Raw genomic sequence first — 236,964 nt, forward strand, 5'->3', positions numbered from 1 at the left:
AACAGGAAGAGCTGGACGTAAAATACATTAAAATACATTTATAGCCAATAGAAAGCTTAACAAAAAATCACCTGCCAGCATTTTTTAATTTAACTTGAACTTTTTTCTCCTGTTCTCAAGTCAGGAAAAAAAAGATCAAACTTAAAAAACTGATCACCACATTTTTTTCCGTCTTGCATCTAGGGGCATCTGTAAATTTGGCTACTTTTCGTCACATTTTTTGCCCCTACAGAGGCATATTCTTCATGTTCAAGATATGTTGTTGTGATGCCGTTTCAGGTAAACGGCAATAAAAGAAACGAAACAAAAGAGGAGAACGTAATTCTCAGTGCAGAGTGTGTATAATGGGTCGGAAGCTCGATCCTGCAGTGTTAACCGTCAGCTGCATGTTGCTCTAATTCGGTGTGTTTGTATGTGTGTGTGCACGTGTATGTGCCCGAGAAAGGGGAGGGGGGGGGGGATCTCAGTGTAGGTGTGTTTGTGTAACGTGTTATTGCGTGTAAAGAGAAAAAAAAAAGTGTGTATGTGTTCCTGTTTGTATGCACGTGTGTTGTGCGCGTGCGTATGTACCGTATGTTTGTGTACTGAATCAGTACTTGCATTCAGCATGCCGTCTGAGCTGAGTATCACAGTTTGATAGGATTTTTTTCCACATGTTGATGATGTATGTAAAAGTATATATGTACAGTTTGTATGTAAGAGACAAATGGTGAAACCTCAAAGTTGATTTTGTTCTTCTATATCGCTGGATCCGGACACGGGGTCGTAATCAGAAGAAACTTGGCCCAGTCAGTCATTCCTCGCACACATGTAACTGCTGCAAGAACTGGACACAGTGATTGAAAGACACTCAAATAAAGAAAAATCTATATCTGTAAACACCTTGTTGTCTTTTGTTTAATGTCCCTGATAATGTGAGATTTAATTTGTTTAGTTATTTGTTGAAATATTTTACTTAAAGCAACATTGGCGTTTTCAGTTTTAGAGTGCAGTTCCCTTATACACCACGGTCATAAACATAGACAGCTTTACATTCAAGGATTTATGAATATGTAAATGAGTCCCCACCCTCTCCACACACTGTAGCCTTTACCTTTAATGTAACTAGCTACGTCCAGCTTTTTCTGTGAGCTGGGCATCGCCGCTGATGACATGTGCAGCGCCACCCTCTCAATTAACGGGATTGTTTCTTTAGGTTTATGACGTTGTATACACAGCCTGACTAAATCTTTTTTTTTTTCTTTCACTAGTTTTAAAGCAAGAAATGGCGTTTACTGCTTATTTTGCTCCTGATATGTCTGACAACACATGAAAAACACCACATGGACATGTTATCAAAGTTAAACGTGATTTTCACTGAAGGGGAGCTTTAAAAAAAACTGAAAACTTTAAAAACCTACTGCGAACTATATTTACTGTTATATTACAAGGTTGATTGTTATATTTTATCATTTTCATTTTCTAAAAGGACTGATACTGACTGCTGCATTGTTATTTTTTTGCAGTTGTGCAAGCATTGTTTGGCAAAGAAAATTCAAGCAAATTTTTTTGCATATGCTTGGGTCATGGCTAGCTGCTTTATTAAAGATGGAAAGCAGAAGCATTTTAAGTTTAAAGGAAAAACATAAAAACAAAAAAAATGCTGTATACATCAGCTTTATTATTTACAAAGGACATTTTATCAGAGTTCAGTAATATTATAATATTGTGATAAATAACTTATCTTGAACTTTATCAAGATATTATTGTACTGTGACTTTTTGTTATGTTACATTAATTCTTATGATAAATAAAAAAAAAACTAGCTCAATAATCAAGCAAGTGCAACAAAACAAGACATAGCAAGCTAACTAATATTACTTTCGTCCAACAGCAAGAAGGACTGTTTGGTGTCTGTCTAGCAGCCTTTTATTTTACAAAGTTCTCAGCAGTGTCTAAAAGCCAGTCTCACATTTACTCATGTCCAGCAGCCTCGGTCAATCTCTCCATTTCTCTTCTTTCTTCTTTCACGTGGTCTCTGTCTCTTCCATGATGTCCATCGAAGTTTGCCTTCATTCCTGATATTTAGGGCAGGGCTTCCTGTCAGTATTACCCTCCCTTCTGAAATCCTCCTCCTGGCAGTCCAATGCTCCTCTGCTACACATGTAAACACCAACACTCTCATGGTGCTTCACTGACCTCGCTCTTCTTAGAGCTCCATGCACACCGCTTCAACACGGAGAGAAATACAAAGTGTGACAGGCCTGCGGCACCCTAGTTGCAGTTGCTAATCTTAACACTTATCTTCTGATATATTTCTAATGGAAAAAAAACTTAACATGTTGCTTTGGTGAGTCGTTTAACAAGGAGTCTTTTCTATAGGGGTCTTAGATGAACATGCACCCATTTAGTCTGATTGACATTCCATTACAATCTTCTCCTTCACGTTTGGCCACTCCAGTTGTCCCGTGAGACGGCAAGTGAGCCACCCTGCATACTTAGTCCAGAGGTGTGCAGGTTCCCCTCAGTCCAGGGAGGCCCTCCGTTTTGGATCTGGGGTCTGTGGAGGACAGCCTGAGGGTAGACTGGGGAAGGTGTTCTCAGTGGCCTGTCATTGCCCTGGCCTAGTGCTTTCAGATCAGGGAAGCAGTGGACACACACGCATGTCTCAGTAGGGCTGGAGTCCTCTGATGGCTCACGGTCAGTGGGACTGCATGGATTAGGTACAGAATCTGTTGAAAGACAGGAACACATTGGTGCGACTTAGAGACACATGCATTTTACAATACAAGGTAATGATTATAACCCCAGTTACAAGAAAAGTTTGGACAATGTGTAAGACATGAATGAAATCTACATCAACATATATTCAATTGAATACACTACAAAGACAAGATGTTTAATGTTCAAACTGATAAACTGTATTTTGTAAATATACACTCATTCTGAATTTTACACCTGCAACAAGTTCCAAAAAAAGTTGGGACAGGGGCATGATTACCACTTCGTTGGCTCAACAGTTCAGGGTCTTTGTTGTTGTATTTTGTGCTTCAAAGTGCGCCACACATTCAGCCAATCTAGTAGCCAAGCTCATTCACTACAAAGCCATGCTGTTGTAAACACGTGCAGAACGTGTCTTGCTGAAATGAGCAGGTACGTCCTTGAAAAACACGTCGTCTGTGTGGCAGCACATGTTGCTTCAAAACCTCTGTACCTTTCAGCATCGATGGGGTCTTCACTGATGTGCCAGTTACCCATGATGCCTTGCCTCACAGATGCTGGCTTTTGAACTTTGCATAGGTAACAATCTGGATGGTCCTTTTCCTCTTTTGAATGGAGGTCACAACATCCATGATTTCTAAAAACATCTGAAATGAGGACTCGTCAGACCACAGCACAGTTTTCCACTTTGCGTCAGTCCGTCTCATATGAGCTCGGACCTGGAGAAATCTGCAGGCATCAAATTCTGAATAAGTGTATTTATGTATATATAGTTTATCGGTTTGAACATTACATATCTTGTCTTTGTACTGTTTTCAACTGACTTTTTTGGAATTGGGGTTGATATTTACAGTTTATTCCAGCTAAAGCATAATATCACTCTAACCTTTAGAGCTCTGCCCCTGTGGGCAACCTGGCTGGCCAACCTCCTGGCCCGGCTGGACCACACACTCTTGGTTATGATTGGTCTCCCTGGGTTTTGGTTTCGGAGTTTTGGCTCTGGCTCCCCTAAGAAAGACAACCAAGGCTAGACACAAGCTAGAAAACACCAACACCGTGCACAGGGCCAGCAGGGGGTACAGCAGAATAGCAGGGTCATCCAGGGAGGGCTGCACTCTGGAAGGCTGCACTTGTGAGGTAACACAAACCAGGAGCTTTTTAGTTGTCACGGGACGGGTCACACGAGGGGTCGCAGGAGTGGTCACAGGACGTGGCGTAGCTGGGGGAATAGAAAAATATGTCTGTGGTGTATCTTAATAATCTGAGTCTGAGAACAGACTTTCAAAACAAAATTCAGTTATTTTGATACAATACTAGTATGGGAAATACCTCCGATACAGCCTGAAATGCTGGACTGGTGCACCAACCTGATATCTGAAAATTTATTAGCCCTGAAATGGGACGCTGCTGCTTCCAAGCAGCATCCTCAATGTCAAATCTTTTTATCTTGAGCCTGGCCAAACAATAATGATAGCTATCATATCACATCCATACAGGGTTTGTTGTATACAGTATTGTCATATGTATATTTTTAACGCACTGGTATTGGATTGGTACTCGATATCAGCCGATAGTTCAGGTATCTGAATGGGTATAGGAAACGAAAAAATAGTATCGACTACTGACTGACTGTTTAGACACCAAGGGACTTTGCATTGGACTTGTCTCCTTGTGCCATGATGAAAACCTTTTAACAGTCTGGTTGTGTTGATGCTACAAACATACTATATATTCCACTGTATTGGACGTAAGACCTCATTTAGAAAGATTTATAGAGGCTTTGAGATGCTACACTGCCTAGAGTTTTGTGGCCACCTCAATAATTTGGAGCAGAATGTTGCTGACTCCAAGCATTTTATGTTTGGAAATCTCAATGGCTTTATCTCTCTCAAAAGAATTTTTAAGAACAATTTACTTCCTTGCTGCAAAGTCTTTACTACAAAAGCAAAGAATGGCCATACTTAATGACGCTGTTATCTCGAGATCACAAAGCTGTTTTTCTAGTCGTCTTTTTTTTCTCAAGATAACAAGATAAATTAGGCTGTTACCACAAGAACAACAGCTTTTTAAAATCTCGAGATAACGGCAATAAGCAAAATTGCAAATACAGCAAATTCTAAGCTTCTGTAGTTCTTATTGAGAATTTTCTGGCATATTTTTTGTTACCATTGTTAGGGAACACTTGTTCTTTTATTGGGCAGTCAATAATAAACATATGACAGGAAGTGAAGGGAGAAAGAGATTAGAAGTGGACAAAGGTCCCCTACCAAAAGAAAACTGGAAGCCCTTAAGCCCTAACCCCTACAGTAGACTGGCAGGTGCCCAAAAATACTCGCAATCTCCACGAAAATAGAACAACCAACTATCTGTCAAAGTCAAACCAGCTCATTGTTTTGCAAGTCACAAGTAAATCTCTAGTCTTTGCCTGTCTTGATTTGTCCCAAATCAAGTCCCAAGTCAGTGCTGACAAGTCCAAAGTCCTAAACTTTGAGCATCTGAGCACCACACAAGATATGGCATCCTCTGCTCCAAATGTAATGTCATTTTAACAACAGAGCCTCCGTGTTATTTGTGAAACTTCAAAAGTCAAAAGAAGTTGGAAGTTGTTGTGTTTCCATCTGTAATTTTTGACCTGCATGTTTTGCATACTGCAATTTGGATTTTGCTGACCAACACATAGTTTTTGGATGCAAAGAAAATGATGTTTGGTTTATGTTTGTCTAACTGGAGTTTAGTAATGTAGCATTAGGTCTTCATTTTTCTCTTCTGCAACTAACATTCACTGATCCAGGAAATGAAGGGAACTTAATTGGTAGCTGGCACATTTTTAAAATAACATACTTTTAAATCTTTGGGCGTAGGGCAAGTATTTTTTAACTCAAAAGGCTCATGTCCAAATTAAGTCAGGAGTGATTTGTGTTACAGTCCAAGTCAAGTTACAAGATTTCTTTTTAACATTTTTTCAAGTAAAGTAAGTAAAGTGACAAATTTGTGATTTGAGTCTTACTCTAATCCAAATCATTTGACTCAAGCCCACACTTCTGTCTGTCTCTGCACACAGAAGTAACAAGTATCATTCAGCCCCACTGCTGCAGGACTCATGGCCCTCTGGTTATATTTAATGTATTTAAGTACACTTCTTAGCTAGCTACTGACCTTCCAAAGAAGTCACTGCAGTTGGGATTTAGGCTTTTGTAGTTTCAGAAAAGTTCTGTCTTTACCATTAAACTTTTACTTAGTTTAGTTATCCAACTTGCACTGTGAAAACTTTGTCCACTGAGGCCCGCCTTAACAAAAGATTTACACCTCTAAGATAGAGAGAAGTAACAGGAAAAAGAAAGTCACTGAATAATTAAAGCTGTAATTCAGAGCAGTAGTGGTTAATACTCACTCTGGCAGTGCTGGGAACATTCTTCTGGATGTCTGCCGCAAATTTCAATACACCTCACACATTTCTTCAGCAGCCTATCGTAGTAGTGGCCAGGCTGTGCCCTACAATTAAAAGACACTAACACAGGAGGACACAGTGTGAAAGGAATCAGGAGAAGTTGAAGACATATGATGAACTGAATTAACTTCTGCATTATATTCACTGATTTCAGAAAGGACTTTATTAAACCGCACTGAGGAAATTATTTGCATTAGTTAGGAGATATGTCACAGGGATGCCACATGGTCAGAAAAAAAGTTGGGATGCTGTGTAAGTCTGTGTAAAGGACAGTCCTGAATTGTGAAGTTAGACTGGTAGGACTGTTGTTCACGATTTCTGTGTTCGGGATTTTTTGGGCTGACCTGAAACACATTCCAGTGATGTGCCATAGCCATGATCCCCCAACACTACATAAGCCCCGCAAATGACATCGCCTCCCTTTGAAAATGTGTGGTGCGTTATGAAGCACAAAACACAACGGGTAGACCCCAGACTGTTCAGCACCTGAAGTTTCATTTTAAGTAAAAATGGGAAAGAATTTCACTTGAGCATCCTCAGCTCCCAAACTCTCCTTAAGTGTTGGTAAAAGAAAAGGTAACGCAACAGTAAAATGTCCCACTCCCAACTTTTTTGGGTAGAGTTGATTAAATGTCTTATTTTGTACTCTATACAATTAAATATATGTTGAAAACTATTTGCAAATCATTGCATTGTCTATATTCACATTTTACCCAGCGTCCCAACTTTGAAACTGGGGTTCGTATGTATTCTAATACTTCTGACATTAAGTTGTGCACTGTATGTCTGTGTGTGTGTATATGTGTGTACTCACCACAGTAACTGGTGCATTTGGGAAAGACAAATTGTCGCTTGCATTCTGTTTGACAGTGCCTACATCTTTTGATTAAGTCATCCCAGTACCCATCCATATCGCAATTTTCAGCCATCAGCCCTGATGTCCTTCACACTGACAAACACACACACAAATGACAACGCAGAGATACATAGAATTTAGGGCAATAATTTTCATCATCTATTAATCTGTCTATGAAATGTCAGAAAATAGTGTTTCCCAGAGCCCAAGGTGACGTACTTAGATGTCTTCTTTTGTCCACATTCCAAAGATATTCAGTATATTGTCATAAAGGAGAATCAACTAGGTTGATGGTATAAGTAAACCCAGTTGAGGCAAAAGCACAGTTCCATAACTAACCTGTCCATTTCCATTTATCTTATTTACTAGCTAGATAAGTAGCTGGGTTGGTCTGTGATTTATTACTCAGCATTACGGTGAAGAGCCAGTGTTAGCAGCAGCAATTAGCTGGTTAAATCAGCACTCCTAAAGAGGTTTTCTTAGAAAGTCACATCTATGTGAAGTGCTAATGCATACAGAAGTGGTGTCCAAAATTTCATTTGATTTAATTATTTATTTTGAACATTTAACACAATAAAATATGCATACACATTACCAGAAGTAGTAGTAGTAGTAGTAGTAGTAGTAGTAGTAGTAGTAGTAGCAGTGTTGACAGGTTTGCTCAGTAGGAGTGGATCTCTGTATAGCTAACATTAGCAGTTGATCTGTGTAGCTAACATTTATGGTTGGTCTGTTTAGCTAATGTGAAGAGTTGTCTGTGTGGCTAAAGTTAGTGGTTGTTCTGTGTAACAAATGTTAGCAGTTGACCTGTGTAGCTGACAACAGCAGGTTGTCTTGTATAGCTAACGTTAGCAGTTGATCTGTGTAAGGTTGGTCTGTATAGATAACATTAACGGTTGGTCTGTGTAGCTAATCTCGGCTGATCTTATCCCGTAAATGTGTCTTCAAATTAGATGTTGAGTTCTTGGATGATGACAGCTGTAGTGACATGCTGTTGTTTCCGTTTTCTGATTTAAAGACAAATTAATGAAAATTTTCACCCAGTGAAACGTTTTTTCAGTGGAGGCCATGACAGTGAAATGTCAGATGTCAGATTAGCTGGTTTCACTGACATCAGAGTGGTGTTGTAATGTGACCACACTGGACATGGTAGTATATCGTTCTTTATGTAAAAATGTATTTTAAAATTGTAATCCTGCTAAATAATTCAAATTTTTGTTAAATACAACTGTGATGGTATCTTGTCTTTTTTTCTGTAACTGTAATGGATTACAGTTACTTTTTTGGTATCCTCATTAAGTAATCCCGTTACATGTAATCAGTTACTCCCCAAGCCGGACTATATAATCCTAGTATACTGCAGTATACTTAACTAAACTATATTATACCAGTATACTGTACATACATTGCACCATTCTATACAAGTTTGAGCTTGAAGGACTATTGTAGAAGAATTATAGTCTGCTGTAGTGTAGTAAACTGCACTATACTACACTTAACCACACTAAACAGTGTGATTCTATATAAAGCAAGCCCCATGTCTTTATAGCAAGTGTGAGCTTTATTATAATGATTGACAGATCTTCCAAATCTTCACTTGCACCAGTGAGACACTGTGTTGCTACATGCTGGGTGAGCTGAAGGGAAGCTTTTATACTGTGAAAGTTCTATTCAAAAGCAAAACCAGCCAATTTCCTTCTGTGTTTCCAAACTTGTTTTTTTTTTTTTTTTTGGAGCGCCAACCTTGTGAAACATGCACAAAGTCCGGTAAATCAAAGATAAAGGGCCACCAGCGACATGCCAGCCTCGCTGCTGCTGCAACACGTAAACGTCCGTCCTTTGAGAACTCTTGTCTTTGTTCTCAAACACAGTCGTCTTCGCTCCGCTGAGCACTGAGGCAGCCGACTGTGAACGTCACACAGATCTAAACCTCCTCCGCCCTCCGCTGCTCTCGCACACAGAAGTGCCTGATTTATTCTTGAGTATATTTGTCACACCCTGATAATCCACACTCACTGTCTAACTCACGCCCCCCTTTACATTTCATGTAAAGTTAGTACCATGTGAAGTTATCATTAACACATACTACATGTTTGATTATCGCCAAAACAAATCTCCATATGTTTATATGGATCTCCATATGAACCAAAAACATAACTTAGAGTTACTGGTCTGCTTTTTCATGTCTTTATCTATTTTTATTCCTCCTTATTGAGTTTTGTTGTTGCTCTTTTTACTATTTATTCTACTCCTTTTTTCATTTTGAAAGACCTTAGAAGCTTCCTGTGTTTGGTCTCACCTGTATTTTCTCTTATAGTCAGATGAGTGTCAATGTAACTGGAGTCAGACCTGCATTCACAGCAAAGTAGAGATGTTTCTGGTACTCGCAGAGCTCCCAGTGAGCCGCCAATCTGCCGCTTTAGTCATACTAGTTAGAAAGTGCGACAACGCCAGCTGAAGTCAACAGTTCGATCCCCACCTGGACCACCAGTAGTGACCACAGATACTGACAACACAACATTCAGTTTGCTGATGCGCCCAGCTATGACATAAAAACAGCGTTCAGAGGGATCACTCACCTGGCGAGATGAAGACGGCGCGGAGGGAGAATCCTTGGTTTGAAGATGAGAGTGAGGCAGGCCTGCATTTCAGCATGGAAGCTTATTTGAGTATGAACTCACTGCCTCATTTGGGACTTCCCCCCTGCGCATGAGGAGGATCCCCCCACCCCAACACAGACGCACCAAGGCTAGGACAATCTACAGTATAGTAGCAATAAAAAGTTTGTGTTTTTATCATGTTATAACCTTGAATCACTGCAGATGTAATTATGATGGTCTGACAATGATTAACTGAAAATACACTTGATGATGTATAGACATGCTTTGCAGGATTTTCCTAAAAAACAATGTATAGATCATATAAAAATAATCCCTCTAAATCATCACTTACTGGTGAATTTGTATTGGTGAACGTATCTGTGAAGACCCTGACCTCTGCCTGTATGTTCTAATTTTCTCATTATTTGCTGTGTGTGTGGGACATTTAAAAATACATCAGATTTTTTGATCCATTTATATTTTGGATTAACAATACTGATTCTGAAAAGTAACCAGTATCTAAAGGTATTTACATAAATGTAGTGATGTAAAACTATTTGCCTCCACAGTGTAGCAGAGAAGAAGTGAAATTGTCAAATTAACATCTTTGGATTGAAGCCTGTCCCGTGTCAATCTTCTCCCATATGAATAAAATTTAAAGAATGCAAATCACTTTCTGAGTTGCAGTTTTCTGTCAGACTGCAGCAAGTGTTCCTCCAGCTATTTTTTCAACTTCCTGACCCGTATTTGTTGCAATGTTCCTTTGCCTTTATGATGCAGGAAATAGATCTTTTTCACAGATTTTGACACATCTAAGCAGGAAAAGCAAAGTGTAATTAATAACATTACATATAGGTCTGGCAGTCTAAAGCTCATGTTATTGTGCAGGCTGGCTCAAGTGAATGGTTTGAGGTCTTTTTACTTTTCACATCAAGGTGTATTTTCAACTAAAATCACTGTCGCCTCTCGATTGCACACAGCCAGTCTACATGAGTCTTATCATGCCACTTTTCTTTCACTAAAAGGGGTGAAAATCCATGCAGTCATTTTGTTCTTTGCATTTTTGAGTATTTCAGTTCAATTTATTCAAATCTAGTCCTCAAAAAGCCATGCTGGTGGAGCCCAGTTTCATACAGAGTGACCACAGTGACTCAGTGTTAGACAGATATTAATGTGCTGTTGCATGTTGAACAGTTAATGAATTTTTGTTTTGAAGATGACTAAACCCACCTTCTGGCTGTCAGTGTGAAACTGTCGGGCAATCCCACACTGTGTGTTTTACTCTCCACTGAGCACAAAACACAAAACTAAACTTTCAGTGTTTCATCTCTGCTTCAGGTCTCATAGGAACTGGGATCTTTCTGGCCACGTGCAGTTTAGTTTTAGACTGAGAGTGGGTACACTGAATTATTTTTAAAGAGGGCTCGAACACCTGAAGATAATTTAACATGTGAGGTGTGAAACTGAAATTTATTTTTGGTCCAATTTTCAACTATATAAAGTCATGTCAGATGACAGATGTCAGATTCACATAAATAATTCAGTGTTTAAGGTAAAGAAAGAAAATCAGAGAGGGGTCTGAAGTTCATTAAGAGAAAATAATAGTAGATCACAACAAATCAGGAGGAGATCAAGAATAAAAAGCACATGGATAAAAAGCTTTTGGTTTCAAACAATGCACTGACTTGTGATATTGAGATTTTCAGGTGGGTCCTGTTGTGCAGCTGTCTGAAGACACCGGAAATTCTGGGGTGACAAGTCATTAAAAGGTGTTAGTTTTGTTTCACAACAGACCAATTTGTCTCTGCTTTGTGGATTTAAGACAGTTAGCTGGAGACTGCTGCAAACAAAAGGTCAAACAAGGAGGTTAAAGAAAAAAGGAGCAGATGAGGGTGCACGGTTAGTAAGAAAACATCACGGTGGATATTTACTGCAGATTAGATGGTAACACTGTTGGTAACACACTGAGGTGTGCGTAAGACTGACATTGACTTAACCATGATATGATACCTGCCAAGAGCATGAAGGAGTCTTTGTGAATGTTTATGACAGGTGTTATTAGGTGTCATTAAGTCAATTGATCCATCCTAAGGTCCACCACTTTTTCCTCTGTGCTCCAGTAGCAGTCGAGTATTGATACAAAGATTAGTACTTGACAGGACCTTGGTCCAGTGCAGATTTAGATATGCTATGTGAAAATGTTGAAGATGGTTAAAAGATGTTGCTGTGTGACACATCTTAAGTGAGCTATTGTTAGCAAAATGCTAGCTAAATAGCTAACAATTGATGTAAAGCTAGCTAGCAAGCATTTTACTAATATTAGCTAACTTAGAATATCACTGTATGTCACTTTTGCATGTCCTTTTGCAACATATTTTAATCATCTTAAAAATTTGATTTTCTTTTCAACATAGTTGTCGCTAGCAGATGGCATGTTCAGGAACCAGGACAAGAGACATGACATTGACATGTACCAAGTACAAAGCTTGCTGTACTATTACTGGAGCATAGATCAAAAAGGGGCGGGACTTAGGAAAGGTCAGTCATGCAATTTTTAATGTTAAGCTGTCTGAGATGTCTTTGTTTTTGACAACAACATTAACCAATGCAACATAATCTGTCATAAACATGTTATAGCAGACCCAACAATCAAACCTAAAGAAGCTATTAAGCTTTGAGCTGTTCAGCTGTTACCTTCATGTTCATGAGAGGTGTCATGTCAGTCTTGCATTACAGATGAGATGACTATCAGAGATGCAAAAGCAGATGCTGAGAACAGCAGGTGCAGCTGTGCTGGTGAAAGTGTGAGCATTTTAGAAGACACAAAGGACCACAGAGTTATGGACATCAGTGATGGCCCATGCCCTAAAATGAATTGTTCACAACTTTTCTAGTTATCATTAGATATACACAGTTGGTTGATGGTTAGAAAATGTAGTTAGTTATGCTGCAAGTTTGGTGCATATGAGTCAGTAAACAATAACCACCTGCACACATTCATGCATGCACAATAGACCTGTATAAAGTGTTGCCAGCCCTCTTTGACTTTTATCAACCAGCATCATGCATGCATGATCCCTAACTGGCTTTCCAACCCCAAAAAGTCAGAGATACAGTTCCGAGAACTGATCCTGGGTCTTTATGGTAGACTAGCCCTGTAGCAGGCTTTCTGATCAGTCAGTATGTTGTAAAATCCTTCTCCAGTAGATTGAAAGCCAAGTATTAAAACATGAAACAGTGCAATTTAAAACAAAACATAGCCTCTGAAACTGAATGACAGTAACAAATAAAGTGATTCGTCTTTGGGATTCAACTTGCAGGACGCCATCTGAGGAAGTTCTCAGTAAATCAGTGAGACTTCCACTTAGGGTACATCTGTATGTAAATCATCTGAATGCAACCTTGTGTGAAACACAAAAATCCAGAGGAAAACTAAGAAGTTGAGTTTGAGGAAGCACAGATAAAATTATGACTCGGCTCCATACTGAGTCACACTGAAACCCAAAGTTTCTTTGTGTTTTACATTTACTGTAACCAGCTGAGATGATGCAAGAAAAGAAAATTAACATTTGGTATACACACACTCACATACAACCAACCTGTTTGTGTGGTAGTATTATCATTTTGTTCTTTTTGCTATATTGTATTCATTACAAAGTGTATTCTCATCATTTTAGTGCACTTATGAATGTATTTAATGTGATTGTTATAGGACGTTAGGAAAGGATGAAAGGGTGGGCAGCATGGCAGCAGTGAATGTCTCAAGGTCACATTGGAAAAAATGCAAGATAGACTATTGATTATTGAGAAAAGAAAATGTTTTTACCTGAAATTGCAGCCCATTTCCTGGTTGTCAAATACTTTGTAACACACCTCTGCATCTCATACAGATGCATTTTAGGGACGCACAAGGCTTTCAAATAACTTAAAAAAATCAATGTTATCAAAAATGTTAAGTTTCATAACTGTACATGCATCACATGACTTACTTCAACTTACTTCTTACTTCACTTTTGTCACTTATATGATGTAAGTAGCATTTTGTTATGTACCCATGATCTTTTCCTAAACCTGGACAAGTAGTTTTGGTACCTAAAGTTATCCAAACTGCAACCACTTTGGGCTTTCTGGCAGAAATGTCTCATACAAATGCTAAAGGGTACCTTGTGTAGAGACATTGATATTTGCAGGGAAAACTATTTTATGAAAATGCACAACATACACTGTAAAAACAATCATACAGTAATTTAATGGGATTAACTGATGTTTTCTCATTAACTCAAAGTTATATACAAGTTTTATTAATTCAGTTAATAAAACTTAAAATTTCTGAGCTTACAAGCGAGTTCCTCTGACTTCAAGTCTTTTGACTTGAAATGATGAGTTGAATGAATGTGCTGTACTGGGTTAGAGTACCTGTCTGAGATCCTTCTTTTTTTATATAGTTTGAAGAAATCAGATGATGAAAACTTGATGTTATAAATGTACGTCAGTGTGACTGAAGAGTTGTTGATTGAACTTAATATCTTCAGCTTATTGAACATGTTTTCTCAATACAGCTGAATTAATACCAAGTTTATTTGTTCTGAAAAGTTTGTTTTGAATCATTTCAAAAGTGCCTCAACCTGTCTTTTCAAATTCAGTCAACTAAATATTTTAAGGGGCGTCTGGGTAGCCCAGTAGGTAGAGGGTGCGCCCCATGTATGGAGGCTGAGTCCTCTGCAGCTGCCGTGGGTTCGACTCCCGGCTGCGCCCCCTTGCTGCGTGTCCTTCCCCGACTCGCTCTCCCCATTTCCTGTCATATCTTCAGCTGTCTTTCAATTAAATGCATAAAAGCCCCCAAAAATACATATATTAAAAAACTGAATATTTCAAAGCAGCCTGGACACTAACTTTTTAAGTTAAAAGGAATCAGTTTTTACAGTGTATGCACAAAAATGTGCAAAATACCAAAAAGGCCCACAAAAGTGTTATGCATAGCAACTGACAGGCATGTATAAAAGCACAGACACACATGTATGGCATGTTCCAACATGCATATTTGCATTGCTGTTTACATCATCAAAAACTCCAGAGAAACTACACCCGTGTTGAGGAAAGCGCGACTCATCTGTGCAGAAACTACAGCCGTAAATGATCAGAAAAAACTGAAGGAGGAAAGATTGTATATGCTCATGTATTGTATTGTAGAGGCAAACATTAAGTGGTACATGATTGGTGTGAGGCCACGACAGGGTACAATAAGGTGAAGAAGCTGATTGTGCAGCCAGATCACACCTCTAACCAAACAACAACCACCTTCAGAAACCTGAACACCAAGAATAGACTCATAGTGCAGATGGGTAGTCAAATTCAGAAAAAGGAAAAAGGAAGCCAGTTCACATGAGTAAAAAACAGAACAAGATAAAATAGCCAAATCTTGACTAAATCAGTCATTTGTCAGCCTATGCAAAATGCTGTTAAAGACGTGCATTTTCAAAGGTCTTGTTTTACTGAAATATATTTGCATGTATCGACAAAACAGCCATATTCATACTTTTTGCTCCAAACTGTAAATTTCTGAGGATCAATCATTTATATTCTTTTAGTTTTGGAAAGTTATTTGAAAACTCAAGGTGTGAGAGAGTTCTTGACCAAATTATAACACTTAAATCCATAGTTAAATGCGAAGTTAGGGCTTTTTTTTTTCTAGCACATTGACTCCAACAATACCAGAATCAGACCAGTAGATGGAGACATCCTGCAGTGTTTGATAAGGCAATCTGCTCAGTGCAGGATCAACAATTTCCACCCTAATCTTTATGTGCTTGTCATAAATTGACAGAAGCTCACATGCACCATTTTCACTGCTCAATGCTCTCTTTATCTCGTAGAAACACTCCGTTCATCGCTCCTAATTCCAATCTTAATTGTGCAGAGAGGCAAAGTAGCAGCAAGAATTATAAAAATGACTCTTTTCTAACTTTGGTGAGAAGGTGAAATGGGGGAGATAAGGGTGTTTGGGCTGAAAGTAGTCACAGGTAAAGGATTTGGAGGGGATGAAAGCAGCCTTACTGTGTGATATTGGCAAGTGTGAACATGTGATCAAAGGATGAGAGCCCACATGCTGCGCGATGCTCCCATGAAATCTCTACCAGAGACCACTGAACAATATTTGCACCCACAAGGGGTATCTTTGTGAGATCAAACAGACTCTGTTGCACTTCCACATTTGCTTTCTTCAGCATCACGTTACAATAGCTTCTGAATATCTGCTTTCCTTTCACCTGTGTTCATTACAGAAGAGTGGAAAACCCATACAGACGCCATTCTTTGTTTCATCTGTGCAGGTGGAGGTTGTGAAATGGAAAGACATCTGGTTTTTGGTGCTCTCGTCTTGTTCCTTCCAAATGATCCGACTGCTATCATGTGAGGCAGCTGCTCAAGATCCATATATCATTCATTCTTCCTGAGGTGTAGAGACTCTGTTCTCATGAATAGTTCACGAGAACAATGTCAGCAAAATGCAACAAAAACACAACAGCAGTATTTCTTGGGTGAAATATGGGGCATCTCTGGGCATCAGAGACCCCTTGATTTACCCTTGAAGTCCCCTGAAAGCCTAAACAGAAAAAAAATGAGGGTCTCTTTAACAAATTGTCACTAAAAATTTCTTTTTACAATGTTCAGTCTTAATGATTTAAAAAGCAAAACATTTATTCACAAATATGAATACAAAAAATAAAGTTAGAGCTGAACCATCAGGTTTTCAATAGTGAAAATCTGATTCATACTCTGAATCGAAGACTTTGATTATTAGACATAATTTTTCACTTGTGTAGAAGCTGTAAGTCTGTATGATATCAACTTTATTTTCAGAAAAGCACATTTTATTTGCGATGTCATGGAGAGGAACTACAATACCCACAATCCTAACGTGTACAGTAACGTCTGACTGGTTGGGGCTTGCTGTTACCAGGGAAATGTTTACCGCACCAGCACGTGTAGCTCTGCTAGCAGGCTGGCTAGTTAGGTAGCAAACATGAGTTGTACTAATCATGTCCTTATGCTGCAGTGAATAGTGTATACACATACAACACAAATATGATATATTCCAACACTATACAGTAAAAATACTTTAAAAAAGTGGTATCATTCGCAGTGGTTTATGGGATGAGTAGTTCCCCCACTCTTAAAGTAATTACGTTCCTGTACACACTCCGTCACGATTCATCTGGTCTGTGTCTGGTTCAAGTGTGTGCTTGAGATGTGTGTGGGGGTTAAAGAGAGAGAGAGGTGAGTGTGCCTTGTGGATTCTTTTGCAGGGCAAAGTTGTTGCCTGGTGGTGTAGTTATGTGACTGCATTTATTGTTAACAATATTAGCCCTGTTGATGTGTGTGCAAAGTGTGTATAGCGTAGTTGATTGCCTTGGCTTTCCATGAAATCTTACATATTGCGTGTTGAGTTTGTGTAAGACGTCAGCACAACACTGGCGCACTAGATAGGGGGGTTCCCCTGAGTGCCACAGAGTTTTTCATACACTAATTTGTGACCCCATCCCTGCCTGTGGTATTTAATATGCTCCTGCAACACTTTCATTAGATCGAACTGTTAGATTTGCTCCAAGTAGATAAATTATTCATTTTCATTTGAAAACCACATAACGAGTCAATGGTTTTACCCCGTCAATTAAAGCTATAACATGTTACATTTCTTCTTTAAAATTTCTTAAAAACGTGGGACATATTTTATATATTTTGTTGAGTTGCATACTTACATTCTCTCAAATGTTTCCAACAGTGTTAAATTTGCAGAGAAATCCCTAATTTATTGAAGGTAATGGTCTGTTTCCTGGCAGCTGTTGCTAGCTAGTTGCTTCCTGAAAAACAAAGGATATGTCAGAGAGTGGCCGAGATCTGCGCTCGTGACTAAACGTAACGAGAATAAAATTTTAACATCACCTCAACCATGAACAATATTTCTGCCTGAGTCATGTCAGGTAGATTTTCAAGGTAACAACTCCCATGATCCCTCATCACTTCACAACATCTCAAAAAACAACTTTTGTAGGGGTGTAAATCATAAATCATCACGATACAATATTAAATCGATTCTTTGGACAGAGATGATAATCACCAGTATCACAAAGTCTGCCACAATATGATTTCGATTTGATTAAATTCGGGGGTCTCCAATCAGTTTTAGATGACATCATACATTCATGTAACACCATCAGTTACATTTGTGTTATCTCACAAAAACCAACTAAATTATGACTCCGCATTTGTGACACAGACATGCCATGGGAATTTCAAAATAAAAGCGCACCTTAAAGATAACAATATAGCCCAATATTTTCACTTTGGATCAATTTTGCATGAACATTGAATCAATATATTGATACAGATCAATTTATCAAGACAGCCTTCATGTTTTGTTATTGTTATTATAATGTGAGACAGACTGCTCGGGGTATAGCAAATTTTCATGTGTGTTTAAAAAAATATAATTATAGCAGCTATAATTATCATTTATTATTTTTATTAGCAATGTGTCACATGACTACTAGTATGAGAAAGTGATCGCTCATAGTGATGAACCGCCACAAGTGTTTTAGCGTCTTTCGGCTTCTTTGGGGTTTTCAGTCCCACAACTTTACTGTCACATCATTTCATCCACAGCAGGCAGCTGTTTTTAAGTAAAAGCTCTAAAAAATGACTTTATGCTACCTACCCAGCACCAAACAGTAGACAAAGTTAGCAACTAGCTGGTGAACACAGTGGGGCACTTAGCTGCTAAGGCTCAGCTACCTCCATCTAGATTTAATGAAAACCATAACAGAGCTAAAATTAGAGTGAATATTAGACTTATTATTGTACCAAGTGGCCAGAAGCAAATGAATTCCAAATGAAAGCTAATGTTGCCCCGTATCTGTTGAATGATTGGCACCTGTTTGCTCACACATTACCCATATCAGCCTAATAGCAGATAATATATCTATCAGTATTGTGCTCAAAGCTTGTTTCCATTATTGTAGGTTTAACAAAGAGAATTGACATCCATTATATAAAAAAATGGACGCCTACATTGATAAAATGATAGTGGGAGAAAAACGTGAAAGCTTTAACACACTGAATTCTCTGCAGTGCTGCATGACAAACACCCAACTTCTCAGAAGAGAAAAAAAGTGATCCAAGCTGAAAACAAGACTTCTGCTTGGCTTGGAGGGGTTTCACTTGAAACTTTAATGATTCTTCACTTTCAGAACATTTTTTGTGCCTTTCCATCCCGTTCAGTACAAATATCTCGTGCTTTCTACTTCATTGGAGCTGTGCTTAATGAAGTTTTTCATGAGTTTTAGTTTGGCCTACTTACTTTGCCTTAACTTTGTTCTACTTTGAGCCAACATTATGCAACAGAACGGAACTTCTCAAAGATTTTTCAGGAGTGGTCTGACAAGTCATTTTTTCTGTCTGGTTACCACATAGGTCATACGTACAGAGGCTTGATCACACACCACCAAAGCTTTGGCACAGTGCTGTCTTGTTATAATAAATGTACTGTGGACTGCACTGAGGGAATAAGGGCTGCATCCGCTGACATTTCTTGCATTGCCATTCAGAGTCGGACTCACCTAAAGCTCGTGTTTAGCTGGCTAAAGGTGGATCTGAAAATTCACTGTCTACCATGTGCATTTACTCTTCATTTCCATCCTCTCACCTGCCGCCACCACAAAAAAACACCCCCAAAGCACGACAGTCATTACAGAATGCATCGCTTGCTTTCGCAATGACAGTGAATCCTCAGCAGTGCAGATTGGCAGAGCTCTCAGAGTCGTGAGTCATATGGAGGCGACTCAGGCAGGAGAGAAAATGAGAGAGGTGATGAGAGAATGTTGTTGCAAGCAGGCTCATGTGTGGAAGGTATTTTAAATTGAGTCACACGTACTTCTGCATGTCAGTAGTCAGCTACAACCTGATACAGAATGATCTTTACTGCAGGTGCCTTGTAAGTATTAATTTTGTTATTTGGAGATAAAACTACATGAAGATATCTAAGTTAAAGTCAATGAGATATGAAAAATTCCTTTTTAACCCTTTAAGATTTCACCCACATATTGTGCACCTATTTGAGAATATATGTTAAAAAAATACAAAAAAATCAATTCCTTTGTATTCAACATAACGGTGTTTGACTATGTGTTCTTACATCAAAATCCAATCATAATTTCTTCCTGTTAAACAAAATATGATGTGTGCATATGTAAGCTTGATCAAACCAGTTTCAAACAACAGGCCTAGCAGCACAGGGCTAAGATGGTCATGTCTACAAGGGAACCCTAGATTTGGAAAACTCTCGCAAGACTTGAACACTTTTTTTCTGCATTTTGCCCATTGTACATACTAATTATGTTTTACCATGTGACAAAACAATGGTTATGATTTGGGTAGGTTTAGGGACAGAAAATGCTTGATTAAGGTTAGGGAAAGATCACGGTTTGGGTTAAAATGATCAGTCTCGCGAGATTTTTGCGGGTCTGGGGTGCCCCTCTAGACGCGACCAAGATAAGATTCATGAGTTACCTAGTGAGCAACATCATGGTATGCAGTGTTATGACATGCCAACTTTTCAATGTTCGAATCAAATTCCTCCCAACATTTTGTTAAATCTTGTTAATCTTGGTGATCTTAGAAATAAATTACAATTTTAAGCAATAATTTCAAATGTTTGCCTCTGAGTTCAACAGAAAAAAAGGACGAAGTAGCACCCTTTGCTATTAAAGCTAGGTGGGATCTGCTTGAGGGTAGCCAGCCAGCTATACAGCTCCTTGCTCATTCATCTGCACATCCAAATTTTAAACAAAAGACAAAAGTGCATATTTTTATATATTTATCCATCTAGATGTTTTAATGTGACTTGCCGAGGTTTGGAGACATTGGCCGTAGAGACGTCTGCTTTGTCTCAAAGATAATGGGAATAGAAGCTTTTGGTGCCCAGGGGCGCAAAAAAATAAAAAAATAAAATAAAAAAATAATTATAATTTGAAACTCAACAGCAATGTCTCTTTCCAGAAATCATAACCCAGTTACTCAATATATTCCACAGACCTTGTCGTTTGAGTTAGAAACTATTCTCCTTCTACCAAATTACATCTGCAAACTGCATCACAGTGCCGATATAAGTGTGCATCTACTCATGGATGAGAGGCTACAGCTCAGCCGAGGAGAACATCACTAATCTTTACATACTGCGCTGTCAGAAGAGATGGTAGAAAGAAAGTTCAAGAGGATTATTATGAATAACCAGGTGCAAAAAGTGTACAAGAGTGTGCTGACATGTAAATTTTTGTTGCTACAGGTAATATTCAGCACCATTACCATCATAATTTAGTGTATTAGCATAACGTTTGTATGCATTTCAATGCAAAACAGTTCTTAATGGCAATAAATGTTGAAATAAAGTCATTGAAATGCTGCTATAAAAGTTTGTATGTTCCTTCCCATCCAGACATCTAGACAGCTTTTAATTAACTCAGCTAACCCCAACACAATGCGGTGAAAGTGATGATAAAAACAGTCTTGCACATTTTTTTAATTGTTTTAGGGGGAGAAATGAGACTAACCTGTATAAATAGGACTTCTTGTCCTGACCCTCCAGAAGACACAAGTCTCAGCTCTGCCTAATTATCCAACACAAAAGTATTTCTGCCTCTCCCCCTGCTCCATGGCCTTGTGGTTTTCTTTGTTTGGGTTTTTTTTGCTATATTTAGTTTTTGTTTAACTTTACTTTTAGTTAAGTTAAATAAACCCATGTTTGGTCATTGACCAATATTTTGCCATGTTGTGACAGTATAAATGATGAGATATCACTTTTCTGTGTTTGAAAGTTCCTCTGCAGCCCCCTCTTGAGAAATGCTGGAATTCAGCGAATCCCACATCAGATACCATCTGTATACAACATTGTGTATTCTGCATGTTGTGTTGAGGAGTCTTGGGATTCCTCCAAGGAATGTGTTCTTGGAGGAAATACACAGTGGAAGCGCCCTTCAAGTTGCAATTCCAGAAACCTTGCACAATATATCATACATAGTGTATTTAGCCAAGTGAGTCTGCACTAACACTCAGGCTATATGCACATCCAGTAACAAAGAAGTACACAGGTTTGACCATGGCAGCAGAAACTGGCCTGCATTTTAATTGCAGAGACAAGGACATTGGCCTGTCCATTACAATCAATGATCACATTATATTCTATGCAACAGTAAAGAGTCACAAATAAACATCTGCATCTGACATCATATCACACAAACATAAGCTATGTAAGCTGGGGGAAATAGTCCCAAAAATGATATACAACACTGTTATGTTTTGGTTACCGACATGACTGTACAGTACAAAGGCCTTTGGTTGTTTGGCTTCTGGGAGAAACAGGTTACAATGTTGTTTTGCTGTACATTGACGTCATAATGTGTTTTTATATTAAGTTCCAAGGCACATAGATAAAAGTAACTGCACATAAAAGTACATATCCATGGCTGTACACCATCAGAACAAGCATGTAAGTTACAACCAGCGTAGCCAATAAAAGTCAGGAGTATAATGCAAAATCTACAGTGTCAAATCAGATTTTTTTCTTTAGCCAAAACAGTGACTCATATTTGCTGCTGATCATAACTTAAGAAGCTACAAAGTTAACCTAAAGTCAAGTAAATATCTGTACCAGAGAGTGTATCTAGCAAAAAAAGGTGGCACCCAGTATGGTTGTAAACCATTCACATAAATAAAAGATGGACACTATAGCTCCACTTCCTCCCACTGTACAAAACGTAGCAGTGAAGTTGTCCAGTGGCAGTAAATGTACAGTTTGTCCACTCAAGCTGAATGGCCAACTGAATCGGGAACAAGGATTAACTCTCAGTCATGTAAACCCCTCCTTTTATAGTATCAAATAACTAATTGAAACCAAACCTAAAAGAAAAATGAATATGTTAAGAACTACCTAAAATGACAGAAATCATCTTTGGGAAAAATGTATTTGACGTGCATTCTGTTAACTTGGAGGGGCCGGGATTTATGACATATACTGCAGCCAGCCACCAGGGGGAGACAGATATTTTGGTTTCTCTGTCGGGGAGCTTTCATGTCATCCATCTTTATATATGTTACTGGTTTACACCAAAGACTATATGTAGAAATGGACAGTTAGTTTGGTTTTAATTTTAAGTTATTTGATGATATAAAAAAGGGGGTGTTGTGCCATTTTTGACAGCTGAGCTCTGCTCATGATTGAGTCAGCCGACTGTATGCACAAGAACTCGAAAGCAGCAGACTGACTCCAAACAACATGACAAGCGCAAGATGGAAGCGCTCGTATCAGATGTTTTAGCTCCAGTTTTGTACAGTGTAAGAAATTTGAGACATGTCGTCCATCTTTATTTACAGTCAATGGTGTAAACTGGTTTTGGCTAGTGAGGTGACACAGGCAGTCGGATATGCAATCCCCCACCGCCCCATGCAAGAACAAGCAGAGAATACCACAAATACATAGTTAATATTGAACGGTGCATCCTCAGGAGTGCACGTTCTAGCCCTTCGCAAATCAACGTGTTTCGAGAAAAGAAACAGTGCAGGCGGAGGATTCCCATTCCTCCACTTCTGCCTCTCGTCTGTACACTATACATACAGTGGCAGGAACAAGGAGCAAGCCGAGTCCCATGCCAAATGAGCACAACTTTTTCAGAGTATAACCTAATTTCAGAGACATTTAGGTCTTGATTTCACAAACTGACAAAGGAAGCAGCTACTACGGGCACCCTCTCATTGCCACAGCTGTCCTTTTAGAGCTACATGTACACTGGTTTTGGCACAAACCGTCTTATAAACATCTATTAAACATCAGAATGATCCATTAAGGCCATTAAGTATGTCCAAATAGCCAGCGGCAGTGGCAGGCATAGTGTGTTTCCTTCAGTATGGTTCAGTGGATTTCAGCTGTGTTCACTTTGGGTGGGTGTAAAATGTGTGTCAGCTCGTATTATTCTTCACCAGCTGTGCACTCAAAAGAAAGGGAGACAGAGGAATAGATGGAAAGACTGAGAGAGAGCAAAAGTAATTAGCTGTGGATGATGAGAGAATAGTCTTGCACTTCAAGCCTGACGGTGCTAAATACCTTAACTGTAATGGGAAGGATTGTGAAATGAGTTTCTCACTGTGACGCGCACACATATATTTGGCACAGAAAGCAGAGAAATAAAGATATACAGAAATATATTGCATGTTTCAGGATGACTGACAGGTTTTTCTTTATATATCACCCAGCCTGTTCTCAGTCCCAGTGCGTCGAATATGGCAGCTTGGTCAGTAGAGATGTTCTGAAACTGATTTTTCTTTCCAGATACTGATTACATCACCTGAACTTTGTGTATTAACTGATACCAAGTACTGATCTGATGCCAATGTATTAAAAATACATATTATTTTTAAGAACTATATTATACTAACCCTATATGGATGTGATATGATTAATAACCTGGCTCAGGTTAAACGAGATACAAGGTAAAACAAATGCATACAGAGAATGAATGCCATAGAACATGACTTCACCATCCTGGGGGAAAAATGGCATACAACATGCTGCTGGAAAGTAGTAGGGTCCTGTTTTGGATTTAATAAATTATGCACACTTGACAAGACCAGCATTAAAGGCAGTATTAGAGACCAACACATATACTTGTATTGGAACCACCCCATTGGTCAGTTCCCATAGGCTTCAAACTATGACACTGCAGGTACCCCTCTAGAGCCATTTCTGTAGGTGCCCCTCTCGCATTCAGAGACAGGTGACATGATTAAAACTTTCAACCAGGAGACTGAGGGCTGGTGTCCTGCGTGAAACCAAGTGTTGGTGTTCACCTCTGTTTAAGTAAGTTACATTACATACAGGGCAGGGATTTCACAGGCCTGGCCTTGCTGCACTCACCAAGTGTGAGAAAGAGAGTTTGCGAGTATGAACAGTGTTGATGTGAGCTAAACTTTCTTTGATCATGAAACCTAATGTTACTCTACAAATCTGTGGTTTACACTGTAGACTGGAGTCTCTGTTAACAGTGACAAATAGATTCATGTTATACACTCGTCTCTTCCTCCTTGGCCTTGCCCCTAAAATGATGAAATTCCAAGCCTGGTTATTTAATTTTCACAGGCTACTTCCTTAACTTCCACACATAACTACCATAGGCTGTGTAACTAATGTACTTATTTTAACCCAAATCTTGATCAATTCCTAAACCTAACCAAGTAGTTTTTGTGCCTAAATTTAACCTATTAGTTTTTGTGCCTTTATTTTGAAAGTCTACCAATTGTTGCATGCTTATTATTGCTAACTTGACTGCATCTGTGACTCCATATGCAAAACTGATGCTAGAGGGGTACCTACAGCCTCAAAGTTTGAAGCATAGGGCCACTGACCAAGCTGCTGTATTTGACTAGTTGGGAGCGAGAACACGTTGAATAAAATTACTCTCCCAACAGCCAAAACTCTTGTTATGGGTATCACTAACATAAAGCCATTGGTCTTTGGCTGTGTCGCACACACATATACTGGGTCAGAATGATGCAGAATCACTCTTGTCACCTTCTGTATTTCTCAGTTGGAGGTCAGAGGGTACAAGGAGCTTACGTCTGTGTGACACACTGTGAGCAACAAGGTGAGAAAGTGTGTTTTTATTTGTAGGCTTTATATGAATCCTGTGGAACTGTACTTTACCTACTCACTATTTTGACCCGTGAGTGAAAAATTGCCTGACCTTGCTACAGATACTACTACTTGCAGTGGCAGCACAGGGAGAATGTCAAGACAAATTATAGGCTGTGTGGTCCATTACCAACTGGAGGACAGCTACTGGTACTAGCAGCTACTGTGTGTGTGTGTGTGTGTGTGTGTGTGTGTGTGTGTGTGTGTGTGTGTGTGTGTGTGTGTGTGTGTGTGTGTGGCTACACATAATTATTTTCTGCAGTAACCTCTCAGGACAAGCCCTGTCTGGCTCCACATCTCTTTTGATTGAGTGGATTGATGGCTTCTGACTTGACTGATACACTGGGTTGAATGTGACACAGCAGCATATGGCGGGTGACCTTATTACTATAGAGGCTTTAACAAATCTCCCAGCAACCACATGTGGCTCCATCATGGAGGTCCGTCAGAAAAGTCACTATGCACAAACAGCCTGATAGCTAAAACGGAAACAGACATCTATAGTAGATGTGGGCTCATTCAGTCAGCATTAATGGAGTGATAAGCTTATTGTCACAAGATCATTTCTTGTTTCTCCAGTGGAGTTAGCCCAGTTATCTAAGAAAACTGGTATTACTAGCTAATTCATCAGCAAGCTAATTTATAAAAGCTGACAATCATGTCAAATGAGGACAGTTAGAGTTTGATACCAGTATTGGAGCTGATTCAGTATGGACCGATATGTAAAAATAAATAGACATTTCAATTCACAGCAACGACTGATAGCTTTCGGTAGCTCTGTGGCTGTACTCAGGCTCAGTGCTAACATTAGCATGCTAACATGCTCATATTGACATCGCTTATATGCACATATTTAGCAGGTTTAATGCTTGCGATATGTATCATGCAACCTATTTTTTTCAGCTTGCTAACATGTTAGGACCATCTCCTAATTAGCACTAAATACAAAGTATGCTAGGGGGCCAGAAGAGTTAGTCCAGTCAACTAATCAAACATGTATTGTTTAATGTAGCTAATTAATCATCAAGATAATTTATAATAGCTGATAATGATGTCAAACAGGGGCAGTTATAGTTAGTTCGGAGTTGGATAATATTTATTTTCATGGAGCTGTTTCCATGTGATCTGATAAATAAATACAAATTCCAATTCATGGCAACGACTGAGATGCTGGCAGCTCTGTGGCTGCACTCAAGCTGAATGCTAACATTAGCATACTAACATGCTCATAATGGCATCACTAGCATTTTTATTTTGTTTTCTTAAATACAAGGTCATTAAGCACATTTTAGTACAGAAAAAAAGGAGAAACCTGGATTCAAAACAAATAAAATGACCTGATGATCTTGCAAGATGCAAAGTCAAGGGATCCTCCATGATGTTTCACTGATTAATTGTCTCAGAATCAATCCGGCATCTTGATATTTCTGTGTCTAACAATAAGCCAGTGAATGCAGGGATATACTGGAGTTGTGTGTACACTTATCTATAGCTGCCTGCTCATTTTTCACTATTCATCCTGTGTACTGAATGCCACTGACAAGGGCCAATAAGTCAAAGTTACGTTAATGGTGACAATTAGACAAATAACTATACAATTACACAAGTGTATAATTCACTAACAATAACAGGCCTTGATAGTTATGTACGTCATGACAAACGTGTATAAATTGGGCAGTCTGAATGCAATGTTGAGTATGTAAAAGGTGCATTCAAGCTCAATTGCAGTATTGAGTTGCCCTTTAAAGGGACACTTGACCGATTTTACACATCATGTTAAGTTTGCTCATCACAACCATTACTGCACAATCTGTGAAAACAGTTGAATGATATCATCTGCAGCTCTGGAAGGAGCGCTCTGAGGTCTGTTTCTAAATGCACCATTCAAAATCAGCCCCTCAATAAATGAGAGAGAAAAAGAGAGAGTGAAGTGAGAGAGTGGTGTCTGCAAGACCAAAGCAGTTAATCTGAAAAATAAATTGTTATTTTCTGACTGTTTCACATTAGTTACGTTCTAGAGCACAAATAAACACGCCCACACCTCCGCATACTATTTTGTGTAAGGCGAATCTTCATCCTGTCACTGTGTCCTCAGTCTGCTCTAACTGTGTGTGTGTGTGTGTGTGTGTGTGTGTGTGTATCTCTTTCTGCTGCTCTCACAGACAGAGAGCAGAGGACAGTGATGTCCTGTTTGGTCAGTATGTTTTTGTAGAGTCCCAACCTCATGACGGGTGCACAGTTATTAGTGTGGGGGCTACACAACTATGCCCAAACACTTTTGCACAAAAACATCCTGAAAACAGCAAAATAGTGAGAAAATAAATGTAGTAGGGAATGATTCCACTGCCAGCCCTTCCATCTGTTCAGCTGACATCAGTCTCTTAATCTTTATCATGTGTTGTGTTCTTAATAGATACAATACATATGCAAGCTTTCATTCATTCTATCTCCGACTCTCTGTATCCCAGTATCCCCCTCTGTCCCTCCCTCTTTGACTACGTGATGCATTTTCCTGCCTCCTGTGAAATTTAGGCATTTGTGCAAGCACACGCTGGCTGAACCAAATGTGAACATGAACTCAGGAGGAAATCTTACATCGTCAAAAACACAGCACTTTACAATTAGAAATGGGCTCTTTACAATGGCACTGCTGGCACAGGGAGCAACTATTGTTAAGACCAGGATATAGTGAAGTATAAAGTACATATGATCGGTTTCACAGACAGTTTCAGAGTTGTCCTTGATGTATCACAACAATACAGAATTTTTACACCGGGGATTGCCTTTAAAATTCATTTTGGTTCAGACACAGAGTCATCCATGTGCGGAACTTTCCCCCCGGAGGTTGACAGAAAACCATTTTGTATATACAAAGTCAAGCTGTTTTAAAGAGAGAGAGGTCAGAGCGGCTGCCGAGATGTTTTCCCATTCTTCCACTTAATCAATAATCCAGGATGTTAAATTCAGAGTTCACAGATCAATGCAGCTCCTCCCTCTGAGATGCCAGACAGAGATGGAGAGGAGCATCTTTTGTTTGCTGGAAAATAAGATGTCGTGTTCGGAGGGCTTTGCCATTTTGTTGCCCTGTTGATTATGTAAGATCAGACCAACCAGCTGGTATGAATAAAACATGACCATGGAACTATTGAGGGTTGTGGTTTCTGATTTTTCTCTCTATAGAATCACAGTGCTGGCTATTTTCCGCTGACAAATCCAACTGGTTTCAATAGCAGTATTTCCACATTCAAGAGAAATCGATGAAGACCCTTCTTAGCTCTAAAAGGACTCCATCAAGAAGGGCATGGGTGGTGCTCAATCTCCTCAGATCTCTCTGCCATGAGTCAACTAGTCTTGACTTTTCCCCAGTGGGTCCGAGGCAATCCACACATCAATCCTGCATCTTGTTTCGATTTTGGTTCAGTCCACTAGACTTCTGACAACTTCATAGAAACCTCAAGCTGGCAAGCAAAAGCAGTATTTATGTTTGATGCCAACATTTTGTCTCTACAGTGTTGAAAATCACTCCAGTCAAGATACATTTCTGCTCTGCCTCAGGGCAAACCAGCTCAAGCTGCCTCATTAACCCAAATATCAAGAATTTTGTGCTGGAGTCAGTGAACTTTCTCTGACCTCTGAAAACCCTAAGGAAATTGTTTATTTTTCATGTAGACTTTGTTCATGTGTCAATGTCCATGAGCAGGAACAATTACATCATCCTTCTGCCCCCGCATGTTTTAGCAGGGGTTACTAGCAGTCCACTGGCTGCCCATTAGTCTGGAAGCCCCAAGCACCACTGCTCCGTGTCTATCCGTGGCCTCCCAGGATTTGACTGCTGCTCCTTTGCCTTCAGATGCTGGTCTGCAGCTCACCATTGAGCAGGGCAGCATTGTGGGTCTCCAAGTTGGCGTTGATGGTGGCAGCATCATTAGCCATCCTGCTCCTGTCTGCCCTGCTGTCACTGCGCTCTATCTCATCCAGGCCTGCCACCTTTTTCAGGCACAGGACGTTCTGAAAGCTCTTCTTGAAGTTGTCCGACAGGAAGGCGTACAAGATGGGGTTGGCACAGCTGTTGGCATAGCCGAGCACCACGACAAAATCGAAGGTGCTCTTCACGGCAGAGGTTGGGTTGATGGAGCCTGTGACAGAGGTGACGTTGAAAATGTAGAAAGGCAGCCAACAGAGGACGAACACTGCCACCACGATGGACACCATCCGTGTCACCTTACGCTCAGAGCGCTTGCGCTTGGTGGAACCCACTCGGATGCCAGACGACTTAACCTGGCAAAGAAATGGACTGTTAGTGGCTTAAAATAAATGTCTACCTACCTACCCATCCATCCAACCATCCATCCATCCATCCATCCATCCATCCATCCATCCATCCATCCATTGGCCCTTCAAGACTCGACCATCAGTATCTCCCTTGTGTGCTTGTGTCATTTCCACACATCTGTGGTTTCTTCTGGCTGCATCATCACATACATCTGTTATTTCATTGGTTGTGCTTTGAAAGGTAGGCAGAAAACGAGGTCAAAGTTCAAGTAATTTGGACTTTCAGCGGCAGATCCAAGTGGTGCGCCAAGCCAAGAGCAGCGCTGCCGCTTGGTTGGGCGGTACCACTCTTTCCATAGCCAGCACAAAGCGTTTTTATCGCTGATCATGTGTTAGGGCCTTTATAATGTTAGAAGATGAAGCTACAACTTGGAGACGGTTATCTAAGGTTAGCATAAAGACTAAAAGCGGCTAGGCTGGCTGTGTCCAAAGGTAAAAACTGATAGATTTGATTAGATTAGATTGGATTTTAGTGTCATCATGATGTGGTTGTATGTGTAGTTATATGCTGGACTTTGTCTTAGCCAGATGCAGTGACTTTAACAAACAACATGTTATTTAGCATGCTTTAGAGATGCTGATGCTAAGCTGAGCTAGCGAGCCATTGGCTATAGTTTAAAGTTTAATGAGAAAATACAGGAGTGCTATTCTCATTCACTGCAAGTCTTGGCAAGAAAGCAAAAACATGTACTTCCCAAAACCTCAAACTAGAGGTTAGAGGGCAAGATTATTTCTTTAGATTACATTTTCAAAGCTAGCTTATAGCCCTCTTCTAGGACCAAGCACATTTCCTACCCCTGGCTTCTTTCATGACACACTTAACTACTGTTGACAAAAATTCAACACCGTCTTTCATTCCAGAGTTGACAACAATTAACTACACCCTAATGCAACAGTGACATTTTGAAATGAGCAATTCCTCTGACTTTACAAATAAGCACGACTCAAGTGGCCAGAATATTTCCGCAATCTGGTCCTGTGGCCAGAAATAAAAATGTCTCATTATTGAACCCAGAGAACAATGAAGATACCAAGAGAAAATGATGTTATAATGTCACACACGTAGACGCAGAGCTGCCAGCTCTCCTAGACTGACTGTGAGACTCTCACAATTTACATTCTTCACACTCTCTCACCACCCATGCATTTAAAAAAATAAAACTTTAATGTGATAATACAGGTTAGGTTAGATTCAATAGGCTGTGAAATGATAAATAAGGAATATATGACAAAGCTAAACAAAATAGTTCAGCTTTTTCCCTCTATATTATTGCCAGGCTGGTTTTCTAGTTTAATAAATTCAGGTTAGTTTGTTTTCTGGACAAAATAATCTTCTCTTCTTTCTTCCTGTCCACCCAACTCTACATTTCTGCAGCAATTCCATAAATTCACTAGAATGCAAGAAAACAGTTTCTGAAATGACCTCATTCTTGGGAAAAGATGCACAGATACCCTGGTTACATTTGGTCTCCCATTTTCAGCTGGCAAGTATACTGATCAGCCACACTTATTCATTGTTGACCATGATTATTGATTTGGCTTTTCATCTACAAATGCTTCAAATTGTGAATTTGGCCTCCTGGGGGTTAAGGAGTGATGACCCCGATGACCCCGGTGGGCGAAGTCACAGAAGGCGTACTCATAACATGCACAGATATCACGATACCAAATCTCACTCCAGAATAAATTGAAAAGTTGGCAGCCGTGGTAGAGGCAAGCTCTCACCTTGACTATAATAAGCAGGTAACACAGACATATGACTGCCAGTGGCAAGAAGAATCCAATGAAGAAGGTGTAGAATATGAAGGCTTTGTAATAGACATCCTGGGGCTCCGGCCAAACGATCCCACATACTGGCACCTTGTCCAGACCGCTGAAGATCATAGTAGGCAGGATGACTAACAGTGACACACCCCATACTGTCAGGTTAATTAGCTTGGCTACGCGGGGCTTCCGCCATCTTGTGGACTTAATAGGGTGGACCACTGCCAGGTATCGATCGATGCTCATCACCATCAGACAGAAGATGCTGGTGAACTGATTGAGAGAGTCTGGGAGGGGGTAGAGGAGAGAGAGAGGAGGAATGAAGAAAAAAGGTGATATGAGGATATGTATTATTACACTTAACTGAATCAATCACTGCATGTCTTTAAAACAGGAGGTGAATTAAATATCATAAAGGTCGTTAGTAATACTGTTGGAATGACAAAAACTGTCTGAATTGCAACTACAGTCTATTTATGATTTACACGTAACACAATAGTTTTAAATATAATATATTTATTTGCCTCTTTTACATTAAAGCTTGGACAGACTGAATATTTTTGGCATCACTGAGCAAAAATGCCATAATAACCATTTCGCATGATAATCATGATAATTTTACTGGTTTGAGAGAAAAGTAGACTCCTGCTCCTTGTCTTGGCTCTGTTTTCAGGCTTCAGAAAATCTAGGGTTAGTGGGTTAGACAGGTTAGTGAGACTGTTGATTGATGAGTCCCATCACCTGTGAATGAGACTTGACAATCAACCATCCTTGAGTCACCGATCCAAACGTTGGTAATTCAATCAACTACCTTTATCCAGAATTGGTTACTGTGCCTTTAAAGGTGAAGGTACAGCCAAGAGACTTTTAGCTCAGCTTAGCATAGCACAAAGACTGGAAATAAGGGAAAACAGCTAGCTTGGCCTGTCCAAAGTTTGAAAAAACACTCTCCAGCACCTCTACAGCTCACTTATGTACACATTATGTATCTTGTTATTTTGATCCATACAAAAACAGTAGTGTAAAAACAATGTCCAGTGATGACAAAAATGTCCCCCATAAAACTACAACTTTTAACAACTTTTTAAAAACATGTTTTTGTTTTATCTGTTGATAAAACAAGCATGACACAATGTTTTAAATCTACTACAAGGAGTTTTTAACTGGTTATGAAATGTCTCACTTTAATACAGATGCCTCTATATGACCTACATAAGTAAACAAGACCACCCACGAAAGGACTGACTATGTCTGTATAGTTGTTATTAATGTCTGCCACTGGGTCAGATTCTCTGTCTGTGTTTTTTTTTTCCCCTGGCAGAGCAGTGAGTTACAGTGAGTACTATATTCTCCAGTTAAAAAGGATTAGAAGATGTTTATTTAGATAATTTTTTATTTGTAATTTTATATTTTGTAATTGCTACTGTGGATGCACTATCGCTTTTGTCCACAGGGACTTCCAAAATCAATAATATGTGAAAGTTCCCTGTAGTAGTTGTAATTAGTGAATTTTATGCTAGTAGTCTTTTTTATGTAGGTAGACTAGCTTATTCCTCCCTGCTTCCAGTCTTGTCATAAGCTAAGCTAACAACCTCCTGACTGTAGCTTTATAGCTAATAGAAAGATATGAATATGTGTACCTGGTAAAAATAAATAAATAAATAAATAAAATAAGAAAGAAAAATTATTGTATTTTTGTCATCTAAATCACCAATATTATCAAGTTTTATCAGTCACCAGATTTTTTTTTATTATGAAAGCCTGCGACACAAACTTTGGCCTGTAAATTCCCATCCAGCCAAATAATGGCATGTCACTGATCCAACGGTAATGTACTCCAGCTGCTAACCAGTACATCAAAATGGACGATATTAAGGCAAAAACAGCCTCCCGTGAATACCAAATTGACATCACTGAAGATTGAGTCGACATTTGGGAGAAATTTGGTGTGATCAGAGACTGTGAGAGTAATGTGATAACAAGCTTGACTGCTTCTAAAAAGTGCAAACAATTATTAGCTTTTTTTAGCCATAAGCTAGGCACATAATCGCTGAGGGAACACATCGACAGCTGCAGGAGGACAGGTGCTGTGCCAATTGAGAACACAAGCAGTTGACAATTTGTGTCAATTATGGGTCAGGTTGCGCAGGGCTGTAGTGGAGAGTAAACCAGTTAAACTTAGTTTATCCACCTCTTTTAAATGAGGCTGAGAGTTTACTATTCTAATTTTAGATAAACTGTTTATCCATCTCTGTATTTACCACTTCATTCCTGGGGTCGTGGGACTTATATTAACAGGTCCGGATCTGACTTTGAGATAATTTGGGTTAACAGGTTGATTACGGTAATGAGCTCTTATAGGTGCGGGCGGGTGCGGATTTGCAAAACTGGATCAGTAAAGGACTCTGCTTTAAGATATGCAAGTTTTGAACGAACACTTTTTAATTTGGTACTTAAGATTTTCAAAGAGTAAGGATGTTCAACAGTTTCCATTAAATTGGAACATTAGCAGATACTGATTTCAGTATAATTTGCCTCTTGAAGAAGCCAAAGGTGTTTGCTTGCCCCATGAAAATGCTGCCACTTTCTTAAGTGCACCAGTAGCCTTCTACCTTCTTCTTCACTTACCTACAGTCATGATCACCCTGCAAAGCACCTCTCCAAAGGGCCAGTGCACCAGCGCCAGCTGCAGGGCGATGAACGGCAGGCTCATCATGCACAGAACATCTGCCACCGCCAGGTTCAGGATGTAGATGTTGGTCACGGTCTTCATTTTGGCATAGCGCAAGATTACGTATATGACCAAGGTGTTGCCACACAGCCCCACGGCACATACCATGAAGTAGATGAAGGTGATGACCACAGAGCTGGTCTTGTCCTGGGGATGCTCCCTGGTCTCGGTGATGTTGAGGTCCAGGTCGGACTCATTCCCCTGGATATAGCCATCGTACAGGAGGGGTTCAGGGATGGAGATGTTGGGGGAAGTCTGGAGAAAGGGCCACGGATCCAAGGCCATGATGTCTGAGAGGGGTTTAGGGTATCAGGACTCTGAGTGGCCAACAATAGCAAGGGGTCAGGGGTAAAGGTGTGATCATGAAGGGGTTTGGAAATAAGGTTAAAGGGACTTCAGGTGGTTAGCTTTTAGATAAGTCTGGGGTACTGGGAATTTGAGACTTTGGGGTCCTGGGGTTTGGGGTTCTGGGGATTGGGATGACTGGGGATTTTAATTAACGAGGAACCACAGGTTTTACATCCCAGCTGTAGAGAAACAGTAAAAGAGCAAAGCAGATCTATGGAGAGATAAACAACATAGGGAAAGTACAATGAGTATGGCTGAAAACAGAATATATCTTGACAAGTAATAGTAGTCCATCAAGATCCATGGCAACAGTTGCAAGGTTACACAACTGCTTTCACACCTTCAATAAGAGTGACATGAAAAATCTTTTCTCTAGTGAAGACTCAAGATATTTCCCTCACGTTTAGTTCTTCCTCTCCTTGTTTATCTTCAACACTTCCTGTTCTCCTCATAGAGAGCATTTCACAGAGACACGGAGGTTATGGCCAAATCCATCCAAGTCCGAATTTTACATGACGTGCTGCTTTCTAAAAATGTTTGTTCATTGTCTCTCCCATTTGAGAAACACAGGAGAGAAAGACGGAAAAACTGGGAGTGTGATAGGTGAAACCGTTCCATTGTCATCTCAAGTTGTCAAATACGAACACCTTTGTCACGTCCCTCGGGATCTCACACTGATGCACAAGGTACTGTGCCATACCGGTACCTACTGGACCACATCACAGCACAAATTATTGTACCTAATTACGGTGCCACATGCCAGAGCTGTCAATTAAAATAGCTAAAATAGTGTGGATGTTACAGACACCACCAAACCACACTCACTCTACATTAGTCTGCCAGAAGGTAACATTAGCTTATCGTTAGCTTTTTAAAGAAACAACTCACCCCAAAATCAAAAACAAGAACACATACAGAGTTTTGGAGATAGTCTGCTGTCTGCCTTCTCTCCAATATAATGGGACTAAATGCCACTTGGCTTGTGATGCTCAAAGCACCCCCCCCAAAAAAAAAATTATCTACAAAACCAATGTCTCTTCCCAAAAATCGTGACCCGGTTACACCGCTTAATCCACACAGCTTGTTGTGAACAGTTTCATGTAGGAACTACTTTTCTTCGTCATTTTGTTTGCTCTTGAGGCAATAGCCACTAGAACATCTTACATTACTCAACCCAAACACACACACGCCTGTTACCTCATGACATTGATTTGCACTCGTATGCACAGAGAAAGATATCTAGTTTAAAATTACACAAGTAATGTGCAGACACACTATAGCACCGCCCACCGCCACCCCCCGCACCTGAGCCCAGTAGTCAGGTGTGTGCATGCGTGTGTCTGTGAGTGTGCCTGGCCCCCCCATGTATGCATACATGCAAAAAGGCACACCTGAGCGAGAGAACGACGAGGGCACTGTGCTGCCGAAGATAAATGTTTATTCAATTGATCTTGGGGACAAACAGCTCTGACACTGTGGCAGGATCACTCACTCCTCGCCTGCAGTGACAGTAGCTGGCTCAACAGGGGCATTAGTCCAGTACCTGCTTTCATAATTTGCCCAAATTACATGTGATTGGCTCACACTGGCCCACTTTGGAGAATCCACTGCTAATGAGGAGTATTGTGAAAAAAGGCTTGGTATAATAATTATAATAATTAATACTAATATAAGTGGGAATGTGCGTGCATGCAAAGGTTATGGAGGATTATTGTCGTTTTTATTCATCTACGAAGTTGTTTTACCTTGGTAAATTATTAATTTCATGCAATGTTAAAAGCTAACCACCAAAGCTCATCAGTAATTATCAGAGCCAAAAGGGATGTCTTTTATCTGTTGTCAGACAAATTAATTAAAATGATTATTCAGTTATCTTTATTGTCACTGATTAGGTTTGTTAACCAATTTCATCGCTGTTAAGATAGGCAAGTCTGACCAGCATTAATGCTCTTGTGGCCATTCACCTCTGAAACAATGGGAGCGCGTCCATTTTCACATGAATGCACACAGTAGCCATCAGTTTGTTGTATGTTGGGTATATGACTCAGAGAGCTGAAAGGGTGGCAGTCGACCTGATTTGATGATAAAAATGAAGAGGCCAAAATGATCTGCCAGCTGTTTTAGTTTCTCACCCGTCAGAGGAATTACATGGCAGTCACACTGCATTCTCATAATTTTAAGGGATTTTATTGGATAGAAATATAGTCAGATTTTCTGGGGAGGTGGCAGCCACCTGGAGCAAGATCATAGTGTGAAATAGCTTATTGTAATTATTTTAACAATTATATATTGTTTTGATTGCTATGCTTTTAATTACTTGCCTTATCATTTTATGATATATTTAACTGGTGCCAAGGCTGACCATTTTATTCATATTTAATGGTCATTATACTTGTAAAACCACAATAAAACTCTTGGAAATATAGTTTAATTCTAAAATTATAATCCTCTAGATTTCACTGCTGGCTGAATTGGCAACACCTGTGGCAATCAGCAAGTGCAGGAATGGCGGACCCCGCCACTGACAATGAAAACTACTACATAGACTGAATGTAATTAGACTGAATGCTTATTCCTGAAAAAAATGCTGACCATAAATATTATAATATTTATATAACATATATCTTAAAGGTAGAATAATTTGTCTGAGCTGTTCTTAAACATATCAGAAAGACAGTTCATTCTCATGACATCAAATACTGAGATTTTGGGCTGGTAAAGCATCCCGAGCACAGCAAAGTAAGAAGAGAAAAGAGAAAATAAGGATACACAGGCAGAGAGCAGGGTCTCTGCAGATATAACTGTCATTGTTGTACACTGTTTTTTGTTTGTTTGTTTGTTTTAGGAAAATGTTGCATATTATGCAAAATCTTACATCCACAAACACGATCTCTATCAGCATTTACAAATAGATTCATTGGAGCGCCATTATCTGTGTGTGTGTGTGTGTGTGTGTGTGTGTGTGTGTGTGTGTGTGTGTGTGTGTGTGAGTGAGTGTGTGAGTGTGAGTCAGTGAGCGAGAGAGACCTCACAAAGTGCACAGAAAAGCAATCTACTCCAATAATACATACACTAATGAAAGGATTTACAGTGTTATTTGCTAGCAGGAGGCGTAGACTAATTACTGTGTGAGTGTCAGTATTATTTGGTAACATCATGGAGTTTAATTATAACACAGGATAATTCTATTATTAAGCGTAAAGGGGGATTTAATGGTGTATTAGAACTCTTGCAATGAAAAGTCCAATAGGCAACTTGAGCCTGACAGAAAAACTTAAACCGCAGGATGGATGTCAGGAGTTTTATCTCAGCTCATCACTGACTGTGTGAAAAGAAGTGATGCCAGGGAGGCAGCTTGGCTGGATGCAGCCTCACACCAACCTCCAGGCTGTGTGTGATGAATGTCCAGCTCAACAGGAGACTTTTTTCATTCACAGTTAAGTGGAAGCTCTCACCTGATAGTGAGCAGGTTAGTTAATCTTTTCTCTCAAGGACAGCCTGATATAAAATGGCTGCTACAGGCATCAAACCTTTGACCTTTGAATTGAAAGGTGTGACATCTTTTCTAGGCAAAAACTTTCCACAAAATTTCACATTTCTCTATTGGAGTTGCACCTGCTTCTGTCATTTTTGCTGTGCTGAGATGTGGGAGCACTCATCTAACAGCTTTTAATACCAAAAGGCAGAATCTGATCAGTGAATGTGCGTAAAACAGGTGCTATGGGTTTGAGATTAAGTTTTAATCCGTTTATTGTACATTTGGGTGCCTAAAACCATTGCGCCATAATTTTACACTTTGTCTGCTGATAGGAGCCTGATAGGTTTGATAAAAATGTAACTTTTAACAGAACAATAGAGTTGGCTATGCAATGATCGCATCACAACATGCCCAAGTACACATAGAAATACCTATGGATAAAAAAGAATACAACACAGAATTCCCTTTTTCATTCTTTTTTCCCCATGGCATCACTTACTGTTAAATAGAAAACTTCGTCCTCATATCAAGTCCATCGTGGCAATGTGTCCCTCAGCACAGAATACGGAGTCCAACCGCTCCGAAGCGGCGCTGACCTGCTGGAAAGCTGCATCCCGCCAGCCTCTCCATCCACCTGCTCTCCCAGTGTTACGCACGGCGCTGGCGTTCAGCCGCCCACTCGCCACCCTCACCAGAGCTGGTGGTTTATACTACGTCTCTCAGGTCATTTTTACTTCCATGAAATATTCCCCGTTTGATAACCGAAACTTTGGCAGACAGCGTTTAAAAAAAAAAAAAACCTTGGTGCGCTCACAGCTGTGCGCTGCGCCCAAACAGTCCTGGCACCGAATCCCCCGCGACAAGTCAGTCAGAGAGAGCGTCAGGACGCACGACTGCACCGGAGAGAGAGGGAGAGAAGGAGAGAGAGACAGTCGCGTCACCCTCCGTGCGTCGGTGTCCTGGTGATAGCTGAGTTTGAATCATGCATATGAGCTGGTTCTCGTACTGGTCCCTTGTATCCAAGGGCATAGGTTTCGTTTCAACATTGTGGGGGGTCTGGGGGTCGTTCCTCAGGGAATTAGGGGCATCAAACATTTCATTTCCTGCATTCTAGTGACTTCTGATGAACCAAATTTTATATTTTCTGCATCAATGTATGGTGAAAAAGGGGTTACGTAAAGAAAAATAAAATTCAGGTGATACTTCATTGGAATATATAAGGCTCTCAGGCATTCTGTATAGAGGCAAAGTCCCCTCCCCTTCCAGTCCATAATCAGTGTGGAGAGGTTAATAATTTTTTTGTTCTAGTTTGAATTGTGTCACAAATTACACATATGATGTTTGTCAATTTAAAACATAATTTTACAGTTCAAGAAAGTCACAATTTGTTGTAAAACTGTTGAAGCATAATACTGTGATGATACATGATTAGAAAAAGCTAATGTTAGCCAGTGATGCACCAATGCCCATGTGTTTTCTTACCAGTACATACTTACATGAGCAATGGGTCTTCTAGTTCCTAGACCAGGAGTTACTGGATAAAACACTTATAGTAAGATAACATTTCAAAGGGCAGCGATGTCGGTGTCGATGACATATATTGTGGTTCACGGAACGGTTTCATACAAAACTAAACCACAATAGACTGTGACAAACTGTGACTTTCTTTACATATTTTTTCTTAAGTAAGGTCCAGTGGCGGGCAGTGGAAAGGGATCACCTCTCTTCCATTTTAATTGTGCCTTGAATTACATATGATGTTTAGCAATTTAAAGGTTAATTTCACAAGTCAAGAAAGAACAATTTGCCATAGTTTAGTTTTGTGCGGCACAATGTATGTCATCAACACCAATATTGGTTTCCCTTGTAACATTACTACCTTTTGTGTTTGATCCAGCAACACCTGGTGCTTTTATTAGCCTGCAAGACAAAGAAAAAGCAGACCCATGGCCCATGTGACTATATCCTGGAATGAAAACACGCAGATATTGCAGCTTCAGCGGCTAACGTTAGCTTTTGGAAGGAGAAAGTCATGATGTCACTTATGCAACTTTTTGGTGTGTAATCCTTCTAAAATCTATTTCACAGTCTGAGACTTAAACTTAAACACTTTTACAACTTTGTTGTAAAATTTGTAAAATTTATTATAAATTGAAAAAAAACATCATATGTGTGATTTATGACACAATTCAAACAGAATAATATATATATATTTGTCTCTTGCCATTATACCATCCATATTTTTCAGGTCCCATGGACGTCCACTGGAAGGGGAGGGAATATTTATTCTCCTGTAGATCAACTTTTAATATTTAATTTAACATTGTTTTAGAAAATTATAGGCCATATAGAAATTATACTTGATGAAAATCAATCTCAAATGTCACACACTGATGTTCTTTTGACTGCTTTTGAACAGCTGTTGCATAATAGCCTGTCTGCTGCTAGCTTAGCTAGCTAGCAAGCTTTAATTATGGGGAGGTACCATTACCTTAAGATCAGTTTGCCAACTAGCAAACAACACTTCTAAAAAATAAACTTAAAGAAGATGTTGTAATGTTGGACCTCCTCATCCTTTTCGCTTCTGGCATCTCCATGATTATCATAGCTGCTGCTTTTTCTGTCCGTTTTATGGCAGATTACAACCATTGAGGTTGCATATTGCCACCACATACTTTACTGGAGGCACTGTGAGTTGTTTTAGCAGTTCGTCAAAATAAAAGTCCCATGCTACTTTAATGTATGCTATTGTGTATTTCTACACCTATGTGTGTGTCATTAGGAATACAGTTCTATGGCATTTATTGTGAGGCAAATAAACCAGTTGGACTATGAGTGGAATATTCCATGCTGCACATACCTGAACTTGCATCAGTAGGACCTCCAGATACATCAGAAACATTTATTTTTTGATGATTCTTGTAGAGTACATGCAGAAAGAGGGAACATCAACCCAAAGCTCCAACACGGAATGATTTTTCCAAGTCCATCAGCTTCCACTGCAATTATTTCGAGTGTTATCCAGGCCTGCTTCCACATGCAGCTCTCAATGCTGCACATTCTTGTGAGTGATGGCACTCAGATCTGGAGGATGAAGCCCAATCAACAGTCCTTCTTCTGTCTTTATAAAGGAGGAGTTATCGAGCAAGTGCAGATGGTGGACCGTCGTCCATGACCTCTCTCAGTGCAGAGCTCCATGAGAAAATGTCCCGCCACTTCCCTCAACATAGCAACACAAAAGTGCTGCTATTATTATGACCAGCTGTTGTCTTATCAAAGATTAATAGTTCTATTTGTGTCCAAAATGATAGGAGGAACTGAAGCTGCTCAGAGGGGGAAGCCCAAATAAAAGAATGGTTCGTGAAGCGGTTCATGTCTTCAGTTATCCTGTCCGGTCAGGAGGGTTATGGCTCACGCGTGTTTGCTGTGTTGTGGTTTAAGGTCAGTAAGTTCTCTGGGTGAGTTCACGATTTTGTGTGTCACTGACCATATTCACCTGCAAGCTTTTCATTTTTAAAGTCCAGATGAAATGAAAAATGCCTTTTGGATCGAATCCCCAGTCATATTGTGCACCTATTTAACAATCTATTTCTATATATTTTTGGTTCAAAAACCGATCACATTTTCATCATAAAACTGTACTTATGTAAACAACAGCCATCCAGTTTCAATTGGTAGTATCATGAGATTCACCCATAAATCAGTCTTCAACCTTCAACCTTCAACCAAGATCTGAGACTCATAAACCAGCAATAATGTGGTACGTTGGTGTGTCTTGAGTGTTCAACACCTCAAACTTTGTTCCGTTCCCCCAAAATACTAGCTTGCTGGCTATAATTTATTCACTTTGAGGAAAGTGGTACAAAAACAATGTATCTATTCTCTGATTTTGGTGAGATTGGATCATATTATGTGGAGAATATTTTCTGGTTTCCCCTCTGATGCCCTGGGTGATTTACAGAGTTTCTGCAAACTGATCTGCCTCGAAGACCAAGAGAGAAAAAAGAGGAAAATAGCTTGACTTGTTGCTAAAGTAGCTAAATTAACGGCTAGCTGTAGTGCTGTTAGCCTAGTTACAGCTAGTCTGGTTCAATCCAACAATAATAAAATCCACTACTTCCAAAGATCTGTTTAGAGAGAAAATAAAGTACATGTAAATTTGACTGTTGGATTGTTTGTTTGCCTGAAGCAACCATTGCAGAGATTGTGCAATGATTGAGACTGTGCAGACTTTAGCTGTAAGCTAGCCAGCAACACACACTGGCCAGGTTTGTGTGTATGTGTATGTGTATGTGTGTGTGTAGCTCAGCCTCAGACTGAACTAAGCTTACCAAGAACTCAGGTTCTTTCTGTTATTTCCCTCCAGCCTGTATCATTTTCGTCTCTGAACATTTATAAAGCAGAGCTATAAAGCCTCAGGATAAGCTGAAATTTTTCCTCAAGCTGAAACATTTTAAAGTCACCCCTCTTCATATCAATTTGCACCACCCTGGATGAATTTCCATCTAACTGCGAGCTTCCATTGACTTGGTATATAATTGTGCACTTCTAACATTCACCTAATTTTAAAAGTGAGACTGTCCAGGACCTTACTGCCAAGAAATAGTCCTACTTTTAGCTTCCTATAACACATTAAATCTTTATTTTTACACTCAGGGATTAAACAAACAGGATATGATATGTTAATTTGTGAGCTTTAGAGGTGCTACAAGGTGGAGCTTGCTACATTTGAGCAAAGGCAAGCTAGCTTTTTCAACTTCCTGGTGACTGTGGCCTTCGAGTGAATTGTTTCCCAAAATCTTTCAACCAGTTTAACGTTAAATTCAGACCCTTACCATCATTACTGGTAGATTCCATACTTGAACAAATAGGAGATATTCTATATCGCACCACCCACAACAACATCATATTTGACAATGGCTTAAAGGGCGACAAATTGCTATGGCAGGAGGGAGTGTTTTCAGGAGAGGTACAAGTGGCGACATTCACTTAAAGCAAACAGGGTTCATGGGAAATGTGGTCTGTTTTTTGAGAAACAGCAGCACAGAGCTTAATGCAATTGTTTTTATAATTGAGCTGATGTGTATATTGAGCTATAAAATTCACTTTGCGATGTGTCTTTACATCACACCAATGAAATGAGTCAGCTTGCTTTATATGTGATTGGCAAAGCTGTATTAATATCAATAAAGTACCAGCTTTAAAAATTGATTTTACTGCTCAATAACACCACCCACCAAGTATCGTGCTGAAAGAAAATGAATTAGGCAAATGAAAACAGTCAAAGCTGGAAATGTGAAGCTGTTTGTTGGTCCATCCAGCTGCATGAATGTTTAAAGCACAACACAAACTGATGCACAATATAATGAATCTGTTTCTGTTTGCTCTCCACTCAACAAAAACACACACATTAGCCTTGAATGTCACTGGTCAACAACTCTCCACTTGGCCTTCAACTCTGACACACGTCTAAGTCAATACGAAGCCTGGTTTGAAGGGTAAAGGTCCTTCTAAGATAAGGCTCAAAGATCAAAAACTGAGATCAGTCAGTTTCTCACATTCTTTCCGTTCTTACTCCATGCCTACGCAGAAAAAGCAATATGTCAGCAGCACAAAGCTGCCTAGAAGCTTTATTTCTCATTTATAGGTCATTAAGTCCATGATTGTGTTCTCTGGGCTGTGAGATCAATCAAACCCGTTTGAACAGACACTGACAGAGGACTGCAGCTGCTGATGTTGTGCAGCTGACATATTATTTTCCCTGTATAGACAAGGTGTTACTGGAAAGAGTTAAGCAGCTAGAGAAAAGTGTCAACCCAAATATGTTTTTTTTTCTTGCTGCAGCCTCTTCCCTGTTATCCTGTCATGAGCTATTCTTTTGCAGTCCTCTCATCCCGCTTCACATACATTTCGTGGCCCCTGGCACACTAACCACACAAACACGTCTCCGAAGTGTGACTGACTTGATGCTGTTGCAAAATGCAGAACCTTGATGCCATGCTCGTCGTGAAACTCTTCCAGGGAGAAAGCAAGCATTCATTGTGACGTGATTTATCTTCTGTTTATAACCTTGACTCCTAGTGACAACGCAGTGCTGCAGCACATAATATCACACGCGCATGTGATGCCCACAGCGGAGAGAGAGAATTCGAAGGTGCTGCACATCAACTGGATCACACAACATGGACAAACAAAAACCTAATGACTAGTCCTCAAGGTCATAGAGCTTTCTTTCACTATTTCCCTGCCTGAGTACCTTTCGAACCACTGTTACAGCAACAAAACCACAAAAGATGGCAATGTTTCTGCTGCTTGGCTTTGAGAAAAACGGTCAAAAAACACTAAAATTATAACATTTTAGTGCACACTAGGACCAAGTGCAACAACATGAGGGATACAGTTTTCACACCAAAATTAGTGTGTATATGCAGGTTCTTAAAATGCTGCCAAACCCACTAAAAACAGGCAATTGACCCATTTTCTATTGCAAGTAGGCCTGTTTGTCCTACTGTTTTTCTTTTTTCTTTCTGTTTTTGTAGCTTTTAACTGAATCTCTGTGATTTGAGGTTTAGTTTGCACTTTCGGGTATCTGCTTTATTTTACTTTTTTCATGCTCACTTTCAGCTACATAATAAAAGCTTTTAGGAAATAAAATAACAGGACTTTTATTGTGAAGAATTAACAGGAAATTAGATGTTTGTTCACCGTTCGACTGAAGACAAGAGCTTCATCAGTTACATACACCTTTATGTGGGTGCAAACTCCACTGTGCTAGGCTCACAAACTGAGCTAAGTAGTACATGCGTATAGAAAAGAAGCAAAAGAGGCAACAAGTCCTTATTGCTTCCGCTGAAAAGGGACAAACATTAGCATGTCCACCCAGGTGTCATACTTACATCACTGCCAACTGGAGCTGGAGCTAATAAATATCCATGACTACTGCAGAGTCTTTCGACGCAGGAATAAATGCTGATTGTAACAGCTTTCCCACTGTCAAATGATGGTGTTAGTGGGTTTTTTGTCCAGTGTAAAAGGGGGCTTAAAGACACAGCTCTGTAATCTGTTGCTGTTTTGTGACTCTTTGTTTTTCGTTTTGCATCTCTTTGAAGTCATCTGAGACCTTTATCTAGTTGCTTTGCGTCTCTTTGTAGTCATTTCACATCTCTTTGTAGCTGCTCTGTGTCTCTTTGAAGTCATTTTCATTGCTGCAATGGTCTTGTAACTTGCTTAAATCAGAAAAAACCCACAGGCATCAAATTGTGAGGAGCAGCTAGAATCTTAATCAAACCCAAGGAAAAAAGAAAATGTCATCCCCCTTCTAAGGTCCTTAGAATTGATTTTAAGATCCTGCTCCTTGCCTTTAAAGCACTTCATGCCCTGACCCCAGATTTTATCTCTGCCTTTATCAACTCCCTCCTTATCAACCTGCACACAGTCTGAGGTCTTCTGGCAGGGACCTGTTGACTGTTCTCATAGCTTGATTTAAGATGTAAGGTGGCAGAGCTTTTGCTTTTAGGGCACCCCGACTGTGGAATGACCTGCCAGATGATCTCTTCTGTATTTTCTTCTAAAGTGTTTTGGAAAACCCACTTGGCATTCTTATAATTTAATTTTAACTTGCCAACCAGTCTTAGTTTCATCAGTTCCCTTGTACAATGTTGTTCTTACTTCCTGTCAGTAATGTTATCTTCACCTACAAACTGCTTCTTGCTCTTCTGCCAGTGATATTTTCACATATTACGTGGTGAAAAGAGGTGGAAAGACGAGACAGGATGTTTTAGGTGACTTTTATTTGGTTTCTGTCGAGTTTTAATGAGGATGACATTGCTCACTAGCTAGCAACATTGCTAGGTGTAGTGTAAGATACTGAGGTAATAATTAAAATGCTCAAAAACCTCACATACAAAACAAATCATAAATATTCATCATAATTATCATTAATATTTTATAGTGAAACCACAGCAAATTTCCAGATTGTGGAAAATGTACTAAGCTAACTGTGAAAACTGAAGTAATTACAATGTAACTTAAGGATGAAAAAAGTTAGGCAAACATAACATTATTTTAGTGCTGTCAACACAACAGGATAACATGGATATATCACATTGACAAACCACTGAGAATTAGACAAAAGCAACAATAAAACTGCTGAGCAAATCTACAAAAACATGCAAGCAGCTTGCCAACATAAAACGGTAAGCTTAACATTATCAAGAGCTGTGGAGGTGGCTGTCATGTTAACATTATTTTCAGTCAACTGTCTTTCGTGTTGCTGTTGGAAGGAAATAGGTAAATTCCAGGATTTCTGTCACCAGTCAATATATCATATCATATATGTTTTCTTGTAGATGTTTGCTAAAGAAATATCACTATGTTATCCGACTCCTCTCAACTAGAGAGCACAGGTAGCTATGGTTACGCTAGGTCAGCAGGAATTACAGAGAGCAGTTCTGTTCAAACAGCAGAATTTGGAAAAGATATTAATGAGAACAGTCAGTCTTGTACAACCTCAGAGCAGAGTTACATGGACACTGTGTTATAGACAAGAACAACACCTGAAACCTGCTGTACCCAACAAAGACTGAGACACATTAAAATGTCGGCAATGAAAAACTTGGTTGAAATGACGTTAGGCTTTGTAAACCGAAATTTAACTAAAACAAAATCAAAATCAGGTACCTAAACACTGTCACAAACGTGTGCATCGTTATGTTCATCTTTGTAGGTGTATCTGTGGATAAAATGCATTCCATTTACTTCCGACGTTGGAGGTGGGTTAGGGTTGGGGTTAAAGTTGACAGTACACCTGAGTTGACCATGGATTCGGTGCTGTGCTCAAGGGCATTTCGGTGAACTGGCCCCTCTCCAGCTACCAGTCTATACTCAGTGTTTTGGAACATGCTGAACTTGAGCCTACAACCCTGTGGTTCCCAAGCCAAGTCCTTAAGGACTGAGCTACTGGCGCCCAATGTAGACTCTGATAAGTGCTAAATAAAGAAAGTTCATTATTATTTTATTTTTTCTGAAAGATGGTGCTCATGCAGCAAGTAACTGTACATACACAGAAAGTCTACAGACACATTTTAAATCCTTATCTTCATGTAAATATCAGGTGTCAGGCCACTTGTATCAAGTTCTTCTTGTTAACCTGCCCCTTCCTGTATTTATTGTGCATGTGTTTGTGTGTGTCTGTGTGTTGCTCTATGTCTCTGTTCAGGTGAATGTCATGACCAAGTCTCACTGTCTGCTTTTTTTAAATATTTGCATTCTCATTCAGCTATTGCACAACTGTGAAGGCTGAAAATAGTGTGGCAGCAAACAAGTTAAGAGACAGAAGACATTCAGACACAACCAAAATACTGGCAGAAAGATACCTGAAGGTTAGTTTGTGTGTATGTGAGTGTGTCTTACTGGCCTTATCTTTTTTATGAAGTAAAAGAAAGTGTGTGTTGCCATGTCTGAAGAAGTGTGGTGTGAAGTTTTCAGCCTGTGCTGGATGGCGGGGCAGTGACTCTGCTGTCTTGTTTTCAGTGGGGAGTTCAAACCAGTCTATAACAGAGGACAGCCTTGAGCAAGATCAGTGACCACGGGGACCTCAGAGTGACGGGGTGCCCAACCACCCAGAGGCGGAGCTCTGCGCCGGTCACAGAGTCTAAGGTTTGACCATGGCTTGAAGGCAGGAGCGGTTCTCTTAATTGTACTCTTATATTATAATAATAATACTCAAAGAATTCTGCAAAAAAACATTCAAAGTGAAATTAAGTCTCTGAATGTGTCTCCTAAGATGACATACCATAAAGTGACACAACCAAGACAGCCCAGTCTCATTTCCAACTCGTCAGATACCGATGAAATGTCACTGCCCCTCTGTGACTCTTGTAGACACTGATGTTACCCGTTCATGGCTGAAACTGACATGCGGGGCTTTTCAAGTGACTTCAGAGTAAACCCATCCACAGCTGTATAAGACACCCTGCACTGCTGAAAGCCCACACATGAAACAGGTTGGCTGGATGGATGGTTCAAACAAGCACTGCACTTTTACCCTGGAGACCGGGGTTCGTGACCCATCTGAAAACTTACATTATTAAGAGTTTTAAGGTACATGATGCACATAATATAATGGCTTTTGTGTTGCAAGTTGCTTCAGTGACATGCGCCTCTCATCACAGGAATTTGTAGTCATGGTAATCTCAAACCTGGTTTTATCTTCAACCTAACCAAGTAGTTTTAGTGCCAAAACCTTACCAAATGGTGACCCTTTTACAGCCGTAATCACATATTAATAGATGATTTCATGGCGTTAATCACATGTTAAAAACAGTAGCAGCAAGGGGGTACCTTCTGCCTCAGTGTCAGACACCAAAGGGCGGTGATATTTCGTCAGCATGTAACAAGTTGGGATGAGAAAGCGTTGGCCAAGATCATCCGTTCCTCCTTGCAAAATAGGTGGTGCTAGAGGGTTGGTAGTGTAGGGACTACTAACAAGGCTAGTTGGTGAGCTACTGTAGCTGGCAAGCAAACAGCTGCTCTGGACATATCAGAGGTGCAATCAAGTAACTGTTTGGCAAGTCACAAGTAAATCTCAAATCCTAAACTTAAACAAGTCATAATATAACGGTTTCCGGCCTCATTGATCTACAAAGTTACTTAGCTATCAAGCTAACATTAGCTAAGAATCACCATGTTTACTACGTTATATTGGCCTTAGCTTACTGTGCTTTGTGAAACTTGAAATGTCGAACAAAGTTGGAAGTTGTTGTCTTTGTCTATAATTTTCTAACATGTTTTGCATACTGCGTTTTGATTTTGTTGACCACATCATAGTCTCTTGCTGATGAATGATTTAGGAAATTAAGGGAAATGAATTGATTTGTGGCACACTTTTTAAATATTACACTTTTGGCTTAAGGGAAGGTATCACGTATTTTCAAGTCAAAAGAGTCAAATCCAAGTAAAGTCACGAGTTATTTATGTGAAAGTCCAATTCGAGTTGCAAGTCTTTTTTGATTTCGAGTCCACACCTCTGGCAGACACATCTATTGTATGTCTGTCTATTCATCAGTCCTCTTTTTCTCCTCCTTAGGTTTCTTCCATTTTTTCCTGGTTTAAGTTTTGTGGGGGAGTTCTTCTTGAATCAAGGGTCAAAGGGTCAAATTCAGGATTGTAAGTCACTTAATTCAATAAAGAATTATTGAGAGGAAGAAAAAGCTGTCAGAAGTCACAAACTGTCAGTTAGCAAGCTTGTTAGCTCTAATGGAACAATAAGTTCATACAGTTTCATACTGTTCTTCTTTTACTCCATGAGCAAATTGTGAGCTTACATAAGAGATCTCCACTCATCCAGACAGCATGTGATGATATCATGACCACTGACATACGTTTCAGGCACACGCCTCCGAGGCTCTGCAGAAACATTTCTCAGAACGTGAATCATCCTGAGATGACAAGTGTATTTGTACCGTCTTCTCACTGTGGTCAGACTGAGATGAATGTGTCAGTGGACACATGATTTGAGGGCATGTATGGTCACATGCTCGGTGCACTGATGTGAAGTGGATGAATAATAAGCATATGTCATTTCTCTGATGGAGCACCTTCATAATCCAGAAGTAGAACCTAAGGAAGGCTGTCAAGAAGCACAGCCATAATAATCTGCTTTCATGACAGCGAATAAAGGAGTGCTGAAGCTTTTAAAGCCTTTCAAGCTTCATTTTACAAACAGTGACAATCTGTGTGGAAATTATAGTCATATTCTGCCTTTGGGTATTTTTGTAATCGCCTTTTATTTATTTTATTTTTTTTTATTTCAATTCATTCTCAGCAGAACAATACATCAGTGTGTCATTGTAGACTAAGGGTACAGTGGAAAGACAAACAGCTTCCTATTTCTGGCTGGAAGAAATAATCATTAATAAATGAACTGTTTTAAGGCAGTGGTTCTTACTCTTTTTAGCTTGTCACATCTTAAAATAAAATGCTGTCATTTAATGTTGCAAATGAGGAAATGTTAAAATTGATAAACCGACTTTGGCTGTCCTAATAGACTCAAATCATATTCACCTTCATCATTTCATGTTTTTTAATAGATTTTGTACTTTGAAGGGTTGCAGCTTGCAATCCTGCATACATTTACTTTGAATATATATATTGATACCATACTACCCACAAGGAGATACTTCACCCTGATCATGGATGTTTCAATTCAAGACTGAGCAGCATTAAAGGGACAGTTCACCCCCAAATCAAAACAAGCACATATTTTACCCCTGGCCTGTAGTGCTATTCATCTATCTAGATATTTTTGGTTTGGTTTGGTAGAGTTATGAGATATGCCTTCTCTCCACTGTAACAAGACTAAATGGAACTTGGCTTGTGGTGCTCAAAGCAAAGAAAAGAAAAGAAAAAAAATCAATACCAGTGTCTCTTTCCAAAAATGATGACCCGGTTACTCAAGATAATCCACAGACCTTGTTGTAAGCAGCTTCATGTAGGAACTAGTTTCTTTCTGCTGTAGAATCTACCGAAACAATTTTCTTTCTGCAGGAAATTGCTCTCAACAAGGTCTGTTGATTATCCTGAGAAACCAGATTTTTGTGGTTCTTTGAGCACCACAAGCCGAGTGTCCTTTAATTCCATTATGTTTGAAACAAGGCAGACACCTCCATGACTAAAACTCTGCAACAGGCCACGGCAAAAAATGTATTTTTGATTTCGGGGTGAGTTTGCTACTTCTGTAATCTTATTATGTGTAATATTGGTTGTGCAGTAATGTGCATAATCCTACAGGACCTGGGCTGTTCTCCTTTAATACAACATATTTAAAGAGATACAAGGTGTCCATATCTGCACTGGTAAGATATTCAAATCTCACACTGATGTTGGGAAAACTTTTTATTTTCTATGTGGGCCCAAATTACAGAGAAAATAGAAATAAAAAGGAAGACAAAGCTTTTAAACTGGAATTACTGTTTAATTAGGCACACAGCTGGTTTTGCAAAGCCAAACGGGTCCTCCACACAGTGAGCGAGGGCGACATAGTACATTAGTGCAAAACTGCCAGACAGCCAAGAGGTTTACTGATGAGCTAAAAATGCCATTTTTAACTTTTGAAAGAGCAGTTGTACAACAAATAGTTACAAATCATAAGTCAAGGTCCACCTTAGAGCTTTTTACAGAGTTTTCTCACATCATCATTCTGATTGCTTTAGACTTCACAAAATCAGAAAAGACTTGCAGCTTCCAGTGACTTTTAAATTTAGCCTTTTCATTTTGTGAATATTGTGAAGGGTGTATAATGACCTTTTTAATGACTTCGAATTGACTTGGGATTTGCTAGTCTTGACTTGTGGCTTGACTTGAATTATATTGTTCTTGTCTTGGGATTGTTGGTCTTGACTTGCGCCTTACTGGTCTTAACTTAGAACTTGTTCATCTTGACTTGAGACTTATCCGTCTTGATTTTACTTGCCTTGACACTGACTGATCTTCATTTGGGACTTATTGCTTTTGACTTGAGACTTGACTTGAGACTTATTGGGCTTGATGTGAAACTTGACGTGGGTTTTGTTAGGCTTGCCGTGGGACTTTGTGGTCTTGACTTTGAACTTGTTAGTCTTGACTTGGGACTACTTTGTTCTGATTTGAACTATAAAATTGAAATAAGCCTGCAGATATTTCAGCTGACCAGGCAACCATTTCTTTGTGGCTGCAGCTGACCTTTCTCAGAAGGATCCACATAATAAGATGTCTAATGTCTCAGTAACACGACAGTCTCTTTAGTTCAGCCCTTATGTCCCAAAGACCTTTTGGATGAGGGAGAACAGAAAATATCTGCAGAAATGAGTGACATTATCAAGACCATCATGGACCCAGTGAGACATTAACAGCACCTTGTTGTATTCAAGTCTCAAAGAAGTTTGACAGCTCTGCAGTATTGGAGTCAAATTCAGTTCTCACTGTACCTATGAAGAGGATAAAGCAAGAGAGAGAAAATCACAGTATGAAAGATGGAAACAGATACAGGAAGAGCAGGAGAATTAATATAAATTAAAAGTCCAACTGACAATGCAAAGCAGGCAAAAGACTTGTTTTTGGCTAAATTACGTTAATCTTTGTACCAATAAAGAGTTTGTGAGTCAAGGCTTGGATTTCACATCCACTCTACTTAGCAAAACTAAAGTAATAAGAGTAAATCAAACAAAAACTCAAAAATGTCACCTTTTCAAAAGTAATTCAAAATTAATTCATACTATGAAGTACTGTAACAATGGGTCAAAGTCTTGAAATTAAAAACGAAGACAGCATGCGCAACCTGTTCTCATTACAACTCGCCTAATAACGGCGTTTAATAATGAAACACAAGGTAGCAGCAGGCCAGAAACCCACTTTTAACAAATGATTAACACCGTGAAAGGGATGCAGTTTGGTTAGGTTTAGACAGAAAAACTACATGGTTAGATTTAGAGTAAGACCATGCTTGGGGCACAATAATATGTTACATTATGTTATAGTCACTGAAGCAACTCACAAAAAGTGATGAAACATTACTCACGAAAACGCCAGACTCCTGGGTGAGAGTCCTGAGTTTATTTGAGCCATCCATCCACCCCACCTCCTCCATGTGCAAACTTTATTCCTCTTTATACTACGTCACTACGTACGAATGGGTTTACATTGGAGTCACTTGAAAAACCTGTTGCATAAGTTTCAGCGGTGAATGGGTATCATCCGTGTCTGTATGAGGCGCCAAGGGGGCGGTGACATATCTTTGGTATCTGACGAGTTGCGAGTGAGACTGGCCTGGTATTTGTCAATACTGTGAAGGAAGTGAGAAAAAGCTCAATTGATTCAATAACATCAGCGGGAAAAAAAATCTCATAATATCCAATGATAGTGAACAACATAGTGAGTTAAACAGAGAGAACTTTTAGGTTTTTTAAAATCATCTGCTACAAGGACACCATAAAAAGCACTGCAAAGTATGCTTAGAAGTCAACAAAGCAACCAGTAATCCATGCAATTTCCACTTATAAAAGCTCAGAGGTGAGTCATCAAAGTTTAAGTACCTCTCCAACCCACTGGACTCAAGTGTTATCTGTACAAAAAACTGAAAAGACATACAAGATCTACTGCCTGGCTTTGAAAGCCCAGCTAAAAGCTCGAAGTAAATCTCCAAACAAATATAAATTCTAACCACATATTGGAAAGAAACTTCTGCAACACAATACTGGAAGTTATGTCACCAGAACAAGTTGAAATCCGTACTTGTAACAACAATGGTTCGGTGCACACTGGACTTGTATTGACCCCAGAGTCCAGCAGACTGTGGTGACTTCAAAAACTGAGAAATCATTGACAATGTATTGATTCAGTGGAGAGGACCTGGCTGACACAGACAGAACAAAGAGGCCAGGCTGTGTTCATTTTGTAAAATATATCAGACTGCAGATACAAAGAAATACGTGCAAATTACTTTGACAAAATCATTTTCCCTGTCTCCAAAAACAGCTTAAGTGGTTGAGTTCTTTCACATAGTTTATTACAAATAACACTCCAAATAACTAGTCTGTCCTATATGAAGTATTATTTATTCAGTAATGAATATAAATGTCTTTGTCGTTCTCCAAGGTTTGCTGAGTTGGACTGAGATGACAGAGGAACAAGTGGAAGCAGTGGCGGATTCAGGTTATCTGAGGGGCAGGGGCAAAAAAATGAAAAGGGCACATTTGTATACGGAGGAAACACCAGCATGGCCAAAAGTCATGATGCACTTTCTCATCACTTTTTTTTTCACTGAAACGGCATCCTAGGTGGCACTTTATCATGTGTCTTGGACATTGGGCCACTCTAGAGGGCACGTCACGTTTTCTCCTCCAGAATGGTACTCTAGGAGGCACTTTATTATGTTTCGTCCACTAGAAGAGCACTCTAGAAGGCAATTTATCTTATGTTCTGTCCTGGAAGGGTACTCGAATGGGCGCTTGATCACATTTACTTCACTGGAGTACTTCATCACACTTTCTTGGACACTGGACCACTCTAGTTGGCACTTTATCAAGTTTTCTATCTATCCTCAGGGCATCCAAGAGGTAGTTTTACTGTATTTTGTTGAAGATGAGGGCACCTGGCCAATCCCACCTTGACTGAGTCCATCAGTGAGCTTAAGTTTTAGATAAAGTCAAATTTGAACCTGGCAGTGCCTTATTATTGCTATAATTTTTAACAGTTTAATCAATATTAGAGATCTTTCCAAGGCCCTCGAAAAGCACTCAGTAAATATTTTGATGTTGAACACGTGTTGATATAATGGCCTGAAGCAACGTGTAATACACATGTTGATGCCACACCAGAATCAAAGCTGAGATTATTGACAACCTGCAGCTCATGGCTCTCTGTCTGTTTCTCTCTTAAACTGACTAACTTTTGTCCGTGTTTGAGCTATTATTGAACAGTGATACCTCCATGTTTGAAAAGAGGCAATCAGAGAAGACTAACAGGCTCAAAAAGACTTTTATTGCATTTTTAGTAATCTCTAAAGCTACGCAGACACTATGAGTCTGTATTGATCTTGTACATTGTGTTGACTCACACTGTTTTAATCTGCCTTTCTGCGCGGCCAGAAGCTGTTACTTTTAAAAAAGCAAAATATGGAGCCGCAGATGGCTAGAAGATGCCGACAATATGTTCTGTCTACTCTGCAACAAAGTGCAGCTTAAAATCACAGCAGTCTCATGATAAGCTGTAACAGTTCCACATTAATATATGTGTGTGTATATGTGTGTGTGTTGTTGTTATTTGTGAGTCCATTATCCCAAATGTTTACAACATCTGTTCAAACCAGAGAAATCCATAATTTATTCAAGGCAACAGTGCATTTTCTACTAGCTGCTAGTTGCTATAACTTCCAGAAAAACACTGTATATGTCAAAAAGTGAGGAAGAAAGTTGGCTAACATGGCTAAACATGAATAAAACTTAAATACATAACATCCATAAACATGAAGGCAACAACTCCCAACAATGTCATCAAGCTACATTTTTTGTTAATGTTTTGATAGAAGAGACCCTTTGCAGCAGAAAAATACTGTGCATGTAAAACAATTAAATTTATGGTTTATAACTGATCTTTTGACAGTTCAAGAGTGAACAAGACTCCGAGATTCTTAAACTTCTTCATCTGGGGCATCTGGAGCAACTCACTCCAAACCCAGAGAGCAATCCAGTTGTTTTCTGGCAGGCAGCCATGGCCTCAGACTCGGAGGTGTTGACTCTCATATCTGCAGCCTAACACTCAGCTGCAAACCACACAACACACAAACACTGCTCTCACTTTGGTCCCAAGATGGCTTGTAGCAATGGTCCCAGCAGCCTATATTCCTGTAGTATCACCCTAACATTTTTTCAAGAATCCTGGGATTGGGACAGGGCAGGAAAAAAGTCAGTGGGAGTGGGCAGGAGCGGGAATCATAATAACAATAGTTCAGTCTTTCGCAGGCACTTGACTATGGATTGACAGGAAGTGGGGACAGGAACCATTCTTCTGGGACTGTGGAAGCAGGATGGGACGGGAGTAAAACTCCACTCCCATGTCATGCTCTCCTCCCCAGGGGATATGGTTCTTGACTGGATAAGCAAACTCCCATACCCATCCACCCCCGCCAATACCCTCCAGCAACCCTGTAATAGTTAAGGGCTGGTCTACTGTTCCACAGGGAGGACAGATTCGGCATTTCTCCTCCTGGATTGAGGGTTTGTACATCAGTCGGAATTTAGAAATGAGAGCCACCTGTCCGGTCTGCCACTCCACAGTCAGGGGTGTTGGACTGGAACTGGTTTCCTGTCTTTCCTCTGGAGAGTATTATCTGTCCTGTCAGGTTTATAACCACAGTTTTAGTTGTACAGCTTAAGCATTAACAATATTTTCTAGAGTGATCTCACTGTGCTCATGGGAACATTTAAAAGCAGCTTCTCTGATCATTAAATTATCTTTTAAAGTAAGTCAAGCAACTCAAGCTTTACAGGTGATCTCTTTATTATGTGTTATATTGGTGTCTGAGTGTTACTTTAATGATTAAAGAGGCTGCTTTCAGTAATTAATGCAGTAATGTTTTTCCATGCTCATAATAATGGGACAGCAGTCATGCTGCTGTGCTGTGACTCGTGCGTAAATGTGCACACCATTTTTTTTTATTGGGGAGATGCTTCAGCCTAGTTCACCCACCTACAACCTGACTGACACAGTACCTTTATCACTATGATTGGGTCATTTCAGCATCTCCACAGGCTTCTCCAACTTGGCAAATCTGTCAGATGACACTGTGATTAGTGTAATTGCTATTACGCCCAAAACACAAATACAACCTCTTTGCGTCTTACTTTGTACCTAGATTATGCTCCATTTAAAAAGCAAAGTGGGGTTGGATACACCCTAAATTCACTTAAGACCTTGCATTACAGATCATCCCTTAGTGTTTTTTTTAGCCTAATTTTGCGGGGAAAGAAATTGTTCCTGTGCAAGAAGTGATAAGCTGTGTTTCCATTTTATTCTGGCTAAAGAAAGGAGTTTCTGGGCCATTAGCATTCAGCATCAGCCGCCTAGAACTCTAAAATCAACTATCATCCTCAGAAAAAACATCTCAACAGAAATGAGAACAACAGAGAAAAATTTCACAGATAACCACTATACTTACCATATTGTGTGGACGTTCTCCGTCTCTTCTAACAGCTGAAAAAAACTGTTACAGGATGCATCGGCAACCCATCCACAGATAAATAGATTACAGCTATTTCTGTATTTAACATAGACTGAAACAGTATGGATCCTTACAGGACCAAGTTAGACACAACTCATTACCTTATCACTGTGAGAGTCAGCCCATCATTGGATCCCCATAGCACCTAAAAACAGCTCATTGATAAAACTCATTTGGTCCTGGAAGATTTCCAGTGGGAATGTAGATTATGTTGTGTCTTTCCTGAGAGGCACATTAATTGAGATGGATGGTTTCAGATGCAGAATGAAGTGGAAAATATGTTTTTAGATTCTGTAAAAAGAAGACAAAAACATCCACAGAGAGGACGGCATGCTTATGCTCTGATACAGAGACACACCAAAAGGTCTCATCTCACCGTTCGACTGTTGATTTAGTATTTGTGATCATTTTTGCTAGGCTGCAGCAGTAGCATTGTCCAGGTCCCCTTTTGAAGTCATTAAAAAACACAGCCGTTATTTCTGCACCTGAAAGGAGTGCAGACATTAGTCACTTTGCAACCCAGTCTGAAAATAACCTTTAAAAAGGATCACATAGTTCGGGATTCATTAAGTCTTTGTAAAACTGACCCGGTTGTACTGTTTTTTTTTTTGCTCAGATGTGGCTTGAAGAATGTAATATGAATGTGTAAAAAGCACACGAGAGTCCAAAAATCTGCTTATTTTCACATTCAGAGGTGAAAATACATCTGAAAGGAATCAGATGTGTGCGGATGCAGCTTTCATCTGAGTGAGCAAATCAATTTTGGTCTTTGAAATTTGCATGCAGAACAGGAAAAGGGCTACACTGCAAAAAAAAAAAAAAGCCCTTCTAGAAAGAAGCCAAATATTCTTAAATATAATCAAACTGTCTTGTTTTGAACAGAAAAAAATCTGTCAAAAGGGTAAGCTAATTTTGCAAGTTTTGAGTTCTTAAAACTAGCTTATAAATCTTGCCATTCAAAGACTGTAATGGGCTTTAAAACTAGAAAAAAAATGTCAAATATGTCACTTTTTAAAGAAATACTCTCTTCAGTGAGCTGACCTTAAGAATTTATATTTCTTGAAACAGAACATTTTAGTTTATTGAATGAGCTGACTTCAACAGTCTATACCTTAAACTGAGATAAATTATTAGCTTATGATAAGATTTCTTTTAAAAAGCATGAAAAAATAAGTGGTTTTGAGTTCAATTAAGGCATCAGAAATATTCTCATTTTCAGCATTTAATTAAAAGAATTAATGAAAAAGTAATAGCTTCAGTGAAAAATATTGAGTCAATTATTCGGGGAGGAAGTGAATGTGTGAGCAACAGAGAGAGCTAAACTTTGACTCAAACTGAAACTCGGTGCCCTACAGTTGTTGGGCAAATAATAATACATTCATATATTCATATCTGATAATGATGATGCCGCTACGATCTGGCTGCATCACTTAAACAAATGCATTCACTGTACTGTGACTCATTAGTTTGTATTTGGATCTGAAAATGTCCTGTAACACATCTATTCTAGTTCTGCTATCTGTCGTGTATTTTTCAAGAGGCTCATGTTGAACTAGAGCGTGTTAATGAGCCTTGCAAATTGTGTTCAGCACAGCCATTTGTGTTTTTGCTCTGTATGTGTTGTGTAGACCAGACGATGGTTCTCTTAATAATGTGAAATGTGAAGCAGCAGGCTCTGTTCTCCAGAGTCTGGTGCACTCACACTCGCTAACAAAAATAGATTAATTAAAACTTTAATCAGTGTCATTTCATAATATTTTTAAATTGAGAAGATGTGGATCACTGCAATATCTCTTAAGACAAAGACAGATATATTTCCTTAAAATGAGACCACGTTTCCAGTGCAAAACTTGCTTGACATGATTATGTCCCCTTTCAGACAAAAATAAGACTTATTGCCCATTATTTCTTATTACTTTCTTGAAATTCCTTTTTTGCAGTGTAGATGTAAATTACCGCACGCTACACTGAATCAGTATGTCTTGCCTGTTGCTGTGCTAATTTGATGGAGTTTAATAATGAACATGTGAGTTTTGCTTCAATTGTAAACAATGCAATTGAAATTCAAGACATAGGATTGTTTTGAGATGCTAAGCAGTTTCCTCTAAAATGAGCTGGATGTTCACCTCATCCATTAAAAATATCATAATTTTTCACTGAGAAAATTAAGTTTATGCACAAGCATAGCTTTGACAAGGGACAATCAAATATTCCCTTCATCACTAACTACAAATACAAATGATGGACTTCAGCTTTAAGGTTGACCCACTACTTCTGTTGAAATATTTCTCTGATGAATTCTTTCTATGTGATCTACAACGCTCTTTGTTGTCTTTGATGCTCATCTTACGTCCCTAGAAAACCCAAGATTATTCACTTTACAAGATGTAACAGCAATCACCCCATAGCCATAAGTTGCTAATATGGAAATAGAATTAAATGGACATAAATGACAACTACATGCACACAATATGTTATTCTTTTGTTGGCAGCTATGTGCCAGATAAGACAAGACAAGGCAGGGGAAGCTAAGCTTGGTTGTCTGTGCACAGTGACAAATATGAAAAAAGACGCAGGTCAGACAGGTCACAGCAGAAAACATATGACAGATATACTGTCACAACAGTCGTAACACTGACGGACAAGTTAACAGCTATCCCAGGAGGATATTAGTGTTGCTCAGAGCCATACAGTGAGGTGAGAGGTCCAGACAACTGAGCAATAAACTGAAGCTCGCTGTAAAGCTCCATAAAGCTGAGGGGAGAGTCAGGTCATCATTCTCTTTAGGTTCTCTGCACAATATTTTGAGGAAATTACACACTAAGATGATTTATGGTTGGGCTGTTTCATGCAATAACAAGTTAATATATTTACATTCAGTAATTACTTCTCTATTTATTTATTTTTTATTGTTTGTGGCATAATTCGCCACTCCCACACTGGATTCAAATTGCTTTAACATACATGAGGGATTTGCAGGAAATGATGCCTGAATGTAATCCATCGTAAATTTAATTGAAAGCAGCCCCACTGTTTTAAGCCTCACTGTTCACCCTCTTTACACCGTACAAGAGCTGTATGTGTGTTGCTGCTAATGCAAACAGAAAAAGCATTTGACTGGAAAAAAACACAATGTATTTGCTCCCCCAGTTAGCAGTTGTTCATCCAAGGGTGGAGTTAGTGATTTTGAAGACTGAGACAAACTCTGGCATGGGGCCATCCATTTGTTTCCCCCTTTTTTAATCCTCGAATTAATAATTAAGTCATAAACATAAACTTTATTCATGGTTGAGTGCAGAGGATGAATGAAGTAGTCACAGTCTTGGGAAAGAAGCGGTTCTGAAGTCTGGTGGTGGGGCAGAGGTTACTTCTGTATCACTTGTCAAAAGAGGGGAACTTTTTATTTTTAGGCAAAAATCAGCAAACATGTTAGGCCCCAAGATACCAAGGGTCCCATAAAATGCCTCATGTGTAAGGAAGTTTTTTTGTGTGCGGTGAAAAAACCCCAAAAGTTTGTACATAATCTCTGTAAACAGAATATAAACAAAGTATCTCGGATGAAGCCAGACAACGCTATTCCAGCCCATCAGCAACAGGTTACAGTCAGACCTGCACACAAGACAGGGGGAGGAGGGATGGCATATTTGTTCACACCAAAAACACAGTGCCTATTTGCCTATATGTGTTACTCATGCAAGTGTGTTTATTCACCCCAAACAGGCAGCCATAAGCCAATGAGTAATATGACGACAGCCAGCAAACGCTGGCCGGCAGGCGCCAGCAGTGTTTCTTAAAAAACTGAAACATAATCTTTGAGCTCCCCTCACAAAAGAGTTGTCATCAGGTCTGTCCCTGGCTCTCTCCCCCAAAGCTCCCTGGCTCTCTCAGCACCTCAGCTCCACGCCAATCCTCTCCTCACTTGTCTTTTCATAGCAATAATATATTACTTTCCCATTGAGGCTGCCACTAACTTTGGGCTGTAGAGGCACTGGATTCTGTCAGCTCAGCTATTATTGTCATTTCCATGTCAATGTGTGATCGCAAAATTTGAAGGGTGGAGCTTCTAAAGATGCACTGAAGGGGGAGGTGTGTTTGGTTGGCTGTTATGCTCAAATATCAACTTTAATTTTGCCACCTTTATTGTTTTTCCATGTTAGTCCACACACTATGCCATCAGAATGTGTCAGGGTCTCCTAACTAATGTGGTCAATGATCTTACTCGCATATACTGAAATGATTCAGGAAGACAGTGGGCTCAGTGTGGTGTGCAGACTGTTGAAAAACGAATTGAAGTTAACCCAGCAGTGGTGAAAAAGGGCAGAAGTGGGAGAATACTAAAAGACAGTAACCAACCACAGCACAGCATGTCACCCTGCTGCCCTCAGGCAAGAGATACAGAAGTATCTGCTGCTGTACCACCAGACTACAAAGCAGCTTCTTCCCTCAGACTGTGAGACTACTTCATTCATCTTGAGCACGCCACCATAAATAAAAGTTTATTTTCATGACTTGTTATTATTCAAAGATTGAAAAAAGGAGACCAAGGGTTGTGGAGGGCTCCATCCGTGTTTGCCTGAGGCCTCAAAGTGTCTAAATCTACCTCTGCCTGCCAGACGGCAGCTTCCTCCATTCTTTGGCACTGATGGGGTACCCTCGGTTCAGTTTTTAACAATTTGTACCTTACGCCCAGCCGTTTGAGTAAGTCCTAAAAATAGTTCCATTGACATAAACCTTACAGATAATTTCAGAAACACAACTTATATCTCAAGGCACAGCCAGTGTAACATGTAATCAAATAAAAAGACATTAAGAGTTTTTCTTCTTACGCATAATATGTGTTCTTTGCTTCACTGTCTCTGTCTATGCAGGCAGTCAGCCCCCTTCTATTGCATCAGCACGCCAGAGAGTACTATGATTAATCTACATTAGTGAGTCATAAACAAAAGAGTGCATCATAAGATAAGACTTTGGTATCTCTCAGCAGACTAATAGATTCACAAAACTTAATTTTTCCTCATTCTGTAACTCGAAAAGTGGAATCGCAGACAGGTGTATCCATGCACAATAAAAGAAAGCTGAATCTGTTCATGTGCTGTACAAAATTTTTACGATGGCTGGGATGCGTTCCATTAAGCAGATGTCAAAGTAATTTCATGAATTGCAAAAGAGCTTTGTGGCGGAAAGCATTAAGTCAGTTTAAAGTTCACATTTTTGGGCTTTCCAAGAACACAGCAAAGTGATGATAATTCCTGGCTGCTTCTGTTTGCTGCCTGTCCCCCTGCCATCCCGCAGCACTGGCTAAGGACTGCCTTGTTTTGATCATAAACATGCAAATTCTGTCCAATTGTCAGTCCTTTTGCATAATCAGAATGAAATAGGAAGTGGAGATTTAACAAGATAACTCCACTGTTGGGAAATGAGGCAAGGAAAAGACAGGAATGAGGGATCAGGAGGAGGAGGAGGACGAAAAAAGAGGAGGAGGAAATCGAAATAAGAAAGAAATGAAGAAACGCCTGACGAGTGGACTATGTAAATTGCCTAATTGACCTTTATTGATCTGTCCCTCTGATCATGTCACGGACCAATACACACATTCACGCACGCAAACACACACACACAATCGCACACTCTCAGGGGTCCCATCAATATTCTTTACTGAGAAACCTCTCAGGCAGTTTGCATCTGGTCTTAATTACACGAGGAGGATGAAGGTTGGATCCGTCAGACCAAAAAGGACCAATGAAAATAACTGCTGTCTGCCAGCGCTTTAATTAGGACCAACTCACACATACAGTACACACACAAACACACTTGAGACCTTTTGATTAGTGTGACCTTTTGGAATGTGGTGTGGTGTTACAATACATGGTATCACTCAGCACGTTTGATTGAACGGTGGTTAACTGAGCAATTGGCAACAGGTTTTGTGAATCACAGCGCGGTCCTGTGGTTTCTGGCTGATATGTCCTGTTTCTATCACCACATCTGGATGTTTTTATTATAATAAAAAGCTGATTCTGTTTGTGTCATACAGTATGTGTTGAAAAAAACACTGACTGAGCCAAGGAAAAATATTTTAGGTCTGACATGACTCAGGCAGAAATCTTGTTCACTGATGAGGTAATGTTTCGACGTTTTATGTTTCATTCACAACACGTTGTAACAACTTCCTTCCTCACTCCGATGTATCCAACGCAGGCACGGCGTTATGGGCGGGTCTAACAGGCCTGGGCCCGCCCACTTGCACAAATGGCCCACTTTAAATGACTGGGAAAACATATATTTTCTTAACTTTTATTTTTAATTATCAAAATCAGACTGAGGAAAGCATATCATTGTCTTATTTTATTTTATTTTTTTAGAGGTGGAGTTAAATATTCTTGGCTGACTGGATTGTCCTCAGATTACCTTCACAGCAGAGACAGTTAAGTTTATGAATGAACAGCTCAGCTCACCTCGCTCTGTCCTGTTAAAAGTCACTGTAGCTCACTGAGTCTTCTGATCTTCCTCTCCTTGTGAAAATGCATTAAAAGGAAATAAAATGTCAGTTTTCTTAACGAATAGATGTTTTGATCTACTTGATCCATTGCGAAAATATAGATAAGGGGATATCCTGTGCTGCTTGAAATAAAGACAAACTGCTGCAGTGAAAAAACAAACAATCTTGGCACTGAAAGTAATTTTAAAAAAAAAGATTTTAAAAGTGTCATAATGAACTGAAAGTTTTTCATCTTGTTATGTTGTTTTCGTCAAGTTACTTCTTTTTTTTTTTCTTGTTACACCTTTTACATCTTTTTTGTCTCATGACTTTTTTTTTTTTTTTTTAGATTATTTTTTGGGCATTTTTGCCTTTATTGGGAGACGAACAAGCAGCCGTTGCATAGGACTGATAGCCTCAGTACACAGGGTGAACACTTTTCTAACTGAGCTACAGGGACACCCCAGTCTTATGTCTTTTATATTTCTTTTGTTTTGCTCATATTTTATGTGTGAGTACATAAATAATCAATAATTCCCCTCAAATGCTTCAAAACGTAAGTCAAGAGCCTGTTTTGAAAAGGTAAGGAGAAGAAAGTACAGATATTTTGTTAAAATGTAATTAGTTGTGAGAAAAATTAATACTCAGAGAAAGTACAGATACCTGAAAAAATAAGTATTTCTACTTTGTTACCTCCCACCTCTGGTGGCTAGTAGGAAACATATCATTACCTTGAATAAACTGTATTTTTCTGGGTTTGACCATTGTTGGAATCATTTGGGATAATGTAAAGACACAACTCAATAAAATATCTAACATATGTCTAATGTTTTTAGACATTTTAATGCAAAAAAGTTACATTTTATAGCTGTAAAGGTCCAACGTGATATAACCATCTGATGAGGGTCACTCCAAACAAATAGGGGGCAGCATATCACCAGAGTAACTGCTAACTGCTACTCTCTATTCTCTTTACTATGCTATATGGGTGTGGCTACTAGCTGCTGTAGGCTAGTTAGCTCATTAGCTGTGCCACCCATTTGCTGATTTGAGTCTGGCCAAACTTGGAGTTCAGTGTTTATATCACAGACGACAGAACTAGAACAGAGTTGGTGACTGTTGGAACAGTGGAAAGACAAACCAAGACAGTTTCGGTGAGTTTTATTTTGCAGTTTTCAAAACCAGATCATTTTAAGTGTCTTCCTCCCAGATACCTAGCAGCAGAAGTTCTTGGCATGTGGCCAAAAATAAAATCACTAATCAGATAAATCCAGGGTGATACTGCTGATACTGGTAATAATGATTACACAAAGCCAAAGTAAAGCATAGTAGCAGTTGTGGACATTGACCATGAGGCACTGCAACACCGCTTGGGTGTGCAGAGGCCGAGTCCTCAGCAGCAGCCGTGGGTTTGATTCCAGAAGAATCCCCATTTCCTGAAGAAAATCCAGAAAAAGTGAGCATCTAGTGGCCGTCAAATGAACTGCATCTCAAGCTCTTCTGTCAACTCAAAGCTCAGCTGGGGTGCAGCCAACGGGGTTGTGACACAGCAGAGTACACATGCCCCAAACTCTGCCCTCCTTCCTGAACTCCACCACCTCACCTCACCGCCCCCACCTCCACCTCCGCGCTCAGAGACAGATAGCACGACCAAGACCTCAGTGATCCCTTCAGGTAAACCTGAGCACTGTATTACTTTTTTTTTTTTTAAAACACAGCAGTATCCCTTTTTGAAGCAGTAGCTGCGGGTTGGAAATACAAAACCACATGAAGCAGGCAATTAGGATTTATTTTAGATCTTTTTGGTTTTTATTTGGTGTTAACAATGAAGACAGACAACTCCTGGACTCAAGCAGAAGCAGAGTATGTACACTGTTATATTGATTTAATATGAATTTAGTTTTTTAAGAGTAAGAAATATCAATGCAATAAGGTTCCAAGGTGTAATTATCACTCAAAAGCTGACATGAGACAAATGTTATTAATTTATTGACCAATACCAGCAAACATTTACAGAGATTTTGGAAACCCATGTAAGCATACTAAAACTGATGAGACCATTGGTGCAAACAAACCAGTTTAACCTTATGATATCATGTCAAAGCTGTCTTAACATGGTATATATTGCTGCTGAGCATTAAAATCTGTTTGTAAGTGTTTTATGCTGTTAGGCTGACTCCAAACTTGGCCTCCTCTGACTGTCCATCAAATTATTCCTTGCCGTTGGCACTTGAGCATCTTTAAAACTCGATGTGGCAGGAGTTTATTAGCTCCGTTAAAAAACAGGCCGACAGACACTAGTGGGTCTCAGCTAGCAGGCTTGACATTTATCGAGTCTTTCCAGTTCACAGAATGCCCTCCGGGGTAAAGGATCCAAGCAGACGGTCAAGAAGACACTCTGCTTATTCATCTGACAGACAAACGCCATGGTGTCATGGAAATCTCAAAATTCTCCAGAGAAGAGGTGCAGCATAAATCTGTAGGGTCAAGGGATGATTAATTGGTTAGGAAAAAAATCTGTATTTTTTTTTTTTTAACTCTTCTCCAATCAAATCTTTGTGAAATACTGACAATAATTTAACCGCTTTGAACCTCTAAATGTTATTTTAATTAAACCATCTTCTAGGTTACTGGAGGCCTCCTCAGGGCCAGAGAGCCAGTGCTAGAGGCTTTGGGTCAGGCTCAGAGGGCTCAAGACCCTGCCAGGGCCCGCTGGAGCAATCCTGGAGGCTGGTTATGGGCTTAAGGTTAAGCTGAGGGGGGTTGAGAGCCAGCCCTGCAGCTAACAATCATCTGAAACTTGACAAATAATCAGAAATAGACACTAGTTTTGTAATGGCCACAAGCTGAAAAGGTTGAAAACTCCTGGTTTAACAACTGAAATACTGTATCTTTTATCTTTAAATAAGTAAAAGCAGTACCCAACTATAAAAATACTGTTAAATGTAAAAATCTAGGCCTTTTCAGAGTTATGTAATGTTATGTTATGTGTTTATGTATTCATTCATTCATTTATCTATTCATTCAACCATTTATTCATTTATTTGTTTGTTTATTTACTATATAGTTGGATTATTATAAGCAATGCATTAACACACAAGGAGGATTTTAATGTTGTTGTCAGCTGAGATGGAATTGATTTGAACTGTTTTATATACTGTTGGGTAGTTCAGTTTGTATCAGTGCATTATTTTATAAGATGACCAACATAGCAAATATTTATTTCTGTCAGAAATGTTGTGGAGTAGAAATATATAGTAGAATAAATATTGTAAATATTTAAGAAAAAGTACATCTACTGAAAAGGTAGGCACTTGAGTAAATGTACTGGCATAGTTACTTGCCACAACAGTAATTTTTGTTTTTGTTTTTTTGGTTGGCCAAAAAGATGTAGTGGAGTAAAAAACACAAGATCTCCATCTAAATGCAGTGTAATAGAATTATGGAGTACTATAAAGTAGCACTGCCTAAATAAAGTACAAGTACCTCAGAATTATACTTACAGTAGCAGTGCTTGAATAAAGTCTGCTCACTTACTTTTGCTGGTAAGTCTCAGAGGTCATTTTTCACAATATGATTGATGAAAAACATTTCCTAACATCCATACTAGAAAACAAAATACGTGAAACGTTTGGGGTTCATTTCTTTGCATTGAAATATGATAACAGGGACATAAATCAAACACAAGCAACTATATTTATTTACAGTCAATATAGCAATTGGATCCTAGAAATGTTCATACACAGAATGACTATATGATCAATATAAGTGAAGTCCCAGTCCCATGTCTTCATTAACAGCATCGATAAAATGCATGACAAAACTGGCTTTATAAAACGTGTTTTTTGTGTTAAGATGTGGTGTAAATGGAGTACACTGACTCATATCTCTGGTACACATTCTGACATGAGGTGTATGTTTCTCTCAACAAAATACACATCATCAGATACATCATTATCTCATTTTTACATATTTACATCACTGATAATTGACAGCTGACATCTGCTCTGACAATCCACAGCTGACAGGGGTGTTTGTATATGAGCTGCCCGTCTTCTGTTTACTTTTTCTCTTCCTCTGTGTGCAAATATGTATTTCTGTTTATGTCTCCCGTTTGTTGATTGGCCAAATGCTGTGGATCTTTATTGATTCGTCTTTTTATGTGTCATACATGTTAATTCCAAGGAGAAAGTGGTCTTAAAGCCAAGGCAGCATCACTGAGAAGTATGTAACTGCTATTGTGTGAAAATCATTAGTCTTAGAAATAAAGAGGTTCTAAACAGGTTCATCCAGAAGGGCTGAGGCTCTACCCAGAACCATTTGCTTCTGAAGAGCCCTTTTTTTTTTAAGAAAGTGTTTGTCAAGGTTTCTTTGTAAGCCTAAGGGTTCCGTTCAGAACCCTTCTGAGAGCCTTCTTAGAAGAAAGAGTTTTTGAACGGTTGTTGATATCCTTCAAGAACTCTTTATGTTGGGGTTCATCAAGGTTTTTTTTTGTACCGTAATATAAAAGGGGTCCCACCAGAACCCTCTGGGCACATTCTTGGTAAACCTTTGGAATCTATAAAGGTTCTAGGTAGAACCCCATGAGTGGGTGGGTTCTTGTTGGCACCCTTAAAAGGTGGAAATGTTGTGAATAGAACCTCCAGAAAGGGTTGTGGGTGAAACTGTTCTAATGGGAAAAAGAAAAGTTATCCTAAGGGGCCAAGCCAAAGCACCCTTTAATGTTTTAGTTAGTACCTTCATTTCTAAGAGTGTACTTCTATTCAAGTAATTTTCAAGTTTTGGCTGAAATTGATGGATTACATGCCTCTGTGTGACTTCATGAGAACACTTCCATCACGGCGTCAAAAAGCATTTTCATCAGGCTAAACCCAGGACTTTCAGCTAGGAGCAGAAACAAAAAAAAAACCCAACACGCTGAAGTGCCAAAATTAATTTTAGAGCAATTTAGAAAGAGATTAAGACACTAACTGTAACAGAAGACAAGTGCTGGAAGGTTTTTCACTCACTTCACAGGAATAACTTCAGCAAATAAAGTGAATAAATGTGTTCACATTTTATCCTGTTCATTTCCTTAAAAGTATCTTTTGGAAATCCTCTTAAGCAAGTCAGGATCAAGCAGAATACCACAGTAAGCCTGCGGCACACAAGGTTCCCAGCATGCATGTGTACAGGTGCATGCACATGGCCACCCAGGCACAAACACACACACACACTCATCTGACACATCTCCACTCAAAGCCACTAGGACATAATCCAGCTGCGGGAGTGGAACAGCTCTGTGTGTGTGTGTGTGTGTGTGTGTGTGTGTGTGTGTGTGTGTGTGTGTGTGTGTGTGTGTGTGTGTGTCTTTGTGCTGGTGTTTGGCCACAGGCATGTGACCCATGTTATTCTGTTTACACTCCACCTGTCCACACTTCATCCCTCTTGTGCCTCATTTCATTAGTTCTGGTGAATTGCAGTACAACAAGAGATGCAGAAGAGCAGGTCGCCTCAGTGGCTGGAGTTATTAGGAGACAAATTATACAACAGGTTTGAGTCAGACAGAGCAGGGGGGTGGGCCTGTATTGCATCAAGACGGGAATTGTCAAATATTGAGAGTGTGGGGGGAGTGAAATTGAATTATGCTGTTTTTCTTCTTTTTTGGCTTTTCTTACTCTGTCAGAGAAACTCAGGAATTGGAATGCACAAAGCCTTTTTCAGTTCTGTTGGGAAAAGAGTGTAAACTTTCCAGCTGGGCAGAAAGAATCACAGGCGGTACTAACAGCCCAGCATTGCTGCAGTTCTTGAAACAGTCACGTAATGTAGTATACTGATTTACGGATGTTTTGCAAATATTTTTCTTGACAGTCAGGATCTCTTTCAAAGAAATAAGGATGAATATAGCATAAAGAGCATTAAGGTCAATGTTGAGGTGGATTGGTGGGTCAAACACAGGAGACCAGGGTTTGGTTCTCCTGTGAAGTGTTATCAGTGTTATTTAAGGAAATAGTTATTTTAACCCATAAACCTTGCAGTTGTTTTGGTGTTCAAAATCTATCCAAGAACTTGATTTTCAAAGTGTAACTTAATGTTGCAAATTTGTTATTGCTAACTTGACTGCAGAATGAGAAAGACAGTGCATAATACATTTGTTTGAAAGTTGTGTCACAAAAAAAAGGGAAATTCATGTCCATGTACATAATAGACTTCATTTCATGAGTAGTTTACAAAATATGGTTAGACAGTTGGTGCTGCAGTTGTTAAAAACCCCAATCTCTGTGAACCCCTGATCAAACATTTAAGACAGTGATGACCACAAGTCATGCCTTATAAACATACAAGTCAATGTGTAGTCAGAGTGACAGCAAATCTAATCACCTAGGACAAGAAAAGTCAAAGAAAATATGTCCAGGCTAATAATGTACCTTCAATACATTTCAAGTTAAAGCTGTTACAAGAAACTGTGGAGAAAGAAAGTTGATCGTTGAGTCTACCAGTGCTTTGTATTGGTGGTTCGATCCAAACCCCCGACCCGACGAGTGTTGGTATTTGATGACTTGGGAATAAGACTCAGCAATCAGTGATCTTTCTCCAGAGTTGCTTATAGCAGCTTTAAGTGGAGAAATAAAAACAAACAACAACAACAAATTCAGATTTGATCACATATATACAGACCAACAAATGAGTAAATAATATCAAATAAGTTGAAAAGTATCATGCAGTGCATCATGGATGGTCAGCCAGTTTTCCGTCTTCCATCTATGCCGGAATGGTCACATCTGGCACAACTGTGTCATTTAAGTCATACCGTTCTGTATTGCACTGCATGCTGGGGGATGACTTGGCAGCAGGACAGAGGAGGGTGCAGAAGTATCTCCTGAAAGTGTCGGAGAGGCAGGCATAGAGGATGGGGTTAGCGCAGCTCCATGAGTACGACAGCAGGACCACGAACTCAAAAGCTCTGGCGAAGGTCAGGACCATGCCGCTTTGATACAGTGAGCAGAAGTTGAAGGTGTAAAACGGCAGCCAGCACATCCCAAACACAACCACCACTGCGATCACCATCTTGGTGACCTGTCGCTCCAGCCGCTGGCTCTCGTGGTTTGGCGTTGTTGTTCTGAGCCGCTGGGACCTCAGGGTGAGCAGCAGCGCCACGTAGGAGGCTGTCATGATGGTAAATGGCAAAGCGAACCCCATGACGAAGGTATAAGACAAGATGCCAAGCCACCATGCATTCGAAACTAGGTCTGGTATGCACAGGCCTCGTTCAGCTGAGAAGTGAAGTGCCATGGGAAGGATGGTGAGGAGCGAGAACAGCCACAAGAATGCAGAAACAATCTTGGCACAGCGGGGCGTCCTCCAACGGGCGAACCGTAGCGGGTCAGCCAGCGCCATGTAACGGTCGATGCTCATCACTGTCAGACAGAAGACACTGGTGAACTGGTTGATGCCATCCAGCACCATGACCACTTTGCATGCCAGGTCGCCAAACATCCAGTGATTCTGGAAGTTCTGGCTCGCGATGAAGGGAAGACCAACCATGAAGAGTCCATCAGCCAGGGCCAGGTTGAAGATGTACACCGTTGTGGAGGATGACATTTTGTCCAATTTCAAAATGGCAAAAATGACGAGGGAGTTCCCAGCTAGTCCCAGGATGCAAACCACCAAGTAGAGTATCGCCATGGTGATGCCAAAGCCATCAATGTCCTCCAAGTAAAAATGCTCATCCACATAGGTCTGATTGTAGTCTATATCTGATAAAACTGAGGGGTCCATTCTGCCTTGGTGCATCAAACAACTGATCAGAAAAAGGGATAAAAATACAAAATTACACTCAGAAAGTCTCTGCTTCTGTTCAAATTCCAAGGCAAGCTGTTCAGGAGTCACCTCTTGACTCCCCGTGGTGGAAGTTAAAAGGACTCAGAGGGAGAGGAGTAAACAACTCAACCGAAAAACCTGAAAATCAAACACCGTTTTCAGGTTCAAGAACAGCCAGGCTTCAGCAACTCGTCAACTCCCCCCATCCAGTCAATCGTTACTTCCTTTTATCTTTTGAGGGAAAAAAAACAACCTGTCAGACTTTATTCCTTTGTGGTGGAGACAGCACGCCTCTCTCAGATGCCCAGGTGCACTTTCACACACTCTCATACGCACACACACACTCGAGTAAACACACTCAGTGACACAAAGCGGTGGAAACAGGGAGCAGGACGGCCACTCGGACGCTCGCCTGACCGCTCTTTCTCCCTGGGAGCCCGTTTATATATCTTCCCCCCACAGTGTGTGAGGAGTGTGTCCGCTGCTGTGTGTGTTGGACCCCCCCTCTCCACTCCTCCCCTTGTTCATCAGTCTCCAGAGGTTGTGATGAACTCCAGCTTGGCTCATGCCCCGCCTCAACGCTCCCCCGGTTCCTCTGCTGTAATGCCTGTTTCCAAGGTAAATCCTGGCCCCATCTGCTACAATACTTTTGTTTTCATAACTTCTCCTCTCCCTCTTCTCTTTTCTCTTCACTTCTGTTTACTTCACCCTCCCCTTCCACCCCCATCCATTTTGTCTCACCACACTCCTCTGCTCCTCTCCTCCAGTGCTCCTTCACAGTTCAGTGGGGGGTCATACAACTAAACCTAAACACACACACACACACACACACACACAGATAATAACACAATCTCTCAGGCCACCCACCTTTACAACCCAGACAGAGTAAATCTGCCACCAGGAAAGTGAAATCTGCTGTCTGTTTTTTCAGGGCTTTTGTTTTTTGACATTTGACATGGGATGCTGTTTTTGCTTCTTTGACTCCTTCTTTCCTTCCTTCCTTCAATCCTCCTCCAACCTATCCACCTTGTTTTTTCTTGCTCCATCTATCAGAAAAGGAAGAGGTGAAAGAGCGGAGTGGAAAAAGAGAGGAGAGACGGGTAGATTGGAAAGCGGGTGGGTGGGTGGGAAAGGTGGTGAAGATTAAAGACCCTGGATGAGCGATGACCTCCGTCCTGTTGCCATTCTGACACGCATAGCTCGAATACCCCGGGAACATCCCCTTGAAAACCTCCAGCGTTTTCTGCCACCCACCATCCACACTGCAAGCTCAATCAAAACTAGTCAATTTGTCACATCGATTCAGCCTTCATCTAGTTATTTTATCTAATTTCAAAGACCCTTAATGCCTTATCTGAGAGTTCATTCATCAGATGCCACAGATTTCCTCAGAGATTTCTCAAGACATACCTTCACTCTGGCTTTTAACTGGTTCCAATTACCTAGAAAAAATGCCTTTGTAGTCTAAACTCCTGATTAGGTAGTGGCTTAACTGCCCCCTTGAGACCGGCACTTCATACGATGAAGACCACCCCTCAGCCGCAACTCCAGCCCTCCCTGTAAAAAACATCACTGGAAACACTGTGTTTCATGGTGCTAAATTTGGAGACGTTTGACAGCTTCGTATTTCACGGGCAGTTTTTTACAGCAGTATTCAGACAGACATGCTGGCATCTATATCCACGTGCTGCAGAGCTGTTGGCAAGACGTGGAATCAAACAGATGATGTCTCTTACACTCAAGGCTAAACTCAAGGCTAAGGCCCGCTTCACTATTAATCAGAAAATAAGCTTCAAGTAATCTGATTTCAGGTATTATTTTTCTCCAATTACACGATCATTGTGGGGTCACAAGTAAAGATTTTGACTTCCACCTCCAGACAGCTGCGGCTTTTAACTTTGTAGTTCTCTCTAGTGTTCACTTGTTACAGTCACAAGCTTATTTTTGTCTTGCACAGATTAACAGTGGTGCTTTGCCTTACTCCTAAAATCAGCATGCTGATATGCTCACAGTGACAAAGCTAACATGATTATGTTTAGCACGTATGATGTTTACCACATTCATCGTCTTAGTTTTGCGTGTTTGTATGCTAATACTTGTTAATTGGCACTTACCACAACAACTTAGGCTTAGGCAAAGTATAGCATGCACAGGAAGGAGTCCAAATCCTGGAAATTAGTTAGCATATTAGCACCTCCGATTTATTCTTGAACATTTTGTTTCAGAAACATAAAAGTGTTGTTTGTTTGTGAAGATTACCTTCAGTAATAGATGCTAATTTTACCAAGGCCTAAATCTGGTGGCCAAAGTACATGTTTGGTGGCCCAAGTGTAAACTTGTATGAAAATAAAACACAGTTGTTCAAACATTTTCAGAAACTGAGTAAAGTTCTCTCCCCACACTCCATAATTTTTTTTTATCAGTCACTAACAATGATGGTAGAAGCAGCTAATAAAAAGGTTCCAACGTTGAATTTTAGCAAAACAAATGTCACCACAACTCAGAAAACTCTTCATTTATTTTCCCTACATAGTTTTTTTGTTCTTCTGATTCTTTTGTCAGGATTGCAGTAGCAGTTTTAGTACACTCAGTAAAACCATACCTCAGTAGTCCAGACATATCATTAGATAGCTGGCTCCAAGTACCGCTGTTTTCGTAAAATGTTGAACTAAAAGGCTAGACAGAATCGGGATGTATGTGGAACTGTAACATGTTGCCAAAAGCTCACAGTATGGTGGTGAAACTTGATGGCCACAGGGGGCCACCAGGATGGAATATTTTGTGGCCACAGAATAATTTTTTGTGGCTGCAGGCTTTGATGAGGGAAGCAGTGCGATGCTAACTTCTTGGTTGGCCTACAAAAAACTCTTGTCCCTGTAGCATGCTATTGGTTTTCAAAATTTTGACCTAATTTTTGACCTCAGGAGATATGCCATGTTGGTGCTAGAGGAAAATGTCACACAACATCAGTTAGGTAAGGACCCATCATCTGAGGACCAGGAATGATTGTACAAAATCATGTGCCAGTCCATCGGGTAGCTGAAAAGCTTTTCGCTGAATAAGTGAAATTTTTGATCTGCTGGTGGCTCTAGTCCAAGGATTACCAAAGTCATTAGAACTTATCCTCAAGAGACCTTGAATATCTGTTTCGTGGCAGTCAATAGCTGTCAAGATGTTTCACTTTAAATCACTGATGTCAAACTGAGGCAGGCCTTACAGGAAATGTCAGGGGATCGTTAACGTCTGTCTTCTGTTTGGTATAATGAATGTCTGTACCAAATTCCATGGCAATCCATCTGATAGTTTTTGAGCTATTTCTGTCTGGACCAAAGTGGTAGACCAACTGACAGATCAACACAGCGTGAATAAAAAAAAAGAAGCCCTAAATCAAATGCAGAGGCCATCTGCAGCTTGCATGCAATAATATAATCAGTTCAGTGAAATATGAACCAGGAGTGTTATTGTAGCTTCGACAAAATTGTTTCATAAGAGGGCATTTTCAGTAAAAGATGTTGCATATGAAATGACATGCGGCACCACATGCTTTTAGCATACTTGAGAGGAAGCCACATAAGAAATCTGTAAACTCCACATGTCTTATTATCTTGTTTATTGTTTCTGGGTATCAGCTTATTTTCATTTTAGTTTCCCAGCAACACTGTGTACAAACCCAGAGTCACTTGTGAGTAATACAAATGTAGCCCCCTGCGATTTCAACACAGAAATGTAACATATTTAAGGGGAATGTTAGTTGAACAGTAATCCCAAATGCGTTGCCACATCTGTGTTTCATTAATAGTTGTAATCTAAATGCACCAGCAAATTGATTTATTGTATCCAGAGTGGCATATTAACTGCTGTATTCCTTTATGATTAGTGCTTTCAGCTATGATTTTTAAGCCATGAAAACAAAACAAACAAACAAGCAAAAAAAAAAAAAAAGACAAAAAAAAAAAGAAAGAATCAAACTGTTAAAAAGAAAACAGTGAGAGGCACTTGACCATTGTTGGTGAATTTTTCTTTGCTGGTGTATTCCTGTAGTTATCATGCAAAACTGTTCAAAAACATGCAGGGTGATGCCACATTGTTAGGATATTTTCACAGCAGCTGTTTTGAGGTTGTATTAGCATAAAACAGCAGGGGTCTAACACATCAGAGGTAAACATCAGTATTAAACGTTCCTCAGAATCAAAGAGGTTCTTTCTCAAGCTGCCATCATGCACACTCGTTCGGTAATCTTGCAGGGACCTAAATCCGTCGAAGAAAAGGCAGAAAGACCAGTTTATCCTCTGAAATAAGAATTATATAATATATAATATACATTATTACTACTGTTTGCATTTAATTTAAGTTTTTCTGCCTTTCTACTCACAGAAACTACACAGAGAATCACAAATGACGGGAGAAAATAGTAATTAATTCAAACAAGTAATTTGATTTAGGTTACTAATTGTGGATTCAAAGACAAATGTTTCAGCAGTATCCTCTAATACTTACAATATTTTATTTCATTGTTTATCAGTATTTGGATGGTATATTGAAATGATTATACCTGTATTAATTCATATAACCATCAGTGATGCAGAGTTTTTGCTATAGGGCTTTACAGGAAACTTTTTACGTCAAGGGTTATATAAAAACTCTTCTTGGGAACAGGAAATTTAATGCTTAGCGGAAAAGTGGAATCAGTTCTTGATGATTTGTCTATGGGTCAAAGGTCAACATTCCGAGGAATTTCTGCCGAGAGGTGAATGAGAGCAGCAATCCTGGAAATTTCCACAGGGAAGAGAAAATTCCCCAGCAACATCCCCCGAATCTGTTTCTTGTCAAAAACACAGCAAAAAAATCCACACATGCACACACACGTGTACCCCCCCAACAAACCCTCAGTCTATTTCACTTAAAGGTCAGGTGTGTAAAATTTATGGGGATTTATTGGCAAAATATGGCTGAAAGGGAACATAACATGTGAGGGATAATTCCCGGCAAGGAATTAATGCATGAAGTGGAGGCTGAATCTCAAGTTTTTCACCATAAGTTTTATTTCTGTGGTCACGGCTGAGGGCTTGACGAATACTTGGAACAATATTTACCATCCCATAAAGTCATTATGAAATGTTAATGTTGTTCAATACTGCAGTAAATAGGATGAACCTTAGACATAACTTGGCGCTGAGAGATATTTCTAGTCCGCTCAGCTCACAGAAGCCTTCAGCTCAGCTGTGAGCCAGAAAGCTAAGTCAATAACACTAAGTACAGCTGCCACACAGTAAATATAATTTGTCGGTATGAATAATTATCTAGCTATCCAGCCATGTCTCTGACCCCAGAATTTAAATTTTTTCATAAAGACATTGTTCGCCATGTGTACTGCTGTATATATGTACTGTGGGTCCTCTTTCATGGAGACTACCATGTTGCACTGCCATGTTTCTACAGTAGCCCAGAAAGGACAAATCAGACACTGGCTCTATAAGTTTCCCTAACTGTCATACATTCTCCTATATTTGTGCCAGGGGGGAGTGAAGGTGCACAAGCATGCTAAGGGGTAAAACTGCTCTGTGCTGGTTGTGCCATTGTTTTCCTCTAGGGAGAGTGGTGGCATCCAACTAGGCTGCAGCACTGCCCTTGGTATGATGCATCACTTGGATTTGCTGCTAAGTGCTACACTTTAAGTTCAGATTCAATCAACTTTGACCTTGGTTGCCGCTGACCTTTCTAAGAGCAACCAATGAGATAACAGCTGCATGTGACGACATAGTCAGAAGTGAGAATCAGAGTCCCCCAAACTTTATAACCCATCATTAAAAACACACCACAATCTAGCCAGGAAAAGTAATGCATGGTGAAATCCATGGCTAAATCCAATGCTAATGCCAGGCAGACATGGCTGGATTGTTGCACTTTGCCTCTGAAATGTATGATGTATATAACCAAGAGCAAATGTCTTATTATATGAAAGCAGTTTGAGACAATGTGGTCACAATCTGCAAGCTCACCACTAGATGCCACTAAATCCTGCACACTAGTCCTTAAAGTAAAACTAGTGCTACCATAATGTAAAAACAGTCCATTACAACTCTTTAACATGTTACTTACTTGAAAGCAATTATTGTCTTATCAACAACATGATTGATTGAATCTTTTTATTTTCACGCCATGCACAAAAAGTACCTCATGGGTTTATAAAACACTGCAGAAACATTTTCCTTTCATTCCAAAATTACAGTTCATTTCATAGGTCAGTCTTAAACAGAATATTCTGCCTTCTCTCCCAGGCTTGAAAAATAAAAACTGACACAAAAAAGGTCCCTTTTCTAAAGCGCAACTCAAGTTTCGCATACTCATCCAACCAAAGGAAATCAGCATAGACAGAAGACATTTTAGTGAAAAGTACATCCCTTAAGTCCTCACAGGCAGGACGGCAAAACAAAAAGTGAACCTCATTCTCAATTTCACCGAGCTCACACAACAAACAGAGTCTGTCCTCCTCTGGAGTGGCATTAAGCCTGCTGGGCTCTAAGGCCAGTGGTAATGTTCCTGAACGTAACTGTGCACATAACGATCTTTGTCCTTTGTTTAAATTACACTTCACACAAGGTTCTACATCATAGAAATTCTTTATGACACAGTAACTTTGGTTTATACCATATATCATCCAACCAGTTTTCTTTATACATGAAAAACATTTACAAGTGAATTTGTGGACTCCCAAAAAGGATCGAATAGCTCTATGGTGTACAGTGTTACAACTTTCATTTATTACTGATTCATTAATGTGTGATTAGTGATGTAACATCATAATTAGTCATGGTGATGCTAATTGTATCTGGGGTAGTTTAATCCACAAAAATGCAACACATTTTATAAACTGATCATTGTAGGTAGATTCTTAATTTGTAAAGGACACAGTATATCTGTCAGATAAATGTAGCCTGTACAGGAGTAAAAATAAAATTGTAGTGGTGTCAAATGGAAAAATTCAAGTAAATCACCTACTTGTAAGTGTGACTAGTTACAGCCCACAACATACACACACGCACCACTCTCCCACAGGTCTCTTAGAAGGGTGCATGTGTGCATAAATATGACACCGCCTGCTCTTTTATATATTGTTATTAGATCCTCACAGATTTAAAACAAATCTAATTTCAGATTAGATTCAGATGAGATATGACTGATGAGATGCTCTTGCATTTAAATATCATCAAGTGTTTCCTATATATCTCAGCTTTTCAAATTCCCTGATGGACGTTTTTCATCATATTTTTTAAATGAATGAAGTCGCCTCCGCTGCTGCCGCTGTCACAGTGATTGACCAATAGGATGCGAGGAGAGGCGGGGCTTTAACTGTCATAGACACGTGTACCGGGAAGTAGGAAGTAAATACAGAGGAGTCGAAGTGCTGCTGGAAAGAAGTGAGTAATCCTGCAACTCGCGCCAGAAATGACCAATAACTTTAATTTATGGCTAAATTAAACTTAGCCGAATGAATGTATGTCGTGTCTTAATACCAGAAATAGAGTTTGAGTGAAACATAAGTGTGAATTATTCTATATTACAGAGCGAGGAAAAGATTTTGCCGGTAGGCTCTTTGACAGTTTATTCATGTCAGTTACCTTTTTACATGTTACATTGTGTATCTGTGTTTGTGTTTGTAACTCAGTTACACCAAGACCGGTTATAGCACACATCACAGCAGCCTCATTACAGCAGTTTATGCAGCGTGCTTTGACGGCAATGAATAAAGATACATCTCAGCTGATTCTGAATTCATGAGATGATTATCAATTTGTGTGAGTCACATTTACCATATGGAGATGTCAGTCGTCACTGCATTATAAATGTACCTTACATTGCAACTGTGTGGTAAATATTCGCATTGGATGTTATTTTATTTATGCACCGATGTGAGTGTCATTAGATGATCACAGGATAGCAATTTCCTACAGCTTAGGCTGCATATTACATATAAATATTTAAATATTTTCAGTAGTCACAACACAGATATTTATTTACTGCATATGGATGTGAAAAAGTGCCAGTTTAAGCTACTTTAAAGTGAGAATATGTAACTTGACAGAAGCAGTAACACTTTCTTCTTCCTTCAAATGAAAAGCTGAATTTAAGCTTTAAGACTGTAATTAATACTCACAGGTTTATTGCTGCTACAGTCTTAGTTGGTCTGGTATGACCAGAAGCTAATGGTAGCTATTAGCAAATGTGAGGTAGAGTCAGACAGATATACTGGTCTTTGATATGATGGGATTGATATAGCACAGCAGTATTGGGCTATATTGGTATTGGTGATATGTTGTGCATTTTTTTTCACAGAACATAATGCAAATTGTTTGTATTTTTTAGAATTTTCTTTTTTATATGCATTTTGTGTATGTTTGATCTATTTTCTGAGAGTGACAATTCACCCCCAGATTAAAAAAAAATACACACTTTTCCCCTTACCTGTAGTTTTCTATTTATCCAGCTAGATTTTTTTTGGTGTGAGGTGCTGAGTTTTGGAGATATCGGCTGTAGAGATGTCTGCTTTCTTTCAAGTATAATGAAACTAAATGGCACTCACCTTGTGGTCTGCAAAGCGCCAAAAAATATATGTAAAAAAAAAAACCTCAACAGCAATGACTCTTTCCAGAAATCATGACCTAGTCACTCAAAATAATCTTTAGACCTTGTTGTGAACAGTTTCATGTAGGAACTATTTTCTTTATACCAGAGAGAAATGTTGTCACACTCCTGGAATTTCTAATTTCGATACTGTACGATATTTGATACCAATTTTGATACCATCGGGAAAAATTAACTCAACATTGACAATTTTGACTATTATTAAAAGATAAAAATAACAAGGGTATAACATGGTAATTAATAGAGAAAATGAGACAAGTGATGAAAAGAAGACAGCACTGTGAGTAAGTGAGAGGAGGAAGGATGATGTGGGCACCGTAGCATTGTGTGTCAGCTCGCAGAAAGAGTGAGAAAGTGCAGCTGGTACTGGAGAAAACTGAGTATTAAAAGCATTTCAAATATTCAGTATCAATATTTATCAATATATTGATATTTTTGACAATACTAGTTTCCATATGAGACTGTTCTCAACAAGGTCTGTTGATTATTTTGAGTTACTGGGTGATGATTTTTGGAAAGAGACACTGCTGCTGAGTCTTTCAAATGTATGTTTTTGGCACTTTGAGCACCACGGGCCGAGTGCCATGTAGTCCCATTATATTCAGGAGAAGGCAGGCATCTCTACAGGCTATTTTACAACCAGTTAAAAATTTCTTGTAGTAGCTTTAAATAATTTCCCAAGTGTTTTGCAGTATGAATGACAAATCATTGTATTCACAGCACTGTACGCTGCTTGAGAAACATGACTCATGAATATATTTTGGACTAATTGAGAAGCAATGGACCAAATCCCAACAGGTTTGGCAACACATGCAAATGAAAGAGTCCAGGATATGAATACTCCTGAGCAAACACACGTGGGAGATGTTCTGGCAGAAAGGCCTGCAGACAAACTTCTCCCATAAGCTGAGCAAACAGGATTTGACTCTTATTTGCTCTGTTGTGTGCTGAAACAAACACAGCGGGTGTTTGTCAGACTCGTAATGTGAGGGCTTAAAGGCACATGAGTCAGAATAAGTACATTTACTCCTGTTTCTTTAGATCTGTTGTTTGTTCTCTTGTCATTCTTGTCTTTCTTTGGGCATCAAAGATAAAAGCTTCCTCAAAGTGTTGCTGTAGTATCTAGGAAGAGGACATTTATTCCAGTCTGCCCATTCAGTTTTTCTCCAGTCTTAAGTCTTTCTGCAAAGACAAGAACAACATATGATGTGCTACTTTTTTCACTTTAATGTGACTGTGCCATGGGATAAGTGTATGAGTGTTGTTTGTCCAGGTCTGGCACCATGCTGGAAGGCTACAGCCCTATGACCCAGGCCCTGCTGGGGACTCTGTTCACGTGGGGTCTGACTGCTGCTGGGGCAGCCCTGGTGTTTGTCTTCTCCAGCCGCCAGGTAGTGTATGAACCCAGAACCAACACCTCTAAATCTCACTGGTTGACACACTGTGTTTTGTTTGTTTAAATGCACTACAAGGACGTTTTAACCGATTTGATCCAACTCCTACGTATGATGCTGTCCTCGGCAAGTTTTTCTGGTGAAGCAGCTAGATCCATGAGTATGTCTCCCAACTGTAAACAGTCTCAATTTAATACTGATGCCTCTATATGACCTACATGAACAAACAAGAGCATCAGTGAGAAGACTGGCTATTTCTATGTAGTTGTCCTTAATGGCTGCCACCAAGTTGAATTCTCCTTGAAATCCCAGATAAAGTTACAGTGAATAGCACATTATCCCATTAAAAAGAAGCAGGATGAGATATTTAATAAGACAGTTTTATTTTTGACTATATATACACTACAACTTCTGTTGACAAAATCAACACAATATGAAATTTCTTATAGTAGCTTTAAAAATTCCCAATTATTTAAGCATATAGCCCAGGCTTTCATCACATGGGTATATGATATTATGCTGTTGCTTTTTTTTCCTTCCCCATATGTTTGTATCCTTGGAAATGATTTATGGCATGCACAACATAAATCTGGGAATTTACTTTTAAAAAAACAAAAACTACAAAAGAACACCACTTCAACCAGAGCTAATTGCAACCATTCTACACGATGCTTGTGATTTCACCAGCAGCGCTGCTGCATGTCCCAGAAGCGGCTCTCCGCTCTATTTTTGATGGGTGATGGATGCTGCGACAGTTAGCACAGAGCAGATCGAACAGGCAGGAAGTCAGACACAAAAAAGGCAGGGAGAATCCAGTTAATTTTCAAAATAAAAGACCCCGTGTAGACTCACGATCAGAAAGACAGACAGAAAAGAAACTGTCACCACATAGCCTAAATTCTATCACTTTTTTCAAGCTCTTGAGGTGCTTGTAGAGTGAAGCTTGCTGTTTTCCCTACTTTTTTATCTTTATGCTAAATTAAACTAACTTTTTCCTGACTATATCATCATATTTGAAGAACAGACACAAGCAAGGCTGCAACTAATGATTATTTCCATACTGGATTAATGGGTCAGTTATATTCTTGATTAATCAATTTGATAGTTGTTTGTTTTAAAATGTCAGAAAATGGTGAAAAATGTCATCCTCAAGACATCCTCAAACGTCTTGTTTTACTCACAACCCAAAGATATTGAGTTTACTGTAAGAGAGGATTAAAATAACCAAAGAATAGACACATTTAAGAAGCTGAAATCAGAGAATTTTGATTTCTTTCCTAAAAAATGACTCAAACCAGTTAATCAATTATCAAAATAGTTGGCGATTAATTTAATAATTGTTTAATCATTGCAGCTTTAGACATAAGAGTGGCTTCCATCTTCTTATCTCACTCTTGACAAGAAAGTAAATAAGCCTCCCGAACATTTTTTTAAACGTGGATGTTCCTCATGTTATATAATGTCTCCGTGGCCCACAAAGCAAAAGCGGCACCTTAGCAGAGTAGCTCCGTCTGTGCTGAGTACTGAGTGTAGGTCACCTGGTTTTGGCAGCGCACACAAGTCCAACACACAATCACCGCAGTTATGTGCATAAAAGCAGAGGAAAATGAATTTGAAGCTTTGGGCTAAAACACCTCCTGTGTGGACAAGCTGTTCTAGCACAGCTTCAAGTGAAAATCCAAGCACAAAATTGATCAGATATATCAATGATAAAAAAAATCTGCTTCTAGATGAAAAGAGAACACAAATTAACCATATGTTATTTATGATAGGACATGTTTGAAGTGTCGTTAGCCATTCAGCTGCTGTTGCCAAAAGCTGAGGACTGCCAAAATAACTGCTAGAGACAGTTTGACAGTACATCACATGAAGCCGGTCTATTGACAGAATGGTTTTTGCTTCTTTGTGGTGAATCCAGGGGCATATTGCATTTTAGCCATTTATGTCATCAGTATGAGGTTTTCATTCTCTCTTGTCTGGTCTGTCCTTTTCAGAAACGCATCTTAGATGGAAGTTTAGGCTTCGCAGCTGGGGTGAGTTTGACTTCTTTTGAACTGAACCACACTCACTCACTCACTCGCACACGAAAATACAGCACAGATAGGATGCTGCTGCGATGTGATGGGATTTTGGGAGTTTCACTGCGGCAGGCTGAGCCTCCTCCAGAGGCAGACAAACAATTCCAGATGCCACATTAATTCATAATAGTCTGAGATAAGTGTTCCCCTGGAGGAATTCTTGGCCTTATCATGTCTAAAGAGGTACTTTGCTGTAATAGAAAATCCATCCCCTAACCCCACTATCTGACTCTTACAATTATACTTTTTCTATTTCTGGAGGGGGAAACAGTTCATGGCCAATATATATCAAGTGTCTAAGAGTGAGAAATCACTGGCAAATCGTAACTGACACAGAAGTGTGAACTCTCAGAGTGATGCTTATTAAAATAGAGAAATCACTTTTAAAAGTTTTTTAAACTTATGAAAGTTATCTTGTGCTTTATCTCTTCTGGGATTCTTCTTCTGGGAGTTGCGTGGCTGTTTCAACTTGTCACAAATTTGCAGAAGAGGGAAATAATAGGACATCCACACATTTTTTGTTAGGTGAGGAGTACAGGTGACTATTAAACTTAACTCATTAGATTTCAAAAAACAATGAGCTTCTTTAAACCAGCATTGATTGTCTGCTGTTTGGTGCTTTAGTCAGTAGCAAAACAGTGGGGTTTATCAAAAGCTTTTTCTTTTTTTTTTTTGCTGGAAATATCTGCCTGCAGATTCTGGAAACAAAGCTTATGAGAGCAGCAGGAGTGAAGCAAAACAGCAAAGCTGCAGGCTGTAAAGCAAAAAACAATTAGCTGAAAGACGCTAAAAGGCTCTGTAGCTCCCACCAGCATCCGGAATACCACTTTAATCAAATTCTCTTGTGACTGATTCTGTGCTGATTCTGTGGATGGAGGGCAGACCATCAAGGCTTGTTTATATTCAAATCACTGATACAACAAATTTCTTAGTCAAGTGTCCCAGCTGGAAAGTGAAAGGCACAGTGCTGGTGTAAGCTCTTTAAAAAAACACAAAAGAAACGTCCTCTGTCTACAGGTAACTTAAGTGTTTATGCCTCCACACCATCATCATGTTTTCAGGTTTTCAGTTCGTCCATGCCATTTTCCTGCGTGATAAAAACATCCACTTGAAGGATGAACTGATTAGAACAACTCAAGAATGATTACACAAAATTTCACACAATTATCTACTGGGATAAAATGATGAAGCGATGACATTTAATAATCTCTAAGTGTAACAACTGGAGTGATACATGTTAATACAGTGATAACTTCAATTTTCCCAAAAAATACACTGGATGCCCTGTTTTAAAGTCCTTGAAAGTCTTCAGTACACATTATAATGTGGACGTGGATGTAAACTGATGCGACTTCGCTTTTTTTTAAATTAATACTTCATTTGCAATACAGTCACATAATTTTCATACACCACAAGATTGAATTTTCTCGCAGCTTTAAGATATACAGTAGATCTGCCCTTTCTAATGTGCACCAGTGAGAAGTCTACAAAATCTAATTAGATTTTTACAGTTCTAAGCATTGCTAAATGATAACGTTCATTTTCAGGGAGTGTTTATCTCTTCCATGTCAGCTACATAAATAACCGCGTGAAATGGACGTTGAAACTTTAATTGCGATTCCTCACAGTAATTCTGAGTTTGTCGATAATCACAGACCCAGATAAGTGAGTTGATGAGACTAATGATGAACCACATGATGAGAGATCGTTCACGCCTCCTTAAGAAAGAGAACTGCAGAAGAGATGGATCTAATCTCAATCAAGCCCTTATCTTAGTTATCTCTCTATTTCTGTCTCAGCAGCTTTTCAATTACTTCCCCGGCCATGCTGATGCTCGTATACATTCAAATGACATTAGTCAGAGAAGAGCTGAGGCGTTCTTCTGTCAAACTCTCGCTGCACTTTATTTCAATTTAGCGAGTAGCATATCTTTTTGAAATATATTTTTGATTAACTTAGCCACTCAGCATGAATATTATGAATTATTGATACAAATTGGCAGTCCTTCCAATTTTACAGCCTCTTGTTGCCATAACATGCTTTTCCAGTGATTTATTTTAATAAGAAACTCAATTTTTCATACTGTTCCCTGAATATTATATGTAAGTTTCTGATCTTGATAATCCTGTAGATGTTAAGTTATTAGTTGCTTGCGGCATAGCAGAATGCACAAATACAGGAGTGGTACATGTACATTTTCTGATTTCTGATTGCTCTACCTTGGCACCAGTTTGTTTTGCTGTGTGTGTGTGTGTACCTATTTGTGGAGAAATTGGTAATAAAAAACACATGTAGGTATGTAGGATATATGGATGGAGAGAGGCTATGTGCTGCCGCTGGAAGTAGCTGATTTACGCAATTTTCTGCTTCTTGAGTGCAGACTGTAAACAGCAGTCCTCTGCGCTCACTGATGTAGTACCTCTGAGATCTGGCTGCGCCAAGTGGCAAGATTGCTGCTCCATGTGGCTTTTATATTGGACAAATTCAGCTATTCAGCCGTATCACTTTCTGAGAAAAAATACACCTGTGGGGGTTGAGTGGAGATGGAAACAGGAGGGGAGCAGATCGGCTCTCCCTTTATGCCTTTCTTCAAAGAATGTCCTGACCAGTCTTGGGATTGCTTCGCTTTTTGGCTGCAGATGGACGGTGAAACAAGGTCGAACAGATAGTTAGAGCCAGTTTAAAGAAAGGAGGCAGATACCGAGGAAGGTAATGTTACCAAGAGATGGTACTATTTTCAGTCCTAATGTTCAGCAGTAGCAGACATGCCTTTTATATCATTCTTTAAACCTCATTTTTCTGCTTGTTTGCTCCATAATGTTTTTCTCACTGTGCATACATACAATACCACAGTGAACAATCTGACAAGCTTTTACCTTGGTCCAAAATCGTCTAACTAGGAGTCTCTGAGGAGTTACAGTGATGTGTCAGAAAATAGTGGAAAAGCTTAAGATGACGTCCTCAAACATTTTGTTTTGTCTACAACCCTAAGATATTCAGTTTACTGTCAAAGTGGAGTGTTGCTCAACCTAGGGCACAGGATCCCCAAGGGTTGTGGAGAATAAAATAAAATAACATATTATGGAAATAAACCACAATGTTCTGAACAGACGCAAACACAGACAAGACGTAACACACAGCATTTTTTGACTGAAAATGGCAAATTTAACAAAGCACTCAGTCCAGCAAGCATGATGGGAAACAAGGCTGTGGAATGTTTTTCACATTACTTTGCCTGTATCAGTGATACAATACAGTAATCCCTAAATAGTCTCATTTAGTAATTGACAACTAAACGATTCATTGACAAATTGTTGCTCTGAATCATTTATTGATAGATGAGGTATGGTTGATCCCACTCCTACATATGGTGCTGTACTTAAGAAGCTTTTCTGGATGAAAAGTTGGTTCCATGACTGTTTTTCCGAAATGAAAATTCACATTTTACAGGTTTCTTTTATTGCTATTGACACTGATCTTCAACATAAAAATAGAGGAGTCTCCTGGATCATTTAACAATGGCCATCAATTTTAATTATTTTTAACTCTGCCTGGTTTGGTTTGGCAGAAGGCCCAGCTGCCTTTGTTTTTGAGAAGCACCCAGTCAGGTATGAACCAGAGGAACAAATTTAATTCCGCCTTGTTGTTTCAATGTTGTGAAAAAAAGGCATGCCATCGTTTTTGAATTAATCTGAATTATTTGGTCATAGACCTTTGTCAGTCAACAACGTCTTTACACAACAATGGAGCCATGAGGTGCCAAACCCAATCACAAAAGAGTGAAAATCACAAATATCTGAGACAATACACCATCAATAATTGATTAAAAAGCCCTAGAATTAGACAAACAGATGGATCAGACACGTCTCGCTGATGATTGAACCGTGGAGAATTTCACATTTATCCAAGCCTTAGAAGTGCTCCAACTTCTAACGCTTGAGTCAGATTACAAAAAACACCTGAGACAATACACCATGAATAATTGATTAACAACACCCTAAAATGAGACAAACACATGATCAGATCACACAACAACTGGCCGAAGTCTGACTGATGATTGAACAAGGAGAATTTTACATTTATCCAAGCTTTAGAAGTAGGACATGAGAATTGTTAACTTTGATACAATAATAGTATAAATAAACAATACCCTTATAATTAACAGATATTGTATAATTTTAAACGTGGTGGTGAAAAATGGCCGATTCCTTAATTTTTTTTGACAGCCTAACTTAACCTTGCTTCAACTTCCAGTCCATTAATGCTGTTGATAAATTAGGACTGTCACTTCTGGAGCCCTGGATGACTAAAATGACTTCTCTCAGTTCAGCACATGTCGATTAGTCATTCAGAATGCACAGAGGAAATCACAAATGTTGTTTACAAACGCCTGTCAGAAATGGAAATCCCTCTTCAGTAAATATTAATAATAACCTAATGAGTTCTTCAAAATGTTTGACAGCATGATAAATCTTTGAAACAAGTGCTCACAAGTTAGATTATCTTACTACACATCTAACAGTTTCAAATTCAGAAGACTTTCACTTCTCGGTACTATTTGAACATGTTGTATTCATTTGCATAATTTAACACAGCACAAGAGTCTATTATGGCTGTTCATTACTTATTTTCTGATGGCATTTTTTTCTGAAGTTGTTGTAATGACATTGGACACACTGTAAAAATCATACAGGAATTTAGTTGAATCAACACAAATATACATGTTTTATTAATTCAAGGTAATTATACTTATAATATCTAGTATTTTTTTTTCAGAACACTTCAGAACTTATACTCATGAGTTTTTTTAACTTCAATCTTTTGACTTGAAATGACAAGTTGAATGAATGTATTGTACAGAGTTCAATCAGCTCATTAAATTAAGTTTGTAAAGAAACATGATAGGCATATTAGCAGATTTCCCAGCATGCATTGTTTGAAAGTTAAAAGTGTGACACAAAGAACTGACTTGTCAAACAGAAAAATGTAAAAGGAAATCTAATTAGTTTATGTTCATCAGTGTGACTGAAATGTTGTTGGTTTAACTTAATATCTTAACTTATTGAGCATGTTTTCACAAAACAACTGAACTACTGTCAAGTTTAATTCAACTCAAAATTTTAAGGCAGTCTGGACACTATTTTTTTTTTAATGATTTGTAGTATATAGTACAGTGTCATATGTTACTGCAGGTAAAAATTTTGAGGTGACAATACGATGAACAATAGATTAGGAAGTGTGAGAGAAAGCAAATCGTCACCAAAGACGTAATAAAGCCTTGGTCACAGCTGATCTGAGACCTGGTTGCTAGCATGCACTCATTCCATTTTGTGTTAAAATTGCACATGTTTTCATATGTATTTGCACAGTCATGATGCCATGTTTCACACATTACGTGTTCACACTGCAGCACAGTGCGCCCTCGCGTTGAACCTCTGCCACAAAATACATATTTCCCCGCAGGAGAGCCATGGTCAGGTCCTGCTGCACAATACTTTTAAGTCCAACATGAAAAATGGTGTGTGTGTGTTTGTGTGTATGTGTTAGTGTGTGAGGCTCGGTGGGTGTTCCATGACCTGCGTGTGTCATGCTTTTTGCGTCTCAAGTGATTCAGATGCCATCCTGTTCCCATGCTTTACATCTGCTGTCCCCCTAACTCACACACACGCCCTGAAACCAACACATGCAAACTCATACACAGATTTTAGATACAGATGGACACACACACACACACAAAGACATGCTATTCAGTCTTTGTCACAGCAGATCAGTCCATGTGATCCAGAACAGAACGTCCCTCAGCTGTAATGTCAGCCAAAGACGAAAAGAAGCTTGTGATAATTTCTTTTTTTTCTATGTCTCTATCTTCTCCCTGTCTGTTCAGTCTGCCCTCTTTTGGAATGTTTTAGATAATGGCACTGCTTAGCCTATTCTTGGACCAACGTGTCAGAGGAAGCAGTTACTGGCAGTGACGTTAATGGGCACCATTTAAGCCCAGTTCTCTGTTTCTTTAAGTTTTTTCTGCGGGAACATTTTTCAGGGCTCACTACAGTAATTCCTCCTCAGACGGTTTATGAAAGCAGCTCCAGCTGTTTTTTTTACGTACTACCATCATGTCCAAGCATTTTTATCGTCTCAAAAGTTTTCACTGCTGTGTAACAACGTCACACTACCTGCTGCATTGGAACAAGCTGTTGCCAGTGAACGCAATCCGGCCGATATTGGGTTTCCTTCAAAAGCATACCAGCCAATGTAAATGATTTGTGTTACTGTAGGTGTTTTCTGTCCTGGTGTCAGGCAGAAAGAGCAGTTCACTGTATTTTGTATGGTTAGAGATCAGTGATGTTTCTGAACAGACTTCCAGAAATTTAATCCCCATAATCAACAAATAAAGAAATTCCATAGTTCTTGTTCCTGGATGCGTAGACCACCTTAAATTCCGTTTGTCTCTTGAGCAAAGTATTTCCCAAAGCTAAGGGGATCACATAGGAGTGTTGCATAAAGGCTCATGAGTTTAGCGATGCAACTAACAAATATTTTTTTATAGTCAATTAATTGGTCGATTATTTTCATGATTAATTGATTAATAGTTGTTTGTTTTAAAGTGTCAGAAAATTTTGAAAAATTTTAAAGATATTCAGTTTACTGTCATACAGGAGTAAAATAACAAAAAAAAATCATGTCTAAGAAGCTGAAGTCATACAATTTTGACTTTTTTTCCTAAATAGGTAATTGACAAAATCGGTGTGACAAATCTGCTGTCTAGATTGTCAGATTAATAAATCAATCAAAATCAAATCAATAAATCAGCCAGACATCGACAGGATGTTAGCTACAAAGTTTCTTGTGCTAACGTCAAATCTGTACTCTTTTTATTTCTTTTGCTGATTGTGTCCATTGGGTTTTCTGTGCCCCGAAAAATGTGTTTCTTCTTCTCCTCTTTGATCACCATAAATTCAGCCATTGTCTCATGTTCCGCAGATCATTTCACTTTCAAGAGATTGTTATGGGTCCTTTAAATTTTCTGAGGAAGGTGGTTGCTAAAGACCTGCTAGAAATGCTTACGTACTTAAAAACCTAATGGAAAACACTCAGAGATTAAAGAGATTTCCCTCACAACATGCAAAGGAAATCCTTGTAGTGATTTAGTGTTTGAGTTTTTTTTTTCTCCAAATGCATCTTTTGATTAAATTAGCCTAAGAGGTTTAATGCAATGGGGTATTGTCAACCGTCTCTGAGCAGTAAATGGATCGTAACTGGCGCAAATTTCTGAGAAAAATGCATATTTGCTCCATTTAGACATATTACCATCCTAGGATAGTAATTCTGTCTCCTCCGGGATTTAGCACATCACTCCATCCACAAAACATCTGCAGAAGATACGTTTTTACAATTTATGTGAAATATTCATGGTGAAAAAAAGCTGAAAACAGTAAGATGTTTGTTAGCTCTAATGATAAATGGTAAATCACATTTGTTAGTCATAAACAATGCAGAGTATTGGGCGCAGTAGGCAGCAACCGTGCAGTGCCTGGGGACCAACTCCAGTGCTAAGGTCTGGCCCTGGTCAAGGGCACTAACAGGAGAATTTAAAATGTGCCTAACGTACTGGTTTTTTATGGTGGGAGAAATTAGAGCAACCAGTGGAAACCCAAGCAAACATGGGGAGAAAAATAATATAATAATACCACACATATTCAATTATTTCCCTGCTACGTTATAAAGAAAATGAGTGTTTTCCTTGTCACTCATTAGAGTTAAGCAAATACAATTGTTGGATTGCATAAATGAAGACACTAAATTAATTAATACTACAGTCTCAACACATGTAAGTTTTTATGCATGCATGATTTATCATGTTGTAGCTGGATGGCCTGAGTCCACATGACGCACAAATGTGCACAGACTATGAGAGGAGACCAACAGCAGTGCCAGAGCTGCACATAAATGCACATTAATACAGTCCTCAGTAAAAAAAAAAATACTGAATTTGTGTGAACATCATTTTCATCAGTTGAGCTTGAGGGCTCATTGTAGCGGTTTAATTAAAAGACATTATCATAAGATGCTGTTATTTCTTTTCTCTTTTGAGTTTTCAGTCGTATCTTTTGCTTTTCATTGGTGGGGGAAGTTTGCTCAGTTGTTATGGAGATGGTTGAATCTGAGCTAAATATGTACAGTGGTTTCGCTCACATGATAACAAATAGTCATATGTGGGGGATGATCATAACAACAGCAGTCTCCAACGATAACCCTAATGCTCTTTGATGGACTCATTCACCAGCAGTACTCAAGCACATAGTGTCTTTGGAGGGAGGCCTGAAGAAGGGTTGGGCTGACGGATGATGGCATCAACCACTAAGCCTTCCACCTTTATAACATCGTGATTTAAAGGACACTCTGTATTTGAGGTAGTGTGTCCCCTCGGAGTTGCCATAGAGTGTTTGCCTAAGTTCCAGTTTTGAAATGTGGAAGAGCATCACATCGCTGTATACCGTTTATTATTTTCGTATTAAACACAGCTAAGTTATAGACATGTGGCGACGCTTTTAAACCCAGCGACAATATTCATCACAATGCTTTGCTGTGGACATAAATTGGCATCATATCCAATTTGATAGACACTGCCCAACCTCAGCCTGAAACGAGGGTGTGAGATTTTTCCAGTCAAAATCTACATGTAGTTTACTCCTGTTGGTTTCTCTGTCACCCAGCTTTAAGAATGACTGCATTTTATTTGACACCAGTAAGTGTCATTAAATGTTGATATTGTTGACTCACTCAGTTGTGCATAATGATAACATCCTGCTTCCAGAGAGTAGTCTTCTTACTGCTAGTCAAACACATTTCCTGTGGATACGATTCTTAGTTGCTTCATAAATATAGAACCTGTTGGCACAAGTGCTTGAACTATTTTCACGCTGCCCCCATTTTTATAATATATGTGATTTACTATTTAAATCATAGGTTACACTCTTACCATTGTAGTCCCATGTTATGCATGCATTATAGACTTGTGCTGCTGTTGCTAAAATAAATCAATGGAAGATCTTTAATCTGAAAATAAAACAGCAGGTGATTGAGAGTTTTCTCACCCAGAAACAAAGCAATTACTCAAACAGTTGAGACTGAAGTAATGTGGAGATTGGCTCAGTAACCTGTGGCTGGCAGATTAAATACAGTTAACTTTAGTCTGTCTGCTTTGATGTACTGAAGAATTGATGAGAATGTGAACATGGCAGCCCATTTACTCAAAAGAAAGTCCACAACTTTCTCTAATGCATGTTGTTCTCCAACTCCAGCTGGTTAAATGCCCACACGTATGGATGATACAGAGATTTTTTATAATGTAACTCATGTGCTGGAACACATGAAACTCGGCTGTAAAGCCAGTGTAAAGGAGGAGGGATTTGCCAGTAAAGAGCATTTTATGTAATTAAACCGTGTGGGATTTTCTTAAGGTGTTGTATTTCACAGAATTCAGCCCACATCATCTTCAAACGTTTCCTCTGTGATTTTCACATTCCGTGCACAGAGGTCGAAAACGAGCCTGGAGAAGCTGTAGCAGAGGTGCGGGCATCCATCCATGTGGGCATCAGTTCTGTTGCCATGCTGCTGCCAGATGCATGTTGTGTGTTGGGTGAATGGGGGGTAGACATCCGCAATCAGGAATGCATAACAAGAGTGCTGTGTGGTTTTTCTGTCTGGTATATAGATTTAGCGGCACACAAATTATAAATATTGCATGTATTGGGAATGTAATAATGAATAGCTACTTTCTTTTAATCACATTTAAATGAGTTTATCAGTTTATGGTTGCAAAAGCAGCAAATGAGCCATGACAGTAAGATATGCGGTGTTTCACCCACATATGCATGCACATTTACAGAACATATGAACACCACCATACTTTTATTGCATATTCATGTTCTGTCGTGTACAGAATATTTAAAATTTTCAAGCGAAGTGGAACGGTGAGGTTCATTTATGTTTGAACATAAGAACTGGAATGAACACAGTCTCACAAGGATATACTTAATTACCAAGGTTCTGCTCGTCCTCTCTGGGCACCTATATAGCATTTCAAACCTTTTTTTCCCCCCTCGCTGCATTAAATGGATTGAATTCACCACACAATGTCAGATCGCAGTGTGAGTGGAGCGGCTTTGAGGACATATAGGTGGAGAAGCTGTCATTGAATGAGATGTGAGGGTGAAGAAGGAATGCAGGAAGCAGAGATGGGACATTTTTTAATGTGCACAAGCTTGTATACATTCACTGGAGGTGCAGTGTGTTTTGCATGAAGCATTGTGTTGTGTGAGGTATAAATGGTTGAGCTAGAGATGCTTATTGCTATTACGTTTAGCCTCCTATTTAGTCTTTGCTTTTCTTTCATGTATTACTTGGATAAAGTAAAACTGAGGGCCCTTTCACAACTATCTTGTGGTCCACACTTTCTGGTTTGATCTGAATCAAAACAACAGGTGTGAAACCTGCTCCAGAATGTACTCCAGACCAAACAGCTGAAGTTTAGTCCAACAAAAAAGGTGGTCTTGGTCTTGGACTTTGGGACCAGTTATTGGAAGTTCTGGCAGGCTGTCCACAGAATCAGTCGCACAAGGGGAGAGGAGGGGACCAAATGTTGAAGTTACATTTGGTCTGGCAAAAAGTCATTTGGAAAAACACTTACTGACACTTTTCAGTTATTTTCCAAGATGATGAAAGAGTGAGGTGTTCCTGAAATATCACATTCATTAGAAAAGGGTCGATGTGAGGTCACAGTGACCTTGACCTTTGACCACCAAAATTCAAATCAGTTTATCCCTGAATCAAAGTGAACGTTTGTGCCAAATGTAATGAGGAAACCTCAAGGTGTTCCTAAGATACCACATTCATTAAAATGGGATGAATTTGATGAAACAGTGACAGTGAATCCCATCAGTTCATCATTGATTCCAAGTGTGCGTTTGTGCCAGATGTAATGAACTTCCCTCTAGGCGTTCTTGAGTTATCACATTCACATTCAGAATGGCACAAACTTGGTGACTTTGACCACCAAATGCCATCAGTTTATCGTTGAGTCCACGTGGACATTCGTGCCAAGTCTGAAGAAAAACCAACATGGCAGCTGGTCAGTGAATTTTACTGACATATCACTCTGATGAGAATGGGTCAATGGCTGTCACTGGTGCCGAGTCATAAATGAAAAAAAAAACCCTAGTTCTGACCTTGGTTCAGACTTTCAGGTGTGAAAGCACCCAGGGCAGAAAAATGTATTATCTGTCCAGTATTAGTGAACAGTTCCACATTCCAAACACTTCTCTCTTACAAACAGTGCAGTATTAGTTTACTAAGCATAAAATAAAACTGTGGGATTTCTCCATTTGTGCATAAAATATTTGTATTATTCCTGAGTGAATAAGCAGGATATTTGTATTTCTTTTCATTGCTTTGTGCAAATCAAACTAAGTGAATCATGGTAATTCCTCGCAGGATTCAGTGTTTACATGAGGGAAAAGCAAACCAACAAATGTGACAGATATGATGTAAACATAGTCCCTGTCATCATCCTCAGATATTGCTTTCCTTGCCACTAAGTCAATTGCGAGACATTACTTTATCCTTGGTTGATGGAGAGCTGCAGGCTGTATGCTTTTTACAGCATACCAGCCTGAAGCTTTAGATGCTGCAGCTGGAAAATTCTCTGAATGTCACTGATCACATTAGTATTCATAGATATACTGTATGTCATGTTAAACTTTAATTTATATCCCTGCCAGCAACAGAACATTGCTGTGAGAATGGCAGCGTAGCTTTGAGAGACTGACAGTTAGACTGCTCTTCTCATGACATTTGTTCTGTAATCCCTGTCCAACTCTTTACTTTCAGGTTAGCACTTTTGCGCATGAATCAGAAGGCTAGGTGGCAACTGATAGCCTAAAGGTTAGAGAAGTGAGCTTGTGGATGAAGGTCTTGGAACCAGTGATTGTTGGGGAAAATCTCCTTCCACCAATTCACTTCTGTGCACGCTCTTTTAGAGACACATTTAATCCCTCGTTGCACTGTGGGAGATGTCTGTTTGCCAGCGGGATTGTACTTGGCAACTTTTAGGTGTGAATGTTTGAAATAGCAGGAATGATAGCAGCCTGCTCAGATGGTGAACTTTTATTCTGCAGGGCAAGAAGTGAAGACTAGCAATGGCCATGTTGGTTTGATATATCTCAACAACTATATTAGGTTAGATATTCATGGTTACCAGAGGATGTATCCTAATGACTTTGATTCTCTGACATTCATTTAGCACCAGATTTAGAGTGAAATATCTCAACAACGTCTGGATGAATTGCCATGAAGTTTGGTAAAAACATGTTAATTTCAGGATGAATTGTAACAATCCACCACTTTCAGCAAGGCAGCATTCTGTCCATTTTCTTCTGACCTAACCCCTTATCAGGAGTTGGTCACGTCGTGGTGGAAACAGGCTAAGCAGGGTATTCCAGACGTCCCTCTGTCCAGCAACGCTTTCCAACTCCTCCTGGGGAATCCCGAGGCCTTTCGAGGCCAGAGGGGATATGTAATCACTCCTGCAAGTTCTTGGTCTACCCCTGGGTCTCCTCCGAGTTGTAAAACGTCCAAAGGAAGGCACCCAAGAGGGATCCTAATCAAATGCCTGGACCACCTCAGCTGGGTCCTTGCAACACTCAGTTCTAGCCACTCTTCTCTGAGCTCCTTGAGGATGGCCAAGCTCCTCTACTTCGAAGACTGAGCCCAACCACCCAATGAAGGAAACTCATTTTGGCTGCTTGTATCTGTGATCTTACTCTTTTGGTCACAGACTCATGACCATAGGGGAGGGCTGGACTATACTGTAGGTCAACTGGTAAATCACAAGGTTCGCTCTCTGGCCCAGCTCCCTCTTCACTAAAGTATGTGGTACAGCATCTTTAATACTGTTGATGCTGCACTAATCAGCCTGTCGATCTCATGCTCTATCTTATTATCACTTGTGAACAAGATCCTGAGAAATTTAGATTCCTTTGCTTGCGGCAACAACTCACTCCCAACCCAGAGGAAACAATCCACCATTTTCCGCCACGGAACCATTGCCTCAGACTTGTTTCCCATTTGTCTGCAAGCTGCCCCAGTGCATGCAGGCAAAATACTGTCAAAATTCCACTTTGTCCAATTTTGGATCAAATAGCTGCAAAAAATGGCATTCCAGTCAGCCCCAGCAGTGCTAAATCGGAAATGTTAGCATGCTAATGCGATAAGAACCAGCATTATTTTGGGAAAAGGTCACTATTCATATGTATGTGTTTACTTGTCACGTCAGATTGATGTATAAGACGTAGATCTGTCTGTCACTTTAACAGATACTCCAGTCTGCAGTGTAGTTCAGACCTCAAGCATAAACCACAGAACCGTGACGTAATATTAGGCTTCACGATCAAAGAATTTTTATATCACATCGACACACTGTCCATCTTGACATCCTCCCTCTCTCTTGCTCTGCTCACGCACAAAAGCTCTCTCTCTGTTGTGAGTCACATTTCTTCTTTTTTTTTCAACCTGATCTTAGGTGGGGCTTGAGCCCTGCCATCACCCACATCTCATCTCTTTTAGCTCTGTCCAAACAGGTTAGCGGCTGCAGAAAAAAAACGTATGTCTTCATTTGATGATCCAAAATCGAAACAAAGTCAGAGTAGGTGTGTCAGGCAGTTTGACGTGCTCCATAACACTTTTAGTGGGCGTTCATCCGTTTAACAGATGATCTGGGTGACAGATGACAGATTTTTTTTCAACTACTGGGATTAGATACTGACAAATGAACCTCTTTTAAACAACTTTTTTAAGGTCTTCTTTAATGTTCAACTATCATGATAAAAGACACTGATTAAATCATTTAGATAAAAGATATTTGAAAAAAAAGCTAATATGTGTTGCCTTGTATTTCCTTTTTTGTTTTGTGCCATAAGATAATAAGAAAAAAAAAATCACATTTCTCATTTGAATAACACTCTGCACTCTCATTTCCTTCAACTTGCCCTTGTAAATGATTGAAATGATTAAATGATATTAAGCTTCAAGGGTCTCATGAATAGTGTCTTTTGTTTTTGCTATCTATTGTTAGCCTAGCATATTGTGACTTCCAAATTCTCAATTAAGATAAAAGCTTTTCTACCACTGTAGGATCAGGCAGTGCCACGTGATCATCTGAATGCTTAGAATGCAAATGTATTCGACCTACCTGTACCTCTTTATGACCTTTCCAGGAGAGGACAATTTGTGTGCTCATTGGGCAATCCATGTATGGAAACACTAAACATGCACTAGCATATATTTTCTCACTGGTGGTTGTTTCTGCACTTCAACATTTGCTTTGCTTGTGTTACTTTTACTGAAGCAGTTTTGTAGCCTAATGCTTGACTATCACTTAAACTTGATCCTGCATCGATACTCCACCATTTTTTTTTCTTTCTTCAACTGATGCATCTGCTTCACAGTGCTGTAGAATTACAATGTCAAGCTTCCTCATGAATGTGGATTAGTGGGAGGCTTTTCAACTCGCAGGAGTGAATAGCACTTCCTGTTTTCCCTTGACTCTCAACAGGAACAAGTACTATTTGATCTGTACCTCAACAGGTGATTGCATCCTCCTCAGGTGTCAGGGAACAGTTTGTTAATGTCTCAGATTTTGTAATGCTTTTGTTCCGTAAGGTTTTTGTTATTTCAGAACGGTAGCACTTTGATGCCTGCATTATTTGATCAGTTTTGAGCAAATATTGCAAGTCTCCCAGGGCTCAGTTGACATTGGCTGCTACAATTCTGTCTGCCATGCTGCTGTGTGTTATAATTAATTAATGTTTTACTGGCTTTTAAGTACCTCATGTTTCTGCTTGAATAGTAACCAGAGTTCATTTTAGACATGTTTTACATGCAGAGAAGATTCTTGTTGTGTGTGTCCAGCACATTTTGTACTGTTGCGGCACTAGGGGGATTTCCTTTAGAATAAAAATTGTAATATATTAAAAATCTTTCAGATAAGTAGTTGTTGTTATGTTAGTTGGTCAAAGCAATGTAAAATGCATATGGGATTTTACTAAGCCCACAAATTACAGTGAGAGGCATAAAATATGGCACCATTGCAATTCGGTGGGGTATTTACAGCTACAGATGTAAATGGGGTAGAGTTCATCTGATTTGCGTAAAATGCTGATAGATAATGCCAGATGTGTTGTGCATGTGTGGATATTTTTTCTGCTGCTAAACCTCTGATTCGTTTTGATAAAGAAAAGAAACATGCCAACGAAAAGCAATATACAAGGATTTATTTAAAATGCAGTATAAGTCTGTTATTAAAGGAGTTTTGGAAAATAGTGTAGGAGACAAAATCTTTACTAGATGATTTCTGTAACCAGATAAAGATCATTTAACAGGCCTACTTGGCTGATTAAATCATGTGCCACTGGTATAAACTTGCTGTGAGTCATTAAAGCACAGCAGAAAGACACTTAGTGCAACAGAAAGGCTACATTCACGATTTTGTTGTGCTCTTGTGTATGATGATGATGAACAGAGAGCTTCTGTGAAGAAACTTTGCATGTTTTGGCACACTATACAGTGTTTGAAGTGACAAAACAGACCTCACAAGGGTGCTAGCTAGAGTAACATCTGACTTGAAATCTTATAATTTATTATTAATATTATAAAGATCAGATGATTCTGAGAATGATATGAATCACAGTGTCTGTTTTTACAAGATGCATGTATTACGTGCAGGTGACAGGTGTGTACAGTTATTTTAAAGGTCCTTTCAGCTGATAAGATTGTCATTAAGCTGCAGGAGCTTACAGATGAATTTTTAAGATACATTTAATCACAAATTCCTCCTGCAGTGGCAGCTGCACTCTCTGTCATCTGGTTTAAAAAAAGGTTGAATGACATCAACAATCTGTTATTTATCATAGCCTAATCAGTTTATTACACAGGTCAAAACAAATCAGTAATACACTTACATATTTTACAAAGATAGACAGGATATTTATTGTAACTAAAAGCAGGAATCATAGGCTACATAATGGATTTAATCAGAATCACAAATTCATGTGTTGTTCATACTATCTGTTACTATAATTGTTAAATTTTGGGACAAACAGGACAGGATTGTTGACTGCTTGTACTTTGGGACTGTTGTGATTGTTTTCGGGGTGATGTCAATATTAGGCAGCAAAAAATATTATATGTTCTCTTCTATATTTTATGATCTATTATTTGTACAGAATATAGTATTTATACGTTGTACAGATATTGTACGGTATGGTGGTGCAGTGGTTAGCACTGTCGCCTCACAGCAAGAAGGTTCTGAGTTTGCATCCCCCAGCCAGCTGAGGGGCTGGAGAGTTTGTGGCTGTGGCAGGAGCCTTCTGTGCAGAGTTTGCATGTGACTCTAAATTGCCCTTAGGTGTGAATGTGAGCGTGAGTGGTTGTTTGTCTCTATGTGTACCCTGCTTCTCGCCCAGTGTTAGCTGGGATAGGCTCCAGCACCCCCGCAACCCGTCAGGATAAGTGGTTATAGACAATGGATGGATGGATGGACATTGTACATACACAAAAAGATATGACAAAAATATGCAATGGAGGCAGGACATTTTGCAGTTAAGCAATAAACTTTATTGTCCAAAATGATATCAAGGAGGTAATATCAGTTGGCTGACAGTTCAGGCAGATTTCCAGAGCTCTTATTTCTTTATTTAAGTTAGATTTGTACAAAGACATCACAGCATCAGACAGCAGCAGACATGGCAGACACAAGAATAGAGGCGATGGAACAGCTGAAAGGTTCCCTCCAGCCGTCAGACACCCTAACAATGCCCTCAGCTCTGTCTGTAATGGTTAGGTCAACCATGCTGCAGGCTCGAAACTCTTGTTGTCCAATACTCACTGTGTGATTTTTGCTGACAGTGAGCTGTAGAAATATAACAATGTGCAGACATGCATGTAAAAATCTGTATATAGTGGAATTCACTATATGATCACTTTCCAAAAACAAGAAAAGAACAAAGAAACGGTTCTATTGTTCTGTATAACTTCTAATAATTTTTTATGGTCCTTGTCAGTCACAGGCCCTTAGCATCATTTTAGCTTTCTCCTCACACACGATGCCTGCAAGCAATCTACAACAAGAGCAAATTACAAAATGTTATATGAGCTATTATGTTATTTTAGGGCATATTATGATTATAGATTTGGTTAAAGCCAGAAAAAAAGAGCAAGATTCAAAGAATGTAATCATGCTGTTCATACGACACAAATTTCTTCACCTGTTCGGGGAGGAGGATGTCTCATGGCTCCTTCACTCTGCCTCTCACTGATGAGTTCTTTTGTCTGTTCTCTTTCCATTTACAGAGATCGAGTCTCCCTCTCTGTCTGTGTGTGGTTGATAAAACAATATCACTGATTTTACATCTGCATTCTCCGATATTAAGACATAGTTTCTGTGATAAATCAGGCACAGAGGCTATTCATATAAATTTCTGTTCCCTACTCGCATATATTGCACCTCTTAACGGGAACGGCATAAATACATAATGTATGAGCCCAAATATGCAATTGTCAGTGATGGAGCTTTTCTTCAATTCTCTCAGGATCTTGGTGCTGTCCTTGGTTGTTGGGCACTTTCGAAAAGGGCTAATCCTTTGTAAATATCCCCCATAGCATAGTAGCTCATTCTGATAGGAATATATTATTTTAGATGTGGAAAAGTATTCTCTACATTTTTAACTGATGATTATTCTTTGCCATGATGGTTTGTCAAGCCATGGCAGGGCTGTAACTAATGATTCCTCCATTTATTATTTCTATGATTTATCATGGAACAAGTTTGTTAAATATAGCAGGATAAAATGAAATGAATTTGTTGAGCAGCAAAACCCAAGCAATATTTTGTATTTTTACTTGATGACTGATAACTTACAGTTACATTTACATCCACTCAATACTGTTGGAAAATGTACTCAACAACTACAAGATGTCAGTAGAGTGCAGATCCACGCCGGGCAACAGGTGGTGAAGCACCTAACGCAGTGCCAGATCTAACCAGTGGAGATCTGCAAAATTCATTCAAAAACATCAACATGACCTCCACATATGTTGTCTCTAGCTGAAACAAGATTTCAAACTGAAGCAGTTGTTTGTCCCCCCCTGGGGAAAAGTTGAGTATAACATATGAATAATACATAGCAGATCTACAGGATATTCCTTATCGACAGTTCATGCCTGTCGGTGGGACCTTGTCCTTCCATTTTCAAGCAGATAGCTTTAGACTAATCTATTTTCGTCCCCTGTGCAGTCATAATGATGTAGAAGCGCGGCAGGGACAAGGAATGTCCTCGAAGATATAGACCAAGTTTTAAGAATGAACCTTTGATCAATGAAGCAAATGGATGCTCATCTCTAGGGTCTCACACACACACATATACGTACTCACACAGCATGTATTTGTTATAGGCAGAGCTGCCAAAAGCTTTACATAAATAAAGCTTAGCATTTGCTTTTATTTTATTTTATCTAACTATTTAAATTCACCATTCAAGGATTTGATCTGCATGTGTCATTGGACTTCACTGTCAATATGATGTGGTTGCTAGAATGCAGGTGAACCCCCTGAACTGATCAATACGGCACTGATCGTCTGTAGAAAGCACTCAACATTAATTGATTCTATTTTAACATTGAGATTGACTTGATATGTTTCCAGCCACTTTGGTCCAGACAACAACAGCTGTTGGATTGATCGCAGTGATATTTTGTAATGACATTCAGGATACTCTGTGGATGAACCCTAATGGCTTTGATGATCCCCTGACTTTTCATGTAGCACCACAAGCAGGCAAACATTTTTCATTTATCATGTGAAAGACTGTATATCAAGTACTGGATGGATTGTTACAACACAGGATGAATCCCAATGACTTTACAGATCCCTGAATTCCTCTGTGCTTTTGGGTTGAATGTCTGGAAAACTGTTGGATGGATCACCTTGGAATTTGGTCCATACAGTCTGAATTTTAATAACTTCACTGAACCCTGTGGTGGACAGAGTGAAAATCTGTACTCAAGAACAAGTACTGTTACATTCCTGAAATATTACTCAATTACGGGTGAAACTAGCAGTGTGTATAAGTATTATTGATGTTTAATAGATCACATAGCTGTATTGACTACAAAAATGCAGATGAAAGTTTTAATATTAATTTAAATTATACTTAGTACTCAATTCTGATTTTAAAAGTAGATTACTTAGTGTAATGCATACTTAAGTACAAGTAAATCTTACAGACTTGAAAACTACTGAAAGTACAAGTATCCCCCGAAATTACTTGTAATTTTGTGGGATAATGTAATTAGTTACTTCCAACCCTGCTTTTCATCTAGTGCCATCATCAGGTCAGAATGTTAATTCGCTAATTCTTTGGGTGATGTCTATATACCTGCAAAGTCAATAACGCTCCCATCAGCCTCAGCTGTATTTTGTGCTAATTAGCAAATGTTAGCATACTAACACGCAAAACTTAGAAGGTTGCTATGGTAAACATTATACTTGCTAAACATCAGCATATTAATACTGTCATTGTGAGCATGTTAGCATGCTGACATTAGCATTTAGCTCAAAGCACAGTAGTATTTAAGTACAGCCGAGCTGCGCGGAGTCACATCTGAGAAGGACCAAACAGGGCTCCAAATGGGTTGCGCTTATATCTGTGCAGGAGAGCAGAGAGAATAAGGTTTTAAAGGTCTCTCAGTAATTTTGTAGCTTTTAACTGAATCTCTCTGGTTTAAAATTTAGTTTATCTACTGCGTTGCTGTTCGTACTTTCAGGAATCAGCTATATTTTATTGTTTCATGTTCACTTTCACCTGATAGGAGTTGTGTGAAGTTACTGCTGATGAAAACCCAACATTTCCCTATTTTTCATAATAAAAGCCTTTAAATAGCAAATAACAGGGGACTTCTATTCTGAAGAATTTATAGGAAATGAAAGCACTTTTTCACTTGACTCAAGACTAGCATTATCATGATTAGTTAAAATACATCCCTTCGAGCAGGTAGCCCTGTTGTAATGGAGATGCAATTCGCAGCCACGTCAGACTGAGGCACCAAGTCAAATCGAATCAAGGGGCTTTAGTCCTGTTTCCGTCTTTGACATCTTTTTATTTTGTTCATCACTGACTAGGATTTCAGTGTGGAGTTTTGGCATTTGATGTTCTGAATGTTTTATTAGAGGCTATTTGATGAAATCACTGAATACGTACACCTATACTGTGTAATTATCTGGAATGAAATAACCAAAGTTATGGCCACTGATGTCGATGCTGCCACTTATCTGCAGAAGTGGCTTCTCTTTTGAAAAAAAAAAATAAGCATGTAAATTAGTCCAATTCTCTAGCCCCAGAATAAAATAAACAGCACTGGGGAATTTTCCCGTGATGACTGAGGGAGACCCACAGAGCTGTAATAAATTAAGGATGCTGGGATTAAATGATGGTTAAAGTGAAGGATGAGAGAGATTAGCTTGCAGATGGTGACGTATGGAGAGACGGACGCAGGAGCCGAGGAATGAGATCGATTATGCTTGAAGCGGTAGAAAGTGGACGGCTTTCAACATTATAAACTCCAGGGGCATGATGGATGGAATGGTAGATATGTCAGGTGGGAAGATGAATTGATCGGAGAGGGAAAATGAATGGGAACATCTTCTTAGTGGGAGATTTTGCACTGACGAGGGAATACAGACCATTAAAAAGGAGCGATGAAATTGGCAACACACACATGTCAAGAGGACAATCTAAGCAGAGTCCCCTTGAGGCTCAATTTAGTCTAATCTTTATCTGGGCAGTGAGTGGAGTATGGACAGAGACACGTTATAGATGCTGAGATGAAGACATGCACTGCATGATGTAGTCTGCCTCGCTCTCGTAATGAAGACCATATTTGCCTCACCTGCCGAGTACTTCACAGAGCTAGTTAATGATCAATTTGTAAAGAAAGAATTCAGCGCAAGGCAGTAATCAAGATGTATCATGCCTGTCTGTATCTTGGCAATCAATCAAACTATCTCTATCCAGCTTATTTCTCCATTTGCCACAGACTGTGATTAGATGATAGAGCCACTAACCACCGTCGGCAAGAAATACTGCAGTTATTTTAGACATGGGAAGAACTCAAGCATTCAGAAGGCAGTGAATCACCCATTGGAGAAAATATAGCTCACGATGTATTCTTGCATTACACACCATCCTGTAAACAAATCATTTAATTTACTTTATAACAGACTGCGGGCCTGAGATAACATTTTAAAAATCGTGATACACACGTACACACTTTACATGAAAAACATGCTGAATGCATACAGAGCAGCCGTATCTCCAAAGTCTGAGTTGCAGCTTTGAGAGGGATCAATTATGCTTTTCTTTGCTCTGTATAATCAACACAAACACTCATTTTCAGCTTCAAATTGAAGGTGTTTACATCCACATCTGATCAGGATTGATACCACTCTCATCAGAATTCTTGGTTAACTACATCTGTAGTTTGTTTTAGGGGCTTTCAAGGCTGCCCACACTGGGTATTTGAGTTTTAAATCAAACTCAGTCTTGAAATAAATTTCCAACCTATAAACTTTTCTTCACATAATTTACTTTTCTTCTTTAGATAAACTTGAATCCTTGAGTTTTAGAACACCCCCCCCCCAAAAATTTCAAATTTTTTTCTCAGTGAGCTCTTCACCTGGATTTGCCATTATGTCAGTGCTTAAACATTAAATGATTGCAACTGTTCAACAAGTTCTTGTGATGTTTTGTTCCGTGTTCGAACAAAGTTATAGCGAACATCCTTCCTATCACACATTTTGATTCACAGCTGTAAAATATCTCCAAAAGAAGCTCTTCTTTTGTTTACCTGTCACTATGTGTTAGATCAAACTGGTCGGGGTGCGGTGCGCAACGCTTGATGCGTGTGTTGTTTGAGTGCACACAAGACAGAGACAGCAGTGGAGGAGCAAAGAGCACGTGCACTACGCAACTGAACCTTGTTTGCACAGACGGTTCTGCTGTTTTATGAAATAAAAATGGTAAAACGTAGAAGAAAAAAACTGAAACGGTTCCCTATTTTGGCAGGCCAGAATTGATCTTCACAAACAAGATGTAGTATCGGAAGTATCAATATTTTGGGATCGATCCGCCAACCCCTAATATAAACCATAACGTTTCATCCCAAAGCAGAAAAGTTTTACAAGTAATTCTCCGCATTTTGGGAACTTACATAATAATCACTTATGATGAAACTGCATTACACTTTACTTGTGATAACTTAAGATGCTGTATGGACTATTATAACATACTATGAGTTTGCCAAAGTGTCACTGAATTTTTTTATCACCTTTTGAAATGTATACAGTAGAAGTACTATACACATACACTGCTCACATTGAACCTCCAAACTCAGCAGGGTAATCACTAATTGCAGGACTGATTATGGTGTGACATGCATGTAGATGATTGCCCTCAAGCATTGTAAGACCAGAGCACCCTGTGCTGTCTAGAAAAGAGTCATTAATGATGAGAGCATTTTGAGGTGCTGTCGAGACTAGTTAAATTAAGTCACAACTTTGACATGCCTGTCTTCCTGTTTATCTTAGACGAGGATAATTAAAATGGAAAAATGATTAGTTCTGTCTGTTGCAAAGAGGAATAGACTATATTGGGAAAAGTGCTGCTGATAATTCTATCATTATAATTATAAATATAACTAATTATGCATGTGCATGTATTAAACTGTAACATTTACAACCTACAACCTCCCTAACCAAATAAACTAGAAATTAACCTAAGTTAAACCTAAAAAATGACTTAACAGTCCTAGAAAATTTGTTTTACATCAGTCTAAACATTAGTTAAATACTGTTGGTAAGATACAATAGATAGAAACATGTCAAGAAAATAACACTACACTTTAAATGGGTTTCATAATAGAGTAACTGGTTTAGAAATCCCCGACCATTTAGGGCATTCAAGCGTTAACATATTTTAATAGTATAATAACTGCTGCCTAAGGCTCTTTTTGAATACAGACACAGATAATGACAATTTTATAGTATTATTAATCTTATTCCACACCTCTGGACCTCTGCAGGCCATACTAAAGCTCATACGTTAAAGTTTATGCTTTTCCCCCTTCATGCTTTTTCCTAGTCTTATATGTATGCAAGGGAACGTAGACTGGAATAAGGTCACAAAGTCTGTCATTGATCATATACACAACATTATACATCATACAGGCATTGTGAAAAATGTTAGTTCCAGTAAGATTAAAGAGGCTGGAGCTGTGGAAAAGAGGGTTTGGGGGAACATTTACCTTGGCCCATGATATAGCACGTATAACTTTGTTCTGTAAAATTTGTAGTTTCACAAGACGACTTTGGAAAGTGTTTCACCGCATAGCATTACAGTGATTTAAATGAGGCTCAAATAAAAACTGATGTAAGGTTAAATGTGTTTCTAGTTGAAGAAACAGCCTCAACTTAAAAAAAGACATATTTGGACTTCTTTGTCATAATTCATCAATTTGTCCCTCCAGGAACTTAGCAGTATTCACTCATTGAAAAACCCATCCTTGTGTTTTGATACAAACATTCAACATTATTCAACTTTATTATATAAATACTCTATACAAGTTGTTCTATCAACAGTAGAAATCAAAGTAGTTAAAGAGAAAGCTTATTAAATCAATTTTGACAGATAAATAAGTTATTTGTAAACAAATTATATTAGAAATGATTTTCAGGTGATCGCAATTCTGATCACAATTTTGAAAATGGCTTTTTACCTTGACAGGCTAGACCCGATTATAATTATAGATAAAAAGTCGTTGTTACACACACATTTTCTGGGGACTGTTTCATTTCATTTCATTTATTGGGATTCCCATTAGCTGCAACAGCTATTCTTCCTGGGGTCCACCTCATACACAACACTATATACATTGCAGTACATACTAACAAAAACAAAAAAACAAAAAACATCCCCTACCACGACAACAACAATAACAACAAACAACAGACAACAGCAATACAACAACAAAAACAACACAAAACAGGGCCAAGCTCATCATCAAAATAAAAAGAAAAAGATTTCTATGTAGATACAGGATACGAATGGCTCATTTGTAAGTTGATATACAGAATTTTATCAATCATAATCAGAGTTAGCAACAAAAACAAAATGGACTTAAGGGTCCTGAAAGACTCTATAAAAAGGTTTTATAGTGCATCCGTCATTCTGCAGCGTCATTTCATTATAGTGACACAACCAAAATAAGAGAGCTGTTTAGTGTCTGTACAAAATCTCATGACAAACCCATCAATACTTCACTAAAAAACAAAAATTGTGGTCCTTTTCCATCCTTTACATCAATATGGAACCAGTTCCATTATGGTTAACACACCTAATTTTGAACTGTTTAAAGCCTTTCTATGAAAAGTCGACTGGTTCAGAACCTGAAAAGCTGGTTACCAACTGGAACCAGAAAAGAGCAGAATTCAGAATGCGTCTCATTATAGAGGTCGTTGAGACCAAAGCCGGTGGAAACGTGGGCTGGTTTTCTAGATAGCGCCAAAGCTCTGCTAACCTTGAATGGAACCACTTCAAGAACCAGAGCTAATTTGGTGGAAAAACACTATCAGAATGTCCTGTTGACACACTAAATGTTTGGACATAATTTCATGACAATCCATCCAGTAGTTGTTGAATGTTTCAAGTCTTGACCAAAGCGGAGGACCAGTTGATCCACCATCGATCATACTGCTAGTTTGGCTAAAGAAGACTAGGAGGTCCTCTCTTCATGACTTGAGCACTATTGTATGTTTCAGAGATGTACAGTGCAACACATTTTCAGGTCTGAACAGGATCCTGCGTGTTGCTGTGTGAGTCTTATTGTTGATTGGACCTACCAGAGCTGAACAGACGCAGTTCACATGGTCAATTTTTGTCCAAGACCTCAGAAGTAAAAATAGTCTTGATAACTTCGCTTATTTCTGATTGCAGTTTTTGCACGACATGCCCATGATAATTAATGCACATGCAGATGATTTCCAGTTCAGTTCACATGCTCACATTATAATATTCCTGGGGCAGAATGTTCCATATCTACATGTAAAACTAGTTGTAAAAGGCTTTAGCGTGGCCCTGAGTGAGCTAACAAAGCAGTAATTGGGCGCTGGGATCAGTGTTAGACAGGTGTTTCAATAGCCTTGAGGCTAAGTTGAATTCAGACTTAATGAGTGAGGCTTGAGATTGTGGAATGGACCTGGGGATTGGCTGCTGGAAATGCAAATCAGAGAGAAGAACCATAAAGGAAGAAAGAACAAAAGTTCTCTGCAGAAAGTGGAATTGAAAAGGTAGGGGAAGAAAGAATGTTGGTAATAAACTCACAGATAAAGTAGAGACTTGCCAACAAAACTAGATCACGTTTTCCACTATTGCGTCTCATGTGAGTTATATAAGATTCACTTAGTGACCTTGAAATCCTCCGATAGTCGGGTATCAGTTTCTATACCCGTCCCTACAAAATTGTGTTATGAATTGAAGCCAGCAAAGGCTGTGTTTAGAGAAAGTTTGGCTCAGCAAAATTAGATTTCTGGTCCCTCTTTGCCCTCTGGTATCACAGATCAGGCAAGTTGATATGAGTCTTCTGTGGAGAGTTAAGTGATGTCATGTTATTACTGCATTTCTAGGTATTGCAGTTCAAATATTTCAAACTCACTGCCTTTTGGAGCTGCCAGCATATGAAATTGCCTATTGCTGCCTTGAACCTTATATAATATAGAGTCGGCCATATTCGGGTGATGAAACTCTCTTTTATTTAAACCATATTGTTTTTGTGTATTTTCCCCAGTTTTTGTTAAGGATTGAACAGCAGTTTAGAAAGCAGTATGTCTTAAAGTGTCCTCTACATTTTTGGACTCTTCAATAATTCAGAATGAGGCTGCACAAACCCATCCAGAATTTATATCCTGCATACACTGGATATGGTGGAAACGGTGGTGTTGCTATTTTTAGTATGTAGTGTTCAAACTACCTAATGCTGGCTGTGAAAACTTATACTGTGCTACAGACAGACGCTCTGTTTCATTTTTACTTATTTTGGGTCTTTTTAGATGCTACATTGAGAGACTTCTCAGCTAATTTTTCTAATCACATTCAATGGAAAACTGTTTTGAGAGCATAAATCAGGAATATGAAAGCAAAATCAATTATCATTCATTATTGTAATCAGCATTTTCTAGTAAAATGATTAATTGCATTTCCTTTGCCGCTCGGGACAATTACTGTAGGAAACAGAATTAATTTAGGACATGAAAAATCTTTGGGGTTTTTTCTTGTACTATCAGAATCTGCAACAGGCTTGTGTGTTACATTTGCTGGGCTTTTAGCCATCAAAGAAACGCTTTGACACTTTGGAAAGGTCAGATATTCTCTTTGATACCACATATGTGATCATGATCCTATATAACCTTAGCTTAGTAGCCTTAGCTTATCATAAAGACTGAGGACAACTTGCCACAGCTAACTTTTAAAAAGTGCTTAAGATAAGAAATGTGCATGTTTCAGTTTAAACGGTGCATGTTTTGGATGAAAAAGACCACAAAAGAACATTGATGTACATTGGCCAAACTGTTATTTTAAGCATTGTATCGGCTCAGAAGTTCACAACAAGTACCTACTTAACTATTACTTTAATAATGAAAACCATTGTCGTATGCACTGCAGTTTCTGTTGTCCATTATACCATTTTGAAAGATCGGTTGGATGGAAAGGTCTTGTAAATTAGAATGACCTTTTCTTCTTAAGAGATTGTTTCTAGCATATGGCTTGATGCCGGATTCAGTCTCAGATTATTTTCAAAGATTTAAATCATCCAAGCACATATGTTACATTTGCCCGATTTCTTAATAGTTACCCTGTAATTGAATTGGTTCACCAAGAAGAGACCGAAAGCTAAAATTTTACATACATGGGACATGGAGAGTTTCGTTACATCTGTCTGTTTCGTGCACCTGTGAGGCTTGGCAGCTGTAGTAGCAGTGTGTCGAACTGTTAATCTTACATGCACTCTGGGTCGTTCCTAATTAACATGTAGACAGCCCCCCACCTTGACTCAATGGGCACAGAAGTACATGATGTTCCCCAGATTGCAGAACTGCACTCTTGATTGGTAGACGATGGAAAGTTAATATGAAGAGAGCTGGAGTGGAAGATAAAAATAATCCTCCCCAAGAGTGTGTCTTTTTTTCTGTGATTATGCTGCTGGTGTGGCTAGGTATGAGGAAAGCTGAAAAAAAAATAAGAATAGTCTAAAAAGTTTGCAAGTTAATAGAGATTTATAACAACAAATACGTGCACTGTATGGGAAGTATAAGTCTGGTTGGAACCAGTTTCTGTGTTTGACCTGTCATATTGCTTGTATAAAATGATCTGCTATAATTGGGAACTATGTGAAGTGAAACAGCATGGACTGGATACCAGCTTTGCAATTATTAATCAGACTGCTTCTTCTAAGTACCATAATTAGGCCTATTAAACCAGTGCTCCATTGAGTGAGTGTCCAGCGCTGTGCTTTGAAAAGTATGCGAAGATTTAATTCAGACCAAAGGAGACAGTAATCAGCTCTACTGACAAAATCCTTCCTCTCTCATAAAAGTTTTACCAATTAAATGAATCAGTTGGTTTTACTGATTAGTTTAAAACCTTGATGTACATTTAGTCCATGATGTTGGACTGTTAAACTAAAACATGTTGATCGCCCCCTGGTGGCTGCCTGCAGTACAGGTCATAAATCCCGCACCCTTTCCATTTTAACAGCTAGGACAATGGCCCAACTAAAACATCATTGTTGAAGTGTTAATTTTACTGATCAGTTTGGTTTTAATTAATCATTTGGTGCTTTTAAAAGAGGGGTTTCACAGCATGATTTTCAGCTCCAACATTATTGACTACAGCAGATATTCTGGCTCCTAATTACATCACCAGCACTCTTATCAGAGATATTTTGGTTGCAGTTTTGTACAGCGGGAGAAAGTGGAGACGTATCACATCTGTATTTATGTCAGTGTTTTCAATCCACTGCAGAAACCTGGAGCAACCAACATCGTATTTGCTTGGGGCCACACAACGAGGAGGCGTATGCGCCAGCTCCTCTGTCAGTCAGAAAGCACTTACTGGGAGAAATTTGTCTGTCAGAAAGCTTTCTGCCAGAAGGGCTTTATGAAGTCAGGTGACATACAAAGAGTGACAAAGTCCTCACTACCATAAATGTAGATGGGAGGTTATCTTAAATTAATAGGTTGAGCACAGGTGTCCCATCCAGGAGATTTAACATCTACTGGCCTAGGCTGAGGAAAAGATCACTGTTTGGGATAAAACAGGCAGACAGACATTAAGTATGACCCGTGTGCTGTGATTCTTTGCAACCTATGACTACCCATAATACTTCACATTTAGATAGAGTGTGCATACATAGATACATAGATCTATGTTTGTGTAGCCTTCGAGGCTCCCTTTCCTCACATTATATTCACATTATATTTTCTTAATATGCTAATGCTAGCCCCACACTAGAGGATAATTGGGCAGATTTTTTTAAGCATTTGTGCCCCTCCCGATTGTTGGGGTGTTCCCAAAAACAACATTACACAACAAAGGCTGTATGTTTCACAATTGTATGTTTCATTAAATCCATTCACTGCTCTAAGTGATGAGTCAAGATCTGATTGAGTTAAGTTGAAAACAGTTGATTGCTTTGCAGTAATTCATCAGGGCAGGACACTGCAACATCGTGAAAAGATAAACCTGGTTTTATTATCGGGGCAAGTAGATGAAAACTGTGCAGTCAGCCACAGTAAAGTGAGGATGTGTGGTGAAAACTTAGTCACTGTACAAGCAGAGCAGAGCAGTCAAACACCAGGGTGAAGCTGATGATCACCAGCTGGACACATGTTTCACTCAGTGTGGTCTGCATTGAGTTGAAGTCGGTTAAAAATTTGGTCCGTACAGCCTGTCTGTTTGTGTTAGCGATTGTGATCAGAGAAAACCATTGTTAGTTAGTTTCTTTCTGGCTTCTCTTTGATCTCTTTGCCCTATTCCTGTGGTCAGTGGAAGAATGGGGCAGAAGATGCCAGATGAAATAAATATAGTTTGTGGTTCACACACAGTGTCTTTTGAATATCTGTATAACTCTGTTCCATCTCCTTGCTAATTGCCTTGCACAGCCAACTGAAGATTAAGGAGGAAACACTAAGAATAGGCGACATTCACACCATGCACACTAGATCGTTTTTGATTAGACTGTAGATGTAAAACAGGTTGGAATCATGTTGGAAAGTAATAAGAGAAGCATTTGTCCTCTGCAATCATGGTGAGGATTTGATTGCAGAGTGCATGAATAAGATGAGAGAAAAACTGTGCGGTTTGCCAAAATTAACCATTCCATTTTGAGCTGAACCAAATGAGTTGCAGTCAACTTTGGCATTTTCATATACCGTCTGATTGACAAAGCTGACTAGGTTCGACGCTTGCGGTATATTGCTTTGGAGTGCCGGAGCTGACTGCAGCCAAACAACATACCTCCATCACTTTTGATTGGCAAGGCTGAGCACAGACTTTTTCACTGATGCATGTTTCATGCTGATGCAGTGTCAGGAGGCAGCTGTGAGAGGAGCTACGAGAACCCAAACAGAATAAAAAATGGCATGTGGCAACCTTCGGTGATTAACAGTAGAGACTATGGATACTTTGTGTGCATACACAAGCTTGAAAAACAGTGTGATGTGGTCAGACCTACAGAACCTTCCTCTCTCTGTGTGGATTTTGACAGCTGATGTAAACAGACCAGGCTTTGGAGTGAAAGATGCTTTCAGAGTGAATTACCAATGAGGATGCTGAATACAGTCAACTCACATGCAACGGCATAGCTTGCAAACACACACACACACACACACACACACACACACTTGGGAAACTTCAAATTTGCATGAAGTCAAAATCAATCTTTAAATGTTTTTATCATGTATTTATTGTGCTATACATTCCCTGTGCACCAGCATCCAGCCCAACAATGTAAAAGAAATTCAGTTTATAGATATTCTTGAATATTCGCAAAGGCACAGCTCTCCCAAAAAACAAAATTCAATCATTATGTCTTCACCCTCATGCCGAGTGAAGGTTTGATTTAGTTTTTTAGTGCACAAAACACTGCTGGAGTTTCACCGGAAAAAAGCATTGCAGAATCTCCCAAACAGTGTGAAGGTGAATGGTGACCAGTTTTCAAACATAAAAACACAACCGGAAAAAATCTAGAAAATGCTTCTACACTGCTTGTCTGGTGTAATCCAAGTCCCTTAAAGCCCCAGCATGCAAGTTTACTTGACAGACGTCACTTACACCATGTTTTTAGCCTAACCTTCACTGTAGATCCTTAACTTGGAGCCACGTTCACATGCGCGTGCACACCGTCTGAACTGGGTATGTGCATCGTGACAGTGTGCGTGCGCAATTGAACGGCATGATGTGGTGACTTGGATTACACCAGACGAGCAGACATTTCATGTTTTTTTTTGGGTGGGTTGTTATTTTCCGTTTGAAAACTGGTCACCATTCACTTCAGTTGTTCGGGAGATTCTGCAGTGCTGTTTTGCTGTGAAACTCCAGCAGTGATTTGTGGACTTAAAAGCCTGAATCCCACCTTCAATCAGCATGAGGGCGAGTAGATAATGACTGAATTTGCATTTTTGGGTGAACTGTCCCTTTTGCTTTTTATCCTGCACTCTGGATCATCACTAAATTTGTGTCAAATGAAACTCTTTTTCACTTATGATGCTGCCTTAGAAGGAAAGGAGAATACATCCATGTGACAGAGCGGGGGACAGGCGTCACTGTACAAAAGCACAACTTAATAACTTTATTCAGTGATTTGGCTAAACTGGATTTTTTTGGGGGAGAAAATATTTTCTGTGTCCTCCAGCTGCTCAGCTTTTAAACTCCCAGTGATTTGAGTACAGTGTCCTGATGGACAGATTGCTTTTACGGCTTTGAAGTAGCTACAGTGTTCTTTGAGGTTTGCCCATACTAGTCTTCGATTCACTAAACGCTCTCAAATACAAAAACTTTCTTTAATTGCTTGTTACAACTAGATGAATGCCACCTCTTCACACTGATGTTTCTGTTTGTGCTTAAGTTTAAACCACTAAACTATTACTCAAGAGAAAAACAGAAGAATGTCACATCGTTGAGTGTCATGTCAATGTAGAAAATACTAAAACATAATACTGAGCTTTGAGTCTAATGCCCAGTAATTAGTCAGTTAATTGATTTCAACTTCAGTATTTAATCAGTCATTAGTCACTGTCAGTCCATTTGTAGACACTAAGTACATTAACATCAAGTACTTATTTTGTACTTTACTTGAGTTCCTTTTTGTCTGACTTTATGATTCCACACGACATCCCAGAGGTCAATACTGAACTTTTTAATCCACAAAAGCTGAAAAAAAGGCTGTTTTTAGAGATACGTGGTTCTCACAGGACAGTGGTGCAACAGATGTTTGATGGTCTTACAGACCATGATGCATTGCTGTAGCTTAAACTAGCCAACAGTGGCCTATAAAGTAATTAAAATGAGCTCAACCTTACACTTTTACAGCAGTAAACAGCAGTAACATTACTGTGACATTAATCCGAAAAAATCAGACGTAATAACACGGACAGGGAACATTTTACTGCAACATGAATACTTTTACTTTAAGTGTATTTGTCTGGTAATATTTCTTACTTCAGTGAAGTTTTGTGAATGCAGGACTTTTACTTTAAGTGAAGTATTTTTACAGTGTCATATATTAGTACTTCTGCTTAAGTAAAGGATCTGATTACTTTTTACACTCCTGACCACATCGGACAAGTAAAGTCATGTCCATATATTGTCTGGACAGACAGACAGGCTGCTGCGGCAGAGTGTGGACACGTATATGAATGCATGAATGAATATATGTATATGAATGCATGTTTGCGCATGACGCAGTTATCTTTTCTGAGCTATAGTTTATAAACGCCACTGCACGTTGTGGCTCATCAAACGTGATAAATTAGTTTTATTTCATTCTCACTTGTGTGAGACACAAAGTCACAGAACAGAATTGGATGTGTCTGTAAGCACGACACAGACAGACACACTGTTACTGTGAATGAATGATATCACACTTGAAAAGGAGGAAGCGCAAGTTTACCTGATCACAGTTCACCCCATTCACTCTCTGGATGTTGTTTTGTCTTTAGTTCTGCGTCATCCTCTCACCAAAGTTGAAAAGAATGACACACGCTTTGGCAGGAAGGAGAGACGGGGCCCTTCCCCACCTTGCAACACAACACAACTTGCGCAGCGTGCGTATAGGGCCGACCGGCTCTGGTCAGCAGTCATATTAGAAGATCTGAAACAATTTGATAACGTTAACACAGCTGCTAAGGATGTGCCATCATAGCAGTACTGTACTTTGATGTAGATACAGAAGGAATAATTTGACATGAGGGTAGATGCTGAAAAAATGTCTTGCTAAGTAAAATGGAGCCTCCACAAATGAGAGAGTTACCCATGATGCTATGGGCTCTCCGCAACTTTTCCAGTCTTTTGTTTCCTCTGTCCAAGCATTAAATAAAAAACAAACACTAAATTTAATCAGTTTGAACACTAAATGCATTTTCTTTGTACTGTATTTAATTGAGCACAAGTCAAAAAGGATTTGCAAATCATTGCATTTATATCTCGAACAGTGAACTTTTTGGAAATTGGGGTTTGTATTTATCTGTATTTAGTTGGTTTCAGTATCACACAACTCAGATTGAGGGTTTATACTTTTTGAGTCAAGCAAATGTTTTCCACCTGTGGCGACAAGCAGACTGTCTGTACATGAGTCATATAACAGATCCAAACCACATTTAATTTTATTCATACTTGAGAGAAAATTATAAATATAAACTCATTTGCAAATGTAGAAAGTTTTCTTAAATCACTCAGATGTGCTACATAAGAACAAATCTGTTCATATTACATAAGGCTCAATGCAAGAAATATTTTTTTTAATAAACCATCACCTTCAAATTGGCTAATTTACAGCATTTATTTTTAAACTGACTTTTGAACATATTCTTATTTGTTATGGTAATTACTGACATATAAGATCATTGTATCTTTGTAACACATAAGACGATGATGTTGCTATGATACAGCACATCTGTGTGTGAAACCTTTATACTTATCAGCCTGTTTCTTTTTCGGCCTGCACAGGAATTCAGAAAGTAAAGTATCTTAGTTTTATCTTAAAAGTTTCTCTCCTTCCTTTTCTTGCCTCCCTCAGGTAATGTTGGCTGCTTCCTATTGGTCATTGCTCGCACCGGCGATCGACATGGCAGAGGATTCTGGGAAGTACGGCTCATTTGCTTTCCTGCCTGTGGCTGTGGGATTCACACTTGGAGCGGCCTTTGTTTACTTTGCTGATCTGGCGATGCCCCTGCTGGTAAGAGAGTACATACTTTACAGTAAGCAAGAGCAGAAATTACTGGGCGGGACGGGGGGGACAGGATGCCCCCTTTCCTGGAAAAACAGTCCCCCTTAAAATATCATTGTAAACATTATGATGTGATTCTACATAATATAATAATATGCTCTGGAAGCACTTATAACAAATAATGTTGCTATGAGTTTAGAAAGAGTGTTAGGATGAAATTACACTACGGAATTCTTACTTTTTTTGGTGCATGTTAAATGGCAGACATGATGAAATTTTATTATTAATTTTGCTTCAGTTCAGTTGATGGGTGTTGCTTCTCTCCTACTATTGTAAATAATCTTGAGCTTTATGTTCTTGTAAAGCTACTTAGATTAGACCGGTGACACATATCAAATGAATGAATATGATGGAGACTGTGTTGAGATGAGGTCACATCATACTCATTGTAATTGTAAAACAGCACCCATATATGGGGAACCATTGTCGCCTACAAGCCATTCTTGGTATTGCTGATAGAACATACAATAACTTATATAGGCTATTTGGCTAAAGAATGCTTTTATATTATTATAAATGTTCATATAGTTATTTTAAAATGTTTGAACATGCTGGTATGATTCAATTATCCAGTGTATAGTGGTGATAAGGGTTTCCTCTGTATACATCAATGCAACTGTATTTCTTAAGGAATTGCTCTTGAGAAATGTTTCTGCTTATTGATGGTATTTAACGGTGAAATCAAATACCCGCCCTTGATTGTAAGAATAGTGTTTGTAGTGATATGTGTGTACTGAATGTGGCAGTTGCACAGCTGTTGAAGAACTGTGTCGGATTGATCATCCAGCTTCAGCAACTTCTATTGGACAGGAAAATCCATATATACACTGTAACGACAAACATGCATGAACTCATTTGACTGCTTGAAGAGGTATGAAATCAGTGCTGAAGAAAAGAATGCAGAAGAGGTAAAGAATGGCGAGGCTGTGTGTATGCATTAATAAGGAGATACCTGCTGCAGCTGCAGCCCATTAGTAGCTTTATAATTTATTTAAAAATGCTCTGAGCATTCCTATACAGTATGACTAACTACTGATGTACAGTTGAAGATGGAAAAGATCAATTTTAAGATAATGAGAAGCTTTTAATTTGAAAAGCTGCAGACATCTGAACTCATAATTGGATAAACAGAGACACCAGCGTGACCTCCATTTAATTTTCTATCTAACTACTCAATTATTTTATGTTTTTTTCATACCAACTTGTATTAGGAGGTCCCTTTCAAAGTCAGGACTGTGATTAGTGTGTAATTACATGGTCCTTTTTTCTGAAAGTTCCTCAGAAATTACTTTCAAGGGAAATATGAGGGAATCTGGGCTCCAGACTCTGAACTATTACTCAAAAGTGTTACAAAAGCTGTCTTGGTGAATTATGGTTTCTTGTGTGTGACTGCCTCATTGACTTGTTCACAATAGAATGGGTTAGACAGTCTCTGAAAGAGATAACTGCTAGAGAAAAAGACTTTAATTTTGAAGAAGAGTGGAGTTTTATACAGCCTCTTGATGTTTAGATACTACCAAGGCTGTAGTACTCAAGTCTCAGTCTCAAGTCCTTTCTCTAGAGGGTTATTTTTTTACATCTCTGACTTGTCTCTGACTCTCTGGTGTGTTGACTCTGACTTGTCTCGCTCTCGGCCCCCGGTCTCGCCAGTTGAGTCTCCTTTACCTCCTCGGATCAATATCGGTATCAACCAATACTCAAGGCTGCAATATTGGTATCGTATCGGAGGTGAAAAAGTTGTATTGGGACATCCCTACTACACATCACACAAAACATAGATATTTGCTATTGAGTTGTTTAATACGGTTAGGTTATCAGTTCCACTGGCTGGAGGCTCTGTAAATTACCGACTTTTTAAGTTGATGTGTTTTTGGCTCACGAGTTCGTGGAAAACATTCTTCTTGTGCAAATATATAGTCTTGAAGACTATGCACTTACTTTAAATACATATAAGATAAGTTTATATTCTGTGACCCAGTTAGACACAGATTTGAATTTATTGCATAGCATTCATTTAGTTCTTTACCTGCAGCTGCAGTACTGAACAGTACATTAACATATTTGCTTGTTCCAGGACATAAGGCAGATCATTGGTGAAAATGGGAAATAGAAGTGGGCCCAGGCAGATGCCTTGTGGGACTCCACGGGATACATCTTTGCTTTCTGAGAAGCTACCATCAGAAACACTTTAGCAGCTAACATGACCAAAGCCCACTGGCCCCGCATTACACCTTGTTTAAGGTAACAACTGAATCCATGTCGTATTTAAAGCTCATGGCCCCATACTGTTGTGGAAAACATATCAAGAGTATACTGATCAAAGCTGACCTGAAACAGAGATGAACAATGTCAGCAGGCACTGGGGGTAATGTTGGTCTATTCGCTGGTTGATTGGTTGGTCCAGACTGAAATATGTCAACAGTTTTTGGATGGATTGCCATGGAACAGCAACAAAACCAATGACATGAATCCATCAGCCTCAGCTGTACTTTTGTTTACTGCTAATTAGCAAATGTTAAGCATATTCACGTGCTAAAAACTAAGGTAGTGAAGAGTAATAATATACCAAGGTATTAAGAAATCCTGATGGCATGATTTTCAATGCAGTCAAAAATACTACTATTTCTATAAAACTAATGTGGTTTTGTAAAAAGAAAACCATCCCTGCCCTGGGAGTATTCTGAATTTATTCCTGATGATAAAGGTGAGCCAGTAAACACTGCAGACTCCTGATTGATCAGAGTACCGTAGCGTGTTGAGCGAGCGCCAGACTGATTATACTGTTTACAGCGGCCAGTGAATATACGCTGAGTGAAGGAAAAGGTGAGCAGTGAAGTTGTCTTGTTTTGCTTTTTGTTTGTTTGGTATGGACTTTGTCCCAGTGCTGCTTGGACTCAATCGAAATGGTTTGGACTACAGCCCAGGATACTACAGAACCAATGCCATTTATTATCAGTTTTTGAATAATGAAGCAAGATGAGATGTATAAACCTTGAATTACAAAAAGCTGAATCCCACAGTTGAATATTTCATAATTCTCTTTTCACCTTTGCTAAAACAGAAAGTCATCTTCATAATTTTGCACACATCATCAATATCTGATGATTAGATCTCTGAGCTATCCTCTGGTCCGAGTGTGACTGAACAGGAAAACCGTAGAGACGGGACTCAGAGAGACAGAAATGTGATGCGGCCACTACAGCCCGAGCAGCAGAGAACAGCTGCTGCCTTAAGCTCCTGCAGTCACACCAGGACAGCAGCACTGACACGAATTACATATGAAGGAGCTGCTGACACATCACCGTCATGCACACTCATACAAGATGACACACACTCATGTAAATACAACGCGCACACGCATGGATGCACAGCCTACTGAGGACAATGAATAGAGAGGGAAGGGTATGATACATCCCAGTTATATATATATGTAAGGACGCTGGTGCACACATATGCGAGGTAAGAATATTTGTATGTTTTCCGTCTTTGGTAGGTGGGATGTTAAAAATATGAATTCTTCATTCAGCATCCGAAATTTTTGCCATTTTTCCCTACTGAGCTGTTACCACAGTGACACAAAAGCCACAGATGTCACACTCAGAAATCATACATGTACTGCTAAACTGTTAAACATTTTAACTTAAAAAACTCACCTACTGCCTTAAAAGTTTGAATTAATTGAATTTAGGCTCAACAATTACTTCAAGGCCTTTGTATTGGGTTTTGAAAATGTAAAACTAATTGAATTAACTAAACTCGCAAAGTTCAATAAACTTATCAGACTCTGAATTCCTACACATGTAAGTCATTTTAACTTAAAAGATGTTAAGTTCCCCTGTTGCCTTAATGATGTGAGTTAACTGGATTTGAGATATTAAGTTAAACCAACAACTGTCTCACATTTTATAAATATTTTCAGACAGATTGGCTTTTGTTGTACCTTTTTTTAGTTTGAAGAGTGTGTTCTTCATTTGACATGAAAACACTTGCTGTGTTTCCATCATGTCTTCACACTGTAAAAAAGAAGCCTCTCTTAAACAGTGCATGCTGGGAAATCTGCTAAAACATGGATCATGTTTCTTTTGAAACTTAATTTGATAAGTTTAGCGAACTCTGCGCAGTACATTCAGTTAGCTTATCATTTTTATAAATGCAAATCAGAAGAACTAATGTTTATTAGTTCTGAAAATAAAAGCCCGAAACCTTTTTTTTTTTAATAACTTGAAAATTAATAAAACTTATTTGTTCATTGTTAAGTCAATGCCAAAGGAGTCAGAGGTAAAGTTTTATTTAGGTTTAGTTCATACTTAGTCTTTTTTAGAAGTAGGGTTTACATAAAAATCGTGTTTTATTATTTGATTGATCGTCAAATTAAGCTGTTTGCTTTAAAACATTGTGTTTGGGCTGCCTTAAATTTTAAGTTGACTTATGTGAAAAGATAAGTTGAGGTAATCTGGTAATGATTCAAAACAACTGAACTCTAGTCAAACAAACTGGCAGCAATTCAGTTGTACTTGAGAAAACATGTTCAGTAAACTTATGATATTAAGTTGACCCAACAACTCTTCAGTGACAAACATCACAAAAAGATTTGATGTCCTTTAAATCCAAAAGAATGCATTCTGGGAAGTCTGCCAATATGCTGATATGTTTGTTTCGAAAACTAATTTAATGAGTTGATTGAACTCTGTACAGTGCATTCACTGTCATTTCAAGTCTGAAGACTTAAAGTCATGTGTGTAAGTTCTGAAAATAAATACTAAAGATTTTAAGATTAACTTGAATAAGTTAAACTTGAATATTAACATTAAGTTAATAAGAAAAGATGAATAAATTCCTGTATGATTTTCTACAGTGTTAATGATTTTTTAAAGTTGAAAGATTTACTCAAATTACCCCCCCCCCAATTGACTTAATACATATACAGATGTTTTGACATGATACATACAGTTAATAGCTGTTTATTACACCCAGTATTATTATAATATATTACTGTATTACTCTTTGCAAATATTCAGCGATGTTTTGGACTTTTTACAGCCTTGACATGGTTGGTGCTGTGTGAACTTTTTTACCACCCCATGTTGCAGTCTGTTTTCTCAAGCCATTTCTGTAATTTCAAGCTTTCGTAAGTGGTAAGCACCGACACAATAAAGAAATGTTTGTCACCATGATGGCTAGCTCTCTTGTGTCAGACCAGAAAAGAGGCACTAAGACAGTGATTACAGACCGCTCCACTGAAAGTTCGCCTTACAGGTAGCCGTTAAGTTCTAACCCAGTCATTTCCCGCCTCTCCACTCAATGCATCGAGGGCTAATTGGTAAGCTGACCTTCCTGGCCTAAAACCGCCCATGCAGCAGTTCAGTAACTGCACTCTATTGGTAGTCTGAGGCATAAGGGATGCTCTGAAGAGAGAGATCCGTATCAGTAGTGGTGGACAAACAAGCCATTTTTAAAGCATTAAGGCTTTCCAGCCCATTCTGTCAAATGGGTTTCATTTCTCAAGGCTTAAAAAGGAGCACTGCTGGTCAGAAGAATTTACAGCAGGCAATTTGTCACAGTTCACACAATAGTAGGGTCAACTGAGTCTTTTAAATTAAACTGGTGATGAATACACATTAAAGAAGATATATTTGATCTAAAAAGAACATTGTGACATATGATAGTAATATAATTTGTGACTTGCAGCTGAATTAAGTGGTTAGTGTTATCATACTGCTCCCAGATGGTTTGTAGATTGGTAGTACAGCCTTAAAACCTGATGGTCCTGGAATCAGGAATCATGAAACTAGTGTCTGATATACTGTAGCAATATGCTGTTGCCTAGTAATACACTAATGAGTATTTTTGTACTGTCAGATGTGGCTATACCCTGTGTTTTTCTTGGTGCAGTAAAATGTGGGGAAACAATATGTCTTGAGAAAGTGCTTTGATTGTAAGCATGCTTTTGCAACCGCTCAGAGGGGATGGTGAGGCCTCATGCAAGAGAACATTTTCTTAATTCTTATCCTAAATCTCTTTTTTTTTATCCTGTCAGGCTTGTTCGTATGAGCTTTCCAAGTTGGATTTATAAAAACTTTCTTGTGCTGCACAAGTTTGCTGTAAATGGCTAGTTTCAGCCTAATGAATGCTGTCCTTTTATGAGGAGGGAATGATTTAACACTCCCAAATTATTATGCATGTCTGCCTGTTAACAAAAAAAAATTGTAAAAAGCAGAAAGCTCTGTCATCTGAAAGTAGCAGACAAAGGCACAAACACATTAAGGCAGTGCCTGTTAAACAATGAGCTAATAAAATCAATACAGCTGCTAATGATGTGTCATCAGGGCAGCAAGTTTATTTTAGGCTGTTTGAGTTTGGCAACATACATTGTAAAAAAAAAAAAAAAAAAAATCAGGAATTTAGTATAATCAACTAATCTTTTCTCATTAACTTAATGTAAATATAAAACTTTTATTTATTCAAGTTATTCAAAGTTAAGATTCCTTGTATGTATGGATTTCAATCACCAAATTAAATTAAGTTTATTTAATTAAAGAAACATGATCAGCAGACTTCCCAGCATGCATTGTTTGAGGGTTAGTACTCTCCTGAGATTCTTCATTTTATAGTTCGAAGGAAATGTGCCATGGTTGCTTCTTTCTGCAATAATGAAATCACTGTGAACCATGATGAAAGTTAGTATTGATTTCAGTCTTACCCCCTTACACTTAAAATTTAATAAAGTCACTTGGAGCAGTTTCACATATTGTCTTTGTGTCAGTGCTGAAACGAAGTGGCTCCAAAAGGAGCGGCTGCAGTTGTAAGTCATTTGTGTGGAATGAAGAACTGATTTTCCAGGAAATCAAATATGTTTGTAACATTCCTCAGTATGACTGAAGAGTCAGCTTAATATAGTAAGCTTAATGTACAATAGAATTAATATCAAGTTTTTTTTGACTGAAAATTTATATGTGTTCTGAGTAATTATGTGCAAATTTACCTCAGCTTGTCTTTTTAAATAAGCATTCAGCTTAAAATTAAAAAAAAGGTAAAGGACAGTTCACCCCAGAATCAAAAATACATATTTTTCCTCTGGCCTGTAGTGCTGTTTATCCATCTATACTGTTTTAGTGTCAGCTGCCTAATTTTGGAGATATCGGCCAAAGAGATTTCTACCTTCTCTGTAATATAATGGAACTAGATGGCACAAGTCCTGTGGTGCTTTAAGTGCCAAAAAATACACTTGAAAAAAATCAGCAGCAATGTCTCTTTCCAGAGATTTACTACTACTTTCTTTCTGCAGTAAATTCAGCTGGAACTACTTTACAATCTACCTGAACTACCTTCTAGTTCTGACATGAAACTGCTCAAAACAAGGTCTGTGAATTATCTTGAGTAACTGAGTTGTAATTTTTGGAAAGAGAGACTGGTTTTGAAGTTTTTTGGCGCTTTAAATGGGACAAGCTGAGTGCCATTCAGTCCCAGTATATTGAGGAGAAGGCAGACGTCTGCGTGAAGTGTGAAAAGGATGTGGGAACACACTTGCTTCTTCTCCCCCCCCAACATTTTATTGGCAGTTATATTTGTACTATTTGGTCTCAAGCTAGCTGGCTAACATTGCAAAACTCCTGATGTGATATAACATAATTTTATCCTTCATTGCCCTGATCTTTTCCACGTCATTTCTTTCTTTTGCATTTTCTACTGAATCACTCATTTCCACTTCCACTTGTGCTTTATTTCTTCATCTTCCAGCTGCCTGCAGCCCTCCTGTCTTTTCATTTCTCCACACGTTCTAAGCTCTCCTCTGTCGTCCTTCTTCTTCTTCTACATCTGCCCTTTCTTTCCTTGGTGCCATGGTGACAGTAGTGGAAACGTCAGGCTGTGATAATAGCTAGCACGAAATCAACAGGGAACATAGGGGGGTCCTCCACGCACACACACAGCGGGGGGCCATCAGTGTTTGGACAGCTGCTGGTGCCACTTTTACTGGCTCCTCGGCAAACACTGGAACTGAATGGGAAGAACGATTGAGGAAGGGCAAGATGGACACAGAGGGAGAGCTGGGGTTGACACGGAGAAAGGGATGGGAGTGATAAGGTAACGGACATGGGGGAGGCTGAGAGACGGAGAGAGACTGGCAAGAGAGCAGGGAAGAGCTAAGAGAGCTTTTCTAGCTTGGTGATGAAAACAGGTTGCCAAGACACTGTGTTATGGTCCCTGTCAGACATTTTATCCCCAATTCCAAAACAGTGAGCATCCCGTGAAAAACGAAAATAAAAAGAGAATGCAGTGATTTGCAATTCATTTTTAAGCTGTATTCAATTGAATAGAGTACAAAAACAGGATATTTAATGTTCAGTTTCCCTCTTTCTTTCCACATGTCTGTCTTTCTACCTGCTCCACTAAGGGAATCTAAAAGGTGTTAAATTAACACCTTAAAATGTCTTAAATGAAGTAAATTCAGCTTTTGTTTTGGACCGAGTAATGCAGATTGAGTCCTTATCTGTAAACTCCAGCGGTCGGATAGTTTTTGTTCCGAAACAAAAGTATGAGCTGGAGTACTTAAAGCATATTTACACCTGGCAAACATAATTTTGAGTAATTGGTTTCAGCACTGGATAAAAGAGGTGGAGTTGGTACAATGCACCAAACAATTTGCTCTCTGCGTTTCTGCTTTCATGGTTTTTTAAAGTGGCAATCACGGCACCAGCACAATGCACAGGTTAATTGCACCTAGACAATGAGGGCAAACCAAAGCACATCAGTTACATTTGTTTGTCCGTGGAGTTTGTAGATAAATGATTGGGGCATGCACTGTAAATTGTAGGGGTGTTTTGATAAATCATTATGTTCTCGACCAGTCACACCATTCATCTGAACAGCAGACTTTAGTAGGAAAGTAATATTTGTGTCTGAGGCAAATGTACAAGAGCACAAATATATTTCCATGCGATGCTTCATATTGGTTTGAAACACACTTTTTATCAAAATCGCAGCACCATGCCTTGCTCTGCCTAATTTGCATGAAACTCCTACCTTATTATGTCGCTCCTCTCACATTTCTGTCACAGTAGTGGCACATGACGAGAAAAGACCGTGGGAAGCACTAATGGTGCTCTATACTCCACGCTCAGCAGAAATAGGTCTCCAGATGAAAGATAATATTGCTCCTTGATGGCTGGATGTGTACACAAGCAACTGTTTTCTACTTATCACATCAACTTGTAGGATTTAGGGCAATATAATGGTAGACTTTGGTAGAAATAGAATATAGTATTCACAAGTATGTTTTCATTAGTGTATAATCACTTGAAATCCGAAACTGTGATGTTTCTGCTTTGGCCCAAAATGGACAAACCAAACACTGGCTCTGGACAGGGCCTTTCGCATTTTGCATGAATTTTGCAGCCAACATAACTTCTCCTACAGCTTGAAAGGGTAGAATGAGATGAGGTGTTTGCAATCTGCAAGCTCACCACCAGATGTCACTAAACGCAACACAGTAACCCTTTAAAAGCTGATACCTTCATGTTGAGTTTAAAACTTGTTCTGTTTTTCTGCAGGTGGTCAAAAAATCTGTTATTGCAGGTTTAATATACAGTATTACATTTAATATTTACTTGAAATTATTTCTTACATACAAACCCTGTGTGATGCATCATGAAGTGCAAAATATGACAGTGGAAACCCTGGACTGCTGAGCACATGAAGTGGTAAATCAGGAATTTGCAAATTCATATTTGCCTTGAATAGACTTGAATAGAGAAGACTTGCCAATATGGTTTAGGTGAGTTTTAATCTTTTTTCTGCCTGTTGAGATAAAAATGAAGTGTGCTTTCTGTGTAGCAGCAAGGCAGTAAAAGCTTGTCTTCAGTAAATTTGGTAAATTTTTCTTTTTCATAAGGGAAGTATTTGTGAGAATAATTCCTTTTTTGACATTTTGTGAGTTCATTTTATTTATTTTTTTGTGACTCACACACATCTCCCAGCTTTCGTCTGATCATGTTTAACCATAGTCGTCTTTGTGTTTTTTGACCGGCAATGGCAGCTGCAGATAAAAAAAAAAAAAAAAAAAATAGATAAAACTTTAATTTTGAGCCTTTACTACTTTGATTCTGGCACCCAACAACACAGCAAGATGACATTTTCACATGTGGCCTACTCCTCTGAGGTGATTTGTGTTTGTCTCCAGTTTGCCTTTTGTTTGCCTCCAGCTAACACCATGACATAGTCATGACATCAGTGCTAAAAGGATACAGGGTACAAAGGGTACAGGAACAGAAAATATCAGGATATCAGCTTGGAAAATGAATATTGTCTTTACACATTTCAACCTAGTCAGCTGCTTTGTGGGATTCTGTTCTGCTCGTCATTCAGGGCATTGTCATGTGCAAACTATTTACTCTTGTGAAACCGTGAAAGGACAGAAGGTGTTACATATTTTTCAGATTGTAAAGAGGTGTTAAACTAATTTCTCTCTTTGCACCAGCACCATAACAAAAGGACCCTAGCTATGATCATGTGGAAGGAGTCTGTTTTTGCTCTAATATTTTTGTGTGCGGTCCAGATAGAAAGATAGAAATGAAAGGCTATAAACAAGTCTTAAATTCCACTTTCCCCTGGTAATCCCATTTTCTGGCTTTCATTTGTCCCTTGGTTGAAGACACAGAGTGGAGGGACGATAAGGGGCCAAGCTGTTGCAGGATTAAGTGGTCTAAGGAGGAAAGAGTACTGTACCTCGGAAGAATAGATCGACTGAAAGGGATGGGAGAGAGAAAGAGAAACAGGAGGACTGTTCCAGTTTCACTGATTCTCTTCAAACTCTCACTTGTTTTCCTCAGATAATATGCGTGAAGATAAATTGTTTGCATGTATTTGCAGAGACTCTGCTCTCACTTGAATGAAATACAGCGCTACTTTCTCACATTACTGTTCTCTTTCTCCCACCCTACTTGCCATCACCATAACAACAAATAATGATCGGGAGCAGAGGAAGTGCTGGCAGCCTGGGAGCGTTGCATCTTGGTATACAGTATATCACCGGATCTGGGTTTCCTGTCCCCAGTATACAGGAGGCACTTAGCCAAATGGACAGCAGTAACAATGACCAGAGCACAGCAAACACATGACATCTTCACTGTTTACTGTGTCTGGGGCATGGCTGTCTTAGTGGAGTGACTGACTGGGATGGTTAGTCATGGTTACCCACTCTGAAAGTCCTGACCGTTGAGACTCTGCAACTGGGACTGGAAAACCGTAAAATAACACCAAGCTTGTTTCAAGCAGTGTCTTTAAAGTGACATTTCACCCCCAAATAAAAATACATGTTTTTGCTCTTACCTGTAGTTCTGTTTATCCATCTACATAGTCTAGGCATGAGTTGCACAGTTTTGGAGATATCTGGCTTCTCTCCATTGTAATGGACCTAGAACACACTCGGTGTGTGCAATTCAACACCGGTGTCATGACCCCGGTAACTCAAGATAATCGATAGAGATTGCTGTACTTTCTCTCTACAGTAAGAAAGTAGAACTGCTTTTTAAAGAAAGTCGAACTACTGTCTTTTTACTAGAAAGAAAGTAGTTCTGATAGTTTTTACTGCAGGAAGAAAGCAGTTTCTACATGAAGTTGCTGTGTGGACCCGGTGTTGGGATCAACTTGGGATGCCAATTTTGCAAAGACAGTTTGAGATAACATCAGGTATCTTTCATCATCCATGAACATATGTTCAGTGCGTCATTTCCTGCTACATTCCTGTTGGTTAGTTCGTAGACATAAGTCACAGCAGCAGTCACATTGTGAGTTGGTTATCCTAAATTTACGACACTGTCAGAATTTGTACCTGTCTTTGGTTGCAAGACAGTGCAATCTTTGAGCCTCTCTCACAGTGTGTCAAAGGACCACTGTTATGGAGCCACGACCAAAGACATTGTCACATTTCTTTCATGTTTGACATCTTTCATCTGAGACAGCCCAAAATGTATACCCAACTTAACTTTAACCATCCGTAACTACAGTTTCTATACCATTAACTATAGCATTGATATTGAAAAGCGTCAGCATTTGTTGTCCAAGTTGGCAGTCTGAGTTTTGCAGAATTATCAACATCCTTGTTTGGCCTTAGAGTTCATTTTAACACAAATGGGAGTGATTCTCCAAAATATAGCAAGCAAATATAGGACCAGCGTCTTTGTCTCCTCTCTGGATTCTCTAACATCAGGATACTAACCTCTCTTCACCTGCTCAGATGAAACTGTCAGCAGGACTCTTGAGTCGTGACTGGTCTCCTCGCTTAGTTCAGTGGTTTTGTAGTCAAACCATTGACAACCACTAACAGGCCCAGAGGCATACTTCAGTGATGATGTTCTGCTGGGAAACTTCCAACACACTGTGAGAATTCAAAATGAGAGGCTTGTTTATCTGCCTGGTTCATAACAAGTGTGAGCGTGAATGTTTGTGTAGTTGCCCCCGTGTTCTGCAGTGTCTGACTGACCATTATTTTCTTGTCTTGTTGCGAGGGCATGCAGATAATGTGTAAAATCTCTCTTAAATGATGCAGTGTGATTTTATAATTGGTTAGCATTTTAAAAGTTCTTACACGAGGCACACTGGTGCCGTACACACAAGGCTTAGCTCGGTGTTACTGCATAAACATTACAGCCATCTGGGAAGCCTGCTTTAATGAACATGCACACAAACTCTTTGTCTGTTTGGGTCGTTCTCTCCCCGACACAAATTGAAGAAGAGTGTTGAACAGGCATGGCCTCGTTACTTTTCCTCCCACGTCTGCTGTCAAACAGGTTTCCTCTATCTCAGAGGGTCCCGTTCCTATTCTTGTTCTGACAGAACACCGCACCTTATTACACCTCCACACAAAAGAGCTTAGCTGACTTTATTACGTTATTTTGCATGCATAATAAGACATAATGGAAATCAGCTTTCTGCTCGTTCACTGTGCACTTGTGTCACTGCATAATGAAGGAAACGTGGTTGTCGGGAGATTTAAAATTCCGCTCCAGTTTTTTTTAACCCTTCCACTTGTGATTGACATGCTCCCTCAACCTGGTGACGATTCACTGAGCTTTGATGGATGGTGACAGTCTGAGGAAAAACAATCGAGGGAATTTAATCAAGCGGCAGAATCTTTAAGGTTTTTCTTCTGTGTTTGTTGCTCATTTTGTCTTCTAATGGCTGAGCATTGTTGTCTTATTTCTTTGAGGTAATGTCTTATTGTCTTGGGTATTATAATACCTACCAGAACATAATGCTGCTCAGAAAAACAATATTTTTTGTGAGAAAGAAAAACACTCTTCTGAATGCGGTTTGCAAAAATATGAAATATATTTCCAGACAATAAGTTGCTGCTCTTGTTTTATTGAACTGCAGGGAGTCTGATATTAAAAGGCTTCCACAGAAATGTCAGAGCAACTTCAGCTATATCAAAAGAGATGTTCTATTTTATTTTACAATATTTAGACTCTGTTTATACATAAAAATGAGTAAAGATGACGCATTGGAAAATGAGATTTCACCAAGAATTATTATAGGTAGGTGTTATACTGGCTTGCCACCATAGACAGGAGAAGAAGAAGTGGATGGAGCTTCTGGGTCTGAAAATTTTAAGTGATGTACAAGTGCCTTGAACCTGCATTCTTTCTAATGGGCAGCAGGGGCCGACTCCACTTTTTGCAAAAAGATGTTTGATTATTTTTAGTGTAATACAAAAATGACCCTCATTCTCACTTGATTCATGACATCAGGAAACAGTTTCTTAATTAAACACTAGTTTTAAGTCTCTGATACATCATGATCTTCATTTTGTAAATTATGGTCCCTTTCAGGGCTCACAAAACTCAGGTCACACTGTCACACTGGACAGTTTTGATCAAATACTGATCATGACTCTGTTACTACTTTGCCTTTTTTTCACTGCAAGTGTTTTCAGAAACATAATTTAGTTATTGTTTGGTTGTTGAATGAGAAAGAACATAATCTGGCAGCCTAGAAAGGAACCCAAAATTAGCAAAACTCTGGTGAGATTTGCATGCATTGTTTGTTAGTTATGCATGTAGTACAGACTAATTTTAGAATGTAACAATGTTGTGGTTAAAATATGGGTCGGTTTAGGGACAAAAAATGTCCGGTTGTGGTAAGGGAAGGATCATGGTTTTGATTAAAATATTCACTCACATGATCTTTCATGGGTCTGCAGTACCTTCTAGACACGACCAGGTGGCCACCATTGTGTTTCCAGTTTCCGACGAAAACCTACCAAAACTCAGATCAAATTTAAAAACTAGGCAATGTCGATCAAATATGGATCAGTATTCTGTCACTACATTGCCTATGTCTTGCTAAAAATGTTTTCAGAAACATATTGTAGTGTTCTGTTTAGTTGTAATAAGAGAGGAATTGCAACCTGACAGACAGTGATTATTTCCTGCTGAGCCAACAAGTCAAAACCAAACCCTGCACAAGTTGCAGTACATATATATGATATTAGCACAATGTCAAACGCTAAACTACACTTAAAACTTAAAAAACAAGTTAAAACTGCGCTGTGTTGTATCCTTCTCTGTGTACTTTGCAAGCTCATTAAGTCAATTTGTCAATTTTCAATCATAACTGATGTTAAGTCATCAGAATTTGAGCTCAACTGTGGGTGGTAAAATGCCCTTAGACTTAAGTATTCTGACCTTGTAACACAGTCCTTCTAATCAACACTTTAAAGCTCTCCAGAAAAAGAAAACTTTGTCCAACTCTTTTCACGGTACAAGTAATGCTGCCAATTACAGATGAAACTGTTTGAAACTTTCATATCACCATTTTAATGACCAAATATTATGGTTATCAATATTGCAGTATTGTTCAAATGCAATATATGCAGTATATGCAATACTGAAATAAATTTAACAAGTTATATATAGAATGTGTCTGGGATAATTTTGGTTGATGCTGGACAATATTTACTGACTTTTCCAAAAGGCAGTGATGAAACATGGTTACCTTGATGATTAAATTTTCAAAAGATAATACTTATTGTCAAGAATTTTATCGTGGTTTATCGTGAAACAGATTATTGTTTTATCCCTACCCCAACGACTGGTAAACTGATTTTCTCATGTAAAATCTTTAGAGTGCCTCTTCAATAACACCTCATAGGAGAGCATTTTATTGATCAACGACTGAACAAATTTAAGAAACTCTGAATTGATTTGTACAGTACAAGTGTCTCAAGGACATTAAGGTTCTATGGGACCCTGCAAAAGGACTGTTCAGACAGAAAGCAAGGCAAATTTTCAGTGTTGTTCCAACTGTACAGATGTTAACTTTATGCTTGCTAGAAACAGTCAATCCGACCATATATGTGTGGCCCTTTTCCACCAAATAAGCTCTGGTTCTTGAAGCGGTTCTTTTCGAGATCCTTGGAACCGTGGTGCCATCCAGTGAACCAGCATGTTTTTCCATCAATTTTGAGTAGAACCTTTGCAATCAAAGTTGTCTTCAAAAGGCGACGTATAATCCACAGCAACCTGTAAAATATGATATCCCCACTTTGGTTCCCAAGAAAAAACCTGTAGTGTTTTGGTTCTAGCTGGAAACTTTTCAGCTTCCAAACCAATGTATATTGGTGGGAATGCTCAAAAAGGGTCAAGGGTGCTTGAACTGGAACAGGTTCTGTGTCGATGAAAAAGGTCTATGACTGACCTCAGAACTCAGGAGTGTGTCTTGCTGGATCTTGCCGATGCCAAAACTCAAATTTCCTCAAGAGGGTGAGTGTAAATTCCAAAATGGGAGCACCCCTTTGGAATTTAGATTGAGATGCACTAACGTCAAGATAAACTAATAAAGGCAATATTTATCCAAACAAGTCTGCCAACCCTGTGACCTGAAGGGAGTAATCGACTATCACTGTCTGAATTTTTGGCATATTTGTTCTCTCCCTCAAAGACTGCGTTGAGCCCTCCTGTCTTCCATTAGACAGTCAAATGGCTGACACTGGGAGTCTTGCTCCATGATAGATAAGAGTACTGAGAGACACCGCAGTAAGCCGAGTGGCTGACATGTCAGGCTATTAAGCCAAATCGTGCTTTGATAGTGTGGCATATGCAACTTGATAAGCTCTGTTCCTTCACACAGCCTTGTAGTATTATGAGTGTATGCATATTTAACTTGAGTGGCACCGGAGGGGATGGAACTTGTAATCCCTGCAGCATTAGTGGCATCCTGTACACACCAGACAGGATTGTAATGTGAACAAGAAAATGTTGATATAACTGCATAAAATAAAATAATTGGACACAGATGCATTGTCCCATATTTTTCTGAATTTGATGGCTTGGCCCAGGTTTGGCAGCTGTCTTTTTGACAACAAATAAAGTTGATTCAGCTTGATACATAACCAAAGGGACTTCACTCAATAATTTATTGCTCTAGTTTCTTGTTTGTTTTCCTTTTTATCTTTGTTTGGCACTTGGAGATACATATGAGGCTTGCTAGCACTGTGGGATAGACCATCCCAAGAAAAGCAGCAGCATCAGTTGATTCAGCAAATGCCCAAAAAAGACTTTTGTTTACACTGAAGTGACAAAGTCCTCTAGCGGCCGTAGGACTTCTGTGTCTTGACTTTAGAAGTGTAACACACACCACCAAGTCCATAGAGGGTGGAGACCAGGCTTGTTCGTTGGGTCAACAAAATACTGGAGTTTCAAATACTGCCCTGTCCGTCCTGTGTCTTATCAACAGTAAGTGTTGGTTTCTTAAAAGGATAGTCCACCGAGCATTGTGCTCCCATAACATTGTCTGACTTTCGATGGAAAAAGTATCAAAGTCAATGCAGAACCAGAGATATCAGCCTTTTATTCCACACCTTCCTCTTCCTTGTCAAAATGTAGCACCCACATTACCCACACTGCAACTCCACCTCCAACATTTTCATCTGCAATTATTGTTAGCCTCAAGCAGAGATGAGGAGCAGGCTGGTAAACTAATGACTTTCTAACTCCACAATCCCAGATTGTATTCATTTTCTAATTTGTTGTCCTCAGATCCAACCAATGGTGACTCATGTGACAGCACTTGGTGAAGTCATCACTTGACTTCACAAAGCTGGTGCCACAAAAGGCTTTATAAAACATTTTTCAAATATGCAGTATTACTTCCCAGCACTTGTTTGTTTTAAAAAGCGAAGACGGAGACCCACATAATGCCAGACTTAAGGCTTCAAAACAGTTGTCCACAAACTAGTGGTTGACGTCACGGTTGGTTCACACTTGGGTCCAAGTTATTCGAACTTGAACCATGATCTTTCCCTAATCTAACTCTAAACAAGTCATCTCTGTGCCTTAACCAAACCATGTAAACATATCAGTCGAAAATCTGAAAACATTTTTATTTTTGCAACAGAGTTTTGTAATGGTGACAACGACATATTTTGTTGTTTCATTTGGAGGACTTGATGGACATGCTTCTTTTTTGTTGAAATTAAAATACCTTTGTCCTCCATAGGAAACTGTGTTTCTCACAGAGGCTTACACACACTCATGCACAGGTGCACAATACACACATACACATTTATGCAATGTCATTAGTCAAATTAATTCATGTGGACAGTTTCTAATGAAGAAGAATGGCACCAGTAAAAACCTCTGAGTGCACCTGTCACAAATCTGTTACCAGTAATATTTCAGTTCATCACTTATGTTCAAGGATTCGTAGTGCATACACACAAGTATTGAAATGTCTTGAAAACCCTCTCTGGACTCAGTGTTTGTTTTTGTTATATTCATTCTTTTGTAGAACATATATTTATTCATCTTTTTGATTGCCATGGAGGCTTTCATCTTTTTCCTGCATACATGCTGAACCATTCAGCAATCTTGTCTCCGGCTCTTGCTCTTCCACCTGCCTTTTTTGAAGTGCAGCCAGCATAATTGCATCTCTGAACTATCATTACTCTCTTCTGCCCCTTAATACATCGTCGTACGTCATCGGTGTCCCAACTTCCTGCATAGTGGAGCACTGTGACCGTTTAATGAGTACATGTTGCCTCTCTCTGCTCCGTCTCTAGTTCGTTTGTTTTCTCCTCGCTGTCATGGAGATTTATGTAGGCATGTGAATAAGTGATGTCTTCCTTATCTAAGGCGTCTGGCCGTGCTGTAGAGCTCCCCTCTGTGTGTGTGTGTGTGTGTGTTTAATGAATGATACTGGTAAAACACTGATACGCTATCTTGTCGGTGTTTAGAGTGAAAAGGGAGACACAGGGATGCTGGATGTTCCTCAGAGGCATTTTATCACGTCAGGAAGCATGTCCATCAGGAAAATTGGCTGTTGCTGATTATTGTTTTCATTTCTCGATAGACAGAATGTGATGTCTGCGCTCACAATCAGGATGTGTTTTTGCTCCCAAGGGCAAAATATATAATCATCAGTTTCTTAGTGATTTCAAAGCAACCCAAGCAGCCCTATCTCAACATGACTTTTCTGATATGCGTTTTAATATAAAATATATTTCAGAATGAAGTACAGATTTTAGAAACTACAAGGTTGCATTTAATCATCAGACCACCTTTTCTGACTGGCAAACCACCCTTGTAGAAGCCAAATATCACTTTCTCCAAACCAACCAAACTCCATAGGCGAAATCAGTAATTTCATCTCACAGAACACAGGAGTTGCAGGACTTCTACTGCCTGGATCTGTTGGTTTGTTTGTGCTATTATGCAACCTCTGTGTTTTAAAATGATAGTTTGGATTCACCAAAATCACTCAATAACACAAACTAACTAACAGGTCGAGGCCACGGTAGACCAGCAAATCCTGTATTCTGTGAGGTAAAATTACTGATTTTGCCTATGGAGTTTGGTTGTTCTGGTTCTGACTACAGTCTGTAGCTACAATCTCAATATGATATCTGAAGAAAGGGTACAGTAGTTCTGCATATGTTTTAGGTTTAACTGAATTTTCGATCAAATAAAATAAAAGAATGTTAATAGTTTACTATAACAGAAAACTTTGTGTACTGCTCTTAGGGAAAATGTAATAATGTAATTTTAAGTTTGTTTTGTAGCAAATAACTTCCGACAAAAGCTGTGATCTTTATTCAAAACTTGCATTGAGGAAGATAAGGTTGCCTTTTTAGTTTTAATGCCCTGCTGCCAGAGTCTGGGGTGTTCACATTTGGCTGCTCTCTGCAAAATCGAGGAATGACAAGGCAGTGCCTGATTAAAATAGCACCCAGGGTATTGTACAGTCACGCATTGACTACCTGCCTAGTCATGTTGAGCTAATCCATTTATTATGTGTGTGTGTGCGTGTCCTGCCGTTATTCCCCCTTGCTGTGTCTCCATCGATCAGGTAGGCCACCTCAAGCACTTCCTCTCCGATGTTTCTATTCTGGTCCTGTTATTTCTCCACACCCTCCTCTCCTAATCTCTGCTCCTACACAGTCTGCACGTCTGGGCACTCTATTTGGCATTTTAACACAGTATTGTTTTGAACTTCCCACAATAATTACAGTATACAGTGTTGTGTAATTTTACATAAAAAGACTATTAGTGAGAAAACTCAACCTGACATTTTTACAAAATATGATGTTACACAGCAAGATTGTTTTACGGCACAACAGAGAAATTCTATTATTTTGCAGCTAATGCATTTCTTTATTCCTTTCCAGCTTTCTGATTCCATAGGTTAATCTTAAAAGTCTGTGAGTTTTTCTTCAAAATACATTATGACTGAGAGCTATGTGCTACTGAATTATAGTGTTAGACCGGTACACTGTAGTTCACAGTTTCTGTCTTCTCGATTTTTTGGTCGGACCTGAAACATGGTCCCCCCCAGCACTTTCTATACCCCATGAACGAACAAAGAAATGTGTAAGATGTAACGAAGCATTATTGGGTAATTTCTCCTCAATTTAATTTTTGTCAGGTCCTCTGTGTAGTTAAGCAAGTATTTGTCCATGCCTAATTTTATGGGACTTATCATTTCTAATTTTTTGTAAAGTTGCAGAACAGACCACAAATTTACACAGTACAACTATTTGAAACTTTATCCCAGTGTACAATTTGATGAGCCCATTAAGGCCACCAGACCTATCAGAAAGTCTCTGTTGCTCAACCACACAAACATCCAGGAGTCTTTGTCCACTATCATACAATCTTAACCACTCGTTATCATCCGAACTCGTCACATACTGACAATTTGTCACCGCCTCTCAGCATCTGTGAAACTAATGTGAATAATGTTATGAAACAGTCGTAGTTTGGTTAGATGTTGGGACAAAATAGACCATGCTTGTGGTTACAATCACTGAAGTCATTCACATTCACATGATGTACATAACTTTATGTGGTTCATAACTTTTAAGAACGTTTGGTTTCACATGGGACATGAAGCTTGGTCTTCTGGGTGAAAGTCTTGTGTTTGTCTGAGCCATTCATCCACCTCACCTTCTCCATGTGTTGACTTTATCCCTCTTTATACTACATCAACAACCAGGAGCGTTTTATACAGCAGCAGATGGGTTTACATTGAAGTCACTTGAAAAGCCCTGTGCATTGCTTTCAGCTGAAAATGGGTGCTGTCCGTGTCTGTACGAGTCACTGAGGGATGGTGACAAAACACCGGTATGTGATGAGTCGGGAATCAGACCAAGCTGGCCCTAGTTAGAGGTGTGAAACTGAAATTTGGAAAGGTGTCATTAATCAATTTCTGTGGATTTGGGCTAATATGAAAAAGGTATTTGTTTGGCTGTTTACCAGCACCTGAAACTTTTAACACCTACACAGTGAGAGTCACTTTGACTGAGCTTACAACACAGTACACAACCATATACTCTCTGGTCCATATGCATGCAAGTATGAAATAAATAACTTGAAGCCCTAAATTAGGGGACTTTTGTTTAGAGTTATGTGCCTTAAGTGTGAGCTGTTACACAGCAGGTCTTGACACTTAGATAGGTTAAAATGGAAGCATTGATGTTCCATGAGAACATATCTGATAGGCTGTAATTGTCAAGACTGCAGTACTTACTGAGACGGGGTACAACTGTAAAGATTGAACTACTGGTTCTTAAAAAAGTATCAAAATGGATGCAGCAGAACCAGAGATGCTGTCTCTCTCATTCCATGCATTCTACTTCCTTGTCCAAATGTGCATCAACATTACTAGTAATTCAACTCGATCACTACAGTGTGTTGTATACACAAAAAAAGTGTTTTTTTTTTTTCTCTGACTACTTTCTTTTACTGGACCACAGCATTTTTAAAGTGGGGTTGTAGCAGCAGGGATACATGTGAAGGAAGCTAAACAGTGTGTACTGCTGTGGGCAGGGTCACTTTACAAAAGCCAACCTTTTTTTTCACCTCTTTACCTTGCCGTCAGACATTCTTTTCTGACGGGAAACTATAGTAACATAAGCCAGATATTTCTCTCTCCAAGCCAACAAGACAACTTTGCCAAAAACAATAGTTTTACCTCACAGGACGCAGGAGATGCTGGGCTACCACTGCCTGGATCAGTTAGTTAGTTATTGTTATTGTGTGACTTCGCGCCAGAGTCCGTTAAAATTTTAAGTTTCCCCTTAAGGTATTAGGAGACTGATTTAGAAACATTCTATACAATCTGACAATGAAACTCAAAGCCATAAAATCAAATTATAGTCAAACAAAATACTACATGTTGCACCTTTTAGAATTTCCCAGAGGCCTCCGCATTACCGTGCATGGACATCTGTGTCTGCATTTGCGTGCATGCTCAACTACACACACGCACACCTGCGATTATGGTCAGGATTTAAGTACAAAAAACGATGCTCCTTTCCGTCAGCTTGCCCGCAGCCTGCATGTAATTAACATCTGATTTGCTATGGCAGCAGCTAATTATGCAATCAGCGGCTGCCGGGGACTGCCTGTACCGCCAGCTGATTACTGAGCCTTAAAGACGCAGTTCGGTCACAGCTGTCAGCCTTCTCAGAAGAGCTTTGATTGTTTATTGGTCTTTGCAAGACAATATTTAGGCTGTCACATCTTAGAGGCAAAGATCACCTTGTCACACTGTGTCAAGCACTCACTTTATTTTAGCAAACTTTATTATTTAGTCAGCTTCAGATGTCGTGTCTTTGTGATATGAAATATTCAGCTGTTGAAAATGTGGCTGGGAAAACGTGTTGCTTTCATCCTTCAAAAAGCGTATGCTTCATTATTCCTAATATTGAATTTACATGACAAGGTGTAATGGATGTTTTTGTTCCTCTTTGTGTGGAAGGCGGCCTTATGGGTAAGCTGTTTATGTGACTCAAGTGGGTTTGTTGTGGGAAGTGAGTCTTTCCCGGTGTGTGAGAAAAGTACCAAAACATTGAGAGTAGCTGTAAAGTATATGGATAACCTCAGATTGCAGCATAATAGAAACCGAATGACTGTGTGTTGTATTGCCACTGCTGCTGAAGAGAAAAAAGTTACGGCATCTTCTTCACTACAGAATTGGTCTGGACAATGAAAAGCTAGTTACCAGCTACATCAGGCTAAAGTAAATTTTTATCACCTGATTGGGGCTGCACCTAATTCACATTTTCTGATCAATTAATCCAACCATTATATTTTGATTTGTCAGTTAATCTAATGACTGATTTATCCATTGTTGTAAAGATAATCTTTTTACTACTCTGTTAATATAACAATTGCTTTAATCAAAATAAAAATCAAAAACTTGTCTCAGTAATATTTCAATGTTTTATTCCATTATCATCCTGAAAAGAGACATAAGTCACATTAGAATAATGATAATTGTGGCATTATTTAAAATTAGTCCAATTTCCACTCTATTTAGAAGACCCTGTTTGTCTGATGCCTGATCAGAAAAACACTGGACCTTAAATTCAAAAGGATTGCTGTGACATATATGAATTTAATCACTGTGACAACAGTATTTTTATTTAATTACCTGGCAGAATAACAGCGTTACATGATGCATGCTGTAACATTACCATAATAGCAGTGATGCAGAAGTGACATTTAACATGAAGGTGATAAAGAAACATTTAGAAAATCAATTTTTGGGTGGAGCACGCTGGGAGTCTCCTCAGCACATGACATCATCTAACATTACATAAATCTTTTGCCCGCCCACTGTGCAAATCTTTGTTTCATAGTATAACATGATCAATTTCTCGAAAAGCATTTTGATAATCTTTCAGTCATTTCTAAGCTGGAATGCCAAACATTTTCTGGTTCCAGCCTTTCAAATTTAGGATTTGATGCTTTTCCGCCTCATACATGATCATTAACTGAGGATGTTTGGGTTTTGGTGAGATAAAACAAGCAATTTGAAGATGCCATTAATGAGAATTCTTCACAATTTGGTGACATTATAGACAAGATAATCAATTAAAAAATCTGCAGATTGATTCAGGCTTTCCACAAAAGTCTAAAATCCAGCAATCTGAACTTTAGTCCTTAAAACATCTTAAATATGATTCTGCTAGGTCTTCAGATTTGATTGAGTTATCAAGTTAATGTTACTTTAATAAAGCTGCATTACCATCAGTCTTGATTTTAGATGTGTTTTTGAGATGCTGTAACAACGATAAAATGAAGCCAGCATTAAGCAGTAAACACTGATGCCAACTGTGCATGTACCGTTTTGCCAGTATGGATGTAAAATAGGTCTTGAACTGCATTCATAATGATCTTAAAAAGATATTTAAAAGTCTTAGATTGAACTTGTTGAAACCTGCAGAAACCCTGTAACAGATAATGGAAAAAATAAATGGTTGAAGTCCTAAAGTCTTTAGATTTATGAAGTGAATTTTACTTCTACACTTTTGGAAGTAAATGTGATACACAGCTGAGTTTCATGTTTTGTGTGTCCACTCTTTGTCTGCTGCCAGTGAAATTTTGGAAAAATACAAGAAATGATAAAAAAGAAAAAGTGTCTCTTTTCAATGCTTTTCAAACCACCTGCGCCAGTTGCACCTTCTTTTTGGAGACACTTTTCATGGAAATCTGAGCCTCCCAAATTGTGTAATTATCCTCCCCCATCATTTGCATGATCTCTCCTTGAATGCATAATAACGCAACGACAGAAGACAGGTGAACTGCGCTTCCAGGTGCGTGGGCCGAACCGAAGCTTGGTGAGACGTCCCCGTCAGGGTGAGAGGGTGCGTCAACAGAGGATGATGCCGGTCAATGCATTAGTAATGGCCCTTTGCCTCACATCAAGACCACCTCTCAGCGTGCTCACGTCATTAGACAGCCGCTCTTTTCTCCCGCTGCGACCCTGTGTGTGTGTGTGTGTGTGTGTGTGTGTCACAGATGGAGTGACAGAGACAAAAAAAAAGGAAGGAAAATGGAGAGAAAGACAAGATGATGATTAATGGCAGGTATTTGTGTCAAGACGCAAATTGATTTGCCACTTTTCACTCCTCAGTTTCATTGGCCATTTTGAAGGAAACCAGTATGGATGATAATTTAGAACAAATGATGCTCATAAAGATCAGTTTTCACTTTCTGTCATCTTATAATTGGCACATATTGTATTCATTGCTTAAAATGTAATTGAAATACCTCCTAAGTGGCTCACATACGCAGTAAAATCTGTCAACATAATAAAAAGCCGGACCACATAGTCAGATTTATATTGAGATAATTGAGATACATTGCTCTCTTTAAATCTAATCAGTGCTTGTTAATTGGATGATGTATCATCAAGAAAACACACCAAGTATTGAAGCTGTATTGAATGACGATGTGCTGTGTCATTGCTTGTGTAAAGAAATGCAGCAGGAGGCTGCCACCTGTAGTGTTATGTTATTATGTGAAACGTTATCTCATTTTAATATTCGATAAATGAGGTCAGAATCTCTCTGGTGTCACACGGAGGCTGTTAAATGTGTCCTGTGTTTGTGTACTGGGAAAGTGATGATTTGTGTGTGCATGTGTGGGTGAGTGGAATTAAGATGTGTAATTATACTGAACTAATTGTCCTGTAATGAGGTGCTTCACCTCAACTTGTACAGATTATAAATAAATATCTAATTCTGTTTAAAACAAAGAAAATCATGTCCTCAGGTCTGAGCCTGTGGCACCACTATGACATTATGTTAGTACTGCCAGATGACAAAGGTGATTTATCATATTTGTTATTTTAAAAGCCAAAGTGTTTGATGCCTCTTTTTTATGGATCCATCATTCCATTACTAAATCCCACTGAAGATGATTCAGGCTCTCATGTCAAAACACACGCCAACTCAGATTTGAGGTTGTCCATTGTTGTCACGATAAAATGGTCTGAGGGTATTCCTACTTGCATCACCTGCAAATTTGTCTAGGTTGAGGTCTGTTTTTCAGAAACAAAGCAGAATTTATGTTATATTTACTATGTTATATCTAATACTGTATAACAATGCAAGTTCTTGAACAAAGAAAAACATAAAGCTTTGAATAGAAGAGATGTAAAAAAGTAGAGCAGTGTAACTTCCAAGAAGTTCACTGAAATACAACAGAGCACCTCTGTTGTGGTTGAATGCCATTTGTAGTATAAGTTTGATAACTGAGACTAAAGAAGATTAGTTAAAGTAATCATAATTTTTTTATTGAAATATGGTGCAAAGCAAGAGTTTGTCACACTGCAGACATGTGTTATTCACCACCTAGCCAAATTTAAATGATTAAAAGATTGTTAAGTATATAAAATTAGGTCTCAGAATTATGAAGAAATGAGCAGCCTGAAAACGACCTGAAACATGGACTTCTTGTGAAGCAACATGTGGTTGTCACTGCTCCACACTGTGTTGTTTCAGTGGACACATGTAAACAATCTCAAATTCATTTCTCATGATTTCAGTGTACTACATGCAGATGAGCACATGTGTCAACGTTCTGCAACCTTGCAACAAAAGCAACCTTCACTGATTATACAGGATGTGGATGATTTGCCCCCAGTGGGTGATGCTGGTGATGCCTGATGTGTGTGTGTGTGTGTGTGTGTGTGTGTGTGTGTGTGTGTGTGTGTGCTGAAGCAGTAGGGTTTTTTTTTTTTTCCCAGCGGTAGGATCCTGCCAGGCTTTGCAGGTAACAAAGGTCCGGCAGAGCCCCATGATTCATGCAGCCAACAGCGGTTCTCCACCTCATTTATTCACCACATGGACACAGAGCTCATGCTCCATGCTGAATATCACATGACACGAGGCACGCTAGCCACTTTGTGTGTACATGTATGTGTGTGTGTGTGTGTTTATATGTGCGTGTGTGTGGGTATGTTTTTCCTACTGCGCTGGCCGCTGTCCGGCTTACCTATGAATAATCATTTCCCTTTGAAATGTCACCTTCCAAACTCAGTGGCCCCAAGCAGATCACAGTACAGGGACCTGTGGTGACTGTGTGTGTGTGTGTGTGTGTGTGTGTGTGTGTGTGTGTATGAGCGAGTGAGCGAGTGAGAGAGAGCAATACCTATATGGCAAGAAATTGTAATAAAGTGAGAGAAACCTCGGCTCTGAACTGAAAACACTTGAGACAGAGATATAAAAACGAGACAGGTTTCTTAAGGGTGTGTGTGTGTGTGTGTGTGTGTGTGTGTGTGTGTGTGTGTGTGTGTGTGTGTGTGTGTGTGTGTGTGTAAGGTGATAGCATCTCCCTAACCCTTGTTACAATCTCTGTATTCTCGCTCACGTCTGTGAGGGGACTATGTCGCCATGGAAACGTCATTTAAAATCCATAGTCCTTCTTTGGTGTAGGACCTTTGTGCTGCAAATTGCGTCAAGACTGGAGGGTTGTCCAACACTCTGGTGGCATGGAACACAAACAAATACTATTCATACAAACCCCAGTGCCAAAAATGTTTGAACACCATGTAAGTAAAAGCAGAATGCAACGATTTGCAAATCCCTTTTGACTTGTATTAAGTTGAATACGGTAAAAAAGACAAGATCGTTACTGTTCAAACTGATAACTTTATTGTATTTTGTAAACATAGTCATTCTAAAATTGATATTTGCGACACATACTTTGTCGTATTTTGTGCTTCAGAATGCACCACACATTTTCGCTTTCACTTTGCATGGTAGTATCTTAACTTGAATTTGTAGATGCAACAAACTGTTTTCATCAACACCAATTTTCCAAAGTGTTCCCGAACACATGTAGTAATATCTTTTACACAATCATCTTTGTTTTTTAGGCAGTGCTGCCTGAGGGGTCAGAGGTCACAGGCACTCAATGTTTCTTTTCAGCCTTGCCCCTTACATACAGAGATTTCACAAAGTGGTGACCCTTACCCCACTAATGCTTGCGGATGACTGAACCTTTTGAGAATGTCCCTTTCATTCCTAATCATGATACTTTCACTTGTTAACAGTCAACCTGTTTACCTTTGTTGCCCCTGTTGCAACATTTATATTTTTTTATTACTATTTAAGTTTATGAGTGTCAACACTGAATATCTCTTAAATATTTTTCTATTTTCAACTGAATAGTAGTTGAAAAAGAGTCACAGATCTTTGCATTCTGTTTTTATTTACTTTTTACAGAGCGATGCAACTTTTTTAGAACTGGGGTTGGTACATGAACCTGGCTGAGATACTGCTAGAATCAGGGGGCATTAGCTTAAAATGACCATTTCAGCAGCACTGTTTTCTGCAGTAATAGTCATTCTCGTAACCGTTTCACTGCAGTACATCTCAAGGAAAGTTACTTGGACAGTTTTCGTTTTGTTCTGTTCCGCCAAGCTCCTGAACCTGACAGAGCACTCTGCTACCCAAATAGAGTGGGAAACACTCACTCAGAGAGGCTGAGAATCTAATCCTTCATTCAATCTACCCCTGTGTCTCTTAGCTTTAACTGCAAACAACAAAGCCTTAATGAAAGAGCATATAGTTTCAGTTGTTTTAATTATTTTAATAGTATAAAACCCATGTAAGCAGTACTCTCTGCAGAGCAAAAAGAATGGGACTTGGGAAGAGTCTGTTAAGAAGCTTAAATCCAATTCATTTTTTGGAATATTTTGGCTATCTTTAATTCTTAAATTAAGGATTAGTTAATCAACAAGAAATCAGTTCTCATCTAATTGTTTCACATGAAGTTATTCAGATATAAAAACTATAAAATAAATAAATACAAGCAAAACAATTGTACACCACTTTACAATCCCAATACAGCACCACCATCAACAACAGGTAGTTACAAGTAACACATCCAATCAATTCGTCATATTGGTAACAAATGATAATTCTATGGAGGGCAATAAAACATTCTGTAGCAATATAAAAGAGATGCAAGTGAATAAAATTATAATATAAAAAATACAGCCCCGTATAAAAAAATATATAGCCCCTAGCTCATTTTCTTCTCCCCCTTTCACCTTCCTCCCAGAATGTGTTACTCACATATATTGGCACCTCAGTACATATTGTTCATTCCCACACTTCAGCCTTTTCAATTTCCGTGTGGTGCATGATTTTAAAAGAACTCCAAGACCCCTTCAAGGACAAGACCCTTAACATGTCATTACACCACCTATTACTGTAATTTGTAGGGGCCACCGGCTCAATCCATGTGAGTAATATACTGAACATTTCCTTGCAGGCAGCTACTTTGAGGATTCAAATTGTTGTGGGTCTAATGTTCCTTTTTTTAATAATGAGCAGGATGGAAAGTGAATAGTGTGGTGGAAATGGAATACATACTCGGATAAACACCCTCTCACCACCATTTATTACTATCAAATTTTATTTGAAGGCATCATTATGCGGTCATTACACTGTCATAACCATGTCATGACACCTGTCATGAACGTCTTTATAAAGCCTTATGACTGTTGTTATTAAGTGTATTTTGGTCAATTATGTCACTTTCAAGGCAATCATATATGTATATATATATATATAATAAAAAATCCAACTTTGTGTCAATCATTTGTCTATCCTCTTCTATTTCTTCCAAAGTGATATTGAGTGATACTGCATGTCATTTACACAGGTTTTCATGACAGCTTAAAATGTTTTTGGCTGTTCTGTTGACCCTTGAAGTAAAACAGCTGACAGCCCTCTTGTCTGTAGTTAACATTGAGCACCCTTAAGTGCTTCATTAGTTTGGAGGTGTTGACAGTCTTGACAGTTATTTTTCCTGTCACAAATATTCCACTCAACGCTGTTGCTGTCAATTAGATACACTGTTTATGCAAAACTGTTTACTTCCAGACAGCAGAGAGATTAAGGCGTAGTGACGTCTGGACAGGATTGTTTTTCTCGCCCGTAGCAAGCAGTTACTTAGCTTAAGAAGTACCATTCAAGTATCAAACTTAAGCACCCAGTGCATGTTTTTACATAGTAAAGAAGTTGGCAGTATTGGTGTGACTCACCACTTCTGTAAGCCAGTTTGCATGCTTTTGAAACTTCCCCACACGCCACTGCAGGGCAGAGGTTCCCTGTGGTAGATTTCTCTCTGGCCAGGGAGGGAGCCTTTCAGCCCACACAGATGCTCTGAGTGGATGCTCTTGGCAGTGCTTTGATGGCAAGGTATTATCAGATCAAAGCTGTTCTCAAGGCTTCTTCACTCAGGGAATACTTGCCCCATGCCCTTCTCTAGAACTTGTTATCTTTAATCAGACAAGATGGCCAGCGGGTCGCTGAGTGGCTCAGTCAACTCACCAAAGAGTCTCACTGAGGGCTTAGCGCAGGGACGCTAGACGCCACATGTGAGCAGGATTTACAAGGCAGCATGCTAGACTTGATAAGCTCTCAGACTCTTTCAGGCGCACAGAATGCTGTGAAGGTATGCATGCAGGCGCTTGAGCTTTATTAGATGCATACTCATGAACTTTTCTCTGTGTGAATTGTGATCTTGACTTGTCTTGCGTCTTTCTGAAAAGCAGTGGAGTGCAAAAGAAAGTGATCACTGGAAGACAGTTTGCATGTGTAATCATGGACTCTTCTCACAAGACAGAAGGCTATATGTGGGCAAGAGCCTAATTATGTCAGCTTGAAACAAAAGATCAGTGATTGAATTAAGAGGGCCTTGTTGAATTATGAATAATCAATCTGGAAGTGTTTTGGTACTTCTTAAAATATGGAATACTGCACAGCAGCAAACAGTCCTCGAGCTGTGACTTTGTCTGAAATAAAACAGAAAAGCAACTGTGATTTCTGTTTACAGTGCAGCCAAACAAATTCACACTGTTGTAATGAATAAGTCAGACAATAACTGACTTTTTTCCATCAGGCAATGTTCAGTCATGACAGTCTTCACAGCAGTGTGCCAGCACTGGAGAAAAGGCCTGGCTTCACACATTATTATTCTACTCAAGGGGAAAAAACACCCTGGCTTATTTATATTTCTTTAAACCAGTCACAGTTGTCTTGGGCAGTGCACAGACTAGGATGCCACGACAGTGCATTGCTTGTTTTGGTGGAACATTTGCACATGCGGAGGCGGGCCCTGGCATTAAAATGGCAAAATCCCAACAAAAGAAAAGGTGACAGCTTTTAGCTTGTTTACATTCACACATTAGGATAACTTCCCTTTTCCAGCTTGGTAGGTTGCTAGTTCAGAGATCGTTTTTGTTGTTTCATGTAGCGGTGGAGAATTCGACAGTAGTTACACGCAGATAGCGGAAAGGGGAGAATGCTGACTGTAACTGTATTAAAATGCTCAACTTTATAATAGAAATACTGTACAGCCTAGTACAAAAACAGTTTTGCTCTCTATAGCTTTGAGTGACAGGTGGGTGACATCACAGATGGCTAACCACTAGGCAGCCGCTTCATTTGACTGTCCTCAGCTCTACTCAAGCTCCACCGGAGCTAGCTGAGTCAGGCTCTTCTAAGATGGTGACACCTAGAGCCATCACACTGTAGGCTCTTTTCAACCAAATAAGCTCTGATGCTTGAACTGGTTACGTTAAAGATCCTTGGAACCTGGATGCTATCTAGTGAACGAACCGGCATTTCCACCAGTTTTGAATGTTGCCGTTGTAATCAATGTAATAACAGCAACAGCAACTTTCAAGTTTGGTTCCCAAGGAAAACCTGCTGTTTTTTGGTTCCAGCTGGATATCAACTTTTCAGGTTCCAAACCAGTAAATCTTTTGGTGGAAATGTAACAGTGCAAAATTACTGTAGGTGCTTGAAAAGTAAGAGGAGCAGTTTCATGTTGGTGAAAGAGGCCTGTGTGAGCTTCACAATGGCACTTCAGAAACCTATTTATTATTCTGTCTATGGCATGGAAACTGCACATCAGAGAAAGTCTACCGTTCATGGATATAGCGGTATAATGTCTGCCTTTTTAAACCTAACACAAACAGCTCTGTTATCATGCAACCCTCTTGAGCTGGCTGATGACATGTATGCTCACATGTTACTGGGGAATCTTTCCCAGACAGACTGTGTGAGCAAAGATAGATGTCAGCATTTGTCTAAGTTACAAGATGAAGAAGATGAAAAGGGCAAACATGAGCATGCTGTCATGATGGTTAGAGACTGTAGTATTTCCATTATGTCTGAAAAGCTTGTGATGGTGACCTGAAAAGACCAGCTGTCGCTTCTGAAGTTACTGCTTGAGTTGCGCCAACTTACTTCATCTTAAAAGCTTGTTTTCTCATTTTCATTTTCTCCACAGTACACTTGTTTTTGTTGCCTTGTATAATTTATTTTCACATTTCCTACTTTATATCAGGCACTTAAAGCAGAACAGGGCTTTCAAGATCTAACACGGCAGCAACCAAACAAAATGATGCAACACTGTAAAATACAAGGAAGTAAGACAAAGAACTGGATAAACCTGTTATCATTATTTTTCAAAATAGGTGGTAGACTTTGAATATATGATATCAGTCTTTTCATAATGGCTACTAAAAGCAAGTACAAACCCCAATTCCAAAATAATTGGGATGCTGTGCAATGATTTGCAAAGTCTTTTCAACCTATATTCAGTAGAATACAGTACAAGGACAAGATGATTGGTGTTCAAACTGAGTTTGTTGTAAATATACACTCATTCTGAACTTGATGCCTACGAGTAGCAAAAAAGTTGGGACGGGCATGTTTATCATTGTTTTTCATCACCCTTTCTTTTAATAACACTCAGTTTTTGAGGGCTGAGAACATTAATTGAAAGTAAATTCTTCCTCATTCTTGCTTGGTATATGACTTCAGGAGCAGTTCAGGGTCTGGACTGCAGGAAGGCCAGTCTAGTGCTACACAAGCTCTTTTACAACAAAGCTATGCTGTTGTAACAGGTGCAGAGTGTGTCCTGGCATCATCTTGCTGAAATAAGCAGTGATGTCCCAGAAAAAGACAGATAGTGTGGACACTAACTGTGTCAGTTCATCTCAAATGGTCTGGGGCCCAGAGATGTTGGCAGTGTTTCTGGATGATATATGGCTTTTACTTTGGTATGGGACATCTTAACTGGCATGGTTTTCTGAAAAGTTTCCAATTTCTCTGGTTTCTCTGAATCTTTTAATGAAATTATGGACTGTAGATGGTGAAATCCCTAAATTTCTTGCAGTTGTGTGTCGAGAAAGGTTGCTTCTAACTGGTGGACTATTTGCTCATATAGTTTTTCACCAAGTGGTGAACCTTGCCCCACCCACACTTGTTAATGACTGGGCCTTTCCAGGATGCCCTTTTCATACTCAGTCATGATATGATCCCCTGTCAACCTGTTTACCTGTAGAATGTTCCAAAAAGGGGTTTTTTGAACAATACACAACCTTGCCACTCTTAAGTTGCCCCTTTTACAAATTTTTTGTGACGTGTTGCAGGCATCAAAATCAGAATGAGTGTATATTTACAAAAAAAACAAATACGTTTATCAGTTTAAATATTAAATAACTTGTCTTTGAGCTGTATTCTTTTGAAAATCAGTCAGAAAGGTTTTGCAATACATTGCATTCTGTTCTTATTTATGCTTTACACAGTGTTCCAGCTATTTTGAAACTGGGTTTGTATAATGTGTGTTTGCAGTAACACACCATCTGCTACGTTTAGTTATCTTGGGGCACTTTTCATGAGCAGGTCTAGACCATACTCTTTATAAAGTCCTAGCTGTCATATATTTGAAGTCAAATTCTTTTGTAACAATATTCCTTGTAATTGATAAGAAAAAAAGATGAGCTATTGATGAAGACAGGAGAGGAAATGTAGAAAGGACTCTGACAGAATGGGATCAACTTAGAAGATAATTACCTGGCAGAGTCGAGATCTGTCACGTCTTTGTCTCCTCCCCTGGCAAAATAAACATCTATTTCACTCAGTGTGGGGTTTGTAGGAGTGCCAATTCTACTCAGATATTGAGGAAAGTCGCAATAATTTAGGTATATTAACATATAGAAGTCAAGAACTTCTTAAACCTTTTTCTTTACTGTATTTTCCAGGCAAACATTAGCCATATTAAAACTGAAAAAAGGACGTTTTTCTTTTGATTTGAACCATAATGACCCCAAATACGACATTGTATATGATTGCCTGTTTGTTTATTCCTTCACTGGTGGAATTTCCTTTTGAATGCTGCAAAGATAAAATTATCTGTGTTTATTCCTAATGGAGACTCAAATTATGGTGTTCTCCTCAGGCTCTTGCTTTGTATGCAAATAACCCCTCTCTATTGTCATTGTGAAAGCAATGACTGCCGTTCACTGGCAGGATTTGCATGCACAACAAATTAATGATATTGAATAAACTATGTGTCACGTCTTAGTTTGAATAAGAATGTAGAGAGCATCAACGAAATGAAAGAAAATGGGTCTGTGGATACATAAAACTGTTAAATGTACATAATGAAGCTACTATATTGTTTTCCTCTGTCAAACCTCTCAACAAGATGACATGTCACTTTCCCGAGGAGGAGAGTGTGAAGTATTGTGAGTGCGCTCACGGATGTTTTTCCATGTGTACCTTCAAATCAAAGCAGTGAAGTCTCAGGATTGTCTAATAGGCAGGTGCAAAAATAGAAATCAGTAAAAATTAGAGAAAGTTTTTTTTTTTTTTTTTTTTGCCTAAATCTATTGCTCCATATCTCAGTGAGAGACGTGTCGAGGTACAACACATGAGAAGGATATCACATGGGAATCATCTGACAACCGTGTCTGTCTGATTGGACATCATTCAAAAATAAGCCGAAGTCTTTAAAAAAAAATCTTCATCACTGCCTGCAAATATAACTTTGGGTTCTCCTATTTTTCACTCTATCCTCTGTTGAGTCTCCATAATAATTCTGTGATGTTCCACTACATGTCATATACTGTCATATAAAGAGGGAAACATAACTGTTCCCCAAGAGTGAAGCCAGAACAACTTGATCGCCCCCTGGTGGCTGGCTGCAGTATGGTTCATAAACCACACCCCCTCCATGTTAGCAGATGGAACCAAACTAAAAAATCAAAATACACGTCAAATTAATTAATAGGTTAATAGGTTCCCAGCCTGGAGATCAGGACACTCAAGGGGATCATGAGATAATTTCTGGTGGTTGCCAGGTATTTGTAGAAAATAAAATAAAATACCATGGTGCAGCAAGTAGCATGGAATGAGAAACAGGAATCAGTTCTCAGTGGCATGCAGGGTAAAAGAAAAAAAGTAAAAAAGTAAGGCAGTCGGCCTTACTAAAATTAACAACCATCTCACTAATAGTTAAAGCCAGAAAACGCACAAAAATAACAATTACCAACATAAACCACCATGTTCACAGAATCAAACACTGACAAAAACTAACATTTGCATTTTGGAACATGAAATAGCAAAGTGATCACACTCCTACAAGCATGCTGGGAAATGAGGGCCATTTTTAGGACTGAGGGATGGTTTTTACATTACATCACCTGTACCACTGATATAATGTGTGTTTGGTAGCTTTTATATGTTGCACAGTAATTCTTGAACAGTCCTGGGTGGATGGGGATGGGTTCATGAACACCCACCTGATTTTTCTGGGGTGCTGCAACTCAAAAAGTCAGAGAGCGACTGATTTATATGATACATTTTAATATGTTGTGCTTTTGTTCATCTGCTGCCTTGACCAGAGGTTTCTTGGAAAAGAGATCTGTGATCTCAGTGGGACTTCATGGTCAAGGTAAAATAAATAAAATAAAATAAACTGTATATAAAAAATAAAGTGGGTAGAAATATTACTTACTGAATAGCAATAGCATAATTCTTATTTTAACGTATGTTGAGTCCTTCTTACTTTCTGCTCTGTCTGTCTACCTGAGCGAGCTGATGCTGGTCTTAATGTGAATCTGCACAGACATGGAGGTTTTGTTAACAGTCTGTTTTTTCTGAGAGTATTAAACTCTTGCAGAACATTTGTACAGTAATCGAGATGTGGCCTGTGTGTTGGAGTCATGCATAAACATGTCAAGTCGCTCAGTCTCATTGTAATTTTGCTGTCATAGAGTGTTTGTTTGTTTTTTCATTATTCCACACTGATGTGATTCTGCCTGTTCAGATATCAGCGGGAAGTCGTGTGCATTCTGTCACAAGAATAGGGCAACATCTGTTGTGACAAATTGGTTTGTGTTGGAGGGTCAAATCTCGGGCAGAGGAAGATCTGAGCAGAACAAGATCACATGTTGAAGTTTTCTTTAGCAAGTTCCTGTTGCATCAGTGAAATTAAAGCAAGGATCACATTTTTAAATTTTAACATATTGCCCAACTCTACTGGCAGCTAAGATCTGTTTTATTTTATTCTTTAAGTAACTATTGTCATTCACTTCCTTTTTCTATCTGTATTATTTGAGCTGCTGTAACATGTGAATTTCCCTGAAGTGGGATCAATAAAATTTATCTTAAGTTTCTTGATGTATGTGAATTTCGTAATGTAAGACTTTTAAGCAAAACCACAATCTTTTCCTAAACTTATCCAAGTTGTTTTGTCTTGCCACTTTTCCATCAGTTGGAAAATAACAGACAAGGTTTTTGTTGGTGTTGAGAAGCTTCGGGGTTTATTAACTGACACACTGCAACCTGTGCTGTACATTTACTGCCAGACTGACAACTTACTGCAAAGTTTCTGCTCCACTTTGAGCAGCATCTGTCATCCTGAGGGAATACATAGACCTTTCACTTTGGTGCTAAAAAATCCACACCGTCAGAGCCTTAATGAGGATTTGTTGGCCAAAATAGTTCAACAGACTACAGCGCAGTGAACAGGGCTGGCACCAAGGCTTGCAGGTGTCGTGTGTGTCTCTAAGGACAGGTGGGCGACCCTGAGGGATGCACTGACAGCTGTTGGTTTCCCTTTTTCTCTGTCCACGTCCATTTTTCTCCTGAAACTGTGACACACAGGTGATGAGAAGAATGTGTTGGAGAACATACTGTGGGATACAGTGCAAGCATTTTTTTTTCTAAAACAGAACTGAAAAAAAGATTGAATTCACACACAATTCTGTTTCTCGAATAAACTCAATGCTGACAGTCTGTGGGACTTAAACCTTTTCTTCACATGATTTCATTTTCATGCACACCTGTCCTCCGTGGACTAATCAAATAGTAATCAGACATGCTTTGTGCTGCTGCTGCTGCACAATACAGGCAAAAACTGTAGGGGTGCACAACATGGAACTAAATAAATGTTCAAACACATCTGTTCATCATTATTTGTAGAATGCAGTCTATTTTGCATCAAGATTTAAGGACTTTTTAAGAAGAGCATCACTATATGCTGTTCTTGGTTCGCTGCTAGTCACATTTTCTATTTTGTCTCCTTTTAAAATTTAACCACGCAAATAAATCTTACAATATAGATTAAATCAATCAGCACCGAAATAAATAACTGCTTTATAAAAGCATCAGCTCCCATGTGTACTCCTTCTGGCTTCTCTCTGCCTCTGTTTCTTGATCTTTCCTTTTTTCTGGGGCCTTTTTTACATCATTACATCATTGTTTTTACCTCCTCATGTGTGTTTGCATCTGAAAATGCTCCTCTGGGGTTGCACCCTGTATTTACATTCAGTTATGACCCCTGTGTATAGTAGTGTTCATTGTTAAAGGTGGATCCAGACTATAATTTATCAGATCATGGCTTATTTGTAGCACAGTTTAAAAAGGCCAATTGAGGTCACTGACTTCTTTGTTAAAAGAATGTAAGTTTGTTTGGCTGCACTGTAAACCTATATACCACTTGCTCCCCTTGTTTATTTCTGACTTTTCTTTCTGTAGTATTAAACTACAAATCAACCAGGACTGAAATATGAAGGATTATAACTTAAAGCTACTACAAGGAACTTTCATATTTTGTCGATTTCGGAGGCCTCTGTGGACAAAAGCGGTATTGTTTCCACCGTTATAACCACAAAATAGAATGTCAAAAATAAATGTATCTAAATAAAAATCTCTTGCTTCTTTTTCCCTGGCTAACATTCTACTCACTGTAACTTTGTCTTAGAAAATGTTAACACATCTGTTTCATCTGATTTCAAGGAGTGACCCAGTGGCAGCCATTTATAATAGTTATGTAGAGATAGCCAGTCTTCTTGCAGATGGTCTTGTTTGCTTATGTAGGTCGCATAGAGGCATAAGTATGAAACTGAGACAGTTTCTTGACCAGGTAAAAACTCCAACTGCAGCTTTAAATTAGGTCAAGTATAGTCTTCATAAAAATGCAACCTAAAAAGCAGTTGTAACACAAGAAAATACTTTAATCTTTATGCTAAAATCATTCAAATGATGGAGAAAGTTATAGGACACTGATAATATTGTAGGCTTGTTTACAAGCGAATGTGTGATAAAGACACATGACCCTGAGCCAAGTCCCTCTGTCACACACACCTACATGTTTCACACAGAAACGCATAGCATGTAGAAAAGACAGAAAATTGAGTGTGGGTTGGGCATCGAATCCCCAGGGTTTGTTGCCATTTATAAACACACTCATTAAACTCATTAATTATTCCATCCGGCGTTGCGCTAATTAACCTTGTCAACCTGGTTACTGGCGTGTGTGTGTGTGTATGTGTGTGTGCATGTGTGTGTGTTTGGTTCATTTAATTTGTGTTTGTTTGTTAAAAGGCTGTACTTCCTTTGATTTAATCATTTTGTGCTTTCTCAAGCCTTTCCTTCAAATCACTCCATCTTTTTCGTTGCAATAAGGAGAAAGGCTGTAAGTGGCAGATCAAAGAGATGAAACTGCTTGACAGCGTTGCATTTTTTTCAAGAGAATGTCTCAACCTTCGATCTTTGCCTTTCATGTCGATATTTTTTTTTCAGAGCCTTTTCTGTTAATTTGGTGTTAAATTATTTTCTTGAATTTCACTAATGCAAATATTCATCACTATCTTTCACCACTGTCTTTGTGTACATAAAACCTGGCACCGAGCGTATCCAAGTCATTTAACACGCACAGCTTGACTGGCTGTCAAATTTGGCTCTGAGTTTTCTGAGAAGTTGAGGGTGTTTTTGTGCTTTTGTGCCTTTTTTGCTTTTTCAGTCGACATGATGTGACCAAAGTATGACTCGAAATCAAACAGAAAGAGGATGAATAAGATGAATAGTAACTTTACCAGAAGGGTTGAAAGGAACATTTATTGAGAAAAGATGAAATCACAATTTTTTACCCTTTTGAAAACTCTGAAACACCTTGAAAAGTGTTGGTCCCATTGTTGCCGATGTGATGTCTCTACAATAGAGTTTGGCATGAGTGTCCTCCACAAGGACACAATTTAGCACTCAAACTTCTGTCCATCCATCCATCCATCCATCCATCCATCCATCCATTTATCCATTTATCCATTTTGTCTCCAATGTCCCTCTCTCAAGCAACCTCCTGGATGACCCCAAGGCGTTCCCAGGAAAGATTGGATGTATAATCGTTTCTTCCACATTGATGTGCCCCGCAAGTGTCCAAATGGAGGTGTCCAGGAGGCTTCCTATTCAGATGCCTGACCCACGTCAGCTGGCTCCTTTTGACACAAGGGAGCAGTGGCTCTCCTCAGACCTTCCTAAGGCCGAGTCCAGCCATCTTACGAAGGAAACCCATTTCGGCCACTTGTATCTGTGATCTCATTCATTTGGTCGCGACCCAAAGCTCATGCCCATTCAGTAGATGAGAGCTGGAATGCAGATCAACTGGTAAATTTAAAGCTTTGCCTTCCAGCTCAGCTCCTTCTTCACAACGCCCACATTACTGCTAACATTGCACCAATTTCCCTTTTGATCTCAGGCTCCATTTTACCATGAACAAGACCCAGAGTCTCCTTCGCTCGGGGCAGCAAACCACTCCCCACCCTGAGGGAAAAATCCACCGTTTCCCAGCAGAGAATAATGCCCTCACACTTGGAGGTGCTGACTCTCATCCTACTCGGGTGCAAACTACCCCACTGCATGCTGAAGGTCACGGTCTCAGTGAGCCAAAAGAGCCACATCATCTGCAAGAAGCAAAGACGTAATTCTGACCTTCCCAAATCAGACACTCTCTACACCCACAAATCAGAATAACGTAACCAGTAGTGGCAGAATGTTTTGGAATTCTTTCTTATATCCTTTCTATGAAAAAGATTGAAGAATAGAATTCAAAAAGAAAGAACATTTAGTGATTGATGCAGGTCCCTACAGCCACCAGTATTGATGGGAATGTTGGCATTAAAAGGTCATATTCATGAAAGTGTTGGCTTGAAGTATCACTTAGCATGAATGACTATACTGTGGTGCATGGCCTGATGGGAGGAGTGAATGATTTGAGGCCCAGGCACCGCTGCTGCCAGTTTTCAACACAGCAGGATATCAATCACTTACACAAGAAGTACCTTTTTTTACACTTGTAGATGTGCCCCCGCGCACACCAAAGTATGATTGCTGCACATTTTCTTTTAAAGCCATCAAATAATGACACCTTGACTTACAGATTTATAATGTTGTAAAAGTGTGGGAACAGAATAACACTTTATGCAAGCAAAGACAATGTCACTTTGAGGTTGTATATAACTGAAACTTGACCTTGTTGTCCCTTAATTTGTATATTTTTTTTTTTTGAATAATTAAAAGAAAAAAATAATTAAAATACTGTTCATACACAAATTGGGTTGGGGTTGAAATTATTGAAGACTAAATATTAACACAAGATGTCTCCTACTTTACTGAAGACAGTATTCACAGTATACAGTATACACTGCGTACACTGTCATGCTTTTGCAGGATTGGCTTCCAAACTTGTGATGTCATAAAATCATGCTTGCACGTTGTGTTGTTCCCCGTGGAGTTTCCCTCCCTCATTATTCACGTCTTTGCAGTCTTCTTCTTTACTGGCCCTTTGGCGTTTTTCTCGACATGTTACCATCATTAGGTGCTGATCAGTGCAATAATGTCAAATCAGTGGCTAGGATGTGTACGGCATCACCCGTGTGCACGCTAATGCGCGCCCTATTGTAGCGCGTGTAAACAAGGGAGCTTGTCAAAAACTCCACAGGGAACCTTTGAACTCAGATTTAGGAGGAGCACAAAGAAACTTTCCCCCTTCAGCAGATGAATGCTTCAAGTGGTAAATTCTGCCCTTGCATCACTCTGTACCATGAAGCTCAAACATTTAAATGATGTAACAATAAGTGGAACACATTTTTGAATGGAAGGAGACTTTAAAGAAGATGTGAGAAACAAGTACATGCTCATATGGCTGCATTCCTTTCAACAAATAGCAAACTTATCAAACATAAACACTGCCAATAATGTTGTACAATTAGGTACCTTTATAAACTATCACTATATAAAACAGTGTTAGCATTAAGAGTTGTTTAATTACCAAGAAGAAGAAGAAATGATGTGAGTTCAGCATCAAAGTTCATCTCTTTACTCACCGTCTCCAGTGGTGGAAAACAACACCAGTGTTAACTTTTGTTTTGCTTCTATCTATCGTCTCACTTCACTTCTTTCTTTATTGCCAAGTGTGCTTTCTTGTTAGCACTACTTCTTCATCCTCTCATGTTCTCAGAGCTGACTGGATGCTAATGTGAATCATTATTGCGTCTTAACGTACAAAGTGGTATTGCTAGACAGGATGAGCTAACGTAGCTGGTTAACATGCTAACTTCCATAGATATCTCTGCAACACAATACGTAGATATCTTTGACATAATGTCAGAACTTTTATTTCTTCACTCTCTATTCATACGTAAATTTTTGATTGTTTTACAATAAAACTCTTGTTCCTGTCAAGGAATAGCTTAATTTTTTGAGAAATACAATTAATTGCTTTCCAGCGAGATGGTTGTGTCTGTGCAGCAAGTTAGCTTAGCTTAGCACAAAGATTGGAGATAGGGGGAAACCACTAGCCTAGCTTTGTCCAAAGGTATTGAAATGCAACAGCAATGTAGGTGTTTGTTTTTGCTTTGTACAATGCTAGGCTAGCTGCTCACTCTTGTTTCCGGTCTTAATGCTAAGCTAAGCTTGGTGGGTAGTGGAAAGTGGATCTTGTCATCAAAGTTTTTGCAAGAAAGCAAAAAGGCATATTTCCTCACAAAGTCACGCTATTGTTTTATCTAAGAACTCCCAAATTCTTGAATGAATTGTTTTGTCTTTTGAACAAATAACTTTTTTTCCTTGGATTCCAATTAAAGTAAAGTACCACTTTAATTCTGGGAAAAGTGGGTCTTCCATCATGTCCCCAGGCCAGTTGCTTTACAGAATGTCAGTTTGACATCATCATCATTATCACCACCACTCAGATGTCAACAGGATCCACACCTTATTACACACGCGCTGACGTGTGCACTCGTGAGCGTGTGTGTTTCGGGTGTTGTTAATGTCAAAACGATACTTTAGTCTCCAGCAGTCTAATAACTCATTAATTAAGAGGCGGGTGCCAGACCAGGAGGCATCATTTTATCTGGCAGGATGTCAGCCCATATGCACACACAAACACACACACACACACACACACACGGTTATACACACAGTTAGGCCACATGTCACCATCGGTTAGTGAGGTATATCTGTTGATCAATAATGACAAGTCTACTTTTTCAGAAGTGTTGCTTCAGTGTGTGTGTGTGTTTACGTGTCGTACTTTGAAGGTCACTTGAGTTCACATTAACTGTAGATGCAGTCAGTGAAGTGTTGCACTAGAAGTTGACAGCCTGCTGTGGTTCTTGATATATGAATGTTTAATATGGAAATTTATGTGTACATGCATGTGTGATGTACATCCATGCAACCTGTGGATTGAGAGGGAATAGCAATGTAGTTTGTGTTTGTGTGTGTGTGTGTGCTATGTTAATCAGGCTTCCATGTGACAGTAATTAATCATGTAGTCAATGAATGCAGATTTGCTTTGAGTCGCCACATTTCCTGTCAGTCTGTGCCATATAGATTCTGTCCCTGGAATCTTTTTGATGAATAGATAATCATCACATGTGCACAGAGGACACACTGATGTATTTTCTGGATCAAATTGACATGGTTAGAAATGTGACAACATTGTGCTGTAGTTGAATCACTTTGGTTAAAGAGTTATGACTTACCTTTACATAGAGATGGAAGTAACAACTTACGCTCACATTACCGTAATTAAGTCATTAGGTACTCTTCAAGTCTGTAATTCTGCTCATACTTTAGTGTGCATTAATTACTCTATGTAATCTGCTTCACGACTTTCAAAATCACAGGTCACTACTGAGTGGACAATTTGAATTAATATCCAAACCTTTCATCTGCATTTTTGTAGCCAATAATACTATCCAGTCAAAAATGGGCCAATGAAAAACATGACATAAAAATTTGAAAAACTGAAGACTGAAGATTTGGAGACTTTGTAATTTTACTTAAAGGTGTAATATGCAACATTTTACTTTAAAAAACAACAATATTAGACAGTTAGCTGTTAAATTGTTAGATTGAGAGCTAAGGAGTATGTGAGTGGGAAACAGGAGACGTCATAGCTCATGTTATGATATTTTCATGTAGGATACTTGTCTCCAACATCTGCTTGAATCCACTTTTACCTCTTTTAATCAGCTTCACCATCGTCTCTGTCTGATTTACAGTTACTAATGGAGGAACAGAAGGACTGTCTGTGTGTGTGTGTGTGTGTGTGTGTGTGTGTGTGTGTGTGTGTGTGTGTGTGTGTGTGTGTGTGTGTGTGAATTTTTGTGCACAATGACATTTAGATGCCAGTGCTGATTTTAAATAGCCTTTGGGGAAAACACCTCCAGCATGCTGAAGACAAATCTGTTTTCATCAGCTCTTGGGGAGTGTTTAACAGGAGAATCATTGCATTATTAATATGTTAACACTCACAGCAGTGCACTCTGCTAATTAACCAGTAATTAAGAATTTTCGGGGATAAATTGCCAAACATTACACATCCATTTTCAAGATCCCAAGCTGACCTTTTCTGCTTTCACAAAGGCAAGAAACAAATAAGAGGAAAAAGTGAATTATGCTGTCATAAGTTTATGTTCAACTCCAATAATGTACACTTCTTGAATAGTTGTATGTTAATGTTGTGTTGGTATGCCGGTGGGTATGCATTACACAAATCACTAAAAAGCCATCATAGTAAAGATTCCTGCAAAGTGTCAAAGTGATAAGCATGAAGGCTGAATTTTGTTTATTTTGGGGGAAATGTGGTATTTGTCAAACTAAAGTATTTTGTTTGAACAAGTAACACACTTTCTCACTGACAACATGTCATCATAAAGAACCTTTAACTTTCTACACCGGTAAGAAATATTTGGTGCCTGTTTTATTGTCTTGTTAAATAGAAGACTCTGGTTCCTGTGTGCATGTCAACATCTTTCTCTCTTTCCTGCTTTGACTTTTTTTTTTTTTTTCTTTTACTTGTATCACCAGTGCAAGCTCAGACTCTAGCAGGGATACATTTTCTTGCCAGGATGGCCAGATGATTAATCACATTCAGAATGGAATAGGATTAAAAATGTCACGTATACACTCAGGAAATATTTCTGTAGTGCATTTTTTGAATTTGCATCAGGTTGAATGTGAACGACATACCAAACATGGAACATAATTAATATTGTCCACTACCTATTAGGGATGTAAATTTTCATACTGGTTGATAAACTAAATGTCTGGGTCAGACATTTTACAAGATGTTAGCAATCGCGCTCATTATCTGTAATGTTAGAAGACTTATTTTGACCTTTAATGTTATATCTTTAGATTGTTGTGATATTGGGCTCACATGTGTGCAATAGAGCAGAGAGGAAGACGTTTCTAAAGGACTCTTTATGTTCAGCTCTTAGTATGTTTGTAGCTTCTAACAGAATCTTTGCGTTTGAAATGTAGTTTCTCTCCTGTGTTGCTGTTTGAGCTTTCAGGTATCTACATTTTTTTACTGTTTCATATTCACTTTCAGCTGTGTAGGAGTCATGTTAAGTTACTGCTGATGAAACCCCCAAATGAAAACATTTCCTGTCTGTGCTGCATCATAATAAAGTGTTTAAATAATGAAATAACAGGGGACTTTTATTGTAAAGAATTTAAGGAAACAGTGTGTTTATCCCAGAACAGTTTATCCACTGCTATGCAACCACTCGACTCGAGCCTCCTCAAGCTCGTTGTCAGGTAAAAAACACACCTTCAGGTGGGTAGCCCTGCTGTAATGGAAATGCAAACCCCTGCCGTGCTGGGCTGATGGGCCGAGTCAAACTGAGTCGAGCCAGGCCAGCTCTGTGTATGGAAAAGGGCCAATAGAGTTGTCAAGCAACCTCATTTCAGGCTGTGTTTAGCCTGCCGCGTTACGGCAATTACAGATATGGAGTTCATGGGTTTTAGCTTTCTAGGCCAGAATTTGTAGCTATATGACTTTGTCTCTAAATTCTCTGTTGATTTGTTCATCTGCCAAATTCCACCAAGGCAGTTTAGATTTCGGCAATTTTCACTTTCCAACAAGTTGTTTAGTGCTGATACCAGTTGAACACTGACCTGAATGACCAAGGTTTTCAGAATCTTGAAAATCTCTGAGAGTTAAAACTTGGAAAGACTGATTGCACGTGGGCGTGAACGCCACTGATGTACGTAAATAGATGCAGATGAAATAGATGCTGATCAGCAGAAGGTCTGTCTCCGTGTTTACTCGGCCTGGCCACTTTCTCAGCATTCCTGTGATCTATCAAGAGAGACACACTGAGTCATTCGAGCACTGAGCTGCAGAATAGAATCATTTATCCTCCTTGCCCGGTCGCTAACTGCTCTATCTTTGTCTTAATGATAGTTTAAGCCGTCCCGAAAGGGGCTCACTTCTCAATTTTAAGCTTTACTGAACCATCTATGCCGTCGGGGGCGATCATCTTAGGAGTGAAGCCAAATGGAGAAATTCATAACGGATCACAGATATATTTTAGAGTTGAATTTGTTGCAGCTTCCTGAAACAGGTCAAAATGGGCATTATACACACTTCTGCCAGTATAATGTATTTGCATATTAATGTGCTAACTGCTGCTCAAAGTATAATGGGACGTTATGGGAAAAAAGGCCTGCTGTCTCATTGTATCCCTCCTGTGATTATTTCTAAATGTCAGATGTTCAGTCAGAGTATAAAAGGCCATTGAACCATCGTGCCTCTATGGCCAACATCATTGGCTAAAATGTCCATCAGTGGCGAGGGTGACCGAGCGACTGATAATTTGCTAGGAGAAAAAAAAACACCCTGAACATTTATTTAGATGCAAATGAATTCATTAAAAAGGCCAAATGAAAGAGGGGAATGCATCACAGCTCTCTGCTCTTAATACACGTGCGATACTGGATGGATTTATTGTAATAGCTTTATGAAAGAGGAGTTGAATTTCTGTGGTGATTACAGTGTCTGGGGCTCCTCTAATAACAGTCCTGGTGACCTCTCCGGCAGCTGAAAGGTGGGAATTTGGATTGGAAGTGTTTTCTTTAGCTACCGTTCAGATGACGCATAAAAGGGCAATGAAACATTGAACGAACAAATGAAATTACTGTAGAACGTGTTCCAGCCTGAATAGAAAACTAATCAAAGGTGCCATTTTCAGAGGTGGGAATTATGAAACACACAGCTAATCGAATGACTACATCCAGCTTTCCAGTTGTCTCTTCATCTCAGTCCTTTTCACAAAACATGAAGTAGAACTTTGTAAGCTTGGAAAATGAAAGATTTGAGGTTACAGATGCTGGCTGGTTATATTGGAGGTCCCATGCTGAAAACAGGTGATTATGTAGCTAAACATGCAACTTGGCAAATTACACATCATTAAATGTATTTAGTTTCTCTACAGCAGACATCCAGTGTGCGTTTGTCACTCAGCACCTGCAGAGCACCTATGAAAGTGTTTGTTCCGTTTCAAAAATAGCATCATTATAGGGAAGCCAGTCACACACAATTACACTTGTTTGTTTACAGAAGTAGTACAGATAAGTATGAGAGCTAAACTTGCTGGTGTCTGTTCATAACGTGTTGTTAAATTAAACTGGGCTGGAACAAATTATCTTGCCAATCACATGAAATTTGTGGGGGACGTTCCTCAAATGGAGGTGGCTGATTGACTTGTCATATTCAGATGTAACTTTATTGGACAATGGTGCACTACAGTTTTGGTATAAACTGAACACAAGCAGGAATTGCTGTGGCTGAGAATGAGTTAAAGGATGAATTTTTGATATTCTGTACTTCTGTTGTTGTCAATAGACTCCATAAAAAGACCGTCTGTGTCTCTCATGTCTGATTTCCACTAAATTAACTTGGGCTCTTTAACTCGTCCCATTCAAGAGTCTTGAAACCTTGGTACTATCTAGCAAACCAGCCCGTGTTTCAATGTGTTTGGGTTTTTTCTTTGTTCTTGCTAGGGGTTATTTTTTGTTCAAATTACTACAACAATTCTGTGGTTGCACTTTGGTGCAAAAGAGGTATTAATCCCAACTGGTGGCCATTGGTTCCGAAGATGTAAATCATTAAAAAAAATAGTCACAAGATTTCCTGCCTACATCTGGAGGAGATGAGATACAGAGCTACTTCTAACTCTAATTTGAAACTTGCAAAGATCTTGGGGCCATTCATGGGTACTTCTACCCTCTCTCTTTAATACATCTACTGTATAATCTATTCATGTCTGTGTCTGGAGTAATATTGAATACCCTGCTCTTGCTCAGACTTACTACATCTGACAGACTTAATGTGTATTTCTGCTCATTTGTGGTCGGTCACTCGTGGTGATTCAATCCTCCTGCTGCTGAACACTGCCAGACTTTGTGGCACAAGCATTGGGTAATACTTACACTGCTTATCTAAGTATGCTTATACAATACATTATGAATAATATAATATACTCTATACAGTCACCGGTTTGTTTTTAAAGAAATATAACCAAAACACATGGTGAATACAGCACTATGTTATTAGAAAACATCACTTGAAAGAAGGTAATCATGTATTTGTTTGAGGTTATTTTCAGCCAGAGATTTGGTCCATTGTTGAGTATTTCTGTGGAATTAACTCAACAGCACAGTGTCCGTGTTTACAGTTATGAAGGGGTTTGCCACCCTGTGCAACGATATGACTCCAGATTCCAGTTGTCAGGCTTTGGCTGCCAATATATTAAGCTGAAATTGGTCTTCTACAGATCAGCATAAACATATTTGCAGCTTGCAGAGATCTGATTCATACGCCTCTCAAATCCCAACAACATGTAGAGCCCACCTGCATATCAAGCAAGCTGATCTGCTCCCTTTTGCCAAGTTTTGTTGATACTTTTTCTTTGAGAGATTGTTTGTACATTTCAGCATATTGTAGTACTGCCACAAGGGATCCTCTAGTAAAGTCCTCTTGAAAGGAGAAATATGTCATATATTTGATGAACCAAATTATAAAATGACAACGATATGTCATTAGAGATTAAAGAAAATGCTAAGTTGAAAATCGGGTCTCTCTGACAACGCTACAGCCGGTATGTTGCCATCCTCGGTGCGGAATGTCAGTTTCTATTTGCCTGTTTCACATTGATTCACATCTAAATTAATGCAGAATATTCGCCAAATGAGTAAGCATCAGTAAATGAGTCCTAAGAAGTCATTCATAGTCTTTTAGAAGAAGTAGATGTTTATAATGGTTAAATAAAACAATATGTTAATGGAGTCTGGCAGGCAGTTACTGAACTCCAACTCCAGAATGCGTATTTTCAGAGCAGTGGGCTTTTGTTTTCAGCAACCTGCCAGAGCTTTGAGTCTGAGCAGGAGGGGTTGGGGGGAAACAACCTGCTTCAACCATAGATGCAACTAATTAGGGATTCAACCTATTTAATATACCCTCTATGGCTCCAACTTGCTTGAAGATACTTAATGTCATCAGCTTTTTTTTCCAGCATCCATAAATCCAAATTCCTTCCTCCTTTGTTTCACAGACACTGTCACCAGTTGTCCACGTGGAAACAATGGGACTCTAGAATGGGTCTGTCTCACTCTCTCAATGGGACTCTAGAGTTTTCTTCCTCTGTTGTGATTGAAATCTCTCTGCCAGAAAAGAGTCTGTTGTCTTTGAGGAACCTCAGAGTTTTTTGGTTGAGGTGTGAGCATCACTGTAGCTCCACTTGACAAACTTGGTCTCAATGATCAAGTAGACTGACGGTCAATAATCTGAAGTGGACATAGCAGGAGTGCGTAAATCAGAGCACACGAGTAATTGGGAGAGTGTCAGTGTGGATTTGGGTGTGCTCCTTGTGTGTGTGCACACTGTTTGCTTGAGTGTTCGGAAATGTGCGACAGTGTTGAATGCGTTTTGATGGAAGTGGGGCAGTTGCCACTTTGACTTTTTTCTCCTCTTTCTCAACTGCTGCCTTCCTCGTCAAACTGTGACAAGTCCTCTGAGACGTCTCTCCTGCTGCAGCTTTCACACAGAATGAATCACATCAACATCAGATAGCTGGAGTCATTTCATATAGAGTCCTGCTACAGGACATGAAGATCTGTACTATAGACAAGAAGGAGTGGGTGGATACATGAAGCATTTGGCGAGTGCTATAGTAAACCACACTTTAATGTATTTTCAGTTTTTATCATCCTGCCAGTATATTACATTGTGTCTTTAGCAGGGATGCCAGCTTCACTCGAGGCAAGATAAAATCAACACAATTCATGCTACAAGAGTGTATATTTGTAAGAGAGCTGCCAATAAAAATGCATTGATTTTGAGCCAGTGAGCCTCCACTACCTCCACCTCCAGCTGGGACAGTGTCCAAACCTGTGATATGGTAAGAAGAAAGTGTTTGTGGTTGTTGCCAGTGAGCTGAAAGGTCATCAGGAGCGTTTGTGTAACGTTTGTAGAGGTTAGTGCATTGTTCACGTAACTTCTCTTTCATTATTGTTGTTGCGAAAAAACAAAATCAGGCAGTGGTTGAGATGGCTGGTATCCTGGACCAGATCACAGATGACATCAATGCATCTTTTTTTTTTTTTTTAGAAAATAGTCAGTTTACTACAAATTGTATATGTTAACATTTTATAAACATAAAATATTATTTAGTCATGGTTTGATTTACTATTTTCCTTTCTCACATTTATCAAGAAAACTGTTGCTAATCTAAAAACAAGCTAAGCAGCATCTCCAATAAAAAAAAACAATCTGTTATTTTTGTTTAATATATTAAAACATACACATAAAAACAATATTTTCATAATGGCAGTGGTTGAGAAGGTAAAAAATATCTAGCTCCTCAATTCCAAAATTGCATGCTGTGTAAAATGGACACTTATTACTGTTTTAAAAGTGAAATTCTTGCTTGATATATGATTTCAGCTGCTCAGTCGTGTGGTTTCTCTGTTGTTGTATTTTTCCCTTCATAATTCACCACACATTTTCAATGGGAGACAGGTCTGGGCTGCAGGCAGGCCACTCTGGTATCCACACTTTTACTATAAAGCTATGTGGTTGTAACACATGCAGAATGTGTCTTGGCATTGTTGCACTAAAATAAGCAGGGACATCCTTGAAAGAGCCATCATCAGGATGGCGACATATGCTGCTCTAAAACCTGCATGAACCTTTCAGAAGGGTTAGGGTTGCAGAATCTCCAAATACAGTGTAAGTGAATGGCGGCCAAATGTGGAAAACCAAATGAAAAAAACATAAAATGCCTCCATACTGCTCATCTGGCACAATCAAAGGCTCCTAAAGTCCCAGCATGTCATTTGCACACTGTCACAACAGACACACCCATTTCACACAGTGTGCATGTGCACATGAACGTGGCTCCAAGCTGAGGATCTACAGTGAAGAATCAGGCTAAATACATTGTGTAAATAATATTTTTTTTTGTCAACTTGGCATGCTGGGGCTCTAGGAAACATGGATTACACCAGACGAGTAGTATGGAGGCATTTTGTGTTTTTATTCAGTTGTTTTTATACGTTTGAAAACTGGTCACCACTCACTCCCATTGTTCGGGAGATTCTGCAACACTGTTTTCTTGTGAATAGATAATGACTGAATTTTCCCTTTTAGGTGAACTAACAATTGACCATAATGTTAAAAGTTATTATAATGGTATCAGTGTTTCATCTTATGCCAACTGCTGACTGTATTCCAAAGCATTTAGTAAGATTTATTACTTAATAATAAAAAAATGATGCTAATAGCGATACTACTGTTACTACTGGTTGTCATTACATCTGTCTCAAACATCATAGTAGCACCGAAGCACTTAAAAAAGAAAAATTACAATTATGAATGTGAGTCGTGTTTTTGAATCCATCATTGGTTTAATTTGCCTGATCTTCACGTTCTTCAGATGCGGAGGAAATGCAAACAGGAAGCAAGGCTGTTTGGCTCCCTGTTTCGATCCTTTCTTAAACTGTTTGGGTATAAAATACGGCTGGCAAATTGGTCACAGATCCCAAGCTTTCAAGTCTCTGCAGTTTTATTTTAATTGGAAATTCAAATCAATGGAAAGCAATTATTGCCTTGAACTGGAAAACCATAAAAACATTTAAGAATAAGCATCATTGTAAAGTGTGGGTAATTTGTAGTGAATTGCTTTGCATCCCCTAATCCCTTCCATTGTGTTGTTTTGCACACTTTTATTTATTTTTTCCTCTTCTTCCCTGGGAGTGAGAAATGAGCAGCTTTCCTTTTGTAATGTTCATAAATAGCTGCATCGATTTCTGTCATGCTAAGTGGTGCCATCATCAAACATATGTGCATGCTAGTCTGCCAGTTGCACCTGCAGGGGTTTGAAACAAGGTGATCAAACAGCTCCCATCTGAAAGTGCAGTTAGAGATGGCGAGAAACACGGAGGGAGAGGTGACTTTCAGTGATCACCGGAGCCAGACTGATGCTGGAGAGTGTTTTAATGGTGGGCTTGGACCTGCTGATGAGATTGTACCATGGATCGTCACCCAAGGCCACTGGGTGTTAATAGTGTCCCTTCAAGATGGCACATGAACTGTCCAATCACACCACATACACATGTTCCGCTGAGTGCACACTTAAGCCCTTCGCACACAAATCAAACATTCTCCAACTACAGGGTACGCTCTGTTGTTGGCAGTTGTCTTAGGATGTGTTTTTAAAACTCGCTGTATCTCCAAACGAGGACGGACAGCCATGGGGAGTGTTTGACTTGTGTGCCATGGGCTTTGAAACTTGCTTTTGAGACTAACTGCCCATGACACACTGATTATTAAAAAGATCAGTTTACCAAACTTAACAGGTCAAAAACGGATGACTTCAAAAATGACCTCCAAATGCAGGTTGACGAGGATATGTCCTGTGATCTAGAGAAACCTCTTGTGATATTTTGTTTAAAAGTGACAAGGCGTCTTCAAACACGCAAGAAACATCAGAAGAAAATCAGGAGCAGGCATTATCAAGAGGAGAACACAAGGGAGCTTGAGGACAGATCCGATTTTGTCATTTTCTCTCAAGTCGTACCAGAGCAGTACAACAGGCTTGAAAGCTTGGCAAAGCGACCGAACTTTATCAAACGCGGACTGAACATGTTAAATCTGAGCAAACGTCTCTAAACAATTCCAAACAAAGACAGACAGCCACGGCACACCGAGCAAACATCTACGTTTGTTGGAGAATGTTTGAATGGTGTGCCATGGGCTTTAGCATGTATTTGTGAAATTAATTGCCCGTGGCATATTGATCCAAACAAAAATCCCAAACAAAACAGTTTACCAAACAGAAATCAAAAACAGTTGACTTCAAAAGTTCCCTCAAAACGGAGAGTGACAAAGATATCCACTGTGATTTATAGAAATTGTACTATTGTGCTTAAAGATGACAAAAAGCCTTCAAACGTGAAAAAGAAAGAAGATCAGAAGAAAATCAGGAGCAAGCATTGATTCTTAAGACAACAGAAGGGAGCTTTTCATCTTTGTTGTGAGCTGGAAAATGGGGACAGATCTGTAATTTTCTTTGCAGCTGCATCAGAGCAGTACTATAGGCTGCTGTCAGTTTGAAAGTATGGCAAAAGTGACCAAACTCTATCAAACACGGACTGAACATGTTAAATCTGAGAAAACATCTCTGAACAATTCCAAGTAAGGACAGACAGCCGTGGCGCACCGTGCAAACATCTGTGCTTGTTTGTGTTTGTTGGAGGATGTTTGTTTGGTGATTGGTGCCATGGCCTTTACTCAGACATGCCCACACACGTCAACACACGACACATGGTGACGGTTACCACATAAAAAAGAGTTACTGTAATTTAATTTCTCAGTAACAGCGTGCAATTACGTTTATTTTGTAATTTAATTACATGCAAGTAGTCACGTACTAGTACTCACTCTCTAGCACTCTTAGTGTGTTGTCAATCACAGAGGTCCTTCAGAATTCAGTCACAAATGTGCACAAAAAATATTAGTTTGATGGGTCCAGTAGTATGTGAGATTATCTGCAGACAACGCACACACATACACTTGGGCCTGGTGGAGATGCCTTTAAATGAAGCCTCTTGCTGAAGCAACCGCTTGTAAAATACATGTAAAACAATTTATCTGTGTGTCAGTTCATCAGAAAAGTGTGTAAAACCTCTTCTGGCTGAAATGATGGATACACACACACTCACACACACAGGCTTATTGTGGTTAGACTAACAATGACGCCACAGCATCCCCAAATGTCACGCACCACCTCACTCATTAGCTCACATCTGAGAAAACCTCGTCTTTTTCTTTCTTTCTCCTGAGCAGCGTTCTGCGCTGCATCCCCCTCATACGCCTCATTGCCGCTGGCGTAAGTAATAACCAAAGAACAAGAATGACAAATACAGAGAGATGAATTCATGACTCCAAGAAAATGTTTCCACAGCAATATTTTCATCTTTTCTCAAGCATTATTCCTCACGCTGATTGAAAACATTTTATTTTATTTCGTTCCTCGGCATAGTGTTGGCTTTACAATGCTAATCAGCAGGAAAAGAAAACACTCTAAATGTAAACATATCTCTCTCTGTCACTGCAGTGTCATCGCCTGAATCATCACTGCTGCAGCCGCTTGATTTTAAAAATAACACAAGCAGCTTTTTCACTGCACTAACTCTCCTCAGGGACTAAGAACCTTTGGAGGCACTTGATTCAGACCCTGGTCCCTGCAGAGACCAGGGACCAGGGTTTGAATCAGGTCCCGGCCATGGATGGATTATGAGACAATAGGTCCCTGGGCACAGAAATGTAAAAGCCCCCATCATGTTTTGTAGAAAGACACAGAGGCTCAGTGGTTGTTTTGCCTGTTTTTGTAGTCTCTTTACATGTATTTGTAGTGGATTTGATTTTGGTGGTCATTTAGTGTGTCTTTGTAGTTGTTATGCATCTTAGTACTTTGTCTTTTATGTTTTGTTTGTTCTTTGTGGTTATTTTGTGTCTCTGTAGCCAGTGTGTGTATTTCTGTAGTCACTTTGTCACTCTGTAGTTATTTTATGTCTCCTTGTAGCTAGTTTGTGTCTTTTTGTAGTTATTTTGTGTCTGTTTGTGGCTATTTTGTGTACTTCTTTGTAGTTATATTGTATTTCTCTGTTGTCATTTTGGGTGTCTGTAGTTATTTTGAGTGTCTTTGTGCTTGTTTTGTCCCTTGTTGTCACTGTGTTGCCTGACCTGTTGGTAGTAATTTTCAAAGAGAAGCAGGAGTGAGGTTTGCAGCACTGAACATTTCTGATTGGTAACTGGCAGCATTTTAAAAATCTGCAGGCTCAAGCCGCTTTGTTTCTTGTTGAATGTGCTTTGACACATCATCATGGAGTTACAGAAGAAAGTATGTGACAGATAAATGGTTCATCCCTTTACGTGGCGTCATCGTTGTTGAATAGTCGCACACTGTTTCATGTGTAAGCAGACTAATATGTCTAAACCTGTGATATGTCTGGAAGGACTTTCAAACATCAGAGGCTCCGATTAGCAGGACTATTCATACAAGAACAGTTGACCAAATTCTTTACCAGTCGCAGCTAATGAGAGAATGGCAAAGAGACAGATCTCACATGACATCTCGATCCCCGCTGGGAAATATGGTGGTGGCAGCTCCATGGGTAGAGGGTGACATGAAAATACAGGGAAAATCACAAAGGAAAAAAACCTGATGCAATCTGCAGGAAACCAATGACCTAGGAAAAAAAAAAAGTTTTCTAGTGGAAATGGCTTTGAAAACAAGAACACCGATGTCCTGGAGTGACCTATCAGAGTCCAGATCTCACTCCAATTGAGAGTTTGCAGAAGGATTTAAAAACGTGTGTTCACTTATCACCCATGCTACCTGACAGACTTGAAGCAGATTTGCAAAGAAGAAAAACTGCCATTTCCAGGTTAACAAAGCTCACAGAGACCTATTAACACAGACTCAAGGCTGTCATCATTGCTAAAGGTGCATTTAATAATACTTACTTGGCAGGAGTTAAAACATTTCTGCCAACATGTATTTTGTATTTTACGGTTATAATTAATTTAGACCACTTTGTAGTAGTCTGTTTTCACTTGTGCATTAAAGGGTTTTTTTCTGATCTTCAGGGTCAGCAAAACTACAAAAAAATAGTTTGAGTCTGTAAGTGTGTCTCCAAACAGCTGGTTTTTATGTGGGACTAACAAGTCAATGAAACCAATGCATGAAAATCCTGAGTGAACACGCCAAAAATTCAATAAATGATTTCTTAAGCTTGGCTGAGGTTGAAAAGTTTTTGTATTGATAAAAGCAAAAAATAGAGAAAAAAAAGTGTAATGGAAACAGACTGAGCACACAAATCAGATGATGGAAAGATGGAAACTGGCAACCATGTTTTGTGCTTTATTTAAAATTATTGGTGTTCCTTTAATAGCACCTGATTGGAAAATTAGCTCCAGACTGTTAAGCTAATGAACACAACTTTTAATATTCCTGTAAAAGTAGTTGAAGGTGCAGTATGCAACTCTAGAAAAAGATTGTTGATATTTTAACTCAACGGCGTATCACTATGTGAGACGACTAACCGGCTCATATAACAGCGGCTATAAAGTTTTGCAATTTAACATTATCCACAGAACTTTACACCGGAGAGACTCCACAAGATAAAGCAATCAATTTCAGATCTTTGCCCTAGATGCAAAACAGAGACAGGCGACCTTATACACGTGTTTTGATGTGTAATGCATTAAATTGTTACTGGGGCTCGATTTGTGAGACCCTTAAGAAGATTAATGGATTTGAGATCCCTTGTTCCCCTAAACTGGCGTTGCTAGGCGACATATCTGATGTCCCTCTTGCCAGAAGAAGCAAGGTGAGGTTCATCAAACTGGCCGTGATCGCAGGTGATAAATGCATTGCGTTGTTATGGAAAGGCTCAGATCCTCCCACTGTATCCACGTGGCTTATAGAATATATGGCATCAGAGAAAATTATGAAAACCACACCTCTTTGAGAAATGCTGGCTTGGGTTTAGGTGCTACTTGGGTAATACCTCACAGTCTGTAACGGGTTGACAACAAGATATGTTTGATAAGAGTAGTAGATGTTTGATGTGTTACTTTTACGCACTCTCCTGTAGACCGCCCTGAGTTTGTGAAAAACGTCAGAAAAGATATTGTTAAAATCTTTTTACCATGTTTTGCTAATTGAAGTATTTGCCTCTGATGAAAACATGCGAGCACACGCTCACCAGCTCTCCCGGTACTTTACCGTCTTTTAAAGCACCCGTTACACAAACGGCAGGGAGGAATGGACATGTAACAGCAAGGAAGGCCATGTTCGCCATGTTCTTTTTAGTCATCTAATGGCTTGCTAATGAATATGTGGGCTCTCTCTTTTTTATCAAATTATCCATTTAAAAAAACCCACTCAATTAAACCCACTTGGTGACGCTGATTCTTTGTTCGCTCCTCCATTTATTTGGTGGCCTCAAGTGGTATCTGACAATAATTGCTCCGATCTGATCTTCCTTATTTGGTCTTTGTGCTGAAATTAGATGAATTTAATGGCACTATGCAATGTACTGTATCTGATCATCCAAAAAATTTAACAAACTTTTAAAGCACCTCTTGTTACATTAATAATTTTTAAAATGTGATGAAGTTGCAAGCAAAGCGCTTCCATTATTTGTGTAAAATAATCTCAGCAGGCTGTCAAACTGTCCCAGTTCTTCTGTCACAAAACTGTTGTGCTTAATTAGTTCCTTCTGTTTTCAAAGTAATTATCGTGCTCAAACATCGCCTGTCTATGAACACTGATGATTCACTTTAATACAAGGTTATTTCTGTAACTTGGTTCTGCATGTTAATATCCTTTCTTGATCATAGAAGTAACAAAATAACATGCAGGTAATGAATAACCTGATAACCACAACTGATTACCATCATGTCACTGCGACACACAGCAGATGAGACCATCATTATTCCTTTCCATTTATTAGATACGACTCAGTGGGGGAAAAAAATAGCCTGACTGGATGATTTCCTTTTTTGTGAGTGTGGATTTAAAATCTGTCTTATGGTGATTGAAATTCCTGCGTCCTCCAGCAGCTTCACATGAGACTGAGCTTCACACAAGTGTGTGTGACCACTAATGAAGCAGTACAGTGTCTTACTGAGCTGCTGAAAATCTCATTATTTGTATTTATTATAGAAGTTCACATTTCTCCTGCCAAAGTTTGTGTATTGTTTGGTGTACACTCTTAGAAATAAAGGTGCGAACCAGAACCATAAAGTGTTCTTCGTCTTGCCCCGTAGGAAAAACCCTTTTTTGGTTCTGATAAAACCTTTTAATAAAGGTTTCTGCTTAGAACTCTTTCAGAGGTTCTTTGATAGGTTTCACTCCGAACCCAGTATGAGAGGTTCTAAAGGATAACCACACAAAACCTTCTCAGGGGCTTCTGTCCATAACCTTTCCATCTTCTAAGGGTGCTGAGAAGAACCTACCCAAGAAGTCCTACTGTGAACCCTTTTATATTCCGGGGAGATCTACGCAACCTTTTCATATTCCATTGTTTTTATCTTGAACCCATCCAGGGGTTTCAACCGAAAACCCCTTTATATTCCACAGGTTTCACTTAGAGCCCACACAGGGGGTTTGCTGAGAACCTTTTTATATTCCAGTGGTTTCATCTAGAACCCACTCAGGAGGTTCTGCTGCAAAGACTTTTACATTGCACATGGTTTATCTAGAACCCACGCAGGGGGTTCTACAGAGAACTCTTTTATATTGTGGTAAAAGGAGCAGTCATGGAGGAACTCTTTCTTTAAAAAAATATATATTTTTTTTATATTTTGGGGACTTTTGGGGACTTTTATACCTTGAATTCATAGGAAAGCTGAAGATATGACAGGAAAGGGGGAATGACAGGCAGACAAGGGACGTGGGTGGGAGTCGTTGACAAACTGTTTTGTCAAAAAAAAGTTTCTTCAGAAGCAAATGGTTCTCTGGAAAACCTCAGCCCTCCAGGAAGAACCCCCTGGGATCCCTTATATCTAAGAGTGTGGTGTTTTATTTTTGACCTGAAGTGTGCCCCACCATTGTGCATTTCCAGTGAGGCATCATTTGCATTTATATTCCTTTTGGAGATCCTGTTATCTAAGAGTGAACTACAGGAGCTCAAGAAAACATGGAACGACTTCCACTGTCTCATTGTGTTCTGCTAAGGCAATTAATCAACTAGCTTGACACTGATTTTATTTCAAGGAGGTTATGCAATAGTCATTTGACATTTCTTCCTCTTTGTATTTGGCTTACGAGCCCACCACTCACTGGATTATCGCTGGAGTAGTAAACCATATGGTAGCGGTTTTCAGAAATATGGTGCTATGCAGGAGGTTATTAAGTTTGACAATCTTGCTGTGCGATGCAAGTTTTAAGAGCCCAGGGACCCGCTGATCTGTCTGTCCATATCTGCGAGCCTGGATTACCACTCATGCAAAACAGGCAAGTGCCTTGGGACCCTAGATCCCCAAGAGCGCCTGTGGTAACTGTGTGACAGTTAATTTATGGTAATCTGATTAACTGTAATTTTGTATATGAAAAATGAGAAATTACTCTGAAGCAGGGGTTCTCAACCTTCTGTCACTTCAGGTCCACTTCTGATTGCTAAAAAAAAATTCACCCTCTCAACTGAATGAAAGAAAAAAAACATAAACATGACAAAAAGGAGGAGAAATAAACTTTTGTGAAACTGTGAAAGGACTCCCCCCCCTCTGCTTTTCATATCACTCCCTGCTTGTCATTCATTTGTTATCCCCAGTGGGGATACATGTCCTCCCTGTTTCTGGTCAGACTGAACAAATCAAAGACATTGCCAGTCGATGTTAGAAATTGATAGCCTAACTATCTAGCTAGCTATCTTACTGGCTATCACGAATGCTCTCGAGTGGAGTCATGAGTGGATCGAACTCTCATGTGTTATAGTGGCGATGATGACTACACCTCACACTCAGAATAACACAATGAATGTGGTTCCATAATTGTCCCTGCCATTGTCTACTAACTGTTAGAATAAACAACAATAAGTAGCTTAATATTGATGTTTATGAGACATTGAAAGTGAATATTAGTATAAGTATTTTTTGTGCCGAAAATGATAACAAATAAAATTTTATTTGGGAGAATGTCCCTCCCTTCTTCTTCTTCTTCTTCTTCTTCTTCTTCTTCTTCTTCTTCTTCTTCTTCTTCTTCTTCTTGTTTTAGGGCAGTTGGCGTCCATCTTAATGGTGCATTATTGCAATGTCACAATGTACCCCCCTCTGACTTTTTTCTTTTGCAAATCGCACATTGTTTTTAACAATAAAATGTTGCTTACATAATAATTAATCAGTGATAATAACCCAATGGTAAATTGTACCATTGTTTTTACTTATAATGGAGTATTCTTACCATATGCTATAGTGAGATAATCATACTTATTCTTTAGAATTAAGTTACATACCAGCTCGTTTTAGAAAATGATGAAAATAAAGTAGGTGGACCATAAAATAAAGAATTACCTGTGATTTCTTTGTGTAGAAAATATCTTTTTAACCCCGTCTGTCTCTGTCTTCTGTCCTCCACAGGGTGTAGGTGCTGACCCCCACATAGCCTTGGCTCTGCCCCCTGAATCCAAGCTGGCCAAAGAGAAAGCAGAGGAGCCGTCGTTCCAGCTCTCGGACGAGGAGATGACCATCAGGATAGGTAGAGCTGGACCTCTCTCAGGCAAGCCTCCCTTCATATACCCACATCAGCTGTCCCAATTAGTGCTGAACTTCAGATTGAAACGGGTTATTACATGCCATCAAAAAACATACAAGCATCTGCAGCTGTGGCCGCTGAAGTCCCACTTTATTTGCATTTGATAATGGAAAAAAAAACAAGTTTCAGGCACTGATGCAGAATAAAAATGCATGAAGAGGGACTGCATTGGCTACCACAGTAAAATCTCACGTGGAGCTTCTCTGATGGCTTCTTTTCACTGTCCTGATTTTTCTGTTTTCCCTGTTCTCCATCTGCCTCTTCTATCTATCTGGGTCTTCTTCTAACTTTGAACGCTGTTTCAATCTAGACAGCTCTTCACAAATGACCTCAGTGTTTTTTCTTGGATTTGGGGGCTCTAATCTTCATCTCATCTCACACATTATGCGCACTAACTCACATACATGCTGTAAAACATAATAGTGTTTCACACTCCCAGGCTTTTATAGACATAAATGACGTTTTCAGTCTGCAAGATTAGAAACAGGAACCATTTTTTTGTTGTGACACAATAAAGCAGAGGAGCTTATACATTTTCCAGCAAATCAAAGCAGGATTATAGCATGATGGGCAATTACATGCAAACTGCATTACCGTCCTCAAGACAAAAGATTGCAACGTGTTGGGAAATTATAGAACAAATGAACGCAGAAAAACACATCAAGTAAAGTGGAAAAATAGACTTAAAGAGGCCACATAAAGGGAAGTGTTGTTTGGCTGTGTGTGTATGTGTGTCAGTACACTGGTACTGTTTATTTGAGGCGGATAAATCAATAATGTTTCCTCGCCTCACTGGCTGCTAGTGTCTTAGATACAATGGCAGTCCACTTGCTGATTGTCTCTTAGTGCGCATATTAAATCCAAGTGGCTCTGTAGCTCACACACTATTGATTTCACACCAGATCATACACAAGGATGAGCATTTCAAACCTGAACCAAATGGGTTAACACAACAGATTTCAATTTAATCTAACCAAACAGATCAGCTGTACTCTTACATGTCCACTGTGCAGAATAAGACAACAATAGAATATGATGTTCATAAGTATGTATTCATTTGTGTAGAATCGCTTGAAAATAAGAATTGTTGTGTTTTTGTTACCTTAAAATGAGCTGTTTATATTTCGAGAACACGCAGGTCCTCTTCAATGGAGGCTGCAATGTTGAACCGCCACGTTTCTATGGTAGCCCAAAAAAGACAAATCAAACATGGGATCCAGACCGGGCCTTTCACATTCTTGCAAGCTTTGTGGCCTCTGTAGGTTTTCCTCTGTGGTTGGAAGGGGAGGATGAGGCGAGCAGCATTCAGTTGGTTGCATTCAACAACTTCACCGCTAGATGCCACTAAAATCTACATACTGGCCCTTTAAACTATCATCTTGCATCTCAAATCGCCTACCTTCCACCCAGTGTGCACGTAACCTGGGAGCCTGACACTGTATGATGCATATTTAATTAGAGGATGTTTGGTTTTTTTTTTCCGTAGACAAAATAATATTTGATGAAAAAATAAATTTTGAATAAAAGTTTATATTCCAAGGTCAAGATCATGTCTCATATATTAACAGTTCTGTTTTTTTAAGAGAGAAAACAGATAAAAGCAAAAAGCAAATAAGATAAAAAAAAATCTTCATTTGCAAAAACATAAAAGCCATTTTTAAAATGAATAAACCAACAGTAGTTTGATGGATAGTCCCTCGAGTGCCTGATTAAAAAAAAGCCATTTTTCAACAAAAAAGAAAAATTGAAAAAAAAAAAAAGTTGAGACATCCCAACACCAGTTTTATTTTCCCTGCAGATTACAAATAAAACACATGATTTAGGAAAATAAATCAAAACAGAGGTAACAGTTTTGAAAACGAGTGATAGGGGCACGGGTCTGAACAATAGCCATCGGCACACAGGAGACCCACTTCCTGGGCATCATATCCCTGGGAGGACAGTGAATCAATCGCCTCTTGTGGGTCTTTGCGTGAGCCCACTACCTCTACATTTATTTGGAAAAACTTTCTTTTCCTTCATGCACAAACAAATAAAGTAATCTTGAATCTTGAGCTCTGATCTAAAAGGAGCAGCGCTTCCAAAAATACAAATAGCAAGTTGGAGCCATAGTTTCAAAAACTATATAATATATGACCTATGATTGAAGAAAATTGTTTCGCACTGCCTCCACTCTCAGTTGATTAGCTGTTTATAGCTGTCTGTCAATGTAAAGTTACGCTTGTTATCCTGAAAACAAAAGCCTACTGCTCCAAAAAAAAAATAGGCAGACTCTGCCACCTCAATCTAACCCTTATAAACGTGTACTTCTAATTAATTTGAAACAGGGAAACAAAAATACAAATTAAAGGCCAGAATGAAAAATTTCGAACATAGCTGTGGCATTGTTGTCAGAGAAGTAAGTATTTCAACTTAGCATGTTTCCTTAATCTCTGATGGCATAATATATTACAGATTTCTCCTCTAAGGGCATGCTTAAAATGAATAAACCAATACCTGATTGATTGATATTCCCTGGAGTTCACAAATAAAAAGCATGATTTTGAAGATAAATCAAAATGGAGATAAACGTTTTTTGCTGCTGAGCACTTCTTTTATCAGTTTAACATAAAATACCAATATGCAAATAGGTGGGTGGGTAACAGGTCTGACTTACGAATAACGGCAGGTATCGGCACACAGGAGAACCACTTGCATCACACGTGTCATCCTGTTACCAAGATGGTGACTCAACTCACTGCAGCTAGCTGCTTGTGGGTCTTTTGGTGACCCCACTCCTTCTAAACTTACTTAGTAATTCTCTCCCTTTGTGATCCCTGATCTTAACTCCACCTGTTGTAAGAAAATACAGTATTAAAATGTCAGCAGGTTTTGATTTTTAAGGTTGTGTTCTAAATACGAGTATTTCTGACTCTGAGACAGTTTTTTTGATGTGGAGGGCATGAATGTCGCAGCAGGATTGTGCATGCAAAAGATTTTTTTTTTTCCTGTAGAAGTGTTGTCTCTAATTATGTTAAGTAATAGACCCCTTTTTCCCAGCAGCTATTTTGACATGTCACAGTAGGAGAATCACAAGTGGAACTAATAACATTAACAATGGTTCCATTCCAATCATATGTCCAGAAAGTCACATCAATGAGCCGGTATGAACAATAGCAGAGCACTGACACTGACACACACCTAAATGGCAAGCTGCCATCATTAACGTCATTAATGACACCTGCACTTTTCCTGCTGACGCGATGAACTGTCTGTTGTGAAAAAGCCTTTTTGCTGAGTTAATTCATGCCAGCAAAAGTGACTGGCAGATAGTGACTTCAGCGCTGCTAATTAAAGAAAAGATTATTTTGGTAGTTAAGTCCTTTGTGGCTGCATCTGCCTGTCTGAGTCATTTTATCTGAGTCACTCCTCCTCCTCATTTCCATTATTGTCACAGTGACCTCACATTAATCCTGAGATTTTATAATGGCGATAATGATATTTTCCCATCATTTTAAATCTCCGGGGAGCATGGTTGACCCATGATGTAAGGACTGTTGTCAGGTAGAGCTGCTGAATGTGAGATCTGAAGACAATCCTGTGAAAGGTCTTTGAGAGGCTTTGATGTTATTTTCAGGGACATATCAAAGTTAGCAGCTGGAGGTCCTCAACTAAAAGAAAAAAACAAGACAAAGGGAGAAAGAGGCCCTTGAAAACCTGTTCAATTTGAAACATCTTCAAGTTTGTGCTCAGATAAGAAATAAACATACTCGTGAGCAGACAGAATGGCATTGTTTGATGAGCTACCATTCAAATAATATTCCAAAACTCTTTCTGAGAATGCTATTATTTCACTAGAGTCAAACACGGCCGAGAGTCCCAGCTTCCCTCGTTGTTCACAGTGATGGTACATTTCCTGCAGCTCCAGCATCCACAGAGAGAATATATATTTCAGACGACCTTCTACGGATCATTTACAAATTCATTGCATCCCCGTGGCTCGCCTGAGGGCGTCCAAGGCGAGTTGGCCAACACAGTTAACAGAAAGGAGTGCATTTATATAAATAAGATTAGTCTGATTCCTGTGGGCCCCTTGGGGATCGCATTGCATTGTAAGTCCCCGCATGTCTGACTGTGCTATTCAGAGTGCAGCATATCCAATCTGCAGTGCGCTGAGAAATTTCAAAGTAGTTCCTTGTGTCTGTGTTACTCAATCCATTATGCGGTTTTATACATCAAAAAGAGTGCAAAGTAAATAATTTACCTAAAAAAAGGCTCAACTGCCATACTGAGAAGGAGTCTTGCAATAAATTACTCCAACAACTGGGAATTAACTGACTCTTAGCTAAGCACAGTCCTCAAGAAGATATGTAGACAAAAAAAAAAAAGAAACAAAAACAACAGAAATAAGTGCAGTACAATAAAGAAGAAAATAAAGTGTACTGAGGATATTGGTCCCCTGCAGCAGCTGTGGATTCAATTGGTTGTTTTTAGGCAAAGGAAGACAAAACAGGGCTTCTCATTTCTAACCAACAAACATCGGTCTTCCCTGCTGTTAATTTTCCACAGCTTATCTTCCGTACTACTGGACCAATAAGCCTAGAATTTTATTTAAAGTATTTTTCACTGGATTTTTTTAGGACAGGACAGCACAGTTTACAAACTGAGCTACAGGTGTGCCCAGCCAAGAATTCTTTGTGCACATTTATCACTACATGCTCTCTTGTGACTGTGATTCATAAGTTTTATAAAACCTATATAAAACCTTTGTATAACTTATACCGACTACTGACTCCTCACTTCTCTTAACTGGCCAGTAGAGGCCGCAGGTTATCATCAACTGCTAGTCTAAAACAAGGCTTACCTACTGGCAGTGGTGGGGAGTAACTAGTTACATGTAACTGTTACCATGTAAGTAAATTCTAAAATACATGTATTTGTAATCTGTTACAGTTACTGACAAAAAAATCTGAATTAAATCACAGGGAGTTCCATTTTTCCATCATCTTCTGCTGTGCACATATATACCGGTCTTGAGCCTGTTTCCATTTATTTCGACATGTTTCAACAGCGACTTCCAAAACTGAACTTACCTGTCACAAACTGTTTTGGCAGGTTTGTTGTTGTGTAGCAGCAACGATACAATAAAATGAGGGTGGTTGTGGTTTGTTCAGCGAGCCTGTCCTCAAAACTTTCCGCCATTGTTGTTGCTCGTGATATATCTCCAGACCCCTGATGCTGTCACTGCATTCTGCCCCGACACTGCCCCTATCATCTTACGGATGTGTAACGTTAATTTGCATGCGTCTCGCAACTGTCACTCCAAATGGACTCGGGATACACAAAGCAGACGTCATGCAGACGCTAATGCGTGGTCTGCCATGCTACAACAAGTTACAGAATACCATATGCAAATGCATGGAAGGTGTCTATTTATGCTATATTTTTTGTACTGTAAACTTTTTTTTAAAGATTTTTAAAGATATGACAAAGATGACAAACTTTCGCAGATAAAGGCAGGACAGAGCTGCTAACTTTAGCCTGCTCTCTGATATTATAGTATCCAGATCCAGCTTCCATACAGTAGGGAAATACTGCTGTAACTGCACAATATATGTGCTATCATGAACAGGTGTTTTATTAACCTAATGTGTAATCCATAAAAATGATGTGTTGTACTATAAAATGCCACTGGACTTGGATATAATGCTGGGTTATTTACAGTAGTGTAAGCTGTAAACTAGTTAGCTGGACATGTGAATGTTTGAAGCTAACATTATAATAGACACACACTGTTTAATCCGGTCTTAAAAAACATAAAGCACCACCCAGACTTTTAGTGTTACTCTTACTGCAGCCCTAGATACACAATTTCAGCCATTTCAGTGACAATTCTAACCTCATCTCAATCGCCATCCCAACATATGTTCATGTGGCAAATGTTTACTCATGTTTCCCTGAAAAATAATAATAATAATGATAATAAAAAAACAGATCAAAAACAAGAAATATATTCAGTCACAGCTCATCAATATCAATGCTACCGTCCCTGTCTTCCTGTGTAGTGCGACATTGTCCACAGAGGAGAGCCTGATTATAGCTTCAGGGCTCACGCTATCATTACTGGTTTAGACCTGAAGGCTGAATTCTCACTAATTCACCCTGCAGAGAGAGTGGAAGAAATGTGAGAGGACAAAATTGCATCATGTCGAGCGCCACTTCCCGCAGTGCTGTAATTGTTTTGAATTGGGCTTGCAGTATGCATGAGGCTCAGTACGGTTGTTCAAGGCTTGTATCGGGATGCGGGGTGTTTTGGCTTGTTTATTAGACGGACGGAAGATGAGGGAATTCGATATTCATGCACGTATGCCTGTGGAGGTCAGCACCCATTTTTGCATGTCTCTATTTTGTCTGGGAAGGCTCGACAGATAGACGTAATTTAAGGCAAATAGGTGATTGACAGCTCTGTCCCTCACGAGACAGACACTTTAGTTCAGGTCAGTCTCAGTCAATGCTCAGTGGATGTTCTCTGAGCTTCAGACTGACCTTGCGAAATGTCATCTGTCTGATGTGAGGCTTTCACATGCACAACCCATCTTGTTAAATATCCCTTTTGCATCATTTATCCAAACTGAATATGCAATCAAATTCTGTGACATTAGTATTACTCACTTTCATAGACACACTACTCCCTCTCTATCTTTCCTTGTCCCTGGGTGATCCCTGTTTCTTCAGAAAATGTTTCTGCCTTTGAATTATTCAAGATTATTGGTGGTTGGTCTCTCTCTTCAATCTGAGGGTTCTTGATTAATTTCAGGGGCTATTTCCTCTTGTCCTTGACTTCATCTTAATAGAAATCTGAAGTTTTTTTTCAAGTGCCCTCTCGGTTTCAAAGGCCAAAGAAGCAGCCGCTGCTTTTTCAGCCATCACAGAAGATAAACGAACCAGAAATCTCATCCTTTGGATCTTTCAGATGTGTGGTATATGAATGCGGATGGTATTTATTGCCATTTTCCTTTACCCCATTTTGATCTATTAAATTGAAATTGCATTTTCAACTGCTGAGACAGACATCTGTTACAAGTATGAATTGATTTTCTGTTCTGAGAAAAGAGCTTTAAAAGAATCCCTCCTCAGCACAATCAATGAAACACAGAGTAGGAAGATGATTTGAATTTCCATTTAAAAAGCAAATAGGTTGTTCATTCCTGATGCACAACAGAAACGAAAAAAAAAAACCCACGGCTGCTGATTTTGAATCAATAGATAATTTGATTTTTAAAGCTTCTTCTCCCCAAAGGGATTAAATGTATTTATCAAAGTTGTTTATCCTCGAGTTATGGTCTGTGGTGTCAAATCATTAATTCCTAAATGGAACGGGTTTCAAATGTGAATTGTGTGTTATGCTCTACCACCGGAGCATTATCCTGTCCCAGATAAACCTTTAAAGGTGCTTTAACTCCCCTCCTTAAAAGTCCACTTTCTCTTGACCCCCTCAGGTGGTACAGCATTATAAACCAAAATGATGGTACAAAAAGAATATTACTAAATGCGTTCGGGAACACTTTGGAAAACTGTTGACATGGTTTGTCGCTGCATCTTCAAATGCAAGTTAAGGCTCAACCATGCAAAGCAAAGGCCATATATCTACAACATCCAGAAATGCAGCTGACTTCTCAAGGCTGGAGCTCGTCTGAGACGGACTGATGAAAAGTGAACAAGTGTGCTGTGTCCATATCTCAGATTGTTTCTTGGAAATTATGGCCGTCTTGTCCCATGGGCTGAAGAGGAAAAGCACTATCCAGATTGTTATCAGGGCAAAGTTCAAAAGCCAGCATTCATGCAGGAAGGTACTTGCAGGTTTTGGAGCAACATCTGCTGCCATCTAGACAATGTTTTTCTAAGCAAAGTCCCTGCTTATTTCAGCAAGACAATGTCAAGCCACAACAGCGGCTTACAACAGCGTGACTTTGTAGTTAAAAGTTTGGGACTACTATTTTTGTATTTTACTAGACTGGACTGCCTGCAGTCCAGACCTCCCACTGAAAATGTGTGGTGCATTATGTATAGTGTATCAAGCAAGAATGAAAGAAAGAATTTCACTTTGAAAACTTAAAAAATTAGTGTCCTCAGTTCCCAAACGCTTTGAGTGTTGTTCAAAGAAAAGGTGATGCAACACAGTGGAAAACATGCCCCTGTTCAAACTTTTTTTGTAGATAATGGACCCTTGGATATAACAGAACTCATTGAAATAAGTTAAGACATAAACGTCATAGTGCTTTTGATCCGGTAAAGCTGCAGCTTTCCCGTTCACATGTATTTGTTTAAAGGTCAGTCTTGACCTATCTAATATGGATATTGACATAATATGACAGGAAATAAGGGAAAGCATAATGGGTCCCCTTTAAAAATATGCCAGCCCCGTAAACACTACAATATTTGTCTGTCACTGTCACCGAAACACTGAAGCATTACACCTGTGGTCAGGTGAACAAATGATCATTCATACCTCAGACTACACATACATATGTTTTATGTGTGTTATCAAAATTACAGCTGCTCTTGCATTGTTTGCTTTCAGTGATGTGACGCACACAGTAAAACTCATTGTTACAAAATTGATTTTCCAGAAAAATAGACTAAATTCCAAATGGGCTGACCTGATCCAAATATACTTGAGAATAATTAGACCAAATCCAAAATGTGGTTGACTCAACCACTCCCAAATGGAATGGATACTGGCAGCAGAGGCAAAACCAATTAAGAGGCACCCGCAGTTGAAAAGAGTTGTAATACCTGTGATTTTTTATGTTGCACTTTGTAATTCGCACTCTCCATCTCACCTCGCAAAACACATTTTACCGCTGTAATGATTATTATGCCACACATGTTCAGTGCGAATAGCAAATCTGCTTGGATTCACTTGGGTATCAGACGTGAGACCCACATCAGTGCCTGACCTGATTAGACAGAACTTTGACTGGACTCAGTAAAATATTCATATCCATTCATTCATTCATCATTGCATCGTAAATTTAAACACTCTGTCACCCCATTGAACAAATGTGTGTGATGTGTTTATAGTTTAAAAGCTATAAAAGATTTAAAACTAACTGACATTCATTCAGATGTAATGTGATCCATGATATCATGAGACAGCATGTGAATTTTGTCCCCGTAGGATTGTATGTCAGGACGGTGAATAATAACATTGAATTACTGAGCATTCCTGTTGTCAGTTGGTGAAGCAAGCGCTCAGTCTGCCAGCTTCAGCAGATACAGGCTATCATCTCTGACTCTACAAGTCATGAAGCATGTTTAATAGATCAGTGCTTTGCCTCCTGCTGCTCTCCAGGTATTTGATGTGGCAAGAAGTCCCTTGTAAGCATGTACCCACTCAAAGATGCATGGATTCACGCATACACACATGCACGCACAAAACTATTCCAGTTCCTTCTAATACTTAATGCATGGCATCCTAAATAATTCAGTCAGCATTAGGAGGAATCAAAGTGTGCCTTATGGCGGTCTGTTTATTTAGGTCCTCAGACTGAATTTTGCTACGTATTATAAAATGACAAATGGGATCAGATCTGAATTTCTCAGTACGTATTAAGCAGCAAATATAGAGCAGAACATGAACCACCATACTTATATTTCTGTGCTACCTGACTTAATTTCTTTTTTGAGGCCGTAGGGTAAAAGCTGCAGCCAACTACATGACCTATCTTTTATAATGAGGAGGAGATGATGCCATAGTTGTGATCAGAGGGAAGTCTTAATGCATTTTACCAACCACATCATATATCTGCGTTAGGTACGCTGGAAATATTCTGACATTAGATGAAGCAAAAAATGCTCGTGTTAGATCCTAACTATACCATGAAAGGATTTAACAGCTCATGCAGCAGAATCTCTGTGTTTTGAAACCAAATAATTGTACTTGCTAACCTGCTTGCATACACACTTTGGCTTTGTTTTCCCTGACCCGAGGGAGTGTAGATAATGAGAATTTTCATTTTGTGTTTAACATTTCCTTTAATGGAAAGTGCTGTATGGGGTGCTTGTGAGAGATAATGCTGAAACAGTCCAATGGACTGTGTTGTATTGCAGCTGAGTAAGTTCTCTTCTGTTGCACACTGATTAGCTGAAATGTTGCTGAGATGTTTGTTTGTCAGAGGTTTGCTTGAGGCTAATGGCTAATATCATAAGGGGAGCACCAGTCAGTTGGGTCAGTATCAGCACTGATACTGTCCTTCTTAAGTGTGTCAAGTGAGGCCAGGTTCAGATTAAGTGGCTGTGGAGTGTTTTTTTTTTCTTGTTGGTAAATGGTTAATTAAGTTTATTTATCACATACTCAGTTATATACAGTACAACACATAGTGAAACTACATTTCACTCATCTTTAATTAGCAGCAGTGGTCTAAGCCAGTGTCTTGGTCACAGGCACTGACAGGGAAAAATTAACCTAACAAATAACATGCTTATTTGCACCAGAAGAAACCCATGCAAACATGGAGAGAACAAGCAAACTATACTCTTCGATTACCATAAAGGGTACTGGGGTTTGTCCCAATAGGAGAACTGTTTTTGGTTCCTGGTGGAAACTTTTATAAAGGTTCCACTTGGAACCCTTTTGGAGAATTGTGCCTAGAGCCCAACATAAAGAGTTATATGTAGAACCATTTGTGAAAGGTTTTCCACAAAACCCTCTATAGGAGGTTCTACAGAGAATCTTTCTAAGTAGTGACAAGAAACCAACCAGGGGGTTCTAACAACAGGCTTTATGGAGATGCAGTCAATAGGGTTCTACCATGAACCCTTTGATATTCCAAAGATTTTACCTAGAAGCCACCCAAGAACCTTTGCTTACTAGAGAACCAGCTAGCCCCACCAGTTTTGAGTTGAACCATTGGAATCAAGGATGTCATCAACAGAGGATATTGCAGAATGCACAGCAACGTGTAGAATATGACATGTCCACTTTTGTTCACAAGGAAAATTTGCTATTTTTTTCAGGTTCTGATCCAATTTTTGTTTGTTTGTTTTGTTTTTGGTGAAAATGTTCTGAATGGGTCAAAATTTAGGTTCTGAACTGAAACAGAGCCAATTCGATATTGGTGGAAAAGGCTTACCAAGGGCTTCTACTGAGAAACCTTTTATATTGCAAAGGTTTTTTTTTATCTAGAACTCACCCAGGGGTTTCTACCTAAGAGTGGAGTTTCTAGAGTTTCTAAGAGTGGATACACAGGAGGGCCCTGCCCTTGCCCCAGCCAGGATTTGAACCCAGGTCTCATCTTCTCTGTGAAGTGACATTGCTAACCACTGAGCCACCATACTGCACATGGTGTTGTTCCCTGTAGAGTTGTGTTAACATTCAGTTTTCTCACTAAAGTGTACTGTGTGTGTCATTTTGGGTTTATGCTTATGAGGACATTTCCTTCCACAAAAAACATTTGCAAAAACAAGTTTTGGAAAAATTTGCATATTAGCACATTGGCACATTGCAGCATTTTTTGAACAGTTATCACCAGTGTCTGTCAATGGGTGGATTAGAATTAAAGTATTGGCAAGACTGTGTACCACCAACCATTCTCACTTCCATCACATCAAGTACAGCAGTTTTGTTAGTGCCTCTTTGCACTCTCAGTAACCCTGTAGTGCTCTGTGTGGAGGCTCCCCTTTAGCATTATGTGGTGATATACCGTCAAAGTCAGATGATGTAGTATAAAGAGCAAAAAAATCTGCCTTTGGAGGAGATTTAGGTGCGTGAATGGGTTGAACAAACACAGGACTTTCATCCAGGACACATGGGTTTTTGTCCTGTGCAAAACCAAATGCAAACATTGATTTCTTTTCTGAAGCTCTGTGTCCCACACATGCAAAGCTGACACCAGAGCAGTACCTACCTAAAAGATGGACCCAATCTTAGAAACATTGCCCCATATATAGCACTAGTGGACAAACTCCACGGAGCACCTTTAAATACAGTTTAATTTGCTGTTGTGAGCTCACATTGATGCGTAAAGCTGCTTCTACAAAGCATTCACTTCCTACATGGTCTTCACAATGAATGCATTTTAATGTAAAGATTAAGTTAGATCTTTGCTGTTGGGACTGACATTTTGCTTCACTTGACTCAATATACTTTTTCTAAAACTACGTTTTCTACACTTTTTGTCAGGAAGTCGTTTTGAAACATTTGTAACAGGATCGTTTTGAGCAAAGCTGGTTCCCTTTAGCTGTGTTGTGGACGTGACAGCAGGTACACAACACACAACACCAGTAATTGCGCAGGATGAAGTGTGTTAGAAAAATTGAACATGATTGTGTGTCTGCACTCTGGTCAGGATATGGTTGATATTTCACTGAGGTTGATGCAAACAGGAAAAGGCAACACTAGAACTGAGCCAGTACCCTTAGTTTGGGTTAGTGTTGTGTTTGATGTCATTAGTGACGCCAGACATTTTAATGGGGACCATTGAACAGTCCTGGCCTTAACTCAGGATGGGCTGACTATAATTGCAGGAAAGGAGTCTGTGTTGAAAGGGACTAAAATCCTTATGTTACTGGTTAACAGGAATCGATCTGCTCATGGGAACCATTATTGTTCACAAACACTTTTTTTTCACATCTTCACTGTGTCGAATGCATTTCTTATGTCAATTCAGAAATATGTAGTGTTCTATGAAGCAAGGATTGTGTGTTAAGACTTGCTCAATACTAATGTCCCTATACGGTTTTTAGTGTCTTTCACATGTTATTGAATTAGATGCTGGGCTTTGGATTGTTTTCTGTCCAGTGAATCCAATTACAGACTATTAACTCCTTTAGGGCTTTTTCTGAGATCGCAAGAAATGCAAAGAAATAAGAGGATATTGACTGTTTTCTTGTTTTTCTATCAATCAGTCAGGGCAGTCTTAAACAGCGACCTCATTTAAAATCCTAGTGGCCTACGGGTAGAAGCTCCCTCTGAGCTTCTCAGTGCTGGCCTGGTGTACCTTCTTGCCAACCACAAGCTTGGAGAAAAGGTTATTATCCGGTTGGTTGGGAATATGATTCTCATAGCCTTATTCTTGCAGGGCGTGGTGTAAATACCCTTTAGAACAACGCCTGTTGTATGTTCAGACAAACCCTAACAGTGTTAGGGATGAGGGTGCAAGAAGTGTGCCCGCCCACCCTCATCACCTGGGGTCTGCCCTTCTGGAAGTCAAGGACTTCTCAGGTTCTTGAGCTTTGTAACCGGCCTTGGGTTATGGACAGATAGTACTAAAATACTACTTTTTTTTTGGGGGGGGGGGGGGGGGGGGGTAGGTGGGTGTTTGTCCCAATATGACATATTTCTCAAAATTTTAAGTAGACCTGATATTTAAATTGTGGGTGCACAGTGGTTCACTGACATTTGGAGGATGACGTTGGTAAGAGGCATGCTGTCAAAGCTTTTCCACTTTTACAACAAGCCCACATAGTGTCAAATATTTAAGCTGTGATTTAAGCTGTCCTTTTAACATTCTGCATTTGGAAGGACACATGTCTTAAGTTTGTATTCCACAAAGAAAGTGTAAGCTAGTAAGCTAGGTTAATTAACTTTGACATAGAAAATGTACGTTAGGCTTTGACGTTATCTGTTTTTTCAACTTCATACCTAATTGACATCTAGAGGTCTACCGGGGAATGCTGAAAATTATTCTGTTGGGATTTTGTACACTGTGATACTTTTATACCACCCAAGCTCTTGTGTGAATTAGCCTGGCTTCCTAACATTAGCATTGATTCCCACTAGAATTCTGAGTCACCTGGTTGCTTAATTAAAAGTGCATAGTTGGACTTGTAGATAAAAATGGTACCATATGTAATCTTCGGAGAGTGCAGCTCCAGCAACAAAAGGTACAACTCTTCTCTTGAGTGTTACGTTCAAAGAACTTTTTATCTGTTGAGAGCTTCAAACAAACAACCTTCTGGCTAAAAGTCTGCTCCTCTAATCTCTGTGCTGCTGCTGAATTTCCTGTCGGTGTGTTTCACCCTAGTTCATTGCTTTTTTATGAGGGACACTATTGCTGCCTCGTTGTCTATTAAGCCTCAGAGGACGGAGGGAGGAAGGTTTGATGAAGGTTATGGAAAATGGATGTTCCCCGTAGAGTGGGACCAAAGGGGTAAACACTCAAAACTTTCAGCGACCGTGCTTAGTGTTTCACCAAATATGCATCCCTCCTCCTGTATTATTTATGTCGCACAACTCCCTTGTTCTGTCTCTGTGCCTTTCTTTATTTCACTCTCTCAGGCTGTCACACAGATTTAAAGAGAGACGGAGAACCTACCCTGTACTTGTTTTCACTCTCCTGTTCCTTTTTGGAGTGCATCACTCTTGAGAAGTTTGGATGGAATGGAAACCACAGCAGTTAATTAGTCGAGGGAATCTTTGTGCGATCTCTCCATGTCGTTACGGTCCCCCCCCCGCTCAGCAGGTTTCTTGGCAGCCACTGAATCAGCAGGTTGTCCAACATGAAAAAGCCTGTGGGTCCACGACTTTTTTTTTCTCACCGTGAGGCTAATTGATTTAATCTTTTCTCTTTTTTGTCTTCCCTCTCCTGTTTCCTCATATGGCTGTACAAATCAAATGGTCTTCTAACACTGTGAAACTTCCATCAGTTTCTAATTATAATTAGTCTCTTTGAGAAAACCCGAGGCATTTTCAGAAATCGTGATTATTTGGAAAGTCTTGCTGATGGAAAGTAATGAAGGGAAACAAAAAGATGATAAAAATCATTTTTCCATGAGCCATGCCAACTAATAGATTTCCATTAAGATTAACTGGTTATAATGTATACAGAGGAACAGGTATCCATAACATGGACATAGTATAGACATACTTATCTTAATTATCTATAGATATTTATTATCTAAAATTGGGTAAATATCAACTTGATATAGCCCCCAGGAAGCTTAATTTATATGACACTATCAGTTTATTACAAATTCTTAATCACTCGAGTCGATTGGCAATTACCAGAGCAGGAAAACACGGGGCAAGTGGTTGACATTTAAGGAACCTCATATTGGTTATTTTGTAGAGTGCAATAAAATGCTAATTAATGTCATTAAAATTCTTATTAAAAGTTGCAGGCAGTGCTGATAAAGAAAAAGATAAAAGTAGGAAGAATTAATTACAGAGGCACTCCACAGGTTTTACATGTGAAGAGCTGTTTTCCTAATTGGGGGTACTCCACCCAAATTTCCCCTCCTGGGGATCAATAAAGGTTTATCTTGTTATCTTATCTTACTACTCAGCCTATTAAAAAATGTTGTATAATGTGTTTTATGGCTTGGGTTAGGGTTGGAGTCTTTAAATAACAAATTACAAAGTGGGGGTAAAGGTTTAAAATACATGGGGATTTACCAGGCAGGGATGATCTGGTTGATACTGTTTGGCAAGTTACTCAGGAAGTGTAATGAAAAGAAGTGTTACTTATACTTATTACTCCTTTAAAAAGTAATAATTACTTTCTTATTACTTGGTATGAATAGTACATTACTTGTTATATGTCTATATTACTTCGCTCCAAAGTTGAACTGCTGATCCAGTGAACTGTTAACACCCAGTTTGTCATTAGTGGTCCTGATGCCGGCTGTGGTGATACAAAGTCTAACTCTTAGCAATGCGCAGACTGCAATTACAACTGCCGGCAATGCAGTTAATCCTCATAAAATTAGCATTCTAATTCCCTGGGTGGGGAAGACTGTGTGCCCCAGAGAGAGAGAGAGAGAGAGTCTGTGTGCGCCTGACGAAACAGCTACATAACTTCTTTGATTATTTATTTCCATGTCCTCTGGAGAGTTTTCTCTGACTTGCAAGTTTGTAACTACAACTTTCAGTTTTGCTGCTTGAGCAAAAACACTCAGACATCAATTCAACATACAATAAAGAAATCACCTGGAAAGCTTACACTGCTCAACATTGTTTAGAAAACAATTAGCTTACAGAGAGGGGGAGAGGTGTGCATACAAGTCTGTAAATTGAAAAAAAAAACATTTGTATACCCTAATACTACTTGTTACTGGGAAAAGTAATATTACAGCCATGAAACATTGTGATAATTATAGGATCCTGTTTTTGTGTGTGTGTGTGATTTGACTGTTAAGGGGGACTAAAATCAGGATATGTCAGCCTCTGATGCTTTGATTTTGGGATCTTTGTTGCATCTGTCTTTCGCAAATCCCCGATTCCCAGTGTTATACCGTGCAGGAGTACATGTAAAGGAAAAATCCAACCTCAGACATCTCAAAAATGACAGTTTGTAATGCACCTTGCATACTTCAGTGCATTTTACTGGACAAAAAACTCTCTTTAAGTTTTTTCAATCAAAGATCAAGGGCATCTCTTTAGACTTTCCACCACTGGAAAATTAAACCCCAAATATGCTGTTTTTCAATACTGGCAGCCTGTATCTCTCTGACTGGTGCAAGAAACTCAGAAAAACTTTGATTCAGTGCTGAAAGGTAAAAGGCATTTTGTGAAATGTAGGCAACCATAAACTCAAGCTCCAGGCAAAAGGTACAGCAAAGGCAAGGTAAAGATGTGTACAGTGTACTGATCAACTGCACGCATGTTTCTGCTGCTTAGATTACACTTTTAATCCATGCCATAGGCTAATGTTTATACTTAATTTAACTTGAAATATATATGATCAATTATATGACCCCTTGACAGAGACAGAAGTTGTGTAATAGCTCCAGGGTACAGGTTGGCAAGTTTAATGAAAGCGGAAAGTAAAGAAGGAAGTAGGGCAGCCTTTTATAAAGATCCCCATTTGCCAAGACATTACTTAGTAAGGAGAAAAGTAGCAGTCTAAAAAAGACCAAAAGAGAATGAGTTTGATGTTTACGTAGAAAAGCTGCATATAGAAAAATATCAGGACCCTCCATTGGGGGCAATAAAACCCAATAAATGTGAAAGCCCCCACATTCAGAGGGGTGGAAATGGTAGTTAAATGAGCAAGGTCAGCATTAGCTCCTGGGCCGAATGGTGCACCCTACAGACTGTATAATAATGCTCTAGATGTGTTGTATTTTTTGTAGAGGTTTATTAGGATAGCATGGAAGGAAGCAGCTCATTCCGTGGTCTTGGCAAGGGGCAGGAGGAATCTTTATTCTTCAGGAGAAAGGTTCTGTCGATGAAGGATAGTTTAGGCCGACCTGTCTTGTGTAGTGGCACAGAGGTTGTCTAGAGGATGTCTAGTCACCAACACAGCAAAAAGCTAAACAAAACCTCAGTGCGGAAAGCTGGAATACAAAGATCGCTGGATGCTTTCAGCACACAAGCGTCATCTTGCATCAAATTCACTCACCGAAGAGGGAAGAAAGAGACTTGCATGCCATATTCTTTGATTTAGCAGATGTATTTGGTTCTGTTCCACAGTCTACTGTGGGAAGCATTAGATGCTTTAAAATACCAGACAGAATCAAAGAGCCAGTGATGGAATATTTTCAGGACATTCAGATACACTATGTCTTACAGCTGCAGGGCTGCATTCTAAATTGCATACTTTTTCTTTTAGTATTAGTTTGTACTGCAGCTGGCCATACAACGTATATAATGTTGCATGCATTATACATAGAGGTGGGACACACTGCTTCCTCATGACATTGTGCCTTGAACTTGGACTCTCTTGCCCATATATCTATTGCAAAGTATTGTTGGTTAGAAGAGCCAGTAAAGCATACTGTCTTGCATATTGCAAAATGCGACTGGATGCAGCAGGACATTCAGGTATTTTTGGCATACATCATTTAACATACTGTGTATTGGGACATACTAAATATTTTAATGGCATACTAAATAATATGGTAGTATGGGTATTGGAACACAGAGTTGACTACAGCGGTTGGAGATGGGCATCTTGGCAGGACATACAATTTAGTAAGATCTGTGCCTTTTCTAATATGAAAAGTGAGAAATGCCTGCTGTGAAAAAGGTTAAACTTTTTTTAAGCGTCCGTAAAATACTCAATTCATGCTTTTGTTTCGTTCTTCAAACAGCATTCAATTTCCCAACGTGTTGCCCAGTAGGCCTAGTAGTAATTCATGTGCAAGTCTTTTTCTTTCTTGTCTGTGTTTCTGTGCTCACTAATTTGCATTTTCTATTTTGTGTGTTTTTTTAACCTAGATGAAAACACAGAACAGAAATAGAGAGATGGAAGGGCAGGAAAGAATATACTGCAGTTGAACATTTCTGAAGCACTGTAGGGAAATATTTCTGACTTAATAAAATGCCTTGAAAAAATCTGGTGTTCGTGTTTACTCCAGGATCCATGGACCGTAAACCTAGATGATGTCATGCATACTTCTGTGCTTTTTCTTTTTTTGTTTTTGTTTGTCTTCAAGCACAGATTTTTTTCCATGATGTACAATAAGGTTAAGGTAAAGATATTTTAGTTACAGAAGAGATCACCTGGCCACAGACCAGTGATAAAAAAGCCCTTACCCTGAAGACATCTCAAAGGTAAAGAGGAGAAGACATACAGAGCTATACAGAAGACAGTGGAGGAGAGGAAGGGAAAGCTCAACAACTGAAAGAAATGTCACAGATATTGATGCATCTCAGAAAGGGAAAGGCTGCATTCAGAGTCTTTGTGAGGGGAAACTACTGCAACCGCATGTTAGCTGCTTTTATGACATGTTCTTAGGCCTATGAAAAGCATCTGTTTTGGCACTGAATTCACTGATACCTACTCTGACTGGCATTGCTTGATATTACGGCTGTGATGGAATGGATTTTTTTCTGACTGTAGTGAAGAAGCAACATTTTCCTGTGAGATGGCGGTGTACTACAGCTGTCCAAATAATTAAGTTTTCTCAAGCGTAATGTAGCTCCTTTAAGGAAAAGGCCAGTGCGTAATTTGTATTTAGTGTGTGTGCAAGTAATAGGGAGTGAGCAGCAAATTGCTTAGCAGTAAGTTGTCGGTGTGGCAGTAAATGTACTATAGAGGTTATAGTGTGACAGCTAAAGAAGCCACAGCCTCTTAAGACCAAGAAAGGTCTTGTCTGTTATATATATAGCAATTAGCCCTGAAGTAAGCTGAGAAGGAAAGACTAATGTTAAGCTAATGCTAGCATTGTACCTTGGTATGACCATGGTATTGTGGTAATGCAGCTATTGTCACAGCCCTGCTTGATACTGGATTAAAATTGGATTGATCAACTAAAATTTAATGTTTCTTGAGAAATGTGAATTTCCATGATTATACAAAGTGCTGCTTTCTCTGATAAAACTGTGGTTTTAGCAGTTTAGTCAACATAATCACTCGCAGTGCCTCAGACTGAAGACTTTCCTAGTCAATTAGTAGTCATTAGTTCAAGCCATTAGTGGACTAGTCATCCCATGTTGCCCATTTATTACAACATATTATTGTTAAAGAGATGAGAATGAATTCCGGATGGACTGATACTGATGACAGAGATTCCCAGGAGACGAAGACTCATTTTGAAGCCTTGTTGGATTAATGTTCTCGAGTGCAAGTTGTTGTAACACGCTGTCTCTTTTAACAAGACAAGGTTTTTTTTGTCATCTGAGGTGTGTGTGGCCTCATCAATAAGGTACAGGTGATTTCGTGTTTGTGTGCGTCGGGGTCAGACAGTTGCCTGGCAACGGTGACAAACAGACACAAAGTTTTGTTGTTTACTGTCTCTTTCTCTCTGTCTTTTGCTCCCCATCATGCTCTTTTGCTCTTGCTCGCTGTCGATCTGTCTCTTCCTCCCTGTTATTGTTCTCGTTCACGTACTGTCACTGTCTGTCCCTAACACCCCGCTAGCTGATCATGCCTTCTCGGTCCCAGGTGATGAAAATAAAAATGAAATTATCAGCTTTACTGTCTCATATAGTTGCAGTCATTAACCAATTACATGTCATATGGATATAAATGTATAGGAAGGCATTGAATGAGGTGACAAACCTACAGGCTCTGCAGGTGTATGGAGCTTTTTGGATGGCCCAGTGGAAAACTGGGACAGAGATACAGAACATCTTTTAGCAAGAAGAATAAGGGAGACAGAGGAGGAAAGGTAACAACATTATTACACAGTCTGCCAATTTATTTTTTCCAAACAATGTTTTTGAGCTAAATTACAAAAAAAAATAGGCAATACTTTCACATATTTTGATGGTAATTGTTGCACTGTAATAAAGTACTGCAGGTGGACGGACACTTTCATCTGTTCCTCCATCTGTCCACAAAAATGTCCCATGCTTTGGTCTCTACAGTTTATGTCCTTGGATGCTGAAATTTGCCGTGAAGGTTTAGTGTATGTGTGTGAAGGTGGGTGTTTGTGCCAACTGACAAGAAGTGGTTGTGGCAGTGGAAGTGGCCAATAACAGAAAGACGCTAAATGGATTCACGTAACTTGAGCAAACTCAAATGAAATGTTTGTCATAGACTTGTGTAGGAGGCATCATTGGTCTCAGTAGAGAGTTCCAATTTCAGTGGTGCCACTTTGCCCCGCCTCTTATACATAAGCCACGCCCCTCACAACTCATTAACTGTTGGCCATAGAGTCTTGCAGCAGGTGTCACTGAATGCATACACACCTGGATGAACGGGTCTATGTATGCTGGGTCCAGCCATTGCAAATTCATGCTTGTTTATTTCATAAATACTAGCATTAGATATTTTAATGATATATTGACTGCTGTACTGAAAATGTCTCTGGTTTTCTTGGCAAAAATCTGGTCACCTCAGGTGAAGAGCGCTGATCTAAAACCTTCTTCTGACCCACTGTAATTGCACCCCAGATTAAAAAAGACCTTAGAAATGCATAAAAACTCCCAGATGCTTAGGCTTGGTGAGGGGTCATCTTCGTCTTGATGGACCACCAGGCTCACAATACACAGATGGAAATCCTGGACTCAACCATACTTTATGCTAACCAGCCTGGTACTGAACATGGCCATGCAAAGTTAGCAAGAAGCTTGTGCAGAAAATGTTACATGTTGCACGCTAAAGACATGAAGACAGACGCCAACACAGGAAGGAAGAAGCCCACTGGAATAATAATGTTGCTTTGTGTCTACAGGATGTATAAATAGATGCATATGTTTGCCATAAAAACTTTTTGAAGTGTTAATATGTCAGGGCTGTGCATCTGACAGCTTGTGTTGAAATACTTTTTCCCCTAAAGTATTGCATCTCCCTCTGTGTGGGAACCTCTACACACATTTGTTGTGTACACTCAAATACAAGATGTAAACAGCGCACCATAAAATGACAGGTGTTTTGTCATATTTTCAGAAGACATTTTCCGGCGTCCTGTCTTATTTGTTTGTCATTATGCTGCCCGCTACAGCAGGAAGCAGAAGGAAAAACTGCTAAGAAGTAGAAAGCAAAATCAAACTTGCCTTCATTTGGTGCCAGTCTTGTGAGGATAAAGGTCAGAGGGTTTCTCAGTCCTCCTACGTGCTTCAGAGGTGTTTGCACAAATGCTGTCGTGCTGTTTTGGCTCCTTGCAGAGAGGAATTGCCAAATCCTTTTCAAGGTTATTGAGCATTGTTATTTTGGAGGCATGCTACCTTACTAGACTGTCCTTTGCCTTCTTGAGGTTTGCCCTTGCTTAGGTTTTGAGTGATGCTGATAATGGCATAAATGCTACTGAAAGTACCACCCGTTAATACAAAATGCATGAAGGTTGTTTTTAATCACATTCGAGGTCATTCTGACTATTCATTTTATAGCTTTCAGTAGGCTGTGCTTGTTGAAGTTGTTCTTCACACAAAACTCAGGTCTGGTTAAATAATATTCCTGCTTGCTTTCATTCCTGCTTGTAACTCATTATTGCTTTCATCTTGTGCCATTTACTAAAAATGTTGCATAATGGCACTTATTTACTTCTGTAATTTTTTTTAGATTGACAAGTGAACATCTATGAGCAACGCTTATCTCAGACCTTTTAATATTTATAGCTTCACTGCTGTTTCAAAGCAGCGGGTTTGAATTTAGAAATTAACCTTGAACAGAATGTGTATGCAATACATATCTATTTATGTAATAAGAAATATAAAAATTGTCTGCTTGGAGCATCCATCCATTCATTTTCTCCTGCTTGTCCGGGGTCGGCTCACAGTGGAAGCAGGCTAGGCAGGGTATTCCAGATGTCCCTCTCTCCAGTAACGCTTTCCAGTGTTCCCAGTTCAGATGAGATATGGAATCCCTCCAGCGGGTTCTGGGTCTACCCCAGTTTTTCCAGTGGGACATACCTGAAAATCTTCAGAAGGAAGGTGTCCAGAAAGTGTCCTAATCAGATGTCCAAACCACCTCAGCTGGCTGCTTTCGACGCGAAGGAGCAGCGTCTGTACTCCGAGCTCCCCCTGGATGTTCGAATAATCACCCATCTACGGCTGAGCCCAGCACACCCTGAAGGAAACTCATTTAGGCCACTCATGCTTTTCATTCCTTTGGTCACTACCCAAAGCTCACGACCGTAGCTTAGTGTTGGATTGTAGATCGATTGGTAAATTAAAAGTTTTGCCTTCTAGCTCAGCACTTTCTTCACTTGGACAGTCCGTAAAACACCTGCATTATTGTAGATGCTGCACTGCAATCAACCTGTCAGGCTCACGCTCCTTTATACTGTCACTCATGTACAAGACTACTTGAACTCTTGGAGCAACAACTAACTCCCCTTCCAGAGGGAGAAATATACCTCTTTCCAACAGAGAATCATGGCTTCAGACTTGGAGGTGCTAACTCTCATAGCTATAGCTTCACACTCGGCTCCAAACTGCCCCAGTGCTGAATCACAAAACCACATCATCTGCAAAAACAAAGACACAATTCTGAGGTTCTACAGTGTTCGGCTTTGGAACATTAATGTATGTCTGATATGTTTTTTTTCTGCAGATTTTTTAAATTTCTTAATTTCTTAAGTTTTGCTGCTGGATACAAGATATCTTTTACTCCTACCAAGTCTGTTCTCAGTACATGTGCACTAATTATTATAATTTTCTACATCACACTTGTACAAGTTGCAAAATGGACCAGAATTGGCTTCCAAACTATTTGTGACGTCACAAATTATGCTCCTTAAAATCAGATTTTCAAAGAGCACAGAAGAGCTTTCCATTTCAAATAGACAAATGTGAAAACATCCTCCACCATTCTGCACACTGAAACTCTAACATTCAACTGTAGGAACACAAAGAAAAACAAAAACATTTTTTGAGTGGAGGGGGATTCTAAACTTGATCTCAAAGATCTTGGGCAGTCAGCTTTGTTAAAGGAGTATTACGTACCAAGATCTATTGATAGCCAATGGCAGCTGCAAAACCATAGAAATACTAAGAAACATAAGCAAGCTTATTGAAGGTTTTTGAATGCAACAAAACACAGTTGTTCTTAGGTACATTTTTCTAGCAAGCACAGTACAATTGTACATACTAGTTATCTAAGAATATGGACAATCAAATATCATATTTTAGCTTTCAAAAGCCTTGAAAAATAAACCCTTTATGTATGCAGAAATACTCAGGAGTGAAAGCAGCAGTGAGTGGAACAAAATGTTTAGCTTCTGGGGCTTCAGCTCCGTATTGATCAAGGCCCCAACCAGCACAGAGTTCAATCTCATAAATGTTAACAGCCGCACCACAGAAGTCAACATTCTTCTCATTAGGAAATGTTTCAAAGTCTGGATTCTCTGAGTCATCCCAATAAAGTACACAATGTATCCCAGCATGAGGGGCAACTATCTGCTCCCTTGCTTCTGATGTTTTTTTTGTTTTGTTTTGTTTTGTTTTTTTGGATATGTGAATATCTGTATCTGTCATCAATCATCACAGTAGGAACAGGATGTTCTGTCAGCTCTGGCTATATCTGATCTTCACATGCTTTATCTGTCTGTTTGTATTGACAATTTTTGCTCAATTAGTACCTGTTTATGTCTCTTGATCTCTGCTCTGCTGACTTCAAGAATTTCACATTATTCCATACTGAAAGTATTTCTTTTTGTCTTATCATGCTGTCATTTTTTCAGTTGTTATAATGTTGTTTTTTTAACATTTTAATTCTTTAATTTTTAAGTAATATTCTACTGTAGAATTCTCAGATGTGTTTTACTTAAATTATTAACTTTATAATTAACATTAATTATTTAATCTTTTCATTTATCCAAACAAGCAAACAAAACCCTGACCCTTATCATACTAATCACCCAACCTCACCAAACAACTACACAAACAAAACTCTAATCCTAACCCTGTCAAACAAACAAGCAAAACTCTAACCCCAAGCCCATCAATTTACTGAACAAAAGTTACATTTAACCCACAACCAAACAAGCAGGCAAACAAACCTCTAACCCAAAACTCACCCGCAACCAAATTAACAAACACAACTCTAAACCCAATCCCAAACCAACAAAACATACAATACTGTAATCGAAATTCAACCATAGGACTGAGGGCCTTTTCACATCAAACGCGTTTGTATATGGGATTAATTTGCACGCCGATAAAGTTTTTCTTAACCTGTATGCAGTCAATGCAAGCTTTCACTTAAAGGACTAAATTTCACAACAACAATAGCTGTTGTATTTAACGCATTGGTAGTGAGAACGGGCTGGACAGCTGGGCTTAACAGTTCCATAAACTAATGACAGATGGGATTGAAGACAGTGGTTGAGAAGAGTAGAAACTCACAAGTCTCCATTATATCATCGTGTTTATTTTGGACACCAAGATGGAGAAAATGGAACACAAAAGACGAGTCAGGGACAATACCTGACCCCAAAGTGAACAAATGGCCTTTCAGAAACAGCATGGACCAAGCTTTGTCCAGCTGCTGTCCCCTTCAGTGGATGGATGTAGGAGTGCTTTGTGTTGTAGATATTCTTGCCAGGCTGAAATAATTTGTTGGCACTGGTTTATTGGCTCTGTCTCTGGACAGTTTATCAGTACAGTGAGCGACCTTGTCGCAGGCTCTTTCTCATCTTTACCTCTCTCTTCGGTTCGTTTCTTTCTCTGGAATTTCTCTCTGCACAGTCCTGAAGATCAGTCTATGACTCTTTGTTCTCCCTTTATTTGTTTCAGTTTCTTCCACCTAAACCACTTAAATCCACCTTTCTACCTCATCTTTCCTTCCCTCACAGCCTATTTGCTATCCCTTTTCTCTGAATGGGATTAATAGCTGTGTTCAAATCCATCTGACCCTGTTTGTCTGTTTTCTGTGTGACAGCACCTGTAGTAGCACTGTCCCGGCCATGTAAAGGACCATTAGCTTCTCTACTGCTGATAATGTCAGCAATCAGTGCCTCCCATCTCCCAACCAACCACAATAAATGGGGGTTGTCGAGAGTGATTCATTTCCCCCACATCATTCCTTTTACCCTTCATATTTCTCATGCTAGTCTGTGCAGTCTGTAGTGTTCAGGTTCTGCTTTTGTTGCACTGTAGTAAAACTGCTGATAGCACCCTCTGAGACTATAGAATCAGGACTGAGGACAAAACAATGTGAGATTCCACTGGTTTGAACATTGTAGGTGAGAAGACTCGATAAGAAATGACCTTCAACATGATGCTTGTGCCCCAGAGCTGCTCAGAGACCAGCTATAGACCTCTCTGATTATACCGGGCAGCTCCCAGGTAGCTGGTAGTGGGTGGTTGGGGTTACTGGATGAAAGTGAAGTGTCAACCACAGCTGAAAGAGAGCAAGTGTGCCTTGTCAGTTTTGCCAGGATGAATAAGCTCAGATGTTGCTATGCAGCAGGTATGCAGCAAGAAGAAAGCAGAGAAATATTAGTGCCAGCATTATTATTTATTTTATTTTATTTTTTGTGAACTGATGATTCAGTAGATTGGTTGACACAGGGAACACTGAGTAATGGATCTATGTTTGCAGCCAGTTCAGGAATTTCACAGTTGCCATGATGGACGTGACCACTGTGCCACCTCAGTTTGACCATGTGCCCTTCAAAAAAAATGACATGCTCTGCAGCCACAGTGGTCTTGACTCCCAACACTGACTGCCCCAGCTGATTTCACTCATTTCTCTGTCACCTCTTTCCTGTCCATACCGTTTTAGACACCAGTGTCTTTTGATGAGATTCTGATTGGGCAACATCAAGTGAGACGCTTCATACATAACCAGTTGCGGGTGAGATTTCAAGCGTGATATGAACCGTTGGAAAACCAGGCTGTTAAAGTGTGATGCAGCAGAGACAGAGCACGTACAACAAACATGAGAAAGGGAGTGTGCGAATGTGGACAAAAGTGTATGATCAAGTATGATCATGCAGCCTGATGTTACTCTACAATTTAGTGGTTTACACTGCAGACTGGAGTCTCTGTCAACAGTGACAAAACAACTACTGAAGAACTGTGTTATGCAGGGCCACACTCATCTCCTGTTCATTGCGCTGCTGAATGCAGGCCCCGGATACACTGTTTTTCCTCATTACTGCCAATGTGATGTAAAAAAATAGATCCTCTCAGTCATAATGACGAGAAACTTTCCCAAAACTAATTATAAATTGCACACTATTCAGAATGATGTCATTATATCGATTGACTTCTGACTGACTTCCAGTGTCCCTGTACTTAGATGTCATCGACTGTCATTCCTCCTGTTACACCATGCTTTAGCACTGAATATGTTCCAAAAATGCCACACAGGGCATTTTAACATATTAATCTAAAGCCTCAGATTTGGTTTAATAAAAGCCAGAAGCAGAGAGAAAGGTCTTTATCCTTGATTTAGAAGGACTGAGAGTTGCCAAGAGTTTTTGGGGTGTTTGTTTCAGATATATGCCGCCACTCCATGTTTAGTTTTGACTTTCGGGGCAAAAAGTAGACCTGCCCCAGACAACCTGAGAGGTCAGGGTTCATATGTAGCAGAGGATCAGAAGTATAACCATTTGGTGCCATACAAATCAGCAGCGGTAATTTAAAATCAATTCTTTGACAAACAAGAAACCAGTGTAAAGACCACAGATGAGGTTGAAGAGAGCATTGAGAAATATAAATGGAGATACTGTTGGTTGAACTTTAATTACACTGGGTCAGATACTAACAGAGATAAGTGAAGAAGCAGCCAGAATGGACAAAGAGAGACTAGGAGACATGCCAGAGAACTAAATTTTATAATAATTAACACTTGAGAATGTAATCATCACTGTTGATAGGATTGGCAATCTTAAAGCAAATTAGAAATTCTAATCCACATAAAAGGAGCAAAAAGATAAAGGAGGATTGCTATGAAATGATATGGATTAACCCACCACCCTCATCACGCCACTTCAAACTCTTTGTTGTCAGGCGAGGTCACCTGAGCCGTTTTCATTTTTCTGATTCAGTGTTCCCGTGTTTATGCAAATGCTCTACTGTTGTCACGGTAACCGCAGCCAGCGTGAGAGGCTGGTGCATTAATGGAGGACTGGTTTGTAACTACATAATAATAGTAATAAATCACTCACTGTTTGTTGTTTATTATCAGAATGACGTTGTAACGGCTGCTGAGGCGGCTGGTGCTACTGAGTACCCGAGGTGATGAGAGAGAACAGGTGGGAACTGAGGCTGTGTGAGAAATTTGTGTAATTTGTGTGAGATTTGTGTGATTTAAGTAGGCATGTGTTGGTGTGAGAGAGCGCTTGCACACATGTGATTCACTGCAGGATGGCAGATGAACACCCAGTAACCAGCATTTTTGTCCTAAGTAGCAAAATGGGGAAAAAAATACATAAAATAATCAGAAAGGCTGCTCACTGGCTTTTCTAGTATGTCTGCAAAAGAGAAAGTAACACTTTTTTTGAAGGGTTGTGCATAAGACTTTAATTACAGTGTTATAACCATGTCATGACGCCTGTCAAGAACATGAAGCAGACTTTATGAATGTTTATGACTGCTGTCATTAAGCATCATTCCATCAATTATTTCACTGTTAATGCAAAGTTGCTTGAGATGTCTTTGTTATAACTTGACATTATCAAGTTTAAAGAAACTATTTAGCTTCATGGTTTAACATTACATTAAACTGACATGACACAGGCCGTCATGAGACCACTATAAGTGTGTCATGAATATTTTCTAAGATGATACATTTTGAACATCAAGTTAAATTAGTTTGACGCCAGAGTACTGGCGGCTGCTGGACAGACAGCTTGCTTCTAAAGTAGGCTAACTGCTGTCTGTTTTCTGTGGTTGGCTTTAGCTAGTTAGCTTGGTTAGCCATTGAGCTAGCCACCTAATTAGCTGACTCAGTCCTGTAGTGCCAGAAGCCAAAGACAGGCAGAAATCCACCTTGGTACTATATATCCTTACCGTCAAACGGGCCAACATCGGTCCCAGAGGCTGTGTTGGCCCTGTTCCAGCTGGGATCTCCAGTTTGACCAGACTCATCTAGACACTGATGACGCCAGCATAGTGGCGAAAGGTAGTGGGATGAAGGAGTGTTATTCTGCGGTTTTGGGAGTAGAAATCACAATCGGCATGGACAGACAGAGGGAAGAGAGGTGAAGGTAGGATGCAGATGTGGTTGCCGGGCTGTAGGGCAGAGATGAGAGAGAGAGAGAGAGAGACACAGAGAGACTGAGTATAAGACTGAGAGAGAGACAAAGTGGTGGGTGGACGAGATGGAGAAGTGGGTAAAAGAAAGTGTAGATGGAGGTACATGGTGGCTACAAAACTCTATGAAATACTCCTAAAATATGACTGCATACTTTTCAAATGTTACCATCCTGCATGAAAATTCTTATGGCTACTAAGTTATATAATAGTCTATGGTGATTTTTATTTTCACTTTTTGTATTGGAGACTAGTGGGCGACTTCCTCTGCAGAACGTTAATCATCTCAATGAAGTGTTTCCAACCTCCTGTCAATCAGAGTAACAGGCTACTCTGCCAGTTGTTTGGAGGAGACAAAAATATATCATCTAATGAGATGTACGTGTGTGTGTGTGTGTGTGTGTGTGTGTGTGGAGAGAGAGAGCATCCTCTTGACTCCCTTCCTAACTGTGAGTAAGACAATGCCAGCCAGGCAGCCTCTTCGAGCTGCCTTCACAGACAAATTAAATCTACTGTAAATCACAGCTACCATCTGGGAAGCAGTGTTCACATAAAACTCCTTGTGATGATAGATTTAGGATGTGGATTTTTTTCCTTTTCTTGTTGCACCAGTGTCTCCTTCCTTAAATTATAGATGGGAAAACTGGGCACTTTTCATGTGGATGTCCAATCAGTTTTAATGGTAAATGTAGTCAAAAATTCATTCAGTTTGTGTTATAGTGATGTACAAAACAGAGTTGTTCTGCTGCAGATCTATAGTGTGTAGTCCTTTCTGCATCCAGTGACATCACTGAATACAGGAAGAACTACAGACTGTAGATGAGCACATCCCACTTGGGTACTTTGCTCCTGCGTCATGCCATTGCCCACATTTTTGTGAAAGCAACCATTCTGTTTTGACTGGTGGTCTTTGCCGCTTTAAATGCATTACATAAGAAAAATGTGTGGCTTTTGTCAGCGAATTGTTCACCTAACCTGGCCATTTAAGCCACACTGTCTAACTTGCAATATGAACATTTATTTGCAATGTTTCGGTACTAAACCATTTGTCTGTTTAGTACTGAATAGGTCTCTCTTATGCACCTGTGTAAGTGTTCCTTTGTTCTAAGACATGTTATTGTGGGAATGGTACATATTTTAGCTTTAGAACAATGTTCAATATTAATAAATACTCAGTGTCTGCAAAGCTTAAGCCTCTACCAAAATAGGGGACAGTATATGACTTTTTATAGTCACCAAAAGTCCTTGCTAGGATAGAGGGGAAAATGTTAATTAAAAATCCCCCTGAGCTCTTGCATAAAAACATTTCTACAATGAATCAAACATAAGTATGCACAGACTGAACAAACAAATGAGGCTGTCATTGTTTTATACTAACTAAAACAACGTTACGGAAATAGTTTGAGCCCTGAGTCACCACTTAAACTTTAAACAGAGCAGAATATCTCCTCCCTCCTTCCGAGAAATAAACATTATCTGTTGATGCCTCTGATAAGTCTTTGCAAGTAAAACTTAAACTGCAAGAAAAATACATAGATGCAAACCAGAAATCTAAATTAATCTCTGTAGAGGAGCGTCAGCCTTCTATTGACCTGCGCTGCATGAACCTGCTCCCTGCTGTTTCTTAACTAGCACCCTGCTAGAAAAACACATTTCAAAACACCAGTCTTGTCATCAAAATAGCAAACAGGCCAAAGTGGTCATTAGGGGCTTCTGACAAAGCCGCGGAGGAGCCAAACAAACAAGAAATTCCAATAAAAAGCCACTAGAAGAAATAAGCCGAAGGACAAATACTGTAGAAATCAAAACAAATGCATGCTGTCTATGCTGCACTTACTGGCTTTCTCAGGTGGACTGACCTTGATAAGTTAACAATGATGGTTCACCATACTGCACCATACAAAACTGCTGAAAAAATTCTCTGTGCTTATGTAGGCAATGACCAGCTTGCAGTAACATGACGAGAATAGGAATGATTCTGTTCAAAGCTTTTTGATCAGTAAAAGTGGCTGGTCGCTGTAACTGTGATCACTACTAGTTGTTTTCACTGCTTTTCAATACAGGGGCAACGGTGCAGGTCATCAGCCACCAATCAGTGGACATCTTTTCTGTTATATGATCCAAAACCATCTGCCCTGAACCAAAAAGCGATCTTTCTTCATCAATTTTATTCTGCCAAAATGTTCATACAATATAAAGACAGGTTTGAGTGACACAGTGGCAAGAAGCAGTTAAGAGCCAGGACTTACTGCCCACTCATACCTGCCGTGACAGCATCTGCTCACTAATCAGAAATGTTTGTTTGTCTGAAATACAGCAGCACACTCAGAGACTGCAGTGATTGGCACCGGTCATGATATACAGTCGCAAAGCCAAGAAAGTATCCCTATACTCTTGCGAGCTACAAGGCCATCAAAGTCTGTAATAACCTGAAAAAAACAATTTCAAAGAGTCCTGCCAGATGGTGTTCAGAGACTAGGAGCCGGGGATAGAAAGAATAACAGAAACTGACAACATCTTACAGCTGACAGGAAGATATACAACGAGGTTTCAGTAAAAATCTGTAACATTTCTTGTTTTCGTGCTCCCACTAGACCACTCCGCAGGAAGTTAGGAACATGAGAAACAAGTACGGAACTGAACAGAGGAGTGTGTTGACCCTCTATATTTTGTCAACAAAGCTTGTAAAAGGAGAGGAGCTCATTACCGCCATGCACGATTCAAAACTAATCTCAGTTAAGTAAATCCAAGTTTATTGATGTAAACTGATATTAAATAGTCAAATCAATATATAAAAAATACATTTGAGTGCTGTTGGGGTACAGTAATTCTTCCTTAACCAAACATTGCTTTGTAGCTAGCTAAAAAGAAAAAAGAAAAGTTAGGTTGTTTGTTAGCTAGCTATAAAGTTAGCAAAATATTACATTGTTCGCTAGCTAGCTAAAAAGTTTAAATGTTGCAGTGTTTGCTAGGTAGTTAAAAACTTGGTTAGTTAGCCTACTCATGATGGCTCAGCAGAGAATTATTTTCTCAACCCATCTCAAAAGGCAGCCATTTTCAAAGTTAAACCTCCTGAAGTGTAAATTTAAAGTTAGTACTAGAACACATTTCACATCGAAGTGCAACAGAATTACATTTATTCTACATTCAGAAGAGGTGCAAATTTAACCTTTCTTAATTTTAAGCCAGTTTTAAAGTTTTGTTCAACATTATTTAAAGCTAAACCATGATTTAATCAGGTTCAAAAATTAACCCAGCCTTGGTATTGGATTTATCATCATGGATTTGTTTAACAAAGTCTCCAAAAAGACACTGCAGCTGAAGTCTGTTTTACTAAGCTTCCAAAAGGGATATGATCGCACCGGTGCCAATGTTGGAGCCGTACAACAGTTTTTCCTGCTCAGTTGCTCCAGACCGCATCACTCCTTCAGCAGTTTGTAAATAGCAGACGAGACTTGCTGCAACTTACTGCTAACCTTTTCCTCTGCTCCAGTCATATTCACCTTCACTTTTCTGCTCCTGGCTCCCACTAACTCTCAACCACACGCTTGCTACACACACACATTATTTACTGTCCCATTTCTTTGCAGAGCTATACTACTATTATAACAACAGACTTCGATAAATTTCAATAAATATGGATGAAGATGCTACTTTTTCATTGTGGTTAGAAAAGAAATCCATATTGTCACAGCCATAGTCAAAACCTGATGTATGACTCACATCGTCGCACTGGGGGACATGTTGCTTCATTATAGTCTGCACCGTCCTTGCCCTGTAAATACTCAAAAGTGCTCTAAATGTGTATTCATCAACACTGAAAATATTCCCCAACAAAGGCCAGATTTCCTCCTGTTTGAGAAACGCGTCCTAAAAACTGTGTAAGAGTGACAAAGAAAGAACAGGTTCTGAATTAATATAGTACTGACTTTTCTTAATGCAGTCCACTGACATATTGATATTCAAATCCTGTGAGAGTAATTTCACCGCCACCGTAATGACGCTGCTCCCGGCTTCGATCTCAACCCGACGAGGCGTCTTGTCAGGTTTACAGCTCCTGTGTGGCTCCTATAATGTCTCATTATCACGATTGGCCGGAGCTCCAATATACCTTTTAATTTTTTTTCTGTTTAACAGTTGTTCCAGCATATTTGTCACGGTTTGGTGCACAGCAATCTCATCTAATTGCCTTGTCTATGTCCTAATATTTTTTTTAAACCCACACCACTGCCATTAGGAGGCAATTGAGTATGACCCTGTCACGCATGTGCACAAGTACATACATATGCATTCCCACACACATCAGTAATGTTGGGCTGTTCAAATGCAACATGTACAAGAATAACCTCGGCTCATTAGTGTTCACACACCTGTTCTTGCTCATATTTTGCATTAACCCATTTCTTTTCATTTACATATACATAATTAGCTGTCTTTAGCATCAGTAAATAAACAAACAAATAAAATTACCAAGTGTAAAATAAAAGATAAAATCCTGACTTCAGTTCTCAGGAGTTGGTAACGTGTTGCATGATTTTGCTGCCACAGAGCCACAGAGTCACTTTAGTTTCATGCTTGTCAGAAGATGTTTTACACACAGTAATGTTGCTAAGAGACTGCAGGGCTTTTTGTTCGATCCTTGAAGTCACACATCTGAAATGTACCTTTAAACGTGAAGCTAAAGCTCCTGCTATTGATAGTATTCAGCGAAATGGCATTGAAGCAGGGTTTTTATTATAAAGGTTTTTGAGTTCAAATTGTTTAAGAAAGCTGTACAAGCAATGCTAGCAGTGCAGCTCTAAGAATGAAAGTGTAAGACAGTCACTGAGTCCACAATGCTGGTCCAGACTGAAATATCTCACAAAGTATCTGTTGGATTTCCATGATATTTTGTACAGACATTCATGATCCCCAAAGAATGAATCCTAATAATCTTGGTGATTTGGTGAAATCCTGGCTTTTCCTCTAGTGCCACCATGAGATTCAGATTTAGATTTACTATGGACTTTGGCAAGGATTTAGAAAGTTGCGGCATCCATAAACCACACAGGAAGCAGACTGTCTGCACCTCACTGTTGCTTTGCTTATGTCATGGATGTATAATAGAGAACGTAGATACAGCGGATGCCTCCCAGTGTGCTTCCACTTTTGCCCTGTGGCCCCTCGTGGTTTTGCAGCAACATAATTCCCCTCTGACCCAAAAAGCATTACCCATAAGCCACCATTATAAAAGAGACACCTGTAAAATTGCAAACAAGGTCAATTATGACTCTTTCTATAAACTCCAATTCTAAATAAGTTGGGACACTATGTAAAATCCTTTTCGACTCGTTCAAGCCAGTCAAGTACCCACACCCTTTTACCACAAAGCTACACTGTTCTAACACTTGCAGAATGTGTCTTGGCATCGTCTTGCTGAAATAATTATGGCCGTCCTTGACAAAAACATTGCCTGGATGGCATCATATGTTGTTCCAAAACCTGTTTGTACCTTTCAGCATTAATGGAGCCTTCACAGATGTGCATGTTACCCACGTCATGGGCACTAATGCAGCCCTACGGCCTCACAGATGCTGGCTTTTCAATTTTAAGCTGGTAATAATCTGGCCCAGAGGACATGATGTCCATGATTTCCAAAAAAAAAAAAAACTATTTCAAATGTGGACTCCACAGTCCTCCAAACCACAGTACATGTTTTCACTCTCTGTCACTCCATCTTAGATGATTTTTTTTTTAACAAAATAACTTTAATGTGTCATCTAGCACCACCATCAGGCCAAAATGTAAATTTGTACAATAGTTTGCTTCATGACTACTTGAAAACTAATGACATTTCTCTCAGCTGTATTTAGTGTTTGAAGCTTATTTGAAAATTTGAGCACGCTTAATACAAAGCATGGTATGACCTGTTCATTCATCATCAGCATATTTATTCTAGTTTAAAACTTGGTTATGTTTGGTGTACTTTCATTTATGAGTGTATCACTTGACTGTAGCAAATAGATTCTGTTGACTGTTGGCTTTTCAGCCTTTACTAACACTGCTGCAGCTGACTTGAGTTGCCCCCAAATGTGGGCATCAGTGAGATAAACCTGCAGGATCCCACTCATGTAGGTGGCTCGTTGACCACGATATTCAAAGCTGGCAAGCGTTTCATTAGAGCTCAGCTACTTTTTATTTTTATTGGATGAATATCAAGTGCAGGAATGCCAAGTCAATATGTGTGTCCTTGTGGGGAACAGTCTTCTCTTTGGACAGTGAATAAAGATTGAACCTGCAGTTTTACATGCGTGCCTACTCCACGGCCAAGTCTCTTAACATCTTCACTGACTGCGTAACCTTCTAAGACGATTATCCCCTTCTGTCCTTGGCCTTCTTCCATCTACTCATCAATTGTCCATCTTGCTTATCCTTTATAAGGTTGTGAATGGCTGAATTCTATATAAGCAAGGAATAGACAGAGGGAAGGGCACAATGTGACAGGTTGCTTCTCTATCAGAGGGGTTGTTGCAGTAATTTTGGCTTTTGATCTGGAATTCGGTGCTTGTATTTAACATAAAATGTGCCTTGAAGGGCAGAATAACATAAGAATGAAGAACAACTGTTAGTTATATTGATGGCAACTCTCTCCTACTGCCATTAAGAACCATGTAATCTAAGACTGGTAGTGAAGTATTGATTTAAATTTCAGGTAATTTAAAAGTATTTATTTAGTGCAGTTTTTTTATAACCATAACTCACACTGCGCTTCAACATCGCACAGCATCCACTTTCGTTTCAATTGCTCAAGACTTGTTTTCTCTATTGAAAAACAACAGACACATGTAGGTCATTTAGCTGAAGATATTATAAATCTAAGTAAAAAAAAAACCTGAGTAAGATTGTGTTTCTTATTGTGAAAACGAGCGTGTTTTAGCAAGATTATGCAGTTCTGTGTCTACTCTGTATGACTAATGTGTTTGTAAATTGTGTTTGTGTTTGTGGGTGTAGGTGGGAAACAGTGATTGCACTTGTAACACAAGCTGTTGTCATGTAAGCACACATAGCGCTTTGTTGTGGTTAAATGGTTTTGGAAGCTCAATTGGGCAGAAATGGATTCTGGGTTTTTGGCCTTTGAAAACATCCACTGATTGAGGGTGTGAACAGAGCACCCCGAGCAACAGTACAGATCATTTGACCTTTGCACGCCAGATAATTCCAATTTACGGCCGCTTACACTGCAAAATGAGACACTTGGAATGCATTAATAGAGGTCAATTGCTTGTGTTTGAGAATGTATGTGAGAGAGTGACAAACAGAAAGAAGGGAGAGGAGAGAGAGATTGAAGCAGATCGTGAGTAGGATTAACAAGTTGCACGGAGGTAAGGGGTAAAGATCATGGAGTCTGCAGCCGCCCACCAAGATGACTAATCAGTATTTAATTATAGTCAATTAAGAAACGGATACAATTTAAAAAAAAAAAAAACAATTATAGCTTTGATTAAATTTGCATTTAAATTGTGCTTTAAGAATCTCAAAGTGTACACGAAAATATTAATAAGATCGTGAACATTTTCAAACACAAGGAAAAGCATCAAGTTTCTTTTCAGTGTTATCTGCTGCACACACCTCCGTCAGTTCACAGGAACAGTCATGGGAGTCATGTGCGATCAGAGCTCAACTCCTGGCCAATCAGAGCTTGAAGCTGCTTTGTGGGTTTGACCTCATTACACGTTGAGGTAGCTCACTGCCTAAAGTACGACATCTTTAAATTAAAGCACAACATGGGAAGGTCACACTTTATTTTACAGTAAACTAATAAGATGTAACAAACAGTACTTTGTTTTAATAAAAAATAGAAGTAATATGTTATTTGTTAGACACTTTATTAGACTTTATTGGACTATATTAGAGGGTAAATAGGGACACGTTACAGCAGAACTTTACTGCAAACTAAAATGTATTGTTTCCCACTTTTGGACTCATTAGACTTTCTTGGAGTGTAATTTGGGACACATTTTAACACATTTTATACACATTTTAAACTGTACTGTAAACTAAAGTGAGATCTCATATCTGCTACTTGAGACACAGCTTCTTTGGCTGGTCTCATACAATTTTTCCACCTCAGTAGTTTTGCCCTTTTGACTTAAAGTTCCAGTGTGTATGTATTTGCAAACATGGCTGAAAAGTAATATAATATCCATAAACATGTTTAGTCTATAGGGTGCGGTTCCTTTTCCACGGAGGCCTACATGTTGAAGTGCCATGTTTCTCCTACACATTTGGAAGGGGAGGGTGAGGGGAGCAGTATTTAAATTGTTGCCATCTATACTCTCACTGCAAGATGCCACTAAATCCTACTCAGTGGTCTGTTAACAATTAAAAGTGAGCCACCACTTGGGGTAAAAAACTCATACTGGTTCACACAACAGAGTTTTGCTAACTTGTCATACTGCAACGTAAGTGTTTCCGTTCAATTGAAAATCTTGTGTTTTGTCATTTGCTGGATTTGTTTTTGTATTTCCTTATTCCTAAATAGCTGCACCTGATTTATTCTTGACAGTTTATACATCCTTGATGTATTTTAGGCTTTGTGTGTTTTTGCCCGAGGCAAGGGCCCTTCCCAGTGCATCAAGTAATATCCTAATAATTCCCAACCTCTTTGTGAAGGCAAACGTAAAATATTAAAACGTTTAGTTGGCTGATTTCTGTGGTGTTCATTCCTCGTGTCATATCCATTTGTTTGATGGTGTGTTTTTGTCTGCGTTATTTAACTTTTTATGACAAGCAAATGTAATATTGCCAGTGCAACATCCAGCAGAGGCTTTTTGCTAATTAGATTGTCTTGGACCATTAACTTTGTTTTCATGACGTTAACAGAGATTGCAGTGCTAATAATTGGATTGATATGGGGACAACTCGAGAACATTTTTTATTTTAGATGAGAATCATAGCTCCCTCAGGCTGCAAACATAAACTTGAGGACAGGCATCTTAATCAGACTTGAAGCATCTGATTGAATCTGTAATAATCCTCTGTCTGTAAAGTTCCTCCTCGATTCATATATGTTGTGGGTAAGATGTAAGTGTAATGATTCACAGGAAGTCTTCATTACCTAACTCAAAAATCAAGTGCTTCTTTATGTGACGTTTGACTGACAAATTTGAGGGTCTTCTTTATGTCGCCTGGTGCACTTTGGCTTCAAAGACTCTTAATTAGCCTGTTTGTTGTAGTTTGGAGTGTCTTTGTTGGATGCACCTCTTGACACATGTGATTTCACGCTATCTCAGATCAACTTGAAAGAATCATTTAGTAAATGCATCCAACTGACGTGCCGTCCGACCACTTCACAAGGCAGACGTGGTACCTGCTCTGATTGGCCACACTCAAACGCAGAGCAAAAAGCCTGCTGTTACAGCCCTCTGGCAGCGTTACTCTGCCTCCCTGGTCTCTCCACACACTCTGTCTCTTGCATGTCTTCACTATTCACTGCAATTGAATAAGGATAACGGCACACTCCTTTTCAAAGACATTCACATTGTTGCACTGCATGAAAAGTGACGTGAGTAGTTCGACAGTAATGGTTATTATTGGTAAATACTTTAACATGTTGGCAACAAATTATTGGCCTTTGCTTGTCATCAGTAGCAACCACTTTTTAACATATATATATTGTATATATACAACAGTGACACCAAACAGCAAAATGTGCAACCCAGAATTAATAACCTTTTAATATTTATTGTATTACTTAGAGTTAAATGTTATTTGTGCTGCAGGTGCATTTGTGTGTTTACTGGCATGTGCACAGACATCTGTTTAGCCCCTTTTACACTTGGCAAAAAAAACCACTGAGACTCCAACACGTGGCTTTTGTCCTCACTGGGAAATTGTACAATTAGCATTCACTCCCAGGTAAAATGACACCCAGGTGGAAACATTAATTTTACCCCTTCTTGGTGGAGGCAGTGAACGCTCCTTTTTCATATGCATGTGCTGCTTGGCTCGACTCGGTGCTTCAGCTCAGCACAGCAGAGTTTTTGCCCTCTTGAAGATGTGTATTTACTCGTCTGAAAAGAGGATTACTTCCTATAAATTCCTCACAGCGAAAATCCCCTGTTATTTTGTTATCTTAAAGCTTTTGTTCTGAAGCAGCCAAATCCTCAAATATTTGATTTTTATCAGCAGTAACTTAACACGATTTCTTTCAGCTCAAAGCGAACATAAAAAAGTAAATCAAAGCAGATACCTGAATGTACAAACAGCAACTCAGGAGAGAAACTAAACTTCAAACCACAGAGTTTCAGTGAGAAGCTACAAAAGTACTGAGATCTGAACACACAGTCTTTTAATAACTCCTTTCTCTCTGCCCTGCTGCACAGATATGAGGCTTCCAAGCACACATCAGGAAAGAAAAAAAGAGAAAGGCAAACTCCTCTACTGGCAATGGGAAAAGACTCTATCATGTATTTTTAGCAGGTTTAGGCATATTTAAAAGCCTACATCTGCAGTGAAAATAGTATTCTAGAGGCCACGGCAAAGCAAATTACGTTGTTAGAGTGTGGGGTGAAAAGTCTGACCAACATCACAAACAAATGTGAAAATAGTGATGGGTCACTTGAAGGACAGGATTTCACTGTTGAAGGACCAAAGGATCTGTGGGAATCCTTTGCAAATCTCCAGAAAAACAGAATTTGAAAGAGACAGAATAGATGAACAAGCAACCACTGACTTGCTGGATTCATTTTTGAGGGATCTGAGAAGAACATGGACACAAACTACAAAGAATTTTGTTCAATTATTCGAAGAAAATTTTGACTTTAGCTTGATGAGACTAAACTTTGCCACTGTATTTTCAGTTTTGGCAGCCGAATGCTGATACCTCTTTGCCAGCCTGGCAACCACTTTTGAAAGTTAGTGTTGAGTGAGCCTGCCTACTGTCACACCTCTGCACACCTGCGCCAGCCACTCCCCAAAGTGGGCATGATTGGTTGATTTGTTTCAAAAAGATACAAAAAAGATCCTCTGTGCCGTATTACCGTTATGAACGTTGAACAATGCTTGCATAACTGTTACTTCATCATTATTCTCCTCTGTCATGCAGATAAAATAGAGAACGGAGACGTGTACCAGAGGAGGAGAGGACCTCATTTGGGCAGCTCAGATGGACAGGAAACAGGAAGTAAACAACAAGAAGAGGTCGCACAGACACGTAGCAGCTGGCGAAGAATTCTCCTCCTCATCCTTGCCATCACCATCCACAACATCCCAGGTCAGAGGGAGCCAGAGGGCTGTCGTCAGTAGCTGACAAGGAAATTTGTCACTGTCACAGATAAAGTTTTGCTAGTGAAGTTAAATTGAATTTTTTAGAAAGCACTTACACTCTTATGGCTGCTGTTCAGAGTGAAGGTGAGAGTCACCTTGCAAAATCATGAGAGTTACAAATGTAACTGCGGTCCGTTGAGTTCCATATGACTGACAGGGAATTTCCCATGATCCCATCACAAATATCATTATAAGCAGCATCAGCTGTGACCTGGGTTAGATAAACCATCCATAAGACTGACGACACCCAGATTATGTTTCCTTGGTTTGTCGATTCTGAAGTGGTGGCAGAATTGTAGCAGTGACCTGGCAGCAGAATATAATGAATGCCAAGCCAGTAGATGCCCTGAAACAGGCAGAGGAGCAGCTTGTAAAAGGGAAAAAGTCAGGAAGAGAAGGCTTCACTCCTGACAGCCACAGAAAAAGTTCCTGCAAAAAACCCATTTTGCAAAATGAGGCAAATGCTGGACAGAAATTTTGATTTAGAATATTTTCCCCAAATGACAATGGGTGTAGACGCACAAAACAACATGAAAAGTACAAGATAAACGACCCTTCACAGAAAAGAAAAGGATAATAGGTGACTGCTCATCAAGCAAACACGTCAGACAAATCCAAAGCATGAAGAGGTCTGTGTTGCTCTTGTATTTCCTTTCATATTTCCTGTGATATTCAGAGCTATGTGTGTACAAACTTGGGTTTTCAGGATGTCAGTCTGACAGTTAGGCGGGTCAACACTTTGGTCCAGGCATGGATCGGATGGATGGGTAAATGGATGGATAGGTGAAGAGAAAAAATAGAGCGTTTCGTTTCTTTTAGAGAGGGTGGCGCCTCCCGCCGGGAGATGTTTTGGGTTGAAAGCTGTGTTGTCAAAAATCTCAATTTTTCAATACGTAGCAATTCTGAACATTTGAAACCATTCAATGCTTATTTCTCGCAGTATCAACACACCAGGACCAGCTGAGCTCTCTTTTCTCTCTGACAGTGGCAGAAGAGATGTTGAGAGTGGGCTCTAAGGGGGGGGGGGGGGGGGGTGTTAGAGGGCCAGCTGATAGCCAGAGCTAACTAAAAGCATTTAAGCTAAATATTGTAAAATTGTATTGTAAAAAAGTGTATTGTATTGTAAAATTTTGTGTGACTGTGTGAATACTAAACATCAATTATTGAGGAAACCACTACTGCTATAATATCACATTAAAACCACAGTTACTGTATATTTATAGTAATATAGGCAAGGCTAATGTAACAAGCCTCTACTAACATAATAGTGCATCATGAACAACTAAGAAAGAGTGTTACATGAACCTTGCAGCTTTAACATAATTACATTGTCATTGTCATTGTGATTTCTTCACTAAAAATCTGTATACAGTCAATGTGACAGCTCATAACTCATATTTTTTTTTTCTAAAAATCAAGAAAAGGTTTGTCAACATGAACGTGTGAAGGTGAAGAATTCACACCAAACATAAATCAGATATGTCTACTAATTACAGGGGAATTTATTATTATTTTTTATTTTTTTTTTATTTAAAGTTAGGGCTGGTAAGTTTTCTCCCTGTGGTATCGAAAATGTTATTGATTTTATATGTGTATTTATATGTATATATATATATATATATATATTATATATATATATATATATATATATATATATATATATATATATATATATATATATATATATATATATATACACATATATATATATAAGTTCCACTATCGTGACAACACTAGTTGGAAGCTGGCACTATGTGGAGGAACCTGATTTTTCACATCAAATCTGTGTCATGTTCTATTGTCAGGACATCATGAAAGTTTCAGCAAATTTGACAAAAAGTTGTTTCTAATTGGAGTAACCAATTGTTTTACCTGTTGCATCTAAGCAGTATTTGATCTAGGAAAGTGAAAATAGGGTTGCGTGTTAGAATAAACTGACATATAACTACTTGAGCTGAGTAAAGAGTAACCACATAAATGTTGATATTAACCTGCAAGGAGAGCAGGCTGCTGGTGTTAACACTGCTAATGTTAGCTGCTCCTGACAAACCGCTATGTTACCGTTAATCGTTTAATGCCCGTGTGTGTTTTCATAGATTTGGACGTCTTGACCTGCCGTCCAAAACTGTGACTTGACCAAATGAAGTTTTCCATTTGATCAACAGGAAAATTAGTTGTTTAGTGTCCCATAGCTGCAAAAACATTAATTTAGCAATGCCAACAAGTACATTTCACATGAGCTGTAACACTAAAATATGTATATTAGCAACTAATTAAGAAAAATCTCACCTGGTGCTGCAGCATCAGAGGGCCAACAATGGCGGTGCTGTGCCACATCCTGCACTAAATGTTCTTTACCCACCCAGGTTGTTTTGGATTGGGACCGGGCTGACACACTCACTGAATGTAAATACCCTCTTTTCTTCTCGCTTGGGATAAATTGTTTGGGTATGTATGGTGAATAATCCTGTCAAAGAGACGGGTTTCTTCCTGAATACACCTTGCATTATTGAACACTACACAGAAGGCAGCAGGTCGCCGATTCTGTCAAATCTAATGATCTAATTAGACTAATGACGTGTCAATCACACATCAAAGACGACACTCGGGGAGGAGCAGTGGTCAATATTTGGAGCTGTTTTCTGTCAGTGATGAAACAACAGCTCCAAATTAAACAGGAAGATAAAGATGATTCAGTTCATAAAAAAAACAACAACAACAACATGGAAGCAATTAACAGTCAGTGTCTGACATTTCTAGGAGTCGACAGCAAGACCACCAACTCAGTTAACACCTATTCAATGACTTTCATGTAGATTAAATGTTTATGTGGATGTTTTTTTTCTTATCTCATTGGTGATTTTGGGCACAGTTAGGAACTGGTGACAGTGTGGACTTATGTCCTCACACAGAGTATGCAAAACTGTCAGGACAAATAATCTTGACTTTATTTACTGCATTCCCTAAATTCTAAAATTGTCTTACCTGTGTTGTTTCTTCTCTGTAAAAAAAATGTAAGTTGCACTTGCACAGAACTTAAACAGAACTTTCAAGACTAATTCTACTTCCCCCATTGGGCGTAATCCACAGACTGAAGGAAAACGAGCAAATTGAGGGGGAAGAGGGAGGAAACAGCTCTGATTAATAAATGTAAAATCATAATTTACTTAATTTTAACAGTAAGTTGCCTGATGTGCTCCTGGCACTGTGAATTTTTGATGCATGCTCTAATTTTAATTCAAATTTTTCTCACATTTTCTAATCACACTTTGACTTAGATCTCAGTATCTCTTGTGTAGATGTCGGTTTTGATTGTTGCAGTCTCACGTTATCTTTCTGATCAGGCGGCTAACATCAGATACGACTTCCCAGGAAATTATTGCACCTTTTACTCCACTACATTCATCTGATGGTTTGATTAACTGCAGGAACACAGAATACATCATGAGCAGAGTATTGAGCTATGGACAATTAACGATTTGCTCACGTCAAATTAATGAGAAAATGCAGTTTCACGTGTTTGAATGATTTTTCCACCTTATGCTTGATTTGACACTCTTGATTTCCATTAGCTCTACCAGCGGCATCAGTGTCATACTGTGGAGTGATTGTTTGCTAGTGTGGATAAAAAGCAAATTAGGGACACGTGTGGTGTGGAGGAGGAGGAGAATAAATGGTGATTGTGTTACCAGGGAGTACTCCACTGAATATGAAATTTAATGTGAAAGACCAGTTCATTAATGAGTAAAAGCGTTCACTGGTCACTACATACTCCTTAGTTCTCATAACTGTTGCATATACATGCAAAATGTGCTCCTATAAAAACACATGTACGACATACAGACATCTACACAGGTGCAGATATAATCAGACTCATATGCACATCAACCACACATGCCCACATACATGCAGAGCCACTTGTAGGCGGATTCACTCACAGAGATCTCCTATGAGACTGTTAATGAAGAGGACCCCCCCCACCCCCAAGAGTCTGTACCACCAACCAGAAAATGTGATATCTCAGGTACAAAATAAGTTAAGAGAAGTCGAGCCAAACGATGCATTTGTCTGTGACGGACCAACTGTGTGCAGTGATGCAAACATCACTGCACACTGAGCATAAGGGTGCAGGTGCCAGATGTAACATCTACATTTGTGTAAAAAGTGTGCAGACTCTTTAATTAAAGTTACCACAACGACCTGTCATATTTTGACGATTTTGGAGGCCACTGCAGATAAAAGCGGGAGTGTTTCCGCTGCCGTAACCACCCAATACAACATCAAATATAAAATTATCAAAATAAAAATCTCCCGCCTGCTTCACTTTAGCTAGTTTTCATACTACTCAGTGTAACTCAGCCTGGAAAAATGTAAAGACAGGCTCGTTTCATCCGATTTCAAAGAGAATCTGACGCAGCGGCAGGCATCAAGAACAACTATATATCTCATGTGCTTATGTAGGTCATATGGTGACATCAGTAGTAAACTGAGACTGTTTCATAGCCAGTTGAAAACTCCTTGTAGTAGCTTTAAAGGGAAAGTATGTAAAATATTTACTGCACTGAATCTTAAAATGAGGATGACATGTCATCAGAGATTAAGGAAACATGTAAAGCTGAAATATTGGTTTCTTTGGCAACACAAGTTTACAAGTTTGCCTGTTTTACATTAATAAGAGTTCAAGTTAATGCTAAATGTTTGCCAATGAATTATTGTCCTTTTATGAGTGATTTAAGAGTAAAAAATCATTAATAACCTTTTAGAAGGATGTGATGTGTTTATTTAAGAGCTCTCAAAGAAATATCCAATTATAAGCATTATATAGCAAATCACTGCATGATATGAATAATGACTAACAGATAGACAGGACGGAAAGGTGGCGTGTTGTAGCCTGTAGTAGACAGCACACTGCAGCACTGCATCTGCCAGCGTACATCTTTATATAGTCAGTTTGCAAAAATTTAGAAAAGAAAAGAATAACTAGACAGCACCTGGATTTTTGTTTACTCACATTCAGAGACAGAGAGAGGGAGGAAGGGAGCGTGTCTGCCTTTTTCACACAACTTTTGTTTTGACATACAGTTGTGTTACTGTGGGATCGGTGTCACACTTTTCATTCAGACAAAACACATGGAGTAGGATACAAGCGCAGCAGTTTTAACAGCTTTTGACATGTTAACCATGGAAAACACCTGCGCTGAAGTGCGCGCCTCATACAGAATGGATTTCAGAAATATAACCTATGCATGTATATATATATATATATATATATATATATATATATATATATATATATATATATATACATATATATATGCATGTGTGTGTGTATCGTATGAGGAAGTCTCCAGTTTGCAAGCCTTGTACCTGTCTATGATGTGTAAAGGAAAATTACATTATTTTGACACCTGGCTCATAGTTTCATATTTTGGATTCAATTCATGTTTCCATTGGCTTTGAGAACATTTTCTTTGTACTCTGGTCATATTAGTGACTATATTAGCACAAAGAAAGTTTTTTAAAAGTCCCTCATATAGTTTCTTTCCATACTTTCTTTTTGGATATAAGACTGAAGTTATCAAGTCCAGTGTCTATAGTGAATGCTTGTTTACTTTAAATTATAACCCCAATTTGTAGAGTTTTACTAGCACACAAGGTGTTATTATATTGCACAATAAGATGTTCAGCCTATACTGAAATGAAATTCAAGGAAATATTTAACAGCACAATAAGTGTAAGCCATGCAGTCAAGGATTTTTTACGAAGAATGATCGAAATTGGACATGTTTTTCATTCTCCAGCCTCCTCATAAAGGCTGCTCTGTAAAGCTGTTACTGATCTGCACTTTCAAAGTTCATAGTTATATCAAGAGACTTCATCTCTGTTGGTGCTGAGGGAAGAAAAGCAGGGTGATAAAACGTTTAAAGTACATGACCAATAAGCACCATAATGTTTAATGTGTATAATAACACCCTAGGGACAGGATATGCATCTACATTTTAACCTAAAATAACTAAATAAAAACATCAAAAAGCCTCTTTGAATCTATATTTGAATAAGAGACACCACAAGACAATGATCTCATTCAAATAAAATTTGGATTATTGTAATGCTCAGTAGTGCCTCATCTTGTCACAGCTATTGTTCTTTAACAACAGCTTCATCTGCACACAACATGAAGGTGAATCCAGGCATGATTCCCAGTTCGTGTCGTATTTGTGTCCTTGATTAAGATACACACTAGAGGCCTGATTTACTAAAGGTTTGCATGTAAAAACGTGCGCAAACTTTACCCGCAAACAAATGTGAGAGCTGATCTACTAACAGTGCGCACTGAGGACTGCGTCTTTCAAATGTGAAAGACACAACGCATCGTCCTTTTAGTATGTTTGCCTTAATGAAGATGCAATATGGGGTGTTTCTATCCTAGTGTGCAAAATGCGCAGAGGAGAAAATGCAAATAGGCTAATTTAGCACATGGACTGTGATTTACAAAGCCTGAAAATAATTTTCAATACATTTGAAAGGAAGGTGCTAATCTGCCCCATAATTCATCTTTTAAGAAGCTCATAGTGATCAATCAGCATCATTAGTTCCACAGAATGTGTGCACGTCTCTGCCTGAACAAAATCCCCTAAATAATGGCCAAGACAGGAGTGATTCCCTAAGTTTAGAAAGTTGATAAAATGCTCTTACATCTGCTCCTGAAAGTTGGACCAAAAATGCATCACTCAGATCATTTTTGACCAATTAGGACCAATTTTCCGTCTGAAATAGTTCCTTTCTTCTTACGACGGTGCCTCAATGCCCATCTTTCTCACTCTGCAACCGTGTGTGTGTCCATGTGTGTGTCTGTATGAATATGATCAGGTGGGTCCCTGGTTTCAGTGACGCTCTCTAGAGGTTGTAGATGGCATTTTTCTAGACTTGTGTTTACTTAACTTCTCCAGTTACTCATCGAGGCATTGTGTTATTCATGCACATTTCATTACTAATAGAACAAAATATAGAAACATTTACCATACTTTCTTCTTTCTTATATAGATATGTAATGGGAGCTGTTCTGCTGTATACTGGTGTTATGTGTAATTTTGCAGCCCCAAATTACAGTAAGAGGGACCAGTTTGCCTCCTTTGAAGTGCTTCTTCACCCAGTAATCATGTAATTTAACATGAGCTACAAACACTTACGTTCTTCCTCTTAGCAGCTCCTCTCTGTGATAGCCCCATTTTGTGATTCAGGCTGATGAAAGAGCCCTATTTTACATCAGATTTTTGGTCCAGCTTTTAATACTGATATTGAACAGCAATTTGTTACGTTATTAGGTGCTGAAAGAAAATCAGCCCTTTTTCCCAGGATGTGATAAGTGCGTTTTATTTTTTGACACCTAGCCATCGCAGTGGGAATGGAGGCCCCCACCCTGGCGGTGTTGGTGTGCAGCTCTTCCTCTTGAACAACGCAAACAGCAGCTGCATAACAACGTACCGATCTTCAGAGGGGCTCTGAATGCTCCGGAGACAGAGCCGTGACAAGACTCTGGTGACGGTCTATCAAACTGAGCAGGAGATTGATGGCCTTCCTCTCTCCCCACCATTAGGGATGATCCCTGTTAGTGTGATGGATGGAGCAGTCATTGACAGCTAAAGCTAACAGTTGGTCCAAGCAGAACAAGAGAGAAGCAGGAATATCTTAATATTACTGGAAGTACAGTTTCTTCAGAAACACAAGAAACAAATGCAACTTATTTTCTTTTCCCGTATGCTTGACTGAGCAATTTATTGTTTTCTTTAGAAAGATCATTTTCCTGGACTTAACTTTACTAATTTAGTTAGAGATGAATAGCCACAAGCATAACTGTCTAAATCTTGTTGTGAATAATTCTAATCACTGTCTGTAAATACTAAGTACTTAGATAGTTGCATTATAACAATTGACCAAGGAATAACCAATCATTTGAAAATAAGATCAGCTGTTCCACATTGAAAGTATCAGCAATTTAAACCAGAAAAATATTGACTGACAACTGTTTTCAGAAATAATCCTCTAGAAATTATCATTCAAAAATGTTCAGCATTCCCCGGTTCAAGCTTTTTGCTTTTAAGCATTTACAGTTTATTTCTCCTTGTTTGACATTAACTCAGTATCTTCGGATTTTGGACATAAAATATGTTCATTCTCAAATATGGGTAGCAGGGCTCAGTTAGAAGGTTACGAGTTTGAATCCCAGTTTGTACACGACCTTTCTGTGTGGAGTTTGCATGTCCTTCCTGTGTCCGTGTGGGTTTTCTTGTCAGTTTCTCCCACCATAAAAAACATTTATGCAGGTCAGGTGGTGTTGCATGAATTTGTGTGTTTAATTGTCCTCAATTGTACTACAATTGTATGATCACAATAAAAAGTAGAGCTTTAAATTAGACACCCCTCTAGTGTCAGTTTTTCACTTGCAATCATAAATATGCAACATCTGGGTAGACTTTCAAAATAAAATAAGAAAAATTATGTGAGTAGGTTTAGGAAACTAAACTAGATTTAAGATTTAAGTAAAGATGTCGCTTTGGGTTTAAAAAAGTATGTCACTACTGAACTTAAGTTCATGTACATCAGGCAACATATGTTAAGTTATCAACATAAGTATACACAACTTGTGAAACCCACTGATTTCACATGAACAGCGTTCTCCTGGGTGAAAGTCCCGTGTTTGTTTGGCCTGTCCATCCACCCCACTTCTTCCCAAAGCAGACTTCTGTGCTCTTTATATTACATCACCTGACTTTGACAGCACATAAAAGCATAACACTAGAGGGATGCCAGCAGAAATGACACTACAGGGGTGTCTACAGCGTCAGACAGACATTGGGGGTGAAAATGAGCTGCAAATATGTTGAATAAAAAGCCTATCATGGACGGGAAAAGTTAAGCCCTTTGAGACTGGGAGGCTTTTCTGAAACATCTGTGCACAAAGTGTTGACTTTCAATCATAGTAACTTCTCTTTGTCTCACCCAGACTCCAATCTCCACAGCGCTCAGTGCGAGACAAAGGTCCTACTCCACCAATCATTCCACTGCTGAGGGAAAAAACGGTCTGGCTAGTTTGTATTTCTCTAACCAATTACAATCATCTAGGGTGAAAATAAGCCCAGGATGCAGTGATGGCGCCCTTGCAAAGACACATTCCTCACCTTGTCAGGGGAGAACATGTTTTGGTGGAATAGTTGCACATGGGGAGGGCAGGGCATTAAAATGACTACATCTGTGCAAAAGAAAAGGTAACTGCTTCTAGCTTGTTTGTTTTCATTTCGTTAGCATCCCAGGTGCTAATTTGCCATTTTCAGCCTGTAGGTTTCTTTCTCTGAGATTGTTGGTGTGTCCTGGGGAATTTGAAAATGCACACAGCTGATCCCGCGATGCTGACAGAGTACATCCGATGAGTCAGACAATAGTGATTTAAAAGGTACATATTTTTCCCCTGGCCTGTAGTGGTATTTATCTATCTACATTTCTGTTAAAAAAAAATCAAAACCAGTGTCCCTTTCCAGAAATCATGACACAGTCATTCAAGATAATCAACACACCTTGTTGTGAGCAGGTTCATATAGAAACTACTTTCTTTCTGCAGTAGAATCTACCGGAACTACTTCAAAATCTACCCATAACAAGGTCTGTGGATTATCTCAAGTAACTGGGTCATGACTTTTTGAAGGAGATGGTGCTTTGAGCGCCACGAGCCAAGTGCCATTTAGCCATAATATTGGAGAGAAGGCAGACAGCTCTATGGGTGATATCTCCAAAAATCTGCATCTCATACCAAAACAAAAAGTCCAGATAGATAAATAGTACTACAAGCCTGAGGAAAAACATGTATTTTTGATTTTGGGGTGAACTGTCCCTTTAACACTACACAAGAGAACAACAAAGTCACTGCAATTGGAAATTTATTTGCTATGAACAGAATTTCTATGACAAAGAGACACTCACAGCAGAAACATGGAGGCAGTTTTGAGTTTGCAGTAACAGCAGCGAATATAAACAGGAGCAGATCAGAAAACAGGGAGGCGTCTTACTGAAATCTTGTCAAATAAACTTGTAAAATGGGGCAAATGGGAATAAAGCCTGTTTCTAATACTTGTTTCAGCCTGTTTGTAATACAGGCCTGAAGTTGAGGAAAATAAAGGCCAATATTTGAGATCTGACAAGATGCAAAGCAAGAATAAAGTGAATTTAACATAAGATTTTAGATTAGGGGCGAACAGAGAAACACACTGGAATATTTCTTCAAATGTCTCTTGTTGAGTCACTCCAACTACAAGTGATGAGTTACTGCTAATTAGATTTCTTTAGATGTTGCGGTATTGCACAGGATTAAATCATGTTTTTTATCAAGAAATATGTATTTTTTTGATCTAGTAGTTAATTGTGCATTTTGAAATGTCACCTTGCTGTCCGTGATGATGGGAGAATGAAGAGGCAACAGCGTAAAGAGATGAGAGGAGACTTTGATGTGGTTTAAGGGAACGTCTCACCCCAAAACGGATGAGAAATGGGGTAAAATTAACTTAAAACGTCACAGTTGTGCAGTAGAGGAAGAAGGAGACGGGGCCGGGAGGGAGGAGGCGCAGTAATGGCGGGCTCAGTGGAAAAAGGGGCGTGTAGATGGATGAGGAGTGGAGATTAAAGGAAAGTGCGATGGAAATGAGTGGCTGCTGTGACAATGGGCTGTCAGCGGCAGTATCGTCAGACTCGCTTAAAAGAGCATAGAACATTAAGCAGGAATTGGATAGGACCAGCTGCTGCACACACACAGGCACTCACACACACACACATGCACAATCGTGTGAACCGCATTCACAGGCATGTACACACAATTTTGCTCACTAACAGTCTGAGTTTCCTCTAGGGAGTGAAAAAAATACACAGAAAAGACATACACAGGTGACAAACTAAAACATCTCTCATTTCTTCCCTGACAGAATTGAAGACCTACATTCTGAGGAATTATCCCAACCAGTCTTCACTGTTTGCCAGTGACATTACACTTCTCTACATAGACTTAGACTTTAATGTCCTCTTAGAGTCCATTCATGGCACAGCACAGAAACATAGACACATAATAGCACATTAGAGAACAACAGTAGGCCGAGATCATCTGTTGAAGCAGTCATTAATATATCACATAAAAACAAATATAAAAATAAACAGTGACTTTACTGCACAACCCCTATTTATTCATCTATTTCACATACCCTAGTCCATGTATTTCCCCTGAATCACAGTGGCTCTACATCTTGTTTAATTGAGTTATTGCCATGGGATTAAACCAGTTTTTGATCTTTGGGTATCTAATACTCTGACCAGAGGGGAGCAGCTAGAAGTCCTCTGAGAGTGGGTGGGATGTGTCCATCCAGACCTTGCCTGCCTTCTCAGTCAGTCTGGTCAGGTACAGGTGGCACAAGTCAGTACACTGTTGCCCCCTGCTTTCCTCACAGCTCTGAACATTTTTTCTTAGTTTGTTCCTGTCCATACCAGCATACAATTCAATAACACACTATGTTCTCAATAGAGAGTTTGTAAAGCAGGGTGAGAATTCTGTCAACATTAAAAAAGGGTTTTCTAAGAAAATAAATACACTGTTGTCCATTCATAAAAATAGCATCGGTGCAAGGAGAGTTTGTGATCAATAATGAGACCAAGATATTTATAGTCGGTCATCACCTCAATCTCCTTTCCTCTGGTCCTAGACAGACAGTGGAGTTGATGCAGACTTTCAATGTGTGTGCTTCTCAAAAAACTCTCTGACACATTCATAACATTTTATATGTATTAGTTATTGTTTATATACCATGACAATTAATGGAAGAAACAATGCAACATTTCTCAGGGAGGTGCTGGGTCAACACAAGCGTCCATAACAGCTTCGGTGTTCCTTGGCATTGATTCTTGGCATTGATGTTCTTTCATTCGGTGTTTGATGATGGTGGTTGAAAGCACTGTCTAATGGGATCTCGTGGCAGTGAGGGCCAGAGCATGTGACTCACATCATTTTCATACTCATCAAACCACTCAGTGACCCATTGTTCTCTGTGGATGGGGAAAGGTCACTGAAGAATAAAGGAGGTCACTCAGAACAGCTTTGCATTCGTATCTGATTTGCAGTGACCGTTCCTTGTAAGAGTCCGTGGCTGTCAGAAGATGCACGTAAACATCTCTGCGAGTCTGCTCCCAGAAGTTTGCAGAGGTTTCAGAAGTGCACGCCTTTCAAAGCTCAACAATGCCATATGCGGACGTGAGCACAATGAAAGCTCAGTGGTTGTTGTAACTCCTGTCAGAGAGCAGGTTTGAAATGTCAAAGAAACTTCAATAACGGGGTGCTGAGACCGAAAACAGCCCAACATTCAAACAGGGGTTGCACTGGTGGGGGTGTGTTGCTTCAAATACAGGTGAGACAGTGAAATACAACCTAGAAAGTCCAGTTTGTATGCCAGATCACAGGCAACATCACAAGACTGTACTTTTCCATCTCTGCCCGCATATACTTCTGTAATTCCTCCCTCCAAAGTTGTTTGGGAAGTCAATCTCCATTAACTAGTACATCTCCAGGCCTTACCTCTGTATATCTTTTGACAGGTGAGGAACAGTGTGCTGATTGTAATTCCATGAGATATTCCTTTTTCCATCGAGTCCAAAAAGTATTCTGGGCTAATAAAAATCTAAGTCACTTCAGATAAACCCGTATGCCAAACGAATGTAATGTAATTTTGATGGAAAATGTTCTGTATAGACTTCCTCCAACCGTTCACTCAAACCAGGCCTTCAAAAATGCAAAGAAAGGATTCTGGTGTTCTTGGACTTTGACAACATTCTGAAGTCAAATCAATGTCACATCAAATGTAAGTTTTGAATCCTTCACTGAGGAACCACAGCACTGCTCTCCGCTCCGATGCAGATTGCTCGCCGCTTGCAGCATACCCGTAAGATATTCACTCAACAGCCAAGAGATGCCGACAGAGACACTAAAACATGAGTCTCCTGAGTAAAACCTCACAGGTGTGTGGGAGTTTAGTGCTCCCCTACTAACCCTGGCCTCTGTTTTGGAAGAAGAGCTTCCAGCTCAGCGGGCTTGCAAAACACTCCCAAACCCCCAACTCACATTTCCAGCTGTGTAGCAGTGCTATCGGTGAGCTGCTATTGTCAGAAAATCTTTACCCTTGATCCTAAAGGGCCGATGATACTGACAAACTTTCCGACAGGCGCAGCAGATAATAGTGTCAGAGATGTTTTGGAAATTAAGAGAGCCATCTGAGTAAATCGATTAAGATTTTAAAAACTCCTAATCTGCTACTAGCCTTGTACTTCCCCTGAAACTCTCTCAGCTGATGTTTTATTCAGAATCAGTGGATGGTATTTTGGTGCCAGTGGAGTCTCTATTGGCCCCATGCCATTTCGGTCAGTTCCAGAGGATTGAGATGAATAGTAAATCGGACCCGCAGTATCACTGAAGGGTGCTTTTGTGCATAATGGTGCTACAGTATGTTTGCCTGTAATGGGCCAGTGGGAATTTGATTAGAACCGGTGTGCATTGTTATCAGAGGTAATGACGGGCCTTGGATGATGATGAAGTGGCCTTGAGCCTCGTGATGTCTGCAGCTGCAGGGACATCGGGATACCAATCCGTTAGTCTCTCGCCTTTGCGTGGTCTTTTCAATCTTAATTTCTTCTCTCTTTTGTGCATCTTACTTCTCTCATAGCCTTATCTTTATCTTTGTCACTTGTTCTTGGTTTAAGGGAGTGTAGCTTGATGTAGGCTATTAATACTGCAGGCAGAGAGACAGAGACTGAGGCAGATAATACAGGAGAAGAAAACCACAGGAGTGTAGAGAAATGGTTTAAAGAGATCAGCCATTCTTCCATTAAAGAGAACAGATTAATTACTACTATATAATGTATTGTACCAAAACATAGCCTACAACGAAGCCATAAAAGCCCCATTTTTTTATTTCTTGCTCATGACACCGACTCAATTTCCAAATAAAAAGGAATAGAAGAATAGAATTACACATAGCAGAGTAGTACTTCTGTGAGGCTGTAAAGGTGCTTTCAGTTACTGCCACCAGCTCACCTGTTTCCGATATAAACATGGCGTCAGACCTGCTGCAGAGGTAGGCAGCAACAACAGGTTCTTGAGGGTCTTCAAGAAGACAGCTCCCATGATCCCACACCATCTCACATCATCAAACTTTCTTTTGTTAGTGATATAATGTGAGAGACCCCATAACAGCAGAATTCATGTTTATGCCATCTTGCAAACCAGCCCCCACCATGTTGCAAGATCAGTGAAATGGTCACTGACTTTAATTTCTTTTTTCCAAAAAAATAAGCAAAAAAATAATCACTCTCCAGTTGCACTGGCTACAGCATTGTCCAAAAGTCTGTGGTGTGTATGATATGAGATTTTTATATTAATATTTAACTGAAATGACAATGTTTCACTAACTAACCAAAGTGGGTTTTTTTGCTAAATCAACCAAAAATCACGATAAGTCCTTGCCTTAATCAAAGTGCTTCTGTTGCAGGAGTCTGGATGTGAACCCCAGACTGTGGTGTCAAAGTCCTGTACACTTTATCCACCCCTTGTATAAATGCACTGTAACAAAGAAACATAGTCTGTGAATATAATCCAGGCAGAATTACATTGTCAGCATAACAGCACCCTGAAAACAGTCTTATTTCTAGAGACCGTGTTGAGTCTGTTGTATTGTCTACAGTGTGAATTCCTGGATATTAAATGTTCATCTGCAATTTTCTGTAGTGTTCTGAAGCAGCAGATCACATGACATGATTAGGCTATGTCAAAAAATGTTAGAAGTGCAGTTGCAAGAACAATACTTTCCACTCATGTTAAGATGTTTGATTTGAGAGCGAACTCCTGATTACAATTCTATCTCTTCTAATTATCTCTCTTTGCTCTTTCATTCTGTTCTGTCTGCGGTTGTTTTGTCAGACTGATTGTTATTTGGGGTGCTTTAACTGCGCGCTCTCCCTCATGCCTCTGGGCACATGAAGAGCTGTTTTCTCTTCCTACTCTGTTCTATGCTGGACTGTTACACTGTGTAACCATCATCTCAGCTTCTCACAGCGGTAGGATTTTAGGTTGCTTTCCAGTTTCATTCCTTCATGGTGAATATCGGACGCTACTGTCTCTGCCATCTGTGCGCATATGATGAACTGAGACACATTGGTGAGGTTTGGACTGGTTATTGATTTCTTCTGAAGTGGCTCTGTGCCGACCACATCCTGTTTCGCCATTGTCGCACATGTGAGGGCAAAGTCTATAAGAAATTGATCAGATTATAGTGGAAATAGAACAGATTTTAAGATAAGATAGCCTTTATTGATCCCATACTGGGAAAATTCACCTGTTACAGCCACTCAAAAAATACTACAAGCAGAAAAAGGATTAAGTGATAAATACAGAAAATATAAGTAGAATAAAAATATAAAAAACAATAAAAATATAACTATGAATTTAGTAAACTACACACACATAAGCTATATACACTATGTACATCTTTCACTTAACAGATATATGGATAAATGAACGGATGTACTGGTATATATGGATTGTTGTGCACAATAATTAAATACCAAAAAATGATAAAAATGTAAATACACATGCTGTGCAGCCTTATACTGAGAAGAAAAAATTGCATACATATATAAAAAGGATATAGTAGTAAAGTAAAGTAGGCCTATAGGAAAGGTGTGTTATGCTATGCATATATAATATAAATACACACACAGCAATATAATTATAAAAATGTATAAATATTAGTTTAAAAAAAAGTACAACCTCAGCTGGAGAACAGTGCAAATCAGCTGTATGCTGTAAGTGATGAGTGATGTGACAGAGACTCAGACGTTCCCACATTCTGACAGGTTGGTGTCATAGAGACTGACAGCTGTTGGGATGAAGGACCTGCACTTGCATGTTGATAGTATAGAAGTATAGGCACACTCCATCAGTAGCTTAGTAAGTCCAGACTTTTGCGTTCACTGTGCTGGTTTTCCATTCTGCTGCAGTCCAGCCAAAGCTCCACAGCTGCGTGTTAGTGACAAAATGTGAAAAATTATGTTTATACGCTAACAAAATAGTGTGCAGTGTGGTGTCTGCATACTAATAGGATGGAAATACACAACTCAAAATAATCTCTTCGGTCAGAAAAATGTTTTAGGGAGGAGGGACTTTCAGCATTCTGGGATTTTGTCAGTTAGGTGATCAAAGTGAGACTTACTCTAATAATGATTGGAGAAGAAATCTGAAAATTAGCATAGTAACAACCTTTGTAAGCATTATAATAACCTACTGTAGCTAGGTATGGCATGACAGGGCTGTTTGTCAGCATATGAAGTAGCCATGATAATGTTTCTCTGCCTTTTTGGTATGAAATGCAGAGTAGCCTGTGGATCTGATTGCATGTGCGCGCAAACACACTCTCACACAGATACACCCATAGATCCATCCCGTACTGTGACCTTTTCACTTTCAATTTGTATGCTGTTTACTTTAAGTATGCATGACAGGCATTTCAAATGAGACAAATGGGACATCAGAGCAGAGGGATGCTGCTCAGTGTGTGCAGAGCATGCGAAGGGGGAACAAAGACAGGCTCTGTACAGTGATCAAAACTGTAGAAATCCCCCTCACTACTGTGTAGTTGTAGAAGCAGAACCGTACAGTATTTGCCCTCAGTTGTGGATCATTAGCTGAGCAAATACATTTCATTCTACGGTCTACATGCCTCTGCAAATATGGTTCAGAGGATAACACCTCACAGCAGGCTTTATCAGTTAAAACATGATTAATGAAGGTGAGACTGAATAAAAGAATACAGTAGAGCTCCCCATGAACTTTTGTTGTAAGTAGATCACAGTGTTCTGTCTGAAACAACAGACCAAAGGTCTCATGTACTATATGAAGTAAATCACATGTCATTCCAGACCCACAGCAGGTTTTTTATTCAGCAAACTCTCCTGTTATTGCACCTGTAATGTACTAGCGAATGGCTATTTACACCCGCATTGCAAAGACAAACCATGACCTTCTCCTAAACCTAACCGAGTAGATTAATTTCCCTAAACCTAACCAAGTACTTTTGTTGCCCTTGTGTTTTTTATCTGCAGAGGGTTTGGCTGTTGGGGTTGGATTCGGAGCCATTGGAAAGACTTCATCTGCTACTTTTGAAAGCGCCAGGTAAGACTGGTATCAAGGCAATACAGTTTTTACAAAAACAAAAACAAAATTAGCTGCTTTCACTGTTTTTTTTTTAAATATGTGGGTTGACTCCTTTCCTATTGCAGTAGTCGAGTTTGCCTTTCTACTTTTTTTTCCTCATGTGTCATGTTCAACATCACGAGCAGGCCAGAAAACAGGCTTAGTAAACAGTGGAGAGCAGCATGGAGGCCAGTGACAGTGTTACAGTGGTTACTTTTTCATATCTTTTGCTTAAGTCTCTCTTTCAAACTCAACACAAACTAATCCGAGAGGATGTTCGAGCGCTACTCGACGGCGACGGATAGAATTTGTGCCAGAGATGACAAAGAGTCAAGAGGTTGCAAACGGGGGCGAGAAGACATCAAGCATTGCACTAGAAAAGGGATGAAAATTAGCATGTCTGCGTCATGTCCCCATCACTGCCAACTGGAGGTGGAGCTGATAAATACTTGACCTGGGAGTGGATGCTGATTGTGCCCTTTCCCACTGAAGACAAAACCCAGATGTTAGTGGATATTAGTGGGTTTTTTGTCCAAGGATTAGGATACGTAAAATACACATTTATCCAATAGGTCACCTTTCTACACTGGCAAGTGAAAACTGAAGTGGCTAATTCATATATAATTAATGAATGTATCTGGCAATTCAAATGTCGTTAGCAGATCCAGTTACTGTCAGTGTCAATATCCAGGGACATGGTACTGAATACGGAAGAACTATAAACATATACAGCATCACAGCTGGACACAAAATTATTAATCCCACCAGGACGATGTGCTTGGAAACGCTGTAATAGCTTTTTCCAAACCTGGAGCAGTAGATGCTCATAAGATTGAAAATGGTGTTTTTTCACTATAAGCATTGAAATCTTTAAGTTAAGGTTTGAAAATGATTTGGTTGGGAGTTTGTATAGCAGGTTTGTTGTGTCTTAAGGTTACATGAAGAACATGGTGCTGTTGTTGGGTGCTGCTGACATCTACTGCTTGCACAATAGTACTGCAGGTAAAAATATACTGAGTAGGTTAGAGAGAAAGTATATGCTAAGTACCTGCAAGGGTGCAGATCTCATCACAACTTACTGGGGGGTAGTGATGTACAGGGAAAGATATTCAATCTGGACTTGACAAAGTTATTGCTAATTTCCTTGCAGTCTTTCCAATAGTTATGACATTTCACTGTGAAGCAAAAATGTCAACCTTTTGTTGGTGCCAGAGGGAAAGTCTGGGGTTCACTAAAATATGTAGGCTTTGTACTCTGAGGACAACGAATGTCTGTACAAAATTTTATAGCAATTTTTTAGCAATACATGTTGAGATACTTCAGTCTGGACCAAGTTTTGTGCACAGTTGAGAATTTAGCTTGTTAGTTTATGATTAAATAAGGTTTGGGGTTAGTTTAAATTTTAGTGTGTTCAAAGGTAGGGGAAGAATAACTGCCAGGAAAAAAGGCAGGATAAGAATATAGGCAGGATTTCTATCTATGCCCATAATTGCAGTTGGGTGGCTGGACAGAATATTGCAGCTGTCTGGTGTTGTGAGCTGCTGACATCTAGTGGTTAAATGGCGATACTGCCAGAGGGAGGTGGCACTGGTTCTCACAGTCTGACTAAAGCAGGTGTCCTTCTGGTCTTTTCCCATCTTACCTCCCAGATATGATCTTATGTTTTTGTTTGTTTTGTCCCCTCAGAAATCTGGCCATTGGTATCGGCATCCAGAACTTCCCAGAAGGCTTGGCGGTGAGCTTGCCACTCCGGGGTTCAGGGGTCTCAACATGGACAGCCTTCTGGTATGGAAAACGTGACTGAGTACAGTAATTAAACATCACTTTGAAAAAGCTCAGACCGAGTACAGATACTTTAAATCTAGACACTGTAACTTGACTACCGCTGCTTTCCGTCAGGTATGGGCAGCTAAGCGGCATGGTGGAGCCTCTTGCAGGGGTGCTGGGCGCCTTTGCTGTTGTCTTGGCAGAACCCCTGTTGCCATACGCGTTGGCGTTTGCTGCCGGGGCGATGGTTTACGTGGTGGTGGATGACATCATACCTGAGGCTCAAGTCAGGTGAGAACACTGTAAAGACGAACAAAAAAGTTGAGAAAACTCAGGAAGTTTTCAGCTGCTGGAACCCAGAACCAGAATTATTACAAGACAGGACAGGCTGGAGCTGGTTAGCATGATAACTTAATCAGATATCCTGTAACACATCCTTTGTTGAGATAATTTACTTTTCTTCTTTTGATAAACTTGAAACTTTGAATTCTAGAAACCCCCAAAAAATGTTCACAGAGAGCTGAATTATTTGGGTGGGTTAAAATGAAATTGTTGCAACTGAAAAGATTAAATTATTAACCATTATTCACTTTCCACTTTTGTGGTGGTGGTGTAAAACTGAAAGATTCAAGTTTATCCAAAGACGACAAGTAAATTATCTCGACAAAACATTATTAGTTGGTACCGTTTTTATTACAGCAGCAAAGAGTGAAACACAAAAGAGTCTTTCAGCATTTGTCTCTAACTAATCTCCCATTTCTTTGCTCTGACTTGGTGACACCAGTGGAAATGGGAAACTGGCGTCCTGGACCTCCATCCTGGGCTTCATAGTGATGATGTCACTAGACGTGGGGCTGGGCTGAGGTCACCGTGACAACTGGCGCCATGTCAGCAGAACCAGTGGCCACGATTTCATCACAGCGCTGCTGACCTCAGTTCCTTAAAAAAGGGACCAAATGAAGTGTTTTATTCTGAAACACTGTTGATCCATTTTGGTTTGAGTTGTTGCTACTTGAAATTCAGAAACACGGAACTATTTTGTAAAACAATTTGCGAGGAAGAATGGACTTGAATATTTTTAATGTCTTAATTTCATGCTGGCAGTTATTTCCAAGAGCAGCTGTCACTTTTTTCAAGTGGCAGATGTCTCCTTTAGGAATGAATTTATGAACATTGATGAATATTTTCCTGATTCCAGAGCTTATGAATGTTTTGGTGAGTGGGTATAGCTTTTTGGAGTTTTGCTCTTTCAAAGGCATTTATATAAAAGCAAAAAATGGCCAGTTATGAAAGTTAAATGAATGTTATTTCTTTTTTATTAAATTCTTCCAGGTTTTGTATTTCCTCATGATGGCAATACTTGAAGTCTGGTGTTTGATTTGGTCATTTATGTGGCTGCCAAGGGACGATTAGATTCAGTTTACTCCATTCTGACTCCTGCTTTATCATCATCACTGCTAAATATAAAAGTACAATACGATTGTACTGTACTGAAGCTTGAAATTTCAAATGTGATCCGTCTAATTCTGACTTTCACGAGGATCCACTAATTCAGAAACTTTACTTCTACATTATTTACTTTATAATATACTTTATCATCTTCTATAACAAACTCAAAACAAGAAATGATAGTCTTCTTTTAAATCAAATGTAGTGCCTTGTTCTTGTTTTAACGGCACAGACGGTCTCCAGCCGTGGACAGGTCAGTCTTTAGAATCATGTTGTGGGCCATGTCTTAATTATTTAAAT

At 39.2% G+C, this 236,964-nt stretch overlaps 4 protein-coding genes across 5 annotated transcripts; 1 reads left to right on the top strand and 3 right to left on the bottom strand.

Moving 5' to 3' along the window:
• Positions 1 to 1,695: 1,695 nt before the first annotated feature.
• tnfrsf13b (TNF receptor superfamily member 13B) lies at positions 1,696 to 7,466 on the bottom strand. Its single transcript, XM_084741096.1, has 4 exons — positions 6,963 to 7,466; positions 6,092 to 6,208; positions 3,587 to 3,919; positions 1,696 to 2,711 (listed from the first exon to the last, which is right to left on the bottom strand). Exons 1-4 carry the CDS (start codon positions 7,075 to 7,077, stop codon positions 2,422 to 2,424), a joined length of 855 nt encoding a protein of 284 aa, XP_084597222.1. The 5' UTR covers positions 7,078 to 7,466; the 3' UTR covers positions 1,696 to 2,421.
• Positions 7,467 to 27,814: 20,348 nt separating this feature from the next.
• Positions 27,815 to 38,949, bottom strand: LOC146311677 (somatostatin receptor type 2-like). Its single transcript, XM_084740656.1, has 4 exons — positions 38,490 to 38,949; positions 34,062 to 34,723; positions 31,395 to 31,720; positions 27,815 to 29,615 (listed from the first exon to the last, which is right to left on the bottom strand). The coding sequence occupies exons 2-4, from the start codon at positions 34,447 to 34,449 to the stop codon at positions 29,184 to 29,186; spliced, it is 1,146 nt and encodes a 381-aa protein (XP_084596782.1). The 5' UTR covers positions 34,450 to 34,723; positions 38,490 to 38,949; the 3' UTR covers positions 27,815 to 29,183.
• A 29,281-nt stretch (positions 38,950 to 68,230) lies between these two features.
• LOC146311678 (somatostatin receptor type 2) lies at positions 68,231 to 71,474 on the bottom strand. Its single transcript, XM_084741564.1, has one exon. It carries the CDS (start codon positions 70,993 to 70,995, stop codon positions 69,964 to 69,966), a length of 1,032 nt encoding a protein of 343 aa, XP_084597690.1. The 5' UTR covers positions 70,996 to 71,474; the 3' UTR covers positions 68,231 to 69,963.
• Positions 71,475 to 78,398: 6,924 nt separating this feature from the next.
• Positions 78,399 to 236,235, top strand: slc39a11 (solute carrier family 39, member 11). Of its 2 annotated transcripts, none has more exons than XM_084741242.1 (10): positions 78,399 to 78,440; positions 80,939 to 81,056; positions 83,054 to 83,092; positions 116,594 to 116,752; positions 176,185 to 176,323; positions 215,962 to 216,129; positions 233,358 to 233,427; positions 235,135 to 235,233; positions 235,348 to 235,506; positions 236,000 to 236,235. In XM_084741242.1, the coding sequence occupies exons 2-10, from the start codon at positions 80,949 to 80,951 to the stop codon at positions 236,076 to 236,078; spliced, it is 1,020 nt and encodes a 339-aa protein (XP_084597368.1). In that variant the 5' UTR covers positions 78,399 to 78,440; positions 80,939 to 80,948; the 3' UTR covers positions 236,079 to 236,235. The 2 variants fall into 2 exon arrangements, with proteins under 2 accessions (XP_084597368.1, XP_084597369.1); XM_084741243.1 differs by having other exon boundaries at positions 176,185 to 176,302.
• Positions 236,236 to 236,964: the final 729 nt, after the last annotated feature.

Source organism: Lutjanus erythropterus, chromosome 17 (assembly GCF_056507025.1).
Source record: "Lutjanus erythropterus isolate fLutEry1 chromosome 17, fLutEry1.hap2, whole genome shotgun sequence".
In the NCBI taxonomy this organism is placed as follows: domain Eukaryota; kingdom Metazoa; phylum Chordata; class Actinopteri; order Lutjaniformes; family Lutjanidae; genus Lutjanus; species Lutjanus erythropterus.

Excerpts from the sequence above, each read along its gene's own strand:
- tnfrsf13b (XM_084741096.1), bottom strand. The coding sequence starts at position 7,077 with ATGGCTGAAAATTGCGATATGGATGGGTACTGGGATGACTTAATCAAA. Across the intron at positions 6,209-6,962 it reads CAAATGCACCAGTTACTGTG|TGTCTTTTAATTGTAGGGCA; the intron begins GTGAGTACACAC and ends CTCCTGTGTTAG. Across the intron at positions 3,920-6,091 it reads ATGTTCCCAGCACTGCCAGA|CTACGCCACGTCCTGTGACC; the intron begins GTGAGTATTAAC and ends CTATTCCCCCAG.
- LOC146311677 (XM_084740656.1), bottom strand. The coding sequence starts at position 34,449 with ATGGCCTTGGATCCGTGGCCCTTTCTCCAGACTTCCCCCAACATCTCC. Across the intron at positions 31,721-34,061 it reads CAGGGTGATCATGACTGTAG|ACTCTCTCAATCAGTTCACC; the intron begins GTAAGTGAAGAA and ends ACCCCCTCCCAG. Across the intron at positions 29,616-31,394 it reads ACCTGCTTATTATAGTCAAG|GTTAAGTCGTCTGGCATCCG; the intron begins GTGAGAGCTTGC and ends TTTCTTTGCCAG.
- LOC146311678 (XM_084741564.1), bottom strand. The coding sequence starts at position 70,995 with ATGCACCAAGGCAGAATGGACCCCTCAGTTTTATCAGATATAGACTAC.
- slc39a11 (XM_084741242.1), top strand. The coding sequence starts at position 80,949 with ATGCTGGAAGGCTACAGCCCTATGACCCAGGCCCTGCTGGGGACTCTG. Across the intron at positions 233,428-235,134 it reads GCTACTTTTGAAAGCGCCAG|AAATCTGGCCATTGGTATCG; the intron begins GTAAGACTGGTA and ends TTGTCCCCTCAG. Across the intron at positions 235,507-235,999 it reads ATACCTGAGGCTCAAGTCAG|TGGAAATGGGAAACTGGCGT; the intron begins GTGAGAACACTG and ends TGGTGACACCAG.